At 32.1% G+C, this 232,693-nt stretch overlaps 5 protein-coding genes across 7 annotated transcripts; 2 read left to right on the top strand and 3 right to left on the bottom strand.

The window, feature by feature from the left end:
* Positions 1-27,209: 27,209 nt before the first annotated feature.
* On the bottom strand, positions 27,210-42,828 carry LOC127715471 (interaptin-like). The gene is made up of 12 exons (XM_052221530.1): positions 42,118-42,828; positions 41,467-41,607; positions 40,305-40,505; positions 38,755-38,865; positions 38,234-38,422; positions 37,453-37,578; positions 35,853-35,978; positions 32,741-32,893; positions 31,164-31,389; positions 30,014-30,106; positions 29,309-29,404; positions 27,210-28,603 (listed from the first exon to the last, which is right to left on the bottom strand). The coding sequence occupies exons 1-12, from the start codon at positions 42,522-42,524 to the stop codon at positions 28,304-28,306; spliced, it is 2,169 nt and encodes a 722-aa protein (XP_052077490.1). The 5' UTR covers positions 42,525-42,828; the 3' UTR covers positions 27,210-28,303.
* A 5,398-nt stretch (positions 42,829-48,226) lies between these two features.
* Positions 48,227-147,874, bottom strand: LOC127715485 (ankyrin-1-like). 3 transcript variants are annotated; one of them, XM_052221547.1, is made up of 6 exons: positions 147,735-147,874; positions 140,230-140,368; positions 137,190-137,299; positions 132,046-132,166; positions 131,170-131,372; positions 48,227-48,616 (listed from the first exon to the last, which is right to left on the bottom strand). In XM_052221547.1, exons 2-6 carry the CDS (start codon positions 140,366-140,368, stop codon positions 48,533-48,535), a joined length of 657 nt encoding a protein of 218 aa, XP_052077507.1. In that variant the 5' UTR covers positions 147,735-147,874; the 3' UTR covers positions 48,227-48,532. The 3 variants fall into 3 exon arrangements, with proteins under 3 accessions (XP_052077507.1, XP_052077505.1, XP_052077506.1); XM_052221545.1 differs by lacking the exon at positions 48,227-48,616 and adding an exon at positions 128,997-130,178 and having other exon boundaries at positions 147,735-147,873; XM_052221546.1 differs by lacking the exons at positions 48,227-48,616; positions 147,735-147,874 and adding exons at positions 128,997-130,178; positions 147,642-147,672.
* A 206-nt stretch (positions 147,875-148,080) lies between these two features.
* Positions 148,081-154,645, top strand: LOC127715489 (ras-related protein Rab-9B-like). The gene is made up of 3 exons (XM_052221550.1): positions 148,081-148,198; positions 152,163-152,213; positions 153,426-154,645. The coding sequence occupies exon 3, from the start codon at positions 153,441-153,443 to the stop codon at positions 154,053-154,055; it is 615 nt and encodes a 204-aa protein (XP_052077510.1). The 5' UTR covers positions 148,081-148,198; positions 152,163-152,213; positions 153,426-153,440; the 3' UTR covers positions 154,056-154,645.
* Positions 154,646-168,887: 14,242 nt separating this feature from the next.
* On the top strand, positions 168,888-182,806 carry LOC127715480 (methylmalonic aciduria type A protein, mitochondrial-like). The gene is made up of 7 exons (XM_052221541.1): positions 168,888-168,945; positions 172,509-172,945; positions 174,556-174,678; positions 175,562-175,732; positions 176,657-176,743; positions 177,587-177,735; positions 178,288-182,806. Exons 2-7 carry the CDS (start codon positions 172,540-172,542, stop codon positions 178,573-178,575), a joined length of 1,224 nt encoding a protein of 407 aa, XP_052077501.1. The 5' UTR covers positions 168,888-168,945; positions 172,509-172,539; the 3' UTR covers positions 178,576-182,806.
* Positions 182,807-205,543: 22,737 nt separating this feature from the next.
* On the bottom strand, positions 205,544-224,130 carry LOC127715469 (LON peptidase N-terminal domain and RING finger protein 1-like). Its single transcript, XM_052221528.1, has 11 exons — positions 223,452-224,130; positions 222,316-222,434; positions 220,951-221,073; positions 219,582-219,824; positions 215,769-215,835; positions 214,620-214,799; positions 212,818-213,014; positions 212,375-212,496; positions 211,852-212,022; positions 210,543-210,733; positions 205,544-209,907 (listed from the first exon to the last, which is right to left on the bottom strand). The coding sequence occupies exons 1-11, from the start codon at positions 224,035-224,037 to the stop codon at positions 209,618-209,620; spliced, it is 2,289 nt and encodes a 762-aa protein (XP_052077488.1). The 5' UTR covers positions 224,038-224,130; the 3' UTR covers positions 205,544-209,617.
* Between the last annotated feature and the right edge of the window lie 8,563 nt (positions 224,131-232,693).

The raw sequence follows: 232,693 nt of genomic DNA, 5'->3' as shown, positions 1-232,693 counted from the left end.
TCAACCAACTCGTGATGGCGTCCGTAAAATTTGCGAAGGGATGATTTCAACTTCACCATTTGGAACTCTTGGTTTAATAGCTTCCTTGTGAGCAGCAATCCTCTATCAAGAAAATCATGATAGGAAACACAAGCCCGGGAATATCGTATCAATTGGGAGATATATACTCCGTATGCAGGCGCTGCTAGAATGTTGCTACATAGAAATGGAAAGTTCACAATTGGGAAGCTGAAATCATCTCTTTTGTCGTAAAGGTTTGTTTTCAACCGACCCTCATTGTCAATTTCTAGATGTAAGTCAAGATATGAGGCAGACTTAACTGCATCTGTAGTATCCTTTATCTCTAGTTCGATGGGATAGATTCGTTCAACATAGTCACCAAATTTTGTATTATTTAGTGAGAGAACATCATCTATATAGCGGAACGTAGAGTTAAAGGATATTGCTAACTTCTTATCTTTCTTCCTAAGAAGTTCCTGTATGAAGTCAGCCTCATATTTATAAAGAAACAAGTCGGCAAGAAGAGGGGCACAATGGGTTCCCATTGGAATTCCGACAGTCTGTTGAAAAACACGTCCTCCAAACGTAACAAATATGTTGTTAATCAAGAAATCACATGTACATAGTTTTACCAAGAAATATACATAGGATAACAATCCCCCTAAAACAATAATAAATTAAATAAATCACTGTAATATATTTTTGCGTTATTATTGGCTATTTTACACAATTGAAAAGAAAACAATTAATTGTGAACTTAAATTTATTAATGCATCGTTGAACATGATAACATGGTTATTTATACTCACTTACAATACCTTCTAATTAAGAAAAAGGCTTTAATTTTGATTAGAATATAGCAAAGTACTCTCGACCAATGAAATTGTAGAATTGGATGCCTCTTAATTGTGAAGAATGAATGTAAATAATGTTCTTAGTAAGGGATTATCCTATTAGTTGGGTCTATTTACAGTTCAAAACAAAGAGTTTCTATAAATGAGTTACAACTGCCCCGAAGCACATTTATCAGATTGAAAGGATTTATCACACAGTGATTGAAACTGACTGAAAGTTAAATTGTGAAACAAACAAAAATCTCAAAATAAGTTGAAGTTTACTGGTGCAGTAAAATTGGTACCGTGAATTTTATTGTGAAAATATTAATAACTTCAAATTACTATAAAATTAAACAATACCAAAGCAATGCAAAAAAAAAGAAAAAAATTCTTTCAGATAAAAAATAACCTAAATCTTATTGGCTGTGAAATAAAATTTAGTTGTAACTCAAATGTATTAATTGATTTAAACTGTAAATAAAAAAGGATAATTCCTCACTAAAATATTACATGATTTACATTCATACTCACAATCAGGAAACATACAATTCCTACCTTTTCTTTCTACTGTTGTGTCACCTAATATCTATAACGCATTTTTTTTTAAATATTTCCCAAATGATAAGAAAGTCCTCACATCACTAAAACTTATCCATAAATGACATGCCGAAAAAGGAAGTCGTGCATCAATTATAAACATTGCACTGACAATGAAACTAATTCTTGAATAGATCATTTGAGCCTTGAGCACTTTACAATATTCTAAGTTTGTAAGAGAATGATAATCCCTTACTTCATGATAAGTACTCGCTAACGCTCGTACTTATTCATGAAGAAAGGGATTATCATTCTCTTACATATACAAAGATATCAACACCATAGTTTAAGTTATAGATACAATGAATAAGCGTTGATTCATGAAAAACAAATCATTCGCCCTCCGGGCTCATGGTTTCTTTTTCAAGAATCAACGCTTATTCATTGTATCTATATTACATAGACTGCGTGAATTTATGGCTCGTTGAATACACATACTTTGTTGAAATAGATGCTATTTAAAAAATAGCACAATCTGCTATTTTAATTCTTTACATATTTTGTTATTAAATTCGGGATGACTTTATTAACAACAACCTTTAATCAGTTACCGGTAATCAAATGCACCGATCATTACTTCGTCATTTCACTTGACCCATATATTTATTTCTCAAACGGTGAATTCTGAAAGCTACTAAATCTAAATAAAAGTTTGAAAAAAAAAAATAATGGAATCTGAAGCGAGATGAATCTGATATTTTCATTTTGATTTATAAGTTATAAGATTGAAACAAGAGTTTCAAACACCACAGAATGTAAAAGGTGTACACGACTTGCTTCTTTTTTTTTAGCATACTTCTATGATTTATTTCAAGATACTTTTGTCAGTGGTAACAATTCAGATCACTTATGCATCTATCTGATAGTCACCTTTCCGTGGAAGTTTATCAAATGGAATTAATGAGGATGCATCTTTAAGACAAAAAAGTGATAGCACTTTAATAAATCAGTTATATTTTTTACTTCTTGTCTATAGCTGTAATGATGCATGGATTCTATGAAGAATCTGTGCAAACGTATGCGTAATTTAACGTCATTGCTCACAAATTGTTTTTGATAAATGTTTGGCGTCTAACTTCTGCAAATACGTATGAAAAACGGACATGTACGGAATATTTGATTGGAGTTTTGCTAAGTAGGATAATCATTTTAGTTTTATGACTAACTTATGATATTGATAGTAAGGGGATATGATATCTACTGATCTGTGCGTCATTCCGTTCTTCCGTCCCGTTCAAAATATAAAATATTTTAGAAAATATATACCAAATTAGAGTTTGACCCGGATTAAGTGGTGCACTGAACATGAAAATGTGATCATGTGAAGGGGCACAGTGTCTTAAGTCCACAAATTCTGTTGCAAATGTTTTTATTACACGTGTACATGTAAATGTGTCTTCCATATTCATAACCGCTTCTTTGGTCTTGTGGTAGCGTGCTCGCCTCCACAGTAGCGCCCCAAGGGTGACAGGGGAATAGAAATATGGTCACTATTGGTCTTGTTCCGGCCGACATTAAAACCATTGCCAAAGTGGGGCGTCCGTTTGGCCCTGCCAATATATAAGTACGCAGTCATTTCCGGTCTGAGTGGGGACGTTAAATGCGATGCCTCTTGTAGAGAGAATGCCACGCTCTCTGCATGTTAAATATGCATGAAATATTTGCCATTATACGTTAAGCAACCAACTATCAATCAATCGACAGTAGCGTAACTTGAATTCTATTTCTATTTAGGCAAATGATTGAATCTTGGCAGTCAAAGCCTCATCTTGGTTAAAAGACGTCAATGCCAATAGGGAGTGGACGGTTAATTGAAAATCTAAATCGCAAAATAGTTTTCAGCATTTACAAATGACAAAACAAAATGATAATTTTAAAACAGGTTTAATTGATTGATTGACTGTTGTTGCCGGACATTAAGAGACGAAAACTGCATGCATATTCAAGACAAGTAAAACAAAATTATCCAATAGATATGTAGACTAGGCCGACCATGATAACAGCTCAAATTTCAATTGTACCTGGAAAAAGAGAGCATGTTACATAGGGGCAGACATTTTGGCTTACAACAGACCCCCTATGGATCCCTCGTTCTGTACCGTGTAGAGCTAATGTAAGCACCTACACTAGATTTGATTGGACGCCCCCGTTCCTACTGGACTTGGCTGTATATATACATCCCGGACAACCAAACGGACGACCCTTTTAAGCATGTTATACTGTTGAATAGAGTCTTGTATAGAGTACATAGTACATACTGGTACACCCTGCAACGCTAAAGAACCACCCCCAGTGGTGGGGGCCAGTGGTGGGGGTATGGTGAACATACTCTTGATAGGTAACATACTGACACAAAGATCCTGTCTATGACAAATCCAGATTTATGGAATTTTATCATGAAATACTAATATTTCTAGTGCGCATTAATCGATACTTTTCCTGAAACTGCTGGTTAAAAATTTAATTCTCAGTATTCAATTACAGACAGGTCCTGATCATAACAAAAATAACTGACAGAATTATATATATGACCTCTTAAATGCTTTTGTACATATTTTGGGATATTAAAATTTACTATGTCTTTTAGCTTTATATGTCTAGCTTTTGTCAAAATGCATGGAATATAATAACTCGCGAACTATGAAGTCTTGTTTATATTAACCAATGTACATGTCTGTAGGAAGAAGACTACAAACAATGTAGGAATGTCAAGTGTCTACAAGTGACAACTATGTCCACCTAAAGTAACAAGTTCGTTTTTCACAGTTATGAACTCTTGTTTGAATCAGTTTTTTACAACGTATACTTTGTCTGTTTCTTCAAAAAGATATTTGCATCTACCTTGTTCATTTTGTGAAAGAAAGTTTGACGTATATTTTTTTCAAGACGTTAATAATGAGGAATGAGTGAGTAAAGAGTAAAGCAGTCAACGTTTTGAAACGTCGTCACTCTGATCTCTATGCTATGAAATATATTCTCTCTTTATCTCTCTTTTTTAATGGTAAAAAAAAATGGTTAGGCGGTTGCCTCATTGCGTCAATAGAAGCTACACCACTGCTCGAGTTCGGGAGGTCTTGTCAATGACCCCGTCCCGTTCAAATCAAAGATTGGCTGCCTCTCTGCCAAGCATGCAATATTTAGGAGTAATAGCAAAGATTGGTCGGTCCGGAGTCAGAATCATGTGTCCAGGTAGGGTGACATGTCTTCCTGCGGTGTTATACAAAGTCGGGTTCATATTTACTTCTCGTCCTAAATATGCATATGCAAAATACATATGAAACGAACACTTATATATATGGTCCTACATTCCGTTTATACTTTTATTTTAGCGTTGCGCAAAATCGTCATCTTCTACACTGCATTGGGAATACAACATCGAAAAAAAAACACGTGCTATTTTGATTGCATAGCGCATCCTAAGGCGGAGTTAAGGGGGGAGTGGGCATGTTCCACTCCTGTCGCTGCCTAGTTCCCCCTTTCAAAATCCTAGATCCGCATCTAATATAGAAATCATAGTATCTTATGTTGTTCTATGTTTCTTACCTTACACATTCCCGTTAATGATTTATGCAGTAGATCAAATTCGGTGACCCCCTATAGATTGTTTACCAATAAAATGGATAAAATACTATAAGTTAATTTACTTCAAGGGATATAAAATATTTTGCCTGGATATGTCTTTTGTATTTGTACTCTGATATCATTCCCGTTAAACAAAACAACACAGAACAATCCTCAATCGATCACACCTTCTAAAATACAACCTATAGGGGATTTTTTATCAATGTATTTAATAATAAATGAAAATACTTTTGTTTAGAAATTAAATAGAAGCGATAATTTTATCTCAATTTTCAACTTTTTTTAAAGAGACAATTCTGACAAACACGTACTGATTTCGATATTTCTGAAATTGTCAGAAAAAAACGTTCTAAAAAAGGCTTTACCAAAAAACAATAATAATAAAAAGATAGACAAACGAAAAAAAAAGAAAGAAAAACATCGGATAACGAAAAAAAAAGCATGTAAAATATAGAATAATATGGCGGTTTTCTGCAAATTAAAGTATATTGAACAAGAATGTGTCCATAGTACAAGGATTCCCCACTCGCACTATCATTTTCTATGTTCAGTGGACCGTGAAATTGGGGTCAAAACTCTAATTTGGCATTAAAATAAGAAAGGTCATATCATAGGAAACATGTGTACTAAGTTTCAAGTTGATTGGACTCCAACTTCATCAAAAACTACCTTGACCAAAAACTTTAACCTAAAGCGGGACGGACGGACGGACGGACGAACGGACGCACAGATCAGAAAACATAATGCCCCTACTACTATCGTAGGTGGCGCATAAAAACATTTCTCTCTGCACAGTGTAACATTAAATGGTAATGTAACATCACTGAATGTATGATTTTATGCAGTGTACCTTTGCAAATTTTTCAATTGTCTCTACAACTATTCCATGAAAAGTTGTAAAAGGGGTTGAAAGGCTTGTAATTCGGTGGATTTAGTTTTTTAGCTGTCTATTCTATTTGTTTTTGTTTATTCTTTTATCATAAATCAGACCATAAGTTTTTTTCTTTTTTGAATTGTTCCACATTTTGTCATGTCTGGGCCTTTTATAGATGACTATACCATATGGGTTTTAACCATTGTGGAAGGCCATACAGTGACCTATAGCTTATAGTTGTTAAAATCCATTTTGACTCTGGAATACGAGGGTAGAAATGCCCTTTACCGTCAGGCGTCAAATGGTCATTTTCGGATACCGTTAGCTTCAAATAGGTTAAAATGTTATCGTGATTCGTCAAAATATGCTTATCTTGATTCGTCAGAGGTCTCAAATAATTATCCGTTACTGTTTATTTTTAGAAAAAAATAAACGTGATTCGTCAAAATCAGTCGATTGTTTTATCGTCATGCACCAAAAATTACAGTTAACATCATTTGGCAAGACTTTTTACCGTTATTCCTCATGAAGGTACCCCCCATTACGACCCTCGAATATATACCATATTCTTTTTATGCATTTATCAGTTAATGGTACTTTTCTACTTCGGTAAAGTTTTAAAATTACAACCTTGAACATTCTGGTATAAATTTTCTTGACTGGATAACCTCTTTTTGCAACATCAGCAATATATATCACACAACTTTATTAATAATATGACAAAAGAGAGCAGGGTTAATCAGTGGTGTGTTGTACACGGCACTTCATGTAAAATTTCAGATTTTTTTTCTTAAAGTATTTTCAATGTTTTCTTTGGAATAATATAAAGCAATGCAGTACAAAAAAAATCTCTCCTTTCTTTCTTGTTTCAAAGACTCAAACATATACAGATTTTCTTTATTAATTTTTTATAAAAGGATCATTACAGTATATAAATAGTACTACAATATGTTTTGCAAAAAGGGTCTGAACATAGTCTTAATCTTGATAGACATACAAACATATAAGATGTATCTAACAGTAAAAATTATGACAAATGTCACATGTATATATATATATATATATATATAGATCCTAGATTTTTCTGTTTAGGGATATGGATGGTAAACTGCACATTGCTAGACAACAAAGAAATATTGAAGCCATCGTCAAATACGTTAATAAAGTATTTACAAATAGACAGGAAATACTAAAAAAAAAATAAAAATCATTGATTAACAAAATTTTAATCTGCTAACCGAGTCGCTGTGCAATCACACTGTTCATATACATTGACTTAAGTAGGGTACACAAAATAGCAACCTAAATTCTGGAATGTAAATACTACCGTGCCACCTGATGGATCTAGGGAAATCGGAGAAACCATTTTAAATGATTGCACACCTCAAATGGAATCGTAACTTATTTTATCATATTTTTTTTTATTTCTGGATATATATAGTTTGCACCAACAAGCACACAAAAGGTAAGACTTTGTATATATGCAAACAATTCTAGCCGTCAATGAAGATTTCATGGCTAAATTGGGTCTCAAAGTTCCGCCGAAAATTCTCTCTCAAAGTGCAGACGAAAAAGATGGCTTCAGCGTTATGACGATGTAAGAAGGCGTCACAGAAAAAAATAATATAGCCTTTCAAGATGTCATGATTATTTGAACTAAGTTATTTTATAACCAAGTAAGTGTCAAAACATATAAGATGTATCTAACAGTAAAAATTATGACAAATGTCACATGTATATATATATATATATATATATAGATCCTAGATTTTTCTGTTTAGGGATATGGATGGTAAACTGCACATTGCTAGACAACAAAGAAATATTGAAGCCATCGTCAAATACGTTAATAAAGTATTTACAAATAGACAGGAAATACTAAAAAAAAAATAAAAATCATTGATTAACAAAATTTTAATCTGCTAACCGAGTCGCTGTGCAATCACACTGTTCATATACATTGACTTAAGTAGGGTGCACAAAATAGCAACCTAAATTCTGGAATGTAAATACTACCGTGCCACCTGATGGATCTAGGGAAATCGGAGAAACCATTTTAAATGATTGCACACCTCAAATGGAATCGTAACTTATTTTATCATATTTTTTTTTATTTCTGGATATATATAGTTTGCACCAACAAGCACACAAAAGGTAAGACTTTGTATATATGCAAACAATTCTAGCCGTCAATGAAGATTTCATGGCTACATTGGGTCTCAAAGTTCCGCCGAAAATTCTCTCTCAAAGTGCAGACGAAATAGATGGCTTCAGCGTTATGACGATGTAAGAAGGCGTCACAGAAAAAAATAATATAGCCTTTCAAGATGTCATGATTATTTGAACTAAGTTATTTTATAACCAAGTAAGTGTCAAAAATTGTACAGGACTCTCCAAACCGGAAGAGGGCCGATAAAGATTTTGCACGTTTGGCGGATACTGCTCTCCCATTGAAATTGTATAAGCAAAAGGGGGAGGGGGGGGGGGGGTATTTTCCTATATAAAAGTATATAGACAGACATGAAGTTGGTATGTCAAATATATCAATGGGGTACAATTTTGCGAAAGTAATATAATAATAGGTAGTACATTTCAATGGGTCTGGTAAGATTACTGTTAAAACTAGACTTTTTTTTGTCTTATAATATGAATGTTCCCATGTCCTTTATATCTAAAGTTTAAGTTAAGATTTATTTCTGATAGCTGTAAATAAATCAATGGGTTATGATTTTCCTATGAAATAAATGAATCGGTAGGGATTATAGCAAACAATAATATATAAATATGGGTGGTTTTAAATCCTCAACCAGACGTTTGCAGCAATTTGACTAAGGCAAATCATCGTTTATTATACATATGGAAAATCCAACGTTTTCATAGCAAATATATGATAAATATATATTGAATACATATATGAGTGGTATAGAGCGATGGACACAGTGCAGGAGGTGTTGTCTCGATATCCCAATAGCATAAGTTTGAATCCCGGCGAGGGAAGAACAAACATTTGCTTCCGCAAATTAGCAGATTTAACATTGTTGTGCAGATATTTAGAGTAATTATTAATATAATATGTGTTTTCAGCCGTGTATCACCTTCACTGGTGATCCAATGGATGAATCTGTCGTAGAGTTGTCACTTGTTTAGACGTACTTATCAAAATAATTATGTCTTTGGCTGTATTATACGATCCTTTACGATAGATATTTAGCTGATCTGCAATCAATTCCATCTTCATGCCTAATATATCATGTACTGTGTTACAACTCTAGATTATACTGACGAGGAAAGGTAGCACTAGGCCACCGAAGGCTGAATTATTAGTTCAGTCTAGGTGGCCGAGTGGTCTTGAGCGATGGACACAGTGCAGGCGGTGTTGTCTCGATATCCCAATAGCATGAGTTCGAATCCCGGCGAGGGAAGAACAAAAATTTGCTTCCGCAAATTTGCAGATTTAACATTGTTGTGCTGATATTTAGAGTAATTATGTATATATATATACACTTCGATATAGATAAGATGAATCGATAATTCGAAATTATATGCCCAACAAATGGATTAAATTTTCTTTAGAATAAATGAATTTAAGATGATATTTATTATATAAATCTATTCGAAAAGGCACACTAATGATCAATATTGGCCCTAAGTTTCTGGAAATTTGAATTCATTAATAAAAGTAAACATGCGATGACAAAATATGCAAAAAAAATCTCACAAATACAAAATTATAATTGTGCACTCATATGAAGAAAATCATAATTTTGACTAGCCTCTCTGTCTAAATTTTGATAGGTTTTGCTTCAAACGACATTGGCCACATACAAGAACCATCATGCTTTAGAAACTGTCAAAAAATTTAAAACATACAGCAAACAGAAAGAATGTCTAGTTTATCTAAATTTACACATGTATGTAGGTTTTTGCATATGATATTACAATGTTTAAATTCTAAGACCAAACTAATGCCTTCGTGGCTCTACTCCATAAATATGTATATATATATAAAATATCCAAATAATAGCCAACGATAAATCTTACGAGGCGATGGATCATATAAATATGATACAGTACACTACAAAATATAATATATAACATGCAAGTCTAAAAGGGTACAACATCACCAAAAAAAAAGTAAAATCGTGAACAAATATTAAATATTTCGGGTATCAGTAAGATGTGAAATGCGTCTTATCTTAACATGTGGTAGTCAATCTGAAATAATAATCTTGATCTTTATACAAATTATCACGAATCAATACGCTGATAATTTTTTTCAATATTGATGTTTGGGAGGAGGAATAAATTCATTAAAACTGTGAGAGTCCTGTACTGAAGCCTGAGTTACAGGAAACTAGTGATGGTAGGAACTCATTTTATGTTTTTTTCATTAATGCCCTCTGGTGAAACTGTCCTTAACTTTCTTATCCAAACACTTTCCCGAGCAAGCCTGTCGGCCCTTGATCAACCCTCGTTGTGGTCTATGATAGTGATGGTAATGTTTTTGAGATCAGCTTGGGCGTATATATATTATATCGTTCACGGAGATGATTCCGGTAAGCTAAGTGTTTTTAAAACGATCTGTATGTGTATTTACATCCATTTATTAATTATTTAGATGTTTATGAAATTGTAATAGTATAAATACTAATGTAGGGAATAAGAATATATCTTATCAAATAGTGCTTCTTCTAACTATTAGTTAAATTAAGATTAAGAGGGATACTAATTTTAAAGTCGTAAACTAGTAAATTATTACAGCAAGTAAGCAATAAAGAAATTATTAGGTTGAGAAATATATATGTTTGGCTCTCAAATGTCAACTAGTACAAACTTATATCTATTTGATTTTTAAATATATTTTATAATTCCACATAGCTTTGAAGGCATCTAAAATAAAATAAAAAAGATTAATAAAAGTACAAATGAATTTTACCACAATGTGGTCATTTAGCACAAGGTTAACTGCAGGCAAACATTGCAATGCACTTTACTTTTAACAGAAAATCATTTATTATAATTAGTTTTGAAAATACGTCTTTTATCAGAATATCATTATGGATAATCTATCTTTTTATTATTTGCATAATGAAAATATGAGTATGCAAAAGATGCTCTTTTTTATATTTTATTGGTCATTTAAAGGACCAACAACAAATATGATAAAAGATATATATGTAATTATTATGATTGATCTCTAGCTGTCTAAAACCTTTGATATCATGTAGAGGGTTGAAACAGTAATAACGATCAGTGAATTTTATACTTGGAATGCCAAAAGAATGATATGATATGTAATCCGCTGTAGTAACAACAATTGATGACAATAAATAAAAGTCTTAATACTAGGAAATGCAAGAACAATTACAATTACAATTAATAAATGTCTAATTACTAATAAACCTGTGAGCAGTATTTTCAATGAATTTGAAAAAATAAAAACGACAAAAGTGTGCCAATATTTATATCAATTATGAGTTCATTCTTTATTATTTCACAGCCCGACCATTTCCAAAACAAGTCACTTAATCTTAAAAAAAAATCACAGTATCATACATTAATATGTAGACTTAAACATTGAAGGTTTAAATAAAATTTTGGTGTATTTCACAACCTTTAACCATACCAAATACTCCTTGAGATGGATCAAAACTTCAATTTGGCTGACAGTTGTTTGCAGAATTGTAATATATATAGAAGAAATATAAGAAGGACAATTTTAACCGACACAAAAAGTCTATTTGAAGTAATGCTATTTATAAACTTTCAGATACAAATCGAATCATTTTGGTAAAAGAAAAGCAAAAGATACAAAAGGGATATTCAAACTCGTAAGTCGAATTTAAACTGACAAGCCCATGGCAAAAAGACAAAAAAGACAAAAAAGACAAACAACACTGAACAGCACTAGTAACTGTTTTGACTACTGAAACGGTCATTTTAAACTGAACAACTCTTAAATGTCTGAATTAATCGCAGTATACAAAACACAACATAGAAAACTAACGACTGAGCAACACGAACACCAACAAAAAGTGGTGGTCTCATGGTAGGCATATATGCTCCACATGTGTTACCCGTCGTGTTGCTCGTGTAATTACACATCCGGTGATAAGTATTATTGCAAGTAAATGATGTCCTTCAATGCAAATTAAACAAAAAACATGTAAATTTTTATAATCATACAATTGCCTCAAACAGTTGTTTATTTAGCTGCAAAACTCGATTTCTAGCAAAATGTTAAATTAGGGACTATTTTTTTAAGTATATTAAACGGACTCTAACAACTGTGTTATTAAATTTTGTCGCTTCTAAATGGATTAAACGTCTCTCTTTTTTAATCTTATGTGCATAAAACATTATCAACTCAAGTATCTTTCTATTTTCTATAAAGACCGCTGTATAAAAATGCATAAGGATAAATAAAAATGCAAATGTATTTCTTACATAGCATACTTGCAGGCCATTGCTTTTTTTGTACATGTGTATTGTTTTTAAAACGGGAAATTATGTCAGATTTCTGAAAGTGTTGTCATATTCTTCAATGCATCATTCATGTCTTGCATTGTGGTAAAGCTAGTAACTTTAATACCTGGCACCATGGCATGTCCGGTGTTATTTGGGGGGAAATACCAACCCACATTTGAAAAACATAAACTACGTGCAATATTTCATAAAAATAACATGAAAACATGATATTAAGACAATATTTTTTTATCGTCTATAATACTACATCAACTGAATAATAATAGTTTTGTAATGTTAACATCAAAGTTAAATTCAAATTTATGTCATTCATCTATAAACACCTTATTTCGTTCCGGACCTCTCGCTTACTCTTAAGAATAAAATAAACATGAAAAGTTTCCAAAATAAAACAACCCATATATGTCCCCCGCTGCTCGTCTTTAATATTTCATTGACAATTGAGTTCCGTACACCTGATCTCTATTTACCAGACATTATAGATGTTAATGTAAAATTTTCATATTTTCTTTATAGAACTTGGTTTCAGTATTTTCGTGTTTAGTATATATTGCGGAAAAGTTTTATTGCTTCAGTCTCGTTATCATAGTATACGTAGACTTTGAACATGTTCAATAAAGTAAGCTTACTATGAATAAAGAGATACAATTTTAATTCGAGAACGTTATAATCTGAGGTTATAATTGAATAATGTTGATTTTCTCAAGCAATATTTGAAGATGACGGATAATAGTTTCTTCTAGTTCTGATTTTTACATCGCGATGACCGTGAGGTCATATCGATGTATTGCTATCGCCTAAATATCCATTATGCAAATTAGTTTTGGGTTTTCAACCGATCTATAAAAATTATAGATCCGCGGTCACTTATCTAGGGCAAAATAACATTACTTATCAAATTCAAATTCATTTTTTCAATGGATACTCCTATAAATATTTTTATTAAAACACAAATTAATAATATGAAAATGTGTTGTCGTTAGTTATATATATATAAAAGTAAAAAATCATTGATGATATAAATGCACACGTACCGAAAAATTGTGTTAAAGCTTACGGAAGAATATCTCAAGAACGTTTTGCGACACTCCCGGCAAGGACCGATAACTCTGTTATTGTTTTGCGGGAAAATATGAATGGCTTCTCATATCCAATCTTTTAGAAAAATCGATTTTTTTACAGAAGAGTGTCCACCATGCACTTGCACTGCACTATAATTAGAATAGTAGAATAGAATGATATATAAATAGATGAAAATTATATATACATGCAACCGTAATATTAATATAATATATAACAACAAACCAGACGTGTATACTCTGACACTATTATCATATTAGTATAATAGTCCCAGGTATACTGATTTGTATCACTACAATATAATAGTTATTACGGTGCGGTTGAATTTCCTGTCATTTATTCATCATCCATGCACGAACTTGTATCAGAAAAAAATATATCTCTGTAAATTAACCTCAGTTTCAGGTATAGAGATGTGATCTATTTCTGTGACATGTGCTTTTGACCATCCACAAGAACCTGCGGTCATCCGATGTTCAGTACTTCAGTACTTTGATTTCATGTAAGGATAATATTCCAGAACTGAATCAGTATATTCCATAGCATCAGTTCACTCATTGTCATACAGATCGCCGTACATTTCACCAATCCTCAAAGGACGATTTAGATCTCCGAGGTCTGTAATGGCTGGATTTTCCTTCGTCAACTTCTCTCCTGCCACACTACTCAACCTAAACAGATGTACAATATTCGTTTTATATATAAACAAATTAATATTCATTTTAATAAGACTAAGAATAAATTCATTTCATTTTGCATCTTTAGCGTATGTATTTGCTTGCGTTTTTTTTTTTTTTTTTTTGTAACTAGTTCGGTCTACTCGACTATAAAAGGTTGTTCTCCCGCCTTTTTTCATTTATCGAGATAAATTCACATTTAATAACCAGTTCGACAATGTTAAACAGTGACGATGAAGTTCAGCATGATTCTCATGCTAGTCACCAGTCAGGGGGTCATTTCACAGCTAGACCTAAAGAGCCAACAGTAACCGAGTTCGAGTTTTCTCCGGCAGAAGCTATATCTCTTTTCTCACAGAAATTAGATAGCGCCTTGGTCAAGCACAAGCAGTCAATAATTACTGAAATAGAAGAAAAGATAACCTTCAACCGTCCTTCAAGACCTTCTCACACGTCCAGTCCTAAGTTCAAGTTTGAAGGAAACGGCAGACAGTATGAATTCAATTCGTCCCGTCATGAAGAGATCGACAGAGCTTTGTCTTTATTGGAGATAGGTGTGTACGGTTCTGTAATGAAATTGCTCGAGCAGAGTCAGAAGGAATTACAAAAAAAAATGTACTACAAAGGAATAAGATTATCCGTATTGCAGATATGTACGGTTGGGACGTGGTAGAAGAGTATACAGACGACCCTTTAACTGATAACACCGATGACCCGACCAAACTGAGACAAGCTGAATATCGGGCAAAGATAAAAAGAAGAGAAAAGGCGAGGAAAAGCAACAGAGAAAGTCCTTATCAAAAATTAACACCAGTGAACGAGCTTTTTCGTGGGCCTGGCCCAGCACGTACAGAAAAACCACCTATAGATATAAGTAGCAACCACCAAAGCAGGTCTACACCCAGTCATAGTATTTTGAAGGAAAAAAGGAAACTAGGTGCTATTACTGCAAAGGAGAGGGTCATTTCGCCTACAACTGCCCCAGAAAGGTCATACTACCAACCTCAACAAGACACCAGTCAGCATAATGAAACAGTTAAGTACACATTTTTTTCATTTGATAAAAGTTATGAATATAAAAATTCCGGTCTGCAAATTGATTCATCATTCTAGTCGGCAGTTGAAAGAAAAAATTTGCCTTTTGGAAAGACGTTTTGAAAGCCAACAGTTTTGTTTTAAATGTTATTTCTAGCGGTTATTTAATTCCATTTTTTAACAGTCCGTCTGCAGTGTATTTGAGGAATAATCGTTCTGCTTGTTCGCATGCTTTATTTGTCGAACACGCCATTAACAAGCTGCTTGACAATGGGGCTGTTTTGGAATTAAAAGATCAAATTCCTTTCATTGTCAACCCTTTAACTGTTTCAGTTAACGATTAAGGTAAAGAGCGCCTAATTCCTGACCTTCGGCATGTCAATGAGTTTGTTGATAAACAAAAGTTTAAATTTGAAGATGTGTTTGAAGCTTTACAATTTGTGATTGAGCATGCCATTGGATTTATGTTTAAATTCATTTAACCTCAGGATATCATTATACAGAAATACACAAAGATCATCAAAAATATTTGGGATTTCCATGGAAATTTGATAGTTTAGTAAGACATTTTGTTTTTCGTGCACTACCTTTCGGTTTATCCACCGCAGGGCATGTTTTTTCAAAGATTTAAGGCCGTTAGTGAAACATTGGCGTTCGCAAGGCCAGAGCGTAATTATGTATTTAGATGACGGCTGGAGCATTCATTCAGATTTCGAGTCTTCAAAACTGCTAGCTTCTCAAGTTAGGAAAGATCTTTTATCAGCAGGTGTTTTCTTCATTAACAAAGACAAGAGCATATGGGAGCCCACTCAAACACTTTCATGGTTAGGTTTTGTTTGGTATCTTAACTATTGTTCTTTAGAAATCCCTCAAGAAAAACTTGACAGATTTAAGAACGATATTTTAAGCATCACCGGTAAACAGCGAGGCGGTAAGCTATGATTACGGGAAAGATTATATCTTTTATGCCGAGCTTTGGGAACATATGCAGAATAATGAGCAGAAATATGTTAATGCAGATTGCTACATCTAGGTTTTGGGACGAGTCATTTATATTGAGTAAGGAATCCGAAACGGAAATTAAGTTTTGGTTAGATAATTGTGATGAGTTACCATCTTAAAAGTTTTTTACAAAATGTTTTTGTTGGAACATATCGTTTATACTGATGCTAGCAACCTCGCTTGTGCCGGATTTTCTGTCAACGCCGCCAATACAGTTGTTCACAAGATGTGGTCTTCAGAGGAGGCCATTAAAAGTTCAACGTTTAGAGAACTAAAATGCCGTTTCGATAACATTTCATTTGCTGCTTCATTTGTTACATCGTAGACTAGTTAAGCTTTTCACTGATAATCAAAATGTCGTCCGTATTTTATCTGCCGGAAGCATGAAGCCTGAGTTACAAGAACTGGCTATCGTTATTCTTAATTTTTGTTTGAAAAACTCTATTTCTTTAGAAGCCGAGTGGGTACCACACGAAGAAAATGTAATTGCGGACGCTTTTAGTAAAGTCTTCGATTTCGACGATTGGTCAGTGTTAAAACTACATTTTGATTACTTTAAATGGCATGGGGTCCATTAACTTGCGATGTTTTTGCGGATGCAAATAATCACAAGGTGTCCAGCTTCTTTTCTCTTTACTGGTGTTCTAATCCCGCAGGCGTTGATGCATTTTCTTTTGATTGGTCGTCAAACAATTGTTGGTTAGTTCCACCGATTAAAAACGTAGCTAGAACATTGATTCATTTATCTGCGTGTCGGGGTCATGGAACTTTAGTAATTCCAAAGTGGACCTCTTATAACTATTGACCACTATTATGGTCGTCATCACATAATCGATTCGTAAAATCTGTTAAGTACAGCATTGAATACGTTAATCCAAACAGATGTTTTATTGTCGGATTAGATAAAAGCGGTATTTTTGCTCAAAATCCATTGTCTTTCAACGTCCTGGTTTTGCGTTTGGATTTCAGAGATAGCTATTAATAATTAGAAATTTCAAACACAATTGTGTACTTCTACAATTAACGCTGTGGGATTCACACCATTTATTATTTACATGTTGGAGGATAAATGTTACTCGTATTGAGATTTATTTAGACCTGTTATGGGTAGAAGATTTATTATTTGTGATGAGAGATTGCCTGTGAAGGGTATAACTAATCATTTTCATGATGAGAAAAACAAAGTCCTGTTGTGGGCGTTTCATTAGAATCAGACCGTGATGGTCTAATATTTCAGTTCCCGTTATGGTTTTCAGTTATATTGTATTTGTCCTATTAAGGCAATTCCCGTTATGGATACTCGTGATTAATATATAATTGTCACACATGGATTGTTACCGTATACATGTATATTTATTTTTTCATAAGTATTCTTGCTTAGTTCGAGTCCTTTATTTTATTAATCGGTAGTTTTCCACGTCTCATGCAAACAATTATTTCTTTTTCTTTTGCAGAAAAGATTTAATTTTTCGCATTGGCAACATTTAAAAACTTTAGAAAATCCTCATCTTCGTGATTTGGCAAATCGTTTGCCTTCAATTGCAGAAGCTAGTAAAAGCATGTCAACAACAAAATCTTACACTTATACATTCAAGAGATTCCGAGTTTTGTGTAAAAGTTACGATTTAGTAGCATTACCAGCTTCAGTTACTACAGTTGCTATATACTTGTCGTATTTGATTCAGAAAGAAGTTTCTAAGTCCGTTTTTCTTAACGGTTTCTATGCTATAAAATGGGAACATGAACTCAATCTTTTTAGTACAGTTTTTTCCGAACCTTTCCTACAGTTGATTCTTGAAGGCGGTGTAAGAATTTTATCAAAACCAGTGAATAAAAAACAGCTTGTTACTGCTGAAATTTTGAAATCTGTTGTAGACAGGTATGGTGTTGGTCACGATTTGAAAAATTTGAGAGTTTGCTGTCTAATGTTATTAGGTTACGCAGGTTTTTTAAGATATAATGAACTCGCCAATATAAAAGCTTCGAATCTAAAGTTATTACGATCACATTTGGAAATTTATATAGAAAGTAGCAAAACTGACGTTTACAGACAGGCCAATACTGTAGTAATAGCAAGAACTCACAATAAGACATGCCCGGTCGTTATGTTAGAGCGTTATTTGCAAGAAGCCGATATATCTACCGATTCAGATCAGTACATTTTTAGAGCAGTTAACTACAGAAAATCTTCTAATACATACACATTATGCAAAAAGAACAAATCTTTATCATATACACGTGCTAGAGAAACATTGTTGAAAGTCTTATCAGATTTGGGGTTCGATACAAAACAATTTGGTTCGCACAGTTTGAGAAGCGGCGGTGCATCTGAAGCTGCACACAATCGTGTACCTGAAAGGCTATTAAAATCTCATGGTCGATGGAAATCTGATTTAGCTAAAGACGGATACATAAAACAAAATATGAAGAACAGATTACTGGTTTCAAAATGTCTCAACCTTTAACAATTGTTTACATATACTTTGTTATCGAACTGGTTGGTGTGCCATCTCAATCCTTTATATATTTGTTTGTTATTTATTATAGAGAAATTAGAAATGTTTTATATTCGTATGAACGAAGTGAAGTAGAATATAAATTTATTTCATTTTGAATCTTAAGCGTATGTATTTGCTTGCGCAGTTCGGTCTACTCGACTATAAAAGGTTGTCCTCCCGCCTTTTTCATTTATCGAGATAAATTCACACTTAATAACCAGTTCAACAGGTATATTATTGAAACAATTTGCATGTAGTAACATGATACCAATTTTCTAACATTTTGTCTTTTATTTTGTAGATGCATGTTACTGTTCATTGAGGAAGTCAACCGTTTTGGACTCTATCGAAATTCAATGTCAAATATTATATAAAATAAAACTGGTTGGTATGCCATCTCAATCCTTTATATATTTGTTTGTTATTTATTATAGAGAAATTAGAAATGTTTTATATTCGTATGAACGAAGTGAAGTAGAATATAACAACTTTCCATGTCGCACGGATTCACGGGTAGTAACGTCGTCATATCGAGAAGCGTTTGGTACAGTGATTTTTTCATAGTTTGGTTAAGTTGGTCATGGTTATAGTTAGGTTACTTCCCCGAACGATTGCCTCAGTTCTTTTCAAATGAGCAAATAAAAAGGAAATAAGATGATTGAATCTACATTGTAAGTCAAACGATCTACAGTGGAATTGTTGCTTTTAAGAAATTAACGCAGGATAACCAAAATATCAAAATTGATATAGTTTGGTTAAGCTATTGACATGTTTCAGTTAAGTGTCTAGAAATTCGTCATGGTTTTGATCAAATTTGTCATGGTTTAGATCCAAATTAATACATATTTGTATCACCTTAATATTGATAGTAAGTTTAAAAGCGCTTGAAAAAAACGAAGTTACACAATTTTCTTATTGACTTAGAAGGAAATAAAATCATTTTTAACCAAATTTTGTAGGTGTAATCGACAAACCGTACTGTATACATTCTGATTTTTCTTGTGTTTCCTAAGATAGAGTGTATATGGCCGCTGTTTTTTTTTATCCTGCATTCGATAAAATAAATTACAAAAACAGAATGCGTTGCTCCTGTTTCGCCTAGAATCTTTTCTCTTTATGTTTACGATGGACTCTACCGGGGATATCGTGAGCAGTTTCAATAGTCAAACGAAGCAGATAGTAAAAAAAAATGTTTGCTTTAAACTATCGTCAAGCAATCTTTACACTTGTTGTTTTTATTTTGAACCAGCTTATGTCTATGATCGATAAAAGGAGATGTGGGGGTTATACGCCCATGCTATAGGGCTGATATGCTTAAAACTTCTTAAGTTAAGATATCCAATCGTAGTACTAATTTATCGTAGGACTTGTAGAAAACATCCGTCAGTTTGGAACAAAGTTTAACTTAATTAGCTTTATGCATATGGGCCCTGTAACCCAACTACAAAACTAACAGAACGCACCATACATATAAAAAAAGAAGATGTGGTATGATTGCCAATGAGACAACTCTCCACAAGAGACCAAATGACACAGAAATTAACAACTATAGGTCACCGTACGGCCTTCAACAATGAGCAAAGCCCATACCGCACAGTCAGCTATAAAAGGCCCCGAAATGACAATGTAAAACAATTCCAACGAGAAAACTAACGGCCTAATTTATGAACGAAAAACAAATATGTAACACATAAACAAACGACAACCACTGAATTACAGGCTCCTGACTTGGGACAGGCACATACATACAGAATGTGGCGGGGTTAAACATGTTAGCGGGATCCCAATCCTCCCCCTAACCAGCTGGGACAGTGGTGTAACAGTACAACATAAGAACGAACTATAAAAATCAGTTAAAAGAGGCTTAACTCATCAGATGGATAAAAATAAAAATACTACAAGTACAAATGGACGTGGCCGGGTACTTGTACATCCAAACAACAAAAAGACACTAAGTACAGATCTGTGAGTACTCGCAGTTACTGACAGCTAGTTCAAAGCCACTAACAACTAATAAAAAAAGCATGCATCTAAGACTAAAGTATCAATCCGTACACATCCAACATCCAACGGCTTTAGTGTAAAGACGTCATAAACATTCAGAGAAATACATGACCATGTGCAATGCCAAGATACGGGTATCGACAGATTGTAGATCCATGAATGTGTATATGTACATAACAATAATTGCTTTTAGTTTACTGATAACAAAATCAATATTAGTACCAATAAAAACAATATTTAATGATATAATTACAGTGTTGAATTTGTAACCTTTTATAATAAGTTTATTTAAAGGATCGATACGTTTACCAGGATCGTTTCTAAATTTCCGGGCACGGTAAACAATATTGCCGTAAAAATGAGGATGTGCAATCCCGTTTGAAATAATTTTTCTACAGGTACAACCAAACTTCAAAACCAAATCTTTATATCTGTGGAAGAATTTAGTAAAGGATTTAAGTAATTTGTGGTAACGAAATCCCTGGCTTAATAATTTACCAGTAATACATAGATTACCTTCGTTAAAATCAAAAACGTCACAACAGACACGGGCATAGCGAACGAGTTGTGAAATATAAACACCGTAAGATGGTGCCAAAGGAACATCACCATCCAAAAAGGGAAAATTAACAATAGGGAAAGAAAAATCGTCCCTTTTGTCGTAAATTTTAGTGTGGAGTTTCCCGTGTAAAACCGAAATACCTAAATCTAGGAAAGGACAGTTGTTACTGTTTAAATTTCATTTATCTAAAGTAAGTTCCTTTGGGTAAATTTCGGCAGTATATTTAAAAAATTCTTAATTATTTAACGAAAAAATATCATCAAGATAACGATAAGTGTTGTTGAATTTATCAATTAAATGCAGTCTTCTACCCTCAACAGGACAAAATGTTAAGATGGACAACAGTTCAGTTAAATTTTTTTAAATATACTATGAATTAAATTACTATGAAAAATAATTACAAAGATCCAAACTAAAATATATGAAAAATCACAATTTCGAATTAGAATTAAAAACCAATTGTTCAGAGAACAATTAAGGTCTTTCCACTCAGATCCACTTAAGGTAAAAACATTTTGATAAAAAACAGTATGTTCAGGCTTAAATGATAGCAAACTGATTTTGAAAATACAATGTTTGAGGCACGTTTTTCATCAATTAAGTGAGATCATTAGCCACTTCCGGTTAAACCAAAGTCACTTCCGGTGTCAAATAATACCTTACTTTACTCTGATTCAAAAAAATATATAGTTTCTATATACTTTTGCTTTAAATAAGGGAGATAAGTTGCTACTTCCGGTTTAAAAAATGTTACTTTTGGTTGACATTTTCAAGGTCATATGTCTACTAACCTAATGCAAAAGATCCCAAGGCTTCATCATGCATAAATATGAATCTACAGCAAAGGTCAAAATCTAGAACGTCAATTTTACCTTTGACCCTGAACTAAATTTCAAGGTCATAAAGCAAGGACCTCAAATCAAATTACCCTTAGTCTCCACTATGTAAGGGAAATGAGTTCTATCCGAATAATGCTTATTTTGAGTTTTAGAGGTGAGGAAACTCCCATCTAATGTCAACGCACTCTTTTAACCAAAATATGTATGTTACGACATGTCGCAAATATCAGTTTAGTAAAAATATTTTGTCGATATATTTACACGGTTTCTGAAAAGAAGCAATATTAAGCCAAAATAAAAATTTAGGATCTGACCTTGACCTTGACCCCATTTTCTTTTTGGTGGACCAAGGACATCAATTCAAAAGACACTGGTCTCTATCACTTATGGTTTACCAGCTGCAATTACATATCACTTATTTTAAACACAGAAAGGGAAATAACTTTCATATGGAGTCTCCGGACCGCTTCGATCAAAATTATTCTTAAGGAATATAACGAGCAAATTGGTGAAATAATTTTGTCGTAATCATTTACGGTTGCGAAGGAGATGTGCAAACAAGAAAAACAGTGTATGGGGAGATAACTCTTACAATAAAAAGTGTTCGGTTAAACAGTGTCAGTTTCAAAAGCGCAATAACTGTTCGATATCATATGCTAAAAATCTAAGCGACATCTTGCGAAACCACTATACACCGCAAGACAAAAATGTGGCGGAAGAAGAAAAAAATAATAATCAGAACAAAATCAATAGGTCTTTCAACAGAAAAGTGGAAAGACCTAATTAGTTCGATATAATGCCCATTTTATCAATTATCATTACGAATGAATACACATGAGTATGTGTTTGTTATATTGTATAAAAGTATTGTGTAGTATCACTTAACCCGTTTCAGCTTTTTTATGCAATAAAGTTTCGTCAATATCAGAAGTTTTTTCGTTTTCTTTTATGCCATAAAGGTTCGATAACATCAGAAAAAGCTCATTAAAAAAAGTGATGTGTGATAATAATTATTATAAGAAAAACGAACCAACAGAAACAAGTCCCATGGTAATAGAACTTCCTTAAAGATAGGCGAACGATACAAAAGGGACATTCAAACACATAAGTCGGAATAAACTGAAAACGCCATGGCAAAAATAAAGAAAAAGACCAAAAGAACAACAGCAGTATACCAAACACTACATAGAAAAATAAAAACTGAGCAACATGAACCCCAAAAAAACGGGGTTAATCACAGTTGCTCCAGAAGATATTCGTTTTTTTTTTCAAAATAGGATACAGAACCTGTCTTACCTTCCTGACCTGTTAGACTATAAAGTCTTGTATTTGTCAACATGAACAAGCCATTTTTATAAATCATTGCTATCGGTTTTATTTTACATTAGAGGAAAATAGCCATAATTTATCAGAGGTTTAGAGATAGTATTGCTTGTTCATGTTTACATATTGCTGAATCCATAATAAATAAAGTGATAGCTTGGATCTGTAATGTTACAATATTAATGTATGGTATATTGACCTGATCTTTTTCATAAAGGACTGCGTGTTTTTATTTTTGATAATAATGTTCTACTCAATTTTTTTATTTTTTTTTAGTTTTTGTACAATCTATATTTCTTTTATTATGAAATGGGTTTTGTTTTAAGTCATTTCCGGAGCAACTTATATAAATCCCTGTATTCGAAAGGTTCATGTTCACTAGTTATGAATTTTTTGCCGTTTTTGTTTTATCATTTTTTTTTCTGCCTTACTTTTGTCAGTGTGTCCCTTTTGGTAACTTCCGCCACTCTTTTTAGATGACAGTAAATGTGTAGGGAATTTTCAAAGTAACTGTGAGTTTTTTATATGAAGGGTCAAGGTTGAAGAATAGTGTCCAGTTCGTAGAGTTGGCCTGTTTCAATTGCATATACCTTCATTTCACTTGGTAATATCCTTTTGGCGTGACTCGGTATTTATTCATCCCGCCATTGTGGTATTGTGCTATGGTCTTGTTTTGCATTCTTGACTTTCATTTTTGCTTATGTGCTTTGTCTATAGAGTGTATGTATGCCATTTTGTTTTCTTTGTTAACATAGTTATAAAAATAAGAAGATGTGGTAGGATTGCCAATGAGACAACTCTCAACAAGAGACCAATGACGCAGACATTAACAACTAAAGGTAACCGTACAGCCGTCAACAATGAATAAAACGCATACCGCATAGTCAGCTATAAATAAAAGGTCCCGAAATGACAAATGTAAAACATTTCAAACGAGAAATAACGGCCTGATTTATGTACAAAATAACGAACGAAAAACAAATATGATTTACAACAACAAACGACAACCACTGAATTACAGGCTCTCGCCTTTTTGTATAATGATTAAGATTATAACACAATGTTGACTGTTGTATCCTAATTTTTGACATTTTTACCTATTATGTCTATTTGTTTTGCACACATTGTTGTCAATACAATAGAATTATATGCGATTGTCATACAAGTGAGAAGTTTAGCTATAAAAGTCAGTAAGTTTTGACAGTTGTTTTCTATTCGTTTGATGTGTTTGAGCTTTTGATTTTGTCATTGATAAGGAACTTTCCGTTTTGATTTTTTGTTGGCGTTCGGTATTTTTGTTATTTAACTTTTTTATCATAATCCATACAAAAACAGTTCTGTTTGGTCTGTTTTTTAGTGTTTGCAGACATTGTCTTTAAGAAAAGAACAGTTTTAAAACTTAATAAGTGAAATATTTGCATACGTCGTGTAGGAACAAGGGTTGCCTTTCCAATCAATATTTCCTTGATTGATGGTTGTTGCTTACAAAGGAGCTATCGAATCAAAGGTTCCTAGTGGTGTTGTTGAAGTCGTCCATTTCGATAATTTTGCGGGAGACATTATGACTTATATGTTGACTGTTATAAAATATCTGTCCCTCAATGACACAGAAATGTTTCAATTGTCGTAGCCACAGCGCTGTCCTCTTTTTTCTTAATTATGACATCATCGAAATATACTTATTATTTGACTTTTACTTATTGTTAGCAACACGATGGGTGCCAGATATGAAGCATAATCTGTTTTCTCAGAAGACCCCTCTGCTCACACACACATTTTTCAAATCTTCTCCTCCTGATTAAATCTGTACAAGTCCCCCATTCATATATAATCAGGCTGGCAACCGCTAACCTTAATATTTTCATCAATACTTCTTTACGAAATATTGAAACCGAAGGACAGAAATACAAGTACCTTTAATTTGCAAAACTTTATAGACTTAACTAAAAAGACACTAATGCTCTACGAAATGGGCAATGGCCGTGCGGTCTTTGATACAAATAAATATTTAAAACCTAAATGGATATATGAATACTCATGCTACATCTATCTGCAAAGAGCCTTAACACACAGCTTCAAACTGTTTTTGAATACACATGATATTTTATAAAAGAGAAGCGAAAGATACCAAAGAAATTTCAAACTCATAAGTCGAAAACAAACTGACAATGCCATGACAAATAAAGAAAAGCGACGAAAAGACGAACATCAGTACAGAAAAACACAATATACAAAAAGAAAGACTGAGCAACACGAACCCCATCAAAAACCGGGGATGATCTCATATGTTTCGGACGGAAAATCAAATCTTACTTCACATATGGCACCCGTCGTGTGCTCAAGTAAGTACAAACCCGGTGATATTCTCATTCGGTAGGTCACTTTGGAGGAAAAGAGGGCGGGATTATTGTCACAGCAATTATAGAATATCCGTCGTCATCTTAGGAACAGATATTCTATAACGATTTGAACTTTAGCACTATGAACTCTTGGTTTTAAATTTGCAGTTGTCTTCAGAAGTGTATACCGAAGACTTCCGAAAACCGCTTAGAATATAATCAATCTATTCTCTTCTCGTGTTGTAATATAAAACATTTCATTTTTCTATCCTTTTCTAAAAATTCATCAGATATCAAAACATTTCAATTTTATCCCTAGGTAAACTTTTCTTTTTTAGAACCTGTATATGGAGTATATATCTCAAAGTTAAACCGATCTCCAAGGGTTTGCGTTTTCTATCATTAAGGTACTTTGTAGAGCGTTGCTGCTTAAAAATTAATAAAACTAAACAATGGCGTATGCTAGAAGATCGCCTAATTTAAAACATATGTAATAGTAGTGTTTTAACTCTACAAATACATTTATATGGATTATGGCACTCTTATATCCAATGTTAATATAATGAATGGTAGCTTAATTCATTGAAAATGTCTTTGATACTTGAATTTGATCCACCTTCGTTTTTAAATAATTTTTTAAATATTGTAAATGTTTTGATATTAAAGGCCCAACGAAGTCAATCTATCAATCTGTCAGATGACCAGAGGACATAAGTAGGTAATTATGATACATTAAACTCGTTAAACATATTTGTATTGGTCCTAAAACTTACTGTGTGTTTAAGGAGAAATAACTAATATTGATCTTTTTTACGTCTTTAACTCGTTTTAAAATCTCTTAATATTCAGATATGAACAACAACCTTATCCAAATAGATATATTGATACAAAATGAAACCAAATTGAAATAAAAAAGTAAATGTTTTGCTCTTATTTTTTGTAATTTTAAATCAAATGAACATACTGAGTCAAATATAGTTATAACAAAAATGTACCTTTAACAGTGACATGATTGATAAAGGCTGCATACCTTTCCATAATATGTGGACTTTTTAGTTCATAGCTGAAAGCTTTTCAGTAAATGTCAGATGAAGAACATCCATTAAATTGTTGATCCTTTGATGTATTGATATTTCATGAGTTTTTTTAATTCATGTACATTATACATCACATCAATCATTTTATTAAATGGTGTATATGATTAATTGAATTTATTCAAAATAATTGTGAAGATATTGAACAATAATGAAAATGAGAGTTTAGAGGTCAAATACTTCTCTCTTATGGACTCCCCCTTTTTGAATTTGCCTTGCAGTTCAGTATTTTTGTTATACTTTTTAAGCATACCTTCATTAAAACATAATATCGTTTTTTAAGTACAGAGTCTTTTACGTTGATTGCTTAAGTTATGGCATTTTGTAGTTATAAACTTCAAAATTACGATGAAATCATTTTTTGACCATACACCACTTATCTATTTTGTTTGGGAGGGGGGGGGAAGGATGTATGTTTCATTTTTAATGTTTTCCTTCTTTATCTTGGCATGGGCTTTATGATTAATATTTGACATTTTTATTTCTTTTAACACAATTCCTTGCTAACCATGTCACATTATCACTGAGTTTTTATTATGCATTTCAGTTGTGACCACTGGCATTGTAAGCCAATTAGATAACCGAAAATAACTATATACTTAAAGGATTTTTGTAGAACTACTTCAACCTATTGATTGCATTGGCTTACAAAGAATTAATCTCAAAATATATTAGAGCAAAACATTTACTATTAGTGGACAGTCTACGATGGATCAATACACGAAGCACAATGTACGACCATGATTTAAATGATACATTTTGTAAATTCCTAGTTCATAAATTATGAGATACAAACAACACCAAGATTATAACAAAAAAGGTTACCAAACGACAGTCTTTAAACGCTACAGAGAAGAAAACAGATTCAGCCACACAAAATCCACCAAACACCGAGGAGGCTGACTCAGGAGTTTTTTGGTTGCAACTATTTCAGTCAAATTTGACCTTTATGTTGAAGGAAATTGGTTTGAATTTATTCCCTTTTTAATTTTATGCTTTCAAACGTTTTCATTTACAAATGTATTTATTTTTTTGTTCATGGCCAAACCATGTGTTGAGCGCACGTAAACCAGTATCAAATTTTTTACATGTTCCTGTTTGTTATTTCTTCCACAGTCAAAAGAAAAATTTGAATTTCCAGGACATAAACCAATCTTGAAATTTATATAAATATAAGACAGAGAACTGACTTTAATAATGTTATTGTCTAGTTTGTGGTTTTTCATATGTTGGTCTACGTCTTCACTTAATATGGTTCAATCTTAATTTTAGTATATGACAGAATGTTTTCATTCAGGTTGGATTTGAATCACAGCAGGTGATCACATTTTGATTGGTTGTATTTTCCTTTAAATTCTTAATTCTGCTTAAAGCTTTAAAGTTATAAATTTGGTATCTCTTACCTGTTGTTATTCTAACACAGATATATTTTTAACACAATACCATTATACAGAGGTTCATTTCAGTCATTGTTATCAGTATGCTTGGACAACACCTTTATAAAGCAATGGTCCGTTTATGTGCAAAAACATTGCTGGCCAAACTACATATTTAACTTTATCGCCACTTTGTACAAATTCTTTGTATATATTTTTATCAAATGTTGAACCTGGTTGAAGATCTCCCTCCAAATGCATAGTAGGATCCTGAATAGCCATCAGCCAACAAAGACGAATGCACTTTTCAAAGAAAGGAGTCTTCATTAATGACAATACCAAATGTTCGTTCTTGTGTTCATATTCCCAGTCATACAAAACCATTTTCTCTTGAAGAACCTGAATTGAGATGTAACAAATGATATATATATATGTTGTAAATCTAACCCATTCATGGTTTTGTTTTAATTTTAATGACAAAGTTCATTTCTGAATTCTCATTTCAGCCTTTTCAGATTCTTACTGGTTTTAAGACCTATTACTATTTGTCTTTGCTGATTTATAAGACCTACATTAAGTCCTAGTTTTCAAACTATATCATGTACTTTGTACGATTGGCGGATACTGACAGTTAATTTCACATTTTATTATTGATTCAGTATAAAAAATAGCATAGGGATAAATGACCAAGTATACTATAAGACATAAATAATAGTTGTAAGTAAATGTGCCATAAATATATTTTCAAATGCGATACCTAGGCTATTTGACATATGAGTTTCCCTATAAGAGATTTAAAAAGTGTAATAGATAATTTATTACGATGAGCGAATGAAACAAGCGTTTGCATAAGTTGCTTGGTATTTCACCTATACCTTTGTAAAAAAAGTATTGAAAAAAGCACGGGAAAGTCACAAAAAGCAGCATTGAAAATCAATGTAAAATTTAAATAAAGTATACTTAATCATCATTCGCATGTACCAGCATATCTACCAAACAAAACATCTGATGGTAATTAGTGTTTTGTCTTACCCCATATGTATGTTATTTGTAATTAATTTAATGGTATATATCAACCACTATATCTACCACTTTAACGTTTACCTGATTTTCAAGTAAGAAATTTACAATTTTCTCAGTATTCTGTCTTCTGATTTGAGTAATTTCCTTACACCCAGGAAATGAAGATGATTCATCCTCCTTAAAATGGTAAAGCAGTACTCAATAGTGTGCATGTTTAATTAAATAACATTATTAACTTTCCCATCGCGACGTGTGTTTTACTTAATATTTGCCTCACAACAGATTTATCAAGCTGCAATCAGTAAGCCTGGGTAAAAATAGTTATATGTTGATTTTAACAGTTTGTTCACTTCTTATTCGAAGTAAGTATAAATAAAACGTTACGACAAAACCTGATGTGCATTTGGCATGATTTTACTTCAAAATGTTGATGCTTTAGACCAGAATTAAATTATAGTTTTGGCCATACCCATGGATTTGTCGCACTTATACCTAGGGCTACTAATACTATATTATATGTTATTGGAAATATCGATTACTAGTATTATTTTCAATTATTCCTTTATCTATTAAATTTTTGTTACTATTTTGTGTGTGGTGTTTTTACGCTTTTTGGAAGAGGATTTTAGTTTCGAGTTGTTTACTGTAGTGATTGTATTAGGATCCGACGTCTTCGCATGAATGGGTGTTGACTGTTGTCTATTGTCATGCTTCTAAATAGCTAAATGTTTATTAATTATGTGTCTAAGGAGCAATTGTCTATATATAGCATTGACATATACTTACAGAATTTACATCTAAGTGAAGTGTCGTCGAAATACTTTTCCCGATGATGCTCATTTGTTCAGCAGAAAAAATCACACATTGATGATTAGTACACTAAAAAGGAATTCGATAAGTAAAAATATCACATTTCTATTAGCCCTATTTATTTTTATTTCAAAAATAAAATAATGTAGTGTGCTAAATTGTATATTTATATTGCCTCGATTTTTTTTCTGGTGCAAATATAATCCTTATATGCTTATACGGAAATTTATGTTTTATGACTGCAATCAAGTGATTTTAAAAAACACAAAATCTTGACTTTATCATAGTCGAAAATTCCTAAGAAAAAATCTAATAAGATTAAAATAATGTATTTGAACTATAAAAAAGTGGAAGATACCAAGGGAAGAATCAATATTCATAAATCGAGAGAAACTGACAACGCCGTGGCAAAAAACTAAAGATAACGAAAAGCTAATCAAGTTCACAAACAATAAATATATATAGAGAGAAAACTAAAGACTGAGCCATACGAAATCCACCAAAAATTAAGGGTTATGTGACCATGAAGGGTAAGCAGATCCTGCTCCACTAGTTGCACCCGTCGTATTACTCATGGCTAGTACAAATATGTGATGATTCACAATCAAGGAAAAGAGTACTTGACTGTGGTTATGGCAATTTGAAAATACATTCGTGAAGGATATTGTTAAATATAATTCAAAAACAGTCATGAATTAACCAAGATTTCCCCATTGCTGCAGCATCTGCGAAACAAACTTTTGAATAATCTTGTCTCTATTGTCTTATTATAAAGGTTTCCAGTTCGCCTTCAATCTAAACAACAATAAGACGGATATTGCAACGAGGATGAAAGTCCGTGAGTAAAATGTACATTTCCGCAGAGAAAAAAGATTAAGGAAACTGATGGTGTGTGAATTGTCTGCTTTACAATGGATTTATTACAATTTACAGATAAAAACTTCAGCCCCTAATCTTGGTCGGCAATTTCTATAATTTCTGTATTGAATGCGTACTAACGTTTCACGGTCCATACAAACCCCGAAATAGGCCGTCAGACATCAGAGCAATCTAGAACTTTTCAAATATAAACTTTCATCTGACGCAGTTCAAATCGGTAATAGATATTAACGACAATTGCATATACCATTAATAATCTGTACAAATGACGAATAACAATTTCCTCTACTTCTGATGAACCCATGCCAGGATAATATTTTTTGGCTTCGACAGTGATATCCATTGCATCTGTCCATTCATTATCATATAGTTCACCGTACATTTCACCAATCTTCATTGGCCGATTTGGATCTCCAAGATCTGTTATAGCTGGGTTTCCTGCGGTCAATTTTTCACCTGCAACACTGCTCAGCCTGTGAAATATACAATAAGTGTATATTTTTTTTATTATTATTCATCGACATCAGTTTGTAATTCTGTTTGTTAAATTTCATATTTAAAAATATCGTACACGTGAAATCGGCACCAGTTTCGACACATGAAGTGTCTTAAAGAAACGTAAGCTACATGTAATAATGTTCTTTCAATTCAAGAGATGATATGCTGAGCTAAATTGAATCAATACATTTATGTATTAGATACACCCGTGAGGGCGTTAGCCCGCTTTTGGTGTATATAATTTACACCAAGATGTTAATGTCAATGCAGAATGATAGTTTTTTTTCAATAATTTTGGAGGGATTTGACCATATGTTATTGAAATGCATGATAAATGCAGGGTATCCAATTTCATTTAACGACATCTTGGTGTAAATGTTAAAAAAAGTGGAGAATACAAACTCAAAAGTAAGTTTAGAAGACAAACTAACTAATATCTGCATGCATCTGAAAGCCATCTGAAACGGAAGTCAACGTCATGCATGATTGGACATATTAATAAAGTGTGCGATACGTGTAATCCGTAAAATGATGACGTAAAGTTGTATGAAAACTTGTATGGTCAAACTCAGTAAAAAAAATGTCTGAATTCCATTTTAATATCAAGAGTTCTATAAATATAATGTCGACATTCACCCAACTGAACTAAGTTTCAATAAATCAAATAAAAACAGTAATAACTTTCCTTTCCTAGATTTAAATATTTCAGTTTCAAACGAGAAACTCTATACACAATTGAAGGGAAAATGGGACGATTTTTCGTTCATATTGTTGATTTTTTTAGGACGGTGATGTTCCTTGACACATCTTACGGTCGGGTGTTTATATATCACAACTCATTCGCTATGCCCGTGTTTGTGGTGAAGTTTTAGATTGCAATAAACGTAATATATGTATCGCTGGTAAATTGTTAACTCAGGGATTTCGTTTCCACAAATTATTTAAAACCTTTACTAGTTTATTTAATAGATACAAAGATTTGGTTTAAAAGTTTGACTGTATCTGTAAAAGAAAAACTTATAACAAACGGGATATCACGTGCACGTCATAATTTTTACGGTTATGTTGTTTATAGAGCCAGTAAATTGAGATTCTTGAATTTTAAAATGTTATCAATTTATCAATTCACGACCAACCGTAATCGAGGCGCTACCATGAAACCGTCGAAATTTTTAGGGGTAACTTATAAAGTAAAAGAGTGTTGTTAATTGTTTCTACAATGTTAAAGAAGGGAGCTGTGGCTTAACCAAAAACTGCTATTCACAACAATATCAACTCTCAAACAACAAAGTTTACTTTCAGCATAAAATGATTTATACAACATACCTAGTTTGAAAGTCGTCTTTTTCTTTTTGTAAAGCTTGTATTTTGTCATCGTTTTCTTTTCGTAAAGCGGATATCTTGTCATCTTTTTCCTTCAATAACAACATCAACTGTTTTTCCTTTTCTTTTTGCTGTTTCAAATGTTGTTGAAAGGAACTGAATATGATGAAAGAGATTGATTTGTAAACTAACATTGATAAGGAAGCGACAAAAATATATAATATATTATTGCAAAACAATATATAACTTCTATCACATCTATTATAATATTTATCCACTTAAGATTACAATCTTCATAATTTAAAATGCAAAGCTTGCGGATCATTTACAAATCGGAAAATCAAATATTGGGTGTGAATAAACATCACGATATATCTGAAATCGCGGTAGAATCTTCTACCTAATAATTTGATAAATATAAACTTAGATTATAATACTCCAAATTAATTTGGCATGAATCATACTGGACAATATGATAACCAAATGGTCAAAATTGACAGTTAGAGAAATCAGTATATTATTTTCTAATCCGCAATATGATTTCCGATCCCCTATTTCAAAAAATTTCGGCTGTGTTCGCTATCAATGCAAGTAAATTAGCTTATTGAAAAATGAAGAGAAAAAACTATCATATGGAAGAGACCGCTAGCAAGTGGGAATGTTAAACAGTAACTGCAGTATGGATAAGAATTTGTATTTACACTTCAACTTCACTGTACAGATGTCACGCTTATTGATACAAAAATAAAACGGTATGCCGTATTACTGAAATACAGGTTACCACTTTGTTAAGATATATGTTCCAGCAATCTTTTTATGAAGCCCCACCCAAATTCGCCTAGAAGCATGGTACACTAAACGTGGAGAAATGATGGTTTAGTATGTGGAAAATTGTCTCATTGGCAATCATACTTCATCTTCTTATATCAATATATATATATATATACAAGTCTAAATTGAAAACAACGTTCAAATCTATGATTGCGTTGGATAAAAACCGCAATTTTTATACGTGTGCATGTAAAATAAATTTCTCGGTAGAGGGGTCTAAATACAGCACAAACAACATTTTCAAAAAGACCAAAAAGTGAAAAGTATATTTTAACAAAACGCATTTGACTAACAGGTCGAACAACTGATGTTCTTAAACCCTGCTGACTGCCATTGGCGATTGCCAAATAAATTGATCACCAGATGTAACATGGATCTTAATTATAAAATTAATACCAAACAGAAAACAATAAACCTGCGGAAAAGATGGTATATCGCAAACATGAGGTGCAAAAATTTGTACACCATATCCGGATTTCGACAATTAACGTCTCTTCAGTGATGTTAGAGGTCGAAACGGTATTTGGAAGGCCATATAATTTACCTCAATTTAGGATAGATTCTGGAATTTTAAAGAGTCGAAATAGGATGATATATATATATATATATCAATAGTGAATGTATAAGGCAAAGTTATTTCGTGATTCACTTTAGTACTAGAATGCCGTTCAAAATGTGGTATTATATGTGTGTGTGATCCATATTTCAAAATATTACACAATAAATATAAAATAGATAAAGGACGTTGCAGGGAAAACGCTAATATTACAGCATCCAACAACAAAATAAAAAACTGTGGTATCTTCTCTGTGTTTTTTTTTTAAACATTGAAAGTTACAATGGACAGATCACGGTCCAAACACATCAATTTAAACTGTATAGCACCTCAGGTGATATCAACTTATTAATTAATCGACAGAGACTACCAAAGATACATACAAAATTCTTAGTAGTCAAAACACTGTTAAACAAGAAAAGAACATGCGACATGCACATTAAAATTTTTGTCGTGTGCAGTGTTCTATGAATATATTAAGAATAGTAAAACTAAAACAAAAAGTAAAAAGTAAAAACGAGTGGCTCAAGGTCATCCAAGAAACTATTTTTGATTTAAGATCATACGATTCTGATCGTTTTCAATCCTATATTTCTAAGACCTGGACTGAGATTGTAACTAAACATTCCATGGTACCTTTTTATCATCAACTTATTATATTAATGATAAATGTAGCTAGTCAAGTATTTCCAACTGACATATACCAACAGATTGTTCTGAACTATTCTTAATCCGATCCGATCGGAAACATGATCTAATAAAAGAATAGCTACCACACGTTTGGTTTATCTTAACAAACACGGAATTTGAGTTCTCATCTTTACCATCACTGCAACTCATTTGATGCCAGTATACCAGTATACAACTCGATTAATATATTTAATTAAGATTGGGATTTCAATTTTCGTTTTTCCAAAAATGCCTATATATAATCTTATTTTTTATCAAGTATAGCTTTAATAATTATCCAAGAATGTTTATGATGTATTTAAAAAGTCTCTCTGTTAACTGAAACATCAAACAGTGAAAAGAAGAAATAGCAAAAACTACCTTAACAGAAACAAGCTGTTTATTTCAGAGTTCATGTGACTGTCGTGTTTAAATATTAATCATATGTCATAATACCATATTTTAACTTAAACGTGTACTTTTCTGTAGAAAAAGGGGAAACAAAGTTTTTTTGCATTTTCTGAACACCTTTACTATAAAAATAAGATGTTGTATTTACTTTATTATCAGTATTATAGATTTGTGGTGTAGATGAATTTCGATTTTAACCATAAACGATTTAGACTCATTACTGTGTTTGCGGACCACTGGGTATTCCGACGACTATCACATGCGAAGAAGAATATCCAACGGCTCCAGCTAGTCTTAAAAAGGCCGTCAAGTGTCAGATTGATTTTGGACTAGCTATGAAAAAGGATATATGGGGTCAAAGTTTTTTGTTGTTTTATTTTTTTTTCTCCTGAAAGCTGTCTTCTCATTTTTGTCATTCGAATACATCCTCTGGATTTCGATTTTTATTATATTTTTTAAAAAGATTGGTCTCTACAGCCTTTCTTCACAATATAACAATTTCATTACCATGATAAGAGTTTTAATAATGAATATAAGGAATCGAAATAACCTGAAGAAACAAAAGATATGAAATAATGTAAAGTTATCTACACACGATTAAAATATCAAAAATGTCAATGATATACATATTTATAAACATTAAAATACCTTAAATTTTTGTCCTCCTTTTCTCTCATTACGCGTTGAATTTCTTTATCCTTCATGATAATATGATTATGTAAATTCCGCATCTCATTTTGCAGCAATGCAACCTTTTCTTTCTCATCGGCAATACTAAATTCAGCCAATAGAATTGATTAAACACACAATTTTGGAAGGAAATATATATACATATTAAAATTGAATATGACACTTTTTACTTGTCAAAAATGTTTTTGATACTGTGTTATTTATCGAAATTGATTAGGACGATTTCAGAATGCTTTCGTTTAACAAATCAAATAAAGACAACAGTAGTGTTCCGAAGTTCAAATCTCATCAATCGATCAAGAGGACAATACAACATACCAAACAAAAACTGAGGGAATCGCATGAACTCAAAAAGTGAGTCCAGATGCGTCGACAGGATAAGCGTCTCTTGCCATACATACATCACTCACCAATGATATACATACTATGTCAAAATGTCACAAACGGGAATAGGACACAATCGGCAAATTGCAAATAAGACGACTATTCTGATATCTAAAGAAGACATGTCGCTAGTGAGTTGAGTTGCTAGTTAGTTGAAGTATCGGTCAACTATTTCGTGAAGGTGGCCGTTAAACTTCTGCATTGTCGAATTCAGTCGTTCTTCCTCATCACTCTATTGGGGCAGATTTTATGTAAGGAGCACACCCCTGCTAATGAAGTCCGTATTTTGTGAACATGCCACGTAACGTATCAATTGAGGTATATTAACGCCATCAAATACGTAATCTTTAATGTAAACATAACTTTATATTTGTGAATAGGCAGTAACCGCTCATATGAGCCCCCGAAAAATTTCCCGAATTTTTACCTTATTTTCAGAAATTAATAAAAAGTGTTGGTTTCAAAGCATGGAAAAGATAACCTAATTGTACATGCAGTGTAATGATTAAAGCCATTTTTTTGCATAATAAAGTTCGCTTTTAGAATACGGTCAATTGATTTGTACTCCAATGGGGACTATCATATCATTTTGATGCATGTTAGGAATAAGTCAGAGATTGTCCTGACGTCTGGCCTTGTTAGGACTTGCTGTGGTCATTATCCCCACCAAGTCCCAATAGGTGGTTAGACTTTCGTCAGAGCTATTTCAGACTAGCCATGAAAAGGACATGCGAGATAACCGCAAACGAGACAGCAACCAAGCAACAAAAAATAACAAAAAGGACATCTGGTTATTTATTTTTGCTGCAGGCAAACGTATGTTTTTATTTTTCCTTAAAGCTGTTTTCTGATTATTGTCAATCGTATATATCTTCTACATGTTTTTTTCAACATATAACAGTATCATTTCCTTCAGAAGTTTGTTAGCAAAACGCATTTGGAAGTTGAAATTATAGGCACGAAACATTTTACTCAAAATGTTAGATAAATGTAATTTAGTACGGTAACAATATCAAATGCATCTCTTGATGTTGATATGTCACTTACCTTACATCCTTTTTCAGTAAGTATAGACTGACACTATACCTATGCTTAAACATCGATACTAAAGTAAATGCACACAAACTAATAAATATCCAACATATCAAAGACCCATTTTCAAATAATGGAATACCTAAAAGTTTTGTCTTCTTTTTCTCTCATTACGCGTTGAATTTCCTTATCCTTCATGATAATATGATTATGTAAATTAAGCTTCTCTTTTTGCAGCCCAGCAACTGTTTCTTTCTCCTCGGCGATACTGAATTCAGTAAAAAGAATTAATTAAAATCATATTTTGGGAGAAAATATATATGTACATATCAAAATTGAATATACACTTTCTACTTGTCAAAAATGTTTTTGATACTGTGTTATTTCTATATATTGGTAAGGATGATTTCAGTATGCATTCGTTAAAAATAATAATAATAATAATAATTCCGTATTATTGACAAAACTGGGTGAGCAAACAAAGCAGAGATAAGTGATTAATGTTCGGGTTTTTTTTAGGAGTTCGGTCAATAATTGGTACTCCAATGGGGATTTACCATTATCGTAGATTTGATCCTTCACTGAAGGGTACTCATTTAAAGAACAAACACCACTTTAAATTTCAAAGAATGTAACCATTTCACTTCTTAAAAGTTTAAACACAATATGAATACAAATATAAAATAGTCAATACTGTAGACTAAAAGAAAACGTCTATAGAAGTTCGCAATTAGCATCAATTCATAAACTTTGTATATGTGTGTGTATGCGGGTGTGTTGCTGTCTCATTTACTATGAACATAATGTTACAAGAATTGCATTTAAAATTCAATATGATGTCTCAAACAGAGGTAATATTTCAAGATGTAAAATTAAAATTTTAGATTTTATTTAACCAAGACTTATTCTAAATACTATCCTACCTTAACATCAATTCACTAATTCGTATATCTGATGACTTCAACGAGATTGCATTCTGATGTTGTACTTTTTTCATTTTTTCAAAGGTATCTGTTTTTAGTTTTTCCATTTCCCCTCGTATTGAACTATTTTCTTCTTTTTGTTTTGCCATTTTCAATTCCATTGATTTAATCTGTTGTGTGAATGTTGTTCTGGAAAAAAAATTGTTAAATAGTATATACAGTTTTAGAGTAAACGTTTTACGAAAATCACCTTGTAAAAAAATCTCGTAGAGCTGCTTGAATAATCGATAAGACTTTAAGATGACGTGTCGATTGAATAAACCAGAATACATTGTATAGGTGTATGTCGTCTTGTTAACATTTCTCATTTCTAGAAAGTTTCTGTCTTTTTGTCATTGTGAGATTTTTGACCGTATTGTATTTATTGGTTTCAAAATTAAGTGTTTTAATATTTTACCAACTCTAAATTCCCATTAAGTATTAAAATGCACTACATACATAATATTTCCCAAATATCTTACAATCGTTCGTCCTTTGCCTTAATATTTTGATCAAATTGAGCCCTAATTTCCTCTTCTGATGAGTTGGCTAATCGATGGTTTAAAGTCTCTATTTTTTCTTCTCTTTCTAAACTAAAAAAAAACATCATGACAAATATACTTCTGAATTCATTAAAGTAGCTGATATATAGTAAGAACGAGCCATTTTAAACACTGAAATAAAAGGATTAATATAAAATAATATCATCACAATGATGTGGTGGTCAATTCATGTTACGTGGATTTTGCTCTTTTTTCTAAAAATAAATATGTATAAATCTTATATTATTAGAAATGGTTTATAGATTTCAAATTTAAACAACAACAACGGCATGATGGTGGTCAGGTTATATTATGTTTCATTCCATTACAATGTTTCGCTTCTAAGAAATTGAAAGAATATGTTTTCGATTAAAAAAAATCAAATCATTACGATTATCAAAACTTTCAGACATTCTGCAAAGAGATAACTTCAACTTCAATGAGAAAAACCAATACCGTATAGTTATCTATAAAGGCCCAAACATACGGAAGCCATAAAGGGACACATGAAAAATAAAATTAATCCGTTATCTCGGTTTCCCAGTCTGTGATCTCGGATTCCCAATTCGTGATCTCGGATTAATAATCCGAGATAATCAATCCGTTATCTTGGATTAATAATTCATTATCTCGGATTAATAACCCGTTATCTCTATTTCCCAATCCGTTACCTCGAATTAATAATCCGTGATCTCGAAATTATAATCCGTAATCTCGGTTTCCCAATCCGTGATCTCGAATTAACAATCCGTTATCTCAGATGGATACAAAGTCGGATGGAAAATGAACTCTACATAAAAAATACAACAAGTGTCTCACCTCATCACTTGTCATATGTTAATACTAATATTAGATAGTTATAATATCTAGGTCAAACATACCTTTTCATAATAATAGACTTACAAGCGTTAAGTGGACCATGAAAATTAGCGTTGCTAAGCATTTGTGCCAATGGCATTTCATTTGCGCCATTTAAATCTTTCAGTTGCACAACAAACCATATTTCATTTGCCCCAATAACAAGGGTTAATTACGGATGCCCATTTAGGACCTTCCAAAAAATAATTTGAATTCGAGATCACGAATTTAAATTACAAAAAATGTGATAACGAATTTAATTCGTCATTACGAATAACAAAAACTGTTATAACAAATTCCACAAATTCGTTATTACGAATTTAATCTGTGATAACGATTTAAATTCGTGATCTCGAATTCAAATTGTATTTTTGGAAGGTCCTAAATGGGCTTTCGCACATACATGATTACCAACGACAACTTCTGAATCACAGGCGCCTGACTTGGGACAAGCACATAATGAATTTGGCAGGGTTAAACATGTTTGTGACAGTGGTGTAACCAGCACAACATAAGAATTGTCATATAAAAAAGTAGACTTTCAAAAAAAATGTATTAGAATAGTAATGAGTATATGCATTATAACTATAATGTACCAGGCAAATATTTTATCATAAAATCAATAGGCTTACCATTCCTTTCTTTTTTCTAGCATAAACGTTAGAATATATCCAGCTTGTTTCTTGACACGTTCCATTCCAGGATCTACCTTTTTTAATAATATTGACTTTTCGCTATCTTGAAATTCCGATACTTTCACATCGCACGCAAATTTGTAGAGCACATTTATTAAATCTTTTAAGTATTCCTTGTCGCAGTCATTCAACGCTTCGCTAAAAATGAAGTAAAAAAGTTGATTTGAAGTCTTTTTCATGAATCAGAGGACTTTAAATTAATGATATACATGTATGTTGCGGTTAATACTCTTATTAATTAATCAATTAATGTATCTAACAACAATTCGAACTTTTGCATTTATTTGATTTCTGTTTGCGTTTCGCCTAGTGGCAAACATTAAATAAATGCATATTTTGAAGGAGAGTAAAATAAAATAGCAGGAACTGTATTAGCGGATAAAATTTAACGACTCCTCTGAAGAAAGGCCCAACAAACACATTCTAGTACTGATAAGGTATTGTCATAGCAAATAAGGAATTTTATATAGTGAAAGGTGTTTAAAGACTTTTTCAAGTTCATTTTTATGATAAACATAATTATTATGTATAAATTGAAAATTGAAAATGTGTAAAAGAAAAGAAAATGAATATAAGAGTATAATAGAAATGCAGTTTACGTTTAAGCAAATGTAGCGTCAGGAATATTTTTGTTATTTAAAAACAACTCTCTATTGGGATAACTAATTACAAAGGTATTTCACTTGATGAATATATTTGGTTTACTAGTAATGTAATTTTTTACACACCTGCTTTAAAATTTTTAAGATCATAAAAAACAGACGAAAACAAGCCAAATATGCCAACTAAGTCACTTGTTACCTTCTATAATATAGAGTTTCATTTCTATTGTTTAATTTCAACTGGTTTGTCCGTTTGGTTGAGAACAAAAATAAGAGGAGCGTGAAGCGTCAACTTGAGGGTTAGATTGCAAGATAAAAACAATATATGCACGTATAATCTATTTGTACTCGCTATGAAACAGGAGAAACGCTTCGCAAACACCGCTTTTCATTCTGTTTCTTAAGCTCGTTCAACGTATCTTCAACCTTCTTTTTTCACTCTTACAGTTAAATAAAGGCTCTCTTATTGTTAATAAGTAAATGATTTAGGAATTTACCTAGAAGGTGCCTGGCTTGTTTTGGAGTCTATAAGATGATCACCTTCTTCGTGTAATTTTACTGCACTTAACTGTGATGCGAGTTCCTCAACTGTAACTTGTTCATTTGATTGAGATAACTTTTCTTTCTGTCCTGGGTTTCTACAAATTAAACCAAATCACAAATCAAAATATGGGATTTTAAATTATACTCTAAGATAATAAAATCATATACAAATCCTGATAAAATTTAAAGGCCAGATAGTAATTTAGTTTAACTGTGGTATAAGAATTTTGCATTTGCCAAATATTAATTTAAATAAAATGGTATATGCTGATTACAGTGTCACCATCACGAATAGATTGATGGATACGGTGTCTGTGTCTCAATTTATAAGAGACATGTTTGCACTATCTTATCAGAAAATTCGTCTGATCTGTACATTTACCGATTGTTTATGCAGAAGAAGCGTACCCTGTTGCCGCACCCGGTTTCGCTCCGATTGATGTTCATGCGATTTCCTCAGGTTTATTTTATTTTTACCTTATTTTGTATATTCTAAATGGATTTACGAAATTTGAACATTGGAAAGAACTGCTGCCTCTTATTTGAAACTTTTAAAATTCAAATTTGATTTAAGCCATTCATTAAACTGAGAATGTATTACTTACACTTCTAACTTTCTGTTATGGTATGCTTTGTTTTCGAGATCAGGATGAAACACTACATTTTGACTTATTTGATGTTTATGTGACGATATTTCATCATAATCTTGTAACGCACTTCTCAACTTTAACCACGAAGAAATGATCCTAAGAGAGTATTCTTCTTGTTGAATGGATTCTAAATTTGATTCAGCTGTAGTAAGTAATATGTGTTTTTTCTGGCAAATATTTTTCAGTTCCTTGATTTGTTCCTCACTGGTAGCAATGGATTCATTTAATGAAGGAATATGTCTTTGCGTAATTTTGTTGTTTTCAAATTGTTTTTGTAAAATAAGTAGCTCTGTTTCTTTTTCGACACAAAATGTCTTATTCTGTTCTAAATCATCAAACTTATCTTTAATAGATTGCCTCATACGGTTCACGTCTCCTTTGATATTGGCTGCTGTTTCCCTTGGAGTAATGATAATGTGATCCGCTTGTTTTTTACATTATTTGCATACTGGTTTACAGCATATGGTGCAGTATCCTGAGTAAAGTTTGTTATGACTGTCACACAGGTAATTGACAGGCAACCTTTGTTTAGCTTTCATACAACACTTCAGTTCCTGACGAGTTGGCATACATTCGCTGCACAGTTTTCGACTGCAATATTCTGAACATTTAGTCACACTTTTTTTCTTACAATTACCACAAGACTCCATAATTGTCAATGTAGCCTTATCTATTACTTCCTGGTTCAAGTCAAAGTTTAATATATCAATATATATTATTTTTTAATTATTTCTTTTATATGCCGATGATCAATGTTTGTTTAATTTTACACATATACAACTTTTAACGTGCAAAGTAATACTTCATAGATTTGAAAGAAGAACATATGTCTTCTACATCAAAAACACGATAATACGATTCTAAACTTTGGAAAGTAAATGGTAATAACAGGTTACCGTTTTCAACTAGAAATGTCATGATATCCAAAATTTATAAGAAGTTAATGTCTTCAAGCTTTTGCATGTTTATGTCTAAATATAATATTTAAATTAATGTATGATTTAATAACGTATATGATATTTATATATATGACCCTGTTCATGTAGGCGTGTTTATTTTTAGGATCGACATATACCTATTTTATACGGAGGCCAATTAGGGACATGCAAAGAAATAATAATAGTCTGGAAGTACATCTACACATATTCTGGTAAACTAACATAGATCGACGCGACAACAGGCACCAAAATCAAAGATAAACATGCTTTGTTCATGCAATTGATTAATGACAACGAGTTAATTTGTGCCGGCAGATCAGATTTAGTTTCGTTTACAGTAAAAAGAAATTAACAGGACCACGTACATATCCCAAATTAGAGGGCACCCTGCCCTGTTTTTAGACTGCACCCTCTGTCCTCACACTTGAAAAAAAAAACCTGTGGCCTTGTTTCTCTTTCATTTACCCAAATGTCCACAATATATTTTCTCCAACAGTGTCAAATGGCTTCATATTTTCAATAATCATGCATTACCGAAAACAACAGCTATCCAAGCTGATTTAAATTGATTGCAAAGGCAACATACCGGTATATATATATATATATATTGCTGGAAACGCAAACGAAGACTTTCAGATTCATAAAATAACTAATAAATTAATGGAGAATCTCAGTAAATCAGCTGGTCTAAAGCAACCCTGGGTATATTTCGTTTTCATAAGAACAGCAATATATTTCTAATAACGTGCAGTTAATCTCTTGAAAAAGTGTGATTTGTGAAGCGTTTCTCCTTAATATAAACAATTTTTCTACAATTACTGTCGCCCATAGAGTACACAACTCTATACACATAACCACGACCTCGTATTTAATGCTAATAAAAGCCAAAACTAATGTATCAAATTATATATCCACACGACAGTGTCATGTGCTGAGTTTCATTGCACATTATGATACATAATATCATGTCGACAAAATATAGTCAGTAATATATAAATTCTACTAAAATCAAAATATATATTAAATATATCATCAAATAAATTAACACAAGCAAGATAAATGTGATACACGTCTATTCGAATCGGCCCTGTCGTACTAAATGCTTATTTCCCTTGAAGCGCAGGAAAACAAATAACGGTCTAATGGGCAGACAAATAGAAGATATTAATTTCAATCTAGTTCAGTTCCTTCAAACGGTTGAAATAACGTTAACATTACCCATATTCCGGAGTCGGGTAAATAAAGTTCGTTATGTATATTCAGACAATTGTGAGCTTTGCCGAAGTTAATCATTCTCAGCGTTACCACTGAGCAATGTGACGTGTGCTGGATGCGAACTAGCATTTATCCTAATCCCAGTTGCCCCTACTATCACTAATATTTTAGGGACGTTTGTATTCCATAAAATTTTAATTGTTTGGTCGTACCAATGAATTATTGTTTTTTATGTCTTTTTCCTGTGTTCACTCTAGTTCCCGGTTTTGTATTATCCCTTTCCGACAGTTAGCTTACAGATTTGTGTCAATGATTAATAAGCTTTCATGAAAAATCAAACGGTTCAACAACAGAATTAGTAAAACATGCCCTGGAAAATGTAATAGGTTAAATGAAAGAAGGAAAAATAATAAATCGTCATTCAAGTACTGAAGAATATCTCACTTGTCTATACTAAAATCCAAATTGTCCAAGTCATCTTCCAGTAGGCTTAAACTTATACAAATAGATCACTCAGCTATAAACAAATTAACAAATTAACTAAACAAACAAATGGAATTCACAGAAGCATGTGTTGTTTACTAGATTGTCTGAATTCTTTGCGTTAAATACATATATCTAGAACCAGTCATCGATAAACATAAAAAAGCACTGTTGAGGTTGACGCTAGGGTATTCATAGTCTTAATTTGTACATATATGTATTAGCTTTTTACCAATCTTGTCAGAGAGGCTGTGCCATTCAATGTGTTGTAACATGTTACCAGCACTTAAGGTGTTTCTGTATTCGTTGGTTCCTCTTGGAACTTTTTCAATGCTATCTATGTCTTGTTTAGCCCCCATTAGGAATCCAAAAAATAGCTTGGTAAAACTATATAACATAAAACCTGAAAAAGTTGCAATCCCTAAGAACAACAAATTATTTCCACCAAAAAACACGATATTCAAATTCGAACAGTTTCCAAATTCCACCCTGCATAACACAGGAACAAATATTTTCCCCGAAAACACTAACCAACTGGAACAAACTACTCTATAACTTCATAAATTGCACATCAGTAGACTCTTTCAAATTATCAATCTCAAAACATCAATATTAAACTCAGCTATTCACATCAAACCAATTTTACACTTGTAATTTTCATGTTTCTTCCATTTTTAATTATATATAAAATTAACCCATGTCTTGTTGTAAGTTATCCTCCTGTGACATAACCTTCAATTTGTTGAAGGCGGTCACTATATGGTAGAAGTTGTAGTAGAAGCTCCCACGATGTTAAGGCTAAACTACATATGAAAATAAAGAGATGTGAGTAGCACGTCAAGTAGACAGCAACTCAGCGATACAAACAACAAAACGACAACATAAAGCCTTCAACAATAGACAAATATCTACGCAATATGACAAGCTCTCAATCGACTAGTGTCTGCAAACTTTGTGAAAATATATTTAACAGAAACAATAAAAGATCTTTCATTGGTACTTAATTCTTCGAACAACGAAATACATTAGATAACAACTACTGACAAGGTTCCAGACTTTGGACAGGCACATGCAAATTGGCTGGATTTAACTAGTTCTTCACACCTCAGCTTCCCCTTTTCAAACTTGATCAGTAGAATAACAAAATGTACATGGAATAACATACAACAACAGTAAAGGAAAATGCATTAACCTCTTCAAAAACGGTATATTAAGTTTTTTTTAAAAACACAACACACCAAAAATAACTAATTATTCCATAATAAAGGATGCTTGCAATCACTTTAGAAAGCTCAAAGTGCTAACACGCCGATAAGAAATCCTGCCGTTCAACACTTGTATTAGTTTCTGTACTACACGAAAAGCTTGCATACAGTATTGTCATAATAAGTACAAGAAGACATGATTTCGATTGTGCAATACCCCCAAACAAATTCTGCAGAAAAAACAAAAGAAATGTTTTAGTTTTGCATGATGGAAACTTACAAGCATGCATTGAAAAAAAATTGGCTGAAGATACCAAGGGGACATTCAAACTCATAAGTCGAACAAAGACATGGCAAACAACAAAAGACGATAAAAAGACAAACAAGTCCACAAAACAATATAATAGAAAAACTTAAGACTGAGCAACATGAATCCCACCAAAACTGGGTTGATCTCAGGTGCTCCGGAAGGGTATACAGATCCTACTCCACAAGTGGTACCATTATGTTTACCCAATTATAAAAATAAGAAAATTTTTCTCATGGATTATCACTGTCTTCATTCAGCTTTAGGCTCAATCATTGTGTTGTTGTTTTATGCCCCTGTTCCTTAGGAGAGGGTATACTGTTTAATGTCTGTCCTAATGTCAGTCCGTCCCATGAACAAGTTTTTCGTCAAACTTTCCTAAGGAGCTGCAAATCAGAGCTTTATGAATTAGGTATTAAGCTAAATGTAGCTTATATGGGCAAGCTAGACTGTGTGATGAGTTTTCATACTTCTTTATACAAGGCAAAATCTGTATAAAAAACTTGACATTTTACCTTGACACATTATTTGATTAAAAGAGGCCCCTCATGGGAGGGAATCCCATTAATCACAAATTTTTCTTGCCAATATAATCACATAATCATTAAATATTTGCTTAAACTCGGTAATCAAATAATCAAAAATACATTCCAAGATAATCAAATAATCAAATAATCATGAAATATTTGGTCTAGTAATCAAATAATCAAAAACCCCATGAGGAGGCTCTTAAAAGGGTTGATTCCATGTTATTCGTACTTCTTAATGATGCGTTCTAGGAGGAGAAGCAGCAAATATCAATTTTGAAGTGTTTGGCACTACATGACCAAAGATTTAATCAACAACTTTCAGTATTCAAGACATGCAAAATACTGAGAATACAGAAGCAGTGCATACAAGTGAATCAAATAAATTATTGAACAGAAACTCCACCATGGTCCATTATACTAGTATAGTACTTTCTTTTCGATTCAGTATACTATTTCTTAAACTTTTTTCTTTCCATAATAAAAAAGATGCTATTTTTTTCGTCTTCATTTGTTTTAAAGAAGCATTCAGGTTCATTTTTTTTTTTATTTGAAGGACTGGAAATTATTAGGAAATTATAATTATACGTTTAAATAATGTGAGAAAAATATAAGCTTTGTATGAGGGATGTCCGTTACAAAATATTCATATTTACTAGAGGTGTAGCAGAGAATCCATATTTAATTCAAGCAACTACACCTTAATTTATTGTCTTCAGGACGATGAAGAATATCCTTCAGCAACTTGCAAGTTCTTATAATTGTTGGACTTCATCTACAGTTGCGAAACAGTACATGTCATATAAACAGGAATCATCATATTTATGACATTTTGATGATTCCTGTTCATTAAACAAGAAAGAAAACAGACACACAACATCTTATAATTGAACAGGCAATAGTGGACCATGAAAAAGATCTGTGGTAAACATTGTAAATTATATTAAATCAGAAACTCATCAAAATATTTGATTATACAAAACAAGCAATGCTCATAAGAGGTCCAGGCTTTAAATGATTGTAAAACACTAGTTTAGCAGTAAAGTATTACCATGAAAGTGAGACTGACGTAGTAGTTCCAGAGTTCAGCCCTGTTTTTTGGTGGATTTTGTGTTGTTCAATCTTGATTCCTGTGTTTTAATGACAGTTATTTGCATTGTTGTGTTAGCCTTTCCTCAACTTAAAAAATATATCTTTAATTGTCCCCTTTTATATTATGTGACTGTTTTCTTTGCATTCTGTGTATCTATAAATGTATTCATTGTGGTTTTTTTTTAACAAATACACCCATTGTCAGTTTGAAGAGGATCATGGCAGTACAATAACAGAACATACAGCATTGACATTTTATTCTAATAACAAAAACAACAATCTTTTGCAGTGAAAGATTCCACTGTTTTAACACCACTTTCAGTAAAATGCTTATCAATTTAAGACACTATTTTTAATTCTTTTGCTGTAATCTTACTGCATACAATATAATAGCAGGTGCTGCATGGTATCTGTCTGATCAGCACTACTGTTTATAAACTTGCCAGATTCAGTCACATCGAAATTCTACTATCACTTCATGCCCATGCCCGTGAAAAACTTTGTAATAATTCAACCATGCTGTCGTCGTCTGCATCTCTAGCTTCATCTATTATCATCTGCATTTTTAACATTCTTATCTGCCTCCTGATTTCAGTAACAATTTCATACTTTCTTCATCATTGTTCCCATAGGCATGCCATAATGTAGCCAACCATCCTTATCTGGAGCATTGATGTCACAGTTATTCTGAAAGAAATACATGGTATACTTATCAATTATGGACTTTTGAGGAGGCCAATACGTTATATATGGACCTGTTCAGATTATATTGGCCGAGGACGAAGTCCGAGTGTCAATATAATCTAACAGGTCCATATATAACGTATTGACAGAGTGAAAGTACTTAATTTATATATTACATATGTAAATAATGTATTAGGAAAATTGTGTTCAATGTTCTTTCTGTGTACTTTTAAATTGTATTTTGCAAGAATTTTAACTTATTATTGAAAATATCAATATTCTTTGAACAACATCATAGCTTATAGCGTTAGCTTTCTTGTATTCTAAGCGTCTGCGTTTAACATAAAAATTCTTGTGATAAACTTGCAAATTTTCTTTTCATCTGCCGCGGCGGTTCCTCCATGGTTGTTATGTGTGACGTCATGACGTCATTATTTTAAATTAAGCAAGATTTTTCATATTGACCGTCAATATACATATAAATAGAAACATAGCGTCAATATACTTAAAAATAAAAACAAGGCTTCGGATACATAAGATAACCTTTCAAACACGTGATCGTAATATCCAATGAAAACAGGAGAATTCTACACCATATGTAATATAATTGATTAATTGGTATACCTATAATTGGTATAACATTTCTCTCTGCACAGTGAACAAATAAATGGTAATATAATCACAATGATTATATGATGTTAATACAATGTATCATTCAAAACTTCACTTACTTTTTAATTGTGTATTGAACTTTTCCCTGAAACGTTGTTAAAGGGGTTGTTGAAAGGCTTGTAATTCAGTGGTTTTTGTTTGTCAGTGTGTTTGATTTGTTTTTTGTTTATTCTTTTATCATAAATCAGGCCTTTAGTTTTCTCTTTTGAATTGTTTCCATTTCATGTTTGGGCCTTTAATAGCTGACTTTACGGTATGGGTTTTGCTCGTTGTGGAAGGCCCTACACTTTTTTCTAGAATATGAGTTTTGTCATGTATGTATCAATTAATGGTATTTTTTTATTTGGATAAATTTTTAATATTACAACCTTGAACATTCTGATATAAATTCTCTTGACTAGATAAGCTCTTTGGGAAATGTATGCAATATATATATGCGCCTTTCTCACACGGCATGTTGACATTAGCTCGAGCATTCAATAAGGTTTGTATCAATTCACTATGTCCTATGAGGCTATGTACAGTGGTGTTGCTCCTTCATTGTTTACTGAATTTACATTAGCACCACCTAAAAATAGAATAATGTGGATTAATTATCATTCATGGAATACCAATTTTAGTGGATTTCGGGGGTATAGGTGAACCTCAATTTTATATTCGACGAAATACACATTATCTATAAGCTTGTATACAGACTTTGGCAAAATCACAAAATATACAATTTCACCTTAATTAAAGATTATATATATTTTCCACAGCAGATGTAATAATGCAGCTGTGATTCATATATGTTTAATATCCTTGTACCAATTAGTATCAAATGTGACACATTTTTATTCAGGTAAATTCTAATGAAAAAAATTGAAGGAAAATTACCAAAGGACACTGGAGTTAAAATATGAACAATATGAATAAAAGGAGATGTTGGATAAACGTGCATGAGAAGGACATCTAATTTAATTTCAACAGTTACAGTAGAGAATTGTCTTCACAAAATGTCAAGCTCTAAATCGTCCAGAGTTTAATAAATTTAACAAATCCTTAATGATCTGATTTCATAACCCCATTTTGGTGGACTGCTTAAAACATTAAGCTCTAGATTGTCACCATTCCTTGTCCTTCCAGAAAATGTTTAGGCTATCTATAAGACACTAGAGTTAAACCCCAAAAGGTGTATTTTTTTTATAAACTAGGTATCATAGCTGTTCAACAACAAAGGAGTATAGGGCATTTTTTGGCCCAAGAAAATAAAGCTTTTGAGAATTATTTCATATTTGCACATTCAGTTTGAAAATGCATAAGTACAAGAAACATAAATGGATTACACAAGATTTTTATTATACGTCATAATATGTGCCTTTAAAATGAAAAAAAAAAAGAAAACTGCTGATTATTTGCAGTTTTCCATCCATATTTCCTTTGTGGAAACATTGTGTGCAGCCGAAAACCACAAAATATTTATAGATAAGCTTTAGTATAGTTACATAATCTCACCAAATATAAAGTTGTTTCTTGGGTGCGCACATACTTTTCCAATCAAAACCATTCATTGAAGTTGGTGCAAAACAAGGAAAATCAAGATTTGACAAAAAAATACAAATTTGACATGGCTTGATGCCATGGTAACTTGTTTAATAAAATGTAAAAACACACTGTATTTCTAAACACCTTGTACCTTATTAAAGTTAGGACAAATTCAAGACAATGTATGGAAACTTAAATATATGCACTTTTATTTGGGCCAAATAAAGACTCATTATCCCGACTTCTTTGTAAATAACTAGGTAGAAATGTTTGAGTGGACTAAAGCTAATGTATCTCCTTCATCTGTAGAAGTCACTCTAGTAAAAAAAAAAGATAGAATTTTTGTTCTAATCTTGGAGAAAAAAAAACTTTTTTTTTTAAATTCATATTGTATATTTATAGATAACAATTAAACATTCATATAGGGGTAGTTTTTAATACATTTTGATATATTAAGGCGACTGTAGTTTAACGATGTTCAAATCTCGTAAGGAAGGGACAAATCAATGTTATCGTAACAAAAACTGAGTGAATCGCATGAACTTCAAAAAGAGAGAAACGATACGTAGACAAAGTAAGCGACTCCTGCTATGCATAAATCACCCAACATACGAATTCACAAAATCGGGAATGGGAGTAACAATTCATTCTGTTAACAAAATCCATATTTTTTTTCTGATCTTTTTATATTTATTTTGTTTGTGGTCTTATTTACTTCCACAGATAAATAATCAGACCGGGGGGAATATGGATATAAACAAAGGATATGGGATATCCATCCATGACAAAAAAAATCAGTACATGCACTGCAAAAAACACAGTAAGACCAAAGGAACAGCGCTTGTATTGCTGTTCTTCATCCCAAAGTCACAGGGTGGCCTCCAATAAGGAGCAAAAAAACAACTCCTACCTCACTGCAAGTTTAAGACGACCCCTAGCAAAATGGTTGGGATAAACTTTGTAAGATGTTACACCACCAAATCGGTCCCGGTCAAAAAAGAACATACTGGAGAGTAGTACAAATTTAAAACAAAATAATTCCTACGCATAGGTGTAAATATCAAACTATGTAGAATATAATTTAGTAACTAAGGTATCAAATGAAAGGTGAAGGACTGGTCAGCCTTGTAGAACACATATTGACTGATAATTTTAAATAATACAAAAATGTATAAATGAATTGTAAAATTTGGGGCATATATTGCCCGTTTCTAAGATATGAAGTACCTGGTTTGGTGTATCTTAAGTTTCTGTAACCAGTCCTGTTTGATGTGTAAATAACAGTATATTGATCCCGCCCCCAAAAATGTTTAAAAATGAAAAAAAATAACGTGGAGGGGAATGGGATAAAGAATAGGTGTGCATCTTATCAAAATGCTAGTACACAAACTTTAAAAAAAGTAATGTCATGAATAAATACACTATAGCTGTAAAAAGTACGTATAGCTTACGCTCTCTGTTATGGTCAAAACGATGTAATTTACAAACTTCTAATTTTTTTCAGCACTTGGTCGAGACCTCTGATGGTAGACTATGAGTCCCGAGGGTACTGACATGATTTATAACAATAAAATTGAGAAAGGAAATGGGGAATATGTCAAAGAGACGACACCCCCATCATAGAGCAGAATAAACATTTCTAAAAATAAAAACAATGGTTTCAACTCCTTCAGGCAAAGTTGGCCACAGATGGATTTGGTTATTTTTTGTTTAGGTCCTTTTGGTCGTTAAGCTCTTCAACTGTTTCAGTTCTTTTCAACTTCATTTGGTTGTTAATCGACTCATTTTGAAAACGGTTATAGATATATTCCATTATTCTAGTATACAGAAGTGTAAGTGTAACAGGAAGAAACTTTAAAAAGCAAAACTGACCAGCTAGACAAGATGTGCAAAAGTAATCGATAGAATAATTTAAAACAGAAAAAATTATCAGTAAGACAAGATCTCCAAACCAGTACATTTTTTTCGGAAATCGTCAACGAATTGCTTATTGGAGTTAATTGCTCTATTCACTATTACTAGTACAACATTTTAACTGAGATTGATTTGCGCGGCGGATGCTGCATGCAAAGCAGCAGACTCGTACCTATAAATGAATTCGGTATCACTCCTTTTGACTCCCTCAATTTATGGATATCGCGTAATCTTGATATGTCAACTGTTCAGGAATATACGAGACTTGAACATCGGGAAACAGCAATTATCAGCAATATTACAGCTTAAAATAAGCAGACATTACCTAGAACGTCAATCATTGCCCTTTAATAAGTACATTTTGCAGCATTTGTTGTGCATTCGAATATTGATTTTCTTACATAATATTATTGCTGGTGAGAACTGTAATCGGCAAAACCGATCAACAAAAAAACATTTAAAGATAACTAAAAACGTTATCGATAATAGATAAAGGCAACAGTAGTATACCGCTGTTCAATAGCCATAAATCGATTAAGCGAAAACAAATCCGGGTCACAAACCAAAACCGAAGAAAACACATCAACTATAAGAGGAAAAATAAGGAACAACAGAAACACTGAACTCCTACAAAAAAAAACCGCCAACATTCATAGAAACGGACTATTATGGATAGACCTCTTGACCAAGTTTACCAATTTTTACGCGGAGTTGCTTTTTTTAGGGGGAGGACTAACTTTTTTTAAAAGAAAAAAAACTATAAACGACAAAACAATCAGCCAAAATACGACCTACAAATAAATCAGCATAATCGAATTGTCAATCGACTCCTTATTTGAGGTGTCCTAAAATTATGATTTGATACTTTTTTGTGTTTTTGTATATCATCTGAAAAACTACTAAAGATAGAGAGAAACTATTACTAAATAAATAATAAGCAAGGAATAAATAAGGAAGGATAAACAAATAAGTCAACACAATCAAGCTTTTTAATGTTCCATATATTACAAGCGAGATATTCCTTTTACTTACGTTTTTGTGTCTGAACCAATTTCTTTATATGTGCAAATGTTTAAGCAAACATTTAATTTAGATATAATCAAACATTTGAATATTGTTTTAATTGGTATAAATATTGATTTTGTTATCAAATTAAAACCATACTAAATATTATTATTGATATACACATATGCATATTCACGGTTCTACAATCTACCGATACCTATGTTTTGGCATTGAACAAGGTCCTTTTCGCTGAATTCATTGGAGATTTGATGTGTACTGATTAATATTAAGAAACGTGATTTGTTTATCAGTTGTTACTGGCTTTGAACTAGTTGTCAAACTGCAAGTACGTCAGATCTATACTTTGTGTCTTTTTTGTTGTGGGGATGTATCAATTCCTTGCCACGTCCGGTCTGTGCATTTGTCAGTTGTTGGTCTTTTCAACTAATTTTTATAGTTTGTTCTTATGTTGTACTCACTTAACTGTTACACCACAGTCCCAGGTTAGGGGGATTTTGGCGCAAGCAAACATGTTTAACCCCGCCTCATTCTATATGTGCCTGTTCCAAGTCAGGACCTGGTAATTCAGTGGTTGTCGTTTTTTGCTGTATATCATATCTGTTTTTCGTTTGTAGTTTTGAACATAATTTAGGCCGTTAAATTTTCTCGTTTGAACTGTTTTACATTTGTAATTTCGGAGTCTGTTATAGCTTACTATGTGATATGGTTTTTGCTCATTGTTGAAGGCTGTACAGTGACCTATAGTTGATAACTACTACGTTATTTAATCTCTGGTGAAAAGTTGTCTCATTGGTCAGCAAACCACATCTTCTTATTCTTAAATATACACTTACAATTATGTACTACTGCTATTTTTGCAATTAAAATAAAGCGTCGTCTTGTTTTAAGATAACGTTTATAATGAAATTGTATTATTTGGATTTTATTAGGTAGTATGAATTTTTAATACATATATTTCAAAGATTTAAATATGAACAAACTTCAGATATTGGAAACTGTTATTTCTAACATATAACTATTACATATAATATAAATAAAAGAAGAAAAAAAGTTTATGTTCTGAAATTAAATATACGCAGTAGTTACATTTTTCATTCAAAATTTTCTTTATGATCAATCAATACGCATGAATCTGGGTATATGTATGGTCGATCCTATTTCCAGCTTTATTCCTGGTAGACTCATCATAGATACCAAGATTAAAATTATTTAAGGTTTGATTTCCCAGATTCGGTCGTAATTTTAATTGATGATAGAGAACTTTTATTTAACATTTTCATAACTTCCAAACTACATCCCTTTCATAATAAAAAGTATTGTTAACTTGTAATGATAAATCCCTCCACTGATGCTGCAAATTACTGTAGAGACATATATACAAAAAACATTTGCTATCACTTTTGCCAATAAGCTTGCACAACACCTTTATATAGCAAAGGACCACTTTTATGCAAAAATAATGCAGGCCACACAACGTATTTGACACAATTTCCACTCTGCACAAATTCCTTGAATATATTCTTATCAAATGCGGCTCCTGGAAACAGATCTACTTCCAAATGCATCATCGGATCCTGAAGCGCTATCAACCAACAAAGCTGAATGCACCTTTCAAAGAACGGGGTCTTTAATAAATCCAAAACAAGGGCCTCATTTTTATGTTCATATTCCCAACCATGCAATACCATTTTCTCACTAACAATCTACATTAAAATATCGTTCACAATATTTAAAATAAAACGATTAGAAATGATGACGAACTTCAATGCTTTCATGTATATACTAATTTCGTTTTTTTTTATATATATATATATAGATAGAATAGAATAGAATAGGATAGAATAGAATAGAAAAGAATTTTTTTTTCCTAATCATAGGGCTCATTTCAAGCATATCAATCAAGTTACAAATACAGACAATACAATAATTCACATAACAGACAATAATTGTTCATTAATAAAAGGGGGAGAGTCAGTTAATACACTATACAAAGGAGGATAACTCCTGGTCCACAAAAGATATTGATAACTTAGTGTTAAAATGCCACGTGAGGAATTAAAACGTCTTCCTTTATTTTTCTGGCGTCAGGAAGAGAACTTTATGTCGCCACATACCAAATATGATGATTGCCATTAGGTTAAACGGCATGAAAAATAAGGTCAGTTGGAGTACAGTCACAGAACTCGTAATGTGTATTTTATTTCTTAAACACAACAGTTATGGAAGACATCCGTTATTATTATCTGGTTCTATAAGTGAAACTGAAATATATAAACTCCTTACTGTGTCGGCTAATTCTATTTTTTACTTACTACAAGCTCATAGTATTTTTTTACTTTGGTTCTCTGCTTTTTTTAACGTTACTGAGGTTCAAAATATGTAAGTTCATTGTGTCCAGCTTTATTTTTTTTTATTTTTGTTTTTTGTTTAAACTTTATTTGCTACTCGAATTAGTTTTTTTTTCTTCTTAAATTTTATATCTTTTTGATTATGTATATACCTGATATTGAAGGAAAAAATTCACAGTTTTTTCTGTGTTCTGTCTTCTAGCAAATATGATCTCTTTACAACCAGGAAAAGAAGAAACGTCGCAATCCTAAAAGAAAAAAAAGATAAGTAAACATAATGATAAATGATATAACATATACTTTGTTTAGTTCCTGTTTTGCCAATTAGTCCAATTAATTTTTTTTCAAAATGCTTATCTTGACGACGTAGGACTGTTAAATGACTACGCCACTCTGCTATTATTTAAAGTTTAAAATCGTAAGCTGTACATTGTCATTTACCAGAAAAGAGTATCTTAAATAAACAACAGAATCAAAATAATGTTTGCAAGTATCTATATAAAGAGTCTGATGATAGGGGTGTGAGTAATTTACTGTCATATTAACAGGTAAATAGAGGGATGTCAACTCTTGACGCCATATTTAAAGGGACGTAATAAATATTTATATGGCATTACACATTTTATATTGTTTTCAGTCACATGACTGTTTTCATGCAATAAAATTACATTTATCAACTGAAATATATATTTCGTGCATTATCTTAATATGTTGACCTCTTGATAATCTTTTCATTGCGTTTGGCTGCTATCTCATTGACGTTTACCCAACATCTCATTTTATTTACAGGAAAACTTGAATGAACCCTTCCTGGAAACAGTCATACAACTGTCATACAAGTAGGAGTTTTAGTTAGCTATAAAACCAGGTGTACCCACCGTTTTCTTCGGAAAATACCTGAACCAAGTCAGGAACATGACAACTGTTTTCCATTTGTTCCGTTGGTTAATAAAATCTAACGTTTGATTGTGTCAGTTTTTATGGACTTCCCCCTTTTTTTGAATTTACCTTGGAGTTCGGTACTTTTATTATACTTTTTGTAAAGATAAGATAAGATAAATAATAGTTTATTTAAGTGTCACATATTGATCTACAATAAAATTACAAAACAACATAATAAAAATAAGGATCAATACCCAGCCTATAAAGACTTATGAGACACTGTATATACAAGAAATACTAAAGGAAAATGCTTTTTACAAAAAGGCATAGTCATGTTTTACATGGTTTAAAACTAATTAAATATGTACACATAATTATGAAATATCTATTTATGAACGCTTCAAAATAATAATGTAGAACTTACTAATCTAAATCAACAATAAAAACAAAAGAATTATAATTACAGTTTAGTTCGCTTAAAAACCCCACTAGGGTAAGGTTACTTAAAAATTCAGTAAAATTACAGTAAAAAAATTCAGTAAAAATTCAGTTAAAGTTCTGTAAAAATTTCAGTAAAAATTCAGTAAAAATTTAACGTTTAATTCAAAAGAGATTCGTTAAGTAAAGATTTACATTGTAAAAAAACAAGAAATCTAAAGCAATACAATAAGTTTAAACTATATTATATACATTTTGTACGTCTCATAAAACATTTATGGAGTGTGTTAGCCAAAAGTGGTTGGATTTCGTCACATTTCATTAAAGCTGTAAATTTGTGTACAGTTGTAAACATTTCAAAATTGTCAATCAACTGTTTAGCATTTTGAAAGAGTTAAAATCTAATGTCAGAATAGAGCGGACAGTTCATCATGAAGTGTATTTCATGTTCTACGGTTGAATTGTCACATAGTTTACATAATCGTTCATTCAAAGGTATCAGCGGTCTAGAGTATCGTCCCGTTTCAGTAGCCAATGGCAACGCCCAACTTCTAAAGAGAGTCATTGTAAATCGCCACAAACTGCGGAGTTTGATGTTCGTTTTCCTACAGCTAGAAATAATTTGCATGCTTTGTTTTGAACGCTGTTAATCACACCATATTGTTTTGTTCCCCATATACCACTTCCATAGAATAAGATAGGCTCAACTGTTGATTCATACAACTTAAAGAAAACACGATGAATCATACCTCCAGTACTTATAATTTTCCGTATAGGGCGCCTTGTGCACGACTAGCCGACTTGGCCAATTCTCCATCAGCTTTTTGCATGTTCAAATGTTCATCCAGCTAAAGGCCGAGGTACTTATATGAATCAGCATATCCGATATTGGTATTAGAGCACGTAAATAAGTAGTTACTACGGCTAATTGATGGGTTTCTAAAATGGACAACCTGTGTTTTGCCAGCATTGATATGAAGTTTCCATTCATTACACCAAGATGTTACCACGTCCAACATTCGTTGTAGTTTCGATTCGTCAGGTGCAAAAAGCGCAATGTCATCTGTGTATAGCAAAATACTCATAATAACGTCATCTATTTTGATACCACACTGTAGATCGTTAATTCGTTGGGTTAAGTCATTTATATAGACGGCAAATAGGCTCGCGGAAATCAAACAGCCATTCGTACAGTGTAAATGGAAAAAAAAGAGATCGCCGACGTCTTATGGTTATAGGTGTGCAAGGACACTCACCACTGTATATTTAGATGGAAAATAAGTTACTGGTTCAACAAGACCATTTAACATCCCGTCATAAGTACTAATCATTCGTGTCAAATTGAAACTTATTAAAAAAAAAAGTTTTAGATTTTGAGATTTGGCCATTTTTATAGGTTTAAAGAAAGTTATAAGAAAGATATATCTCCTCTCACAAATAATTTACAAACCTAGCATGTTCTGAATTATATTTAGGTCAACTGTGAATGCTATAGTTGAAAAGTGAAAAGTTTATTAAATAAATTTGCTCATTTTTAGTAGCAAACGTTGCAACATAACCTAATAAATTTGTAAAAGGTTATTCAAATAAGCAGCACTGATAGTGAAATGTTCTAATAAAAATGTCTTTTTCAGTTGGATACCAAAGCGTTTTAGGTGGGATTACATGGAAAACATTTTAAATATTATTCAGTTGAAGTCTGTATTATTTTTAGATTAAGGATTACTGGAGAACTTTGGGTTTCATGGGGAGGGTTTTAATGAGATAATTTATGAAATCTCTCTCTCTCTCTCTTAAAATATTTTCTTTAGAAATATTGAAAATTATTACTTTGTGTGTATCAAGGCATAGTGTCGTCGAAATGTATGTTCCTATATCGCGAAGCTGCTCCTCAGAAAGTTGTACACACTGATGATAGCTGCACTGAAAACAAATGAAACTTAGCATTCAATATAAAATTCATGCTTCATTTCATTTATATTATATCATGCCACAAGATTTTGATACATAGAGAACCGTCTCTTTAAACAATACATGATACAAAAAGTGTTGAATAATGCTCATATTTTAATGTGGAGACCGCAGCTTGTTTTGGCAACACAAAATGTTCAAATCTATAATATGATATAAACTGTATTTCTTTAAAAAAACTTTTCATATAACATTTTATATCCTTATGTTTCTGCAATATGTACTAATAATGCATAAATGAAGAAACTGCTTTCCCCTCCGGAGTACCTTTGTTCATTTATGTTTTTGGAGGGGTTTGTGTTGCTCAATCTTCAGATTTTTCTATTTAGTGCTTTGTACAATGTTGGTTTTTCTTCTTTTTTTTTCTTTTGGCCATGTTCTTGTTTGTTTTTCTTCGACTTATTTATTAACTTCCAAGACATTATCTTATATTTCTGCTTTATAATATATTAAGAGGGAAATATAAAATAGTACATGTTTTATCCCTAAAATTACACACGTTGGATGACACTTCAAAATTGATAATACAAAATCATATGGTATTATGAATTTTGATATTTGGAAAGATGTGACGGTTTATGTTTCCTGAAAAGGTAACAGGTTTGCAAGGATAATACTTTTTCCCAGGAAAGTAAACAGGTTCGCAAGTATAAGACGAAACAGCTTTTTTTAAATGGAATCTAAATGTAACAAGATAATACAAGTAAAATGTTGAAATTATATATTTCACTTCAAATACCATCAGTAATCTATAGAGATGTCGAATCACAATTTCCTCTACTTCTTTTGTATCCATATCAGGGTAATATCCCTTCGCTTTATCCATACAATCCATAGCGTCTGTCCACTCATTATCATACAGCTCACCATACATTTCACCAATCTTCATTGGACGATTTGGATCACCAAGATCTGTAATGGCTGGATTCCCTTTTGTCAGTTTGTCTCCAGCGATACTACTTAGTCTGTAAAAAACATTTTCTAATGCCTTTTCTATGACGAATTAATCTTCCGATGATATTGAATTATATATATTAATACGAAAATAAGAGAAAGTAACTTTATTGTTCATGTGCGCATCGCATTAAATCATTACAGTTTATCTTTTTTCATATCAATTTTGGTATGTTATAACCGTTCTTATGTTGTACTTCTACACCACTCTCACAGGTTAGGTGGAGGGTTGGCGCGCCTTCAAACTAGTTTAACCCCGCCTTATTCTGTATGTGCCTGTCCCAAGTTAGGAGCCTTGGAGTATGGTATTTTTTGGAAATATAAAATGTACAAATGGGAAAAATCTTAAAATAACCAATAATGGAAGATGCACAACCGCAATAGGTTTTCTAACAGCTGGGTTTAAACAAAATTTTTTAAACATTGTTGCCATCTTTTTGCTGAAGAAATGACTGTTTGCTATGGCGTTATTAGTTTTACATCGACTTATGACAATAATATGTCTCTTTGTTATCGTCTGTCTTTTTTTCCAAGGTCTAGGAAAATGGAAAAACATTTCTCAGGCAGTTCCATAATAGCAGAGGCACAACTGCCATTTATGAGCAATCATTCTGTTAAATTTCAAGGATCTGGGTTGATAACTATAGTAGACGTTGTTACACGAAAATGTAACCGTTTTCTGTAATTTTTCAAGAAATGACTAAGCTCATTTTCAATCACAATCTGTTGAGTTTGGAGATTGATATTTCAGCAGACAGTCAGTATTGCAATTGTAACATTTTGACTGGGTGTTAATTCGTATGGCGGGTGATGCATGCATAGCAGGAGACGATTGCCTTAAGCTTGTCAGCGCTCTCAGTCTCGCTCCTTTTGGAGTTCATGAAATTTTGCCATTTTTTTGTTAACTTGATTTGATGTCTTTCTAATCGATGTAAATATCTACTTCATCTAACATGTATTGTTGGGTTGGTTTAACATCGACGTATTCATCTAACACCATCACTATGTATTCTAACTAATTCAAATTCTATACTTTAATGCTAGACAAAATACTACACAGCAAACGATGTATCCTTTCAAATGTTAATAAATGCTGTGTATTCGTTAAGCATTATGAACTTTGATATTGTGGTATTTACCTAGTTTGAAGGTCCTCTTTTTCCCTATGTAAAGCGGCAATTTTCTCATTTTTTTCCTTCTGTAAAGCAGCTATTTTATCAACTTTTTCTTTTAATCCAGCTATCACTTCGTCTTTGTCGTTCAATAAACATGTCAGACGTTTTTCGTTTTCTTCTTTTGCTTGCAAATTTTGCTCGATTGGATTAACGTAGGCCCTGAACCTTTTTCAAGAGAGAAAATGTTTGTTTCGTATAAGAAAGTGTTAAGTCTTTGTGTACAAATTCTCACAACAGTACTAGCCAATAACAGATTTTATTACTGTTGTACAAAAAGAGTTTTTGAAAAGATGTTGTTTTTTTTTATTATAATTGCATCCGCGGCGTATTTTTATAGTTTAACGCGTGATAATATAATTTTTGAAAAATAAAAAACAAATCTAATAAAGCTATGCACAATTTGATAACACGAAAGTGGAAAAAATGGTCATAGTATTAAAACATTTCAAAATATTGTCTCTGCTTTAATTCATGAGAAACATGTTTTTTTATAATCTTAATCCTTTAAGACACCAGAAAAGTCGTCTGATCTGTACTTGAACGAGTGTGTCCTATTCCCTGACATTTTTTGCCGAGATTGCATTCGTATGGCTGGAGATGCTTAGCAAACGACGCTAACTATGTCCACGCGCACGGTCTCGCACCATTTGCAGTAAACACGAAGTCCTCAAAGTATTTTGTCTTGGTATACATTTTAAAATTAGTATCCTATTTTTGACTCATATTCATATCAAACATATAACATGAACTGAAATCTAGCTGTTTTAGAGTTATGATAGTTATTGAACGCTTGAAACTTTTTTGAACAAATATAATAAGTTACATAGTTCCATATATGGAATTTACTGAGCCCATAAATATCGTATTAGGTCACTAGTACACTAATTAACGAATGTAGGACAGAAAGTCACAGGACAAAAAGTCACAGACAAAAAGTCACGGACAAAAAGTCACAGGACAAAAAGTCACAATTCAGTTTTGAGATTATTTTTCTTTAAACAAGAAAACACTAATTTAAAAAATATAATTTTAGTTTTTTCTTGAACTATTATATACGAAGCAACTTTGTAATTAAAATTTATTCAATAAATATCAATAATGATAAAATAATTGTTATGAAAACAAAATGTCAAAGTGGCTTGGTACTTAAATGGCTTCATTGTGCCAAGAAATATATCCTTTGCATGATTAAAATTTAATAAATTTTCATTTAACAAGGCTTATGAACAATTTCCTAAACTTAAAAAAAGAATATAATTTACGTAATAAAAAGAAAATATTTCAAGATCTTTCTCTTATATATTCAAACAATTGTCAACAAATTATTTGTGACTTTTTGTCCTGTGACTTTTTGTCCTATCAAATTTGTGACTTTATGTCCTGTGACTTTTTGTCCTGTGACTTTCTGTCCGTTTACCTAATTAACGAATGTATCTTACCGACTATCTTAACATGTGAAATTTAGACTACTGACCTATCAAAGTTATCAAGTCTTCAATATTAAGGACCTACTTCGATTGGTCTATACAGAAACATATGGAATTTACTTACCCATATATATATATGGTATTAGGTCACTAGCACACTGTGTAACGAATTTATCTTACCGACTAACTTAACATGTGATATTTAGACTACTGGTCTATCAAGTGATCAAGTCTTCAATATTAAGAACCTACTTCCATTGGTTTGTATAAAAACAAATGCCAACAATAACAATTTGTTAGCTTTAAATGTGTTTTATGAATTTATTTCAATCGTACATCGTCAATTTTTTCGTCTGTTGAAACCTTTCAGATTTTTCCTCAACACCGTGATGTTTTCACAAAGGGTGGTAACACGACTACTAACCGCGTATTGAAATAAACCACGCATACTAACCCCATATGAAATATACACGGTCTCCACGCGGTTGCTTTTAACCATCGTATTCCAAGAAATGTATAGGAGGTAAGATAATGAAGAGTACCACGACGAGTGTTCCTTATATAGCCAAATCTGTTTTCCTTCTAGAGCACATGAAATCATTCCCGGTTTTTTGGTGGGATTCGTGTTGCTCAGTCTTTAGTTTTCTATGTTGTATTTTGATTATTCTATATTCTATATATTTTTTATAATGAAATTGTATATTTTAAAAAATGCTGGATATTGCAATAACTAATTAGCATATCCATCTGAGACTAGATTTTCTATAAAATATATGTGACCATATTCAGAACATAGGTGTGAATAAAATTATATGACTTAAAAAAAAATGTCAAATGCACTTTGTGTTTTACACAGGTCAATAGTGAAAAATGAATGAATTATCATTTATAACGCAACTTTAATTGGAGGCTCAAGGAAGACAATGTCACGCAATATTCATTCGATTATAATTCCCTATACATTATAAAAAATATTGTTCGAACAATATATTTACTATTAACACATACTAGTAAAACTGCGAGCTTATCCTAACTAATGATACCCCTAGCTTTAAGTATTCGGTTAACAGGAAGTTTTAAAAAAATTAACTGAAAACGCACTTCAAAGTACAACATGTTTATATGAAGCCGAATAGCAAATTTCGGGAAGCTCTTACAAGTTTGTAGTTTCGTAGAAAAATGCGATGAAAACTTCATATTTGACCAGCATGTATTCGAATAATATAAATATTCGGTAAACAGAAAGTTGATGTTCAATGAATCTGAAACCGCTAATGGTATAGGATCCTGAAATGAAGCCTGAATACCAGGACGCTACTATTTCTGGTTTCCTAGAAAAATGGAACGAAAATTTCATTCATGGCCACTATGCTTATAATATACAAGTGTTCAGTAAACTTGGTAAAAAGGATACCGATGAGTGGAAAACAGTATACTTCCTCCTTCGGAGCGGTGTTATTATTACTGTAGTTTTGATGAATTTATAGGATATATCACAAGCTAAGGAAGTTAATTTATTCGATGATATCTGTTATTTTTGCTTTAGTACTTAATTTGAATTTTTCTTGATTGTAATACTTTTCTCTATTGACTGTTATGTTGTGTTGGTTGTTCAAAAATGTTGAAACATTACAATATCATATATAGCTAAGTATGATTACAGCTGACTCAAGAACAAACTTTTGTAATGGATTCAGAATAGAACATATTGTCAAACGTAAAATGAATGAGGTACAGTAACAGACGTCGTGACAATATTTCATATTGGACCTTTGTCGTTTCCTGCTGCTGTATAAAAGTGACTAGTATATTTTGTCTGCATTAAAAATTAAAAAGTTATAATTATACTTCTTGCTATTCAAACGTATTCATAATTTTTTAAACATTTTTTTTCACATTATTTGTCATGTATGTGCCTTTTATAGCCTGATATATACAGTATGGGTTTTTTTTCTCATTGTTGAAGGCCGTATGTGACAAATAATTGCTTAAATCCATGTCATTTGAACTCTGATGGATAGTTGTCTCATTGGCGGTCCGTGTAACACTTATCAATTCAAAATTTTAAAAAGTTTTAAAATTTTAGTTTTTTGGAATTTTGATCAAAGTTTTAAAATATCAAAATTCCAATTTTTTTTAATTTTAGAAATTTTAAGATTTTCACCAAATAATTAGAATATTAAAACTCTAAAAATCATTTTGAAATTTGATAGTTTAGATATTTTATCAATCTTTAAAAGTACTAAACTAAACGTGCAAATTTGATTATTTCGCTTTTTGAAAGTTTGATTTTTTTAATTTTTGATTAAGATATTAAAATAGAAAACGGGTGAAAAGAGGGGTACCTGTAAAGTGCGAAACGGAAGAAAAGCGGAACGAAACAAACAAAACAAAAAGAAAAGAAACGAAATGAAATGAACAGTTACTGTTACTTAAAAGTAAATGTATAAAATATAACAAGAGGCAGTTGTAAGCAGTGAACAATTTAATAACAAAATAACTATTTCTCAAAAGCAGAGAATTCATTTTAAAACAAGAAACACGGCTCTGATTATAACCATTCAAAAAAAAAAAAGAAGTCGTTTTTCTCTTAGTAAATTGGACATCACATGAAATAACAGTATCCTGAAATTTTTAAGGTTTTGCATCTATTGAAAAAAAAATCACATTTTTATGCCCCATTTATGGGCATTATGTTTTTCGGTCTGTGCGTCCGTTCGTTCGTCCGTCCATTCGTCCGTCTGTCCCGGTTCAGGTTAAAGTTTGTAGATTAAAGTTTTTGGTCAAGGTAGTTTTTGATGAAGTTGAAGTCCAATCAACTTGAAACTTAGTACACATGTTCCTTATGATATTATCTTTCTAATTTTATGCCAAATTAGAGTTTTGACCCCAATTTCACGGTTCACGTGGATACTGTTATTTCATGTGATGTCCAATTTGTTAAGAGAAAAACTAACCCGAATAATTCAGTCCCTCCCCGTAATCGATCTCTCCTACTTGCGAGGTTAATGAAGTAATCGTAGATCAACGGAATATAACGACTGAATTATTCGGGTTAGAGAAAAACTACTTCTTTTTTTAATTATTTATTTTGCAATTAAAAATGATTTGATACATTTCGTGCTTTTTTATTCCTAACTAAGAATGGTCATAATCAGAGCCGTGTTTCTTGTTTTAAAATGAATTCTCCGCTTTTGAGAAATATTAATTTTGTTAATAAATTGTTCACCGCTTACATTTCGTTTCTTTTTTTTTTTTGTTAATTCGTTCGTTTCGTTCCGCTTTTCTTCCGTTTCGCACTTTACAGGTACCCCTCTTTTCACCCGTTTTCTATTTTAATATCTAAATCAAAAATTTTAAAAAATCAAACTTTCAAAAGCGAAATAATCAAATTTGCACGTTAAGTTTAGTACTTTTAAAGTTTGATCATAATTTTAAAATGATTTTTAGAGTTTTAATATTTTAATTATTTGGTGAAAATCTTAAAATTTCTAAAATTTCTAAAAATTTGTAATTTTGATATTGTAAAACTTTGATCAAAATTCTAAAAAAAATAAAATTTGAAAACTTTTTAAAATTTTTAATTGATAAGTGTTACACGGACCATTGGCAATCATACCACATCTCCTTAATTTTATATTAAAAAAAAACATGATAATAATCCTCTTGCAGATGTTCGGTAACAAAAAAATCAAAGAAAAACACGATTTATAAGATGGAGAAGGTACAAAGGTGGCAAATAATACCTGTTAAGTCCAATTTAATCAGCCAAAACATGGATAAAAAGTAAATATGGTCTAAAAAACAAACAGCAGTGATAATAACAACATAGAAAACTTAACATTCAGCCACACAAATACTATTAAAAACTGGAGTTGAACTCAGGTTCTCCGGATGAGTCAGCAGTTCTTGTTTCAACGGTTACACTCAAATGTTACTCCTGTTAAAATGAGTGATCTATATATCATAATGTATCTAGTATTTAGGCATATCATATAAAAGATTGGTAGATGCATCTTGTCTAACCCTAAGACATTACAAATTCATAAATCATCGGTACTTATACAACTATATAGGATAGATTGTTCCCGGTAGAGACAAATCAGGATTAGATAGTAAAATAGCACAAAATAAACACGTTAACCTAAAGAAAATCCAAATCAACACAACACGGACCCATTTAAAACGAACCTGTTTTCTATGGGAAAGCAGATGCTCTAGATTAAACTCTAGATAACGTTGGGCTTAGATGGGATTAGCTAGTTTAGTGAAATCTCAAAATCATAAAAATAAATGGTTTAATGTTGAAAATATAAATGAAAGTATTCTTAATATATACCTAGTCTGGATATTCACTTTTTCTACCATTAATTTCTGTATTTCTTTGTCCTTTATGGAAATTTCATGATTTGAATTTAAGACTTGTTTTTCAAGCTTTGTAACGTTTTTATTCTCTTCCACTATCCTAAAATTTTCATATTACATATTCAAGTTAGTAAGGCACAAAATTAAAATCATCACTCCAAATTCGTTTAACTCTTCTGAATGGAATTTCATATTGTAAACATATATACAGATGAGAATCATTAATTTTGGGACGACAATTCAAAACCATTTGTAAATGAAAAGTGGAAAGGCAGTTTATTCACGATGATATGCATAGGACACTGATATACTACATGTATTTTGCATGAATTAACCTCTTGGGCGTTTGACAATATACATTAGTTGTTATCTTTAAATCATGCCATTTAATATTTCAGGAATATATAAGGCTTTATACACAAATAGCCTCCATTACCATAAATGTAAAAATATATTTTAACCGATAAGGAGAGTGTAACTTACATAGAGCACGCTCTAATTTATTAATAATGATGCAATAGCTTACCTTTTTTGTAGTTTCGTTATTTCAATTTTGGATGCCTCTAACTGAACATTATACTGCTGGCGTTCTTTCTTCAAGGCTTCGAATGATTTGAATTTCAAGGTTTCCATTTCTGCAGTCAATTTTTTATTTACTTTTTCGAGACTTTCTCTTTTCATTTCCATTGCATTTATTTCATCTGAGTATGCAGCACTAAAATATGAAACAATTCATGAATATTTCATGACAATAATATTTCACAAATGATACACCTTAATTAGGGGATTAAACCATTGTCGTGATATCTGAAATTGCGGGTCACCTTATATCCATTTCAGAACCTTTTAGTTTTAGTAGTACTAGTAACCTGAAAGAATACTGCTTGTATTTGAATTTTCCTTTGGACATTTTACAAGAAATATCAGCCACAATTACTTGTAACTAGTAGATCTTGCCATGGATAGAAAACAAGTGCCTGTGATTGGAATTGAGTTTAATTTTCATGTTATGAAATGTAAAAAATACAATCAGATTGGAACGTTTAAATTCGATCAAAAATGAATGTAGTAACATATTTACATGGAGATTTCATGTAAATACCCACACAAAAGCACACGCACATACGCCTCTTTTATTTTTCATGGGGTTTCTGTAAATGCGATGCATTTCAAAAATAAACTCTTTTCCTAATTATATGCAACGTATATGACTGCACGTGCTCTCCATAACTACGCTACAACAATGCAGAGGAAAACAACGCGCGTCTTTTTTTTGCGGTTCCTAATTTAATTAGGAAATGCAAAATTAAAAAAAAATAAATTAAATTAACAGATAATAAAATGCTCCGCAGGGCGCAGCTTGATACGACCGCAGAGGTCGAACCCTGAACAGTTGGGCCAAGTATGGACACAACATTCAAGCTTGATACAGCTTTGCATTTGGATTGTGATTAAATATTTGACACAGCATAGGTTTCTGACACAGAATGAATGTGGTCTAAGAACTTAAAAATTTTAAATTGGACATTCACCTATTATGGTCCAATATCCAAAATCTAAATACATGGTTAGATTCAGCATATCAAAGAACCCCAAGAATTCAATTTTTTGATGAAATCAAACAAAGTTTAATTTTGGACCCTTTTGACCTCAATGTGGACAAAGTTGATAACGGGGCCCAAAAATCAAAAATCTAAATACATGGTTAGATTCAGCATATCAAAGAACCCCATATATTCAATTTTTGTTGAAATCAAACAAAGTTTAATTTTGGACCCCGATTTGGACCAACTTGAAAACTGGGCCCATAATCAAAAATCTAAATACATGTTTAGATTCAGCATATCAAAGAACCCTAAGAATTCAATTTTTGTTAAAATCAAACTAAGTTTAATTTTGGACCCTTTGGACCTTAATGTAGACCAATTTGAAAACAGAACCAAAAATTAAGAATCTAAATACACGGTTAGATTCGGCATATCAAAGAACCCAAATAATTCAATTTTTGATGAAATCAAACAAAGTTTAATTTTGGACCCTTTGGACCTCAATGTGGACCAATTTAAAAACGGGGCCCAAAATCCAAAAACTAAATACACGGTTAGATTCAGCATATTAAAGAACCCCAAGAATTCAAGAATAAAACCCCATTGAAATTGGTCAAGAAATAAGCAATTTATACGAAGTATCTTCTTTTGCACAATACTGTGCAATTAAATATTTCTTGCTATTGTGCAATACTGTACAATTGACAATTTTTGCTATTGCGCAATATTGTGCTATTGGATATTTCTTGCTATTGCGCAATACTGTGCAATTGAATATTTCTTGCTATTGCGCAATACTGTGCAATTGAAGATTTCTTGCTATTGTGCAATACTGTGCAATTGAAAATTTCTTGCTATTGCACAATACTTATTATATAATAATTTACACATCCTGTTTGGTGTGTATCTCCTACCATATCATTATTATTTGCTTTTAAATATAAATTAGAAATAACCAACTTAAAATGGAAAATTTTAAAAGAAAAAAAAAGGAAAAAAAAAAAATCCCCCCCCCCCCCCCAAATTTTTTGAACCCCCTTATGATTCATCACCCCCAAACTCAATCCCAGCTTTCCCTTTGTGGTATGGTACCTTGCAGTACAATTTCAGAGAGATCCATACACTTGAACACAAGTTATTGTCTGGAAACTAGAAAAATGTGTTTTTTGGCCCCTTTTTGGCCCCAAATTCCTAATCGTTTAGGCAATTACCCCCAAACTCAAACCCAGCTTTCCCTTTGTGATATGGAACCTTGTAGTACAATTTAGAAAGATCCATACACTTACACACAAGTTATTGTCCTGAAACTAGAAAAATGCTTGTTTTTTTGCCCCTTTTTTGCCCCTAATTCCTAAAATATTGAGGCAATTACCCCCATCATCAATCCCAGCCTTCCCTTTGTGGTATGGTAACTTGCAGTACAATTTCAGAGAGATCCATACACTTGAACACAAGTTATTGTCTGGAAACTAGAAAAATGCTTATTTTTGGCCCCTTTTTGGCCCCCAATTCCTAAACGTTTCGGCAATTACCCCCAAACTCAATTCCAGCTTTCCCTTTGAGATATGGAACCTTGTAGTACAATTTCAGAAAGATCCATACACTAACACACAAGTTATGTCTGGAAGTTACAAAAATGCTTATTTTTGGCCCCTTTTTGGCCCCTTATTCCTTTACTGTTGGTACCATAACCCCCAAAATCAATCCCAACCTTCCTTTTGTGGTATGGTACCTTGCAGTACAATTTCAGAGAGATCCATACACTTACACACAAGTTATTGTCATGAAACTAGAAAAATGCTTGTTTTTTGCCCCTTTTTTGGCCCCTAATTCCTAAAATTTTGAGGCAATTACCCCCAAAATCAATCCCAGCATTCCTTTTGTGATATGGAACCTTGTGGTACAATGTCAGAGAGATCCATACACTAACACACAAGTTATGTCTGGAAGTTACAAAAATGCTTATTTTTGGCCCCTTTTTGGCCCCTAATTCCTTTACTGTTGGTACCATAACCCCCAAAATCAATCCCAACCTTCCTTTTGTGGTATTGAACCTTGTGGTAAAATTTCATAGAGATCCATTCACTTAAACTAAAGTTAGAGTGCGAAAACCAATGTGTCTTCGGACGACGCCAGACGACGACGACGACGACGCCAACGTCATACCAATATACGACCACAAAAATTTTTTTGCGGTCGTATAAAAATGCGTCATCAATAATTTGCGATTTCAGAAAATATACATACAAATAATGCGGTCTTGATTTGAAATGCAGTACGTACTCTCCTCGTTTATTTTTTTTTTTTTTTTTTTTTTTTTTTGGCAAAAGTAATGACATTATAATACAAGAAATTCATATTACAAAATTTACATTTCATTGATGTTTCATGAGATTCCGTAATTTTAATTCACAGACAAGAATCGCGAGACATTCAAAAATTATATCTTATATCCCAATAAACTGCAACATGTATGACTGCATGCCCTCTCCATTTCAACGTTACAACAATGCATAGGAAAATAGACAACAAAAAATGATTAAGCTCGTAATTTCATAGTTATAGCACAAATGTTTTAAAAAGAATTCAATTCTTTTCGTTATTGTATAGGGGAGTTTTAAGCGCGGAGAATTGTTACGGTCAATGCTTTTCACACTTAAAATATCAAAAACAAGCATTTAATTTTTGAATGATAATTTGAGTTGAGTACATGGAAGACTGTAAAGTCTACTGACAATTTATGCCAAATGGTGAGGAGAAACATTCCAAAGATTTCAGGTTATTAATTAATGCTTTGTCATTGCCCTTTGATCTAAATGCTAAAGGGGACTTGTATCCCCTATGGTTCGTTATCCGTAAAAGATAGGAATATATTTGATATATTGCTCAAGCGGCTCTAACTTTTGACCATCTAACGACTGAGAAATTAATAGGGTCACCTTCTATCCAATTGTCGTATTACAGCTTATTTTGGAAAAATGTTGAACATAGGATTCAAAAGACAACCAGTGAAAACCAAAATTTTCCCCAAATTTCATTTAATCAATTATCAGCAATATCAATTAACCCTATTTGGGTATTATAGGACCAGGTTTGAAAAAACTTTACCAAAATTTCAGTCTATCAAAAGCTCATATTACCTTGACCTTTTGACCTATTGGCCCCAAAATCAATAGGCAGTATTCCTCTTCCCACATGACATTATCATGCCAAGTTTGGTAAAGATATTTTTCATGGCTTAAAAGATTTTGAGCAGAAACCGTAATGTTGACGCCCGGGTGCCCAAACATCGGACAACATTAATAATATTATAGAGGGGTTGTACAGGGATAAAGGGAACCTTGAAATGAAGGTGGGATTTCGGGGGTGGGGTTGATAGAAGGGGACTGAAGTGGGGGTTAGTGAAGGGAACTTGGAGATGAGGGAGAGTAAAATATAGGGGTATCCTTGACATAATTTTATCTTGTAAGGAGTTAGGAGGAGGTTGGAGAAAGGAGAGGGAAGTAGGAATCAGGAATTCCCTGTTGGCTAATAATAAAAACGTCTGAATTAGAAAAATAGGTTGCAAGCGAAAAGAAAAAATCACCAGAAAACCGAGATAATTGTTCTTCTGATACTATAAGTGACGCATTATGCTTAGAATTATATAAAGGCCACATGCCCGCTTTGTTATATAATGCCAGAGAATTAAATCGTATTGTCGCTGTTCTTATTCAAATTAAACGACTCACAAAGTTGTTTATTTGGTTACTAAGGTGATCACTTTATTTAGATTGCAGATTTATCACACACGTGTTGTCAGAATATAAATATGAAATACAATCTTACGTGTCTGTTTTAAACTTTACTACATACCGAACTACACATGACCTAATTATAACCCTTGTATATCTTAGAAAAGCAAGGGTTATATATATATCGACGTTATATATATAGATATCAAATAATTCTGCCAAAACCATACAGAAGCCGCTTTTTGTAGTAAAATATTTTTTGATTAATTTTTTAATAAGTCTTGAAGCAGATGACATTCCATAAAGTCCCCACTTTTTACTGAATATATTTTCAGGCATTAAATGAAATTCAACCTTTTTCACGTACGATAGACAATAATCCTGAAAAATACCTAAATTAAAACACATTTCTTACATTTTGTCCTCCTTCGCCGCTTTTATGAGAGCTTCATATTCAGCTTTTGTCTTTCTGTCACTTTCGTTTTGCTCATTTGTCCAATCTGCATAGTGGATGATTAATTGCCTTACTTCTTCTTCCTTTTCAATACTGTTGAAGAGATGGAGAGAAAACAAAACAAGTTAACCTATGGCATGACAAAACCAAAAAATGTTCCCCCGAACACCAAAATGGCCAAAGCCGGTTTTGTAGTATAAAAATGGTGTGTGGAGGAACAGGTTACCATTTATTACATATAATATAACTTGTACTTGGTTAAAATTGTAGCGTTTTGAAAGCTATTGTTTGTCTGTACATAATGCTAATGCTGTTATGAAATGAGATTAATACTTATTAAATTCGTGCGTACGAAGCGCTTTTATGAATTTACCTTCATCAGGAACGCTCAAACTAAAATGTTTGAAAACAAAAGATGTATAAGACATAAACATGACCAAAAGTGACCTAACAATAGCCAAATTCATCTAAGGTCAACTGTGCCTGAGGGAGTTGGAACCTTACTTTCCAGGGCTTGTATTTCTTATCATGATTTCCTTGATAGAGGGTTGCTGCTCACTAGGAAGCTATTTTAAAAACCAAGAGTTTCAAGTGGTGAAGTTGAAATCATCCCTTCATAAGTTTTACAGACGCCATCACGAGTTGGTTGACCGTTATGGAATATCAGTTTCACAGATGATAGCAGATATGTTCCTATTGGCGTAACTACAAAACCGTTCCCTTTTCCCGAATGTGACCTTCCGAATTATACTTACTACCAAGTTTGTACTAACACGAGCAACACGACGGGTGCCACATGTGGAGCAAGATCTGCTTGTACCCTTCCGGAGCACCTGAGATCACCCCCTGTTTTTGATGGGGTTCGTGTTGCTCAGTCTTTAGTTTTCTATGTTGCGTTTTGTGTACTATTGTTTGTCTGTTGGTCTTTTTCTCTTTTAGCCATGGCGTTGTCAGTTTATTTTCGACTTATGAGTTTGAATGTCCCTCTGGTATATTTTGCCTCTCTTTTATTCGTTTCTATCTTTTTTCGACTTATGTTATTTGATTGCCTTATGTGTGAATTATAATGAACTTATTCAACAAGCTTAGGCTGCCATCTGAAAACTGATTAGTCTAACAAATGAAACGTGCAGTATAGTTTTTGGTAAATACTTTGAAGTATTGCAGTAACGTTTACAACAGGGATACAGATATCATAATTTGGTCAAAACGATTACTAAATTAGTTAAATATCTATAAAAATATAGGAATAATTCGTCAAAGTCAGGTTCATCTTGCAGGAATTAGATTGAAGAATTATATTCAACATGCAGGTTTTCATTTACGGTAATAAGCTAATAAGTTTATTAATTGTCCTTCAAATGTTTCTTTATTTCAGTGTATAATATATCGTTATATATGATTTTGAAAACTGTAAACTATCCGGTATTTCGGATTTTCATGAAATCATGTATGCATTTAGAACTCGTAGAACTGCATTTGAATATAAACTAGAGGCTCTTAAGAGCCGGTGTCGCTCACCTGTATCTACTGTGGATTTGGAAATCATGTAAAATAACGTTAAAATCATATAGATAACCTAATAATGTTTGAGGCCAAGCTTGGTTTAATTTGGCCCAGTAGTTAAATTCAAAGCAGAAGATTTTTGAAAAGATTTACAAAAATTATCAATAAATTGCAGAAAATAACTTTAAAGGACAATAACTCCAATAAGATGTCAATTGCCAATTGGTCATGTTAACTTATTTGTAGATCTTTCTTTGCTTGATATTTTTGCTGTTTACAGTATATCTCAATCTATAATGATATTCAAGATAATTAGCTAAAAATGCCTTTAAATATTTTTATGGAACACCCTTCAAAAAAAATTTGGGCAGGGGTTCCCCTGACCCCGACTAACCCACCGGGTCTGGCTGGTATTCACCCAATATAAGTATGCTGAAAGAAAAGATATAATAATGGTTTATAGAAAAAGTAACACTGAATAATTCTGAAAATGGAACATATCAAGGAGAAATTATTAGCACCCCCCCCCCCGAAAGAATTACACCCCCTGGAAAAAAATCAAGTCATCCCATTGTAGTCTTACAATAGTTACTGAAGACCCCTTATCATTATTTAAATTAGTTTTCAAGTTGTGACCATTTGAAATTGTTTTTTTACATTTTTCCCATAGACTTCTATAGTAAACCACTATGTTCTATTTTACCGATGGGGACCATGTTGGTTGTAGGGCAGGGTCATCGGATACATTTTTCAATCAAGATACTCTAATAATAATTGTGGCTACGTTTAGTTCCATTTGGCCAAGAAGATTAAGAGGAGAAGATTTTTGTAAAAGATATAAAAAAAAAAAAAAAAATTGTGAAAAATTGACTTTAAAGGGCAATATATCCTCAAGGGGTCAATTGACAATTTTGGTCATGTTGACCTGATGGCCATTTTAACCCCGTTAGATTTGCTCTAAATGCTTTAGTTTCAGAGATATAAACAAAAAACTGCATTTTACCTCAATGTTCAATATTTAGCCATGGCGGCCATCTTGGTAGGTGGGCGCGTTCATCGGATACATTTTTTAAACTAGATACCCTAAGGATGATTTAGGCCAAGTATGGTTTAACTTGGCCCAGTAATTTCAGAAGATATTTGTAAAAGATTACAAAAAATTTCGAAAAATTGTGAAAAATTGACCTTAAAGGGCAAAAACTCCTTAAGGGGGTCAATTGACAATTTTGGTCATGTTTGACTTATTTGTAGATCTTACTTTTCTGAACATTTTTGCTGTTTACAGTTTATCTCTATCTATTATAATATTCAAGATAATAACCAAAAACTGCAAAATTTCCCTATGCATGACGCTGAACTGACAGACTTGCCAAATAACAATGATATCATCATTAAACCTGCACTGTTCCTTATAGATAAATATGTCTATATCAGTATTTTGTAGAAATGTACGAAGAAGAATCGAAGAATGCTTCATCGATAAAAACATGTTAAATATGTGACCTCAGGGAAACTAACTGAAAGCATTGCATATTTACCTTCTGTCAAACATATTGAAACGGAAATAAACACATTTATTCTAAAACCAGTTGTTGGCATGGTACGTGTTATGTTCTTCTCATATATTTTATGATGGTATGATACTAAACTATGGCAAGCCGTTCTCGTCAAAACTATGTTTAAATAATTTTTTTTCGAAAAAATTACACACTGAGAATTAAAAAATTCACACTGAGATCTAAGAACCTAAAATAACACACTGAGAAATCGAAATGGCACACTGAGATTTAAAAAAATGAAAAACACACACTGAGAATTTAAAATTACACACTGATATTTTAAAAAGACACACCGAGATAAAATAAATTGAAAAACACACACTTAGAATTGTTAATTACACAATGAGATTTCAAAAATACACACTGAGATTAATATGCAAATTACAAATGAATATTCATGAGATGAATAATTCAACAGATTAATATCTTGGTCTCCCGAACTCTTGTCATTATAAAATGCGGTTCCTACAACCAACATTCGTAATAAATTTCAAGATTTAACAACTTTTTTTGCTGACTCATATAAATCATAAGTTTGTTGCCTATAATTCAGATTATTACTAACAGTATATATGTCGGGATTTTTTGCTTAAAGCTGTTTAAGCATGGTCCCTTTTCAAAAGTCTTTCAATTGTTACTGATTTCGCAAGGTAATCTTTTATATTTTTGTTACGTATATATGCTATAATAGGCACTTGGGAAAAAAATTCACTGCATTGTTTGTATTTTTGCAGATTGTTCCAATGTTTTCTTATATAATTTTAATAAAGTTTTTCACCATTTGGTTATATTTTGTAATGAGAGTAAGTGGGTATTTTTCTTGTTCTATTGGTCTTTAATAACGTAGTTTTTCTATACGTTGTATTTTTAATGTTTTTTATAAAATATTTAGCGCCAAATTGAAGGACTAACGAGTTCTGTCCCCTAGTTGTTTTAAGCTTGTAATAGGTTCAGATTAAGTATGCTAATTAGATATGTGCGCATAAAAAGTGCGCACAAATCTTAGTGTGTAATTTTAAATTCTCAGTGTGTAATTTCAAATTCTCAGTGTGTGTTTTTCATTTATTTCATCTCAGTGTGTCTTTTTGAAATCTCATTGTGTAATTTTCAATTCTCAGTGTGTGTTTTTAGGTTTTTTAATCTCAGTGTGTTTTTTTTTTTTTTTTTAATTCTCATTGTGTGTATTTTTCGAAAAATGGTTTAAACATAGTTTTGACGAGAACGGCTTGCCATACTAAACTCCTAACGGCAGGGATTGTGCTTGATTTTCATATGGTGAAGACATAATCTTTCAATCAGTTTAATTGAAGTCTGGAGCTGGCATGTCAGTAACTGCTAGTAGTCCTTTGCTAATTTATGTATCATTGTCATTTTGCTTAGTTACTTTTGTTACCTATTCTGACATCGGACTCGGGCTTCTTTTAAATTGAGTTTTACTGTGCGCATTGCTGTGTGTTTGTTTATTCTACATTGGTTAGAGGTATAGGGGGATGGTTCAGATCTTACAAAACATGTTTAACCCCGCTGCATTTTTGCGCCTGTCCCAAGTCAGGAGCCTCTGGCCTTTGTTAGTCTTGTATGTCTTTTTATTTTAGTTCATTTATATGTTTTGGAGTTTATTATGACGTCCATTTTCACTGAACTCGGCTGTTTTTGCTCTTTGTTGTGGTTGTTGTGTCTTTGACACTATCCCCATTTCAATTCTCAATTTTATACACAAAGCCAATAACCTAGGAAGACCCATTGTGGCAGCGAACAGTTGTAATACTGAAGAAAAGATTTTTGCATTTGTTGATTCGAACTCATAAACATGTTGAGACGTTCCATCTCATATCAAATATACTTTATGAAAATGCAGGCCTAAATCAAATCTGCCGACACGACACTTTTCTCTATGTGCCTCACCTCGAGTCCCTCTTTATGAACATCACCGTACAGATAGTATGGATGCATGAAGAGTTTGGGATTCACCAATTTTCTACTTACTAAATGCCTGGTTAAAATGTCTATGATGGTTCTAAAAACAACGACCGCTTTTGACGAAGACCACTATGTACAAATAAATCAAAATAGCCCCATCGTATGCTAATATATTTATAGGACTATTAGAGAAACAACTTCAACCTTCCACAAAAAAACCTTTCCAGGTTAGATTCATAGTTGATGTCGATATGAAATGAAATAAATAGTGAGAGATTTAAACAAATATATCACCCATGCCAATAAAATACATGCCAGTATTTAATTTACAAATGAAATATATAAATCAATAAAATGCTCCGCAGGGCGCAGCTTGATACGACCGCAGAGGTCGAACCCTGAACAGTTGGGGCAAGTATGGACACAACATTCAAGCTTGATACAGCTCTGAATTTGGATTGTGATTAAATATTTGACACAGCATAGGTTTCTGACACAGAATGAATGTGGTCTAAGAACTTAAAAATTTTAAATTGGACATTCACCTATTATGGTCCAATATCCAAAATCTAAATACATGGTTAGATTCAGCATATCAAAGGTCCCCAAGAATTCAATTTTTGATGAAATCAAACAAAGTTTAATTTTGGACCCTTTTGATCTCAATGTGGACAAAAATGATAACAGGGCCCAAAAATCAAAAATCTAAATACATGGTTAGATTCAGCATATCAAAGAACCCCATATATTCAATTTTTGTTGAAATCAAACAAAGTTTAATTTTGGACCCCGATTTGGACCAACTTGAAAACTGGGCCCATAATCAAAAATCTAAATACATGTTTAGATTCAGCATATCAAAGAACCCTAAAAATTCAATTTTTGTTAAAATCAAACTAAGTTTAATTTTGGACCCTTTGGACCTTTATGTAGACCAATTTGAAAACGGAACCAAAAATTAAGAATCTAAATACACGGTTAGATTCGGCATATCAAAGAACCCCAATAATTCAATTTTTGATGAAATCAAACAAAGTTAAATTTTGGACCCTTTGGACTTCAATGTGGACCAATTTAAAAACTGGGCCCATAATCAAAAATCTAAATACATCGTTAGATTCAGCATATCAAAGAACCCCATATATTCAATTTTTGTTGAAATCAAACAAAGTTTAATTTTGGACCCCGATTTGGACCAACTTGAAAACTGGGCCCATAATCAAAAATCTAAATACATGGTTAGATTCAGCATATCAAAGAACCCCATATATTCAATTTTTGATGAAATCAAACAAAGTTTAATTTTGGACCCTTTTGATCTCAATGTGGACAAAGTTGATAACGGAGCCCAACAATCAAAAATCTAAATACACTGTTAGATTCAGCATATCAAAGAACCCCATATATTCATTTTTGTTGAAATCAAACAAAGTTTAATTTTGGACCCCGATTTGGACCAACTTGAAAACTGGGCCCATAATCAAAAATCTAAATACATGGTTAGATTCAGCATATCAAAGAACCCCATATATTCAATTTTTGTTGAAATCAAACTAAGTTTAATTTTGGACCCTTTGGACCTTTATGTAGACCAATTTGAAAACAGAACCAAAAATTAAGAATCTAAATACACGGTTAGATTCGGCATATCAAAGAACCCCAATAATTCAATTTTTGATGAAATCAAACAAAGTTAAATTTTGGACTCTTTGGACCTCAATGTGGACCAATTTAAAAACGGGGCCCAAAATCCAAAAACTTAATACACGGTTAGATTCAGCATATTAAAGAACCCCAAGAATTCAAGAATAAAACCCCATTGAAATTGATCAAGAAATAAGCAATTTATACGAAGTATCTTCTTTTGCACAATACTGTGCAATTGATTATTTCTTGCTATTGCACAATACTGTACAATTGACAATTTCTTGCTATTGCGCAATATTGTGCTATTGGATATTTCTTGCTATTGCGCAATACTGTGCAATTGAAGATTTCTTGCTATTGCGCAATACTGTGCAATTGAAGATTTCTTGCTATTGTGCAATACTGTGCAATTGAAGATTTCTTGCTATTGCGCAATACTGTGCAATTGAAAATTTCTTGCTATTGCACAATACTTATTATATAATAATTTACACATCCTGTTTGGTGTGTATCTCCTACCATATCATTATTATTTGCTTTTAAATATTAATCAGAAATAACCAACTTAAAATGGAAAATTTTAAAAGAAAAAAAAAAGGAAAAAAAGAAAAAAAAAAAGAAAAAAAAAAATCCCCCCCCAAAATTTTTTGAACCCCCTTATGATTCATCACCCCCAAACTCAATCTCAGCCTTCCCTTTGTGGTATGGTACCTTGCAGTACAATTTCAGAGAGATCCATACACTTGAACACAAGTTATTGTCTGGAAACTAGAAAAATGCTTATTTTTGGCCCCCAATTCCTAAACATTTCGGGCAATTACCCCCAAACTCAATTCCAGCTTTCCCTTTGTGATATGGAACCTTGTAGTACAATTTCAGAAATATCCAAACACTTACACACAAGTTATTGTCATGAAACTAGAAAAATGCTTGTTTTTTGCCCCTTTTTTGGCCCCTAATTCCTAACATTTTGAGGCAATTACCCCCAAAATCAATTACAGCCTTCCCTTTGTGATATGGAACCTTGTGGTACAATGTCAGAGAGATCCATACACTTACACACAATTTATTGTCTGGAAGTTACAAAAATGCTTATTGTTGGCCCCTTTTTGGCCCCTAATTCCTTAACTGTTGGTACCATAACCCCCAAAATCAATCCCAACCTTCCTTTCATGGTATTGAACCTTATGGTAAAATTTCATGGAGATCCATTCACTTAAACTAAAGTTAGAGTGCGAAAACCAATGTGTCTTCGGACGACGCCAGACGACGCCGGACGACGACGACGACGACGACGACGACGACAACGACGACGACGACGACGACGACGCCAACGTCATACCAATATACGACCAAAAAATTTTCAATTTTTGCGGTCGTATAAAAATAACCCTCCAGCTCTCTAAATTGGAATGGTATCCGTAGACATGTACTCTGAGCCTTCTTTTTACCCTTTTATACCAGGTATCCTGCTATTAAACTGTACTGAAAATATCAAGTACATTCAATCACTCAGCATCAGGAGAATTTTTGTTCCAACACAGAAAGAATCAAACAAAATCGATTGAGTCAACTGGAAACAGAGAACGTTTATAAATGTTCCGGACCATATGAGTATTTGGACCATACACGTATGGTAATAACCATATGCGGATACTCATATGGTCCGACGATACGCGTATGGTCGGACTATATAAGTATTATACTCGTTTTGTTATTAACGGGCCGGACCATATGAGTCTTTAGACCATATAGGTATTTTTCGAATAAATTCTAGCTTTCGCAGGAACACACAGCTCATTTTCCGAACCAAAAACGGCAAAATTTACTAATTGAATTTCTTTATCTTTTACATTTATTGTCTGAATGTTGACCAGTGTATTTGTTATTTTATCTTCGCTAGCGTCAACTTAAGGGCATACGATACAGTTTTGATCCCACTGTGATTTTTTGACACAAATTTGCATACAAGCTATTTTTCACTTAGTTAATTCAAATATGTAATAAAAATATACATTCATGTGCTAAATTTAGAGATAAACAATGATAAATGGGGCAGAAATTTTAGACATTTATTATAAATTTCGGTTTCTTGGACATTTCTATCCTTTGGACAGACATATTTAACTTTTTTTGTTTTAAAAGATAAGCACATGCAGATTTTTGTTTATGATTTGGAACATCTGCGTTACAAAAGTATGCTCTTAATTTGTGTAACAATTTTTTGAAAATAATTCATGTTTATTAAAATTTCATGATTTTAGTAAAAAACGGCATTTTTTGCTGCATATTTATCTAATTTCAAAAAAATTCATCAGTGATTTTTTCATATAAATTGGTACAAATAATCTTCATACAGTATCAAATCAAATGTCCTTTTAAAAAAGAGGGGTCCATGTACTCGTTTTCAAGCTAATGATTAAAATCACTCGAAAAATGCACCTTTTCCATATAAGTCGCCGTTTAAAGTCGCGAAAAACGTTATTACCTCCCCTGTAACTGTATCATATGCCCTTAAAGCGCCTTTCTCCTAGCTGTCGACTTTTTCGTTCGTAAGTGAAACTACCGGTTTTTTTGGGGGGGAATACGAATACGAATACGAATACGAATACGAATACGAAAGTTTTATTTTGATTCGGTTCACATATAACAATACAAACATAAGCTCTTAAGAGCTTTTTACCGAATATAAGGTAACACAAACACAACATTAAAACACACAACATGCAGACAGGATATATAACAGCACAGTCATATCGAAATACATGCAAAGCACTTTTAAAATACATATCTAAAGCCAAAGCTGAAGCACAACTAAAAATTAAGCACAACTAAAATTAAGCACAAATAAAATATAGCACACATGCAAAAATTTAAGGCATTATAACATGTTAGAGCTTAGTTAATTCAAATATGTAATAAAAATATATTACATATTTGTAATCAATTCAGTTCAGTTCTGTGGTAGTTTGAAAATAAATGGCCTGACCTACAATGTATTGGAAATAAATAACTCGGCAGGTCTTTTAAGCCATTTTATAAATGCTATTCTAAAGTATGAAATGGCACCAGATTCTTCCAAAATTCGTCTTTTTTCATATTTTTTTCGGGAAAACTTCCCAAATCTTTTATAATACAAACCCCCATATAATGTATAAATATTAATGTACTTGAAATGTCTGAAAATGGGTTTCAATTAACTAGAGGTATTGTAACGTGACCGAGGGGAGGAACGACAACGACACAGACGGACGGACATAGCCATCTATGGCACGACAATGTATCCTGTGGTAAATTCCATTAACTAAATAATACGGTATCTATTTACAAGTTTATTCACAAATGTACATTACTTCAGACTTATTGACAAATTATTGGCAACAAAGTTTAAACATATAAACTTTAAATACAAGTCCTCCAGAATCTATACTGATTCAAGACTTCAAGGAAAATCACATCCTTCCAGTATCACAGCTGATACACAATCTGCCAGTCTCTGACCAACTGACCTTTATCATAGAGTTTAATTACTGCATCTCTAGACAAACAAATAGGCATAAATAATTTTATTACCCTATACCCCAAGACATTGCTACTTGTCTTAATTACATCTGACAGTTCAACTTTAACTGCAGATAATAAAACTAGCCATTTGTCAAATTAGCCTTGCGTCATTAATTTTCTCTGTACACAAATAAACAGTTATGAAGCCAATTTAACCAGAGGTCAATATTTACAAAACATTGAAATATTACATTGCCTCCCTCTTTGAAAAACATGTGTCCCACATGTAAACAAAAAAAACCAACTTTAACTTATTAAAGTATGGAAGACTATTTCAAAAATAAAACAAAAAATACGCAATAAAATATACACGGAAAATCAAAATGTATCATAAAATAATTTCAACATTTCAACAATAAAATAAATCAAATAATTCAATCATAATCATGAAAACATGCCATGTTCATTTCAATTTTAAATGTTCATAGTTTATCTCTCCAACAAAGTTCTAATCAGGCACAAATCTGTTGGGTGGACGTTTCACACGATGTCCGCGACCGTATTCAATATTGTCAGTTGGAAAATTAGACATATCGCACTGTTCATTTTCACTCAATTCAATGTCAGACTCAATGTTATTTTCTTCGATTGCGGTAGCGTGATACTCGGTGTCTTTTTGAATTACAGTTTTAATTAGCCAATTTTCAAAATCTCCATGATACGGTTTTAGTCTGTTGTAATGAACAACTCTTGGTTTTGCAGGTTCTGAATTTTGAATACGGTAAACCAAGTCACTAAAACTGTTTGTATATAAACATGATAAACTAGATAAATGTTCTGGAATATCTTCTTTTGACGAATCTAGAGAACAAGCTGACTCGTTAAGTACTGTTACTGCTTCACATGGCGTTTCAATAGTTTTTTCATACACTTTAACAGACTTATCTGTTGCGTTCAAAACTTGAATCGGAACGACATTTGATGATGAATTAACTACTGTTTTAGCCAACAGGAGCTGATGTTTCTCCACAAATTTATTTGAAGCTACTAACATGCTACATTCTGGAGCATAACCAATATCAATAACTTTCCCCGGAATAATCTGCTCGACACCCGGCGGAATAACTGTTGTCTCTGACACAGCAACTCGACAACATCGCACACCCTGTGTATTTAATACTGCACATGATATCTCTTCTTTATTAACAGTCATTGTATTGTTGGCCACATCAATGCAACATATTTTGTTTCATGAAGTCAAAACCGATAATACAGTCTATATCTTCATCTATATCAGCTACCCACACATCGTGTGTGAGAAGTGTCCTCCCAATTTCAACGTTCATTTTACCTATTCCTCTAACTTTAAGTGGTTTACCGTCGGCAAGTTTCATGTTTGTATGTGTTGGACGCAACACCACTTTGTTTCCATCGGACAGATAATCGTATACCTTATCGTTCAAAATTGTCACATTTGCACCTGTATCTACTAAACATTGAACGTTTGTACCTTGAAACTTACCAGGAATATACATTCCTCCATCGCCACTCGCTACACGACCGGTTTTAACTCTGTCTTTTTGTTGATAATTTCTGTTACTTTTGTCATCATTAGGACAATTTCTTCTGATATGACTTGTCTCGCCACAAGTCCAACATCCCCTTTTCCCCGGCTTGTTGTTATTGTTATTAAATCCGCGTCTCTGTTGACTCATATCGCGCTTAAGAAACTGAAGCTCACGTCGAAGTTCCTCTACCACATCAGATAAGGTTTTAATTTGACCAGATACTTCTGAACTTTCCGAAATAGCGAAATTTCGAACACTTGAAGGTTTGTCCCTCTGTTTATCCGCGATGTAAAATGCCTCAAGCTCAACAGCTAACTTAACTGCATCATCTAGTGTCTTTGGGTGAGCTTGGTGTATACGCAACCGTGTATCCGCGTCATCTAATGCATCAATGAAATGATCTCGGCTCAACATTTCTTGTAGTTCCAGTTGAGCTTTGGGATATGCTTTACGGCTTAGTCTCTTGATATGTTGCGCCAATTCAGGCAAATCTTGATCTTTTCTTTTACGGATATTCTTAAGCTGCACACGGAAAAGCTCTGTTCTGTTTTCAGTTCCAAATCTACTAGTTAATGCTGCACATATCGATTTATAATCTTTACGCTTAATCGGATCAATATCGGCTAAAACACTTTGTGCATTCCCGCTTAGACTTGTCGCAAGAAACATTGCTTTCTGATTATCCGTCCAACAATTTAATTCAGATATCATTTCAAACTGAATTTTATAATCTTCCCAAGAAACAGAACCATCATATTTCGAGGGTTGGACAACTGGCTTTTCAATTTTCATACGCTTAGGTGAATGCGATCCTTGATTACTAAAAGGTTGGAACACGGATGGAATCGGTGATCTTCTCGGCGTCGGAGCACTTGAAATTTCCTCCTGAAGAGTTTCATACTATTTAGTTAAACGCTGAATTTCTCTTTGGGTTTCAATCATTCTAGGCGTTGAAGCTGATAACACAGTTGAACTTAATCCTACCCCTGTATCCATTGATACTTTAGGTCTTGCACCTCCGAAATAAATTTCTCTATCAGAAGAATCACGTTTATCCATTTTTATAACAATTTAATTACAGTTGCTTTATTTACGCACATGAAATATTTTATTCCATTTGCAATAATCCTCTCACACAAAATTATCTGAATATTACTATAAATCCACAGAATATAATTTGCGAAAATACATTGTTAAATTCCAAATAGCACATCAATTCTTATAATAGAAATAAACTAATCCATGTTAATAATATCCACACCGCTGCCACAAAAAAATTGTAACGTGACCGAGGGGATGTCAACACTGACACAGACGGACGGACATAGCCATCTATGGCACGACAATGTATCCTGTGGTAAATTCCATTAACTAAATAATACGGTATCTATTTACAAGTTTATTCACAAATGTACATTACTTCAGACTTATTGACAAATTATTGGCAACAAAGTTTAAACATATAAACTTTAAATACAAGTCCTCCAGAATCTATACTGATTCAAGACTTCAAGGAAAATCACATCCTTCCAGTATCACAGCTGATACACAATCTGCCAGTCTCTGACCAACTGACCTTTATCATAGAGTTTAATTACTGCATCTCTAGACAAACAAATAGGCATAACTAATTTTATTACCCTATACCCCAAGACATTGCTACTTGTCTTAATTACATCTGACAGTTCAACTTTAACTGCAGATAATAAAACTAGCCATTTGTCAAATTAGCCTTGCGTCATTAATTTTCTCTGTACACAAATAAACAGTTATGAAGCCAATTTAACCAGAGGTCAATATTTACAAAACATTAAAATATGACAGTATATTAACTCGGGAACATTTACCTCACTTTCATAAGAGGGCTGCAACTAAATTGAGGCAAATGCATCAGGTAGGAAATTTCAAAAACAAAAGCTTGTCTTCATATCAAATTGTGTTTACTTCGAATGCCTTGCAAGAAGCAAGTTCTGTTCACTTGTTCTGTTCACCCTCCGACATAGCCCCTATAGTTTTCAGTGTTATTTGTCTATAATGTTTGTGGTTTTGTGTTTTATCTGTTCCAGGGTTTGTCTTTTGTTCATTGATTGCCCTTCTTTATTCTCTTAGTGTTGCATTCCATATGTAATTTAGTAATTTTTTTTTAAACTTGAGTTTTATTTTATTTAAGGACTTTTTATCTAATTTTACAAACTACATGAATTTCAAATTGTATCTCAGTTAGGAACTACATCAAGTTGTAACAGTATCACTATTTTGCGGGTTGCAGGCTGCGGGTTGCGGGTTGCAGGTTGCAGGCTGCGGGTTGCGGGCTGCTCTATTTCATTAATTACAAAGTTACATAAAAATCTAAATACTAATTTTCCTTTACAGGTTAAAAGTTAATGAAGAGCTGTGCCATGAGCGCATGATACGCCTGTCGCTTTTTCAATGAATAAAGTTCCATAACTTCTCAATGTCATATCAGAAAATTATAAAAACTAAAGGGAGGTTATTTCAATAGATATAAACCAGTCAACAAAGTTTCATGAAAACTGCTCAAAGCATTCTTGAGTTATTGTCCGAAAACTGGAACCCTCCCCCCCCCCCCCCTTTTAATGAATAAAACCATATCACTCGGAAATGTAAAATCTAAAATTCATATAAATCGTAAGGGAACTTACGTCAATAGATATGAACAATTCGCCAAACTTTCATGCAAATTGGTTAAAGAAAAAGGGAAATAAATTAAAAAAACTATCAAATTTTGTTAAAAATAATTGAAAGAATATTAAAAGAAGATGACTTTTGTCCAGATGATGAAAATAAAAAAATAAAGTATTTCTGGTTTTTTTTTGTTGTTAAATTATCACAAATTTGAAAGAAAAAAATATACATTATTTTATTTTGTTTTAAACCTTTATTTGTTTCTCCAGTTTATTAAGACATATTGACTGACCATAACAATGAAACATTAAAATAGTGAATTTTGAACTCAAACAAATTGTATCTGACAATATATATATATATAAGTCTAAACTGAAAACAACGTTCAAACCTATGATTGCGTTGGATAAAAACCGCAATATTTATTTGTGTGCATGCAAAACAAATTTCTTACTAGAGGGGTCTAAATACAGCACAAACAACATTTTCCAAAAGACCAAAAAAGTGAAAAAGTATATTTAAACAAAACGCATTTAACTAACAGGTCAAACAACGGATGTTCTTAAACCCTGCTGACTGCCATTGGCGATTGCAATTATAAATAATTGTAAACATAACTATTGACTTATGCGATAACTTTTCTTTTCTTTCTTGTAAAGACACTTTGTATTCACTTGCTGTATGTTCTATGCATATGGCTTCTCTTTCATTAAGTTTTAGTACTTTATAAAATTATTTAATTTTTATTTTAAGGATGAAAGGTCTTTTTTATATATAAGCAAAGGGATGCTGAATTGCACATAACTATTACATCTCCTTTACTTTTATTAAATGAGTTTGGATAGACGGACATAAATCCTTCATTTGAAACAATCAAACTTGTTATATAAAATTTTGTCTGAAGAATCTATCACTAAAACTAATAAATCCATCCTAAAATTGGATGGTTCCGATTCACACAATAAATTTCTGACCTTAAAAATTTGGTAAATCTGGCTAATTATCTATAGGTTTCAATTAAAATCATGTTTTATCTAAAGAAAATGAGAAAAAGGAGAAACTAAAACAAATAGGAAGAAAAGTGATAATATATCTTTAATATAACAATATATAACAACACAAAGCAATGTGTTATTGCACATAAATAGTTTAAGGTCTGTATGCCAAATGTATGACAAATATAGATCTAATATGAGATGATCTAGAATCATAGTAAGATAAAATCTTAGCAATCTTTGGACACTTTTAAATTACTTGAATTATTAAAAAAAATCTGTTCAAGTATGATCATTATTTTCATTATCACACTTAATTCAGGGAAATTTTAAGAAAATTATGTAATTTCTTCCTGAAAAGTTACTTTTCGTACACTTTAAATAGTGTCATTGCTTTGTGTGATTTTTCTAGAGCACTGGCCTAGCTGGTTAAATTTTTTTACTTTTTATCAATTCTATAATAAGTGATATTTTTGGTTTTGATATTTTGTATTTATTTTCTGATATATTGGTATAATGAATGACCAGCAATAAATCACTTAAAGTTTGTTAATAATAATACACATTCTTACACAACTTTTCGAAGTTTCACAAGTAGTACCTTTTACAAGTATATACAGTGTTTTGGTGATTTTTTTTCTTCCCTCTTTAATGTTCAACTGACTTATTAGATCACAACCTGCAACCCGCAACCCGCAGCCCGCAACCCGCAACCAGCAAAATATACACACTCCAAGTTGTAATTGAAATGTGTTATAGAAACTTACTTGACATAGTTATATCAATGATAATCAGCCCCTCTTAACTTAATTTGAGAAAAAAAAACACATAATTGACAGGTATATTTAAAAGATTTTCTGCAAGCCAAAACACTATAAAAAAAAAAGCAGCCACATACTCAAGTTTGTGAATTACACTTTTTGCTTTATCCTACATATTGGTCTTTTGATGTTTTCCCTAAAAACTAAAAGTCTTACACTGAATCTATATATTTTGCTTTGAGACCAAAATATTGTCGAAAAAATAATTAACAGAACTTGCGTTTCATATTAAGAAAGGATCTGGGAAACGCGCAGAATGCACGATTTTGCATCATTTTTCTATAACTTCTTGGGGCCTTTTGCGGCCCCCAAAACCTTCGCCGAATTTTTTTTGCCTCGCTCCGCTCGGCAAATATGTTTGACATTACTTTTATAAGAGGCTTAGTTACAGCCCCACTTTAATACCTTGTACGTATGCAATAAATGCAGTTGGGAATTCAGAAGATTCACTTCCACAGGATGATGATTAATTCTGATTAAATGGTACATAATGATTTGACTATACATTTATTATCTATTTAGGAATAAAAAATTATAAAAAATTGTGTGTTTTCAAATATTATAAATATAATTGTGAAAATAAATAATCAGTAACTTGTTTTAATGAAAATGAAAAATCATGCTTCAACAGTGCAGAAAATATATAATCTCTTCTTCTAGTTCACAAAAATAAATAACCGATCCAAAACAAAATCTCCTGGCCCCACCACAATAACAAATGGTCGTCCCCTGAAGCAAATTTTGACTGATGAATTCAAAGCCCTTATTGAAGAAAAACAGAGGCCTATTCTCTTTGAACTAGCCGAAATAAAACAAAAGCAAACTGAATTAAAATTCTCCTATGGAGAAGATGTCAAAAACTTTAAAAACCAGATAGACTATCTAAAAATTAGATGTGATGAGCTAGAACAGCATAGCCGGAAGCAATGTGTAAGGCTAAGCGGAGTGCCGTATACTATAGGCGAAAATACCGATACAAAATACAAAAATTATAGAAATCGCCAATGAATTAGGTGTTGTTATGCAGCCAAATGACATAATAATTAGTCATCGTACAGGGAAAGCTAACCCTAGACAGATTATTGCTCGAATACCAAACCATAATCTAAAAAAGAAACTGCTGAAGGCATCCAAACAACTAAAAACAGACCTGATCTACAAGGTATTTCAATTAATCAAGACCTCACCGTAGCCAGAAGTGGTCTAGCTTACGAAGCACGGCAGTTAGTGAGAAGGAAGAAGATCAAGTCAACTTTTGTGGTAGATGGTAAAATATATGTATATGACTTATCAGAAACTAGACACGTTATCCGGAATGAAATTGAATTCTCCAAGATGTTGAGTGTATGCCATATCGACACTTGTCTCCTATGCGGTTTAATGAGTGAGAATTTAGAACACCTGTTTTTAAGGTGTGACACAGTTCAAGGTCTCCATGTACTCTTGTCAGATATGTTACAAAATAATCTTAGTATATGTAAGAGAATGATAATCCCTTTCTTCATGATTAAGTACGAGCATTAGCGAGTACTTATCATGAAGTAAGGGATTATCATTCTCTTACAAACTTAGAATAAGTTGTTTAGTGCTCAAGATTCAAGATTTATTGATAACGCTCAGACACATAAATGTGTAACATGAGGTCAAAGTATAATACATAAACAATTGAATGACGAAATGAGCATGCAGTACTATTTAAACACATAGAAATACATTTGTAAATATTTTAGAATAAACAAGCAATTTTCTTAATAAAAAATGATAGTCGTTTGTAGACTTCCATATTACATATAGACAATAATCCCTCCATTTTAATGTATTGCGGATTAAAAGTATAATATCTAGGTAAGTATTGGTTTCTATAATTAACAATAGAATCATGTTGCCATACAAATAAAATATGAAATTCATCACCAACAAATTTATGACATAAAGTACATATTCTCTCTGGCCTAGGTATATTTTGCCAACGGCCTGTCTCGATTGAAATACGTAAGTTCGATGTCCTTAATTTAGTTACCCACCCTCTGTTCTGTTCAGATAGTCTGATCAGATATTTTTCTAATCCAAAGTCCTTTTTAAATGTCCCATAAAATTGTCCCCGAGATGAATTTTCTATATCGCCAAACCATGAGGTAATAAACTGATCACTCAATATTCGGTCGAGATAATTTTTATCACAAAAGCCAATTTGATTGATGAAAATGTATCCTAGACCAGTGTTGTTAAATATTGATTCTACAGAATCAATCCATTTGAAAGCATAATGACCATGATTCTTCAATGATAACATCAGCCTGTACAAAGCACTACTAAGTTTACTGCTATTGTTTACAACTTTACACCAATACGAAATCATTCTACATTTAACTCGAATTTGCAGAGGAAATCTTCCCAATTCTCCATACACCATAAAATTGGGTGTAGTATTTCGAACTTTTAAAATTCTTTTGCAATATTTCAAATGCATCTGTTCAATAATTTTCAAATTCTCAAAACCCCAAACTTCAGAACCATATAAAAGAATTGGTTCTATCATGGAATCAAATAATTTCAGTTGCAAATCTATAGGAATGTTTTCGTTTCTAACAATTCTATGTATAAAATGCATCGATTTTTGTGCTTGATGATGATCAATAAGTTTCTTTTTGGTATCTAAAAAAGTACCGTTATATTTAAAGATAACACCTAAATAAGAAATTTTTTCAACAATCTCAATTTCTTTGTCTTGTAATAAAAATTTAAATTTCTTTTTACTTTTCCTCTTTCTAAAAATCATAACCTTTGTTTTATTTAAATTTATTTCTAAATTCCACTTTTCACAATATAACTGAAAAATGTTTAGTGATCGCTGCATACCTTCTTCTGTTTCAGATAAAATTACAGTATCATCTGCATATAATATAACAAATAATTAAAAAAATATGTGCAATTCACTTTGAAACTTCTCTTTTACAGTTACTTGTGGAATCTAGACTCTTAAAGTAGTCTTCTAAGTCATTAAGAAAAATTGAAAACAAAAACGGCGATAAATTATTCCCCTGTCTTACACCTGCTAAACAGGGAAAAAAATCAGACTGACATCCATTATATTTTACACATGATTTGATTCCTTGGTACATATAAAAAATAACTTTGAAGCACTTCCCTTTGTTATTACTCAATTGAAGTTTTCCCCATAAACCAGATCTTGATACCGTATCAAATGCTTTCCGAAAGTCTACAAAAGTACAAAAAAGTTTTTTGCCAAATGAGAAATACAGCTCTATGAGTGCATGAAGTACAAAAATATTGTCTACAGTTGAATACCCCTTTCTAAAACCAGCCTGATTTTCATGTATAAGTGAAATTTCATTTGCAAAAAAATTCAATCGAGTATTGATTATGGAAGTAAATAATTTCCTTATACAACTTATTAATGTTATAGCTCTATAACTATCTGGATCCTTTGGACAACCTTTATTTTTAAAAACTGGTATAATTATTCCTGCTGTCCAGGTTTCAGGAATAATACCTGTATCCAATATCACATTAAATAGTTTAGTGTAAATACATATCAAAAATGGTGGAGAGTTTTTCAAAAACTCATTCAGTATCCTGTCAGTACCAGAGGCTTTACCATGTTTCAAGTTCTTAATGGCATCCACAACCTCTTGTTCTGTAATGACGCCATTTAAAATTTCATTATAAATTGGGTCACTAAAGTCCGTTTGACGTCTATAAATCTTCAAAAAATAATTCTTAAAAATTCATTTTTACAAATAAACATTTTTTTCTTGATGTATGTTAATGTATGATATATACGAACTCCGACTATAAATATCATAATTTTGGGCCAATAATCAAAAAAGTTACCCATTAGGTCTCTATGTTACTTCTATTTTTTTTTATATAAAATACTTGATGGAGTAAGTATGAATAGTGTAACAGCCTTCCATTCAAAACAAAAACATTAGACATGTGCTTAGACCTGCTTCATTGTACCATGTGACTTTTCTCATTTGAATAACTCTGACCAGCAACAAACTTGGACTTAATTATAGTTTTATGTCATGTGATTACTGAACTTTCTGTATACATGAATTTGTATTTTTCATTGTTCAATTTCTATGAGTAACCTTAGTAATATTTTCCACTGGACATTACTAGTATTACATTTTTAAACACTACAATGTAGTTTTAGGCAAAATTCAGTTTAGAAATGAAATTTTGTGAAAATGAATAATATAAAGCATATTTTTTTAGTATTTATACCTTCATATGTTTATGAAAAGTAAATATTGAATGTATTCTGTAAATACTTATTGATCATGAAAACTTTTTAGAGCCTCTCCATTTTGTTAATACTGTCATCATGCTTTAAGCATTAAAAGCTTGCTTATATTTTTTTATAAGATATATATAAATATATAATCAAATTAAGGTAACAAAATGAAGATTTGGTAAGGAATACAAATAAATAAAACATCTGATTATAATATTTTCCCCACAAATAACATCTTTGTAGATACATGCAAGTTCATTTATAAAATCGTATAAAACCAGTTATAAAAAACTTAGATGATGGTCATTTTTGATGACATGTATAGTGTCCTTTGATATTTAAATGAGTTAAGTCACATGGCACAATGAAACAGGTTTAAAGCACATGTTTATTAATGTTTTTGTTTTAAATGGATGGCTGTTACACTATTCATACTTACGCCATCAAATATTTTATATAAAAAAAATAGAAGTAACATAGAACCCTAATGGGTAACTTTTTTGATCATTGCCCCAAAATTATGATATGCATAGTCGGAGCTCGTATATATCATACATTATTCTGTTTCACATTCAATGTTTACTATATGTTTCCATAATCATCCGGAACAAATCGCACTGGACCGATTTCTTACATCACCGTTTTTATTGTACTACGTGACTACTTTTAATTTCTGTGACACCGTCTGCTCCAAAATTTAACACATGTAACATGGACGACACTTAATTATTTTCTGAGGATATCGAGACATACCACTGTCAATTTACCAAACAATACTGACTACTGTATAAACCTTTCTGGTGGAATATCATATTACAATTTTCAAAACAAGTTGTGTTCTTTATATATTCGCCGAGATTGCGATTCAGTCACCTGGTTAAACTAGCTGAGTCAGGCTCAGCATAGTAAATTGACAACAACTTGTCTACACATCTCCTGAACAGGAAATACAACGGAGCATCGTTCGGAGCTGTTACCTTGACACTACGCAACACAGCTTGTGTGTCCTAGGCAGCAAACCAACAACGTTGAACAAACATTGCCTACAGTTAGTTGATTTACATCATGGATCCCAGCCACGCGGAACAGCAAGACGAGATTCAAAATCTAGAGGGAGACGTCTCTAAAGAACAAATAGAAAATCCGTCTACTACAACACCTTTAGATGAAGATGCCGAGACTAGGCGAGTACGTGAACTCACAGAAAAGGGACAAGGAGCTTTTACAGAGAAACGTGACAAGTTCTATCATGACTTAGAGGCCCTATGGTCAGACCTAGAATCTCAGTTATTGGAAACGACCACGCCTCCTAACGACCTCCAACAATTGCTAACAGCACAAGATAGAATTGTACAAGCCTGTACTAATTATCGGAGGCTCACAGACGAGTACTTGAAATTTCTTAAAAATACAAGAACGTTAGACAGCCTTCAAGACATTGATACGTGTAAACTTTCAACAGATATCCGAATGTCTAAAGTTGACCTAGCAATTGAAACCTTACATGAGCATCGCCTCACCCTGACAAAGGCTAAATCTACAAAAACCAAGACATCTAAGGGCAAGAAAACCTCGCACAGTGGGAGCTCCAACGTCTCTAACATGTCAAGTCTTGCACAGAGGAAGCGTGCCAAAGCAGAGGCTGCTAGATCTCAGATAGCCTTTGCTGAAAAACAGGCCTTGCTACTAAAGCAGGAGGCAATGATAGAAGAACAGGCTCTTTTCAAGCAAAATGAAATAAAGGCTGAAGCGGAACAAGAAGCCATCAGAGCGGAACAAGAAGCCATCCGAGCAGAACAGGACGCCGCTCAAAGAAAGCTCAATTAGAACAAGACGCCGCTCAAAGAAAAGCTCAATTAGAACAAGACGCCGCTCAAAGAAAAGCTCAATTAGAACAAGAAGCCGCTCAAAGAAAAGCTCAATTAGAACAAGAAGCCGCAAGTAGAAAAGCCGAGGCTGCACACCTGCAAGCTGAAATGAAACGTGAGGCCGTACGCAGGAAAACTATAATGGAACAAGAGGCTGCACGTGCAATACGAGAAAAAGCCGAAATTAAGGCTGCTATGAACATTCTAGAAGCACAAAGAGAAGCTGCAGCCGCAGAAGCCGAGGCTCGTATCCTTGAACACGACGGCAGCCAAGCATTTAGCGATCTCCCTGGCGAAACAGAAGACCCTCTTCAGCGTGTGCAAGATTTCGTCAATAAACATCCTGTACCAACTGCTGTACAGGAAGTAACAGGACCTCAAAAGTTAAAACAAATTCCTGTTAAGATGGAGCTGATTCATGAAGCACCAGCGTTCGTGCCATCCGTGGCACTGAACTTGCCGTCACAGACATCTGCTGTCTTGCCTTCCGATACTAAGTCACCGGAAGTTACCTTAATCCCAGATCTGGGAATAGTAACCGGCATACAAAAACTAGGCCTTTCAGAGGAGATCCCTGCTGAACACCAGAAACAGGGTGTTAAAGAAGAGATCCCCGCTACACACCTGCAACCAATTAATCCTACATCAGAGATGACTAGATTTCTTCTACGAAAGGACCTACTATTCTCCCGGTTAACAAGCTTTAATGACCGGGCAGAACCCTTCCATACATGGAAAGCAAGCTTTAAAAACGTGACAGACGAGCTACAAGTTTCTGACTCGGAACAGATTGATCTACTGATCAAGTGGCTCGGTCCAGAGTCTACTAAACATGCCATTAGCATACGAGCGTCGAATGCCAATAATCCTACAAAAGGCATACAAAGGTTATGGCAGAGACTGGATGAGCGATATGGTGCTCCAGAAATGTTGGAGGCCTCTCTCACAAGTAAACTCGTCAACTTCCCTACCTTGACGAACAAAGATAACGCACGTCTTTATGACTTGTCCGATATTCTATCAGAAATAGAGTATCACAAAGAAAATCCCAAGCTGGGATGTTTGCTAGCATATTTTGACTCTTCGTCCGGGATAAATCCTATTGTTGAAAAATTACCATACGGACTCCAAGAAAAGTGGATAACAAGGGCTACAAGATACAAGTCTAAATATGAAGTTGCCTTTCCACCTTTCACAGAATTCTCTGCCTTCATCAGGGAAATTAGCAAATCAAAGAATGATCCTGGGTTCATCTTTGGGTCAAAAGCCACACCAAATACAAAAGGTGCTGCGCCAAGGTTCACGTCTCACCCCAAGACTAAAGTTGGTGCTCATAAAACAGCGGTTGAGCAGCAATCTAGAGACGCCAGCATACAAGGTCTTTGTATTCTGCACAATACAAAGCATTCCTTAAATGAATGTCGAGCGTTCCGAGCCAAGTCAATAGAGGAACGCAAAGGACTTTTGAAACAAAACAATGTCTGTTATAAGTGTTGCGATTCCACCACACACAGAAGCCGGGAATGTAATGCACGCATAAGTTGTAAAGAATGTGGAAGTAAACAACACACTACCGCACTTCACATTACTAGACCACAGCAACCTACAAGTTCTCAGTCTAGCTCGCCCAAGCAAGCCTATGGCGGGGAGCCTACAGAATCGGCTGAAACTAAGTCAACCTCAGTAAACTACCTGTACTGAGATCTGCAAGGATACATATAGCGGGAAATCTTGTGCTAAAATACTACCTGTAAATATTTATCACAAGGATAAACAGGACAACGTTATCCGGATGTACGCCATCATTGATGACCAAAGCAACCGGTCACTAGCATCGCCCGAATTCTTCAATCTTTTCGACGTAAAAGATAAACCGGAGAACTATACCTTATCAACATGCTCCGGCAGAGTAGTCACTTCCGGAAAAAGGGGAAGAGGTTTTGTCATGGAATCAATAAATGGTAATGACAAATTTGACCTGCCGGTACTGATAGAATGTGATCATATTCCCAACAATAGGGACGAAATACCTACTCCTGAAGTCACAATGCATCACCCTCATTTAAAAGAACTTAGAGGAAGCATTCCACCAATAGAGGAACACTGCCAAATTCTTCTCTTAATTGGCAGAGACCTTATAGAGGCACACCACATTCTTGACCAGCGCATAGGACCACCCAGAACTCCATATGCACAGCAATTAAAACTGGGTTGGGTAGTGATAGGAGAGACTTGCATTAACAAGCAGCACGTACCTCTTGAATTAAACGTCAAATTCACCAACATTTTACCTACAGGACAACCGTCAACATTTCAACCATGCACAAGCAAATTTGACATCCGGGAAAATTACACAGACCCTGTAAAGAAAGATTTACAATCGCCACTCTTTGAAAAAACAAGGGACGATGATAAGCCTGGAATGTCATATGAAGACAAAATGTTCATGAAGCAGATGGACAACGAATTTGTGAGGGACTCGGAAGGAAGTTGGGTAGCACCGTTACCGTTCCGAGTGCCAAGACAGCCATTGCCAAGCAACAGACCACAAGCTCTTCATCGTGCTAATATGTTAGACGCCAGTCTGAATAGAAACCCAGTTAAGCGGGAACACTTTCTTACATTTATGAGTAAGATCCTAGACAATAATCATGCAGAGCTCGCTCCACTGTTAGATGACCATGAAGAGTGCTGGTATTTACCACTGTTTGGTGTCTATCACCCAAAGAAACCCGATCAGATTAGGGGTGTGTTTGATTCTTCCGCAAAATGTAACGGAGTCTCGCTTAACAGCGTCCTGCTAACAGGTCCCGACTTGACCAATGATCTTTTAGGAGTATTGTTGCGTTTCAGGAAAGAAATGGTCGCAGTAACTGCAGACGTCCAACACATGTTTCACTGTTTTGTAGTCAGAAAAGACCACCGAAATTATCTGAGATTTTTATGGCATAAAGACAACGACCTGCAAGAGAACCTTGTCGAATACCGCATGAGAGTTCATGTTTTCGGTAATAGTCCGTCACCTGCCGTTGCTACGCTTGGTCTCAGAAAAGCGGCTCAGACATCAGAACAAGAGTTTGGCAGTCACGTGATTAACTTTGTTACAAGAAATTTCTATGTTGACGACGGTCTTACGTCTTGTCCTACAAAGGAGGAAGCTGTTAAGCTCATGAAGGACACACAGCAAGCATTAGCAAAATATGGAAACTTAAGGCTTCACAAGTTCGCCTCTAATTGTGCGGAAGTTATGTCTGCATTTCAAGCCAGTGATTTGGCTTCAAATCTTAAGGATCTAGACTTAGATGTCGACAGCAAACCCCTGCAACGTAGTCTTGGACTCAGCTGGGACGTAAACACTGACAACTTCTTATTTCAATTGTCATCAGAAAATAAACCGATCACTCGGAGAGGGATTTTATCAACGATAAACAGCATCTACGATCCTCTTGGATTTTTAGCTCCTGTGATTTTACAAGGAAAGCTCCTACTAAGGAAGATAGTATCAGAAACCGTCGATTGGGATCAACCTCTCTCTGATGAGACAGCAATTGAATGGAAATCTTGGAGAGATACTTTAATAGCTATTGAAACATTGCGCATTCCACGTACCTACGTACAGTATCTCAGCAAAACCGTCACAAAGGAGTTACATGTCTTCTCTGATGCGTCAGAAAAAGCCATAGCAGCTGTTGCTTATCTACGCACGACCGACAGTGGTGGTGAACCAAACATGGGGTTCATTCTTGGGAAAGCAAAAGTTGCACCTACAAGTGGTCACACTATTCCTCGACTTGAACTATCTGCTGCCGTGTTAGCAGTTGAGATCACACAAACCATCGTGGATAATTTAGATTTACACATAGACACCGTGAAATTCTACACAGACAGTAAAGTGGTCTTAGGTTACATCAGTAACGAGACAAGAAGGTTCTTTATCTACGTCGCCAATAGAGTAGAGAAAATAAGGAAATTTAGCTCTCCAAGTCAATGGAATTATGTACCAACGAATCGTAATCCCGCAGATTCGGGAACAAGGTCCGTACCAGCCCACGAAATTCATAGTAGTGAGTGGTTATTGGGACCGAGACAACTTCTTTCCTCAGAACAGGAGGAGTATTCCGAGGACATATATCAACTAATAGATCCAGAGGAAGATGGAGAAATCCGCGCAACTGTTAATATTGCAAAGACTTTTGCCACAACTGAGCGTAAAGGTATCGGAACTGGAAGATTCAACCGATTCTCCAACTGGACATCACTTGTTCGAGCAATAGCCTTTTTGGAACGTTTCTCCCGTTTACACGGGTCAAAACAGGCGGAATCGGTGACCTCTCTTGAAAGCTTTTCGAATGCCGAAAACTTCATTTTAATGTCCGCTCAGAACGAAGTTTACGGAGAAGAAATAGATAACATTCGACGCAAGGAACAAATTCATAAGCGAAGCCCGATAGCTAACCTCAATCCGTTTTTGGACAAAAGAGGACTATTACGAGTAGGAGGCCGTATTGTCAAATCTGACTTAAACCTCCGTGAAAAGAAACCTTTGATCGTCCCTGGACGCCATCATATAGCGACATTATTAGTCCGACACTACCATGACAAGATAAAACATCAAGGACGCCACTTCACAGATGGAGCGATTCGATCCGCAGGATTCTGGATCGTCGGAGCAAAACGCTTGATCTCTTCTATTATTCACAAATGTGTGACATGCCGCAAACTCAGAGGAAAAACTGAGTATCAAATCATGTCTGATTTGCCAGAGGACCGTCTTGAACCATCACCTCCGTTCACTAACGTTGGAATCGACACCTTTGGACCATGGACAATTGTTTCACGTAAAACCCGTGGTGGATACGCCAACTCCAAACGTTGGGCAATTTTATTCACCTGCTTAGTGACGAGAGCTGTTCATGTCGAACTCATCGAGGAAATGAGCTCTTCAGCCTTTATAAACGCTGTCAGAAGATTCACAGCCATTAGAGGCCAAGTCAAGATCTTTCGATCCGACCGTGGAACTAACTTTATTGGCGCAATCGACGACTTGAAAATCGATTCAGTCAACGTTGAGGACGGACCCCTTAAGAACTTTCTGTACAATTCCGGTACAACTTGGATCTTCAATCCGCCGCATTCGTCTCACATGGGTGGAGCCTGGGAGAGAATGATTGGTATCGTTAGGAGAATACTTGATTCTATGCTTTTAAATGCTGCCGGAAGGAGCCTAACGCATGACGTGCTCAATACGTTAATGGCAGAAGTTTCAGCAATAGTGAACTCTAGACCTCTGGTACCGGTATCGACAGATCCAGAGAATCCGTTAATCTTAACACCAGCTATGTTATTGACACAAAAGACCGATTACATCTTCACTTCAGATCAGCTTGGAGAATTCGACAAACGGGATCTATGTCTAGCCGAATGGAGACGTGTACAGGCTCTGGCCAGTGTTTTCTGGTCCCGTTGGAGGAAAGAGTACCTGCCGCTACTACAACCACGACGAAAATGGACCGAAGATCGCCGTGATCTCATCAAAGGAGACGTCATTCTCCTAAAGGATAAAAACCTCTGCCGTACTCAATGGGCCATCGGGGTTATAGTAAACTCATTTAAAAGTTCCGACGAACATGTCCGGAAAGCAGAAGTACGAATCATCGTAAATGGAAAAGCCACCATCTACACACGACCAATAGTGGACATGATTCTTCTCGTAGAGAACGACTGTATATAGTTTGTATCAATCATGTTAATAGTGATACTTTGGATTTATATAGTGAGATCTTCAAGTGTGTTATATATTTGGAATAGTGATATCAGTTAGACATCAGACGGGGAGTATTCTGTTTCACATTCAATGTTTACTATATGTTTCCATAATCATCCGGAACAAATCGCACTGGACCGATTTCTTACATCACCGTTTTTATTGTACTACGTGACTACTTTTAATTTCTGTGACACCGTCTGCTCCAAAATTTAACACATGTAACATGGACGACACTTAATTATTTTCTGAGGATATCGAGACATACCACTGTCAATTTACCAAACAATACTGACTACTGTATAAACCTTTCTGGTGGAATATCATATTACAATTTTCAAAACAAGTTGTGTTCTTTATATATTCGCCGAGATTGCGATTCAGTCACCTGGTTAAACTAGCTGAGTCAGGCTCAGCATATACATTAACATACATCAAGAAAATAAAAGTTTATTTGTAAAAATGATTTTTTAAGAATTATTTTCTGAAGATTTATAGAAGTCAAACGGACTATACACAACGTATTGATGTCAATGCCATCAAGATCTTCTTCGTCACTTGCATTCATGTTTTTAAAATATTCATGAAATGCTTCAATACTGATAGAGGGATTTTCTTTTTTGTAGCCACAATATTTTTTAAGTGTCTTCCAAAATCCCTTAGAGTTATTTTTTGAAAGTGCTCTCAGTTCATCCGAACATTTTTCTTTATACTGCTGATAGTTAATGTTAAGTGTCTTGCGGTATTCCTTGGCCTTACTATTCATTGCCAGTTTATAAACACCTGATTTCGCTCTGCTATATAAGTTTCTAGTCTTGTGAAACTCATTACGTTTGTCTTGACAATCTTTATCAAACCATGGTTTTATTTTGCGGTCGGGATAAACCGGTCTTTTTTTAGTCTTGCCTAGTACACCTTCTGCCGTATCTAACAGTACATTGCCAAGGTCATCAACTAGACCGTTTACCTTTTCAGGAAAAACATTATTTGTGTCAATACTACTCAAAACGTGACCAATCTGTTGTAAATTACCTGAGGCACTGGATAACGCTTGAAAATATTCGTCTGCTTTTCTACAGTCCCATTTGATGTGAGTTTCTGTGTTACCTGTATTTTTTTCTGTGTTCGCCTTATTAGTGTAGTTACTATCAGTATTGAATGACAATGTAAAAAATATACTGTTATGGACATCTGAAAACATGGGATCAAACTCATCTATTCTAAATTCAGAGATATAGTCAAACATGTGAGGAGATACAATTAGATAATCTACTACGCTCGAGTCCTTACATGTAGTTTGACCTTTAAATTTGTCTGAAACAATACGACCATTACATATAAAAATTCCACATCTTTTACATAGTTCTAAAAGAAGAGTACCATATTTATTCACTCTACCTTGATCATAACTGTATCTTTGTAGAGGAATATTTTTACTTTCTAACAAAAGATAAGAAAAAATATCTTCATTTATAACATCGTCTTCTACCTGTAAAGTTTCTAGTAAATTTTCATCAGGTATAACATGATCACTATCAATAGAGGTTCTAGAATTAAAATCACCAATCAGTGCTACTTCTTTTGAAGTATTTGAAAATCGAATAAGTTCATCTTCAATCTCTGAAAAAGATTCATCAGAAGAATATCTGGAGAATTCTGGAGGTATATAAACACAACCAAGTAAGATAGTTTTACCAGTATCAAAATTTCCATGTAAAATTTCTACCCACTGAACGAACTCAGATTCAGAGTTAATAAATTTAAGAATATCTGACAGTTTCTTTTTAAATTATGATAATGATACCTCCAGATTTCTTTTTAATTTTTTTTCTATTCTTAGTAAATAGAGTATAATCTTTTGGTAATTTAATTTCATCATAATCATCAGTTTTAGTTTCTACAAACACCAGAATATCATGTTTTTTAATAAAGTTATCAAAGTCAGGATTCAACAATTTTGATTTTAAACCGCAAACATTAAGGTAAGCGATATTGAGTTTATTCACATTGTTATTTAATGTTCTACGACTGTCTGATGCGTTATCCTAACGGTGTCCCGTCTGATTACTGTGTATTGGGTTGCGAGGCTCTTCACGAGTTGGATCATTCGGTTGACCGTCTACAATAATCTGATCATAAACTAATGATGCCCGGATATTACGCCTATGGAGTTCCTTTAGTTTTGGTAACAGTTTTTGACGACGGTTGCTGATCTCAGTGGGATATTGCTGGTTAACTGTAAATCTTGGTTTTAGTTTAAGTTTCTGCGGAACGACTTAAGGCTCAAATGATCTCTTAATTGGTTGTATTTAAGAATTAGTTTCATTGTCTGTGCAATGTTTTTAATTAATGCATGACTTCCTTTTTAGGCATTTCATTTATGGATTAGTTTAGTGATGTAAGGACTTTCTTATCATTTGGGAACTATTTTTTAAAATATGCGTTATAGATATTTGGTGGCACAACAGAACAAAGAAAATGCAGGAATTGTATATGTTTCCTGATTGTGAGTATGAATGTAAATCATGTAATATTTTTGTGAGGAATTATCCTTTTTTTTAATTTACAGTTTAAATCAAATGATACATTTGAGTTACAACTAAATTTTATTTAACAGCCAATTATTTGGCCCGGCTTTTTAAATCAAATACTATTTCATTATGTCAGGGAAATGTTAAAATAAAATGCCTTTAAAAGTTTTTAATATGTTCAAGACTTAAATTAAATTCCTTTTTTTTTTATTTTATCGGAATATTGGAAATAACTATTCTTACCAACCGCTGATCCAGTGATCAAAGTTTTGGAAAGTTAAAGATTAAGGTATTTTTTTTATTTTAAAGCTTTTTTTTTTATTTTTTTGCAAATGCTTTGATATTGTTTAATTATTTAGTAATTTGAAGTTATTATTATTTTCATATTAACATTCACGGTACCAATTTTACTGCACAGTAAACTTCAACTTATTTTGAGTTTTTTGTTTGTTTCACAATTCAACTTTTAGTCAGTTTCAATCACTGTGATAAATCCTTTCAATCTGATAAATGTGCTTCGGCGCAGTTGTAACTCATTTATAGACACTCTTTGTTTTGAACTGTAAATAGACCCAAATAATAGGATAATCCCTTACTAAGAACATGATTTACATTCATTCTTCACAATTAAGAGGCATCAAATCCTACAATTTCATTAGCACATACTTACAACTTCTCGTCCAATCAAATTGCTTATATTTGCCTTCTAATTTTCATAGTACATACTTTTTCCGTGTACTAAGTAACTACGCATGAATGACCACAAGGGTAAGATTTCATTGTATCGTAATCAAGATATTAAAACAAAAATTGCTACTGGCTATTTTGAAATAAATGCTGTGTTCCAAATTAAACTAAATAGTGTGTAATTAGTTTTCAAATTGATTTATAAACATCCTACTATTTAATCTTTGGATCTTAAAATGTTTTTGACGATTAAAAGTTTCTTTCATTTAAATAAAGAGTAACACATATGTTTTTTTTTATACCTTGATTAGAGTACAACGCCATCTGAAAATTGTAATCATTTATCTTCCATGCAATTACTTTGTACACAAAAAAGAGTGAACCATGAAACCTTGTGAAGGAAAATTACAGCAATTTGATATATTTCGTCATGAATTGATTTATTATTGGTTGCTTAATGTCCAGTGACAAATATTTCATGCATGTGAACTATCCACTAGACTACCTATGGGTACATACCAGGGCAGATCCAGTCATTTTTAAAAGGGGTTCCAACCCAAGATAAAAGGGGGGGTCCAACTGTATGTCCTCATTCAAAAGCATTGATCATCACAAAAAGGGCGTTTTCCATCCCCCTCCCCCTTTTTGGATCCGCCAGTGCAAACTATCTATATGTGTAAAATTTATTATAGTTTTTAGTTTTTAGGTGAGATTGAAAAAATGTTTTCAAGAATGTAAAGCTTCCACTGCCTGCTTTTGGTCAATTTATTTTGTCATCTTACCATGTGAAGAAGTACATGAATAGTAAAACACCGCTTTATGTCAATAAACATACTTACACCAGCAGCTACCATCTTTTCATTCTGGATTCAATATTTTACAATGATACTAGTGAGTAGATTTACAAAACTACGTACATGAGCTACACCTAGTCAGCCAAAACATATCAATAGACTAATTACAGGATAACTCAAGTTGTAAATATGTGCTAAATTGGATAGTGTATGGAAAGGTATATACTATGAAATTAAGAGCTCGGGGCAAGCCCCTCGCTCTACATTTCATAGTATATACCTTTCCATACACTAACCGACACTTAGTCGAGAGCACTTTGCTATATTCTAATAAAAAGTACATGGCCACACATAATTGACATACCTGACTACACACAATTGATTTTATTGGGTTGGCTGTTCACAAAACAAAAAGACTCACCTTTCAACTTTTATTGGATAAATTTTATGTTAGGTGTAGCACGACTTTCAATTTAGAAAACTAGACAAGTAAAAGTATTTGAAAATAAACATATCGATTGCACAAAGCTTTTTCAATATACACTTCAAAAGTACACGGAATATGCGCTTTTTTATTATACAATGAAAAACAGCTTAGATCTGTTTGAAAAATACTTTTTATATAGAAACCCCGTTTTACAATATAATGGATCACAAATCACAATATTATTTAAAAAAATTTAACACTATGCCGATGAGCATTAATTTTTTTTATTGTTATGACAAGAAGGGTAACTCTTGATTTTCAGATTTGGTGTGTGTAAAGAATACATGTTATATTTGAACTAATTTTTTGAACTAATCACGACATCAAACTGTATTTTACTATTTTATCTATTTTAATTAGAAAAAATACACTTGCAATTTTGTAAGAGAATTCTCAATTTAAGAAACAATACTCCTAGCTATATGGTATATGGAGAACTGGGACGTTCTCCAATGGAAGTTGTCATTAAATTGAGAATGGCTTTATTTTGGAACAACCTTTTATCCAGTAGTAACAAAATATCTAGTATTTTTGTATAGACTTATGTTTAAACTTCACGAGAGTAATCAAGGACATTTTAAATGGGTTGCTTATGTTAAATCTATTTTTGATGAAACAGGGCTCAGTTTTATATGGAATGATCAAATGCATATGGATAACATTGTTCTCAAGTCTATTCTAAAACAGAATTTGACTGATCAATTTATTCAAAACTGGTTTTCGCAAATAAATAACTCATCTAGGGGGAATTTTATGGACTTTTTAAACATGAATTTAAACTTGAACCGTATCTACTTAGATTGGCTCTATCCGATAGAATATATGTGTGTAAATTGAGATGTTCAAATTTAAAATTTCCCATAGAGACAGGAAGATGGGCAAAGATCCCTAAACACAATAGAATATGTCATTTATGTAAAAATAACATTGGTAATGAATATCATTATATGTTTACTTGTACATATCCACAAATCGTGGATCTGCGCAAAAAATTTATTCCACCTTATTACAATACAAATCCATCAGAGATCAAGATGATTGGAATGCTGTCAAATTGCAATGTAAAGTTATATCGTAATATTTGCAGATATATCAAAAACATTATCAAGTATTTATAATTATTCACTTATTAATAACTATTTAAATACTCACAAATTCTTGACATTGTGTTAAATCCGAATGACAGATATACTTTAAACTGACTGTATTGTATACAAATGAAAGTGCCACGAGAATCACGTGATTGTTAAATGTGTGTTAGCTCCTGTTGTCGTACATGTAATGTTTTTCATAATTGTATTATAACTACTGTATAGATATTTCGTTTATTTATGTATGTATGTATGTATGTATGTATGTATGTATATTGACCTCTTGTACACTGTTGTGTCTGAGGATAATAAAACTTTGAATCTTGAATCTTGAATCAACAAGCAATTGGTATGAACAATGTTTATCATGTTAAAGTGAATTTGGGTTTTATCCTATTCACTTTTTATTTTAAATATATATTTGTAAATAAAATTTTATCAAATGAAAAAAAAAAAAAAATCAAATATCTAAAAACATTTTGAAATATTCAAGAAATTTTAATTTAATAAACACAATAATTCTTACTTTTACGGACCATATGAGTATATACACATATAGTCATGGCCATACGCGTATGGTCCAAATACTCATATGGTCCGGAACATGAACACAAGACCATTTAAAAAATCGAAGAGAATTGCAAGTATCACGTTGCTACAATATAATGATTAGAATAAAACAAAATCAGACAAAGTGTTCTAACCTACCACCCATCTGTGAAGAATAGGTTTTATTCGGGAATATTGCAAACAAGTTGAAAAAATCCAAACTTTTCAAGATCTATCACGAGTCCTTGATAGCTTTTAGGCAACCAAATTGTCTTATCTGAGGAATCTGCTGATTGGGCTAAACTGTCTAAACCAAGATTTACTTGTGAAATCTGGTGAAAAACTCTCTCTGTAAATGCTGCACACAGCCGGATAAAACATTCATTAACATTCACCAGTAGTGCCACTCAAAAACAGTCCTGCAAAGTTCGATTGACATTCTAGAAGGTCGTCTGTGGCATCCAATATGTTGGTCCTTCAATTAAAGCAGTCATTCTACAAACGTCGGATGGGCAAAGGAGCAGTGTTACAAAGAATCAATAAATTCCAGTGAGATAACACTCCTGATAGTCAGACAACAGCCTTAATGAACTCATGATCAACTGTATGAAAGTTATTGTTATTGAATATATCAATCACTTAAAGGATACCCAGAAGGACAATATTGTTGAATAATATATTTTTTTTCATGTAGGTATAAGTATCTCTTGACATGTTGGGACGTATAAGTACACCCATGCGCATACATTATTGAACTATGTTTGTTCTATGATTTTCATCAAGAATTATGATTTAACACTACATTTTATAGATAAGAGTACTACAACTTTACACAAGAGAATACAAAGGATTTTCAAATTGTATTATTTCAGTTTGAAAAAAAAAATACTTACAAACCACTTGCAAAAGGCTTTTGAAGAGATGCTTTACTGAAATACAGTTCGAATTTATCTATAGTTACAAAATCTACACTTACCAGCTCCTTCTTAATTTAAAGACATGTTCTAGGACGAATCCAGCTTGTTGAGTAACCTGTTCAATTTCTCTGTCAGACTTCTTCATCAGCATATTTTTTTCATTTTCGTGTAATTCAGTTCTATCTGTTTGAACGGCAAAACTATAAAGTGTAGCTATCAAATCTGTTGTACAATCTTTAATTTTGTTGGTATGAATTATCCTGAAAATATTTGCAAATTGTTAAGCAATAAAACTTACATCACAAAATTTTCAATAGTTTAAAAGCGATGTAATACCTCCATCGACAAAGAAGCTTTGTGTCGGCACACCTTGTAAAAGGCGTAAGTAATGTGTGATCAAAATGGATTATCACTTTTAATATTTTCTACTTTAAAAAATGTGTGTCCTTAATAAATTTCGGCAATATATTTAGTTTTTTACGTTAAAGTTCACTTGTGTTTAGCATTTGTTTTACTTTTTATATTACAATGCTTCACACATTGACAGTGCAAATTTTACAAAATGGTTAGAACTGCAGTTTTTCAAAGTTAACGGGTTTTGCAAACAAAACATAAAAAATAAAGTTGTTTGGTTTTCATTTGTATTTTTTAAAGCCTCGGTTCATGCTAATGTATCGAAATGTAGCAAAATAAAGTGCAACGACACTTTGAAAATCAAACACAGACAGATAAAACAAAATTGATAAACATAGATGTACGGCCACTTTTCATTGAATCCATTTCACACTGTCGAGATTCATTTTCTACAAGTCAACCTTTACTAAAATCATCGGTGACAAAATTACAGCTGACATACAGTTCTGACATTAGTGTTTCAGTTATTATTTTATGGTTAACTTTGATAATAAAATTTACTTGTCAGCAAGGCATAACAAAAGATAAATATAGGCAGCGAGGACTGTAAGAGAATCAACATGACAAGACACTTTTTCAATTTCGACATCGTACTTGACTGCACGTGATGTTAACTTTTCAGATTACTTTGTGTATGCAACAAATTGTATTGTTTACGACTTGTAACCATGTTCGCTGTAACACTGGATTTTAGCAGCTAGTTTACATGTATTTTTAGATCATTCAAAACTTTCATCTTACTTCACCTAAAATTCAGATTTGTTTAATTCTTCATTTTGCCTATAAAAAGAATACATAATTATGGTTCTTGTTTCATATATTTGTCATGATATTATTATATTTTTTTCCAAAATCTACAGAAGCAATATCTCTACCTCAACGGTGTTTGTTTTTAAAATTGTTGAAATACGAGTCATCACGAAAAACAAAGGATATGTTTAACCGTTTTACATAAAATATTACAAAATTAACTAATAATGTTAGATTTCTTCGATGACATAATTTACCTTGGCGCATTCGCATTTTTATCTCTTGGATCCTCGGACACTTTATCTAACGTCACTGCCATTAATCGCCGTGATGAAATGTCATCAATTTCACTCATTTGTTCATTTGCTGATTCTTCGTTCGTTATTTGTTTTCTTTAAAAAAAGCAATAACTTCATATTGTCTTTTAACAAATTTGAATAAATCGCATGACATTTGTATCTATTTACATGTCGTGTATCTATTTACATTAAACTACAGGAAATGTATTTATTCACTTCTTAATTTGATTACCTGATACTGAACTTCTTAATTAGACCGTCTGATATTCTACTTAAATTCAACTGTCTGATTTGGTTCTTTAATTTGACTGTGTGATATTGTACTTAAATTTGACTGTCAGATAATTGTGCTCTGATTTTGTACATCTTACTGTGGCTATTTTCATATGGCATTTCAAAATTTGAATGTCTGATTAATGCACTTGTTATTTAACTGGATGTGTCCTTTTAGAATTGACAGATACTCGTTTACGCAGTTCAGACTGAGAATTCAGATAGAGTTATCACTATTTACGTTAAAAATAAAGAAAGGTACAGACGGCATAGTGGAATATCGACCGAAGGGAGTAAAGAGACGTATAGGAACAAGACTGTGGAATAGATGTGTATCAGAATCTCGAGATCAGAATGGACCTTGCGAACTTGGAAAAGGAGAAATGAAAGCTGTCATATCCACCCGCAATCTACGTACAGCGCTCGTTTCCGTTCCGTATACTCAGTACACTACACTTAAGGTGGCACGGTAGTATTAATTTTACATACAGGTGAAAATGATTTTTTTTTTTTTTAAATTTTAATTTTGTATTCACTGCATGATAAAAGACCTAAAAGCACTAGTGGCCTTAGCTTCATAAAGATAGCAAAAAAAGTAAACGGTCATCATACAAATTCAAATTAATTTTTGAATATTGAAATGGAAGTACTTCAGTTAACTGGGCAGTGTAAGAAAGCGGTGAAAATTCTAAAAAGGCTATCATTATCCCTATGGGCCAGGAAATACTACCGTGCCACCTACAATGACATAGTCAGTGTAGTGATACGAAGTAAGTACGGAACGGATATGAGCTCAGCGCCGGAGATTGATCCACCCGTTATTAGTTTATTCCTTTATGAACTTGTAATAAAACGTTTTAACATGAATATTAACATTGGGTACCCATTAAATATTCCGTGTAATGTACACGATACATTTACAATAAAACAAGAAGTTGATGTCTTTAATTACACCATTGATGGAAGTCAAGAAATCGATCTTCGACCCGGACTAAGGTGCAAATTCAGCAGAATCGTTTCTGCCGTCGGAGGTAACTGTATGATTCGTATTTGTTGGTGAGATTGCAGATATTCGTAACAACGATAGCGTCCATCTTAGCTCAAAACCTGATATCTGAAAGAAATTGTCAGAAGTTTGTTTTATCAATAAGAGTTCCCCCCCTATTTCCAAAGATTTTAATGAATAAATGATATATATATTAGGTAAATGTCAAAGTGACTGCATGTAAACAACAATTCAACAACAAAAAATGCATCTAGTCTTACGAAGTACAATAGAAGATGGGCAGTGCATAGGGCATACATAGAAAGAATATCTAATGTTACAAAGCATTTGACCTTTAAATACTTACATTTCCAAGGAACCAAACTCTTTCATTGGATTTGTTAAGCCGGGATAAAACACTAATGTGTGGGACAACATTCTGCTCTCGGATATCTTATCAAATTCATCTATTGCACGTTTTAATTGTTCCCATAGTGAAATAGTTTTTAAAGACGTGTTTGCAACTGGAATGGCAGCTAAAATTGACTTAGCTTTTGTAAACAATACAGTCTTTTCTTGATAACTGATTTGCAACTCTTTGATGTTGTCCTCGACTGTAGAAATTAAAGATTTTTTTGTTGAAAGAATTTGGCGAGTCCATTCAAGTTCCTCGTTTTGAATTTCTTTTTCTATAGACTTAAGTTTGACATCTTCTTCGCTACAAAGTTCCTTATATCGAGCAAGTTCGGTGGCTTTACAACATAAGTCTTTCTCCATACTATGCAAGCCTCCTTTAATATCATTTGCGGTGTCTTGCACTCCAAGGACAGTGTGGTTCGACTGAATTGTACAATTGTCGCATATAACTTTACAGCAATTATAACAGTATCCAGATATTGTTTTCTTATGAGTGTTACACTGTGGCATATATGCGTGACCAGTTTGGCTGATAGTTGTGTGGCTAATATTAGATTCAGCCGTTGGACGCAGCTTCTTTTTCATGTGCACAAGCATACACGAATTACATAACTGTTTTTTACAATCTTGACAAAGTTTAATCGGACAAGTTTCACGACAAATATCACAAGTATCCATTGTTGGTTGTATATCACTTCCTGGTTTAAAACGAAAGTTGAGGCTTGTATTGGGTATATTGGGATACGGGATATTTGCCATTTTAATTTAAGGGATATGGGATATTTGTCCTAAAAATAAATGGGATATGGGATATTGATGCATTTTTAGGGATATTGTATTTTGAACATGAAAAAAAAATGTGGAATTTAAAAGTTAAGTACAGAAATAGTTACATCTCACTTGATAAAATTGCCAAAAATAGGCCGTTAGTTTTCTCAGCAATTGAATTGTTTCATATTTTACATGTCGGGGCCTTTTATAGCCGACTATACGGTATGGGTTTTTCTCATTGTTGAAGGCCGTACGGTTGCCTATAATTGCTTACATCCACTTTATTTGAAGTTTGGTGGATAGTTGTCTCATTGGCAATCATACCTCATCTCCTTATTTTTATACCCCACGCAACGAGTTGCGGAGGGTATAATGTTTTTGACCCGTCCGTCCGTCTGTCCGTCTGTCTGTCCGTCCGTCTGTCCGTCCGTCTGTCCGTCCGTCCGTCAGTCCGTCAGTCCTATTTCTTGTCATCGCAACTCCTCTCAAACCACACAACAGAATTTCACGAAACCTTTTTAGATAATAAGGACATACTATGTAGTTGTGCATATCGACAGGAAATTACGATTCAATTTTTTTTCTAGGAGTTACGCCCCTTTGAACTTATTTACTTTAATGTACTACTGCAACAGTTTGTCATCGCAACTCCTCTCAAACCACACAACAGAATTTCACGAAACTTTTTTAGATAATAAGGACATACTATGTAGTTGTGCATATCGACAGGAAATTACGATTCAATTTTTTTTCTAGGAGTTACGCCCCTTTGAACTTATTTACTTTAATGTACTGCTGCAACCTTTTGTCATCGCAACTCCTCTCAATCACACAACAGAATTTCATGAAACCTTTTTAGATAGTAAGGACATACTACGTAGATATGCATATCGACAGGAAATAATGATTCAATTTTTTTTCCAGGAGTTACGCCCCTTTGAACTTATTTGCCCAATATACAACTGCAACCTTTTGTCATCGCAACTCCTCTCAAACCACACAACAGAATTTCATGAAACCTTTTCAGATAATAAGGACATACTACGTAGATGTGCATATGAACTTATTTGCCCAATATACTACTGCAACCTTTTGTCATTGCAACTCCTCTCAAACCACACAACAGAATTTCATGAAACTGTGTAGATAATAAGGACATACTATGTAGATGAGCATATTGACAGGAAATTATGATTCAATTTTTTTTTCTTACACTTATTTTATTTCTCCAATGACAATGTGGGGACGTGGGGTATGTGAGCGCGCTCACTAAGGTTCTTTCATTATAACTGTAAAAATGATAAGCATGTTGCGATTTATTTGCCACGTAATTTTTCGAAAAAAATGGACAACCCTATTTGCAGTTATTGCATCTGGAATTAAAAATTTTACGAAATATCTCTGTTTTTTTTTAGTTTTTTTTATTATTATCTTAAATGCTGATAAAGAGAAATTTTGAACAGCAAAAATGGCCAGCAAGTTGAGATCTACAACTAAGTTAACTGAACGAAATTGTAAATTTATCCCTTATAGGAGTTATTGGCTTGAAAAGCATTTTTTTAAATTAAATTTTCAAGTTTTTTTTTAAGAAACTATAATAGATGAAGGGAAACTTTAAGTGACAAAAATGTTCAACAAAATTAGATCTACGAATAAGTTAAAATGACCAAACTGGTCAACTGATCCTTTATAGGAGTTATTGCCCTTAAAATATTATTTACCAAAAGTTTAAATCTTTTGGAGAAACTATGTTGGACACGGATAAACATTAAATGGCAAAGATCTTTAGTAAAATAAGACCTACAAATAAGTTATCATGACCGAAATTGCCAATCGAGCTCTCAAAGGAGTTATTGCCCTTGTTTGACATATCCTTGCCATTTTATTTTTCAAATATAGGAGCTAAATTAAAAGTTTAATTTGGGAAAATGATCAACATGATGACATGTATCCACCCTGAAAATTTTCGAAAAATCTAACCACTTGTTTTTGAGTTATTGCCCCTGAAATGTCTATTTTTATAATTTTTAGCAGTTGTTGGCTGTTATCGTGAAAACTATATGAGCTAGATTAAAAGTGTAAATAAAAAAAATAGGAATCAGCATACCAAGACCTATTTACTATGATATTTTTGGCAACAAGTTTTAGAAGTATTCCCCCTGAAATGTTGATTTTAACTGTTTTTGAAGTTTTGGCTTTTGGTTTCTAAAAACCTATAGGAGCTAGGTTAAACATGTAAATTGCAAAAATGATCAGCAACAGAAAGAGTAACTAAATTATGTGCATATCAAAGTCCTCATTAGCAAACTGGCGATTTTTTTTTTTCATCAGGTGAGCGATAAAGACAGAGTTGTGCCTCTTGTTTATATGTCAAATAAATAGTTAACTTTTCTCTGTGAAAAAGCCCACAGCCTTACTACAACGCATACAACATGTATTTACGAATGTTGTATACAAAAATGGGTTTGGGAATGAATTAATGATTTTTTTGGATATGTCAAAATAGTTTTAGGGATACGGGATATTTGTAAAAAATATTTATTGGGATATTATATTAGGGGTTAACACTATAGGGATATGGGATATTGGGACAAACACTAAATGGGATATGGGATATTGATATCACCCCTAAACAAGCCTCAAAGTTGATCACGATGTCTATATGAATATATTGGGTTTTTTTTTTATTGATAAAATAAAAAGACGACATCAAATACATACAATAAAAAGGTTTTTAAATTAATTTAGTCAAATTTTATTGATTTTTAATCACACAATATATATCCATTGCTAAATTGGATCAAATTGTGGGCACATATATTCATTTGTCGTCAGGTATTTTTAAAGCCGGCTATGCTTTGATTCACAAGTACAAGACGAGATTTTTAATCTATGTAGATGTTCCGGATGATCATATGAGTATTTGAACCATACGCGTATGTATACTCGTTTGGTGTGGGTAATTTTAAAACACAATGAAGATTGAAAAGTTACTTTTACTGTAAATGGCATAACGTGTGACCTTTCAAAATGTTATAAATTAAAGGTTTACAAGAGTGCACACGCTGAAATGTCTCGCCTTCTTTACTAACCATTGATTTTATGTTGATAGTCCTAAATATAAAGCTTTACTACAAGTAACACATAAACTTAACATGATCAAAGTAAATGAGGTCAAGGTCAGATAAACCAAACGAGAAATATATGTACACCTCACAATCATTCAATAAACCAAACATAGTTGACCTATTGCTTAAAGTTTCTAAGAAACAGTCTTAACCAAGAAAACTTAACATTGACCAATGAACCGTGAAAATGAGGTCATGGTCAGATGAACCATGCCAGACAGACATGTACACCTTACAATTAATTTATGCATTAAATATAGTTGACCTATTGCTTATAGTATCTAAGAATTAAACTCAACCATGAAAACTTAACATTGACCAATGAACCAAGAAAATGAGGTCAATGTCAGATGATACCTGCCAGACAGACATATACACCTTACAATCCTTCCATACAACAAATACAGTTGATCTATTGCTTATAGTTGATGAAAACAGACCAAAACACAAAAACTTAACACTGAGAAATGAACCGTGAAAATGAGGTCAAGGTCAGATGTACCTGCCAGACAGACATATACACCTTACAATCCTTCCATAAAACAAATACAGTTGATCTATTGCTTATAGTTACAGAAAAACAGACCAAAACACTCAAACTGAACACTGAGAAATGAACCGTGAAAATGAGGTCAAGGTCAAATAAAACCTGCGAGACTGACATGTACATCATAAAATATTTCCATACACCAAATATAGTTGACCCCTTGCATATAGTATTAAAAAAAAAGACCAAAACTCAAAAACTTAACTTTGACCACTGAACCATGAAAATGAAGTCAAGGTCAGATGACACCTACCAGTTGGACATCTACACCTTACAATCATTCCATATACCAAATATAGTAGACCTACTGCTTATAGTATCTGATATATGGACTTGACCACGAAAACTTAACCTTGTTCACTGATCCATGAAATGAGGTCGAGGTCAAATGAAAATTGGCTGACAGGCATGAGGACCTTGCAAGGTTCGCACATACTAAATATAGTTATCCTATTACTCATAATAAGAGAGAAATTAACATTACAAAAAATGTTGACTTTTTTTTCAAGTGGTCACTGAACCATGAAAATGAGGTCAAGGACAATGGACATATGACAGACGGAAACTTCTTAACATAAGGCATCTATATACAAAGTATGAAGCATCCAGGTCTTCTAGCTTCTAAAATATAAAGCTTTTAAGAAGTTAGCTAACGCCGCCGCCGCCGCCGCCAGATCACTATCCCTATGTCGAGCTTTCTGCGACAAAAGTCGCAGGCTCGACAATAAAAATGAATTTTTGACTTATTTACTCATATGGTAATCATTATCAAATGATTAATAAAATAAAAAAGTGATTTTTACTCACAAGTTGAAATTATAGTAAACGCTAAACGCATTTTTACATGGTCATTATCGATTTTCCGAAAGAAATACAATATGTCAAATTTGGAAAATAACTTCAAGAAATATCTAAATGAACTGTTAAACCAGAGGTCAACAAGCTTACCAACAGACACTTCGGGCATTAATTACTCTTTTTTTTCTCTCTCTTTATTTTAATGTTTAAACTTGATTATAGTAAATTATAAAATGTCTTTAATATTTCAAATTATGTTTAGTTATTTAATGTGTTCTTGCTCCTATACAAACGGTCTTACAGTAATAGTAGTTTATATATTCGTCCCTATATTCATGATATTCGTATGTGGAAAATAAGAATAGAGGGACAGCATGTATAAACTACTGTTATTGTAAGGTCGTATGAATAGGAACAAGAATACATCAATTAAGGGGAAAAAGTGCCTGTGGTTTCACTTAAGAACGAAAAAGTTGATAGGATGCATGTGTGTTAAATTGATTCTAGTGAAGGTAAGATAACAAAAAACACCAGGATTCAGGGCCTTTTATAGCTGACTAAGCGGTATGGGTTTTGCTCACCGTATGGTTACCTATAGTTGTTAATTTCTGTGTCATTTGGTCTCTTGTGGAGAGTTGTCTCATTGGCAATCAGGCGCGTAGCTGCCTTTACGCAAAAAATCATTTGCTTGCACATTTTTTTCACAAAAAAAATAATTCTGAAATTAAATTACGAATGAGTAGGAAGACAGGTCAACCGGGCTAACTATCCAGCTGACACTCCAAGTCAGTATTGGAAGCGAGCCTTGTATTTCTCCTTTCTTGACTATTTCATTGAGGAACTCACAGCCTAGGACGTTTACTGGATAACTCCGATCGTTTTCAAGGCCAGAACCTTATACCTGCACGTTTGGAATCTTTGACAGCAGAGTGTATAGACAAACTATACGAAACATTTAGACACGACTTGACGGACAATCAAGGAACCTTCAACTCTGAGGTAAAGAGATGGCAGAGACGCTGGTCCAGATGTTATAGAGTAGCCCAAATCTCTGATGTCGTCTCTAGCAGTGACTAAAAAGGAACTATATCCTTCAATAGTTTGCAATCGTGTCAATCCTAGTTACAATGCCAGTAACTACATCAACTACTGAACGGTCATTTAGTGCATTACGGCGACTGAAAACTTATCTCCGTTCAACCATGGTATAGGACAGACTATCTTCGTTGGCGCTCATACATGTTCACAGAGAAATGAATATCGACACCGAGAGAGTTCTGCGATCATTTGCCTTGGCAAAAAATAGATATATGGACTTTGAATATTAACTATACTTTAAGTCTTACATGCAGTATTAACATTTAGTAATACAGGCTCAATACAATAACCTTGAAAACATCTTAGATTTATATCCCTCACTTATAAGTCAAGACTTAAAAGTCGCCGTTTGATTTCGTATTCCCATTATCCGTTCGTCCAAAAGACTACTAATTCACCTTGGGTATCTGTGTCCCAAGTGACCTTCTACCGTTGTCGTAGAAACCCTTCCTTTGATTCGAAAATGACCTTAGTGAGAAACGCTACGGTCGGGTGTCTTGCAAGAAGCAGGACCTGCTTACCCTTTCGGAGCACTGGAGGTCGCCACATTTTTTTTTGGGGGTTCGTGTTTTTTTTATCTGTATTTAGTTTTCAATATTGAATGTTTTTGTTTGTTCTTTTGTGTCTTATCTGTTCCCGGGTTGGTCATGTGTCCATTGATTGCCCTTCTATTGATAAACGCTTCGGTTGACTTGTCGACTGAAATTCCTGTTTTATAAAACTTATTTTATATTTGAAAACAACCATGTTAATAAGGAGTAATGTGAATTTCATAAGCATGGCATACCTGGAAAATGACCGAAAAATGATAATTTTCTGCATAAAAAGGTCCCAAAAATTTTTTCGCCTCGCTCCGCTCGGCTTACAAAGACTTATGCTTGCACTTTATTTTAGGCCAGCTACGCCCCTGGCAATCATACCACATCTTCTTATTTTTATACAATAAGTCAAAGATAAGGATTTCAATTATTAACTAAATAATGAGTATACGCATATGGTCTTGACCATAGACGTATGGTCCAAACAGTAATGGACTTTTGATACTGTCTTCACTATCACTTTTTGTTCAATAGGCATTTTTCAATAAAATGCTCTGCTGAGCTCAGCTGGATACGACCGCAGAGGACGAATCCTGAATAGTTGGGGCAAGTATGGACACTACATTCAAGCTTGATACATCTCTTGAGTTTGGGTTGTGATTAAATATTTGACACAGCATAGGTTTCTGACACAGAATGAATGTGGTCAAAGAACTGAAAAATTTGAAATTGGACTTTTACCTATGACGGTCCAACATCCAAAATCTAAATACACGGTTAGATTCAGTATATCCTTTAAGTTTTTAAAGGGGTTCGCTTCATAAATAATTTTTTTTCTTATATATAGCTACCTACCATAAAGTTCTTCAAAAATATTTACTAAAAAAATGAAAAAAACATTTTCAAAATATCCAATAATGAACAGTAAATTTCAAACTATAATATTTATACATAATTTCTAATAGTCCAGCGGCTAAGTTCAGTATTTTGGCACAATTGATCACTTTATGGTAAAAGCATGAAACTTTGCACAGCGTTAATTATGATATGCTAATAAACATTTTGGATATGGAGCCATCTATGAAAAAATCCATAATGGCCGCCAAATTCAAAATGGCCGCCAATAGTCAAGAGGCTAAGTCCAATATATTGGTATAATTGATCACTTTATAGTTAAAGCATGAAACTTTGCACAGCGTTAGTTATGTTGCTAATAAACTTTTTTGGATATGGAGCAATCTAAAAAAAATTCCATAATGGCCGCCAAATTCAAATTGGCCGCCAATAGTCAGGAGGCTAAGTCCAATATATTGGTATAATTGACCACTTTATAGTAAAAGCATGAAACTTTGCACAGTGTTAGCTATAATGCTAATGCAGATTTTATGATGTGAAGCAATCTATAAAAATCTATAAGAATTTGCTGTATCCCAGTCATTGCTTTCTTTCATCAGTTTGATTCAGTCTGGACCAAATATTCAGGATCGTTCATATTCTCAGTCGAATTTTAACAATAGCACAGCTTTTGATGTATAGTTGTACAAAGAAACAATCCAACCGTCTAATGAAAGACCATGAACCCCCCGTGTGTGCTCATTTGGGAATCATGATCCACTGTAAGACTAGATCTAGTAGACACTTTCTTCAAACTTGGACTATCTGTTTCCTACAACAGAGTGTTAGAAATTTCTACTTCGATGGCCAATGATGCTTGTCGTCGTTATATCCAAGAAGGTATTGTTTGCCCTACACATCTACTGCAAAATGTGTTCACTTCGTCTGCTGTAGACAACATTGACCACAATCCAAGCAGTATTTCATGAAAAGATTCATTTCATGGTACCGGTATATCTTTATTCCAACATATGTCATATGATGTTCATGGAGTTTAGCAAACATTCGACCAATCTGAAGCTTCTTAAAATGCTTTTTATCAGAGAGTTATTCGAATCTTCCACCCGTTGTAATGAGATTCAGCGAACAAGATATCCCATTAATGGAAGGAGAACTATCAATTGATATATATATATATATATAAATATATATATATATTGACGATAGTGGATGGACTAGTTTTTTAGGAAATGCCAAGCTTACACATGTTACATCACCCAGTACAGAGCATTTATTATCAAACGCTTACCAACATTACAAAGATTCTCTGAATGATGATGAGGAAATCCTAGAATTCGAAAAGTGGTGTTAGGATAGATCAAAGAATATCCTCAATTTTGGCATGATTCTGGTATGTAACCCTGCAATTTGAATTGACAGTATTGATATTTGTAAGGTCTATACGTGAGGCTAACACCTTGTCGATCGAACAACGTCTCACGGTCTTTGATAAAATCAAGAGGAACAAGTTACCACTTTTTCAAACCCCACTTTCTGCAAAGAAAACTTCTACGATAGATCACAAGCTACTGTATTTGAAAAGTAATTGTTCGTTATTTGCAAGACTGTATATTGCTTGTCAATCAAAAGATGGAAACATCGCATAGTCAAATGGAACGATCCGTCTAGGAACAAAAGCTGACCTTCTTTCAAAATGTCTAAATAATTTGTCGCCTCTAACAGATGTTCGACCTGTAGTGTCTTCTATTATTCTTGGTGGATCATCATATTCTGAATTTATGAAAAGATGGACAATGAATTGACATTGTGTTTGACAATAGCTTAAACGCGTCTACTCGTGGAAAACGTGGTAAAGGTATTTGAAGGCAAATTCTAGATGAATCGAAAGTTCCAGGAAACTGGCAGGAATTTTTGCGTCTAGACGATAATAAAGTTGAGTTCGTTCATTTTCTCGCGGATGAAATAATCAAAGCTGGCATAGAAAATGAGATCGTAGTAACTGACCAGGACCACGACATTGGAAATACTGCAAAAAGTAAAATCACAAAAATACTGAACTCCGAGGAAAATTCAAAAAGGAAAGTCCCCAATCAAATGGCAAAATCAAAAAAACAAACACATCAAATGAATGGATAACAACTGTCATATTCCTGACTTGGTACAGAGTCACGTAAAATGGATATAACAAAAAACAGACTTAACAGTAAAAGTAATATTAATAAATAAAATAAAATAATTGTGTGGTACAAAGTATGACGATATACATAAGTACAGAGTCACGTCAAATGTATATCACAAAAAACAGACTCAACAGTAAAAGTAATATTAATAAATAAAATAATTTTGTCGTTCAAAGTATGACGGGATACATAAGCACAGAGTCACGTCAAATGGATATCTCAAAAAAACAGACTTAACAGTAAAAGTAATATTAATAAAGATAAATAAAAGAATACTATAACACGTTATTAAGGGCATACGATACAGTAGAGATCCCTCGTTGATTTTTTCTTGAAATTTTGGTAGAAGGTCAATTTTAATGTGTACTTTTGAAATGTGCAAAGAAAAATATACCTTCATGACTTACTTTTTGAGATAATTTGGTTCGAAATTTGCATATTTGAAGGAAAAACACTGAAATTGCATAAATAAGGACTTTTAAGGAAAGTAACAATACTTTTGAACGAACAGTCATAATTTAACCGGTTTTTTTGTAAAATGTTCCTTTGAACCACGGCATCAAAATGCTGTAACAAGTTTAAGGTTTAACTTAATTTTTGTTTTTTTAAATTATATTACTATTAGTGAAATAAAGAAATTGACAATATTTTTGCGTCTATTCAGAAGTGCAGAAAAAATTTGATCGTTGATTTTTTCTTAAAATTTTGGCGGAGCGTCCCTGAAACATTCCTTGATTGATTGCAAAAGAAAAAAATGGGGGTCCATGTGCTTGTTTTCTCAATAAAAGCAATAAACCATGAGTTTTAATGGCAAACGGGACGTTTGCCAATAAGGCGCTAAATTACGTTGAAATAAGTTTTAATCGCAACAACGTCGTGAAATCTTTCCCGTCGTTCACGACTACGCTGTCAAGTTCAGTGGTATAGCCAAGGTTTTCTTTTTCGAAATCAATGATATCTATCATCAATATTTATAAAGATAGTTACTCGTAAAGTAGCATAAACTATTTGCCAAACCTTTATGAATTGTTACGAAACTTGGATAGAAAAAGTATTTTAGTAAACTACTTTTAGAAAAGAAATGACCGGAAACAAAAAAAAAAGAAATCTAATAAAAAAAAGAAATTTGCATCTCTGTCCTAAATTAGTCCTACATTTCATGTAGACAACACAGCTTGAGCATACATATAATTATTCAAAAGGCCCCGAAATGACAAACAGTTATAAATTACAAAAAAAAGTAAATGGGATAATATAAAAATAAGGACATTTGGTATGAGACAACTTTATCAATCATAGTTCAAATGACGAAGATAAACACAATTAAAGGTCACCGTACGGCCTTCGACACACAAAAAAGCCACATTTATTTCGTATTTGTCTCATCTCAATATATATAGTCCATTGCGGTGTAGTATAATATTTCATAGGAAGTACAGCAGTCGATATTAGAGCATACCATTGCATGATTCTGTATCAATAGATAGGTTACCTTAGCTTGTATTCAGGCAGGGTATTTTTTATTACGGTACATATTTGTCTGTATTATACCTCCAATCTAGCATTGGGTGCAACACCATTGTTTGTCATTCCATCCGGTGGTCCAACAAATTTTTGTTTCTTATCTGATAAACTACCTTACGGAAAGACTTCGTATTTGGTCAGTAGCTTAACGACAGTGAGTTGCAACTTGTAAACACTTTTCTTGTCTGTCAGATACCTAATTCCGGTGTGCCGATACTTCGATTGTTTTCTCTCAATATGTACATAGGGGATAAGTTTAGCGCATGAACGGGTACGTTTTTGTTTTGGTCTGTAATACGTACGGGGCTCATAACTGTGTTTACTTAACTGAGAGTTATTCTTCATACACATATAAATATTCCACTGGGTTAGTTCTAAAAATGCCGTTAAACTTTTTAATGTACCTATTCAAAGTCAGGAACAGTATGAGGCGTTGTCTTTATTTCTTATGTTATTTTAACATTTTGTTGATAGTCTGTTTAATTTATCCGTACAATTGTCATACGATTTAGAGCTTGCCAAATGGTGTATATATAGATACTATATTATGGTCAAGACAGTACGTTGAATTATTTATTGGGCTTTTTGTGTAGTTGGGTTTCTGTCTCCTCGACGTATTATTCTATTTACATATCTTTTATTCATTTCCTATATGAAATAAAACACATACAAAACTATGACTGTGGATTTGATTTTTTTTCACATTTCAAGTAAATACTGTTGACTTCATTACTAATGAATAGATATTACAATTTTCGTGATATGGTCAATTTTTTTAGCAGGTGCCTTTTTTCAAATTCGCGCAATCGGATTATGACGTCAGTGGATTTTTCCGCAAATGTGACTACATCTAAAGCGACGTCGCAAAATGTAATCATTCTTTTAAGAAACATCGCGAAATTACAACGTTCTGATTAACAACATCGCGAAAACAACACGAAAAGTTTTGAAAACGTTATTATCTGCCCTTGCTACTGTATCGTATGCCCTTAAGATGATAAACAACGTCAGTACGCAAAATCTATACTTCAAGACCATCGTGTATTATTTGTGAAGTTGATACGGAATATTTATCAACAAGTTCTTGGTACCTTCTAATGAACTTTTTTTTAGAAAAAGGACGAGACGTTCTTTGACATACCCCTGGTTCATCAACTTTCTGCTCAGACACTGGTGACGTTTTACAAAGTCTGGGTAGGAGCTGCAAGCTCTTGAATACCGAATAAGTTGGGAAATGTATATCCCATATGCAGATGAAGTTGGTATATTGCTACTAAGGTGGGGGAAATTGATAATTTCAAAATTAAAATCGTCTCGTTTGTCATAGATTCTGGTACTGAGATGACTGTGTATGTCAAATTCGAGGTATAAGTCTAAAAATGAGGCGGAGGAAGCCGTGTCTGTTGTTTCTTTAATTTCTAGTTCAGGTGGATATATTAATGGAACCCAATCAGAAAAGTTCGGATTGTTAATGGAAAGAACATCATCAATATATCTGAAAGTGAAATTAAATAACCTGGCTTCTTTGATCTTCTTGTTTTTGACAAGTGTCTGAAGGAACTCCGATTCATATGAAAATAAGAAGAGGTCGGCAAGGAGAGGCGCACAGTTCGTTCCCATAGGAATGCCGACAATTTGTTGAAAAAGTCTACCTCCAAATTCAACAAATATGTTGTCAACAAGAAACTCCAGCATACTGATCACTTGTTCCTCTGTGTAGCATGTTTTACCCTTTTGTTCACTATTAACAAAATATGCCTTATGGTATCCCAAAGTAATAAATTTATAGCGTATGCTACCATTTTTATGATGAAAAACATTGTGGATTATTTCTTTTAGACGGTTTTTCAATTTCACATGGGGAATGGTGGTATACAAGGTTGAAAAATCAAAAGTTTTGATAGAACTAATTTCAGAAAAAGACCGAGATTTAAAATTATCCAGAAGTTCTTTAATAGAGTTTTTAAGAATCCACATATGGTTAATACCACTACACGAGTAAACAGTTTCACGGTATTTCTGAAGACCCTCTTTCACTGCGGACAAAATTTTAGTCAATCTAATGGACAATTCTTTAGTGGAACATGCAAAACACAGCTATGAATTATTGAGCTCATGTTCACCTGAGGATGCAGATACCAGAATGTTGTTGTTTGCCTTAGATGCTGCCTAGAAAAAGGTCACAACAGAATATTGACCAGAACAGTTATAGAGATGTTGTTGTATTGTCTGTGTCTTGTTTCAATTGACTGCAGATTGAACAGTTGTGGATAGGTTTTGGCACTGGAAAGAACTTCCGATATATTTCAGTTCATGGAATAAGCCATAATTGCTCTAGGACCATTGAAATAGAAAGCCTTACCACTGGTCCATGCTTTCACCGGTTGTGACACAGTATCAGCTTTTGTGGGGAAGGATAAAAAAATCAGCTTGGGACACATGGTCCGTATAGATATGAGGAATTGTCAGATGCATTTATGCAGATTATTGAAAATCCAAATGAAGTGTAAATATTAATAGTAACAAAGTTATAGAACGGTATGTTGTGCTTCTGTATACTAGTAATTGGTCTAGTAAATTTAATACAGTGAATGAATTAAGAAAACATCTATTAATATAGAAGACAAGAACAATTGACAATATTCCTCCGACACGAGATGCACAACAACAACATACGAAACATGTAGCCTACCAAGGTAGTGTTATTCAGGGGTAATTGTTTAGTCGAAAATCCTGGTATGCCATCACCAGATTTATTTGGTTGGCCAACACTTCATGGTATGTGGGTACCATTCTGGTCAGGGCTTGCAGAATTTGTAATGGCTTATCCATCTTGGCTGTACGAAAGGATGTCGAGGAGCATGTAAATGCTTGAAAGCAGCATTGAAATGCAAAGCATTTATTATATAACTGCTCACCGGACTGTGAGAAACTGATTGAGACTGTGCTAAATTTTGATTATCCTGCATTTAGATATCTTTCAATTATCAATAACTTGAATATTTTCTATAAAGTTGTTATGCAAAAAAATTACTTTTGAGGCGCCATTTTTATTTTTTCTCACATTTTGAAAAAAGAAATAGTTGTCTTTGTAGGGTTTCATACATATTTTTCATTGACAGTAAATTGAAAGATTTTCTGAAGTCGTGTAAACATTAAGTATAACTGTGTAAATTTAGACCTTGTCAGAGACGCCATTTTAAATTGTATCGGCCATTTTTATTTCATAGTTTATGCTACCTCTTACAAAAGAATAATATGTTGGTTTGCATTTGTATCCAAATAAAAGTTTCATTATCTTTATATCATTTTATACCACATTATTACAAAAAAATGTCAATTTTTTACGGCGCCATTTTGAATTTTTGCCGCCATTTGTAAACATAATCTATGTCCCCTGGTATAGTTAATATATTGCTGGCCTGTGTCTACATCATATGATTAGTTTCACAAATTTGTTAACTTTCTATACTACATTGAGAGTGTATATATATTAATACGGTCAAACTCTGACATTTTTGACGGTGTCATTTTGAATTTGGACACCATTTTGATTAATTATGTATAAAGTTGAAAAAATAATAACTGGCATATCTTAAATGTATTTCCTTCAATTTGTGATATCTACTGAACTCTTGCATATTAGTAGACTTCATCAAGTGTATGATGTTGTATTCCCAGTACCTTATATCAGCCATCTTTAATTTGGATTTTTTTTCGTGGCTTTTGTTTATACCCCTTAATCTTTCACTATGCTGAGTTTCATGCTTTTACCATAAAGTCATCAATTATTCTTATATCTGCTGGACTATAATTTTTTTTCACTATGATTCTACTTTCAATTTCTATCAATTGTGCAATACATCTCTGAGTTAAGATTGTGATTAAATATTTGACATAGCATAAGTTTCGACAAAGAAGGAATGTGGTCTAAGAACATAAAAACTTAAAAATTGGACATATACCTTTTATGGTCCAATATCCAAAATATAAATGCATGGTTAGATTCAGCATATCAAAGAAACCCAATACATCAATTTTTGATGAAATCAAACGAAAGTTTAATTTTGAACCCTTTGGACCTTAATCTGGACCAGTTGGAAAACCGGGTCCAAAATCAAAAATCTGAATACACTGTTAGGTTCGGCATATCAAAGAACACCAATGATTCAATTATTAGATGAAATCAAACGAAGTTTAATTTTGGACCCCAATTTGGACCTACTTGAAAACTGTGCCCAAAGTAAAAAAATCCAAATCCTAAATGCCCAGTAAGATTAAGCATTTTAAAGAACCCCAAGAATTAAAGATTTTGAATTAAACCCCATTGAAATTGGTCAAGAAATAAACAATTCATACAAAGTATTACGAAAGTATTGTTTTGGTCCCTTTTTCCTAAACCATTAAGGTCATAAACCCTAAAATCAATCCCAAGCTTTATTTTATGGTATAACACATTGTGGTACAATTAAATAGCAATCCATAGACTTATACTCAAGTTATTGTCCAGAAACCAAAAAATTTGTTTGCCCCATTTCCGACCCCTAATTATTATACCGTTTGGCCATGCCCCCAAAAATCAATCCCAACTTTCCTTTCGAAGTATAGAACCTTGTGGTAAAATATCATAGAGATCCATACTCTCATACACAAATTATTGCCCTGAAACATAAAAAATGCTTGTTTTTTTGGCCCCTAATTATTAACAGCTACAACAATAACCCTGAAAATAAATCCCAACCTTCCTATTGTGGTATGGAACCTTGTGCTAAAATTTAATAGAGATCCATACACTTATAGTCAAGTTATTGTCTGTGAACCAGAAAAATAATTGTTTTCGGCCCCTAATTTCAAAACAGCTACAACAATAACCCCCAAAATAAATCCCAACCTTCCTATTGTGGTATGGAACCTTGTGCTAAAATTTAATAGAGATCCATACACTTATACTCAAGTAAATGTCTGCAAACCAGAAAAATAATTGTTTTTGGCCCCTAATTACAAAACAGCTACGACAATAACCCCAAAATTAATCCCAACCCTCCTATTGTGGTTTGGAATCTTGTGCTAAAATTTCATACATATCCATACACTTCTACTCAAGTTATTGTCTGTGAACCAATTTATTGTCTATGAACCACTAAAAATGCTTGTTTTTGGACCCTTTTTGGCCCCTAATTACAGAACAGCTACGACATTACCCCCCAAAATCAATGCCAACCTTCCTATTGTTGTATGAAACCTTGTGCTAAAATTTCATAGAGATCCATACACTTATACTCAAGTTATTGTCTGCATACCAAAATGTCTTCAGACGCCGAAGCAGGCATCGCCTTAACATAATACGAACTCAAAATATTTTGTGGTCATACAAAAAATTGCGCAGAAGTTTCATTTGTTTCAAATAAAGAAATACTTGGCATGAATAATATATGGTTTGTCCTTTCCAGTACTACAATATCTTAAAAAAAGTCTTGGACGACTAAAATTATTGCACTTAATTTACCAATTTTATTAATTCCTTTATATTCTTGTTGCATTGTATCAATTTTATGTAAAAATTCCAGGTGGGAGATAAAGGCTCTTGGCATTTTTTGGTTCCTCTAGGTTCATGCTTGATCTTTACAGTAACACAATATTTTTTCAGTGTGCGGGGCTTTCAAAATTCTCATAGGTCATGTCATTAACAGTCCATCTCACATATTTGCGAGTTGAGTATGATATTTTTAATTTCAGGGTTCATAATTCCGGAAATACTAAAACAGGATGATTCCTATATATATATGTCATCAAAATTTGTTTGCAGGGGATAAAGTAACAACAATGGCAGAATGACAAAATTTACCTGACTGTACAGGTAAACAGGTAAAACAAAAGAGCTGAAACAAAACATCATGCTTGATTTGCATAAAACAATGTTCCTTTGAAACAATATATGATCAGTCATAAATATACGATCAGAAAAAAATTGTCTGTTTTTTAAATTTCATTACTTTTTAATGAAAAGTTACTATTACATTAAAATGGAAAATTATAGACAGAAAGAGGGACTTGTAAAAACAAGATGACATGAAATCTCTTTTGGCGACCAGGAAAAGCAAATTAAGGCATGATAGTAACATCTTCATCCTAGTCGCCCACTAACATAAACCTTGATTTGATATTACTTTCTGCAGTAGTTATAACATGATTGAACAAATCCTCCAATTTTATCAGTTTGAACAGGATCATGGCAGTTCATTAACATGACATATAATAGCTTTGATAATTCATTTTAATAACAAAATACAATAAACTTTTGCATTGCAATTTTTTCTTCAAACACATTGCTAACCTAGTAGCTTTCATCTTATTTGTACGGCCCACATTTTTTTTTTCATATTTTAGGGGCCTGATGGGTTATTTTTGTTCTTCGTGATTGGCGCATTTTCGCTATCGTGATCCGTTTTTCTACAGATTTTTTTTTTTTTTTTTATATTTTCGTGATCCGTGATCATGGAAATTTATTTTCTGTGAATCGTGATTGACAAAAAAATCAACTCGTGAATCGTGATGAGAGCCCCCCATCAGGCCCCTCATATTTGGGATTTTATACAAAATGGTTGTTGTAACAAAAGTATAATAGTTGTCTTTTTTCATTTTAAGAGTACTGGTATATATCTCGGTAACATCCACATTAAATATCTAAACAGTACATATAGTAATTTGGCTGTTAAAAACTCAATAATCATAAGTAGAAAATCTTGATAAGAATGAACAGATATTTCACTATTTGAGTCTAAATATCTTAGTAATCTCAGTAGTTACGGTATTTAGCGTTAAATAAATTTATTATATTAAAGTATCTCATTTATCCATCATAAATATTATAGAGATCATGAATAGAAATAATTTTTATAAATTGTATTTTCTCATTAAAATTGAAAAAAAAGAAACCACTGTCTTTAAGACCGATCTGGATTATATATACATTTGTGAAATGTAGATTAAATTGATCTCACAACTTTGACAATTTCTTCATAAGATTCATTTTAAAAGTTAGAACATCTTTAATTTTGGTCAAATGTTTATCACTTTAAATTTGTGACATCATTTCTTATTTAGTTGCTGCAATCTGTGATGCACACAATAGCATGTGCTACACATGTTTACTCTGTCTGATCAGCATTATTGTTTATAAACTTGCGAGATTCTTTCACATTCAAATGTTACTATTCTTTCATGTCCATGCTTGTGAAAAACTTTGTAATAATTCTATCATGCTATCATCATCTGCGTCTCTTGCTTCATCCATTATTGTAACTCCATCTGCATTTCTAACATTCTTATCTGCACCTGATTTCAGTAACAATTTCATACTGTCTTCATCATTGTTCCCATAGGCATGCCATAATGGTGTCCATCCATCCTTATCTGGAGCATTGATGTCACAGTTATTCTGAAAGATACATGGTATACAATTGATTATTCGGTACACACATAATTGGTATAACAAAATAAAAATAAAATTCTTTAAACATCCATTTCTGTCCACACACAGTGAACCATTGAATTGTAATATAACAACAATGATTCTATGACGTTAATACAATGTACCATTCAAAACTTCACTTACTTTATAATTGTGTATTCAACTATTCCATGAAAAGTTGTAAATGAGGATGTTGAAAAGCTTGTTATTTAGTGTTTTTTTTATTGTTGCTGTCTGTTTTATTTGTTTTTTTGTTTATTCTTTTATCATAATCAGGCCATTAGTTTTCTTTTTTAAATTGTTTCCATTTCATCATGTTTGGGCCTTATAATAGCCGACTTTACAGTATGGGTTTTGCTTATTGTGGAAGGCCATACAGTGACATATAGTTTTGGACTCTGGAATATACCATAGCCTTTTCATACATTTATCAGTTAATGGTACTATTCTACTTGAAGATATAAAGTTTTAATATTACAACCTTGAACATTCTGATATAAATTCTCTGACTAGGTAAGCTTTTTTTGCAAAGAAATCAATAAACATCCCACAATTTTTATTCATAATAGTAATATTAAAAGAGAGCAGGGTTAATCAGAGTTATGTTATATGTTGTAGACTTCATGTAAAAAAAATCAGAACATTTTTCTTCAAAAGTATATTTAATATTTTCTTATAATATAAAGCAATGCAGTATAAAAAAAAGTCATTTCTTTCGTGTTTCTAAGCCCCAAACAGATATAGATATTCTCTGCTAGTTTATCATGAAAGAATTAAAGTAGATAATTGTACTACAAAAATTTTCTCAAAAATGGTCTTGAATAATGTATTAATCTTGACAGACATACATGACATACCAACATATACAACATCTATATGGTAAAAACAATGGCAAATGTCACATGTACAGCTGTGAGTGTGAACAAATTAAAAAAATTTCTTAAAATAGTCTTTATACCTTTAACAATAATTTAACAACATCAAACTGCTCTGCAGCTGTAGCAGCTATCAATGGTGTGTGCTGTTCACCTTTCTCACATGGCATGTTGACATTAGCTCGAGCATTCAATAATGTTTGTATCAATTCACTGTGTCCTTCTTTTGAGGCTATGTACAGTGGTGTTGCTCCTTCATTGTTTACTGAATTTACACTAGCACCACCTAAAAATAGAATAGATGTAATGATGCAGCTGTTATTCATATAGGTTTAATATCCCTGTACCAATTAGTCTAAAATGTCTATTTTTCATTCAGGTAAATTTTACTGAAAAAATTTGAAGGAAAATTACCAAAGCACACTGGAGTTAAAATAGGACAATATGAATGAAAGGAGATGTGGGGTAACCATGCATGAGAAAGTAAGATTAAAACAATACAAATAACCAAAAGACATCTAAAGGTCAACAATTCATCCTTAGCAATAGAGAGGTGTCTACATAAAATGTCAAGCTCTAAATTGTCCGAAGTCTAATAAATTTGTGAATAAATTTAACAAACCATCAAAGATCTGATTACATAACCCTATTTTAATGGACTGGTTAAATCATTATGCTCTAAATTTGAAAAGACAGAATCATGAGTACTGATATTTTCAGATAACTATTCCTTGTCACCTGAAAAATTTAAGAGGCTATGAGTTAAACCATAAACGGTATACTTTTTTATATAAAGTAGGTACCATAGCTGTTCAACAACAAATTTGTAAATGACTATAGGCAGAACTGTTTCCCTTAGTGGACTAAAACTAATGTCTCCCCTCCATCTGAAGAAGTCACTCCAGTCAAAAAAGGCTCAACAAATACATTCTTGTACTGAAAAGGTATTTTTTTCTCACCATTTATGAGAGTTTGCAGTAGTTCTTTGTATGACTTCTCAGCTGCTACACAAACTGCCAAATTACCAGTAGATAATGGCTCATTTGGCTTAGCTCCCTTAGATATCAATGCTCCTACAATCTAAACAGAATATTCAATATCTGTATATGATTAAATGTTAATATGGGGCATATACAAGGGTTTGGAAACAGTCACTTTTTTTGACGTGATGTTCCTTTGGCATCAACTTACAGTGTTTATATATCACAACTCGTTCGCTATGCCCGTGTCTGTTTTGGATTTCAATGAACGTAATCTATGAACTACTGGTAAATTATTAAGTCAGGGAATTTGTTACCACAAATTACTTAAAACCTTTACTAAATTCTTCAATAGATATAATGATTTGGTTTGGAAGTTTGGTTGTACCTATAGAAAAATTATTTTTAACGGGATAGCACATCCTAATTTTTACAGAGATGTTGTTTACCGAGCCGGGTAATTTAGATACGATCCAGGTAAACTTATCGATCCTTTAAATAAACTTATTCTAAAAGGTTACCGATTCAACACTAAAATTAGATCTTTGAATATTGTATTTATAGGTATCAATATTGATTTTGTTATCAGTAAATTAAAATCAAACTAAATATCATTTTTATATACATATGCACATTCATGGCTCTACAATCTGTCGATACCTGTATCTTGGCATTGCACAAGGTCATGTTTTTCTCTGACTGTTAATGACGTCACTAAATCCATTGGATATTGGATGTGTACTGATTGATATTTTAGTCTTAGATGTCTTATTTGTTGTGTGGATGTATATAAGTACCCTGCCACGTCCACTCTGTGTTTTTGTTGGATGTATTTCTGCTTTGTATTGATCTGATGAGTTAAGCCCTTTTCAACTGATTTTTATAGTTTGTTTTTATGTTGTACTGTTACACTACTGTCCAAGGTTAGGGGAGGGTTGGCGCACCTTCAAACTAGTTTAACCACGCCACATTCTGTATGTGCCTGTCCCGGCCAAGTCAGGAGCCTGTAACTCAGCAGTTATTTGTTTTAATTATTTTGTACATAAATCAGTCCGTGAGTCTTCTCTTTCGAATTGTTTTACATTTGTCATTTCGGGGCCTTTTATAGCTGACTATGAGGTATGGGCTTTGCTCATTGTTGAAGGCCGTACAGTGACCTATAGTTGTTAATTTCTGTGTCAGATGGTCTCTTGTGGAGAGTTGTCTCATTGGCAATCAAACCACATCTTCTTATTTTTATATTTGCCAGTCATGACCTAAACTGAAAGCTATTTGTCCTAAATGGCAGTTTGGGACTTGGGACAATTATTTTTTATAATTTGGGTCATTTCAGTGAGATCGGGTTTCTTGATCGCCATTTTGCACTTGTTTTGTTTAGTAATCCCTGTCCTGTAATAAAACTGCCACTCCAGTATAGTATAATAATCTTGAGGGCCCTCCTAATAACCATATGTATGCCTCCTGTAATTATTGGCTAATGATCGCTAATCACTGTGTTTTTAATTCACACCTGTGATCACAAACTCAAAACTTATATTATAAAGAAATTAAAATTCCATGACAACTTTCTTCATTATTTAATTAGTTTTCAGCATAGACAATCGTCAATTCTGATTTAAAAATTAAAACTTTATGTAGTTTTTCACAAGTCAAACGTGTGCTTTATTTACTATGTTATAACCAAAAACTGTCTTCACCAGATTAGACACTTAATTGTAAATTGCAAAATGATTTCATGCTAAATTAAACGAGAATTTGATAAACAGAACAAATCATGGAAATGAATCAGGAATTACTTGTATTTTAGTATTGTCCTGAAACTTCTGGTTTTAATTTCATCTTCAAAATCGAAAGAAATGTTAGCAATGTCTGAGAAATTTACCATTTTGAGTCATTAAAATCATTTCAATTTTAAACTGTTGCATTCCATAAACTGTTCTTGAATGTTTTTAGAAAAACGGTAAGAAAATTCATGAGGTAAATGTGATGAAACAGTCAATACAAGTTCATTGATGCTATGAATCTAGTACTAATAATTTCGACGTTTGAAAAAAGGGCCCCAACTTTTTGAGTCATCTCAAAATGACCAAAATTGTGTGAAAAATTCCAGATCCTTTGGCACTGAGAGAGGAACTCAAATACATAAAAAAACAAAAAGTCTATACATGTCAAGCTCTAAATTGGCATATATATAGTGAGGAACTTTGAATATTCTTTATAAAACTACATATTCTAGTCTTTTTAATTGTACTTTAGAGGCTGGGAATAGTCATTTCCATACATCACAATATGATTCATCACATTGCTGTCTTCTATTTCTGGACAGGTTTTACTGTATTTAGTTAGTAGATGTAACATTATTTTTTTTCTATTTTGCACTTTTTAAGGGTCATGCATTGTGCATAATACCTGAACCAAAAGCTGATAAGAAATAATAAAGCTGTCCTAAATTATAGCTAATCAACTCAAATTTGCAATTTTTTTGATTAAATAATTTAAAGTCAAATGCATTACTTTTTGATACCTTTTTTTTCAATGAATCCTTAGCAAAAAGAAATTTCAATTTGAATCTCAATATATTAAGATCTTTATTGTCAAGATGGTTTAATTTAAGAGTTGACCTTTATTGATAAACATGATGCATCATGCATTAGCTGATAAATAATCATTCCTCTATGAAGCAATATATCCCCTCCATAACTTTGCTGGATAAGGGGATAGAAATTATCATGCAGGCCTATATTTTCAGTTTTATTTAAGTCACAAAATATCTATAGTCTTCTTTATTAAGCAAATTAATTTGATAGTTTGGAAATCATCGTAAGAACCGATTTTTAATTTTGCTTATTTGTACTAACTATCACAATTAACTATACTTCATAGTTAACAGCAGTTGTGCAAAATACAACGATTTTTGTAACAGCAAACTTAAGTCATCATTCCAAAAGAATGCCTAACAGATGTATACAGCAGCACAATCAAATATTTCTACATAATGGCATGAACTGATAATTAACCAAATAATAATCTACAAAGGAGAAGGTTTGGTAAGAGCCCTATATGTCCCCTTTTATTCATTTCATTTTTTAACAAGATTGCAAATGCTGAAATATTTCGACTACTATACTGACCATTGATTTTATGTTGATAGTCCTACATTTAAAGTTTAATTACAAGTATCACATTAACATTTATGATCCAAGAAAATGAGGTCAAGGTCAGATAAACCAAGGCAAAAATACATGTACACCTTTAATACAATCATTCCATACACAGAATATAGATAACCTATTGCTTATAGTATAAAAGAAACAGACCAAACCATGGAAATTCTATATTGACCAATGAACCATGAAAATGAATCAAGGTCAGATGAACCCTGCCAAACTGACATGTACACCTTAAAATCATTCCATGCACCAAATATCGTTGACCTATTGCTTATAGTATCTTAGAAACAAAGTTAACCAGGAAAACTGAACATTGACCAATGAACCATGAAAATGAGGTGAAGGTCAGATGATACCTGCCAGACAGACATATACACCTAACAATCATTCCATACACCAAATATAATTGACCTATTGCTTAAAGTTTAACATGTTTAAGAAAAACAGACCAAAACACAAAAACTTTAAATAAGCAATGAACCATGAAAATGAAGTCAAGGTCAAATAATACCTGCTAGACTGACATGTACATGTACATTGTAAAATATTTCCATACACCAAATATAGTTGACCTATTGCATACAATATTAGAAAAACAGACCAAAACACAAAAAACTTAACATTGAGCAATGAACCATGAAAATGAGGTCAAGGTCAAATAAAACCTGCCAGACTGACATGTACATCATAAAATATTTCCATACACCAAATATAGTTGACCTATTGCATACAGTATTAGAAAAACAGACAAAAACACAAAAACTAAACTATTACCACTGAACCAAGAAAATGAGGTCAAGGTCAGATGACACCTGCCAGTTGGACATGTACACCTTATAATCATTACATACACCAAATATAGTAGACCTATTGCTTATAGTATCTGAAATACGGACCTGACCACGAAAACTTAACTTTGTTCACTGATCCATGAAATGAGGTTGAGGTCAAGTGAAAACTGTCTGACAGGCATGAGGACCTTGCAAGGTACGCACATACCAAATATAGTTATCCTATTACTCATAATGATTGAGAAATTCACATGACCAAAAAAAGTCAAAAAAAAATTTCAACCACACACTGAACCATGAAAGGTCAAGGACAATGGACATAAGATTGATGGAAACTTCTTAACACAAGGTATCTGCATACAAGGTATGAAGTATCCAGGTCTTCTACCTTCTGAAATATTAAGCTTTTAAGAAGTTAGTTAACGCTGCCGCCGCCAGATCACTATCCCTTTGTCAAGCTTTCTGCGACAAAAGTCGCAGCCTGGACAAAAATGAGAGTGTTTCATCAGGTTGGTGGAAATACGTGCGAGAAAAAGTGAAATAGAACAAATGTTTTTGAGTTTTTCTTATAAAGCTTTGACATTTACATCCAGAATAGGTCAAAAATAGAGATTTTGACAAAATTTTACAAAATATTTTGCATTTCAACCCAAGTAGGGAATAGGAAACAAAACAGAGCACAGAGCCCCAAAATTAAATATTCAAGTCAGACAGCTCATTTGTTATAAAAAACATGATGCTAAAATATCCTTTTTTTTCGATGCATGAACTTTGTTTCTGGTTAATGATTAAAAACACAATGGAAATGGCATGAACTCATTGAAATTTGAGAAAAATCAAAATTTATGCTTTAAAAATATAACATCATAAAAAGAAAGCTGAAACCTAAATTTTCAAACACCAAGACCTATTTCTTATCTAGTCAACATGCTAGTCATTGCCTTTACTATGACTCATTGTGATTGGCCATTAAATCCTACTTGGAAATTTAACTAGATACAGGGGCCATATTTGAGCCTTATCAAACCTTCTCCTTAAAACCCAAATATGAGTTACTGTGATAGAAATTGCACCATGAATGAATCAATCCCTTATTAATGTACAGTACCCTAATATGTATCATGCTGAGACTGTCCTTGCTGTAAACAGTCAAAATACTAACCTTTGATAAATTTCTGTTGACAGCATCTTCAAATGGGGTAACACTGTGTCTGTCATGGAAATTATAATCACAACCTTTCTCTATTACAAATACTCCAATATCTTCATTACCTTGGAAACATACAAATATATTTATCAATTAATTAAAGGTCGTTAGTCAAAAGTTCATGATAATAGAATGTTTAAATGTTTATTGTAAATCTTGTTTAAGATCAGTCTGACTAAAGCCAGCCCCCACTATCCATCTACAAACGCAAGTGATAGTGGGTACTTGCTTTAGTCAGACTGGTTTAGGATGTAGCTGTCAACCATTGTTAAATATATAGTTAACACATATATATTTAATACAACACAAGATATTAGTTTTCCAAGACAGATGAATGAGTGATATATATATGGTAAATGGTAATTGATGTTTCCTTTATAGGTGGAAACTAATAGATTGACATAAGTCATGAAAATTGTGGGGTTCTAGTTTGTAAGTTGTTTTGTATGATAAAGCCTATCAACTGTTCTAACTTGCAAGTGATACCATCCATCTTTATGTAAGTTTATTGTTTGTGTCATAAAAAAAATTATGAGGGTAAAGTCTTCAAACAAGAGAGTTGCATGGTTAAATTGATGTTTGTTTAGGTGAAACAAATCAAAACTTACAAAATTGATATTGCAAAAACAATTTATAGTAAACTTAATTTTTTGAAAATAGAAAAATAAACATGTCACTTATATAATATGTAAATTTATTGTCAATTTTTTAAAACGTTTGGATTGTCTGTACTTAATCAAATTTATAACATTTACTATGAGCCTTTTATCCAATAATCCTAATAGAAAAAACTAAAACAGATGCCTTTATTACATAAGTAAAAATTTGAATATATTTTTATTATGTATGACATCCATTGGAAACTATTGAATAAATTATTCACAGAGATTTTAATTAAAAATTGGCTTTTATTTGACTGTCAAATTTGATGACTGATCTGTTTTCTTTACTGTCGTTTTGATACTATAGATCAGATTTGCAAGTTTTATAGTCAAGTCTGGAAATTTCTTAAACCCAATTAGTTTGTTCATTTTGTTGACATGGTTGACATATTTATGATTAAATGAATGGTCTTGTGAGATAAACAAAATTACCAGCACCCAGCCAGCATTGCACATTTGTACTGTACATTTTGATAGATCTATATGTATCTATATTCGCTCGTGTATGTAACAATGTTTTAGATTTTAACGAGAGAAATTTATGTATTACTGAAAAATTATTACACCAGGGTTTTCGATATCACAAACTAGTCAAAACATTTACTAAATTTTAATTATCGGTATAAGGACATCATTCGTAAATATAGCTCAACATGCACACTTCTTATACGTTCAGGTATTTCACATCCAATTTTTTATGGAAATATTCTTTATAAAGCACAAAAATGTCAGTATTCGCCTCTGAAGCTAACAAAACCTTTAAATAGACTTATTAAGAAGGGATATAGTTACAATACTGTTGTCAGGTCATTAAAGATTGCATATTTTGGCGTTAATATTGATTCACTTATAGGGTCTTTGCATCGGCACTAAACACATTTATTTAAAAACCAGTTGTTGGCATGACACGGGTTATGTTCTTCTCATATATGTTATGATGGTATGATACTAAACCCCTAACGGGAAGGATTGTGCCTGATATTTATATGATGAAGACATAATCTTTCAATCAGTTTAATTGAAGTCTGGAGCTGGCATGTCAGTTAACTGCTAGTAGTCTGTTGTTATTTATATATTATTGTCATTTTGTTTATTTTCTTTGGTTACATCTTCTGACATCAGACTCGGACTTCTCTTGAACTGAATTTTAATGTGCGTATTGTTATGCGTTTACTTTTCTACATTGGCTAGAGGTATAGGGGGAGGGTTGAGATCTCATAAACATGTTTAACCCCGCCGCATTTTTGCGCCTGTCCCAAGTCAGGAGCCTCTAGCCTTTGTCAGTCTTGTATTATTTTTAATTTTAGTTTCTTGTGTACAATTTGGAGTTTAGTATGGCGTTCATTATCACTGAACTAGTATATATATTTGTTTAGGGGCCAGCTGAAGGACGCCTCCGGGTGCGGGAATTTCTCGCTGCATTGAAGACCTGTTGGTGACCTTCTGCTGTTGTCTGTTCTATGGTCGGGTTGTTGTCTCTTTGACACATTCCCCATTTCCATTCTCAATTTTACATGTATATACATTTTTTTCTTTCGATATGTATTGCAGTTATTAATTTGTTCGGTTCTGTTTTTCAATCATCTAAATAAATATAAACTTTATTTATTTTGTAACTACTTTAAAAAAAAAAAACATATACATTAAAATTTGATTGATAAATAATTTTTGTTCAGGAGAGGGAAAGCAAAAGTATTCATCATGTGAAAAACTAGGTAATGTAATGTTGGTTGAGGTTCCTGTTGCTCAATTTTTAGTTTTTTTTGTAAAGTGTTTTGTGGACTATTGTAAGGTGTTGTCTTTTTCTTTTGGTCTTTATTGTGTCTATCTTTATGGGTTTTTAACCACATTTCTACCACCATGTTTTGATTGCAGAAAATTTCCCTTTTGATTCCTACATTTCTCCAATAATGTCTTTGTCAGAATTTATCACTAATGTAAATTGAGTTCTTTTATAATGAATGTTTTCGTATCAATTAAAACTAAACAGATTCCCTGCTCTCATGGTAGCATGCTAACCTATAGTGTGGAAGGCTGTGAGTTTGATGCGCGACAGGGTCAAACCAAAGACTTGAAAATTTGTATTGGCTGCTTCTCAGCTAAGCACACAGCATTAAGGAGTAACAGCAAAGACTGGTCGGCTCTTATCATATTAACATGTTCTTGTCTTGAATATGCATTTAATTTGCCACTGGATGTTTAACAGCCATCCATCATCATCATCAATTAAAATTCAGTTTTACTGCAGGTCTCATACAAGCTTAAAATTTCTGCCAAAAAGTTTGTATTTATAGATTTATACTTTTATGTAATTTACTGTCAGTTTGAGATACCTTCCTGAATTGCTACTTGTAAGGGTGTCCATCCATAAAATAAACAATTTATATCAACTCCAGCACCCAACAGCTCTCCCAGTTTTTCTTTGTCATTTTCTCTAACAGATAGATGTAAATGTTGTTCTCCACTTGCCATCTGAAAAATATAAACATTGTACCAGTTATTATAATACAAAGCCTGTTTTAAAATGTCTTTTGCTTAGAATATATACATACATAGCTTTTGCAGGGTTTAATTTTTTGGAGATTTTTCATAAAATATCATAAAGGAGCATATGATTTCCAGCATATTTGTATATCTGATTATGATGTAAGTTTTTTTCATATTATTTTGCTGGAAGGCATCAAAGCATAAAAATGCCTTTCTAACATCATAATTATTTGGCAAATAATTACGACATTAGAAAGGCATTTTTATGCTTTGATGCCTTCCAGCAAAAAAATATTAAAAAAACTTACATCATAGTACAGTGTTATTTACTAGTTGTTTCTATGTAGGCCCTGTTATAGATTCAATGTTAGTTGTATTGGCCCCGAGACTTGAGTAGTCGAGGGTCAGGGCCAATACAGCTGATCGAGAATCTATAACAGGGCCAATACAGAAACATCCAGTTCATAACACTTTTACTAAATGATTCTAATTCTTAGATTTGAATAAGATACTTGTCGTTAAATACATTGTACATACAGGAATCACATTTGAAGTCAAGAATTTGTCAATATTGATGAGATTTCTGATTTCCAGTTCAGGAACTAATTCATCTTTACTAATGTAATTCATCTTATCTAGCATTAACATGAAGTACCTGGGAAGAATAAATCAGACATTATACCATTCTTATGTATATGCTGCGTTCCTGTGTTTTTAGACGACGGAAATGAATAAATGAAGGTACTTGAAAACATCTACTCAGAAAGGTTGTGGAATGTTTCCATTTTAAATTGTAACAAATAACAGATCATAATTTTATTTTTTTTTGTCATTTAAAATTGAATAAAATGCTTCGCTGGGCGCAGCTTGATACGACCGCAGAGGTCGAACCCTGACGGTTGGGGCAAGTATGGACACAACATTCAAGCTTGATACAGCTCTGAATTTGGATTGTGATTAAATATTTGACACAGCATAGGTTTCTGACACAGAAAGAATGTGGTCTAAGAACTTCAATTTTTTTAATTTACCTATTATGGTCCAATGTCCAAAATCAAAATACATGGTTAGATTCAGCATATCAAAGAACCCCATATATTCAATTTTTGTTGAAATCAAACAAAGTTTAATTTTGGACCCCAACTTGGACAAACTTGAAAACTGGTCCCATAATCAAAAATCTAAACACATGTTTAGATTCAGCATATCAAAGTACCCCAATAATTCAATTTTTGATGAATTCAAACAAAGTTTAATTTTGGACCCTTTTGACCACAATATGAACCAATTTGATAGCAGGCCTACAAAATAAAAAATCTAAATACATGGTAAGATTCAGCATATCAAAGAACCCCATATATTCAATTTTTGTTGAAATCAAACAAAGTTTTATTTTGGACCCCAATTTGGACCAACTTGAAAACTGGGCCAAAAATCTAAAATCTAAATACATGTTTAGATTCAGCATATCAAAGAACCCCATATATTCAATTTTTGTTGAAATCAAACAAAGTTTAATTTTGGACCCCAACTTGGACCAACTTGAAAACTGGTCCCATAATCAAAAATCTAAACACATGTTTAGATTCAGCATATCAAAGAACCCCAAAAATTCAATTTTTGTTAAAATCAAACTAAGTTTAATTTTGGACCCTTTGGACCTTAATGTAGACCAATTTAAAAAACGGGACCCAAAATTAAAAATCTAAATACACGGTTAGATTTGGCATATCAAAGAACCCCAATAATTCAATTTTTGATGAAATCAAACAAAGTTTAATTTTGGACCCTTTTGACTTCAATATGAACCAATTTGATAGCGGGCCCACAAATAAAAAATCTAAATACATGGTTAGATTCAGCATATCAAAAAACCCCATATATTCAATTTTTGTTGAAATCAAACAAAGTTTAATTTTGGACCCCAATTTGGACCAACTTGAAAACTGGGCCAAAAATCTAAAATCTAAATACATGTTTAGATTCAGCATATCAAAGAACCCCATATATTCAATTTTTGTTGAAATCAAACAAAGTTTAATTTTGGACCCCAACTTGGACCAACTTGAAAACTGGGCCCATAATCAAAATTCTAAACACATGTTTAGATTCAGCATATCAAAGAACCCCAAGAATTCAATTTTTGTTAAAATCAAACTAAGTTTAATTTTGGACCCTTTGGACCTTAATGTAGACCAATTTAAAAACGGGACCCAAAATTAAAAATCTAAATACACGGTTAGATTTGGCATATCAAAGAACCCCAATAATTCAATTTTTGATGAAATCAAACAAAGTTTAATTTTGGACCCTTTTGACCTCAATATGAACCAATTTGATAGCGGGTCCACAAATAAAAAATCTAAATACATGGTTAGATTCAGCATATCAAAGAACCCCAAGAATTCAATTATTGATGAAATCAAACAAAGTTTAATTTTGGACCCTTTTGACCTCAATGTGGACAAAGTTGATAACGGGGCCCAAAAATCAAAAATCTAAATACATGGTTAGATTCAGCATATCAAAGAACCCCATATATTCAATTTTTGTTGAAATCAAACAAACTTTTATTTTGGACCCCAATTTGGACCAACTTGAAAACTGGGCCAAAAATCTAAAATCTAAATACATGTTTAGATTCAGCATATCAAAGAACCCCATATATTCAATTTTTGATGAAATCAAACAAAGTTTAATTTTGGACCCCAATTTGGACCAACTTGAAAACTGGGCCCATAATCAAAAATCTAAATACATGTTTAGATTCAGCATATCAAAGAACCCTAAAAATTCAAATTTTGTTAAAATCAAACTAAGTTTAATTTTGGACCCTTTTTACCTTAATGTAGACCAATTTGAAAACGGAACCAAAAATTAAGAATCTAAATACACGGTTAGATTCGGCATATCAAAGAACCCCAATAATTCAATTTTTGATGAAATCAAACAAAGTTAAATTTTGGACCCTTTGGACCTCAATGTGGACCAATTTAAAAACGGGGCCCAAAATCCAAAAACTTAATACACGGTTAGATTCAGCATATTAAAGAACTCCAAGAATTCAAGAATAAAACCCCATTGAAATTGATCAAGAAATAAGCAATTTATACGAAGTATCTTCTTTTGCACAATACTGTGCAATTGAATATTTCTTGCTATTGTGCAATACTGTACAATTGACAATTTCTTGCTATTGCGCAATATTGTGCTATTGGATATTTCTTGCTATTGCGCAATACTGTTCAACTGAAGATTTCTTGCTATTGCGCAATACTGTGCAATTGAAGATTTCTTGCAATTGTGCAATACTGTGCAATTGAAAATTTCTTGCTATTGCACAATACTTATTATATAATAATTTACACATCCTGTTTGGTGTGTATCTCCTACCATATCATTCACTACAAAAGTCTAAAAGTCTGAAAAGACCAGTTTTTGTCTTAATTTGCATGAACTTTTACTCGACATTCTCCAAAAGTATGACTTGTGTCTTAATTTTTCTTGACAAATTCTCATTTATATTAGATTTGTATGAAATTTACTCGACATATTCTCGACATTCTGAATATGGTCTTAAAATTTCTTGACAAATTCTTGACATTTGAATACTGTCTTGAAATTTCTCGACATATTCTCGACATTCTTATTTTTTCTCAGTATGGCTTGACATATTCTGAACATTTTGAATCGTGTCTTAAATTTACTTGACAGTTCTGAGTTTTACAAATCATGACCAATATTCATGATATAACTTTAATCTTTATTTCTCTTTATATGATATACTGTTGTTTCAAGTTACACTTCTTTACAACAAAAATAAAAGTTGGGCATGTAAAATAATTGAAAATTTGGGTATATAAATATTTTTATAAATGCAAATATGGCTATGAAATCTAAAGTATAAAATAATTCAAATGTGGGTGTGTTGATATAAAACAATTTCAATGTGGGTTTTTAAACAATTACAAATTTTGATTCCTAAATCTTATAAATTAAATGATTCAAACCAATCATACTGTAGACATATTTCATTCTACATTCATAATATTCAATGTTGATATGCTAAATAATTATTATACCAAAATGTGGTTTATATAAATAGCAAATTATGATGATATACAAATCATTCATTTAACAGAAGAAAAATTTGTGTAATGTCATCTGTTGGAATATATTAAGTATTACACATGGACAGGATGTTCCCCATAAAATTAAGGTATTCCACACCCCAGAGTACACGCAACTGTCAAATAGAAGTTATTGCTTTACCTGTAATCAGCCATACAACTTATCAGTTGACAGACCATGCCACTACAATTTAAAAAAGTTTGTTGATAGATGAAAATGAAAATCATCATTTTGATGAAAAAAAATTGAATTGAAATGGATTTTCTTCATCAAAATTATGAAGTTAATTATTTTAACATAAAAACAAATTGAGTAATTCCCAAAGATTAAAAGAAAATTATTATCTACTCCAGGAATAATAAAAAAAAAATGTATTTATAATGGGTCCCATCAATGATTTCTATAGATATCATCGGTCTTATGAAATGGTTCTCAAACAGACATGCATAATATAGATCTAAACATTTTTTTCTTTTTAGGAAGGAGTTATCACAAATATTTATTTTTGATAAAAAATTATAAAATTCAACTCTCAAATTTGAATAAAAAATGTTTTTGGGTTGTTCTAAAAAATGAATAAGGTTTTTGAATCAAGATGGGAACAAATTCTTTGACCTAAACGAAAGCCCCCCCCCCCCCCCCCCCTCTTTTTTTAGCCACACAAACCCAAAAGATGAATTGTGGGGTCCAAAAGAGATACAAGACACCTATTTTAGTAAAGCAAATTTGACTGGAAGTTTTGCGAACGGCAAAAATCTAAATGCTGTTTGTCAATACCTTTGACTTATATTCCAAGTGAAAACAATTACTTAAATGTTTAATAAAAATAAATCAAAATTAAACTACATGGGGGATTATTCAGGGTATTCCAACTTAGTTGCACCAAAAGGGTATCTTACTATACCAAATTAATCCTTGATTCTTCAAAGTTTAGTTTAGCCATAATAAAAAGGAGTATATAACAGCAATAGAATGTCATAAACAGTGCAGAATAAGTCGGATCACATTTCAGGCGAAATTTATACTGTTGAGATAGTGTCAAGACATATTTAAGACTGTCAAGAATGTGTCGAGACATATTCAGACATTATTTAGAATGTCAAGAATATGTCGAGACATATTCAGACATTATTAAGAATGTCAAGAATATGTCAAGACAGATCGAGACAAATTTAAGACAGTCGAGAATTGGTCGAGACTAATCCAGACTCTTATCAGATGATACAGGAAGTGTAGAGAAATTTTAAGACAATGTTCATAATGTCAAGACACTTGTCAAGAAAATCAAGAACCTTATTAGACAAATTCATACTATGTCAAGAATTTTTAAAAATTATTCAGACAAATTAAGAATGTCGAGTAAAAATCATGCAAATTCAGACAAAAACTGGTCTTTTCAGAGTTTTTGACTTTTGTAGTGATTATTATTTGCTTTTAAATATTAATCAGAAATAACCAACTTAAAATGGAAAATTTTAAAAGAAAAAAAAAAGAAAAAAAAAAATCCCCCCCCCCCAAATTTTTTGAACCCCCTTAAGATTCATCACCCCCAAACTCAATCCCAGCCTTCCCTTTGTGGTATGGTACCTTGCAGTACAATTTCAGAGAGATCCATACACTTGAACACAAGTTATTGTCTGGAAACTAGAAAAATGCTTATTTTTTGCCCCTTTTTGGCCCCCAATTCCTAAACGTTTCAGGCAATTACCCCCAAACTCAATTCCAGCTTTCCCTTTGTGATATGGAACCTTGTAGTACAATTTCAGAAATATCCAAACACTTACACACAAGTTATTGTCATGAAACTAGAAAAATGCTTGTTTTTTGCCCCTTTTTTGGCCCCTAATTCCTAAAATTTTGAGGCAATTACCCCCAAAATCAATTACAGCCTTCCCTTTGTGATATGGAACCTTGTGGTACAATGTCAGAGAGATCCATACACTTACACACAAGTTATTGTCTGGAAGTTACAAAAATGCTTATTTTTGGCCCCTTTTTGGCCCCTAATTCCTTAACTGTTGGTACCATAACCCCCAAAATCAATCCCAATCTTCCTTTCGTGGTATCGAACCTTATGGTAAAATTTCATGGAGATCCATTCACTTAAACTAAAGTTAGAGTGCGAAAACCAATGTGTCTTCGGACGACGCCAGACGACGTCGACGACGACGACGCCAACGTCATACCAATACGACCAAAAAATTTTCAATTTTTGCGGTCGTATAAAAATGATTCATCTCTTTTAAATACATCCAAAATTTGGTGAAGTGTAAAAAAATTGGGGTAACACGAATGACCGAATAACACCGTTATTATCCAAATAACACTTGAAATTTTAATATTAGTACATATTGTTGACTTTTAAACAGTGATTATTAAATAATATTATATTATAAGTGTATTTTATAACTTAAAAATGATTAACAGAAATCAGGTTAGTTTATAAAGATCGTTTTAAATTTAGTGTGTACATCCAGCATGGCGACCATTGTGATTTCCTTGGTCGCCATGTTGGATGTACACACTTCATTTAAAATAATCTTTATGAACTTACCTGTTTTCTGTAAATCATTTTTAAGTTATAAAATACATTAATAATATACTATTATTTATTAATCAATGTTTAAAAGTCACCAAAATGTGCTAATATTAAAATTTCAAGTGTTATTCGGTCATTTCAAGTGTTATTCTGATAATAACGGTGTTATTAGGTCATTCGAGGTACCGAAAAAATTGCAATCAGAAGTAAAAATCCTTTATTGTTTTTCAGTCCGGTCAAATACCTCTTTTTCCCATATTGGAGACAGTCGAAAGCCCGAAAAGCAATATTTATCCAGGATTTATTTCAACAGGGGGATGTCATCAGTATGGCACATGCTGATTTATCCGTATTAAGGCTGATTTGCTCATAATCTTTTAATAATTATTTGGACTAATCAGGTAGAACCTACCACTGCCTCATATTATCTAGGAATGGGCGACAAATAGCGTTGAGGTAATGACACCTCAACTCCCAAAAAGTGAATGGATCAAATTAAATAAAAATGATTTCTTTGCCATTGCTTGACTTGCCCAAAAATAGCTTAAGCTTTGTTTGAAACATCAAAAATGTATATGTTTCAAGAACCTGCAACTTTAGTCTTTAAAGACATATGAATATGTTTCCTTTCTAAGTTTCTGATCTAACTGTCAACAGCCTATCTTACAGCGATGTAATTACTTTGGGTATTTTCTACTTGGTATTCCTTGTTTTGTTTGATTGCGAATTACCAGATTACAAAACTTTAAAAGGATTTTGAAGGCAGTTCAAAATGGAAATATAGCGTCTTGGTAACCAAGATTGCAATGACTAAAATCCGTTGGGATACGGATCGACACTGTTATGGTTACGGTTTTAAAAAATATAATTAAAGCCTAATTAGTTTAGTCATAAAGGTTTGATCGAGATGTTTTCATATTGCCTTTTCAAGTTGGTGCTTCAATTGCTAAATCTGTAATAAAAAACGATAAGAAAGGTCTACCACGTGGCTTTGTTTACGCGTCCTTCGCAACAACCGGAAGTAATATCCGCATGATGATCACATGATGAATTCCAGCTGACGTCATATTTTGACAGCCATGTCAAAGAAAGAGAAGATGTAGAGCAGTAGTTGGAGAAGCCAGCAATTGAATTATCTACATTAGGTAAAGGCGTTGAACATGAGTAAAATGCAAAGTAAAATATGCTCTCATGCATGAGCAGTACATTCCATGACAATGACAAAACTGTCTTTTTATAGAAAAAGGGGGAGACAGTGTCAGAAATAGGGTAACATATGTATATTAAGACAAGGATTTGTATATCACTATACAAATCCTTGATTTCGTATACATCTTATGTCCAGTTGGAAATATAACATGTATATTCAGCAAGGTAACAATTCTTACATGTTTATGAGATATATAAATGTACCGTACTTTGCAATAGACACACACACTGTGCCAAATTTATAATGGGCTTGCTACATGTTACAACTGTTCAAGCTATCAGCATGATCAGTTTGCAAGAAAGAATCGGGGTCGGTTCACAACAATCGCTTTCTCAGGTCAGACCTCTAGATCACACATGAAATGCAAATGTACAATTGTACTGACTACTGTACAGTAGAGTTAGTGAATGAATGTGGTGATTCCATAAGCGACCTCCTTTATCATATTTATGAAATCATGCACAAGACTGATCAAAGGCTTATCCTTACGGGGTAAGATCTGACAGTCTCTAATAATCCGACAGTTCTATAGTCCAACAGTCTGACAGTCCTATTATAAGTCCGACAGGCAACAGCCTGATCGTCTGACCCATGGTCACTTGTCTGAAAAAAAAATACCTATAGACATGTAACTTTTGTATATACCTATAGATATATTTTTTAAGAGACCAGACTTTAGTGCCTGTTGTTCGACACATGCTTTGCCCCATGCTATCAGTGGCACCATGTGTCTGGCCGTATGCAGACTAAACTTTGCAATTAAGTTGGGCTTAAAAAAGTTTGAACTTTCCCATGTAATCATATATTTATTAGGTGTTTGACTCTTTTTTTCTTTCACCGAAAGTTATCTCGTTCACCCTGTAAAATATAAAACTACAAGTATGCAAAGTATAACATTATTTAATGCTCATTAGTTTAAAATAAATGAATGGTATTTAACCACCAAAAGACACCAGAATTCCTTTTAGAGCAATATATAATGATGATGATGTATGTATTACAAGCGTTATTTAGTGTTTTGCATCCCATTTTACCTCGAGCTCTGACCACACATAGGGGGCTGATTTGGATCCAAGAAAACTGACATATTGGTACCTTATAGTAAGCTTTCAAGGGCCCCAACATTATAAAATGTAAAACAATTCAAGCCAGAAAATTCATGGACCTAATATAACAACAGACAATAAATCAAAACAAAAATGACAGGCAGCAACCAAGTTGGCAACATGACCAACAACAACCATAGAATTACAGGCTTCTGACTTGGGACAGGCACATACAGAATGTGGTGGGGTGAAACATGTTCGTTAGGGCTCAACCCTCTCCTTACTTGGGACAGTAGTGTAACAGCGCAACACAAGAACAAAGCGTATAAATCTGTTGGAACAACTCAGATAGCCAGGAAAGGCACAGAAAAACTAAAAACAAAGACAAAAAGTACATATTTACTTAAGAGTACACACAATTACTGAAAGCTATTTCAATGTCAATTACTACTTATAAATAAAACATATTTATAATATATATATATATAAACTTAGTATATATACATCCAACAGATTTATTGTAAAGACCTTGTGAACAGTCTTCAGAAATATATTGATTTATGTTACTGTAAATTCAGTAACTTGCATGCATTTATTATTGCGACTTTTAAAGAATGGACTAAAATGTGAGATAAAATATTGTGATTTCAAGATAAACTGCATATAGATCCTGTAGATGTATCAGATATTGGAATGTGAGTTCTTATTATTGCGATTCTCGACCAAGTGCATTATGCTCATTAATAAAATCTTTGCAATAATTTCTGAATTTGCAGTACATATATACAGTATGTATATGTGAAATTCTAATTCAGCTGTGTTTAGTGTACTGTAAATTCAGAAATTAATGCATGCATTTATCATTGCGAATCACTTATTACTGGTAAAAGAACGAGATCGCAAAAATTTTGTCATTTAGAAAATCACTACTGAAATCATGATAGTTTTTATTATTGCAAATCTGGTACTGTAGCATTTAAGCATTAATTAAAACATCACAATAATTTCTGAATTTACAGTTTTGAATTTCATTTGAATGAAGGCTAAGCTATTCAGCACTAAAAAAATATTAGGAAACTTTATATTTTGGTTTATGTACATGATCTATACATTTGTACTTTTATAGTTCATTGGTAATTTAATTTTCTATTGCATGTATATATTGATTGACCTAAATATAGGTGTTAATATTTATTGTTCCCATAAGTGGAAGTTCTTAGACTTGCAAGTAATGACTAAAACATGATTATTTATTCTCCAGGGTTATAAGTAAATGAAAGAAATGTTACATCACTCATAAATTATGTAATGATTAGTTCATATGAGTACTATTTCTCCTGTATTTATAAAGCATTCCATATAAAGGGATATTTTTTGTTTCATCTAAATTACTGATTGAATTTTTAACAAGGATTCTGTTATACAAATTTTCACAAGCATCAGGTATAGTTACTGCAAACTTTTAGAAATATGTGTACAGTGTAATCTCAACAGCATTAAAGCACCATGATGCTATCTGAATAGATTTTATAATAGATTCAGGGTTCTCAGGCTAGTGCATGAGTCAATTTTAGAGAAACAGTACTTTTTGAAATCCTATAATACCATTTGAAAATACTGGGGAGAACACTGCATGTATTCAACTTAACTGTACAAGCCATGATATTGTCCTCTAACTACCATTTTAAAATTTATTTCTATAGTTCAGGCTATTTTGAGATATTGTTTACTTTAAAATGGAAATGGGTTTTGTATCTTACGTGTATATGTATACCATGTGCCATTAATGCAAATACATTTATGTAACAATGCTGTTGTAACTGCATATTTACTTTTTTAGTGGTACATGTAAATTGAGTTTGACAATGTTCATACATACATAGACCTGTATATATTACATACTTATAGATTATTGATGGTTTTTCAAACGAGAGGGTGTTTCTCAGCTACAATCTCATCGAAGGGTGACAGCCCTGAGATGAGATGTGGCTGAGAAACATCCTCGAGTTTGAAAGGCCATTGATAATCTGTTTATCGCTATTTTGCCTATGAGGTCGTTCATGTTTACATTGACAACGTCACATGCGCTCTTAGTTTCTGACGATAATTTTTCATCTCAAGCGAGTAGCATGATATGAAAAATTATCACCAAAAAAGATCAAAGTAAAAATGCACAAAATAGCGATAAATAAAATTATCAAAAAAAAATGTATGCATGGTCATGAAAATTATTTAGATATAAAAGTATATTCTAAAAGTATGATTGTTAGATTTAAAAAGTCATATCAAATTTATAGTTCACAAAATATTAGATTATTATTATGATTTCTTGTACACCTTATATTGGCCATTTGTACAATGTGTGTTTAGCCATACACTGTACACCTTTTGTCATAAATTTCAGTGTTCTATAAAATTAATCTACTCTTTTGAAAACATTTTAGTCATGCCTGAAAAGGCCGGAGTTTTTAGCAATTTTTGCACTATTTAGTTGCATATTTCTGAAAATCACCGAATAAGCTTGTATACCTTGCATACCAGACCCCCAAAAAAAATTCACTCTGAAGATCTGTAGGGAAAAAGTATGAGATATATTTTTTAAATGTTTCATTTACCTGTCAGAAATTAATTCTTGGAATTTTTATATGTGTATTTGAAACTCTCTCGCTGGTGCAAACAAAACAGATATCAGCATAATATTTAATTGATAATAAGCCATAATAACCATAAATAAGGGGAAATAGCCTACAATATAGTTGTTCATAGTTTAGATCTATAGACACAATGATAGATAAATTGTAGCAGATACATGTACATGTATGTTAAGTTCATATATGTTTTCATATTTTTCAGGTTATATAGGGAAACCAATATTCAGCATTAAATATAGTTAGTAATTTAGAGGTGAGTTCGTTTAATCATGAACATTTGTTACCCTAGGACACCTACATGTATGGAATCATGGGCATGTGAATGACCTAGATTATTATCTTATTATCTTAATTACCTATAGAGTGAATTGTAGAATTCCCCTTTCATTTTCCCTGTACACAAAAAAATTTTGACACCAAACCATATTTGAGAGTTAAAAGTGCTTTCCTGTTGTCCCATGTATGTTATATATTTATGGAACAACCTTTACTGACATTAAAATGAGTGAGTTATTTTTTCAAGTTTAGTTACATAAATATGCCAGGTTTGTCATGGATTCATGATTTTTTTTGTCACAAATAAAACTTTTCTTATAAGTGAATTTTCAACATTTAATTCCAATGGACTGGTGCACATATAATTATAAATAGAAAAAACCTATGCATTATCATATTCAAAGAAGTCATTCAAAGAGTTGCTATGTATGTACCTCTTTCCTTTCGCTACTGTGGATTAAGGGAAAAACATCGCTTGCATGGATATTTGATTAAGTTGTTTTGCCAAAGTCTGCATACAAGCCTATAGAAAATTTGCACATCGTTGAACATTTAAATTTGTGGTTCACCTATATATATATACCCATAAAATAAGATGAGGGGTGCTTTATTTTTGGTTAATCCAGACATTTTACTGTTTTCACTACAAATTTTGTCTAGTTTGGAGGCCCATGGGCACCCCCCCCCCCCCCCTTTTTCAAAATCCTGGATCAGCATCTGTTTAGTGCAATATGAAAGTGTATTTATTGTATATGTTATTGAATTGAGAATGGAAATGGGGAATGTGTCAAGGAGACACAACCTGACCAAAGAGCAGAAAACTACTCAAGGCTACCAGTGAGTCTTCAACGCAGCGAGAAAATCCCACAAAGGGAGGCATACATGTACATGTATCATCTACTTAAACAGTAATAATGCAATGCATGTGTACAAAATATATGCAACTGTCATAAAGGTAATTTAGATTAAATGTTACTTATATGTATATACATAAATGTTTGCAACTCAGCCATACAAAAAATAATTCAAGTTTAAAAAGACCAACCTTTGTGGTAGAGGTATGCTTATATCCCTGCCCTCTCCCCACCTTATTGAGTCACTTGTAAATAGAATCTATTACAGCAGCATATAATTTCACCTTTAGTAAAACATTTCATCATTTAAATTTGTTTTTCTGTTTATGTTGTAGGTTATTTTGCATAAAATGTCTGGTAAATCCAAGCTGTTAAAGGTTGTTCTCCTGGGAGATGGAGGTGTTGGTAAAAGTTCCTTAATGAATAGATTTGTAAGCAACAAGTTTGATGCTCAATCTTTCCACACGATAGGTGTTGAATTCCTTAATAAAGATGTAGAAGCGGATGGAGAGCATTACACAATGCAGATTTGGGACACGGCAGGCCAGGAACGATTTAAAAGTTTACGAACGCCATTTTATAGAGGAGCTGATTGTTGTTTGTTGACATTTGCTGTAGATGACATGCAAAGTTTTAGAAATTTATCTATGTGGAAGAAAGAGTTTTTATACTATGCTGACATTGAAGATGGGAATAATTTTCCTTTTGTTATTCTGGCAAACAAAGTTGATGTGGACAATCGTTGCATTCCAGAAAGTGATGGGAAGGAATGGTGTGCGAACAATGGACAAACTCCATATTTTGAAACAAGTGCCAAAGATTCAACAAATGTAGAAGAAGCATTTAAAGCTGCAATACGAAGGATAAGACAACTTGAAGAATTTGTAGAAATGAAACCATCGCATGGAAATTCTGTAGACTTGCGTAAAAAATCAAAAGCTCAACAGTCAGGATGCTGTAATTAATTTTTTTATCTGACTTTAATATTTGAAATCATTCATATGTTTTTCATTAATTTGCTATCACTAGGAAGCTTTTTATTTAATTGTTCTTCTGATGACAAATGGAAGCAATGTAGAGGATTTTAATCAGACGAGGAATGCTATCATTTGATGTGCAATCCAGAATTCATTTAAAATTTAGATACAATCATGCTAATGCAAATCCTTCTCATGTTTTTAAATCAATAGGTTTTCCATTTTATATGCCTATATCAACCAAGTGTTAACGCATCTCATGGTAAGATTTATTATCATGATTATGTATTTATAATTTTATTTATTGTTACACCCACCTAAAATTTGTACATTATATAGATAATAAGATATTGGAAATGTCGGGTTCTGATATTCATCATGAATATATATATCATGTACAGGAACAACTATTGCTAAAGCTTCACATTGCAGGGATACATCTCATTTTGTTCATATATACAATCATACAGTATAACAGTTAACTAATACTAACAATTAAACATGATTGATATTGGAATCAGAGATCAAATACTGGGACATGTATTCAATAAATAAAGATTATTAATTTTGGTCTTTTATGTAATATTTGTTTATGTATTCCTTCCCTGATTGGAGAAGAACATGTACACTAGCCATCTTTGTTGTTGACAGGTCTTCCTTCTTTAATGTTTTTAAAAATTTATGTGTGTTACAAGTTACTCTATTTATGATATAAAAAATAGAGAGATTATATATCCAAATAGAAGGTGGTAGGAATGTAAAACCATGGTTAAATAGTGATAATATTAAATGTACTTTTAAAACAAAACTTGATGCTTGATTGGTCTTGGATGCTAAAAGGTACCATGTTTAATGAACAATGAAGAGTAAGAAATGTTGTACTTTGTCCATTGAAATTGTTATAAAGGAGCAGTTTCTGTAAGTTTCCGTTTTCATTAAGATTCTAGAACTATATGAAAATAAGGAGATGTGGTGTGATTTCCAACGAGGCAACAATCCTTGAAAAATCAAAGGACGCCATGAAAGCAAAATGTCAATTTTCTTTGGAATTTTTTGCAAACAGAGGCAGATTATATGTTTTGTTGTGTAAACCTTGTTTAGATGTCTAAAAAATAGGAACAACAAGAATACCAAAGATTGCACCTTTAATGCACATGCACAAGTTGATATACTTACTTTTAATCAACAAATATCTAGCATTGACATGAAAACCCTATATTAGGTTATTTTGCAGTGCTTACGGTTTGGGCTTTAGAAGGGAGTTAGATCTTTGCTGTGTTCATTGTTTGATAAAAATAGTCTTTTTTTAACTTACTAATGTAAAGGGATTTTACTTTTTTGAAGTGTATTTGTTTTTCATTTTTTCAAAAGAAAATACCGGTATCAATTTTACTATGTGTGATTTAAAAATAAAAAGCATATTAAAACTGACAGAAATCACTGGGATCTATTAGTCTTAAGATCTGAAGAGTAATTGCAATATTAGTTATTACTGACTTAGTACAGGCTTTTCTGTAAAAAATTAGAAGAGAGATGTAATTTACAGACCAATAGCCCACTTTGATGACAGTCCCAAATTTTCACAAGTTCTTAATCAGGTCAGATGAATTCAATTGTTTATGTAATGTTTAATTATGAGTTTAAATACCAAACATGAATATCTGTAGGCTTCCATTTGTATTTAAATTACATAAAATGAAATATAGAAACACTAGAAAAAAGTAAAATTACAGTATCTACTATTTAAGGTAAACAAAACAACAACGAAATTCAATGTGTAAATGTTATATACTTGTGTACATTATGTCATTGCTTACTTTAAAGCAGATGATTTTATAAACTTGTAAGTTCATATGATTGTTGATTTTATTCATGTCTAATTAAACCTAATTGTATGCTTCTAATACATATTATTGTGTCTCATTTGGAATTCAAGGATTTGCAGTATTCATATTGAAAACGTTCAAGATACACTGTAAAACTTTTATGTTCAAAGTCAAAGGTTCGTTTCAGACTCTGTAAACCAGAACATTTTGTTGGCATTAATTCACATGGGTGGTGATCGTACAACATGCCTAGACTAACTTATATATGGACCGAAAATGTTTTTGACTTCTGGTCTCACCAAATTAAAATACCAGAAGTTTTCCTGATTGGGTGCAAATAACACATTGATTAAAATGTATTCAAAATACAAAATATGAAAAACATCAGAAATAAAATCTTGAAAATAGATCATGAAAACATGGCATGAAATTTTTCAGTATGGCAGTGTACGTGTTCAGATATTAACTCACTTTTTTATTGAAAGGGGGTGTAATTCCATAAAACAGATTATATGCTGAAATTGTTTTGGACGATTTTATGCTAAAAAAAATCCTATAAATTGTGGAAAGCATGATATAATTATATTTTGGGCCGATCAAAGGGGGTTGTACACATTCCCCCCTCCCCCTTTCCCTCCCTACCTGGATCTGCCGCTGGTATTAATTATGATTATTTGTACATGTTTTATAATGAAAAGGCATTATGTAATGGTGCTAACTATATAATGTTTTTCAAGGTCTAACAAATTACCTGTATACTGATAAACTTTAACCTTTAATCATGTGATATTATTACTTTTTACAATTTTTTGACATCATTCAAACATTTGTATTTTTAAAATAGGTAATACACTAGTACAAATGTTCTGAATACAGGAACACAGTTCAGCCTTTTCAATACATTTATCTTTGTCATTTAATCTCCAAAAACAAATTCCAGGTACGATTGTGATGATATGAGAAAAGGACAAAGGGAGACAACCACATCTGACACAGATATTTGTTCTCAACTTTTTTATCACAAGTGTGAATTGATAAGACTTTTTATCTTAATTTTTTTTTCTGAAGTATGAGAAATTTAATATTTTTAAAAAGTATTATGACATGAATTCCTGCCTTGTCCAGTAATATAGCATATCTTCTGCATAAGAGAGAGGATTTATTTATTATCAGGTGAAAAATTAAGTTAACATCATCATGTATATGTATAAATAAACACTTCATGTATTAATTATGCATGTAATTTTTTAAAAGATAGTTGAAGCAATTGATTACAAATATTTAGAAAACCAACAATAAGTAAGGAAACAACAAATCAGCTTAGCTTTAATTATAAGCTAGGAAATGTACATGTGCTTATGTTTAAATGTTACATTTACAGATATAAAGAAAGTGGTGTGGTTTTTTTTTAAGAATTTCTTATTGTTTTAAATTTAGACAAAATTTATTTGTAAGTCATACAGTATTTGTTTTTACAGATGAGCAAATGGTTGTACTAAATCACTCTTTTCTATGAAAATTTTTCTTTACATTTGTGTTTTTATGAGATCAAATCCACTTTTCTTATTGTTGCATCATTTTATCAAAAACCTTGCTGTACATCAGTGTACATGTATTTGACAAATCATTGTTAAAATATATTGTCAATAAAACATATGTGATATTATATATTTGTTTAGTGCTTATCTTTTCCTTAAATTTTATCCTGCAATCGACCTTTCTACTGTACTAATACAGATGTACAGATAACACGAAGCGATATACGTAAATTAGACGTATATAGTCTCCTGGTATCCTGCTTCTGTTGCGAGCGAACGGTTATGTCAAATTACTGTTTACGTCATTGTTCAATTTGGGGTCCTCATTGCTTTCCGCGTTTAAGTCATGTCGATTTCTTTCAAAAACAAATATAACGATTGGGATGGAAAAAAAATGTACAAAATTAATTGCAGGATAATTGTATTTATACTCAACTTGAAACAGGAGTAACAGCTAGCTGAAGCTCGCATTACACCTGTTTCTTAGCCTCGTACAAATACAGCTGATATTTAAAGACACTAAACAGTTATGGTCTATTTATATTAGGCCAGCCCCTTTCATAACAACTCTATAGAACATGCATCACCATAGACTTTACAGATTATATCCATGGCTTGTGGATCTGTGGTAACACATGCACACACACAGTCAGAATATTGTCTGAGAGTACTTGCAGTTAATGAAAGCTAGTTCAAAGCCAATAACAACTAATAACAAAATCATATATCTAAGCCTAAAATATCAATCAGAACACATATAACATCCAATGGATTAAGTGTAAAGATGTCAACTTGGCAGTAATTGTCAAATTATCCCTTACAGGAATTAAATTTTAAATGATGATTCTTGCCCTTTTTGCAATTTTACGAAACTTGAGTTGATAGAGAGAATCTTTTGATGGTTAAAATTATTCAACAAAGTATGATCTACAAATAAGTCAACATGGATGAATAGTCAATTGACCCCTCATAGGAGTTAATGCCCTTGAAAGACAAATTAGTCCCCTACCAATGAAGTCGAAGGGGACTTTAGGTTTGCACTGTATCTGTCTGTCCGTCCGTCAGTCCGGCAACTCAGTTTCCTCACTTTTTTAGCTCACCAGGGCTGGAAGGGCCCCATGTGAGCTTATGCCATCACTTGACGTCCGTCGTCGTCTGTCGTCGTACACTATTTCAAAAATCTTCTCCTCTGACACTACTGGGCCAAATACCTTCAAACTTTAACTAAATGTTCCTTAGGGTATCTAGTTTATATATTGTATCCGAAGTTTTGATCCATCGACAAACATGGCCGCCATGGCTAAAAATAGAACACAGGGGTCAAATGCAGTTTTTGGCTTATATCTCAAAAACTAAAGCTTTTAGAGCAAATGTGACAGGGGTTAAATTGTTCAATTGGTCAAGATCTATCAGCTCTGAAATTTTCAGACGATTCGAACAACCCATTGTTGGGTTGCTGCCACCGAATTGGTAGTTTTATCAAAATTTTGCAGTTTTTTGTTTTTATTTTGAATATTATTATAGATATATATAAACTGTAAGCAGCAATAATGTTCAGCAAAGTAAGATCTACAAAAAAGTTAATATGACCACAATTGTCAACTGACTCCTTAAGGAGTTATTGCCCTTTAAAGACAATTTTACACAATTTGTTCATCAAGTTTGCTCACATTTAAAAATCTTCTCCTCTGAAACTACTGGGCCAAATACCTTCAAACTTTAACTAAATGTTCTTTAGGGTAACTTGTTTATAAATTGTATCCGAAGTTTTGATCCATTGACAAACATGGCCGCAATGGCTAAAAATAGAACATAGGGGTCAAATGTAGTTTTTGGCTTATATCTCAAAAACTAAAGCTTTTAGAGCAAATCTGACATGGGGTAAAATTGTTCAATTGGTCAAGATCTATCAGCTCTGAAATTTTCAGACGAATCGAACAACCCATTGATGGGTTGCTGCCACGGAATTGGTAGTTTTAACAAAATTTTGCAGTTTTTTTGTTATTATTTTGAATATTATTATAGATATATATAAACTGTAAGCAGCAATAATGTTAAGCAAAGTAAGATCTACAAAAAAGTTATTATGACCACAATTGTCAACTGACCCCTTAAGGAGTTATTGCCCTTTAAAGACAATTTTACACAATTTGTTCATCAAGTTTGCTAACATTTAAAAATTCTCCTCTGAAACTACTGGGCCATTTACCTTCAAACTTTAACTAAATGTTCCTTAGGGTATCTTGTTTATAAATTGTATCTGAAGTTTTTATCCATCAACAAACATGGCCGCCATGGCTAAATATAGAACATAAGGGTCAAATGCAGTCTTTGGCTTATATCTCAAAAACTAAATCTTTTAGAGCAAATGTGACAGGGGTTAAATTGTTTAATTGGTCAAGATCTATCGGCCCTGAAATTTTCAGACGAATCGAACAACCCATTGTTGGGTTGCTGCCACGGAATTGGTAGTTTTAACAAAATTTTGCAGTTTTTTGTTATTATTTTGAATATTATTATAGTTATATATAAGCTGTAAGCAGCAATAATGTTCAGCATAGTAAGATCTACAAAAAAGTTTATATGATCATAATTGTCAATTGATACCTTAAGGAGTTATTGCCCTTTAAACACAATTTTACACAATTTGTTCATCAAGTTTGCTAATATTTAAAAATCTTCTCTGAAATACAGGTGAGCGATTCAGGCTCTTGAGAGCCTCATGTTCTTCGTTCTTGAAGATATTGATTTGATATTTGGTATATATAGTTTTATCATGACAAGTTATAGATCAATTTCGAAATTTGTTCTGGTCTGATGATTTATTCCAGAGTTATGGTCCATTAAAAAAATCCATAACTGTTAGAGTACTATGTTAAACCATATATCTGTACAAAGGGAGATAACTCATTTTTTAAAAGAAATTCTTTGGTAAATTGAGGAATTTTGTGGCAGGTTTATATGTTATTTTGTATAAACTAATTTTCTGAATGCTACATGTATATATATATATTTTTTTTTATTAAGTGAAATCCTTTAATTAGATAATAATCTATTTTTATTAAGGTATATATTTCATTACATTATATTGTGTAGATAAAAGTTGTTGACATTTTAAAGATAACTTACAAATCTATATTAGTTTGTGACAAATGAAAGAAAAAATATTTGGAACTATTAATTATATTTGATTGTAATTTGAAAATAGATATACATTGTATTACATCATATCTAAATTTAGAGAACTATTAATCATATCTAATGTTAGAGTGTTATAGGTTTTCCACACTTTTTTTCATCATGCTTGAAGATATTTATTCACAATTGGTATATAGTTTTATCATGACAAGTTACAGATCAAGTTCAAATTTTTGTTTCGGTCTGATAATTTTGTGCAGAGTTATGGCCCTTGGACTTGAAAAAATTAACTCATATATTCAGTTTTCCACACTGTTTTTAGTCATGCTTGAAGATATTGACTTGATATTTTCTTTTTGTTTACACCATGACAAGTTATAGAACAAGTTAGCATTTTGTTCCAGTATAATGAATTTTTACTCTGTAGGGGACTATGTATTGCCATGCAATACTCTCAGAATGCTTGTTTAACTATTTTTTTTTGCATAATTGATGAAGAGGAATTGTAAAAGCAAAAATACTCAGGCAAAATAAGATCTTCAAACAAGTCAACATGGTTGAAATCGACAATTGATCACCGAGAGGAGTTGAATTGCCCTTGAAAGACGATATTCCATTTTTGCAGTTTTTGCACACACTATGATAGAAAGAGAGAAACAGTTAAAAAACAATAACGTCCAGCACAATAAGATCTTCAAATTAGTCAACATGGCTGAAATTGTTGACTTCTTATAGAAGTTTTAACCCCTAAATGATTTTTGTCTTGCCTTGACGGAGTCAAAAAGCGAGATATAGGTATGCTGTTTCGGTCGGCGGCAGCGTCAACAATGTATTAGTTTGTGATTAGGTCTAGTTCATGGTGAACCACTAGTGGTAGGTCAATGATATTTGGTATGCAGTTGTATTAGCATTGGCACATCTCATTACCATGGAGATTATTTGGCCACGCTCCCTCAGTCAAGGTCTATTGACTTTGAAACTTTGCTTAGTTTACATGTATTTGTTTGTGATTAGGTCAGTTTATGGGGAACCACTAGTGGTAGGCCAATGATATTTGGTATGCAGTTGTCTAAGCATTGGCATATCTCATTTTCATGGAGATTATTTGGCCCCACCCCCTCATTCATGGTCTACTGACTTTGAAACTTTTGCTTAGTTTTCATGTATTAGTTTGTGATTAGGTCAGTTTAAGGGGAACTGTGAGTGGTAGCTCAATGATAATTGGTATGCAGTTGTATAAGCATTGGCACATCTTATTTCCATGGAGAATATTTGGTCCTTACCCCTCAGTCATGGTCTATTGACTTTGAAACTTTTGCTTAGTTTACATGTATCAGTTTGTGATTAAGTCAGTTAAAGATGAACCACTAATATTAAGTCAATGATATTCGGTATGCAAATGTATTGACATTTGCAAGTTTCATTTCCATGGAGATTATATAACCCCACTCCCTAATTATGGTTCATTGACTTTGAAACTTTTACATAGTTTACAAGTTAATGTTTGTGTTTAGGTTTGTTTGAAGGGAACAACTTATGAAAAGTCAATAGTATTTGGTTTGCAGTTGTATTAGCATTGCACATCTCATTTCCATGGAGATTGTTTAGCCATGTACCTTCAGTCATGGTTCATTGACTTTGAATATTTGCATAACTTACATGTTAAAATATTGCTATTTTAATTTCAACATGCATTATCAAAATAACAAATAGGCAAGACATATCTCTGTGTTAACAGTTTATTATCCATATTTTGCATTTTTGTCAAAATTTTAGGAGTTTGAGAGAAACTTTAAAAAGCAAAAAAGATAGAAAATATAATCTACAAGTCAACATGGCCAAATTGTCACAATAGTTATACTCAAAGGATTTATTGCCATTAAATGAGTTTTTTCATCTCTGAAACTTTAACAGTAAAAGTGATCATCAATACAAGACATACAAAAATGTCACTAACTAAGATTGACAAATAAGCAAACATAACTGATTGCAATAAGGAAAAAATGATTATTAAAATAGCATATTTTTACAAGGTGAGCAATTCAGGCTCTTGGGAGCCTCTTGTTTTATTAAGGAGATTTATATTCCAGGAAAACATTGTTAGGGGCAATAACTCTTATGTAAATAGTTGGTAAGTTGCAAAGTGCAATTACTGATCCATATGCAAAATATCTAATCAATATCTTGTAAAACCACAAAACAGTGCATGGAAAAAAGTGTCGGAAGAAAAAAAAGAAGAAAATAACATCCAGAACAATTTCTTAGCATCCTTCAATAGAAAGTTGGAAAGTCCTAATAATTGATCTTGAGGTAACAGATCAGTTTCATGTGTGACTTAAGGGAGTACCCAATACTTTGACGAAAATAGATTTGGCTCGTTTAATTTTCATAAAATTGACAAAATATTTACTTTCACTTGTTGACAAAGATTTGAACCACACAATTTACAGGAATAATTTCATTGGATGTATTATAGCAGTTTGAAAGACACTTATTTTGATCATTTAGAAGCTTGACTTCTCTTTACTAATAGTATGTGATTAAAGCGTTCAGCAGATTTTTAAAGAGTTAACTCTCTTAGGTGTTCTATACCCCTTTAGTGGTGCAAGATACACTTTCTAATGGTGGTACACCAATATGCCAAATATCATGAGTATATGTCATTAGATTCACAAACTGGTGTGCCAAACGTCAATATTTTCACTTTAAGGTCAAGGTTCTAGGTTATATAGGTTGGTCTTGTTGGTTAGTGACATATTGCCTTATGCTTATGCAGATACACTTGGACTCAATTTAACATTGATGTGAAAGTTCAAGGTCATATGTCAGTCCTGAAGTTAAATTCAACTTTGCATGCCAAATATCATAAGGCTGCAATAAAATATAACAACGCTGAAATGCCAGCGATATTTATAAATGTGACCTTGAAAATCAAGGTTCTATGTTAGTTACGATGGTGCACTTCAAATCATGTGGTGGTGATACACCCATGTGACTTAGACAATCTTAACTGATAAAGTGCCAAACAAATAATAATTTTAATCAAGGAAATATGTCAGTCACAATAGTTTGTGAAATGTTGTTTAACTATATTTCACTTGCATGCAAATAATCGAAAATATGTAAAAAGTTTCTTCTCCGACTAATGCTGACTTCGCTAAATAAAATTAAGATGTCATAGTCATAAATTGGTCATTATCCTCTATTCTTCATATATTTTATTTTGTGGGCCCTTTTTTCTCATTTTTTTTTCTATTATTCTCTTTTCTTTAAACTGATGATGTACAACTCCCAATTTAAGAAAATTTGACCATAGACCATTATGGCTGTTCTACACAGCTAGTTTTCATTTCTTTGAGCAGAAACATAATTGTATTATACGTCTCTGCTTCTTGGTCAAGGGTTTATGCATCTCTCTGTGTCAAAATTTTATTTCATGTTTAGGTCAGGTAACTGTTTCTGTCAATCTAATTAAAATATGGAACTCGGATTTCGTTATATTACATACGAGTGTATTATAACGAAATCAGAGTTCTATATTTTAATTAGATTGCTGTTTCTCTGTTACTTTAAGTAATGATGTCAAAGTATTTGTGTTCGCCTAACAGAAGTTCCCCTGGAAACTTTGTTATAAACAATGCCATAATGTCTGTTCCTATTGGAGCACATATTCTATTCCCTTTATTACGTAAGGAACAAATTCTGTAATATTTGTTGCAGTAAAAATAATATTTCAAAATATTTCTTCCGTTTGGAACTTATGTTATTAACTTTTATTTCATGACAATCCGTACATTGAATCATATGTGTCTGGCATGACTGTGACCTCATTTTTACGATCATTGGTTACTTTAATATATATATACATTGTAGTAAGGTCTTTATCTCAACTACGTTCAATATATTATTAAGTCAATCAATTAAGCAGATGAGAAATTTCAGCATTCATTTGCTTGTTTGAATGAGTATTGCATAACTAATCAGATATAAACAGCAGCCTGTGACGAAATTTTCAATGATGTTTAACTTCAATATAATAAGTCAAATAATGACAGACAAAACAATGCTTAAAAATTCGAACACAATTGTTCACAAAACTGAAGATTGAGCAACACAAATCCCACCAAAATCTGGTATGAACCAGTGGCGGATCCAGAAATTTTCTTAAGAGGGGGCCCACTGACTGCTTAAGAGGGGGCCCGCTCCAGTCATGCTTCAGTGATTCCCTATATAATCAACCAAATTTTTCCCACAAAAGGGGGGGAACGGGCTTCATAAAAAACCCTCTAAATCCGCCTCTGTGAACTCACGTGTTCTGGTAGAGTCAACAGTTCGCGGCAGTAATTGTTAAACCATAACACAGTAGCGAATTGGAAATGGCTTGTCTAATTCCTTGACATTCGAACTGCCTCATATTTAAGCTATTGGTAAATGTAGGTTATTCTACCTTTATTTGAGACCGAATGTGAAAGTTTGAAATGAAAAAATTTCAGGACAAACTTCAAAGAATAGACAAGTAGAAACAGCACAGGCAATGAAAAATTATATGCAATACAAATAAATACAGAGGAACTATTTAAGCAATAGCAACACGAACCCCTTAACAACAACAGTGAGATCAACATCAACACCTTTTATCTATATGAATATTTGTCATTTATTTTTATACAGAAACTTTCAGTCTGGTTTATTATCACAGGCACTTGTCTCAGAAAAAAAATTTCCTATATACATTAATATAACATATATATTATATTAAGGTATATAGGGGAAAAAAGTTCTGAGACAAGTGCCTGTGTTTATTATCTGTAAAAACAGGCATTCTGAGAGTATTGCATGGCAATACATTGTCCCCTACCGGTTAAAAAATCATTGTACTGGAACAATATGCTAACTTGATCTATAACTTGTCATGGTGTAAACTATATAACAAATATCAAGTCAATATCTTCAAGCATGACGAAAAAAAGTGTGGAGAACTTATTATTTAAGTGAATTTTTAAGTCCAAGGACCATAGCTCTGCACAAAATTATCATAACGGAAATTCAAACTTGATCTGTAACTTGTCATGATAAAACTATATACCAATTATCAAATCCATAACTTCAAGTGACGAAAAAAAGTGAGGAAAACTGATTATTTGAGTGAATTTTCTAAGACCAAACACCATAACTCTGCACAAAATCATCAGACCGGAACAAAATTCGAACTTGATCTGTAACTTGTCATGACAAAACTATATACCAATTATCAAATCAATCTCTTCAAGCATGACGAAAAAAAGTGAGTAAAACTGATTATTTAAGTGAATTTTCTAAGTCCAAGGACCATAAATCTGCACAAAAGAACAAAATTCGAACTTGATCTGGAACTTGTCATGATAAAACTATATACCAATTATCAAATCAATTTCTTCAAGCATGACAAAAAAAGAGGAAAACTGATCATTTGAGTGAATTTTCTAAGTCCAATGACTATAACTCTGCACAAAATCATCAGACCGGAACAAAATTCGAACTTGATCTGTAACTTGTCATGATAAAACTATATACCAATTATCAAATCAATATCTTCAAGCATGACGAAAAAAGTGAGGAAAACTGATTATTTGAGTGAATTTTCAAAGTCCAAGGAGAGACAGACAGACAGACGGAGTGCAAACCTAAAGTCCCCTTCGACATCGTCGGTAGGAGACTAAAAACAGGCAGATAAGATACTATGGGGACAATCAAATCATCACAAGTCGAAGAAAAACAGACAATAACATGGTGTGATCTCAGGTGCTTAAGGATAGTCAACAAAATAATGATCTATTATTCAGTTTTTCGAAAAAGAGAAATAAGATACCAGGGGACATTCAAAACTCATAAGTCGAAGAAATAGCCATGGCAAAAGAAAAAACGGAAAACGACACTACATAGTAAGATCAAGATTGAGCAACACGAACCCCACCAAAAACAGGGGCTGAAGTCAGTTGTTCCGGAAGGGTAATATCGAAGCAATTTAAGGTTCTGTTTAACCACTACTTTCCCGCAAAACTTTAGTAAGGAATGATAAGACAGTCTTATATCCAACAATTAATTCTTTGCGATAGGTTAATTGACTTTGACTTATCTTTAATCATTGTTAATGTTATTCACACTGTATTTGGTCTGTATTGTAGTGTTTCTACAAATGTAATCTTAATATGTTCAGTGGGGAATCTAGTGAAAAAAATTATCAGCCCTTGCAAACATTGACATATGGAACTCTTCATTGTTTGGTTAATATGTTCTCCGCATGCATGGCCATGGACACTATTGATTAATATGATTTCGCCACAAAAAAATCTAGTAAATATAGTGATAATGAAAACAAATTTAGACATAACAGAATTACCACATAATAATATCATTAACAGTCCTTTAATATTGTAAACATTAACAACATTAAGGCATGTTTGTTTGTGTCCTATATTGGAAGCACCAAGTTTATTATTCCTCAGTACGTTATTCATGTATGCAACTATCATAAGCCGGGGAAGAGAATTATTAAGGTCCTACTATATATCAAAATCATTGGTTGAATATCATTAGGTTTAATCTGTATTGTTTGTATATGTTAATACAATTGAATAGTGATTGATTTTTCTTTTCACAAACCCACAAAAAGCGTTATCCCATCCTCATGAGCATGACAGATAGATTTCTTCAATTACATGTATCACAAATAGGAGACTTCCAGACAGTATTACAACGCTAGTTCAAAATACGGTTCCGACTTACGGGAACTGGACAACTCCAATGACTTACATTCATTATTCAGGCTTCCAGTCAACAGATACATGCAAATTCGGAGAAAAAAAACACCTACCGTTTAAATAGAAATGCAAGTATTTCGCAATGGACTTTTAAGGATTGTGTACCCTTTTCTTACTTCAGTGCTAAACATAAGGAAATTTTACAGACTTGAAATCCACAGCCTTTCCCTTGTACTCTAATATTTCACAATTAAGTACCTATACTAAACAGGATTACTGCATGCAACACTGTCATGATGATTTCCTAAAACCAAGTTTTTAAATAAAGATATGATTTTAGTTAAAACATGTACAAATATGGACCTATACAAGTACACCTTCAAGCAAGTGAGCCTAATCTATGTATAAAATTTTATAACGAAAATCTCTGTAATTCTATGGATTTTCTGTCAAAAATCCTGGCTTGATTTGCCACAAAATTCCCAATTTCCATTAAATACCGTTGAATGAAAAAAAAGCTATGATAAATATTGCTGCTGTGAACGACGTTTCCCTTTTGTATATGTACACGTTTTTGGTATCATTGCACTTTGAACATTTCTTTATACACAGGCCTACAGAAATGGGTCACAAACCTCAGTAAGTAAAATAGTAGCCCTTGTCTATAGGAAAGATTTGATCTAATGTATATTAATCATTTCAGTAATCTGGGTATAATATACTGTTTACTTATTCTCTTCCCAGCAGTAACTAGTGAAAATAACACTTTATCATGGTGTACCTGAAGCGCTTTTCTGGATTTAGTTCCATCGGGAACGCTCAAGCACAAATATTCTAAATCCATGGATGTATAAATACTTGAATACTTCAGGACTTGGCAAAAAATAAAAAATAACCAACACTAATCTGGAGTCAATTTTGCTAGAGGTATTTGGAACCTTACAGTAGTATGTAAATAATTTCTAAATTTAACCAAGGACGTATATATATTGGTTAAAAAACCGACTAAGCCGGTTAGTATAGAGTCCCAGTGTATATGCATATATGGATTTACCTTCACTTCTGTGGATGTCGTATGAAATAGGAATGTTGAAGGATAAATAAGAGTTTAGAGACCTATAGTGGCTTAGGGAGCTACCATTTGATTTTTATGGGGGGGGGGGGGGGGGGCTAGGATGAAATTTGAAAAAAAGGCAGGACAGGAGTTTTGAGTGAAAAAAAGGCAGGATGAGCAACTTGGCAAAATAAAAAGGCAGGATGACAATTTATGTAAAAAAAGTCAGGATAAACTAATAAAAAAAAGGCAGGACCGAAAAGAGTGAAAAATAAAAAAGCAGGACACAGATTACAACTAAAAAAAAATGCAGGACAAAATTTTTCATCCTAGCCCCCCATAAAAATCAAATGGTAGCTCCCTTACGATAGACAAGATATGTAAATTCAAAGCTTTATATGCAATTTTCGTTTCTTTTAAATCTGAGATAGTGATGCAACATTGAATATATGGCGGTGTCCCGTAGTAGGAAAGATATGCGCATTCGCTAACAAACAGATTGACGTTTCTCTCCCCATAAACATTGTCGTCCCATCCTTTTTTGGTTTCTGTCACCTTGCATCGCTGTTGTTTACATTATTTGTAGGTACAATTGCTGCTTTAAAGATCTTAGCCATACAACAGAAACATAAAATATTGTTTGTTCTCTGCGTTTATTTCACAGGAACTTTGAAACCTTAAAAATATGTTTGTTTGCAGTTTTCCGACTGTATCCTACCGTAGTCTATAATCGGTCATAATGTTGGTTCGTTCGGATTTTGTTATTGTACTTATCACACGGGAAAACTCCGCAATGACGTCACTACGCTAATACCAGCGTACAAAATTAGTGCAGAATACATTTTTTCTACACTTCTAAATAAACATTTCTAAAGATATTTTTCATTGTTATTCTAAAGCATTGTACAAAAATGCCAATTTTCTAATGGCCGTATCAAACCTGACTTCTGAATGCCTAAAAACATTCCAGAACTTCAGAAATCCCCTCTTCCTGCCTCCATTGCTTTGTTTACATTCCATTTAGGTCATCAATCTTAATGGCAGACCAAACAGGCCAAGCAAATCGTATTTTTAAGAATTTCAAAATGGCAAGCACCTTACGTCTTACGCAATTTTCCCGCGAAAAAAACCCATCCAAATTGAAAGAAAAATTTTGGGAAACAAACGATAATCATGCCATATTTTTGTTCAGGAATATAGAGTAGGTTAATAAAAAAACAAATTATATACATATATTTTTCATAAAAAAAAATTGGTTCAATATAAAGAGAGCGATATTCTGACCATAAGTAAATATTCATATAAAATTCCATTGATATCGAATTTCATGGCTAGTAATGAGGTTTCCTATTGAATAAACCCCCAATTTATTGCAAACTATTTCAAAGCAATATCATACAAACAAATAATATAATTGCCTTGTACTAAAAAATCACCTAATTGACAGTAGAGCAATTTGATTGGATATAACGATTCAATGTGTCACGTGGTTTTGAAGCCATTAGAATTTGAATGTAAACAAACCTGGTCAGCTGCTGCAGTATGGAACAACATCGTACATTCAGTGACTGAGAAACAATTATGAGTAACCAAGCTTGACAATACACAGTAATAAAAAAACAAAGCTAAGTCTACAGAAAAATAAAATAAAAAATGGCCTTAAGTGCACGACTTACCACCATTGCGGGATACCTTCAGACTGAAGGGTCGGTAGGTAGGAAAAATATTTTATTTTATCAGCCAAAATGAAGTTTAAACAAGCAGTTACACAAACCAAGTTTCTTGTGAAGAAATTTTTTTTAAAACAAACACTGAAAACCAACATGAAATGAACAGGCATTTTCAGATAAAAACTTTTCAACCAAAATTGAAACTATAACATGGTGTGATTATCCAATTTATGACATTATTAAATACTAGTACTGGAACACTTATAAGATCTTATAAACAAGGAATGACTAGAATTGTTTTAAAGAAATTGTTCACTGACATATGCTTCTTTACTAGAAAGTTTTCATGAGTAGAGTATTTTCATTAGGAAAATGTAGATATCAAAGACTCATAAGACAGTGTAAGAGTGTTATCAATAAAAAAAATTAACCATTGAATCTTTCTCAATTAAAAAAAAAAGAAACTTGAAAAAATGTATTTGACATCTGACTGTTTTCATAAATCTAACAATATTTAATTATATGTAATAAGGTAATATTTTGAAAGATATGTTGATGTGATCAGGCTTTAATTAAAACCAAAAAAAATCTTAGACTTCAGGGTGAAATCAATAGCACCCCTTTAAAAGTAAATGGTCTGTACTGAAATGTTTTGACTGCATAAAAAATTGGCAGCATAGCTCCTAAGGACATATTTAAATTCAATTCACACAAGCCACACTGTTTGGGTATATTTAATATTGTAAGAGGGAGAAGAATTGCAATGAGTGGGGTAGCTCCCCTTATCCTAAAGGAGTATACTCATTGCAATAGAAGATAGATTTAACATATAGAAAGTATATTTATTTTTACAAGCCAACCATTCATTTTCTTTACATCTTTGTGTAGTTTCTGTGGCTTCTTATAGATTTGGCATTGTCTATCGATTATAAATTTCAAATGCGCCCTTCCTGGCATGTTTACAGGTATCCATGAAGTCATGGAGAAGTGGTTTCATCCTTGTTGTCTTCACAACGTTTTATAGAAACTATGGCATACTTCAGGCTGCTGTCAAATTGTTTAACCACTGATATTGGTTCCATAAAGTCAGGCTCAAGAGATTCTGTACCCGATCTGTTTTAGATGGAAACGGTTATCGTGTCGGTTTTATGAATATCCGCTGCATCATGCGTTCTCAAATCGTCAATGATATCTGTCTGAATCTGTATAAACAGTTTACTATTAAACTTTTTTTGTTGTTATTTGTTTTAAAAATGACAGAAAGCGACAGCGCAAAGTACTCCTCCATGTCTTCATCGATACCTGTAAACAATCTCCATGTGCTTTATTATTAAACGGTCCTATGTACGCTTGACAAGAAGGTAAGAAAAACCGAACTTGAAACGTGTAATCGACCCAGACTTTAAATCAATTCTGGAAACGACCAGAAGTTCCGGATTGCGTCAATAGAAAAATGAAAATAATTTCTTCAAATTAAAAGCAATAAAATTTTCACAGTCGGGCGGATTTTCGAGGGTCGGTCGGTAAACTGCAAACAAACAATATTTTAATTTAAGCCTAATAAAAATGTTTATTTTTTGTTGAAGTTTGAATCAAGTTCTAACTCTTTTGGCGGATTTAAAAACATTTTTGAAACAAGGCTAAAAGCCTAAAATAAATAAATATAAAATATACTTACTGGACAGTAAAAAGCGAAAACTTGACAATATCATCACTTCATCCGATGGATTGTATTCTGTTGTCATGGTTGTGAACAAAGCAAAAACAATAGCCAGGAAACCAATGCAGAGAAAATTTTGATTTTGTCTTGACCAAAGTATCAACCAAAGTGCCTAACACTTGTAGAATATTATAAAAGCTAGGATATCATAAAAAATATTTTAATTAAAGTATGTTTTATATATATGCTAATATTCATTGGAGATAACTTAATATTATAGAAGGGAGGCAACTCTACATTCATCATGTTCATAGAATTATAGAAATAATAATTCTTAATTATTAGTTCTGCATTTTGTAAAGTAATTTTAATATTCTCTGGTATATTTTATTAGCTTTATTGTATTTAGTGTAGTTCTGTGGTTTATTTTTGGTGTTCTGTGGTAAGCTGAAAATGTTCAAATCTCAAATTATGACTAGACAACTCTCAGTAATAGATCCTTCTCTAAATAACCTTTCAAAGGCCACAGAAGGAACGCAAATGGTATAAATAAACAACCTACACCCAACAGAAATATGCACCAAATACATGTACATGTATATATATGTGACTGACTTTATTATAAATGTAAAATTATATCAGAAGATTTTAGAATTTTTTCTCAGGATCTTATCTCAGGGGATTCTCATATTTTCCTGCTCTCTTTAATGATATTTTTTTAATTTTCATCAGCATGATCATAATTCAATATTTTTATTTATCTTTAACACTATTTTTTTGAAAAAATTGCTGTATTAATATTATTCCAATTTCAGAGACGATGAGGTTATAGAAACAAGAATTGACATGGCCAAACTTTTTTTGTTTCAAAGCTTTCCTTGGAATGCTATACAAAAGATAAGTCTCTTAAAAACAATTCACAGACAATTGGGCTTGCTGTCTCATTCAAAACTGCAAAAATTTCAAAACAGTCTACAAAAAAGACCATGGAGGCACAATATAGATAATGGAAAGGTTCAAAGGTTTTCCAGTAGTGCCACTAATGATATATTAGAAAATGATAATATCCTGAAACAACTTTTTAATGGAATAATTAATTGTGAAAGAGGAAGCTTGGCAAGGGGAATAACTCTGATAGAGTCCTCTCATCCAAAGAAGAAACAACAAGCTAAGATATTATTGAACAGCATTCTACAGTACAGTACAGAAAAACAGAAATCTGGACAACCTAAAAAATTGTCTTTCAGAATAGGTAGAACAAAATTTATATTACACTACTTCAATAGAAACAACATGATTATATTAATCATTTCTATTTTACTCAGATCAAAATACAGATTTAAAAGATGATGTCTATTAAATTAAGCTCCCTCTGACAGTTTATACAGTCAATGATTTCAAAATTACTACATTTTTCTGACTAAGAAAAGACCTGTTACTTTTGGTACCATGTGAGCTTGTTGTTGACATGGCAACCAACCTTCCTCTATCCATCCTTTTCATTTTGAATTCCTTCAAGCAGTACCAAATGCAAACACTCTAATATGTCTGATATTTATGGAAATAACCAAATTTAATTTGTTCACTCTTCTGTGAATGTTAAAAGAAAAGGACAGGAAAAAAAGCAACATTCTTTGAACCAACTTATTTTTATGCCCCGTCGTAGGCAACAGGGGCATTAAGTGTTACCCTTGACTGTCCTTCCGTCCATCCGTCTTTATGTTTGTCCGTCCATCCCATTTTCGTTTCCGCACTCTTCCATAAGTTTGCCTCATGCAAATTTTATGAAACTCATACACAATGCTAAGAACCAAAACTTGCAAACAGAGATCTAAGTTGGACAGTAAGTCACCTACTGTTCTAGAGTTATGCCCCTTTATAACTTGGAAAATTGCAAATGATTACATTTCCGCACTCTGACTTAAGTTTTCTCATCTAAATTTTATGAAACTCATACACAATGCAAAGAACCAAAACTCACAGATAGAGTTCAAATGTGGGCAGTGAGTCAGTTATGGTTCCAGAGTTATGCCTCTTTATAACTTAGAAAATTTCAATTTTTTTTTCGTTTCTGCACTCTAACTTAAGTTTTCCTCATCTTAATTTTATGAAGCTCATACACAATGCTAAAAACCACAACACACAGACAGAGTTCGAATTTGGGTTGTGAGTCATTTACTGTTCTAGAGCTATGCCCTTTTTAACTTGAAAAATTGCAATGCTTGAGCAGGGACATTCATGTCCTCAGACACATTCTTCTTTTATTATTCAACTTTTTTCGAGTAGAAAATAATAAAAATTTATTTGCTCATGATTATGCCAAAATTGGATCTCTTCTTATAAACATTTGTATATACATCAACAAAGTTCAGAAATCGTGAAAATAAATCTGCTCATTGTTGAAGGCAGAAAGGTGACCTATAGTTGCTATCAACATCATTTAGTGTCTTGTTGTTAGGAGTCTCAGGCAATCATACCACATCTAACTTTTGTAAAGTAGGATATAAAAGGCTAAACACAAAAGATAGGCTAGCATCAACAACATGAACAAAGAATAATTGGTTTACGGTATATACATATATACAGCGTGTACAAATTAAATATGATAGATTTTGTTTCTCATTCACTAAAATTGAAAAGGTAAACATTGGAAAATAATTATATCAACAAATTAAACAAAATTCATTTCCAATTACACATACATAATCGCTTTGTATCACATTTACAATATATCATGTGATGATCTCTGCAGAGATGTCTGTGAACTAAAATTGTGAACAAAAATATAACTGAATAATTCTAGTTTCCTATCTCTTCAATGTAAATTAAGTCTCTTGTTTTGTATTTTTATATTTATTAAAGGTTTATCAGGACCACCAGGAGCTGGTAAAAGTACATTTATAGAAACATTTGGTAAATTCCTGACCACTAGAGATAACAAAGTGGCTGTGTTAGCTGTAGATCCATCATCAGCAACTACTGGAGGTTACGTATGTAATACAGTCAAAAACAAAATTCAATGTGAAAATATAATGGGAACAGGAAAAAAGCCATAATCAACCCCCACTCCTACTTCAAAAAGCCCAAAGATAAAAACCACAGACAAAAGACCTCCAGACTCCCTGACCTGAGCTCTTTTTAAAAACGTATGTAGAAGTTTCATGTTGAATAAAATATTTCTTGTATAAAATTTATGTTTTATTTTTTTCATGAATCATACTTAAGCTTTTAGCTGGTTTATTAAGTGAAATCCAAAACCACTTTCAAAATATTGGTTTTCTTTTTTTAAATCTTCAATTGGAAAAATGTTGTCAAAAAAGAAAATGATGTTACCAGGTCTCATTTGATGTGGCTGCAAGAATGCTTAGTCTGATATTTTTGTAACCTTGTAATTCAGTCTTCTATTTAACATATTTCAATTGCTCATGAATGTAAACTAAAAAAGAATTATATATTCAGCTTAACTATGAATAAGAAGAGAAATAGCATATTTACAATCTGCACCAAAATATTTTGGTGAACTGAAAATGTAGAAGAAGGTTTTATAAGACTAACCAATTTTTAAATAGTAAAATAAAAGAGGTGAAAATGCTCTTTGATCTAAACTGAAGACATTTTCCACTTTACAGCTTTCAAATTGGTTTAAGTTCTTTGCCCATGTTTCAGGAGTGCAGTAAACTATAAATACACATGTACATGTTGGTATGTCCTGACTTCAAATAAAGGGTCAAAGATCATTTCATTTTTACCATTGAAATTGATAGCAGTTTATTTGCATCTTATTGGCCATAATTTGTCAGTAATCCATGTAAAAATTTTGAATTCAAGACAACCATAAAAATATGATTATTAGATTTATTTATTACAGGTTCCTTGCTGGGAGACAAAACTAGAATGTTTGAACTTTCTAGAGATTGGAATGCCTTCATACGACCTTCACCTTCGAGGGGTACATTAGGTGGTGTTACCAGGACAACTAATGAAGCCATTCTATTGTGTGAGGCAGCAGGATATAATATCATCTTGATTGAAACAATTGGTAAACATCCAGATCTTTAAATTTTTAAAGATCTTAAACAAATCCTTAAACTGTCTATAAATTTATATTTTAAAGATTGTATGCTACCCCAGCATATTGTTGAAAAATGAATCTTACAAATACATAATATTGTCTTGAAGACAAAAGTATCCATGACTTGAGATTGTAACTTTTACTGAATACAAACACATAAAACAAATACTACTTGCAATTGTATTTTCAAAACAAAATTAAAAAAATCTAAAAGTAGAAAGGAATGTTTGCACATTCCTGCTGATATTTAAAATTTGTTATGCTCCTTAAAAAAGTTTTAAGAGCATATGGTTATCACTTTGTGTGTCAGACTGTCATTGCGTCGAAACAAATGGTTTCCAAATAGAAAGTTGAGTTTCCCTTACATAATTGGAATGAAATTTATATAGATAGAGGACATAGAAAAGGAAATAACCTATATATTTTGGGGTCAATAGATCAAAGTTCAAGGTCACTAACTAAAATTAATTATTTTTTGAAAATTTATTTGATACAGGATGGAAACTTTAGTTTCTTATGCCTAATTGGAAAGAAACATATATATATGGAAGATATAGGGAAGGGGGAGAACAGTTATAAATTAAGCCAAGTTCAAGGTCACTGTTTCTAAAATAATACTTTTGGAAAACATTGGTTCCCTTGGAATGTAACTTATATTTTTAGGTAACAAAACTTTCCACTTGTTTTTGTGAGTGTATAATGAAATGACAAATGAAAGGATTCACACTTAAAGTATTTATTTTATATAAAATATTATGGATTTTTTTCCCTGCAATATGTGTCTCTTTGCATTTTGGAAGGCATTATTTCTGCAGAAAACTGTCTGAGTATACAGTACTACCTGAAATGGCAGATCTGTTCTGCTTGATAACACACTCTTTCTATTTATAGGTGTTGGTCAGTCTGAGTATGCTGTAGCTGATATGGTAGATCTGTTTTGTCTGCTGATGCCCCCAGCTGGGGGAGATGAACTTCAAGGTAAGGTATAAACTAAGGCTACTGTCTTTTGGAAAACTAAGGCCACTGTCTTTTGGAAAATGCGTTTAATTTCCAGTTTCTATTACTGATCATCTACTGTTAAACTGACCTTGACATCACTAAGTCAATATCATATGTTGAATAAAAATGTTAAAAATTTATAAAATACAGAAAAACCATACAAATCAACCTTAGATTGTGTTTTTTCATGAGGAAAGCAACAGTTTTGTCTGTAGAATAATGGAAATTAAAATTATAATACTGTTCGATGTGAAATAAGGTACAAAAACCTTTAAACACTGAAAAGAATTTGAAAAAAAGAAAACATTTAAATCAACCTTCCATCGTCTTAATTTCAAGAGGAAACTCTATTTTAGTTTATTTTGCCCTGTAAAATAATGGAAAAGAATTTGTGATTGCTTAATTGTGAAATTTTAGACAATATAGAGTGCATTTGTTTCTAATCTGAAATTTTGTCATCAATGACTATCGTTAAGTAAACGTTAAGCTGCTATAAACAAATACATCTTTTAATGACCTTTATCGACCACGCGTAGTAAGACAAAAAATAGATTACATACACGCACTGTAAACAAACAGGTAAAAGTGAGGGAAAAGAATGACCAGGAGTTTGCGAAAACAACACATGCTTGTTATTATTTAAACGACAGATGCAGAAACAAATGTGTCGTTTATACGTTTCAACGATAAACGATCAACGACAACGCGACTATTTTGTGCGTACATCGTTTATGTGAACGTTGTCAATGTTGACCAAAAAATGTAAGAAACAAATGGATTAAACGGCTTATTTAATTTATCATAATTGTATGTTTTTAATAGGTATTAAGAAAGGAATTGTTGAAGTAGCTGACTTAGTTATTATCAATAAAAGTGATGGTGAACTGGTACCTGCAGCAAGAAGAATACAGGCGGAATATATTAGTGCTCTTAAATATTCAAGACGGAGATCAAAATTCTGGAAACCAGAGGTAAACATTTCCTTTTATCTTATATTTTTATGCAATGGTTCTAAATTAGCTATGGGTAATGTTTTTAGATCTTAATACAGATAAAAAGAAGACAGTGATGGATTTGTGCAGGCTAAATTACTAATCTAAGGAAGGAGCCTGTCATTGATGCAAGATCATCCTGTTTAAGACATTATCATAATATCATAATTTTTGTCAAAAAACATGACAAATATATATAGATATTTTCATTAATGTGACAATATCATGACCTATGTGAAAAAAAATAGAATATTAGTTACTTTATTGAACATATGTTTTGCAGTAGAAGTATGGCAATTCAGAGCATCAGTTTTAAATAGAAGCAGGCATTCTAGAATTTTAAGCCAGCTAGACCTTTTTTCTTGATGATATGGAGAAATATAAAGTCTATGTTGTCTATTCAATGGACATTTTTTCTGTTTTTAAGCCTTTAACAATGCTGTGCATATATTTTATGACTATTAGATTTGTCTCCCTTAGATAAGTAAAATCTTTATGCACTTTTATTTACCTAAGTTTTGTGTTTTACAGGTTACAAGAATATCATCTGTCAACAAAGAGGGTATACCAGAGTTATGGGATTTAATGGAAAATTTTCAAACTGTCATGATGGAATCCAATGAGTTACAAAAAAAACGGCAATTACAGAAGAAAATATGGATGTGGTCTTTCATTCAAAATAATATAATGGACATGTTTAAAACTCATCCTGCTGTGCAGAACTTAATTAAAAATGTTGAAAAGGAAGTTATGAAAGGGGAGATAACTCCTGGGACTGGTGCTGACTTGCTTCTGACAAAATTTATTAAAGAAAGTTGATAATCATTTATTTGTACTAAAATATATACTTTGAGCGTTCCTGATGAAGTTAAATCCAGAAAAGCACTCTGAACGCATGAAATTTGTAACATGTTGTTTTCATTTTTTACAGCACTGGGTCGATACTTCTGCTGGTGGACTATCAGTCCCGAGGGTATCATCAGCTCAGTAGTCAGTACTTCCGTACTGACATGATTGATAACAAACCCTTCTAAAATTGTCCATTAATAAATTTTGAAATTATAAGAAACTAATGTTTCAACTAACTAGGCAAAGGTGACCTTAGATGGATTTGGCTATTTTTTTAGGTCCATTTCGGTCAAATATCTTTTCAACTGTTTCGGTTCTGATACATCCTTGGCTTTCAAATATTTGGCTTTGAGCATTCCTGATAAAGGTAAATCCAGAAAAGCGCTTTGGATGCATGAAATTTAAAACATGTTGTTTTCATATTTAATACTCGTACTCAGCATACTGATGGTTATGTTGAATCTATATATAATGGGTTTTGAATATAAATAAGAAATGTAATACTTTAAGTTAGAAATAAGTCAGTGTTTAAAATTGTAAGTTCAATCACTGGTAAAGAAATGAATGAGAAACTGTCAGTATGGTTTGTAGGGAAAAGAAATTATAATTTTTATATTTTAAAGTATTGCCTTTTGTTAAAAAAAAATTGAATTCAGAATTTTTTATGCTGTGCGTACAATAGGGGCATAATGTTTTTCCGGTCTGTGTCAGTCCATCTGTCAGCTAGTCTGTCAGTCCTGTATCATATCAAAGTTTTAGTTGAAGGAAGTTTGTAGTCACGTCATTTTGAAACTTATAACACATGTTCATAGATGCCAAATTAGGATTTTGACCCATATTTAGCTGTTCACTGATGATGGAGAGGTGATAGTGCGAGTGGAACTTAGTGTCCTATATATTGACACATATTCTTGTTGTTTGTTCATTTACTGGAAGCTGTGATTTACATAACAATAAACCAAAGGAGAAATTCTGAATTTCACACTGGAGAAATTAACCATTTTTATTTTTGTATTGCCAATTGACGATAGTTTGGTTGTTTATATGTTTGCCTTTTTTTCTAGTTTGTAAAAAAGACATATCAGAAAAGATACAATAACTAAAAACAAATTTCTGTTAAAATTCTTTTTTTTATTAGACAATATTATAAATTGATAAATTCAATTTGTTAACCCTAGTTTAAGTTATGACCTATATCGTCTCATCTATTGCTGTTCCTAATATCAAGGTTGTGGTGCACAGGTCAAGGTCACCTGAAAGTTTTGGTTGCAAGGGGTGATCTGTTTTGCAGTGTTCTTGTTTTGATGTATGAACTATTTAACAAAGTTGTTAGAAAGGGAAGTTTATTAGCAATTCATGGATCATTGACAGAACATTCCAGTGTTTTGTTGTCAGAAGTTTCACTTTTTCTGCTCTAAAGTTTTCTTTCAAACTACTTTGATGTGAAATTGTAAGCAATTACTTCTGTCTGAAAACAATTTTCATCAATATTTATAAAGTTTTTTAAGCAGATTTAATGCCTTTGATAGAATATATAGCAAATACTTCAGAGATGGCTCCTTACATACTTTCATGGAAATCAAACTTATCAAAGAAGCCATGCAAAGATGAAATATAAAAATGTTCTACAAATTTATAAACCTTTAAAATGGTAAATTGATATTTACACTCAATACTGTATGTAAGTTTTTCTTTACAATATTTAATGAAAAATACTCATTTTGAGAGCATCTTAAATCCAACCTTTACTGGAAGAATTTAATGTTTACTGATTATCAAATTATATTTTAATAAGATAATGAAAAAAAATTTGGATACAAATATGACTTATTTGTATATTTAAGTATTATTTATTTGTAAATCAATTCAATACAGATATAATGACATAAACTAACTAGCCAAAATCATATAAATTAACTTTGCCTGAAGGAGTTGAAACCTTAGTTTCTACAATCTTGTAATTATAATAAAACTATTGAACATTACTCAGTTTAAGTTTTATGATTTTTTATTTTTCAAGAAAGTTTATGGATTTATAGAAGAATAGAAGAAATTCCATAGAATAAATGGTCATAGTGTTCAATATTTCATCAAAATGATTAATTTGAAATTCAAAAATATGGATACATAAGTGCATGCTTAGTTTTATCTTGATCAGTATATAATTTTTAAAAAAAAGATTTTATACAAGTTACTTCAATAAAAGTTATTATTTTTAGTTATTACAAATGTTTGAAATCTGAAGTATAAGTGATTACCATGCATTGTAAACTGCTCAAATTTTATATTATTTTGAATACTATGAAGTGAACAAACAACCAATGTCATTTAAAATTACCAATCTAAGTGACAAATAACAAATTCTTTTCGTTACACAAGCTACACTTTAGATAATGACTGTTTCAGTCTGTCGTTGGGCTATTCCAGAAAAGAATGTATGGGAAGATCAGACACAATATGATATTTTTCTCTGTGGGTAAGAGGGGTGGAAGCAAAAACAGTTCTGTTACAAATGATAATATAAAAATTATAGGTGGTGGGTTATAAAACAAGTGTTGTCCTAAAAAGGCTTGTTAATGACCTGTGAAGGATGACTGATGATTATCTAAGTTTTGGCTTGTACATTTAATGTGTTCTTTCTTTGTAAAATAATAGCATGTGCAAATGTTCATGCTATAAACCGGAATCTATACAGCCTTTTAAGAGGAATCAGTACATTTACACTATGTTTTGTTTTTATTTTGTGATTTTGAGATATTTTGTTAAATGATTAAGATTTTTTTATAAATCTCTAAATAGAACACATGTAAACATGTAAGTTTTTGAGAAAACTAATGCTTAAATATTTTGATTAAGATAACTTGGTAAAAAGTTAATTAAAAGCTTAGATATTTAAAAAACTTTGAGTGTTTGCCTTATATCTTAAAAATATGACCGATAGATATATATATTACAAAAGAAAAAAAATTATCAGCAAGACAGAATCTATCAATACCTCTAATGGCCGAAATTGTCAGTCATCTCCTTATCAAAGTTATTGCTCTTATATGACAATTTTTACCAATTCCTTGCGTATTTGCATATTATCTTAAAAACTATAAAAGATAGGTAGACACTTTTAAGTAGAAAAAAATTCAGCAAGACAAGATCTACAAATTAGTCAGTTAGTGGACCTTTTATATGAGTTTTTGCCTTTGCATGACAGATTTTTTTACCTTTTTTTTGTGTTTTGGGCAAAAAACTTAAAAAATAGAGGGGAACTGTAAATAAACAAAAAATGAACAGCAATACAAGATCAACAGAATTTTTCTTTTTCGTTATGCATTATCATTCTAGTCTACAATTTTAGAGAGTGTCTATCATTGAAGATGCACATAGACATAGGCGAGTGCCACACACTCTTTAGAGCCTCTAGTTTTCTTTCTTCTTAATCTTATTTTTCCACAGTTTAATTATTAATTTTTTAAATATTTTACAATTGACTTTCAAACGAATTCAGTAAGTAATGAATGAATAAGCTGAAGCAATATGTCAGATATTTTTGGCCCTTTATGAAGAGGAAACAATGTTTTTGCAATACTTTGTTAATTTTTACAAGATAAACAACTACTTATAATGCAAAAATGTTTACAGAGGTAGAGGAAGGGATATTGAGATATTTTTTCTCCAATGCTGGAGATTTGGCATCCCTGTAGGGAGACTTGTCTTAAAACAGATATTTCCCATTTTTTTTAATATTTGGAGGCTCTAGAGAGACGACATGTGTCGTATAAGGAGGAGGAGCAGGATATGCTAATCCTTCTGGAGAAGTCTGGAGGTTTTTGGTGGGATTCGTGTTGCCCAGTTTTCAGTTTTTATGTAAGTTTGTCTTTTCTTCTAGTTTCGTTTTTGACAAGATTGTGTCGGTCATTCTTCGACTTATGTGTTTTGATCTCCCATTTGGTATCTTCTTTTCTTTCTTTTTTTTCTCATTAAATGTTGTAGTTGTCGTCATACTTATTAATTAAATAAAGCGTTGTTCCTCAAAAGGAGACGTTTATCACACACCTGTCTCCTGCTGACAATGTAGAGGCTGAAATAAAAAAAAAATCATTATTCTTTCCACCTGTGGAAACCTGTTAATTATATGAATATTTTTAATTTGCTTTTATCATATTGTTTATAAGAATTTGTTTAAAATGAAAAAAAAAATCAAATGCAATTTTGGGTGTTTATTAATCATTATCATTCACTGTATCTGTGAGTGTGGTAGATGTAATCTTTGAACAGTTAAATTCAACTTGAACATACACATTTTTAAAGAGTATACTTTTAAAAAAATACATCTGCATCAATAAAAAATGAAAACATCGATGAGAAAGCTGCCCAATAAGTTATCTTTCTCAGGCAACATTAACCTTTTATGAATTTTCCTTTTTGTGGATTCTGGCTTTATAGCTCTTGACGTTTCTACGTATTTGGCTTTGAAATGTTAGGTTTGAGCGTTTCGATGAAGGTAAATCATGAAAAATTCAGTGGACATACGAATTAATGAAGCGTCACCATATGTTTTTAAACAATTGAAAAATTTTATAAGCTTTAAAGCACTAAAAGTGTAGAAAATCTAAATAAATTCAAAAGAAAAAACCTTTAAATTGGTTGATTATGAAACCAAGATGTCCTGCCCTTAACGGCTTGACGGTTTCCTTGATAACTACAGTCTGGCAACGATAAAAAAGCTGTGGATACTTTAAATAACTCTAAAACAGTTGGATTTAATTTCAACATGACAGCTTGTTATGTCAGCAGATGTTTTGATACAGAAATATTCAAGAATAACAAAATTAATAGTTTCCTGTTGATTTAAATATAGGAAATAACACAATTGAAAATTAGCAACATCAAATGTATATAGCTGGTGATTCAAATGCTTCAAGTTATACATACTTAAAGACATCATTTAATATCATAAAACACATATTGGAGCATTTACCATAAAAAAGTAAAGCACCTAGACAACCTATAATAGTTTCACAGTAAAACAAGTTTGCCGTGATAAAAATGAATTTTCAAACTGTTCATGATTTATAAATTCAAGGTGTTTAAACGATATTAAGGAACATTTTTTGTCAATGATATTGCCATTATTTTTTGTTTTGTTTTATAACTTTAAAAGAAAAACGGTTCACTAGACAAACTATCAAAACCTTATTGAAATTAGCCACAATATTCCTCACAAAATGTACAATAGCCAAACAGCTTTGAAGACCTCAAAAACCTTTTGTTTTGTCGGCGCCTTTGTCAGATTCATTTTTATGTTGTTTTAATTTTTAAATAAGTTGTGTTTGTATGTCTGTAGTTTTTTGGCACCTGGATTTAAATTATTTTCACGTTTACCAATTATGTCTATTTGGGTTGGTCACCCAATTTTGTCAATATAACGGAACTATAAACAACTGTCATACAAGTGGGAGGTTTAGCTAGCTATAAAACCAGGTTTAACATGTCATTTTTTTTTTCGTTCGTTCCGTTTGTTGATATAGTCGAGCGTGTGATTTTGTCAAGTTTTATGGACTTCCCCTTTTCAAAATTCACCTTAGAGATCGGTATTTTTGTTTACACTTTTTTTCTATATTGATAAAATGCATAAATATCAGTCCAGTTCCACATTTACGTTACTAGATATTTGAACATCGTTGGCTTTCAAATTGTTGGGCTTGAGCGTTTTGATGAAGGTAATCACAGAAAAAGTGATTCGGACGTTCACAATTTAAGTGTTGTTTTATCATTTTAAAACAAGATATATAAAACACCTACCAATCAAGTATTGAAGATTTGTCAATTCTCCATTATAAATTATGAAACATATGAGCGGCTGATTGTCAGTTTGCATAAAACTAGTAGCATATTGTAAATTCGAAATTTTGTAATATTTAATTAATACAACCAATTCAACGGAATTAGTATATCATTAATCAGAACTCTGATATAACTGGAATAATTACTGCGCCCCTTTTCGGCAGTTTTCGGACTATGGAGTAGTAGTAGTGATCGGAATACTGAATTATTCAGGTAAATTCTGATGGCATTATTTGAAGTCCATATTTCCTGATATTGCTTACAGGTATCCTTTTTTTTCTCTTTCCAACTATCCCAAAAATAAAAACACAAAATACTTTCTGAATTGATAATAGTTGAAATTCGGAACACGGTTCATTGGTGTTCAAAAACTGGTCAAATATTCCGGACAGGAGCGAAGCCCGGATTTTTTAATGGGGTGCGTAATTCCAGAAAATGGAATTTATACCGCAACAAAGTTTTCTTGACGATTTAAAAACTTTAAAATGGTATAAATCGTGAAAAACATGACGGTGTTAAGAAGTGAAAGGAGTTTCGGTGTTTTTATTTAGCCTTGTGCAGCACCCACAATTTGGCAAATAATTTTCAATAAATCAAATTGCTATTAAGATATTGGATTATACCGAGATGTAGATTGCCGTAGCCAAATTTAACACAGGTTTTTGGATATTTTGATTTTCTATTTTCTTCAACTTCTCACTTGATCTGACCTTCCAATTGTTTTCATTAAAGAGCCACGTACTGGTGTGTCTTTCATAGACTAAACTCGCGTCTGGTCTACTGTATATATATATATATATAGTGTCCGATATGGAATATAAATAAATGTAATTGTATTAAAATAGGGATAATTACTTCAAACACAGAGAAAAAGACGAGGATATACTTATATGATTCAGCTATCTGGACCATCTGCTGTTATTGTTTGTCTAATTTACACGTCAATAATTTTTTAGGGGGTGATTCCTTAATTCAAATTACATATAGTTTTTGGAGTGATACGAAATTTTTCAATTCACATTCCATTGGGATGGTGTAATTTTCTTTCACACACAGTCAATTTTGCTGTCACCATGTGTATTACATTCACAGTGTTATTTTGTGACGTCATCACGTCAACGATTGTGTGAATGCGATGAAGTTGCGAGTTATGTGTCGATTTCAATTGCTTTTTATCAGCTTTCGTTTATATCTGTACTTCAGTGCTAGCGTAGTTAATTGATATAGCGCATAAAGTTGTGATTGTTACACTCAAGAAGTGTGGGCTTTATGCATATGAGACAACACGAAGCAAGCATTTTGCAAAGTTTTTTAATTATATATTAAAATTCTACAGCTTTGACTGGATAAGTAACAAACATACAGTATGTCCCGAAAAAATAAAGATTCACAAATAGTGCTGACTATTCATAATCATCAATCAATCAAATATATAAAATGAATATTAACCAGGTATTTGAATTTATTTTGAATGAGCTATTTTCTTTATTTTAGAACACGTTTAAAATAACTTGTCAAGTTCAACATTTTTTAATATAAAATGAAGACGAATATGTTTTTCGGTGGGTATGTTATGACCATGTATGCTACCTCATAAGTATGAAGGAAAAGTTACTGTTTTTCCAACAACAAAATGTACCATAACTTTAAAGTTTTAAATATTTTACCAGGTAATTTGAGAGAAGGAACTAAAAATATAACTATCAGAAGTTGGCAGCCATGATATTTATCCAAACAGAACAGAGTTAAGATTATTTTGAAAAGGTGCTTTTCTGAATACTTGTTTTTATTCCAAATGTGTTACTTTATGTAAAAGATAATAATTCCAAAGGCGTGACTTTATATAAGAGATAAACATTCTAAATGTGTTGCCTTATATAAGAAATAATAATTCCAAGTGTTTACTTTATATAAGAAATAACAATCCCAAATGTGTGACTTTATAGGTGAATATCAATAAAAACATGATGGAATAATTGCAAAATATGTTACTTTATATAAGAGATAATGACATTCCTTTGAAACACCTAGATGGTACGAAAAAAGTAAAATCACAAAAATACTGAACTCCGAGGAAAATTCAAAACGGCAAGTCCCTAATCAAATGGCAAAATCAAAAGCTCAAACACATCAAACGAATGGATAACAACTGTCATATTCCTGACTTGGTACAGGTATTTTCTTATGTAGAAAATGGTGGATTAAACCTGGTTTTATAGCTAGCTAAACGAAAAGATCATTACCATGTGCTCGTATACATAGGTTTTCTGTTTGGATATTTTGCATAAATCTCAGCAAGTTGTCATCCTTTTACTCTGAAGATATTTCCACACAGAAACTGTTGCATTAATTGTTGAATTTTTTAAAGAAATTTGAAAAATATCCAGAGTTGACAATTGTTTCTGTGTGCATATTTTGTCATCAAAACCCGAAGGTAAAGGGAAAATTTCTAAAAAGGACGTTTCCATATGTTATTGCAACCACGCTTGGTTTAAATTTGTCGAGTAGATTGAGAGATGAAGAGAAAAAAATCCATGAGGACCTAAGGGTCATGTATGGCACATGGTCAATATGAAGGGAAAATACTGGTTTCCAAATTATCATTAATTTAAAGTTTGAAAGTAATTTGAGAAGAAAAAACCTAAACGTACACCTACCAGAAGCTAGCAGCCATGATATTAGTCCAATCAGAACAGAGTGAAGATCTTATATAAAGGAGCGGTTGTACATTGGTTCTACCGGGGGTTGTTTAGGGTCAAACATACACTATGTGGCGATATTGCCATCAATGTATACCATCAGACTAGGACGAAATGAAGAATATTTATTAAGTGTCACCCAATTATCGTTCCCATATATACATTAATCACAATATTCAACACAAATTACTCTACAGCCAAAACAACAAAAATGTGCTTTGAAGACTACAATATGTTTTAATAAGATGCTTAAATATCACAATGTTGTTGCTATACTATATTATCCGTTATATTTACTTATACATAGTTATTTCTCTTAAATGTGTGTGTCTTAAAACATTATATGTAAAATCACTGTGTAAGATGCAATTTAAAGCAGAACATGAAAACGCCTTCCTATCAGGTTGTGAAACAAATTTTGTTTGAAAAGTTGTTATTGTCAATAATTAAACAGGAATGATATAGCATCATTCAGAACTCATAATGTATATTCCGGTTGCATTGGTAAGCAGTGTTTCCTGATTTATCATTATTTTTTCCACTGTCATCAAACCTTTAAATAAATGCACCAGTAATTTCTGAATTTGCAGTATTCTTTATTCATATTCAAGATAAGAATAATGTTCAATGATGTAATAAAAAAGTTTACAAAGATAGGCACATATTGGCAACGACTTGTTTTTTGTCACTCTTAAAGGAGGGCGAGGGGGTATCTGCATTATTGTTTATCAATGTGTAGCACCCACAATTTTGCACCTTTTTTTCAATCAAATAAAAACTAAATCTAAACATTTAAAACACTATATAGACAAGAAAAAAAAAATCAAGCAACCCACCAAAAACCCGGTTCAATATTTTATAACCGTTACAAAATGTGCGAATTTTGCACAACCTGTGGCTTGAAAAAAAGTTCAGTGATCTTTACTTTTTGTTATGCTGTTGAAATTTGCATGACAGTACTTTTAAACAAAAATCTTTTTTTTTTTTCGCAAATACCCCATTACTACCTTAAACATTTATACTTAGAATATTAGATTGAACGAACAAACTGCATCCAGAAGAACTATAATGCTACTGATCCTTGCATATAGACTGCGGATCGATAACAACTTAAATGTTTTATCAGAGTTATATTACTAAATTACTACACTGGTTCTGCAAATTAAATATAGATTAAGGCGACAGTAGTTTACCGTTATTCAAATATCGTGAATTGATAAGAAATAGAAAATTCAAAGTAACAAACAGAAACTTGGTGATCGCATGTACTTTAAAAGGAGCGAGACCGGGTGTGCCATATGACAAAATAGGTATAATCACCACGAACAAGTCAGGCATATACATATCCCCGATTGATCACCAGCCCATTAGATAAGTACCTATAGGTACTAATATAAACATACGGATATTGATTAATTTAAATTTGATGCTGTAAAACCTAGGAAATGATTTAAAATTAAGGAATTGGTTTCCCTCATGTATAGCTCTGATTCCTTATCCGGATTTAACAATAGTTTTGGTCCTTTCCGATTATATCAGCTCTTCAACGTTTTAATAAGGTTTTTGGTTTTTCAAATATTTTGGCCTCGGTCATCAATGAAGAGACATTACTTATCGAAATGCACATCTGGTACAGTAAAATTAGTACCATTTTATATGATTGTGATATTAAAATAACCAAGCCAAGCTACTAGAATCTGAACCATGTGTTGTTCGTTGCTGTTTGCCTTTGTTTGGATGTTCTTTTTTCAGAGAAGTCAGTTGTCGACCTACTGTTTTGTACTGTCCAATTCTTTTTGGAGATTTCTCTTATTTTTATTTTATGTGTTATGGCTTTTTTTGCATGTTGCTTTATATTATAAAATAGTAATTTGATTGAAATTGAACATTATATTTGGAGTAATACGAACATTCGTTGCTCGTACCATTGGACAAGTGTTATTTTTCCTTTCACACACAATCAATTTTAATGTCACCATATGTATTACATGTATACCAGTTTTATTTTGCTTTGTCACCACTTCACACGATTTCGATTATTCCCTATATAATTATAAGAAGATGTGGTATGATTGTCAATGAGACAACTATTCACCAAAATTCAAATGAAGTGGATTTAAGCAATTATAGGCAACAGTACAGCCTTCAACAATGAGAAAAACCCATACCGTATAGTCGGCTATAGAATGCCCCGACATGAAAAATATGAAACAATTCAATTGAGAAAACTAACGGCATAACTTATAACAAAATAATTTACGAAAAACAAATATGACAGACATGAACCAACGACAACCACTGAATTACAGGCTTCTGACTTGGGACAGGCACATAACGAATGTTGCGGGTTTAAACATGTTTATGAACGCTCAACCCTCCTCCTAACCTGGGACAGTGGTGCAATAGCCCAACATAAGAACACATTATTAAAATCAGTTGAAAAAGGTTTAATTCGTCAGATCGATACAAAGAAAATATCAATGAAAAACACAGACAGGACGTGGCAGGGTATATATCCATCCCTCATCCCTAACAACACAAAATACACTAAGTACAGATCTGAAAGTACTCGAAGTTACTGACAGCTAGTTGAAAGTCAATAACAACTAATAAAAAAATCATGTATCTAAGACTAAAATATCAAAAAGTACACATCCAACATCCAATGGATTTAGTGTACTGATGTCATTAACAGTCAGAGAAAAACATGACCTTGTGCAATGCCAAAATATAGGTATCGACATATTGTAGTACCGGGAAAGTACATATGTGTAATATTTAGTAAGGTTTTAATTTACTGATAACAAAATCAATATTTATACCAATAAATACAATATTCAAAGATTTAATTACAGTGTTGAATTGGTAACCTTTTAGAATAAGTTTATTTAAATAATTTATAAGTTTACCCGGATCGTTTCTAAATTCCCGGGCTAGGTTAACAACATCACCGTAAAATTTAGGATGTGCTATTCCGTTTCAAACAAGTTTTCTACAGGTACAGCTCATTGAAATCCCAAACGTCACTTCAGACACGGGCATAGTGAACGAGTTGGAACACATAAACACCGTCAGACGGTACCAAAGGAACATCACTGTCCAAAAAAGGAAAATTAACAATAGGGAAGAAAAATCATCCCTTTGTCGTAAATTTTAGTGTAGAGTTTCTGGTGTAACACCGAATTATCTAAATCTAGGAAAGGATAGGTATTGCTGCTAATCCTTTATTTATTTAAAGAAAGATCAAGAAAGTTCCTTTGGGTAAATTTCAGCAGTATATTTAGGAAAAATTTAATCAAAAACCATAAGTACAATAAAAACATAAAACACAATGACCAAAATAAAAACGACGAAAAGACAAATAAAAAAACTTTACACAAAACACTAAAGATAGAGCAATATATACCCCCACCAAAAACCGGAAAGAACTCAGGTGCTTTGCAAGGGTAATCAGTTCTTGCTTTACATGTGGCCTCCGTCGTGCTGCTCATGTAAGTAAAAATCTGGTATAAGTCTAATTAGGTTATATCCAAATCTCGGAAGAAAGGAAAGGGCTGTGGTTACGTCAAGTAGAACATATTCTGGGTCATCTGTGATTCAAATATTCCATAACGGTCAACTAAATCATGATGGCCTCCCGCATGCTTTCAGCTATACTGTCAATTTGGAACCTTTGATGCAATAGTTTCATTGCTAACTCTTTATAAAAGGAAGTCATGATCGGACACGAAACCCTTAAATTATTTTATCAACTGGAGGATGTTTTCTTCCTATGCAGAAATTCTAAGTTATGCATCGATTTCCATTTTTTTTATCAGCTTTTATACTAGTGTACTTCATGGCTAGGTTAGTTTATAATTACATACATTTGCTTCATTATGAATATACATATGAGACAACAACTCCAAGCAGGCACCGTTAAAATCCAATTTGTTAAAAAAAAACAGATATCGAGTAACTTTTAAATAGATAGGAATTCATCCAAAATATTATCAAATACTTGTTTACTATTCAATTTATTTATTTCAATTGATCGATAATTGTAAATAGTCAACACTCTTAGTAAATCAATAATATTTGTTGTATTTCTAACAAGGTCTTTTTCTTTTCAAACTGTAGAATTTGTCACGAAATGACAGTGATGAAATGCAGCATAACCATTGGCATCCAAAACAATCTCATTATTTCACTGGTCTCATGTTCATACATTCATTGATTTATTACTTGTATATGTACTGTTAGCTAATATATATCATGACTTAACAGAAAATAATATGTATTATACAATATTCATTAGGTTCAAGTACGGGTAAATATTATTTACAAGGTTCGTTACACTTTAACGTGACATTTCCATTAACTAGCTGATTGCTCAATAAAACAGTGACTTATTTACTATATTTCTTTTTATAATACACATTTTGTTTTTGTTTGAATATTGTGCTGTTAATGGACAATACAAGCTAATGTTGGATACATTCTTAATTGGTTGTGTTATTTCACTTACATAGTGGTCAGTTTTTACATGTGCTTAGTAGAGTTTGACTGTTTTATAATTCATCAAAAATTAAATGTTTTAAAATTTCATATGAATAATTCAAATAGATAGGTACAAATTTGACCTCAATAATGATTTTGGTCAGATACATGTATCAATTATAAAATAAGTAAAATAAAAAAGAATATTATCCCTTATATAGTGCACTACATTTGGAATAATTACTATTTTTTAAAGATATTTTCAGAATTTGTTTAATTCCGAATGTTCTACTTTATATAAGAAATAATAATTCCAAATGTGTGACTTCATATAAGAGATAATAATCCCAAATGTGTTACTTTATATGTGTTCATCAATAAAAACCTGAAATATAATCCAAAATGTGTTTGTCACGTGTATATAAGAGATAATACAATCTGTTGAAACTTCAAAACGGTACGAAAAGACCATTACCATGTGCTCGTATTCCTACGTTTTCTGATTGCATAATTGCATGAACTTAAGCAACATTAGCATATGTTAAATCGGACGATAATTCCAGGGAAAATATTTCATTGATTGTTGAATCCTTTTACAGAGAAAACTAAAGTTTGGTGGGGTTAGTGATGCTCAGTCTTTTGCTTTCCATGTTGTGTTTTTGTAGACTTTATTTTGTCTTTTGCTCGATTTTTCCCTTTTTGCCATTAGGGCATTGTCAGTTCGTTTTGGATTTCTGAGATTGACTGTCCCTTTGGTATTTTCCGCCTCTCTTTTTTAACAGAAATTTGAAAGTTAACAAGAATTAAAAATTGTTTCATGTGGGCATTGTTTCAATCTGACCTAGAGGAAAAGAGGAAATTTCAAAAAAGGACCTTCCATATATAATTAAGTTTCTCACCTTGTCAACAAGAAGGAAAGGTTACTGCTTTCCAAAGTATCATTACTATAAAGTTTGAAAATATTTTGCCTTGTAAATTGAAAAGAGAAAAAAGTAAAATTATACCTATCAGAAACTAGAAGCAACGATATTATACAATCAGATCAGAGATTTTTGGAAAGGCACGTTTGTTTCTGTCAGGGGTTGTTCGGATTAAATTAGAAGTTTAAGAAAAGAACCATTTTAAAATGTGTTTTTCCTAGAGTTCAATTAGACGGTTACAAGAGCATAATTATTTTTAATATATTTTCCGAATATGGTACTAGAACAGTTAGTAATTCTATTTTTTGGAAAATAAAACAATCTAGAAAAATGGGTTGCAGTTCCTGTTACTATAATTGTCAACGTTGTATGACAGCCAAAAAAACTTATAGTTATGCTGCAAAGGTTGACCTAAATTGCAGTTGTAATGGAAGCATTTAATTTCTGCACTTAATGGGAAAGGTCAATTTGTAATGGCTTCTTAGTTAATGCAATGTATATGTTTTCTATAGATTAAATATGGATTTTTTTTTTTTTTGAAGTTTTCAAACCTAAATAGATAAGCTTTCAATTTGTGATTAGTGTTAGATGTTCTAATTCGTTCTACAACCGAACATAAAGTATTTAAACTTTAAATGACCTAAATTATACAATTACACCAAAGCAGTATGGGTCAAGCTCATCAGGCGTTCAGCTACCTTTCTTATGTTATTTACAAAATTTTATCAATAAGAAAAGTGCTTCACATTTGACCTAATATCTGCATTGACCACTGTTGGGCGAAGATGCACAGAAACTGAACTTAGACTGAATATAAAGTGCATTCTTTAATGAACAAAGACTTATTTCACTCTTTTGCAATTCATGCAACTATACACTCATAATTTAAGTTAAATGTCTGATTCGGACCAATAGTAAATGCTTATTCAAAGATATAAACAAATGCAAGAAAACTGTTAGCGAATACACGTGTATAAATTAACAGATTGCATACATATGGGTTTTTTTTTTGTCAGTAATGTATTCTGTAATGTATCTTGCATGAACTGCTTGCGGGGAGCGCTTGAGTTCACTCCTGGGTTTTGGATAAGGATCGTGTTGCTCAAGGTTTAGTTTCCTTTGTAGTGTTTTTATGGACTGTTGATTGTCTGCTTTGTTCTCTTTTCTTTAGGCAAGGTATTGTATATTTTGCTTTTTTGTATACCTGATGTATTTCTTATACATGTATATCAGCATAAACTTGATTAAAAAGAAAATAAGATGATTTATTACAAAATATACATTGGGTTAAGTTCAAGGTGAACTTTTGTATTCCTCTTTAACATAAGGTTTTAACTGTTATGATTGATCCATTAAACATTAACATATGAACTGCATATTCTTTTTATGATGCACACTTCTTTTATAGGAATATTGTAATCGCTGATAATGGACAATCACACCATTGTCCTAGGATGTGATTTGGCGTTTACTAACATGTTTACCCCTCTCCCATTTTTTATGTGCTGTCCCAAGTCAAAAACCTGTAATCTAGTTGTTGTCGTTAGTTGCTGCCTGCCACAATTGTTTTTCGTTTTTGTTCTTACAATAAATCAGTCCGTTGGATTTCTGTTTTCATTTTGTTTACCTTGTATCAAGCTGAGGCCTTTTATAGATTACCAGCTCATTGTTGCAGACCGTACGGTGACCTGTAGTTGTTTACATCTTTCTAATTTGGACTCGGATTCCTCTTATAGTTGTTTACATCTTTCTAATTTTGATATTTTGGTATCTTTCGCCTCTCTAATATAATAACATTTAATGTATTGGTTGGGTTTTTTTTCCCTCTTTTTGTGCTAATAAATGTCTAGACGTGATAAACATAGAAACCCATCCTACTTATTGGCTTACGATAACAATAAACATAGATGTGAGGTTACATAAAACATACAGACATTAACATATATGGCACATGTTTCATAATAGTATCATAATAAATATAATAGATTATGGGCTACTATATTTTCGAAAACAACATAGCATTGGTATTTCAACTCTACATGAAACAAGCATTATGTGTGTTATAATTGCTTATTTTATTTCTACACCCTAAACACAGTCAAATATTTGCGTTTAGTTATTTTCTTTCATTCGGTACCTTTGAGCCATGTATGTCAAATTTAATTACTTAATTTCTTTTCTATTATATCACCTGGCCTAACGTTTGAGTCTTTCGTCAGTCTGAAACTTTTGAAAAATCTCCTCTGAGACCAATGACATATTGCAAACTGGATCTCGATTAGCCAACTTTATGAGGTATGATAACAGTCATTATATTACATAAAAAATTGCAAAAATAGTAAAATTCTTTATTTTCTTAAAATAATGTCAATGTTATTGCTTAAAGAATAGAAGATATAATCTGGTCGATTAGGTGCCGAAATGTTCATTGCGGTGTCACTATGATATCATAGACATGTCAAAATTGACATTTGAACTAATAGTGTTTTTTTTTTTACAAAAAATAGATATATCCCACAGCCTTACTCACAAAGATAGTTCACTAAAAAGTGAAGTAACTAAAATACCGAAATTCAAGGAAAATTCAAAACGGAAAGTCCTTTAACAAATGGCAAAATAAAAAGCACAAACACATCAAACGAATGGAAAACAACGGTCATATTCCTGACTTGGTACAGACATTTCCTTATGTAGAAAATGGTGGATTAAACCTGGTTTTATAGCTACCTAAACCTCTCACTTGTATGACAGTGGCATAGAATTCCATGATATTGACAACAATGTGTGAGCAATCACTAACATTAACATCTTTGTATAAAACATTTTGTAGCAAATCATATGTTTGGGTATGGCTGTTGCTCATGTCTAAATAATAATGACAAGATATCAAAATAAGGCTTTTTCGGTAGTTTTTCCAGTTTTGCATTTAAGGCAAGAAGTTTGAGGCCCTAATGCAAACATGTAAGTCAATAGATATTGATAGACTAACCGTCTTGTGAACATCTGATCTGTGTTATTTGATATATGCATATAATACTTTTTGATTGCCAAATTCAATGGGCCAAACGTGTGGTCTTATCATACATTATCCTACGTTTATAGTTTCAGATCATTATTCTGAACAAATATGGGTATGAAACTTGTCGTAATAATGACACGTGTATGCTCAAATGTCAGCCAGAAGTTTAACTATTGTACCAATGTTGAATACAAAATTGTATAATTAGAAGTTACATTTTTGTTATGGGTGACCTAATTTCTCCTAATTTCTGTGAGCGTCAGTCATCCTTGCAGATAATGGGCTGCAATTTGGCAAATAATCTTATTTAAAAAAAAAAGTTTTAATAATGAGTACTTCAGACGCACGTTTCACATCAAACTAATCAGTGATGCTCGAATCAAATTTAGCTGTAAGGTAAAATTAAATATGAAGTTGAAGAGTATTTAATCAACAGTAAATAAATAGAAAAATTAACATATCAATAATATTTCATGTCAATCCAAAAGTGCTACCTACTGGTTATGCCCTCGGGAACGAAACGTCAACCAGCAGTGTAATCTCCCGAGTGGTTGTAATAACTCATCGAAGATGAAAGGCTTATATTTTGTACGCCAGACTCGCGCTTCGTCTACGTACGACTCATCAGTGACTCTCGAATAAGGGGATTCTTGGTATTAATCTATGAAATGGTGTATTTCATAATTTTGTCCGTTGACTTTCCTCTGTCTATGCAACGTAAAATATGTTGAACTAAATTGTCTTCCTTTGTCGATAATTGTAAGTAGAACAGATAGATTCATGCAGCATGTATGCACTTCTTTCTGCAATATGTGTAATTTATAATGAAACAGTTATATTGACAAGTATGGTCAAACATAAACAAAATATTAATATCTTAGTATATTATAATATGGGCATGGATAGGAAAAACATAGGTGTTGTTTATCTAAATTTACTTTATTGGTTTACTATTTTCTCTTTTGAACTTATCATCCCAATCGATTAAGCTAATTAGCTATGTACGATATAAGAAAGATCTTTCCTGCTGGAAAAGTTAAATCGAAAAAAAATAGAGCTAGCACTTTTTTAGGAAAAAAATTAGAAAAGAAAATGTGTAGCTCATTTGTAAAAAAACTAGTAATTAATCTGTTATTTATTTATTTTTACTTTGAACTCATTTTAATGGAGGGTCGATGCCTCTGCTGGTGGACTGTTAGTCCCCGATGGTATCGATCATTATCCCAGTAGAGGATATTGTTTTATTTAGATTTGCTGTTATAAAATTTCGAAATCATTTTGAATTAAAAATGTATCTCCTGTATGCATAGCTCTGATTTCTTATCGGGGTTTGGCTTTGCTTTTTGTCCTTTTTGGTTTTATCAGCTCTTCAACGTTTGTATTGTGTTTTGCTTTTTCTACTATTTTAGCCTCAATTGTTGAAATTTATTTGTTGCAATAAAATTTGTACCGTTAATGTTAAGAGGTTCCCAAAAATCTTTGACCTTTTAACCTTTGTTTTAGCCTAACACATTTATCAAATCTGTAAATCTATGCTCTCCTTCCTACAAAACCAAAACCAATTTATTATTCTCTAAGGTGTTAAACAATTATAATGTTTTGACAAAAAAGATGTATTACTTTAACAATTCAACATGTTTTGGTTCGCAGGATAGCAATATAACATAATTTTTCAACACATTAAATGTCACTTAAAATGCAGTTCAATCACCGATTTTCTATTTTTCATTTAGACTGATGAGTATAGGTTTGGAGTGTGAACTATAACTTTGTCGACAGTTTTGTAGTAACTGAGGTTTAGAAATCCCAAAATCACACTGTCAAAGACAAAACAGACCTGATATAGTTGTTAACTGTACATTGATATTTAAATACTAAATTCTAAAAATGTTTTACTTATATTTTTGGAGCCGAATGATATAGATTTTGCTGCTGACCAATCCTTACGTTATGACCGATTTTATGTTGTTGTTTTTTTTTCCATGAAAATCTTAATTTTGACTCTTCAATTCAAATGTGAACCGAAATTGTTATCTTGTATTTACATGCAGTGTAGAGTATGGTTTTAGCGATTATTTAATAGAGCATCTGATGATATGTAGTGTGACACTTGAATGAATGAAAATTTTATTTGCAAAAGCATAAATAACATGCTATGGCAATAAATAGACAAGTACATACAGTATGACAATAATGACTTACAATTATAACACTCAATATTAGCAAGCTCCAAATACCCAGAAAATGAACAGAAACACTCGGAATACTTCGTGCCAGTTGGTAGAGAGTACATCGGCCTCTTTGCATTTTTTTAGAGCTTGATATATTGTAGGCATTTTTGTAGAACTTGATATATTGTAGGCATTTTTGTAGAACTTGATATATTGTAGGCATTTTTGTAGAACTTGATATAGTGTAGGCATTTGTGTAGAACTTGATATATTGTAGGCATTTTTGTAGAACTTGATATATTGTAGGCATTTTTTTAAAGCTTGACATATTGTAAGCATTTTTGTAGAACTTGATGTATTGTAGGCATTTTTGTAGAACTTGATATATTGTAGGCATTTTGTAGAACTTGATATATTGTAGGCATTTTTGTAGAACTTGATATATTGTAGGCATTTTTTTAGAGCTTGATATATTGTAGGCATTTTTGTAGAGCTTGATATATTGTAGGCATTTTTGTAGAACGTGATATATTGTAGGCATTTTTGTAGAACTTGATATATTGTTGGCATTTTTGTAGAACTTGATATATTGTTGGCATTTTTGTAGAACTTGATATATTGTTGGCATTTTTTAAAAGCTTGATATATTGTAGGCATTTTTTTTAGAGCTTGACATAGTGTATAGATACTATAGTTGATGATCATTTGTTGACTTCCAGATATCTTATGGTTTTCATAACTGTTGCTGTCTCAATAATGAATATCTAACTTCTTGTACATTATACGTGACAGCGCCAAGCTAGACAGGCAAATGTAACCGGATTTATTTTCAGCACATTATTTAGAAGAAAATACCTTTGGTGAAAGAAGTAAATAGTGGAGAGAAAATGGACATTAAAATATTCCACTAACCGATGGTTTGAATGTAGTCACCAAAAAAGCTTTAAATACAGCGACAACATGTAATGAAATGCTCCGCTAGGCGCAAACTTGATACGACCGCAGAAGTCGAATCCTGAACAGTTGAGGCAAGTATGGACACAACATTAAAGCTTAAAACAGCTCTGAATTTTGATTGTGATTGAATATTTGATACAGCATAGGTTTGTGACACAAAATAAATGTGGTCAAAGAACTGAAAAATTTGAAATTGGACATTTACCTATTATGTCCCAATATCCAAAATCTAAGTACATGGTTAGAATCAGCATATCAAAGAACCCCAAGAATTAAATTTTTGATGAAATCAAACAAAAGTTTAATTTAGAACCCTTTGGACCTCAATGTGGACCAATTTGATAAAGGAGCCCAAAATCCAAAATCTAAATACATGGATAGATTTTTATTTCATAAATTAAATTTATGTTGAAATCAAACACAGTTTAATTTTGGACCCCGATTTGGACCAACTTGAAAACTGGGCCTAAAACCAAAAATATAAATACATGTTTATTAATAAAAAAACATTTCAAACTATATCTATACTGTCCTACAGAGCTTATCATCAACACTACTTAGGAAACACAAAATTTCAAATAAATCAGTCACTCCAATTATAATTGTGTGATTGATAATTACCACATGTTTGTTATCCTGAAAATAGGTAAAAATTATTTAAAAACACATAGTGTAATCAAACTTTATATATATATATATAATTAATACATGTAGTTCCCAATATTTTTTCATTCATTTGTCACAAACTAATATCTGCAACTTATCTATCAATGTCAACAACTTTATCTACACAATGTATTGTAATGAAATATATCCTTTAATAAAAATAGATCATTATCTAAAAAAAAATTTAAAAAATTTTTATTAAGATTTAACATAACATAATATATGGCATAATTGTATTTAAAACTTCACTTACATACAACTTCCACTTCAACAGATGGACAAAGGTCTATTTCAATTTCCAAGGGAATTTGCAACCGTAAAAAAATATTCAAACATGTTAACAATCTTTAAATAGAACACAATGCATACACAATTATCAACACAATTAATATATCTGAATCAGCAAATCTATTTTAAACTATGACTCAATTCAAAATTTCTATTAGTTTACAATAAATCTATAAATGAAGAGCTTGATTAACTATTTAATATCCCAACCCTCCTATTGTGGTATGGAGCCTTGTGCTAAAATTTCTTACACATCCATACACTTACACTATAAAGTTATTGTCTGTGAACCAATTTATTTTTCATGAACCAGTGATATAAACCACAAAAATACTTCTCTAAAATTAGATATGAATAATTGTGCAATGAAATCTCTGAATTTAGAATCTGAGCAAATATGTAATAATAGCATAGTTTCTGTCACAGAATGAGTGTGGTATAAGTTCTTAAATAATTTTTAAATTAGACATTTACCAATTATGATCCAATATTCAAATTCTAAATACATGGTTGGATTCAGCATATCAAATAACCACATTGTATAATTTTTTGTTAAAATCAAACTAAGTTTTATTTTGGATAATTTGGACCTTTATGGAGTCCAGTTTGAAAAGCAGACCAAAAATCAAAAACTTACAACACTGTTAGATTGCACACATTAATGAACACCATAATTTAATTTTTGAAGAAATCAAACAAAGTTTAATTTTGGACCCAAATTTGGACCAACTTTGAAAACCAAGCACAAAATCAAATCAAAGCGTTGACGGTGCTGTGATTCAGCCATTTGTTCAGCTACGCTGGGTAGACCCGCATTTTTCTGATTATATAAGCTCTTGTACGACATTTAGAGACAACCATCACAATTTTGGATAAGTGATTTTTGCTCAAAATGTTAATTTGTGTTAAAACAGAGAAGAAACAAAGGGACAATCTCATACCATATGGTTAAATAAAATAACAAACAACACTAGGATTGAATGTAGAACATATATCATTTTCATTATTATTTCACTAAAAATAAACCAGTGTTATTTTTCTTTTTTAAAATCATCCCTTTCAGTTCATGTTCTCAAATTCTCAGAATAGTTGCATGCTTTTGGGAATGTTTACAACTGTAAGATATAAGTATGCAATTTTTCTAGCTCATCTTGTATTTAATTTCCCAAAGATGGAAAATTTCTCAATTTTGATACAAATTCTTTTGATGTTTCAATATTTAGAAGGGGCAATGATTTTCTAAAATCTATTCATTTTTCAATGAAATAATTTTGGCTTGATTGGAATCTTCAAAGGAAGGTGCAATATATTTTTTTTATTATAGTTTGACTTAATAGTTTCAGAAATGAGGCATTGAAAATGCACTTTTTCAAGAACAAAAATCAAATAACCAATTTGTATTAAATTGGTGTTCATTCTTCATTGAGAAAAAAATAATTTCCTGTATTCAAGTATACATGTACAATACCTTACACTGTTAAATAGTCATATAATGGGGAAAAAACAAGTTGTCCTTTTCTAGATTTAGACATTTCAATTTGTAAAGGGAAACTCCATACTAAAATTTACGGCAAAAGAGACGATTGTTAATTTTCCTTTTTTAGACGGCGATGTACCTTTAGCTCCATCATACGGTGTTTATATATCCCAACTCGTTCGGTATGCTCGTGTGTGTAGTGATGTCATAGATTTTAACGAACGTAATCAATGCATCACTGGTAAATTATTAAGTCAGGGATTTCGTTACCATAAATAACTTAAAACTTTTACTAAATTCTTTCATAGATACAAGGATTTGATAAGTAAATTTGGCTGTACCTGTAGAAAACTTATATACCAGCTTTGATTATTTGGAATTACTACAAATTTTCACTTCTTCGTACTGTAAACATCAAAATTATTTCATTTCTCCTTAAATACTGTTCTTGCACCTGTACAGGAAGTTTTATCTATCACTAATTATATAGTTTTATTGTTGATATTCACCCCATATGTACCAAGTGTTAGATTAGTTTTATTGATATAAAGAAATTTCTTGGTATTCCTAAACGGAAGATTTTATACACACAGAAGAAGAAGTATACTTAACAACAAAATTATTTTCATTTACCTGTGTATAATATGACGCAGGTTTTTTCAAAAGTGATGATTTTCTAAAAATTGTTTAAAATTTCACAGTGGTATCATACTTTAACTTTGTTTAAACCTGTTTATTTACTTTTGACCTTAATTATCTATCCCTTATAATTTTTATTAACTATGTATTTGCATTCAGGTATCATAGATCAAATTTATTCGTTCATTGTGTGTTAATTTGCGTTTTTTGATTGAGTTAAGCCTTCCAATTGATATTTTATAGTGTGTCTTTCTATGTTGTGATGTTATACTATTGTTTCAGGAAAGGGAGAAGGTTTGGTACCATTAAAACGTTTAATCCCGGTGCAAACGTTTGCACCTGTCCTAAGTCAGGAATCTGATTTACAGTAGTTGTCTGTTTATGTAGTTCATACGTGTTTCTCGTTTCTCGTTTTATATAGATTAGACCGTTGGTTTTCCCGTTTGAATGGTTTTACACTAGTAATTTTTGGGGCCCTTTCTAGCTTGCTGTTCGGTGTGAGCCAAGGCTCCGTGTTGAAGGCCGTACCTTGACCTATAATGGATTACTTTTATAAATTGTTACTTGGACGGAGAGTTGTCTCATTGGCACTCATACCACATCTTCCTATATCTAAATACATTTTATTGCAGAAAATCCCCAGGTTAGAGATATGCAATTTTGTTTATTGTTTCAAGTTAATTAATGATAATTGTAATTTAAATTAACATGAATTATTGACTTCTACCAGATGATTATAGTACTGATCTTACAAGAAAAAATAGACCTTGCTTGTATTTTTTCATACATATTTTGTTTTTGTCTTTTCTTTGCAGAAACATGCATCGTTTTATCTTTAATCATTCATCTCTAATAAATAATTTACAGAATAATGTTATGTAGCGTAGATCAGAAGTGATTACAGGTCTACTATCTAGGGCAATATTATTGTGTATTCAATTATGTAATACACAAGTGTGGTCAATTAAGATTGACATAAAAGTGGAGGTGATTCCAATTTAAAGTCCCACCTTCAAAGAAGTTATTTCTAAATAATGACAGTTGTCTTATTACTGTATTATATCAGTACTCTTATTTGCCTAAGAAAAGAATTGGAATAATAGCATTTCAAAAAAGTGTGGGAATGAACTTTGATATCAATACACATCTTGTACCAATGTTATTCAATTACTTACACAAGCACAAGATACTGATAGAATTCTTTCATAATTCTTATCTGTAATTAAATTTGATATATTACTTTTTCACATTATTTCTTAAAAGTAATTTATTATAAATGTTGATTTACAACCGAACTATATGCAAGTGTATATATAAAATAAAGGAGCTGTTCGCCCAATATTTTCTTAATTTAAGGGCAAATAATTAGTCAAAAGTTGGCAAAAGATGATTAAAATGGTGTAAAAAGTTTCTGCAAGTCATAAAATCACATAATTAGTTTCATGATATGTCTTCAACTTAGAATTCTGCACCATCTCAAAATCCGCAGTGATCACATAGATCCAGCATGGCTGAATCAAAAATTTAAAACACTGGTGGATTTACCCTATCAACTTGAAATAACACAAACAATGTTCAATTTTGGACTCCAATTTAGTCCATCTTGAATACTTTGCCCAAAATCAAATATGTAAATACATGCTTAGATTCAGCATATCAAAGAACCCCAACCATTCTTTATTCTTTAAAATGAAACAAAGTTTAATTGTGGACCCTTTGGACCTTAATGTGGGCATTCAGCAAATCAAAGAACCCCAAGAATTCTTTTTTTTTTAATTTTGGACCCTTTGGAATTAATGTGGACCAATTTGAAGACAGGCCTCAAAATTTTAAAATCTAAATACACAATAAGATTCAGCATATCAAGGAACACCAAGAATTTAATTTTTAAAGAATTCAAACGAAGTTTAACTTTGGACCCTATGGACCTTACTATGAATCATTTCAAACCGATCCTACAATCTAAATATTAAATCCCTAATTAGATTCAGCATGTTAAAGACTCCCAAGAATTCAAGACTTTTGAATTAAACCCCATTGAAATTGCTAAAAAATAAGCAATTTATCCAAAGTATTGGTTTTGGCCCCTTTTAACTAAACCAATAGGGTCATAATCCTTAAAATCAATCCCAAACTTTATGTTATGGTATAACACCTTGTGGCACAATTAAATAGCAATATATAGACTTATACTCAAGTTATTGTCCAGAAATCAGAAAATCCTAGTTTTTGGCCCATTTTCCCCTTATTATTGACGGTTTTGACCAATCAATCCCAACTTTCCTTTTAAAGTATGGAACCTTGTGGTAAAATTTCATAGAAATCCAAACTCTAATACACAAATTATTGTCCTGAAACATGAAAAATGCTTCTTTTTTACCCCTTATTGGTCCTTAATTACTAAACAGCTACAACTATGACCCCAAAAATAAATCCCAACCTTCCTATTGTGGAATGGAACTTTGTGCTTAAATTTAATACAGATCTATACAGTTGTACTCAAGTTATTGTCTGTAAACCAGACAAATAATTGTTTTTGTTAGGCCTTTTTTGGCCCCTAATTCCTAAACAGCTACTATAATAACCCTCTAAAATAAACCCCAACCTTCCTATTGTGGTATGGAACCTTGTGCTAAAATTGAATAGAGATCCATACACTTATACACAAGTTATTGCCTGCAAACCAGAAAAATAGTTGTTTTCTGCCCCTTTTCATCCCCTAATTATTAAACGATATGGGCCTTGACCCTCCAAAAATCATTTCAAACTTTCCTTTTGAAGTATGGAACCTTGTTTAAAATTTCATAGAAATATATACTCTTTTACACCAATTATTGTCCTGGAACATGAAAAATGCTTGTTTTTGGCCCTTAATTCCTATACAGCTACTACAATAACCCCCAAAATAAATCCCAACCTTCCTTTTGTGGTATGGAGCCTTGTGCTAAAAATTTAATAGAGATCCATACACTTATACTGGAGTTATTGTCTGTGAACCTGACAAAAAATTGTTTTTGTTAGACCCTTTTTGGCCCCTAATTCCCTAACAGCTATGACAATAACCCCCAAAATTAATCCCAACCTTCCTATTGTGGTGTGGAACCTTGTGCTAAAATAAATATCTCTTATTAATTTTTCTTAAAACCAGACAAATAATTGTTTTTGGCCCCTTTCTGGCCCCCAATTACAAAACCACTGGACAATAACCCCCAAAATCAATCCCAACCCTTTTTTTGTGGAATGGAACCTTGAACTAAATTTTCTTACACATCCATACACTTACACTAAAGTTATTGTCTGCGAACCAATTAATATTTCATAAAACCAGTAAAACTGATCTTTTTTGGTCCCTAATTACAAAACCACAAGGACAAAAGCCCCCAAAAACAATCCCAACCATTCTTTAGTGGTATGGAACCTTGTGCTAAAATTTCATAGAGATCCATGAACTTATACTCAAGTTATTGTCTGCGAACCAAAATGTCTTCAGATGCAGACAACACCAGAACACAATACTACCGCAAATAAAGGTCGTATAAAAATATATGCAAAATAAGTATGCCTTCAATTCATAAAGTTGAGATGCAGCATAAAATCTGCAAAATCTGCTATCGACAAGAAATCAACTTCTTAACATTAAATTTTTCTATCTTTTTTGGAATCCAAGTTTCTGCTAGTGGACATGTACAGGTATTGACACATCTGTAGGGAAATATGTATGCAATCTCAGATTCTATCCACATGCATATATCTTTTTGGCAGAATAAATACTTGTAAAAACATAGTCTATTTAATTGAAATTTTATTTTATTAATCATCCTTGACAATACATAGAAATTTCAAAAACTATGTGAAGTTATGTACATTATGAGGTAGATGTTATATAAATACCAAATTTCAAATCTAGAAACATTAAGGCTAACATCATCTTTACTCTTATAAAGTTAAACTTTAACCATTATAATCTTAGATGTGATTCTTCAAACATGCCATCTACTTCCATTTTCTTAATAAAATTAATTAGACATGTCTATCAACAATGTGTAGAAAGGGCAAAGTAAATGCTTTGATATGGGGGAGACAAAACTTTTTCTAATAAATTTTGAAAAAAACAAGAATTTTATGAAATTTTTAAAGGGCCTTAATTCCTTTTAAAATGTGTCCAATGGGTCGAATATCAAGCTCAATTTCAATCAGAATGAATCATTTCAATTTCTAACTCCATACTAAAGCATTAGCTCACTATTGCAATATATATTATGTACAACATTTGATGATGTCAGCCCTACAGAAATCATTTAAATGCAAATAACTGATAAATTATATTAAAATCACACTAAAAATGTCAACATGGTTATTTACAATAGAATGTGTTGTAAAAAACTCAGATGCTGCTTTTCTTGGTCTGGACAGGAAAGACAACTATCCATTTTACAGCATCCACACAAACACAGTGTAAACTCTTATGATGTAAATTGCATATTTTTATTCTGATATGGACTTTAAACCTTACTGAATCAAATTATATAATAATATTAAGATCATTTGATAGATATATTTTACTGTTTAAAATGTATGTTTAATACAGTGTTTGTCAAAACATTTGTATTCTACATGATCTTTTTCAATAAAAGGATGCTAATGTACAATATAACAGATTAAAAAAAATGTATTTACAGAAACAAAAAAGTTTCTCTTTATGAATTGGATTTGAATATCCCTCACTGATTATCAGATCAACTGGCCAAATTTAATAAGGGGACTATACAACTAACAAAAGATACAGATTACAAAATTTTTTCACGAAAGACATTGATTCTAGTGCAAACACATTTTAAGCTTTTCCTGGAGTAAATTCAAATTACATAATTTATCTTATCAAAAAAATATGTAATACCAATTTATAAGGCATTATTTTCCAAATGGATAACTCCCACACAAATTGTCGTTAACCTTATTTGTAACAAGAGGAAATTCATTAACCCACAATTGGTAAGATGGGGAAATTGGCCATAAGTTAACCCGTTTACATTTCTAAATTATTATAACTTGGATATTAGCTAAGGGCTGTTCCATGAAATCATACATGGGACCCAGGGAAGGCACTTCCAAATCTTAACTATGGGTGGGTGTCACCTATGTTCTTGCATAGTGGAAATGTAAGTGAAATCTTAATTTGCCTCTGGTTACCCTATTTTTAAAGTTCCTTCCTTGGGTACCATGTATGTTTTAATGGAACAACCCTAAGCATTTATACCATATTTTTTATTCATTTGAAAGTTTTGATTATTTCCTAAATTCTTCAATTGAAACACTTAACAAAGCTAGAAAATATAATACATAAAATTCTATCTACATTAACTGTACAAACAAATAAATAAGGCCTAAAATTTACACATTTTTGTAGCTTATTAACAACATAATTAATGCAAATAAAAAGTCAGTAATGCAATGCAAATATTGAGTTCCAGTCTGTTAAATTGTGATTTATTTTACTTAAAAATTATTTTTAAGATTCATATATACACATTTTTATTCTTTCTTCTGTATATGAAAGTAATAATTACAAGTCTTTAAAAAGAAATAAATTAAAGTGATTTTACATTTGAAAATCTAACATGAAACCATCTACCTGTAGACAAATGTGTTCAATTTTTGGCAACTTACTTTCAAAAATCAAAAAGTAGTATTTAATCTATCAAACAACAGCCTTTTTCACAATACATTAGTCCATCTATCTATATGTATTTATATTTGTGTATTGCATCTTTCATATCTTCAAAATTCTTGCATTTAGGAAAAAAATGAGAAAACAAACTGTAAAATACACTTAAATTGAGTTCTTGTCATAAACATTTAGATACCAGCCATGATCAAACCAAAAACAATATCTTCATACAAAATGTTTAATACAAAAATGTTGATGTTAGGAAAACATATTCTTGGGTAATGCTATTTGTCTTATTCAATTTTTATAAAACTGTGCGTAAAATCCCATATTATGAAAACTATGTCAGTTTCTACTTGTTTATGACATCGAAGTTAATTATAGATAACATTCCTTCACTTAAATGACAGATTATAGTAAAATTCCCATACAAGGTAATAAAATTTTTTTAAAAGTAATAAACTATGTTAAATACTACATGTTTAGGACATTAAAGTTGAATTACAGACATTCCCGGGCTTAAATCGACTATAGTTAAAAGTATAAAAGGTATGAATTTTGCTATTTTTTTTCATAAATTTCAGGGACTCTTATTCTCTTTTCAAAACAAATTTTCTGTTTTGATATATATTTGAAAGTTTATCTCTACGATTTAATTCAAAATTTCTTATGTGGATATATCTTTATTTCTGTAAAACACAATAATTTTGTGTATCTTGAAAAAAGCAATTGATGACAAAAATAACTTCAATAATTTATCAATTAGTAGACAATCTTTTATATACACTGCAATTCTTATACATTTAAAGTAATCTACCATGACTTGAAAGCATAAATCTTATAAATAGGGACATTTATGGCAAGAAGATGTAAATGCTGGATCATTGAATATTAACACATAGAGTTACAAAATTATTAAATGAACATAGACACTATGAGGTACTGTCAACTCTCCTCATAGGAAGATGTTTGAAATATCAGAACTTCAGCTCTGACAATAGGAGAGTGTACTTGTCATCTAAATACCTGAGAAGTATTGTATGTTTCAGTTGCATAGGGAGAATGGATGGGGATGAATTTCATAATTTTTTGTTTCCTTAAATTTGAGGAATAAAATGTTTTCTTTCCTTTTTTCATTTTTACGTAACATCTACTTAGGCTAAAAATGAATTCTTAAGAATGCTTCCTTTATAAATGTAAATATTCACAAACTATAAATAATCATAATCATAATTAAAACCAAATTTTGTAATTACATATAAATTTGTATTTTCTAAAGATGCTCTGGACATTAAGAGGATTGTGAATATTGACAGGAACGGGAAAGAATATAAGTTGGAATCAACTGGCATAAATATGTTTGTGAATACAGGTATGAAAGTCCACAGTAGTAAATAAATTGGATTACAAAGGATTAGATACCATACTTATAAATATATTAATTGATAAATTTACAAGGTTATATATCCTATGAGCAATTGTACATTCAGCATATCAATTTTTTACCTTTAACAGATCATTTATATATATGTAAGCTTATGTATATTCTTCTATAAGGCATGGAAAAAAATGCCTGTTAACTAACAAAAAATAAATGAAATATTCTCTAATATAGAATATATAAAGTGGTTTTTAACACTGAAAAAAATACTCTCCCTATATGTTGAACTACTCATGTTTCTGATAAGCCTTTGATTAAAAAAAATAGAGATGGACATCAACTTTCATGATATACTACAAATGTACAAATTTTTAGGATGTGTTCATTTTCCTGGTAACTACAAAACTATACATGTTTGACATCTTTTTAGCATTGTGCTGAAATAAAAGTGGTGTTGCACAAATCTAATACCTATCATTCAATGAAATAAATTGTTAAGAACCTGATCAAACAATTTAAGTTTAACCAGCTACAATTTACTGAAACATGTATAAGAACATTATATTATCTTGATACATTTACATAAGACGTGTGCAACATCAATCTTAATCTCACGTTAGGACCATTGTATAAGCAAAAATATATGTTGTTAAAAGAACAAATAAAACATTATGAATATTTACATTTATATACATGTTATTATCTATAAACATTTTCTTATCAAGAATAAATATATTGCATTAAAATACAAATTCCGACTATGGAAAATGTAACGTATAAACCTGAGTATCTTGTAAACATGTGTCTTAGTCATTGACTTCGTCTACGGGAACTCATGTAATGTATAACTTTTTTCACACCCTCAAGTCGCTCTTTTAGCTGTACCATAGCTAAAAGTGATAACTGAATTTGTGGATTTAAAGGCAGAACTGACACTAACCACCACAACCATTGTGGACCATTTGGATACTGTGTGAAATCTTCATCCAGGGCAGGAAACTGTCCACAGTGTTTGTGAATTTGTTCTCTCTGAAGGCCAGGTAAGGCATCAAACCAAATCTTGGCAAAATTGTAAACATCATTTTGTACTTCTTTGATTTCTAAAAAAAACAAATTTAGATATTCAGATTATTTGTCATGGAAAAAGACATTTTTAATGAGACCAATATGAAACAGGCCAACAAAAAAATGTTATATATTCTTAAATATTCTTATAATTTTGTAAAAAAAAATTTATCATCAGGAAAATACCTAAACCAAAGCTCTCTCCTACTTAATATTTTCTGTGTTCAGTTTACGTTCATTTAATAAATAAATAGGATTCATTGTACTTTCTATTTTAGAGATCAGTTTTGGCAAAGTTCTGCTTTCTAAAATAGTCCATGCTATTTACAATGAAGTGGAACAAATAACTGTCTTCCATTAAATTTTTATACAATATCTTGTGAATGATTTTCAAACTTCTTGCCAATTTTGAAATTGAATTTGCAAGTAATTTTCAAAATTGTAAAATTAGCACAATGACTGACTAGGTGATCAATAAAATAACCAGGCTTTAAGTAAAAATTTCCAACACGACATGGGTTAACATTCAGCTTTCCATTGCAAACTTTGGAAAAGGCATATAGTGTGGAAAGTGTATAATTATACATCTGACATCTCATGTTCTAGTTGTTTCCAACATTGAAAATATTCAGTGATATTTCCAAACTTTTCAACATGGTATCAAATTTACCTTTGAACTTCTCTTGTGGAGGCATTTTATCAAAGATAAACTCGACTTTGGCAGTATTGTATCCATCTCTCTTTCCTCGACTAGATACTTTAAATCTACGCCCACCAATAGTATCCACTATAGATCTTCCATCTGGGAAAAATTGAACATCACGAATCTCCAGCATAGTACCAAAGTCAGAAAAATTATCACTGTGATAAAAAAACAAAAAAAATATAAGATAAATGTTCAAAAAATAATAAAAAAATAATATGTCACTGTTAAATACAAATTCATGGTCATATTAATGAACATGAAGACAGGTAGTAGAAATTTTGTTTTTCAGTCAATGACATTTATGACCATCCTGGCTATGTAAGTTTTTTAATAAAACTAACTGTGAATGTAGAATTACAGCCATTACATTTACAGCTGACCCTCAGCTTATCATTTTTCACACTTATTATCACACTGGTTTGTATCACTCTTCACACATATTATCACACTGGTTTGTATCACTCTTCACACATAACATCACACTGAATTGTAATGATTCATCAAATAGTGTTCTCTATAACATTCTTGTTCATCACAATAAAGCTCATTTACTATGACAATTTATTAAGATGTAAAATTTAATTTTGCTCACTACCTTATTAAAATGGCTAAAGACGACATCTTTCTTCTGTATTTTTTTTTTATTTATTGTTTGGTTCTTGCTTCCTGAAACAACATCTGTTTTCATCCATCATTTTTCCCGAAATGAAACACGATCCCATGAGGTTTTTCAAAGTCAAGTGGTATATGTAGTATCATTTGCTGTGATTTGTGTTTTATGTTAAAATGTGTTCGGTTGGTTAATTCTTTATCGTCTAGCTACTTGCAACCACAACAAGATTCATTTATTTTTCTTTGTTGATATTTGGTCATTTTAAGAAGTAAACTTAGTTGTTTTTATCAGTATTAGTAGTAGATTTGCAAATGATATATCATTTGTTTCTAATTTACTTTACACATGTAATTTATAGAATTAAATCGTAGTAGGTAACTCAATCCAATATACTGTGGCTTCATTTATTTTCGTGGGTACCAATCTTAGTGGATTGAGGAAAACTTATATTTATGTGGATATTTTTTTTCGTGGTTTTGCAAAAGTCTGCATACAAGCCTTAAGTGAATTTGTAATTCATCAAGGATTTAAATTCGTGGTTTACCTGTACCCATGAAATCCGCATAATTTGGTATGAAACGAACAATAACGAATCCACAATACACTGTCATTATTCATTTTCAGACTAACAAAGTGTTGGGAGAAAATAGAGTAACTTACTCGTCATCAGTGAGACTAACTACCATTCCAAACTGTCTCATTCCAGACTCCATACATTGTCGAATCATCAGTCGATATCTTGGTTCAAAGATATGTAGGGGACAGGCAATTCCTGGGAATGCTTGGGTACATACAAATACAGGGATCTCTGCTGTTCCCTCAACTGACATTCTGTGAATAAAAAGTGGGAAATAAAGTTTGGTATAAGACTTGCTTTGAGAATAGAGGGTGATGAGGGGTAAGCAACAGTGAGATAACAACCAAACAATATAATTAAAAGGAAAAAACTCAGAGTAAGACATTTAGAGGTCCTCAGTCAATACCAAATATCATGCACTTAAACATCCCTTTCTCAATTTCCTGTACTCAATATATGATGAAAAAGATATTTGAAATAACATAGTTCTCAACTTATTTATTTCTGAATTATTTTTCCTATTTCTTCAATACTATATCTTTCTTTTTTAGCAACACTACTAAAAATTGATGATTCTCATGCATATTAACAACCAGTTACAATTACCTGGTAAACTCTACCAATTCTTCTTCATGGATTTTCTTTCTTTCTTCATAGTCATCACTGAAGTATGTCCGTAAGATCCCCTGAACAGATTCCGTAACAGACTGTCTTCTCTCTGCCAGGTACTGGAAAAATGAAATATATACATTATCAATTACAACTTTCCGATCTTAATTTATTGTTTTGAATTTTAATGTGTGTATGTTTGCAACAGTTGAAAATTGTCATTGGACTTTTTTACAGTTCTTTCATTATTTGAGATTTTACAGAGGTGAGTCATTCAAAAGATTACAACTGTCAACTGAAATCTCTTTTCAATTAAAACAAATGAAAATTATGTAAAATGAAGAAATTAATTATATCAGTCTTAATATCCCTACCATTAATTTTATACAAGAGTAAATCTTTTACAGGATATTGTTGATACAGATAGTGTATAAATTTACCTCGGCTAACGAGCTTTTACACAATGGACACGAACTCTGATGGTCCAGACATCTATCTAAACATCTACGGCAGAATACATGACCACATGGTGTGGTGACTGGATCGTACAACAAGCGATAGCACAAGCTACAGTCAAAATCATCACGGTTCAATAAATCTCCTGGAATTTTTCTTTCATTTTCATCTTTCAAGGAATCTTAAGATAAAAATAACAGCATATTAATAAAAATACTTCAAAAAAGACAAAGGTACCGAAAAGCCATTAAAAAGATGCAAGGTAATTCATAGATGAAAATCAGTAAAACTGTTGCTGGAGAATATCAGAAAAAGAGAAAAATATGGCAATAAATTCTAAAAATCTATGTGTTCTGTTTTATTTATAGTTGGGTCTTAAAAAGTTGAATATTACCCCTGCTTAAGTATTCTGTTATTGAAAGTTGATAAGTGATGGATTTGTACAGGAATCACACAGTTAGCATGGTCGCATGAAGCTGGATACCTAATTTCGGAAAGTACAATTTCATATCTCATGGGCAAAATAACTATGTCTAACCCTGTCCAAAAATTTGTAAAGATATATTGAAGTTAGTATATTTTGCTATGGCAAACCACAGATGTTTGGATAAAAATAAAATAAGAAGTACAAAGTACAAAGTACTACGAGGTACTTTAGATTCTCTATATCAAATTACATAAAATTCTAACAATAGTATTGTATAAAGTATAAATATATGAAAGATATAAACTATTGATTAAACCACCACTGTCACTTATCAAAGGTTAAGTATCATATCTCTTTCTCCCTATATGTACAACTTGCTTTTCTATACTTTAATTAATCTAATTCACAAGTAATTATAAAAGGTACATTATAGGCAATTTAACATACTTATATACGTCATGCTTTTCACACATACTGTTTACAAGTGATAATATTTAAGTTATTGAGTATTAGGACTAATGATTTGATCCTATAATACTATATCATAGGTTAATTTAATAACATCATTTATCACGGAGTATGAATTAACGTCATTCACAAAACCTATTTACAAAGTGTTATATTATAATTATAGAACTACATACATGTTTCATTTTTGACTATTAATTTTCAAATGCTTCATCTTAACATCTGTACTTTTTGTACCTACATATCTTAAAACCAAATTCAAACTTGGATGGAAAATGAAAATAGCACTTTATAACCTTGTAGATTCATTTCATATACAATTACGTGGAGTCTACAGTTTTATAATTTTGAATGTTCTTTTTCACCCTTGTCTTCTTTTTGCTTTAATTTGTCAATACGTCATATCTAATGCCATATCAGATGGAATTTCACCTTTTTATTTGGTGCAAACATGGTCATGTATCATTCTTTAATTGACAGTATTGTTTGCTTATGATTTTTAAATTATTTTTTATTTTTTTGTAATCTAAAAATCTGTCTTTCTTTTATTTATAAAGGTACATGTAGTACATGTAGTAGTAACTTATGAAGAGGGCAATTATGTTGATGAATAGTCTGGTAAGTAATTATAGCATGCCGTTTTCCCAATGAGATATATCACTTTGCACTTTGTAACAAATATTAATACACAGAATTAAATCATTAATGCAATGCAATAACCACAATATTACTCCACAATGACTCTCAGCAAGGGCAAATTGCTAGTGATTTCACTCTACTGGTTTTTTTTAAACAAAACTACCCATGCATGAAGCTCAATTTTAAATGGTTAACTGATCTGCAATTTTCACTAGAACCAGACACATCAAATATTTAAGTAAACTGACTCACCACGTTCACTAGAACCAGCCATATCAAACATTTTAGCTGGAGGTTCTCGAGATGGACTTGTTGGACATGAACCACTTGGATTTCTGGATCTCTTCAAACTGATACTTAAATCATCCCTGAATCTTGCAGCCTTTGTTGACAAAGTAGGAGAGGTTGATCTAGAATTTGGGGCTGATGCACCTGTAAAATTTAATATAAACTAATGACATAAATGTTTTTTCACCTATGCAACTTATTTTCACGGAAACTTTATTTTGCATTTAGTCCTTTCTAGACCAACAGAGATTAAATTTCACGATTTTCAAGTTTACTTGATGTATTTAAATAAGATAAGATCCAAGTTTTTCATATTCGCCAATTTTTATTTTGGCGTTATTTTTCTATCTGCAAAAGTCGTGAAAATAAATCGCTCACAAAAATTAGTTGGTTTACAGTAATCTTGTTTAATATATACAACTTTCCAAAAAGATTTTATTTACATATAAATGACTGTGTGTGTGTGTATGTCTTTTATGTTTTAAGGATTGATTTCTGGGAAAAGGTTAATCACAAATTACAAATTTCATATAAACACTTTAATGCAGAATTTGTCAAACCATGAAATCGAGTATCCCACAAATAACACTTTTCTCAAAATCCACAAAAATTGGTACCAACAAAATAAACCAATCAGCAGTATGTAGTTTTGGGGTAACAATGGTTGCCCCTCCCTTCAGAGAATATGATCTCACATGTTTTCTTTTGATTTTGTTTCCTTAAAATTTTAGTCTCCATTTATTTTTAATGAAGCGTGTGTCTGTTAATTTTGATAGAATTCTTTCCCTGATATAATTTATACTTCTTGATATAACCCAGCAGGGTCGTTTTTCATTGCACAGAGGAGTGGGATCAACAACAGACAAAAATGACAACGAAAACATGTGCTATTGTGGTATTATCCAAATGATATCCATCACTGCTGACTCTAATAAAGCTACATTGTTTTACTAATAAGATTGAATAACACCATAATATTCCCAGCAATTCAGTACAATGAAGTCTCAAAGATTAATTGAACCAAATTTTACTGCAGAACTTTTTAATGTAAGTTAACACAAGATCAATCTGTCAGTAAAATAAGGGGCTCAAGAAGAAATATTATAAACGTACATTTTGTTCTTTCATTCCCTTGTTCCATAGCTTCATGTTGACTGTTTCTATAATAAATCTTTTCCACCTGTCAAAGTATATGATACATGAAGATAAAGTTTTTCAAGAAAAAAAAATTGAAAAAATACACATCCTGCTTATTCTTTACATTGTAATTCAGGAAATTCAAACAGTCATATATATCATGTATATCAACTTTATTTTACGAACCTTGTAATGTTTTAAAACTAAAATCTTTATTAAGATGTTTTAAAATTGATTTCCTAATATAGGTAACAGTAATGAACTTCCATTTAAGTTTTACATCAAGAACTGTTTTAAAGAAAATTGGGGTGTCTGAAATACAGGGAACTTCCTGTCACTCGCTATGTATATCACATACCGGTACTGTTCAATTGACATTAAAGTCAATTTCATCTTCAATGAATTTAATAAAGTTTATTGCATTGTTTTGATGTTAAAAATACATCATGTAAGCGGGAGCCTTAAAAAAAGCTTGGGTGCTCAAAACATGATTTACCCCTCCCTGTACTGTATGCACCTGTCCCAAGCCTGTGGACCAAGGGTATGATTGTGGACCTATTCTATCAATTTTCTTTATAAATTACATGCATAAAAAGGGAAGTCATTGTCTTATAAATATTGATTTCTTTTCATATTGTTTACAACAGCACGTGTGGCAACATAACATGCGTTTAGGCAACTTGTAGAAAGTGTTCAAAATTTTCAAAGGCAATGTAGCATTAAGAAGAAATTAATTAAAGAATGCAAGTTTATTCTTTTATATTTGTTACATTTATGTACAATGAAAAAAAGCCCTTCTGGAAAAATGGAAATCTCAAGTTTATTACTTTACCCTGAAAAGATTTGATAAGTTCAATTTGACTCATAGAACTGCACATATGAATATAAATTTTCAAGAGTTATTCCCACCTTTTCAGAAATATAATTTATGGGGATATCATGTGAACATGAAACTGTTTTCCTTGTTTGTTTGCTCTAATTTTTAGTCTTACTTTTTTATTTAAATAAATTAAATATGTAAGGAGGTCAAATTTCCTGGCTCTTCCCTTTTAACGGTTAACTGTTTTGTCTTTAAATATGTTGAATTTCTAAATTCAAATTAAAAAAATATCGAAATCATTAACAATTATCAATAATAAAAGTTCATATCCAATTCTCATTATCTTTACTCTCATTCTTTTTAATACAAATCTACTAAAATTCACAAGGAAAAATGTTACTAAGTAACATGAATATTCATGAATGCCTTACATTTCCTAACCTTTATGCAAATTCATTGATCATTAAATTCATTTGTTGTTCTGTTTTTTTTTACTACTTATCGTTTGTATGACTGACACAGTTTTTGACTTTTATTATCTAAACACAGATTATGTCACATGTATGTACATGTATTACCTTGTAAATTTGATGAAAAAATTGGATGTGTGCCATCTGTCATGCATCTGATGAGCCCAATCTATTATGCATCTGGCAAGTGCATTCAAATATCTCACATTAAAAAATCTTAATGTGAATATAGTACTTTATAATATTTAGATTTTGTTTTTGAATATATGAATGATTAGCATAATAAGGGAGGAGACTCTGACATTACAGTTTTAAAATAAACAATTCAAATTATCTTTAACTACTTCATAGGTCCTGGATGTGGTTAAGGATATGTACAAGTTTTATAATAAATAATTTGATTTGGGAGGGGAGTTACAAAATTTACTGTTTTTCTGTCATTTTTCAAAATATATTTCACCATTATTTTTGTTTGGTTCCTAATTATAATCTTTTGTTTTAGTATTATCATTTTAAGTGTATCTTTGTTGTCTTGAAAAGAGGGGGAGGGGCATGTCCTTTATGAAATTATCTGCCACATCATGACATGTATGATTTTTCTATGTCTATTAAATGTTTGTCTGATTATTTATTGCATGAAACATGACATCAATAATCTTTGATGTAGAGTCAACAACACTGTGGAAGGTCATACAGTGACCTTTAATTGCTTTATATCCACTAATTTCAACATTGATGACTTGTTTGTTGAAAGCAGTACAATGACCTATAATTGCTTATATCCACTTATTTGAACTCTGGTGGATAGTTGTCTCATTGGCAATCATACCACATCTCCTTTTTTTATAAGAACTAAATTAATTAATATTTCATTAGTTTAACCGTATTCTATTATATGCTAAATCTCAAAATGGATGCGACACAAGTAACCATACTTTAAATGAAGTCTTCTCCATAATGATTCATTGACATCAATAAAAGTTCATGACCTCTTACCATGTTTATGTAAAGTAAAAAGGTCAGATGTTTCATAACCATCACAATCCGTATGCATTTCAAAGAAATAAAATGCTGTAGCAATGATTTTTTTACACATTAATTGTATTGTAACTATTATCAGACATCAAATAAAAATTGTTATGCAATGCAAGCAAAGTGTTTAATAACATTTTATGTAACTAGCTTGTATAACACTGCTTTAATGATGTGCCCACTATCTTATATATGCCTATATCAGATTTATGTCACTGTAGGTTCATTAATATGACAACTCTGATTACTAGGGCTACTTAGAGGGGATTATTTGATTGTTTAATCCAAAATATATGATAATTAGAATAGTAAGTGCATTTTTCATTATTTAATTCAGGAAAAACACAAAAATATAATGTATCACATTAAGCTTCTAGTACTTATCTGTACAGGTAAAATAATTGGTGAATTAAAATTACAGGGAAACCCTGTGTAGGGCCTCATAAAAACATGTTATATAGTCAATGATATTATATTTATGGCTATCTGAAGAACAAATTATCTAATATCAATAACACATATAATATCTATTACTGGAAATTGTGGTCATGTAAATGTTATATGTAATTCAGTGTTGGTAAATGCTGGACAGTTTATTATATAACTGGACATTGACATAACAAAATTTCACTGGACAATCATTTATTATGTATATAAGTTTTTCTCAGATACAATGTATTATAAAATTGGTTGCAATGAAAATATTGTGATTTCACTCCACTGACGTCTTACGACAATTGTGTTGTCAGGACATTGTCAAATGCGTACAAAAAGATATAGTTCCTTCAATTTTCTACTTAATTTCAATTTAAAAAGCCCATGGTCAATGTTATGAACAACTAATCCAAGAATTCAAATATTGAACTTGTGACGGAACAACTCTGATCATTAACTCATGTGCCACTCATTGTTTTTCGGCCACTCATTGAATATTGTTTCTATATTTGAATTCTTTGATTAGTTATCTTATAATTATCCAACAAGCCTTTTACACATTATTACAGATGGACTACTGTTCTTAATGTCTTTGTGTACTTCTTAACTCTTTCACTCCTATAACCATGATAACAAATTGTTAGTGACAGGGTTTGAATTTCACTTCTTCCCATCAGGCATAAATTTCATTTCTCATCTACCTGAACTGCATTTACTGTTATATATTGTTCATTTTTGTGAAACCTTTCTTTACTGTGAAGAATTGAATTAACCAGCTAAAAATACATTTTTCATCCTTATTTATAAACAGCAATCAGGCTCATTTTTTTAATTACATACATGTAAAGGACTTATCGAATGAAGGCAAAATCTCTTTTTAAGTAATAGCCGAGTTCTAATCTTTCAGGATTCTACATTATATAATGTGAACAAGAGCTGACTTCCAAAATCAAGGAGTTAAACGAAATCTAGACAAACAATTCATCCAAAATGAATGACCATGAAGTATTATATATATTGTATTTCACCTACCCTCCCTTGGTTTGGCTTCTGGTCCATGTTCGATGACTCCTCAAAATTTGTTGCAGCTTCTAAGGTGTCATTTATAATATTTTTTAACTGCATAACATGTTCCATGGTAACACATGGATGAAGCTGAGTGGTTTGGAAGTTTGACATAATAAGTTGCTGCAGTACTGATGGATGCATCTGTTGGTGTAGGGCTGCTGCCTTTGGATCATCAGGAGGAAGTGGGGTGATTATTTTATGTAATGCCTACAATAACAAAATTTGTTATAATGAAAGAAATTTCTCCAAGTTTGTAGTCTTTATCAAGTTAACCATTATTTAGGGAGAAAACCTCAGGTAACCATTGATTGATTGATTGGTGTGAAATGCCAATTTCAGCACTACACATGTATTACCCTATATCGTCGTGTTCAGTCTTTATTGGTGGAGGAAGTGAGAGTGCAAGGAGAGAACCAACGACCTTCAGGAGGAAAATCTCAGGTTACCAGGTTACTAGGCAATTTATTTTTATATCATACATATATACATGACTAAAATTAGATAAGTATTGTATAATAATGAGACAGCAGCCAAAAGGCACTGATAACCCAAAAGACATACAATGTATATATAGCATGTATATATATAGATCAACAGATCACCTACTGAACTAATTACTAGACAGAGGTCTATATGTATACAATATGTCATTAAGTTCTAAGTCATCAAAAGTATATATGCATTGTGAATATAAAAACAAAATCTATCAAAGAAGTGTCATAGGATCAACACCAAACAGGCCAAATATGAATATAAATCAGGGATCACTACAGATAAATTTAAAAGGGTGGTGCTTACAATACAAAATAGTCCATTTCAACAGTTGAAAAATATACTTTTGTAATACACAGCATGTATCTTAATTTAAAGACAAATCACAGATCTAATTATCATGATAATAGTCACTCATTCTATACTGATTAAGAATTATTTTTCAAACTTCTCTCATATAATGTCAAGAATAAGGTTGGTACTATGACAAGCATAAGGTGTACTGTAAATGTATATGACTTAGTTTAATACACTGTAAAAGAATACAATCGATCATTCCAAAATAAAATCTCATTTATCATGTATATATAGTGAGACCTGCTATAAAGGTCACCTCTATTAAGCAAAAACCAGCCTTGTCAGGTCACCCTCTTCATGCTTTTCATGTTTCTCTGCAGTAATGCGTATCTGCATTTTGAATCTCAATTAATAGGTCACCTCTCTTATAAGGTCAGTTTTATCTGGTCCTGAGGGTGACCTTTAAACACTGGTTTCTTTGACCGTTCATACAAAATGTATATTGAACATAACTGAGAGAAGTACACACATGATATAATTTTACCTTAGATAGATAATCTTTAGCACTAGCTATGGAGGGATCCAGGGCAAGACATTGTAATAATGCAACAACAGCATCTTCATACTGATCTAGTCCAAACAGGGCACGTCCTTTTCTAAAGTATGCCTAAAATTTATTTAAAAATGAAATATATACATTTATACATGAACATGTTGTCATGATTATGACATCATGTACAGCTTTATTACATATTTTGCTGAACTGCAGGAAGCAAGCTTAAGGTTGACAAAAAAAAACAATCAATACAAGTTTGTACTAGTATTTACCAAGGCAGGATAAAAACCAGTCAATACTGGCAAATACCAGACAATTGAAATTTTGATAGGACATTGCAAAATGTACTATAAAAACAAACACCTACAATGTACCTGGTCAATTACTGGGTAAGCAGATAGATATAGTCACAGGACAAAAAGTCACTTATTTACTGAATTGTACTAGGACAAAAAGTGACAAGTAATTAGTTAACACTTGATGGTATATATAAGGGAAAATCTTTGAAATGCCTTATTATAAGATAAATTCATTGTTATGAAACTGTTATGAAGATTTATCAAATATTAATTATACAAAGGATACATTTCTTGAAACCAGTCACTACCAAGAGACTATGTTTGACTTTTTACTGAACAGTATTAAATTACAATATAATTTCATCAAATGTAAATAAAAAAATTAATTTAAGTTGTTTTATATACAAGCATGACAAGAACAATACATTTATATGTATATAATAGTTTTAGAAAAAAAACAAAAATGATCTAAAAAAATAATATAATAGAGAATGGAAAGACTTTAATTCTTCAAAGAAAAATTTCTCTGAAAACTGAATTTTGACACAAGGTCCTGTGACATTTTGCCCTACGTTCAATTAATGTTACAATGACAGTGTTATGGTCATTATTTGATTTTTTTTAAGGTGTCTTTCCTTGTATAATTTGATATTCTACATTTTGTACATGAACACATGATGAACAGTGATTATTAGAATAAAATATTAAAGGAAAAAAAAACACCAGCCATAAGAGTATAGATCCTTCAAACTTTCCATTTCCTACATTCAGAAGATTTTAAGCATGCTGTTGAATAGTCAGGAATTTACAAAAATAACTTTTTTCTGATACATTGTATGTTAACATTTATTAAGAGCGGTAAATTCCTCTAAATACCAGTATGGGGACCAGATATATTTTACTGTCCAACCTTGGCAGGAAGGCCTCCAAGCTATATAAACATAATATAACCCTCCAAGAATAAGATTATTGGACTATAGACAGTCAGATAGTTGGACAGCCATTTAATATTTACATGAATCATTTAGTGTATTTTAATAGAAAAAATGCATACCTTTGGCCAGTCAGGACGTATCTGAATAACTTTTTCTGCATCTTCAAGAGCAGCTTTATAATTTTCTAACAATGCGTAGGCATGTGATCTGTTGCTGAGGGATAAATGATCTGTTGGTGCTGAAAAAGTCAACATCAATATTAATACCTCTGCATGTACATGTACATGTAATGTAGAATAATGTTTTGAAAGTTTCATCCAATGAATGATAAAAAATCACTTTTCTTTTGCTTCTATTTGTTTGAGTGTTACACTTATATGAGAGTGTAAATTATGCCTTGATGAGTTACTTATTAATCAATCTTTATATTTAGTTTATAGTGTTGTATAATTTTGTGAGGACAACTGTTTGTTCCTTCTTTTTTTATAAAATATTTTCAAATTCATTGTTATGGAATAATCAACAAATAATTGTTACTGTGCCATGTTCTTCAAAAGAGAAAATAGACAATAAACAATATTTACTAGCACAAAAGCAAGACATATTTAGACATATGGGTATTAAGCTTAATTTTTCGATGAATGACCCTTAAGCAATCTCTGAAAATCAACCTTCTGACATCATGCATAACAATCACTTTTTTAATTATGAGGTCAAATGTTTTAAATATTTTGAAGCAATATTTAGCATGAACTTGGATTGTGTGGTTTAAAGTAATGGTGTGCAAATTTGCATACAAGTGTAAACTAATATATATCAATGTATGTCAATCAGTAAGGTTCAATAATGACAATATACAAGTTACATTCTTCTTCTTTCTTTATTCAGCTAATAAAATTCCTTCAATGACAATGGCTTCATGCTGATTGTACAAAAATGTATAAAATGCCAAAATATATATGAATAGAAACTATAGTATCAACAGCTATACATTAAGGTTATAAACTAGTTTAGTACATGAAATGTAAACACTATATCAGATATTCTAACATTAGAAAATTCAGAAATACTTTACACATGCACATACACTGTTTTCTTCATAAGTAGGTCAATATGTCAAACCTGGTAACTAGAGATATCACAGAGCTAGGGTACATAAAACAAAACCTTGTCGGAAACCAGGTGAAAATAACTTCCGGGGTAACTAATGTTATGAAACAAAAATTTGATGTTACACAACTACTCGTTTACTTACCCAATTCAAGGGCCTCAGAATATGAAACTATTGCACTTTCAAACTTATGTCTTTCCATGAAATTGTTTCCTTTTGATTTTAAATCGGCGGCCCTACATTCGGAGGGAAACCATTGTTGAACAACCCGCGATATCAAGAAATTGGTTTTTAAACGTGACACATTCAAATAATAATGTACTACACCACAGTTTTTACATGATTTGGACTGGCCCTTTTCTAGACAACTCCTACAATAAGTATGTCCACAGGGAATTGTCACTGGTTCCTTAAGCAGGCCCCTACATATTAAACATGTGAACAAGCACTGTGATTGTTTGAACATCTGCTCTGAAGTTTTTTCGCCTTTTACACAGTTCACTAAACTAGTCACCAAATGTTTTAACTTTTCAGGCGATATAGATCCTAAACGAGAAGCACTAGAGTATGTTTCAAATGCCTTGTTAAATTGTCCTGTCTTGGCAAAGCTATCAGCTAAACCCAAATATAAATCAACTGACGGTCCATTTTCCGATATTGTACGCTCAAATATTTCCACAGCCAAATGAAAATTGTTAGTATTAAACGCTTGTCTTGCCAGATCAGTCATTTTCCACGTCCAACATACAGAAAAGCAACGAGTTACATAGACATTTTTCTCCACGTTATCTAATGGTAATATTTTTTTTACATAAGTCCACGTGACGCTCAACGTGGATTCGGATTGGACAATGACTATAGTTCATTGTCAAGGACGTATATTTATATAAATTGAAATCAATGGGTTACACAACTGTCAATATTTATATTGTGATGCACATGAAGCAGGTATATTCTGACATGCAAATTTGGAAACATGCGTGGAAGTGATCTCTAACTAATACTTTTATGAAAATCTTGATGGGATTTACAGAATTAAGAAAACAAGGAAATCAGTGAGAAAAAAGGACGAAAAAGTTAAATAGAATCACTGTGGAAAATTAGGCAATACAATACTGATTACAGCCGAAATGAAAGATGTTGAACAGTTCCGAGAATAAAGAATTTTTTTGTAAAATGTGACCAATTTAGTGAGAATTTTTATTAGATTAAGCGTTATTTTTCAAAGATAAAGAGAAATGCTCTAAAATTTAAAGAATACGTACACATATGAAGGACCCTCAATCCAGACCCTTATATGGGACAGTATCTGAAAAACTCTAATTTTTGGCAATGGGAAAAACAAACAAAAAACGATCAAAAATGTCTTTGGAATCTGTAATTTAATAGCACAAAACAAAGAACAAACATTGAGGATTCAGGAACTGTGGTCTGTAATTCAAAAAAATGTAAACTTCAATTAAACATTTTTAAAATATCTGGAATTAAAAGAATTTAAAGATGGACAAGCACTATGCAAGATCAGAATAAGTGCACACCCCCTAAAATAGAGACGGATAGATATGCAAAAAACTATATAGCTAAATCACAAAGATTATGTAAAAAAATGCACGTTGGATAAAGTTGAAGATGAAGAACATTTTATATGGCAATTTCCCCTTTATAATCTCTTGAGAAAAGAGTTATATGATAAAATTTTGATAAGTTGTAAAAATTTCGAAATGTTAAACACAAGTGCCAAGTCTAATATTATGATTTTTTACTTATATGCATGCGTATGGCTCTGGTCTGGCTGTGGTTTAAGACCGTAGACCTGAAATGATTGTATTCATATTTATATATGATTATCAAAATTGTTGTGTCAATTAACAAAATTATTGTAATAAATTACTTTGCTCTTCATGGGCCCTTTAATTGGAATAAAAAAATATCTTATAAAGATTTATCAATACGAAACCCATCAATGATTGTGATTGTGCACTTTCAGCCACTTCAAATCCGGCAACGACGGCAAAAGATCTCTCCAATTTCCAATTCTATATTGCTCGCGTTTAAGAAAAATATTTTTGCATGATTACATTTTATTGATTTATATAATTCATACAATGAAAACTTTAAATAGAGAATTGTGATTTATGTAAGGGTTTATTTTTGAGGACAAAGAGAACGTAGGATTATTTATAATTATTTTAGGGGTCACAAAAAGATAAATTAGTTTACAGGGAATCTATATAAATCTAAATGCTTTTAATTATAACCTATCGATTTGGCTGCTAGCGAGCAGGCGGCCGTTTATCTCGCATATTCAGGACTCGATCTGTTACACTTTGTCAGGTCTCATGTGAAGCCTGTGGGTGACAGATTTGGTGCCCATCATAGCTACTGGCATATTTGCTTCTGATACAAGATACAAGATATTTAATTAAAATAGAGAAACCGCTATATATTACATTATCATGAGAAGGAGAAGAAGCTTTCGCTCGTCGGAAAAGGGGGGGTAGGGGTAGATTCAGTATATAAGATTGCTGGTTATTATATGTCATAACTATGAATATGCAAGTCATTTTTCAAAAATCGTCGTTCCTGAAATTGTTTTGAAATAAAATTTTTTTTAGATGGTGACGTTCCCTTGTCACCATCTTATGGTGTTTTATATATCTCAACTTGTACGATTCGCTCGTGTATGTAACAACGTATTAGATTTTAGCGAGAGAAAATTATGTATTACTGAAAAATTTTTACACCAGGATTTTCGATATCATAAACTAGTCAAAACATTTACTAAATTTCATCATTGGTATAAGGACATAATTCGTAAATATAACTCAACATGCAGACATCTTATACGTTCGGGTATTTCACATCCAATCTTTTATGGTGATATTCTTTACAAAGCACAAAAATGTCAGTATTCACCTCAAAAGCTAACAAAACCTTTAAACAGACTTATTAAGAAGGGATATATAGTTACGATACTGTTGTCAGGTCATTAAAGATTGCATATTTTGGCTTTAATATTGATTCACTTATAGGGTCTTTGCATCGGAATTAAACATTGACTAGTTTATGATATCGAAAACCCTGGTGTAAAATTTTTTCAGTAATACATAATTTTCTCTCGCTAAAATCTAATACTGTGACGTTGTTACATACACGAGCGAATCCGATGCAAAGACCCTATAAGTGAATCAATATTAAAGCCAAAATATGCAATCTAATACGTTGTTACATACACGAGCGAATCGTACAAGTTGAGATATATAAACACCATAAGATGGTGACAAGGGAACGTCACCATCTAAAAAAAACTTTATTTCAAAACAATTTCAGGAACGATGATTTGAAAAATGACTTGCATATTCATAGTTATGACATATAATAACCAGCAATCTTATACTGAATCTACCCCTACCCCCCCCCCCCCCCCCCCCACCCACCCCTTTTCCGACGAGCGAAAGCTTCTTCTCCTTCTCATGATAATGTAATATATAGCGGTTTCTCTATTTTGATTAAATATCTTGTATCAGAAGCAAATATGCCAGTAGCTATGATGGGCACCAAATCTGTGATCCACAGGCTTCACATGAGACCTGACAAAGTGTAACAGATCGAGTCATGAATATGCGAGATAAACGGCCGCCCGCTCGCTAGCAGCCAAATCGATAGGTTATAATTAAAAGCATTTAGATTTATATAGATTCCCTGTAAACTAATTTATCTTTTTGTGACCCCTAAAATAATTATAAATAATCCTACGTTCTCTTTGTCCTAAAAAATAAACCCTTACATAAATCACAATTCTCTATTTATAGTTTTCATTATATGAATTATATAAATCAATAAAATGTAATCATGCAAAAATATTTTTCTTAAACGCGAGCAATATAGAATTGGAAATTGGAGAGATCTTTTGCCGTCGTTGCCGGATTTGAAGTGGCTGAAAGTGCACAATCACAATAATTGATGGGTTTCGTATTGATAAATCTTTATAAGATATTTTTTTATTCCAATTAAAGGGCCCATGAAGAGAAAAATAATTTATTACAATAATTTTGTTAATTGACACAACAATTTTGATAATCATATATAAATATGAATATAATCATTTCAGTTCTACGGTCTTAAACCACAGCCAGACCAGAGCCATACGCATGCATATAAGTAAAAAAGCATAATATTAGACTTGGCACTTGTGTTTAACATTTCGAAATTTTTACAACTTATCAAAATTTTATCATATAACTCTTTTCTCAAGAGATTATAAAGGGGAAATTGCCATATAAAATGTTCTTCAACTTCAATTTTATCCAACGTGCATTTTTTTTAAATAATCTTTGTGATTTAGCTATATAGTTTTTTTGCATATCTATCCGTCTCTATTTTAGGGGGTGTGCACTTATTCTGATCTTGCATAATGCTTGTCCATCTTTAAATTCTTTTAATTCCAGATATTTAAAAATGTTTAATTGAAGTTTACCTTTATCTGATTTAACAACTAGTATTTTCTCTAAAATCTATCCAATAATTCAGAAAACTTTTACATAATTTATTCTTAAGTTAACTATAGTACGGCATAATCGGCCAACCCTTACATTTAAGTTTCATAACTCTAGTTCTTTCATTAAAAAATCAATACATTTTACTAGAAAACCATGTAGTAATATTTTATTTTTTACATGTAGCTTTTTATTACAAATATATGCATCACATAATAAACCATACTTTGTGTTCTCTAAGGATGGTTTATTATATATATATATATATATTCGTACTTAGTTTGTGGTGTAGTATTCCGACTTTAAGTGGACTACTTATAGACCACTCCGCCACACAAGTTATGTTTGAAGTGATTAGAATAAATCATCAGGATAAAGATAATTTTATCATAGGAGAAAATAGATTTACCAATTTGTGAGAATTGGAGATCGCTTGATATTAACTCCCGTTATTAAATTCAAAAATAATAATAATACTAGTAATAAATAGTCAAAGGCTCGTTTATTATTATATTGATATGAAATTAAACAACACGAGTTGATATCAAGCGATCATATCAAATTCTCACTCGTTATGAAAACTATAAATGACATAAGTCTCGCGCAGAAATCGATATTATACGTTTTTATAAGAAAGGTTGTAAGGAAAATGACATAATCCCCCAAGTTCAGAGGTAATAAGTCAATTGGAAGTAGTTGCTAAGTGGAGAGATTAAAAACATGACCTTCATTAGTTTTGAAAGATCACCATAGACTAGCTTACTGACTAATATACCTTAAATGTGTTGATCTGTTCTAATTTAAAGTTCAAGTTAAAAAGCATGACGATATTAAGTTTCCTTGTGGAGTGTCGCGTTGAAGATAAATTCCATATTGCTATGCAGATAAAAAAAGGAGCGGATGATATCAAGGGACATGCATTTTAAAATAATATTTCGAAGAGAAACTGACAGCACTACATCATGTCAAAAACGAAATACGACGAAAGTCAAATAAGTCCACAAAATATTACATGGAACACTTTAAGCTTTGAGCATCTTGATGAATTGAATGACTTTTCGTTTGTTATTTAATTGTGTAAAGTAAGTAGTTTGGAAGGAATTTCTACACAACTAGTGAAGAGGATGGAGACATGTCTTTTACCTGAAAAATTGTTCATAATTGTAATTCATTAACTCTTACTTTCTACAGTTTTTTTTCAAATTCATGGACGTGTTAATTAACGTTTCCTTGACAATTCTTGTACGTCCAAATAGAACTTTTAAAAACGACATATCGAATGAAGGAACATATCTGATATGGCAAAGCTTACATGCTCAGCTTTAACACGTGAACACGCTTGAAACATATATATATATATATATAAATGTTTATATAAAAGTGCCTATAAATAGCAACACATAACTTACAAATCTATTTGATTATATATGGATTAATCAGTACAAAGATTAATACAATTACACAAATGAAATTTTAAAATGCCTAACAATGTGATTTTAACACACTATATATAGTATGTAAATATTAAAATGTTAAAAAATATTTACAATGCGATAAGAAATAAACGCAATATTTTGCTAGACAAACTAGCTTCATCGAGCGTGCATCTATCCAGGTGATTTTTAAAAAAATAATGTACAATGACAAACACGAGCTGCAAAAGTTTCTTATCTGCATCCGATTTCACCTGGATAGATGCACGCTGATGGGGTTTAGAATTGAGAAAACAAGGAAATCATTGAGAAAAATGACTCGGCAAAAAACAAAGGATGAAAAAGTTAAATAGAATTACTGTGGAAAATTAAAGAATTAGGCAATACAATACTGATTACAGCCGGAATGAAAGATCTTCAGAATAAAGAAATAATCTAATAACAGGATTTTTTTTTTTTTGTAAAACCTATTTCGAGAGAATTTTTATTATAATAAGCGTTATTTTTCCTCTCCTCTCTTTTATTCTCATAAAGCCAATGCATTACATCAGTACAGAGATAACAACAATAACTATTTACAATATATATAAAACAAGGAGAGAGGTTACAGAAGTCACTAGCCAGGAGGACAAACAAAAGTATTAACATTTTTTATAAATAAACAAAGTTTCTTCAGGACTGGTTTCCGTGTACTCGACAAAAGTTCCGAGAATTTAAATGTATTATGTCGTTGTACAAAATAGGAGGATAAATACTCTGTACGTTTTTGATCGAAAAAAGTACATTCAAATATATAGTGATATTCGTCACCAATTTGTCGATTGTTACATTGATGGCAAACACGGTTTTCTCTCAATACGTTTTGCAACCTTCCTGTTTCAATCGGCAATTTTTTTCAAAGATAAAAAGAAATGCTCTAAAACTTAAAAATACAGATATGAAGGACCCTCAATCTAGACCCTTAGTTATATATATCAAAATCAAAACAAATCAAATCGACTTGTATTGTCATTTTAACACTTATGGCATGATTGTGGCAATACAAATTCAAACAAACAATAAAATATATATATCAAAACAGTTATTTATAGATATAATTGTGTATAAATTTATGCTAGAGGTTTAAATAGTGAAACGGTCAATACTCTTTTTGCCAATTTTTAGAATTTCTACTCCTGCTATATGGCGTCTCATTGATTGAAAGGCAGTAGTAATTAAGTCTGACATATTTGTCGTCACAATTATATGTACTTTTCACTCCGTACGGTGTCAATACATTTGTAACTAATTCATTTCATTCTTGTCGGACAAAAGACACAAATTGAAAGATCGAGACGATTTGCATTGCCTTTGCACATGCATGTCACAATGCATGATGCAGATCCGAAAGCCCTCGGGGGAGGTCGGGGCACTTCAATCCGTTTGTGATAGGGATGAGCATCTGGATGAGACATCTAGTTCCCCACCTTTTCATAAATTTTAAATATTACAAAATAAATACTCTAGTATATTTTTGACAAAAATAGAGCTTTAGCTGTAGAAATTCGCCATTTCAGGAACGGCGATTTGAAATAGATGTAACAAATATCTGATGCATACACGACAGCAGGCTTTCATAGCATCTTTGAACTAGAGGCTCTAAAGAGCCTTTGTCGCTCACCTTGGTCTATGTGCATATTCAACAAAGGACACTCTCCAACATAGTAGACGAAAATAGAATTCTTGACAAAAATCTGTGTTTTGGCGATCTTGTATTGCTGATCATTTAATCTGTTTAATTTCTCTCTATTTTCTTTAGTTTTGCTCAAAACACAAAAGAGGGTAAAAATAAAATCCTCATTTAAGGGCAATCACTTCTATAAAGCGTGACAGTCTACTAAAAAAATTGAAAACAACACGTTTAATAATTTCATGCGTCCGAAGCGCTTTTCTGGATTTACCTTCATCAGGAACGCTCAAAGCCAAACATTTGAAATCCGAGGGATATATAAGTACCGAAACAGTTGAAGAGCTATATGACAAAAATACATAAAACAAAGAGCCAAATTCATCTAAGGTCAACTTTGCCTGAGGGAGTTGAAACCTTAGTTTCTTTTTAATTTCAAAATTTATAAACGGACAATTTTAGAAAGGTTTGTTATAAATCATGTCAGTACCGAAGTACTGACTACTGAGCTGATGATACCCTACTAACTATATCGGCAAAATTTGACTTGTTTAGTAGATCTTGCCTTGCTGATCATTTTTGTGATTTAAAGTTTCTATTTATCTATTATATTTTTCTATCATACAAGGCAAAACGCCAAAAAATGGTAAAATATTCATTTAAGGGCAATAACTCCAATAAGGAGTCGTCGGACGATTTCCTCCATATGTTTAAATTGCAGATCTTGGCTTGCTGATCATTTTTGCTTATTAAAGTTTCTCTCTATCTGTTATAATTTTTAAGATATAAGGCAAAGCCATGTCGGCAATATTGGTTGGCAGGCGGGGTCATCGGACACTTTTTAAAAACAAGATACCCCAATGAAGATTGGCCAAAATGTTAAATCCTATGTCTGAAAATGAACTAAAATCTATTTGTATGTATATTGAAGAAGCTCTTGATTTGAGAGACCACCATACTTTTTCATCAGATAATAATCCTTTATAGTAGTTTGTGCATATACACATATATCTTATATAGGTGATTGTGTGTTTTAAGTAGGATTATGAAAATTTAGAATAATCGTGATGTATATGTGTAATGGTATTAATATGAGTTTAGAATGTAATGGTATTCATAGAATATACTTAGAATGTTATGGTATCTATAGAATTTACTTATGACTTGCTGTCATTTATATTTCATTTATATGTTGTTTTAATATTATTATTGTCTGTATTTGGATCACGCCTCTATTGTGCTCTTTCCAATAAATATTGAATTGAATTGAATTGATGATTGTGGCCAAGTTTGGTTAAATTTGGCCCAGTAGTTTCAGAGGAGAATATTTTTGTAAAAGTTAACAGACTAAGACAACGGACGACGACGATGGACGTCATATATTAACCCCCTCCCCCTAGTGAAAGCTACTTATCATTCTCATAATGTAATATATAACGGTTTCTCTATTATGATGCAATATCTTGTGTCTTGTATCAGAAGCAAATATGACAGTTGCTATGATGGGCACCAAATCTGTCATTCACAGGCTTCACATGAGACCTGTCAAAGTGTAACAGATCGAGTCATGAATATCCGAGATAAACGGCCGACCGCTCGATAGCAGCCAAATCGATAGGTTATAATTAAAAGCATTTAGATTTAAATAGATTCCCGGTAAATCTTTTCGTGACCCCTAAAATAATTAAAAATAATCATACGTTCAATTTGTCCTAAAAAATAAACCCTTACATAAATCACAATTCTCTATTTATAGTGTTCATTATATTAACCAACAAAATTGAATCGTGC

The sequence above is a fragment of the Mytilus californianus genome, unplaced genomic scaffold, assembly GCF_021869535.1.
Source record: "Mytilus californianus isolate M0D057914Y unplaced genomic scaffold, xbMytCali1.0.p SCAF_9, whole genome shotgun sequence".
Lineage (NCBI taxonomy): Eukaryota > Metazoa > Mollusca > Bivalvia > Mytilida > Mytilidae > Mytilus > Mytilus californianus.
Note: the sequence above shows the minus strand (reverse complement) of the source record. Positions and strands in the feature narration are given on the sequence as shown.

Bases quoted from the DNA above. Each gene is read 5' to 3' on its own strand.
- LOC127715471 (XM_052221530.1), bottom strand. From the start codon at position 42,524: ATGAGGCAATCTATTAAAGATAAGTTTGATGATTTAGAACAGAATAAG. The intron at 41,608-42,117 runs GTAAGTAATACA...TTTAATTTGTAG, and splicing joins CATAACAGAAAGTTAGAAGT to AAACCCAGGACAGAAAGAAA. The intron at 29,405-30,013 runs GTAAGTATATGT...TACCATTTTAAG, and splicing joins TTCACTTAGATGTAAATTCT to GAGGATGAATCATCTTCATT.
- LOC127715485 (XM_052221545.1), bottom strand. From the start codon at position 140,368: ATGGCAAGTGGAGAACAACATTTACATCTATCTGTTAGAGAAAATGAC. The intron at 132,167-137,189 runs GTTAGTATTTTG...TATTCTGTTTAG, and splicing joins TCAACAGAAATTTATCAAAG to ATTGTAGGAGCATTGATATC. The intron at 130,179-131,169 runs GTATAAAGACTA...TGTATCTTTCAG, and splicing joins TTGTTAAATTATTGTTAAAG to AATAACTGTGACATCAATGC.
- LOC127715489 (XM_052221550.1), top strand. From the start codon at position 153,441: ATGTCTGGTAAATCCAAGCTGTTAAAGGTTGTTCTCCTGGGAGATGGA.
- LOC127715480 (XM_052221541.1), top strand. From the start codon at position 172,540: ATGGCCAAACTTTTTTTGTTTCAAAGCTTTCCTTGGAATGCTATACAA. The intron at 175,733-176,656 runs GTAAACATCCAG...TTCTATTTATAG, and splicing joins CATCTTGATTGAAACAATTG to GTGTTGGTCAGTCTGAGTAT. The intron at 177,736-178,287 runs GTAAACATTTCC...TGTGTTTTACAG, and splicing joins CAAAATTCTGGAAACCAGAG to GTTACAAGAATATCATCTGT.
- LOC127715469 (XM_052221528.1), bottom strand. From the start codon at position 224,037: ATGACTGATCTGGCAAGACAAGCGTTTAATACTAACAATTTTCATTTG. The intron at 219,825-220,950 runs GTAAAATTATAT...TTGTTATTGTAG, and splicing joins CTAAAGATTATCTATCTAAG to GCATTACATAAAATAATCAC. The intron at 213,015-214,619 runs GTGAGTCAGTTT...TTTTATCTTAAG, and splicing joins GGCTGGTTCTAGTGAACGTG to ATTCCTTGAAAGATGAAAAT.